At 43.5% G+C, this 252,376-nt stretch overlaps 2 protein-coding genes across 2 annotated transcripts; one reads left to right on the top strand and one right to left on the bottom strand.

The window, feature by feature from the left end:
• The first annotated feature begins 93,537 nt into the window (after positions 1-93,537).
• Abca1 (ATP binding cassette subfamily A member 1) lies at positions 93,538-210,302 on the top strand. Its single transcript, XM_037203327.1, has 40 exons — positions 93,538-93,814; positions 114,258-114,423; positions 126,215-126,308; positions 129,331-129,472; positions 130,541-130,659; positions 150,812-150,933; positions 152,919-153,095; positions 164,577-164,666; positions 167,373-167,613; positions 169,763-169,902; positions 170,261-170,377; positions 174,002-174,199; positions 174,888-175,093; positions 175,651-175,827; positions 176,280-176,502; positions 177,924-178,145; positions 179,100-179,304; positions 180,395-180,508; positions 184,274-184,445; positions 185,369-185,500; positions 186,109-186,251; positions 186,440-186,577; positions 187,098-187,318; positions 188,598-188,670; positions 189,568-189,770; positions 191,226-191,274; positions 191,470-191,583; positions 192,548-192,696; positions 194,269-194,393; positions 195,492-195,590; positions 198,978-199,167; positions 199,883-199,977; positions 201,046-201,078; positions 202,104-202,209; positions 203,624-203,698; positions 204,186-204,355; positions 205,564-205,741; positions 208,317-208,432; positions 208,542-208,871; positions 210,185-210,302. The coding sequence occupies exons 2-40, from the start codon at positions 114,358-114,360 to the stop codon at positions 210,300-210,302; spliced, it is 5,682 nt and encodes a 1,893-aa protein (XP_037059222.1). The 5' UTR covers positions 93,538-93,814; positions 114,258-114,357.
• A 27,378-nt stretch (positions 210,303-237,680) lies between these two features.
• Positions 237,681-249,439, bottom strand: LOC114683453 (protein NipSnap homolog 3B). Its single transcript, XM_028857765.2, has 6 exons — positions 249,301-249,439; positions 245,084-245,294; positions 243,085-243,243; positions 239,737-239,886; positions 238,584-238,670; positions 237,681-238,498 (listed from the first exon to the last, which is right to left on the bottom strand). The coding sequence occupies exons 1-6, from the start codon at positions 249,358-249,360 to the stop codon at positions 238,422-238,424; spliced, it is 744 nt and encodes a 247-aa protein (XP_028713598.1). The 5' UTR covers positions 249,361-249,439; the 3' UTR covers positions 237,681-238,421.
• Positions 249,440-252,376: the final 2,937 nt, after the last annotated feature.

Raw genomic sequence — 252,376 nt, forward strand, 5'->3', positions numbered from 1 at the left:
TATCACCTCTGAATACCCAGCACTGCTCTTGTCAGGAATGAATCTTAGGACACATCTTTATTTATACCACCATTGCATTCCCTGACTAGTCCCTGTCCTCCCCTTCCATTGTTCTAGATAGGGACTTATGAGTGTTACTGACAAGAATGATAATACCAAGGCATTCAAGTCATAAAACTTAACAGGTAGTACATATGTATTTTAGTTCAGGTTTCTAAGACCATTGTTTCTAAGACCCATGACCACAGCAACTCTTATAAAGGAAAACATTTAATTGGGGTGGCTTCCAGTTTTAGAGGTTTAGTCTATTATCATCATGGCAGGACATGGAGGCATGCAGGCAGACATGGTGCTGGAAAAGGAGCTGAGAGTTCTACATCTTGATCCACAGGCAATAGGAAGTAAACAGTATCACTGGATGTAGCTTCAGCATAGGAGAACTCAAAGCCCATCCCCATAATGACACACTTCCTCCAACAAGGCCATACCCACTCTAACAAAGCCATGCTTACTAATAGTGCCACTCCCTATGGGGGCCATTATTCTTTCAAACCACCACATTCCACTACCTGGCCCCCATAGACTTGTAGTGATATCATAATGCATTCAGTCCCACTTCAAAAGTCCCCATAGTCTATAATAGTCTTAAACTTCTTTAAAAGTCTAAAGTTCAAAGTCTCTTCTGACATTAATGTAATCTCTTAGCTGTAATCCCCTGTAAAATCAAAATAAAAAATCAGATCACATGCTTCTAACATATAATGACACAGTACATACATTACCATTCCAAAATGTAGGGAAGGAAGCATGTACATGAGGAAATACTAGAACAAAGCAAGACTGAAAACTAGCTGGGCAAACTCCAAACTCTACATCTCCATGTCTGATGTCAAAACACTCTAGATGTCCAACTCTTTTAGCTTTGTTGACTGCAACACACTTCTTTCTCTTGGGCTGGTTACACTTCCTGTTAGCAGCTCTCTTTAGCAGATACCCTACAACTCTGACATCTCCAACATTTTGAGGTCTCCAAGGCAATCCAGGCTTCACAGTTTCACTCTCTAGGCCTCCATTCAGGAACACCCTGTCACATGCCTGACCTCAGCAGTTTTCCTTAGTTGCAGAGGAAGATTCCATAACCCTTTATTCTTTTTTTTTTAAATTTATTTTATAATTTAATTTAATTTTACATATCAGCCACGGATTTCCTTGTCCTTCCCCTCCCACCCCCCCGCCCCCCATCCCCACCTTCCCCCAGCCCACCCCCAATTCCCATCTCCTCCAGGGCAAAGACTCCCCTGGGGATTGAGTTCAACCTGGTAGAATTAGTTCAGGCAGATCCAGTCCCCTCCTCCCAGGCTGGGCTAAGTGTCCCTGCATAAGCCCCAGGTTCCAAACAGTCAGCTCATGCACTGAGGACAGGTCCTGGTCCCACTGCCTGGATGCCTCCCAAACAGTTCAAGCTACTCAACTGTCTCACTTATCCAGAGGGCCTGATCCAGCTGGGGGCTCCTCAGCTATTGGTTCATAGTTCATGTGTTTCCATTCATTTGGCTATTTGTCCCTGTGCTTTTTCCAATCTTGGTCTCAACAATTCTCGTTCATACAAACCCTCCTCTTTCTTGCCAATTGGACTCCTGGAGCTCCACCTAGGGCCTGGCCATGGATCTCTGGATCCAGTTCCCTCAGTCATTGGATGAGATTTCTAGCATGACAATTAGGGTGTTTGGCCATCCTATCACCAGTTTGGGCTTTCTCTCGACCATTGCCAGTAGTCTATTGTGAGGGTATCTTTGTGGATTTCTGTGGACCTCTCTAGCACTTTGCTTCTTCCTATTCTCACGTGGTCTTCATTTATCATGGTCTTTTATTTCTTGTTCTCCCTCTCTGTTCTTGATCCAGCTGGGATCTCCCGCTCCCCTAAACTCTCATTCCCTCGAAACTTGCCCTTCATTACCCCACTCATGTCCAGGTTGTTCATGTAGCTCTCATCCATTTCTCTGTCATTGGGCAATCCCTGTGTCTTTCTTAGGGTCCTGTTTTCTAGGTAGCCTCCCTGGAGCTTTGAGCAGCAGTCTAGTCATCTTTGTTTTACATGTAGCATCCTCCTATGCGTGAGTACATACCATGTTTGTCTTTCTGAGTCTGGGTTACCTCACTCAGGATGATTTTTTCTAGATCCATCCATTTGCCTGCAGACCTCATGATGTCATTGTTTTTCTCTGCTGAGTAGTACTCCATTGTGTATATGTACCACATTTTATTTATCCATTCTTCAGTTGAAGGGCATCTAGGTTATTTCCAGGTTCTGGCTATTACAAACAATGCTGATATGAACATGGCTGAGCAAGTGCCCTTGTGGTATGATTGAGCATTTCTTGGGTATATGCCCAAGAGTGGTATAGCTGGGTCTTGGCAGAGATTGATTCCCAATTTTCTGAGAAAGTGCCATATTGATTTCCAAAGTGGTTGTATAAGCTTGCATTCCCACCAGCAGTGGAGGAGAGTTCCCCTAGTTCCACATCCTCTCCAGCATAAGCTGTCTTTAGTGTTTTTTATCTTAGCCATTCTGACAGGTGTAAGGTGGTATCTCAGAGTTATTTTGATTTGCACTAACCCCTTTCTTCTATCCTTGACTCTAAAGCCAGAAAAACATGGCCAAAGCCTCCCAAGTTCTGTTGCTTGCAAGAGCTGAAACATTGTCCCCTCATTCAATTACATCTTCACTAGCTTCCTGTTTTTGATGGTTACTTTCACTGCCTAAACTTGGCTGTCCTTGAACTTATTCTATAGACCAGGCTGGCTTCAAACTCAGAGATCCACCAGCTTCTGCCTTTAAAGTGCTGGGATTAAAGGTATGTGCCACCATACCTGGCTCTAAGCTTTTCTTTAATTCCTTTTCACAAGATGGAAACTTAGCTGGGTGGGCTCTTGCCCTGAGGTCACCACTTCCTTTATTACATTTTGTAATCTGTTTATCTCCTTGAACACAAGACTTAACTCTATCACACTTCCTAGTGCTCCTTTTCTCCTAAAGTTTTACATTTTGTATTTTTCCTTGCTCAGCTTGTTTCCTTTCATTATAAATCTTTATAAGCATGAACACTAGTAACCACATGACAGAGTCTATACTAGGCTGTTTTGAGATTTTTCTCTGCCAATGGAATTAATCCAAATCTCTTAACTTTAGCCAAGCAGACTCTTTATATAAGGGCAAAAAGTAGTCACATTTTTCACAAAATATCCCAAGAATGATCTCTAGGCAACATACTAAAATTGTTCTCCTGTGAAACCTCTTGAGCCAGACCCCCCACAGTTCAAATCTTCCATGCTTCTACTAGTATGGCCTATTAGGCAGTTTTTAAAGCACCCCACTGCTTTCCTAACCCAAAGTATCAAAGTCCAAATTCCTCCAAACAAAAACATAGGCTTATCACAGACATACCCCACTCCTGGTACCAACTTCTGTCTTAATTAGGGTTGCTATTGTTGTGAAGAGGCACTATTACCTCAGCAACTCTATAAAGGAAACATTTAATTGGGGTGGCTTACAGTTTCAGAGATTTAGTCTATTATCATCATGGCAGAACATGGCAGCATTCAGGCAGACATGGTGCTTCAGAAGGAGTGGAGAGCTATACATCTTGATCTACAAGCAACAGGAAATGAACTGTGCCACTAGGAATAGGTTGAGCATAGGAGACCTCAAAGCCCACCCCCTAATGACACACTTCTCCAACAAGGCCACACCTACTCTGACAAAGCCACACCTCCTAATAATGCCACTCCCTATAGGGGCCATTTCTTTTCAAACTACCACAGTCAGATATTGGGATATGTGACGTTAACCTGTCCAAAAAGGTAAATTAATATACCTAAGATCACAGAACCTGGGCACAAACTGAGAATGAGCCTCTGTTTCATGACTATGTATGATTCCCTCCTCTGTACCTGTGGCCTTGAAATTTATATGCATGTTCAGCTCTCCTGAAGGAGCGACTCTGTGTCAGACTCATTAATCTGAATCATAGAGGCAGTTTCTCAAAAAGCTTACCATTTGATTTTAATATGCAGCAAAGTTTGGAGCTACTTCATAGACTGTTTTGTTCTTAACTGTTTAAGGCCCTTTGTGACATCCATCCAAAATATAAGACAGTTTCCAGTCCAGGCAATGCCCTTGACATGGGAACAGTTGGAATACTTTGTGCTTAGACAGACGGACATAAGGAAACATCATTATTACCTGTAAACAACTCACCCTAATATATTAAAGGTCATTCCAACATTACTATATTGGTCCCATATTTCTCTGAGGAAACAAACTAGAGAGGAAAAGCCACTCATTTGAGATCATCGAGGCAGCAAACCCAGGTTTCTGACTCCAAATTGTTTGTCCTACATTGTACTTTCTTCTTTAAAATATCATCTTATTGTACTGAATATATATTAATATTCTGAGTACAAAATGTAAAAAATACAGTGAGTTTGATGGCTAGTTTTAATTGTCAACTTGACACAATGTGAAATCACTTGGACAAAGAGTCTCATTGAAGAACTATCTAGACGAGGTTGGCTTGTGGTCATATCTGTGTGGAACTGTCTTGATTATATAGACGTGGTAAGAACCAGCCTACCGTGGGCAGCACCATTTATTGTGCTTGATTCTTGGACTGTGTACTACCCAACAAATGCTCACTTAGCAGCCATACACCACAACATCTTGACTGTCTTTGGGGGATTCTCTACCTCAGGCTACACAGGGCTGCAGAGTCCACTGTGTAGATGTGTCCTCTATCATTTGGCCAGTTTCATTTTGACTGGTATATTGTTTACACATTCTTGGCCTTACAAACTATCCTGCAATAAATTCCCTTGTGCATACATCATTTCTGCATGTGGCACAATATCTGGGAGCTCAATTACTAGGAAGAAACTCATCAGCAAAAGGAAATTGTTCACTTAAAATTCTGATAGATCTTGTCAAATTCTGTACATGAGCTGTGACGTTTTGCCCTGCCTTCAGCAGTCTATGAAGGTATTATTTTTCCATACTCCTGGTACAGTATGTTACTAGTTTTTTTTTTCCAGATCTTTACTGATCTGATTGGAATTTTAATTTGCACACTGGAACTTTTAAATTTAAGAGCTTGAGGGGTTTGAACTGCAGTGTGAGATTGTAAAATTTGGAGCATTTGAGCCATCTATTGTTTCTAGTTTTGCACAGTAATTAATATAGTTCTTTCTGATTTCTGAAGTTTGGCATCTTGCAACCCTATCAGACTCCCTGATATGTGTGCATTTTTAAAAAAGAATCATGACTATTATATAGACATTATTATCTATGTTTGTATATAATCTCATTCATAGTCAGTATGTCCAACAGCTTATAAAATATATATTATGGCCTCTGTGTTACAGTTGAAGAATAGAGTCCTAAGTACTTGCTCAAAGTCACAGGCATAGTTAAGAGGCATGTATAGCCTGTACTACTCTTAGAGCCTGCTCCTTTTCTTTTCTATACCAGTGTTAATTCTAGATAGGACATAATTTGTACAATTTAACACATCCCTGAAGTTCATGCAGCTTATTCTATCAATGGTCACAGTTAAAGAAGAAATATGACTCATCTCCCCAGTTATTACAACAAATTTAGTTTTTAGTTCATGTCTCTCATAGAATATGATGGGGATCTAAATTTATAGCCCAGGATTGCACTTCTCACAATGTTCTTCTTGTACACCCCAATCATTTCATACCTGGAGAGGCCTGGAGCATCTCACAGGACAAGCTTCTAACCACCTCTTTTAAACTAGCAGGATTTCCTTGAAGAATTTCTTCTACTTCCTCTTCTGTTGTCTTTTTCCTCCCCACCCCTTTTCCTTTGCCCTCTTCTTTCATCTAAAGTAGAAGCAAGCACCACATTTGTAACATGGCATCTAACTATTCATATGTAAGCTGCATTAACTAGAAACACAATCTTGCACAGATCACAATATTGTTTCCATCTTGCAGACTTTAAACAGTGACTTCCCATTGTTTCCTCTGCTACCTGTGGTAATATTGTGTTCCCCAGAATATTGTGCATCCTAATAAACTTATCTGGGGTCAGAGAACAGAACAGCCACTAGATATAGAGACCAGAAAATGGTGGCACACAGGCCTTTAATCCTAGCATTCCAGAGGTAGAGATCCGTATGGATCTCTGTGAATTCAAAGCCACACTGGAAACAGCTAGGCATGGTAACACACACCTTTAATCCCAGGAAGTGATGGCAGGAAGCAGAAAGGTATTTAAGGTAAACTAGAGCCTGGTTAAGCTTTTAGGCTTTTGAGCAGCAGTTCAGCAGAGATCCATTTTGGATGAGGACTCAGAGGCTTCCAATCTTAGGAAACAGGATCAGCTGAGGAATTGGCAAGGTGAGGTGGCTGTAGCTTATTCTGCTTCTCTGATCTTCCAGCATTCACCCCAATACCTGGCTCTAGATTTGTTTTATTAAGACCATTTAAGATCCAAGCTACAGCTACCTCCTCCTCTCTGTGCAGTCTCTTGCTTTAGATGTGTAAGTGGAGCCCTGTTATGTTTAGCATAATGTCCTCAAGGTCCATCTTCTTCTGTGTCCTCTGTGCTACCACTTCCCAATTCTCTTGTAATTTGAATAGATACCTTGTTAAACTTCTGTTTCGTAATTTTATTTATGTACCCAGTGGCTCAGCCAAGAAAGAGAGAGAAACAAAGTGGCCAAGAACACAGATTCCATGTGGGCACAGTGGCTCACATCTGGAATCCCAGCACTTGGAAAAATGTAAGGAGGATCAGGAGTTCAAAGCCATCCTGGACTACATAGCAAGTTTGAGGCCAGAAGGCACTACATGAGACCCTATCCAAAAAAAATTCAATTTCTTAATTATACAAACAGAAAGGGTTGTTTTTTTTTTTTTTTTTTTAAGGCTTTTTTTTTTTTTTTAACACAGATTCTAGCCAGGTATGGTGGCTCATACATGTATTCACAGCACTGTAGATGTAACCAACCGTCTTATTAAATAAGAAACACAGAACCAATGTAAAAGAGAAAGCCAAGAGATCAGAGCTCAGAGCTAAAATCTCATCCTTCCTCCTGCAGTGGTCTCAGCTTCCAGAAAGAGAGCTATTTCCCTTTGTGTAAGTCGTTTCATAGTCATTCTGCCTTCTCATTGGTTGTAAACCCAAACACGTGACAGCCTCGTCACTGTCTGTATGTACAACCCCCCAGGTCTTAAAGGCATATGTCTCCAATGCTGGCTGTATCCCTGAACACACAGAGATCTATGGGGTTAAAGGCATGTGCCACCACCGCCACACTCTGTCTATGACTCTAATAGCTCTGACCTCCGGGCAACTTTATTTATTAACATACAATCAAAATCACATTTCAGTACAATTAGAATACCACCACACAGCACTTAAGAGGTTGAGGCAGGAGGAAGCAAGTGAGAAACAGAATCCTTTATGCAAAGGCATTATATAATATAATAAACACATATTTATTAACACTTAGAAGCTTCAACAGTTGTCTTCTCTAAAAAGAATGTTCCGTATATACTTTTTGGTACTTTCACACAAATATACAATGTTTCTTGATTATGCCCACCCCCAAGTCTTCCCTATCACTCCCACCCCCGACTCTGTCCAACCAGTCCCCCTCCCTCTCCTGCTTTGCTATAACCCACTGAATTCAGTTAGTGTTGACTGCCCGAAATCTGACAGATTTTGTTGGCTTGGTCATACCTAGGTCTTGTGCAGGTGACTGCAGCTGTTTTTATGAATACAACAGCAATGTCATGTCCAAAGGACAACATCTACCACACTCTTCCGACCCTCCAGCTCTTCCATTTACCAACCGCCTCTTCCTTCCTTGAGCATTGGTGGAGATGTCGATACAGATTCCCACCTAGGGCTGAGTGTCCACAGTCACTTCTTCTCAGCACTATGACCAGCTGTGAGTCTCTGCACTGACTGTCACTTCTGCAAAAGGAGGCTTCTCTGACCAAAGTTGAGAGCAGCCCAGACCTGTGGGTATAAACATAATCCTTTAGAAGGTGCTTGACAAAATGACCATTTAGTAAAATAGAATAGTAGGTTCCCCATAGGGCTTATGATCTCCTGAGCCATAGGATTTTGACCAGGTTTACCATACCGGGCATGGATTCTCTCCTGTGGCAAAGACCTCAAATCCAATCAGGAAGTGCTTGGCTACCTAATAACATTCATGCCACTTTTGCCCCAGTGGGCACATCTTGCCGGTGGGTTGGCACTGTAGCATGTAGGATCAGTATACATTGGATTTTGAATGAAGACTTAGAACCAAACAAAGATGGAAATACTTCATTAGCAATTTTTAGAACTGATTGCATGCAAAGCTGACAATATTTTGTACATACTGGTTAAATAACATATTACAATGAATTTTACTTTTTTGTTTGTTTTTTTACATTTTAAGGTATGGGACTAGAAACTTTTAAGTCACATGCATGGCTCATGTATTATTTAGTCTTCTATTGCTGGGATAAAAACACCATGAGCAAGGCAGCTTACAGAAGGAAGGGTTTATTTTGGCTAACAGTTCTGAAGGCCTAGGAGTCTCGTGTGGCAGAGAAGCATGCCCACAGGCAGGAGGCACGGCAGCAGGAACTCGCATCTTCAAACATAAGCCTGAAGCAGAGAGAACAAACTAGAAGCAGGAAGAGGCCTTAAACTCTCAGTCCCTCCCACCCAGTGACACACCTCCTCCAGCAAGGCCAAACCTCTTAAGTCTCCCCAAACAGCACCACCAACAGGGACCAAGTATTTGAATACCCAGTCCTCTGGGTGACATTCTCATGCAGACTCCCACAGCTCACATATCCCTACTTGACAACTAGTCTATAGAAAGAGCCTCAATATCTAATGGACAAGGCAAGAGGCCAGGACTAGGGAACCAGGAGGAAAAAGACACATAAGCTAAGAGGGCCCTGAGGACGCACTGCTTCAAGTTCACAATTGTCTGAAAGCTGTCCTAAATGTGTCCCGTGTAAACTGCATAAACTTACAGTTTACATCTGATAGATAAAACCTATAACCTATAATTTACATATTTTTAGAATTCCATAATTTGACACTCAGAGGGATTTCTTCTTTTTCCTCTGGATTTTTTTTTTTTTTAAATCAATGACAAAACTTTTATCAAGAGACTTAATGCTGCAGTCTTGGTTAGAGAGACATGCTCCAAAGATAAACAAAGGCACCCAAGTCAAGGAATGCAGCAACTTCCAGAAGGTAGAAACAGCACAGAAGCAGAGTCTCTACTCTAACCTGCAGCAAGAAGAGCCCTCTCACCACCATGGTTGCTGGTGAGGCCCATTTTCGGCTTCTCACCTCCGTAACTATGAGATAACTTTACTATTTTAAGCCTCTAAGTTACAGCAGTAATGGGATACTAGCAGACTTGTGACTTAGGGATGGTTTTGCTTCCCCTTCTTCTGACCTTATCATGGTGCAAATGTATGTCAATACAACCATTCTGTTACATTCAATACCTTATGTTGTCTATTCAACACTCTACTGCAAAATGAGGTTTTTGTTTTTTTAAAAAACACTTGCCCCAAACATAGGCTAATGTAAAGCTCTAAGTTCATTTAAGGAAGTTGAGGTTAATCTATGATGTTTGGTAGCAATACCAAACTATTAGTTAGGAGGCATTAAATGTGAAAACATTCAGAATCAAAATGGAGTTCCTTGCATCAAGTCGTAATCATAAATAAATAAATAAATAGTCTTAGAGAGTGTGGAGGAAGCACTCTCATGTAAATACGTCTGATGTTAAGACTCTGCCAGTAAATTTGCACAAAGGCTATCACAGTCTTATAAAGAAAATACTTCTGCAAAGATCTTCCTGTCCTAACTTAGACAATGCTAAAGTTATTGATATTTGTAGCCAAGAATAATTGATTCAAAACAACTTCTGCTAAACTCCTCACTTTGCTTTGAGAACATCCTCTCGCCTTGAACTCCAATTCACTGCCATGCATATTCCTATCACAATGCTTGGCTACTCCTAAACAAACAGATTTTTAGGAGACTCTTTTCCATGTATTATTAAGTGACAACACACATTTTTCATTTGTGATATTTTCAATTAACGGTGGGCTTGAGGGAGATGATATCCCTTCTTGTGTGGCAGAGCATGTGCATATTAAATAATTTCACCCTGAACTTTGACTATAACTTAGGAACAGTCTAGATGACTTTTGTCGATAAACCCTGTAATATTTTTTGTAACTCGAAGTAGAACAATCTCTAATTGAACTGACCACTGCCTGGGATCACATTTCATGAAAGGAATGGCTGCCGAAGACACAGGGAAATGATCAGATGGGAATGGGCTCTGTGGCCCTCGGAACACAGGACAAGTGCAATTCAGGAAGCAGCTGGCCATCTGAGGGCTGTTCTCTTTCACACTTTGCTAAAGATTCCCGGGTCTGCAAAGGCTTTGTGGACACAGATAAGACATGGCCTATCCTAAGGGTTTCCAGAAGATCTGAGGACCTTTGTGCATGCTGCATTTCTTACTTAGGCAGAAGTGGCTTTGGAGTTGAGTTTGAACATGTAGTTTGAGTCTTGTGTGTAATTATAGGTTGGCATTCCATGGATTGTGTGCAGCAGGCTTTCTTTTAGGCAACCAACCAGCTCCCAAATCATGACACGGAGACTTATTAGTTATGAATGCTCGACCTTATCTTAGCTCTTCTTGTTAGCTTTTATAACTTAAATTATCCTGTTTCTCTTCATCTACGTTTTGCCTTGGGGCTTTTGCCTTTCCCTTTGTGTATGTCTTATTTTCCTGCTGTCTCCATGTCTGGCTAGTGGCTGCCTGACTTCTGGCCCCGAGCATGTCCCTCTCTTTCTCCCTCAATCTCTTCATTCCTTCTTCTCCTCTTCCGTCTCGAGCCTTGATTTCTCCTCCTATTTATTCTCTCTGCCCACCAGCCCTGCCTAGCTATTGCCTGTTCAGCTCTTTATTAAACCAATCAGGTGCCTTAGGCAGGCAAGGTGAAACAGCAACACACCTTTACATAATTAGACAAATGCAGCATAAACAAGTCTAACACATCTTTATATCATTAACAAAGGCAGAAGAAACAACTGTAATGCACCTTCACATAGTTAAATATTCCACAGCATAAACAAATGTAACACATCTTTACATTGTTAAATATTTCACAACTGTGTGGCTCATGTGGCTATAACAGTGGCTTGATTGTTTGGATTTTGTTTATTCTGTGTATGTAAGCACAGGTGGGTATTTGTCTATGTGCTAGAACATGTAAATGGAGGCCACAGGTCAAACCCAGGTATTGAAATAGGGTTGTCTCACTGACCTGGAATTCAGTTAGGTTAGACTGGTTGGTCAGTGAGTCCCTGGGGCCCACCTGTCTCTGTTTCTCCAGTGATGACATTAAAAATCTGCCTGTTATGGAATATTATTTTAACCAGGCAAAGATGTGTTACATTTGTTTATGCTGCAGAACACTACTTCAACTGTGTAAAGGTGTGTTACTCTTGTTTATGCTGCATTTGTTTAATTATGTAAAGATGTGTTGCATTTGTTTCACCTTGCCTGCCTAAGGCACCTGATTGGTCTAATAAAAAGATGAAGAGCCAATAGCTAGGCAGGAGAGGGATGGACAAGGCTGCCAGGCAGAGAGAATAAACAGGAGGAGAAATCTAGGCTAAAAAAGATAGAAGAATGAGAGAAGAAGAGAGGAGACAACGAGGGAGATGCCTGGGGCCAGAACCCTGGCAGCTGCCAGATGTGAGAAGCCTTGAAAGTAAGATAAATAGAAGGGAAGAAAATAAAAAGCCCTGAGGCAAAAGTAGATAAAAAAGAAGCAGGTTAATTTCAGTTAAAAAGAGATAACCAGAAATGAGCCTAAGCAAGGCCAAGCATTCAAAACTAACAATAAATCTGTGTGTTGTGATTTGGGAGCTGGTTGGTGGCCAAAAAGAAAAAGCCTGGTACATCTGCCTTTTTTTTTTTTTTTTTTTTTAACAACATGAGTTCTGGGAATCAAACCCAGACCCTCATGTTAGAGAAGAAAGTTCTTCACTGACAACTCTCACCAGCTCAAGTGTTTTTTAACTTGGGATTTTAACACTGGTGTTGGGTCTGGGGTCTTGCAATAATGGGGGACAGACCACCAAAACCACCAAAGTCTATTAAACCAGAAGCAAACTTTATTCCAGATAATAAAAAATAAAAAACAACAACAACAAAAAAAACCAAAAAACAAAACACCATGGGGCATAAAGCTTATCAGCTAGCTGAGACCATAGCCAATGTTGGAATTCTGAGGCTGTGGCTGCTGAAGGGGGCCTATGAGCCTCTTTTTATAGTAAGGGTTAAGGATGAGGCATAGACAAAGGAATTTTTACAATTTTGAAGTTAAACTTTAGAGCAAATTGTTTTAGAGTTTTATAATTTTTTTATTAGCAGGGTTTTAGGAGATTTTATCTAAACAATATTTGTATACCCTGCAGCCTTTCTTGACTCAGTTAATTGATGTTTGTCCAAACCTGCAGCTTCTCCTGACACAGCTGGGTTCCTGTGGGGGAGGGGCGCGGGAACAGAGGGAGTCAAAACAAGCAAGGCAGGTTGTCACACAGAACTCACAGAACTCATTCAAAGTGAACTTTGGTTCGTAGTGATGTAGAGTTATAATAGCTAACCCAGGGCTGCAAAGGACAATCTTTAGTCAAGGAAGGGTTGTTGACAGAGCTGCCCATCGTAAAACATGGGGGGCCCAGTTAGAGGTTATTTATTTATTTATTTATTTATTTATTTATTTTTTATTTATTATTTATTTATTTATGCTAGCCAAGTTGATGGCTGTCAGTTTCCATTCCTTAAGTTTATATTTTATATTTCTATATTCCTGTGCCCTTCACTGGCACTTGAAAAATGAGCCACATTCAGAACCATGCACTCTCTAATGCTCAAATCTCCAAAGCTCTGAACGTTGAAAATTGCTTTCCTCTTGTTGGCAGTAAGCTTGGGCATCAAATGACAAAACTGTCTATTGTCTCCGTCTGACTTGGTATAGATTTGCATATATTTTACTTTAGAAACAATGTTTTTGATTATAGGACATTGTTCCTGACCTTTCTAGAGTATCATGTGGTCCAAAATATATATGATTTTTCCATCTGAAAATCTAAATCTAATTTGCTCCCAAGAGTTCAGAGGAGGGATTATAGAGTTGCAAAGGAGGCCCTCCATTTACTGAGTAACTGGATGGAATTACCTCAGCATGTGACATTGCTTGGAAATAGGCTCTGTGCAAGTATAATTAAAATGAAGTCATACTGAATTAGAATGGGTCCTGAATCAATGGCTCAGTGCCCGGATGAGGAAGGGCACACAGAAGGAAGGAAGCCTTGTGACAATGGGGTCAGAAGGAGTGATGTAGCTGCTCGCTGAGTAACACCAACAGCAGTCAGCAATCACCTGATGCTAGGAGCGAGGCTGGGGGATTCCCCTCAGCATCTCCAGAAGGAGCTAACTGAGCTCACAAGCTGAGTTCAGACTTCTGCACTCCTAACACATTTCTAGTATGTTAAGACACAACACTGAGTGCTGTTATAGTGGTCCTGGGAAATGAATACCCTAGCCAGATCAGAGGAAATTAATACCCAGCCAGAATCAACCTGAGCATTGGAATAACAGTAGAAATGGTATCAAAATCTTGAAAGTATAATTTATTCAGACCATAAAACATACGGAAATTTAAGATTTCATTTACTTACTTTTTTAGTTTGTGTGTTTGTTGTGGGTATATATGTATGTGTGTGGTCATGCATACCACTGAAAATATATGTAGGTCAGGTGACAACTTGTGGGAATTAATTTTTCCCTTTCACCATATGGGTCCTGGGATGAGAATTCTGGTCGTCAGGCTTGCTGGGAAGTGCCCTTACCTGCTGGGCCATCTTGCCAGCCTTTGGCTATCTCCTTTAGTAAAAGAATGGTTGCAGAATTATAGCTTACATGGTGATATTATGTTCTTTTACATTAGTATTAATATGATTTTATTATTCTATAGACTTCTAATGGAAAACTATATAATGATAAGGAACAGCAAAAATAAATTACAGTGTACCCATATGATAAAGTAACTACCAACAAGCCTAAAAATTCATAGTACGTGAAGCCAGAGAGGTAAGAATCCATAATGAACACTCTAAAACTCTGAAGAAAGAAGTCAAGGAAGATACTAGAAGATGGAAAGATAGATTGGTAGAATTAATATTGTGAAAATGACCATCCTTCCAAAAGCCATTAATTTACATATCCAATGCAATCCCAATCAAAATCCAATACCATCCTTCAGGGAAAGTGTTTAATATCATTAGCCATTAGGAAAATGCAAATTAAAAGTGCTTTGAGAATCCTTCCTCCTAGAGGACATTAGTTTATAATGATATACATATATATCCAACATAAAAATTTGTGTCTGTGTATATTATATACATATATACATGGTATACACACACACAATTATCCCACTGTATTCTGAACTGATAGGTAATCTACAAGCTAGAAAATCTATTCTGCATATTAACCAGCTTTTCATCACTATGATGAAATACTTGAAATGAGGTCCTCACAGAGATGTTTATTTAGCGTATAGTTAAAGAGGCTGGGGCAGCCGCTCCGCATCACCTCATATTGCAGTAGTGTGAGGCAGTGTGTGCTGGGGATGGCAAGGGACTGTACCTGGAATCAAGAACACAGAATAGGAGGAGCCAGAGTTGCCCCTCCTGTACAACTCTACTAAAAAGTCAATAAGTTGGAGAAGGACCAGTCGTTGAAGAAACACTCAACCCTCGATACTTAAAAGTTCAATTGCCTCCCACCTGGGCCACTGTGGGAACCAAGCCTCCAGTACTGGACCCTTTGCAGGGCCATAAAAATCCTATCTAAACCATAGCACCACAGCTTGGCCTACCTGATTCCTAGTCTATGATTAAACTATCAGACTCATGCCTGCCCTCTTCTCCCTCCTTCCTTCCCGCCCTCCCTCCTCTCTTCTCTTCCCTTCCATCCCTCCTTCCCTTTATCTTCCTGCTGGAGATCAAACCCGGTCCTAAGCCAGAGCTAGAGCAGTCAGCTGCATCCCCAAGCCTCCAAACTCCATTCTTGGAGCTTTCTTCTTTTTCCCTTTGGGCAACTCTAGGACATCAACAGGAACCGGAGTTCAGTTCCCGTTTCTCCTTTGCTTACTAGCCCATGCTTTGGGCAATTTTCAAGTTATCGAACTCATGAGCTGTTTTCCCATCAGTAAACTAAGAAAAAAACAGTAAGCCTCCCGTGGGATTATTATATGACTCAAGTAAGACAGCGTATGTATGGGGCCCTACACAGGCCTGCTTAGCTATGGGCAGCCAAATGTCAGTTCTATTCTCCTTTTGAGAAATCCTCATAGGGTCCCCAGGCATCACCAGCTGCTCTGCCCTCTGGCTTCAGGAATGTGTTCTTCTTCAATCGAAAGCAGATTTGCAGGGGTATATTGAGCCTTTTCTTTTTAAAAACTGAGTTTCTCTTTCTCAGCTAGGTTGCTTGTCCCTGAACACAGATGTGCCGTTTTCATCTCTGAATCCCCAGGGCCAGGCAGAGTCTCACAGGAGGCAGAACTTAGCAAGTCTTTAGAGAAAGTGGGAATCCTAATCTGACCAGGCTCACTCAACTTGCTAGATAGCCCAGGGATAACCTTGAACTCTGGATCCTCCTGCCTTCACCTCCAAAGTCCTGGGTGTCTAGATGTTTCCACTATGCCCACCTTTTGGGTGACTACATCATCCTCTAACTACAACTAATTTTTCCCTCTGGTAGGAACTGAGTGCTCTGATCACATTCTTCTTTTAATCATAGTTATTTGCAAGCATTTCCCCCTTTTCCTTTTAATTTAGCCGTCCCCCCCCACCCATCACGTGGCAGCTGGAATTGCATCTCATCCATCTCAAAGGCCCTAGCAGTGTGTTCCACGGTTTGTTTAAGATCCAATTCTTCTGGAGCAAGAAGCAAGGGATATGACTCACACAGACAACGCACAATGCAGTTTTGACCTTCTTCGCATAGGCCTGCTCAGCAAACCACATCCCTGGTTGCACAATGGGGAAGGCAGGGCTATTGTCGATGCTAAATTCAGTCGGGGTTATTAGAAGTCATCTGCCTTCCTCTAGATTAAAACACAGTTCAGAAACATTCATTTATGACACATTTTAAAATCTGGGCCTTTCTATTTCACTGAAATATCAGGACAAAAAAAAAATTAAGGCATACATGCACAACCTAGAATACAAACTCTGGGCAGGCTGGGAGTCAACAGAGCTGATGAAAACATAAGGTAAGATTGAAATCCAGTAACAGGGTTGTATTGTTCCCCCAGACACAGACTTTGAAACAAGTCCTGCCTTAACGACAATTAAGTTGGCCTACCACATGTGGCTACTTAACATGAATTTGCACCATTGATATTACATTACATTAAAGTTACCTTGCAGATGGGGAGAGCTGAATGGAGATTTTTTCCGGAGTCAGTGGCACCTTGGTGAATTTTTCATCCATTCAAAAAATGCTTACTGAGCTCCCACCACACACCAGCACTGTGCTCGAAATGGCTGCTGGGTAAACAACACAGGCCTTGCCCTGAAGTTTTCTTTCTTGCTCTTAAATATTCCTCATTATCCTGGTTACCAATCATACTACAAGGAATGAAGAGAATGTTCCTGAAGCAGTTCAGATGTTGTGATGGGCATTATGTAATATCTGTGTGACTATTTGCCAGCTTAATACTGATGTGTTAAAGATCAACCATGAAATTGCATTGTTAAGGCCTTCTTGCTTTTGACTTTTAAATGTATTATTAGCGAATCCACTGAATGAAATTTTATTATTGGTTTTTGAACTTAAACTTATTTGTACCATTTAACAAAGAAAGAGTGTTTTGGTTACTCTGGGAATATACATGTACCACCCAGCATGGTGTTTCATGGGAGTTATTTTTCCTCCTAAATGTCCATATCTCCTCCTCAGTCTCACAGAACAGTAGAGTGAGGCAGGCATTTAGGTATCTTCTGACTCAACCAGGCCCAACATTTCCTTTCTTTTTATAACCTCTGAAGATGTTTTCTTTTTTATATAGTGGGGGTTTGGGAAAATGTTTACCAAATAAATTATATTCCATTATTAGATCATAACATTTCATTTTCTTATTTTTATTAAGAGCACGCTCCACCAGTCAGAACATGATTACTGTGACATAATTGGAATTAGCAGTAGGCAGTGTGGCTATTGACTTTGGAATCAGATTATCTAAGGTTTCATCTTCTCTACACCACTTATTAGCTATCCAACCTTGAGCAAATCATGTCCCTCGCTAGGCCTTAGTTTTGGCATCCATGGATGAGCACCAGCAGCAGAACCTAACTCATAGGTTTGTGAAGGTACTTTGTTCTGTTACAGCCTCCTTTATCAATCTGTTGGACCCAGAGTAGAACAAGTTGTATTTACATTAAGGTTTCCAAAACCTTGTGAGCTTGGGAACATTCATTCCTATGTCACAAGACTCTGTGGTTCTAGGATCCCAGGCCGGCTTCTCCTTTAAAGATGAGAACCTTGAGAGGAGAGACATGAGCTGCCTGAAGACCATCAGCTAGTCAGGGCTAGCCAGCACTCTAACCCAGAACCTACAGATTCAAAGACTATATACTTACTAAATTAGTTCAAAATCTGCATGTAAAAGTCCCAAATGCACCTAGATCATAGGTATGAAACAGATACAAGAGTCACCAGCTCACTGTTGGACAGACACTCCATGTGGAAAAAGCACTCGAGTCCTATTGATTTCCCATGGAACAACGGAAAACTCCAGACATCTCTCTCTCTAGAATCTGGAAATGACAAATGACCAGAGGTCATTACACATAACTTCCTCAAGAAAATCAATAACAGAAGCTGGGCATGGTGGTACATGCCTGTAATCCCAGGGGAGGCAGAAGCACAGGGATTGTGAGCTCAAGAAATAAGTAACCAATTCGACCCTTCATAAATCTAGGAACAAACTAAAATACATTTTAAAATAAACTATGACCCAGAAGTACAGTTGGCACTATATTGAAACACCACTACTGATATAAAACAACAACAAAACAAAGCCATAAGCTGATCTGGAAGTGTAAACACTATGATGATGGGTGTGAACAACAGCTGCTGCCTACAATTATGAAGAGGGTTGGAGGTGGTGCTGAAAGGCAGCTATGCTGTGGGAGGAAGCCTCCAAGCCCCTGCTCCAAGCCCCTGCCCTGACTGCAGTATCCAGGCTCCTAGCTATAGTCACAAGGTGCTAGGTAAGCTCCTCAGACCAGTCTTGACAGTTCCCTAGTCCCACTGCAATCACTACTGAATACACACACCAGGGGCCTTCTGTGTAACTTCAAAGCAGTGGAAACTTGGAAATGATAAGTCCCCAAAGGGCAGCAGTCAGTTGTACTCAGTATCAGTGAGGACTCCTTAACACTCATTTCTTTTGCTTTTGGAATTGTAAACACATACAAACTATGAGTAGGCTATTAATAATATATAAGTTTTTAAAACTATTTTCTTTGACCAGTGATTTCACTTCTATTTTAAGGGGAAAATGAGAGACACACATACGAAGTTATTTACAACTGCCTAACAGTACTAAATGATAGCAAAATACAGAACATAACTTCAATGGCTAAAAACAGGACAGTGACCAAAAATATTTGTTTATACAGTAGCAAATGAAACGGTTGTTCTAATTGATATTCTGAGAATAAATTCGTTGACATGAGAAAATACTTAGGATCTAATACCAAGTTAAAAAGTCAGAATACAATCCAGGAATGGTGGTGTACACTGTAATCTCAGCACTCAGGAGGCCGAGGCCAGCCTGAGCTACACAGTTTAAAAATTGGAATAAAAATCTATGCATGTACCTTGTAAGCATATATGTGAAAAGTAGTCTGTCTTCAGATAGAAGACAAGGAGGAAATTAACCCAAATGTGAGCAGTGGTATACCTAAAAGTAGAATTATACTCTTTTTAAATTTTTTTAAATGAGCATTGACTGGTGTATTTGTCTGCATGTATGTCTGTGTGAGGGTGCCAGGTCACCTGGAACTGGAGTTACAGATGGTTGTAAGCTGCCATGTGGGTGCTGGGAATTGAACCTGGGTCCTCTGGAAGAACAGCCAATGTTCTTAACCCCTGAGCCATATCTCTAGCCCCTAGAATTACACTCTTGACATCAGCCAACAACTTACGGAGCAAGTGAGTAGGATTATAAGGGATATTTACTTTTCTACATGTTATATAGTTTCTATGCTATGTAATACTTTAAAAATGAACCAGTTTTATTAACAAAGTATGAGCATGTTCACAATGTTATTAAAAAGAACTCAGATGCCTTGTTCCTTTTCACACAAACACTTAAGGAATCTGTTAGAGAAATTATCCATTTCACAATAATTCATTTTTAACAGTACATCCTTAACGTCATTCCACACAAGACACAGCTAGCCCATTATTTTTATTTGTTTGTTTTTAATGGAAATTAAACCATTTAAAAATCACACATAAAACTAAAATTGCATGTATTTATGGGGTGCCACTTAATGTTTGTTACATACATAATGTATTACCATCTCATTATGTCTAATGGCTGCATGGTATTCTCTTATATGACCAGAATGCTACTTGTTTATTCCCTATTAACAGACATTTTAGTTGTTTTACTTCATTTACTAGTATAATCAATGTTACAATAAGTTTTGTGTGTGTGTGTGTATGTGTGTGTGTGTGTGTGTGTGTGTAGAGAATTGATCTGTACAGTGAATTCCTTATCATAAACTACTGGGTAAAAGGCTTATGTAATAGATGGGAGGGAGAAACCTGTAATCCCAGCACTCAGGAGGCTGAGATAGGACTTCCCACAGATTTGAGACTAGTCTGGACTACATAGTGAGTTGTAAGCAAGCACAGGCTACAAAGTAGAATCTTGTCTCAAAAAACAAAATAAGTAAACAAAAAATACATTACACACCAGGAAAAATGTATACATGCATGAATTTTAAAATTTATTTAATGATAGTTTGTCGCCTTAAAACATCTTTTAAAAAATCCTAATTATAATAATCTTAAATACTTAGTTTGTGGTTGGGCACGTGCATGCAGGCCTTTAACCCCAGCAATAGGGAAGTAGATGGATCTCTGTGTACTTGAGACCAGCCTGGTCAACATAGCAAGTTCCAGGTTAGCTAGGACTGCCTAGGAGGACTTTGTCTCAAAGCAACAACAAACCAAAACTATCAACCTGCCTCTGCCGCTCAATTGCGTGCCCAACAAAATGGCATGCTCCTGCAGTAGTTCAGGTTTCCTAGAAGTGGAGCATGAGACAGGGATGAGTGCATTTATGAGAAAGTGCCCACCAAAGAATCCTGTAAGGAAGGAGGGAAGCAGGCTAGTGCAGGGCAAGGAAGGAGGCAAAGACACATCACTTCAGGTCAAGTTAACCCCAGCCTGATCTAATAAGAACCTGGGAATGTGGTCACATAGCCAGGTTGAAACCACCCCCAAGAAGAGGTGTCATGGATTTTAACTTCCTATCTGGCCAACTTTGGTTTCAGTTATGCAGAACATAAACCCCTACGGTCAATTCCTGGAAAAGGAAGCCATGTTGTCATTAGCAGAGAAGGATGGACAGGATCCGAGATGGCAGGAAATCTGGGCAGGTCACCAGAGACATCCACAATACCAGTCCTACCATTTTGTGGTGATACTGTGTTCCCCAAAATATTGTGTATCCTAATAAACTTATCTGGGGTCAGAGAACAGAACAGCCACTAGATATACAGGCCAGAAAATGGTGGCACACACGCCTTTAATCCTATCACTTGGGAGGCAGAGATCCATCTGGATCTCTGTGAGTTTAAAGCCACACTGGAAACAACCAGGCATAGTGACTCATGCCTTTAATCCCAAGAAGTGAGCCTTTAATCCCAGGAAGTGATGGCAGAAAGCAAAAAGGTATATAAGGCGTGAAAACCAGGAACTAGAGCTGGTTAAGCTTTTAGGCTTTTGAGCAGCACAGTTCAGCTGAGACCCATTTGGATGAGGACTCAGAGGCTTCCAGTTTGAGAAAACAGAATCAGCTGAGGAACTGGTGAGGCGAGGAAGCTGTGGCTTGTTCTGCTTCTCTGATCTTTCAGCATTTACCCCAATACCAGGCTCCGGGTTTGATTTTATTAATAAGACCTTCTAACAATTCATGCTACACCATTTTCTACTTTGTGTCAGCGTAACTGTATTCCCTGTTCTTCTCCACCTTCGATTTAAAGGTCCTCATTATACGTGCACACAAAGAAAGGTAAACAAGGAAATTTGTCGCTTCTGCTACCTAATAAAAGTTTACCTGTTGGCAAAGAACTAAAGGATATTTTCACTGTTGTCAAATACACATTTTCCCCAATCCATTTTGCTATTGACTTATGATGGCAGTTTGTGGATCCTTGTGTTGAAATTTTAATATGAATCAGTATTTTGCAGGTCTTAATGGAAGTTTCTTGAAATGTTGGTTTCTGGTTTTAAAAGCCTCCGCTTTCAGGTGATAATAGCTGAAGTGATAATTCAAAGACAGCCAAAGGATGAACTGATGCAAATCTTTAAGTTGACAGGTGCGACATGATTTACCCTCTTTCTACACTGTCTCCTGTGTCTCCCAGAGAAACCTCAAACTGCTAATTTGGGCTTAGTTTGGATTCAGACTTATTGTTTCCTTTCTCAAAACCCCAACAAAGTTTCCCAGGGACAATTAACTCTGCAAAAGAGAACAACTCCCTGGGAATTACATTTTTCCATACACAATACAGTAGGGTGTATTGGAATGTGAAGGAGGAGGGACAGAAGGCAGTCTGGGTTAGACTCCAGGCTTCCTTGATGCAGCTGCATTTTAGACAGGGAAATGCCTCAGAGGCTTAGCTTTCCTCTGTGGTATTGTCCTTGGCATTGTCTCTAGGCTCAAAGAAGCTCCAGAGCTCATGCTAATTGTTTAAGACAGCTTTCCTGGGGACCACAGTCTTCCTCCCTGGGCAGGTTTTAAGATCTCAGCCCTTCTGCATCCTTACCACCAGGAGGTTGAGCTCCTACAAGCTGCTCCTGGGACCAGGGCAAGTCTCAAGGCAAGACATCGACCTGGGAGGGTAATTACAGCCTTCAGACAGAATGGGGTTAGGCTTAATTAACAGAGTTGGTTTTTTCCCAAGGGGCCAACACTTGTACAAGTCTTTCTGTGGATGAGAAGGGAGAAAGCAGACGTGGCCAAGTCTAGCAGGAGGCCCTGAAGGCCTTTTTCTTTAGGGTTATACTTTCCTAACAGGCTGTGAGGCGAGCTGGGAATGAACGAACCAGCCCAGTTGAACATTGCCCTCTGACTTGGCGATGACTCAGTTGGGAAAGAGGAAGAAGCTGCCATTTCTCTGGAGCTATAACTAGCATCTTTACCTTCATCCTGTTCAATTCCTACAAAATGCTGTGATGAAGGTAAAAAAAATCCTTACTTCTGACAACGGGGAGTTGATTATCCACACCCACACAGCTGGTAAACAAGTCAAGCCCTGGGCCTACTTACGATCACTTTCCTTTAAGATGACCCAGAGATACTCCTCGTGTTTCCACCCTTTCCCCAAGTGTCTGGGTAAACAGAGGAAGCATTTGGTTTGGTCAAAGAGGCATTCCACTCAGTTTGTTTGCCAAAGGTACAAACTCTAAACCCATGGCTGTTTGTTTAGTCCCAGGAAATTCAGACGCTCGCTTCAGATTTACTCTATGTATGCCATGTAGTCAAAGAGAGTGGTCTTGACTTTCTGACCCTCCTGACTGTACCTCCAGAGTGTTGGTATGAAGTGTACCACCACGCCTGGCTTATGCAGTGCTGGGCACCAGACCCATGGCTTCATCTATGCCAGGCCAGTACTCTACCAACTGAGCCACACCCAACTTGTGAATCTCTTCAGGGAATTGCTCATTCCCCAGTGTGGTGGGAGTTTCTCCGCACTGATGATGCTTAAAGATCATTCTCTGTTTTAAAATTCTACATTTGTATCAGGCCCACTCTGAAATTTTAGGATCTGGCATCCAATAAACACTTTGTAATGCTGAGTGTTTGACCCCACCAGACTCTGCCAGGTGGTTGTGTAGTGAACGCAGTGAGACAGCAGAGTCTTACTGCACTGGAGACCTGTCTTCCTCCCATGGCCACCAGAGCCATGGAGACACATCCACATCTCAGTATGGAAGAAGCAGACAAGCCCAAAGCTCAGACCCAAGACTGGAGAGGTCCTTGCAAAGTTTTTATCCTGTTTCTAGGCAGGGCACCTCTCTCCACTATCTACGACGCTCCGCTCCACAGTTCTCCTGACATCTAAGTACAAAGCTGTCCATTCCCTCTCACCTGGATAAGGCTAGGCTTGCTGCACTGGTAAGACAACACACACACACACACACACACACACACACACACACACACACTTTCTCCTAGAATGAATTGAAATAAGCATTCTGTATTTATCAATCCTCTTTCCCATTCCACATCACATATCATCACCATGGCTCGTTATCCTTAAAATTACCCTTCGAAGTAATTTTTTTTAGCCCTTTTATATATAAGAAAACAGGATCGCTGAGATTCAGTTGTATGCTAGAAGATGATCTCGAAGAAAAGAGACTCAACCTCTAACCTTTGACTCCAAATCTCCAGTTTTCTCCTCTTTGGAACAAAGATCTTTTCTAAAGCCCCAGAGAGAGTATTAGCTTTTAGATGATTATGGAGGCACAGGCTGGAAACTCAGGTTCTTAGAAAGTGGAGACAGGAGATGAGGCATTCAAGGCCAGCCTGGTGTACACGGAACTCAAAAAAAAAGTAGTAGCCTCGGAATGAATGTAGTGAAAGCCTTTCCCAGTGAGAACAGCAGCACAAATCATACACAAGGGCCCAGTGAGAGCTGTGAACCCTAAGGGGATGTAGACCAGGGCTTTGCTGCACCCGCTTTGCCAATATATTTACCAATAATCTTCTAGGGGTAGTAAACCTTTCATTACTAGTTCAAAGACATCATAAACTTAGTGAGCTTAAGACTACAAAACGGTGTTCCTAAAACATTTGCATCTCATGCTGAAATTCTTCCACTCCTACTTTGCTATATTCCCCTTCCCTTATTCAGTCACTTGGGAAATATTTGTGTGTGTGTGTGTGTGTGTGTGTGTGTGTGTGTGTGTGTGTGTGTGAACACATATTATGTGCAAGCACAGTTGCAGGCACTGCAACCCATTTCACCCTCTGCTCTCTTCTACGTGCATTCCTGTGCAAACTCACTCATCGAGAGTGCTTAACCATCGGGAAGGCACAGGACAACATTTGCTTTACCTTTTCATTTAAAATTTCCTGTGATAAAAAAGGGAGAAACCCAAGGGATAGTTTTCCCAACCAGCTCTACAAACCCCCAAAGCATATTGGATCTGAAAATGCAGAGCTGTGAGATGAACTGAGTCTCAGCCATGCTTTTTGCTGGCTGGGTGACATCGGGAATTACCTTCTCAGAGCCTCGGTTTTATCCTCCAAAAACCAGGGATCACACCAGATATTGCATAAGACTCCAGTGGGTCACAGGAGAATTCAATTACAACCGTCCAGCTCGGAGCTCAGTTCAAAGCTCTCAGCATGTGAAACTCTCAACAGAGTAATGATCTAAGTCTCCAAGCAGCCATCTTCTTGCCAATGGCAACAGAGGCATCTACCAGCCTCCTCATCTCCCCTGGTCACCTCAGCAAGGCTTGGAGACAGGGTTACTTTCGGGCAAGGGTAGCCCAATTGCGGCCTTTGTCTTAATCAGCCTGAGCAGCAACAGTGTTGGGGCCACGAGGCAGCGACATTCCAATTCCCTGACGAGACACTCAAGGGAGCAGATTCTTGGAAAGAAACGAAAGTGGGAGGAGGCTGGCCCACTTCTCTTTGCCTTGATTTCCTTTCCTCTGCCTCCAAGGCTCCTTCAGGAGGGGACACCTGTTCTCCTGCTCTTCGCAGTTCTGAGAAACAGTCCAGCACCAAGGGGTAGACAGACGTAAGGAAAGTGGGACAGGGTCCCTGTCCGCCCCTCCCTGACACACATCTAGCTACATAGGCAACTCTGTTGGGAAGGGAAGTAATGACTTCCACCAAGCCTGAAGACGGGCCAACGCCCAGATGTCTCCAACTGCTCTGAACTTACAAGAAAAGACACTAGTGGATCCTCTCCCCCTCCCTTCTCTTTCTCTCTTCCTCTCATTGCTCTTTGAGCATTCATGGAGATGTCAGCTTCAGGGCCAGTCAGTACTCTGATCTTGGATTTCCAGGCTCCAGATCAATGAGAAACAACTGTGGAATTGTGGCACAGCACTCTTAGCAGACTATGCCAGACTCAGTGCAGAATTTCCAGGAGAAACAAGGTATTCTCCACCTTCAGTGCTTTCCACCCGTTTTCAGCTACAGACACATTCCAGACTGGACGCTAGTCGTGTCTACTGAATGAATGTAAAAGCCCTCGTTTGGGGGAAAATCACAAACAAGCAGTCACTTCAGCCTGCTAGACACAGTAGCCTGGGTGTTCTTCTATGAGCTCATTCCAACAAACAGCAAATTCAACAAGTGTGAGCAGCGTCTCTGCCCTCAATAAACGAAGAACCCAAACGGTAGCAGGCCCTACCTCAGAACGGATGGAGTAGCGTCTAAAAGGAGGCCTTACAGAACACACTACGTGTGCCAGTTATTTATTCCGGAGCAGAACTCTAAACTCAAACAGGGACCATTAATGGAAACTACCCTTCCCTTAGGTTACTGGAACTTTCTGGGACTGAGTTTCCTAGCTCATAAACGAGAGGTCACATTATCTCTCTCCAAGGGCTCTCTAAATTGAAAAAAACGTGATACTCTCCACACCATGGTAGGCACACAAACGGTACTCCACACCTGGTTTTCCCCACCCCTGCACAATTCCTGGTCCTAGTTTGCCTTACAGACAGCCAGGTGGCAAGAATTCTCCAAATCTCCATTCGGGCATCTTTGCATTAGCCCGGGCATCATCCACAGAAGGAAGTGCTTGCTTAGTGAAACTTGCTGAGTCCGGAAAGGCATAGGACAGGCCCTTTCACACGCGTGCCTGGGCTGTTGCCCCAGCTGCGCCTGCTAGTTACCTTTCACCTAGTTCGGCTGGGACTGCCTCGCGGGGTAACTACAGGTCAGACGTGGAACCCGCGCCTGCGCAGAGCTGGCTGCGGACCGCTGGTAGGCGTCGGGAGCTTTTTTCTTTCTTTTTTTTTTCCTTCTCCTTTCTGAAATGAAGGCCGTGGGCCTTGCGGACGTGTTCTAATTTCTGTGTGGGCATGATCACAGACCTGGTAGGGCAATCTGAGGACCCCCTCGTACACAAATCATCACTTGTCACTGACATCCCCTAGGCTTCCCATCCCTCCTTCCCCCTACGGCTAGCCTTTATGTTCCCCACTGTCCCACAGGAGCAGGGGGCTCCCCCATATCCTCCCCACCCCCAACTCCTTCATCACTCCCCAACCGAAGAGCAAGGCTAACTCCAGAGCTAGAGGAGCACACTCGGGCGAGAAGCCACGTGGGCGCAAACTTAACGCGCCAGTTTCTGCCCGGGAGAAGCCGGATCTAACAACTAGGTTGCAAACCAGAAGGAGCGCGCTGGTGGTGGTAGGCAGCTCGGCTGCTGCGCGCCCTGCTGCTCGGGGTTACTACCGGGCATCGCGCGGGCGGGGCGGGCGCTGGGAGGGACAGCACGTCCTCTGCCTCAAGAACCACCATAGCGGAAACACTCCTAGCTATCTGGAGAGGTCTGAGGCTCTCAGTCACATCAGCCTCGATGGTGGTATAAAGGAGTCTGTGGTAACTCTTCCTCTCCAGGGACTCCCCCCTTTCCTGGCATCCCATCGGATCTGAGGAGGATCAAGGAGGAACAGATTTTCAAGAAATACCTTTTCTTGCAGGGGTCCAAGCCCTTTCACCTACCTCTGATCTCTGAATTCGGACAATGATCCCCAAAGGGTGCAAATAGGATACCTAGGTTTGGCCAGGCTGTCACTGGGTGAGGTGATGGGAATATGCTTCGCCCTTCCCTCTCTGAGATAAGCATTATTAACAGTAGAGCTTGAGGGTTCATCTGATGGTCCCTGGGCTTTTCAGCATCGAAGGTGACAAACTTCACAATTTCAGACCGTCATGTCATGTCGCTTCTGTTTCAGACAAGACCTTCAGGGAGCAGTGCCAAGTTGAATTAACTACCTTCAAAGTGAAGCATGTGTTGCGTGAGTGGACATATTGAGGTCTGCTAGGTTTCTTTGGAAGATTGTTTAACTCTTTCACACATTAACGTTGAGGCAAAGTATGTGTTCTACCAAAGAACTGGCAGACTCACGGACACACACCATTTTTTGACTCTGCCATAGCCTCAGGACAGTGTATAATGCAGTCAGGTGGTGTAGATTCATTCTCACGAAATAAGAGAAAAATTGTGAGTGGTGGAGATACGGGTCTTATGCTTTCTTTTTAGTATGAATAGCTTAAAAAAAAAAAAAGAAACTCTTGGAGGTACAGTGTCACAGGAGAAACAGACACGAAGGCTGAACACAGAGAAGCTAAGTGGAACACCGGTTGCCTGGTATACTACACCCTGGAGGAGAATCTGTCCGTTTTAGCACACATTAGCAAACACCCTGTATCAAAAACAAAATCCACTAACAGTTTTAACACGGGGTTGGGAATAAAGTGTTGTCTTAGTTTCTTTTCCTGTTGCTGTCATAAAACTCCGACAAAAGCAACTCAAGGGAAAAGGGTTGGTTCTGGCTCCCAGTTCCAGGTGGCAGACTACCAGGATGGGAAGTCACAGCAGCAGGAACTGGAGGCACCTGGTCACATTGCATCCATAGATAAGAAGCAGGTGTGTGTGTGTGTGTGTGTGTGTGTGTGTGTGTGTGTGTGTGTGTGTGTGGTGGGTGGGCGGGTAAGAAGCAGGTGTGTATGGAGGTGGGGACCATGACCTGGCGGTGGTGGCACACACCTTTAATCCAGTACTCATGACACAGCGGCAGGTGGATCTCTGAGTTGAAGGCCAGCTTGGTCTACAGAGTGAGTTTCTGGACAGCAGGGACTATGCAGAGAAACCCTGTCTCTAAAAACAAAGGAGGGGGAGGAGGAGGAAGAGGATGATGATGAATGCATGCATGTTGCTGCTCAGAAGGTGCCACCCGCAGTGGAGAGGTCTTCCCACCTCATTTAATGTAATCAAGATAATTCCCCACAGGCACACCCAGATCCATCTCCCAGGTGATTCTAGATTCTGTCAAGTTGAAACGGCTAACCATCACAGGTACCAACAAACATAGAGCTTCTTTCATTTCTGCATTGCATAATCACGATAATGATGTGAGCCAGTTGAATGCAAATTTCTGATCTGTTTCATGATGAAGAGACTGTGTGGCTAAAGACAAGGTGAGTATCTTGCCTAGGTTTACATAACTAGCATGAGAGAACTGACTTCTGTTGGAAAAAAAAAGTTTTACTTATTTTATGTGTCTCGAGTGTTTGGCTTGAATGTATGTTTGTGCCCCACATATGTGTCTGGTGCCTATACTATTCAGAAGAGGGCAACAGATCCCCTTGAACTGCAGTTATGGATGGTTATTAGCCACCACGGGGATGCTGGGAACTGAACCTGGGTCCTTTGCAAGAACAAGTGCTCTTAAACACTGGGCTACCTCTCCAGCCCTAATTTCAGGATTTCTAATGCCAGGCCTTCTACTTTAAGAGAGTGCTTTTCAATAATGCATGTTGGGGCAGGGACTTAGGATGGGGCTGGAGGGTGGGCATTGCTATTATCACCACAGCTAATGGTTATTATTACTACAGCTGGTGTTTTTTTTTTTACAGTGTTCCAGGTGCTGTGTTAGTGTCTTTCCTGCATTCATTTAATTCTAACAACCTCCCAAAGTAAATATTATTGTGTCTTCTAGTGCAACCAAGAAAATTTCTCATCTTTTCCCAACTAGATGACTTGTGTGTACTTTTAACTTCTCTGGACCTAAGTTTTCCTGGTTATAAAGTCAGAAATAACAGAGATAATGTATGTTTAGTAACCCTCCTCATGGGGTTCTACCCATATATAAATATGGAGGGACAATATATTTAATCTTTGACCATTGATTTCATGAAGTCTGTTGTGGGATATTTGTCCACTGTGTGACGATGTATTGCTGTGAATAGTGTAATAAAAAGCTGAACAGCGAATAGCTAGGCAGAGGAGTATAGGTGGGACTTCCAGGCAGAGAGAGAACTCTGGGAAGAAGAAAGGCAGAGTCACCAGAAGCAGGATGGGCAATATGGAGATGAGGTAACAAGTGTCATGGAAGAATGTAGATTTAAAAAATATGGGTTAATATAAGTTATAAGAACTAGTTAGGAACAAGTCTAAGCAAAGGTGGATCTTTCATAATTAATAATAAGTCTCTGTGTTATTTGTGAGTTGGTAGCCACAAAAGAAAAGTCTGACTACAGAAGTCTTTAAAAGGGATCATTTCAAATCTTCAGAGAGATCTTTGTGTGACTGAAGAAGTGGTCTTTACAGTTCTGGATAGGTGTGTAAAGCTGTTGTTGAGGGATAGAGAGGGAATAGGATATTTGCTGGCATTGTGGAACAAGAAGAGCTTCTGAGTCTTAGGCCATCTGAGAGTGGAAGATTGGAGAGGAGAGCTAACAAGTACTATGTTTAGACTTGGTCCTTAGTGCAACACTGGAAGGTGATTAGGTCACACTGACTCCCTGCCCTTATAAAGAACGATATCTTTATAAAGAATCCTGGAGAAGCCCTCTCACCTCTTCTGCCATGTGAGAACTCAGAGAAAGAACAGATGGGTGAAGCAGAGAATTCTCACTACACATTAACCAGTGCCTTGTTTGTGGACTTCTCAGCCTCTAGAACTGCTAACAATAGTTTTCTATTGTTCACAAGTTACTTACCCTAAGATATTTTGTTATAGTATCTTGAATGGATGGAGACAGTCAGTAAAAAGAAGGGCAAGATTAAGGAAAGTAGCAGGAAGACATACCCTAAGATGTGAACATGGATGGGAAAAAAAACCTTACAAAGAATAAAATAATAAGGTTAAGTATACAGATACATGAAGACAAATATTATGTCTTCTGTAATCTCTCTTTCTCTCTTTATAAGGGGACTATTTGGGGAATAGAATGGAACTACGAGGTGATAGACACTAACAAGAAGTGAGTATTTTCAAAGTACACGATATATTTATTTTAACGAAACTGTTTTTATGAAGCCCATTGCAATGCACAATGAATATATACTAATAAAAAATAAGATGAACACTTCAAGTTACAATAATGATCCACTTGGCAAGCTATACCCATAGTAGTACAAATGTTATGGGAGCCACCAATCACTTTTTTTTTCTATTGCTCCATAAGATGGAACCCATACCTGACACTATCAATGAGGCCAAGAACTTGTAGCTAGGTAGATCATGGTCCCTAAGGATAAACCTACTACTATTATTCTGCTAAAAGAACATAGCAATAAAATGACTTCTAATGACTTATTGCTACACCTATAGATCAGTGAATTTCTCAACTCTCCTTAGAGACTTTTCTTCTTGCAGTAGATGGGAATTAACATAGAGACCCACAACTGGTCAGTATGCAGAGAATAGGAGATTTGAGAATGCTTAGCCCTAAATGGGATGTCTATATCACTGCTCTCCCCAGAAGGCTCAGGGATATATGTAGAAGAGGGGACAGGAAGATTTTAAGAGTCACAGGTGGTGGATGACTTCAAGGAAACAATGTTTTCCAGATACAACAGATTAGTTGCACACATGAATTCACAGAGATTGTGACAGTGAGCATGAGATCTAGATAAGGTCAAGCCAGACCAAAACCACAGCATGGAAGAGGGGATCAGCATGCAGTCCCATCCATCACTGAAGATCTATTGCCATTTGATTGCTGCTGGGAGAGGGAAAGTCAGTTTTCTTCAATGAAATGATACCTGCATATTAACCACACTCGATGGCAAAGAGTAACCAGCTAACACAAATTGTGTTAACTTAAATTAATATTGGGGCATCATAATATAAATCTTCCTTTCCATCAAAGACTCAGAAAAAAATTGCAACATATGTTTTGTTGTTGTTATTGTTGTTTTGTCTTTTACCAGACAGGGTTTTATATAGTCCAGGCTGGCCTACGGAGTTGAGGATGACCTTGACTTTTTGAACTTCTGCCTCCACCTCCCAGGGGCTGGGTTTACAAGCATGCATCAGTTTCTGTGCCCAGTGTTATGTGGTGATGAAGATTAACCTTAGGGATTCAGGCATACCAGGCCAGCCCCAGGTCCAAGCAAATGTCTTGGTATGATTTGTGTGGATATTCCTTTGAGTTAAACATCTGTGAGACACTATGGAAAACAACAAGAGTCCCAGAACAGGATAAATCTGAAAGAGGTGACATTTGGAGCACGAGCTAATTAAGAAATAGGAGGCACTCTTTGGAATTCAAAGACGTCCTGGGGAGTCGCTAGGTTTTCCCGTAGTCCATGGAAGAAAATCACTTGTTGTACCCACCTGAGGAGTCAAGATCATTCCAGCTATCACCTTGAGTTTAGAGGTAAAGAACCTAAGGCAGAACAAGTACTTTTAAAAATATATAACTAAAATAATTCAATTTATCCAATTGTTATACAGCTCTTCCAAATGAAAACTGTTCTAAGCATGTTCAGTGTATGTACATACATAGAATTTATAGAATATATATGTGTATGTCTGTATGTGTCCTTCAAGGTATACGTGTGTGTGTGTGTGTGTGTGTGTGTGTGTGTGTGTGTGTGTACCAGAAACTGACAATGGCTATCTTCCCTGGTTGTTTTCCACTTTATTTTTATTTTATTTATTTTATTTTTATATTATTATTATTATTTTGGTTTTTCAAGACAGAGTTTCTCTGTGTAGCTTTGTGCCTTTCCTGGAACTCGCTTTGGAGACCAGGGTGGCCTTGAACTCACAGAGATCCGCCTGCCTCTGCCTCCCGAATTCTGGATTAAAGGCGTGTGCCACCACTGCCCGGCTCCACTTTATTTTTGAGTCAGGATCTTTTTTTTTTTTTTTTTTTTTTTTTTTTGGTTTTTTTCGAGACAGGGTTTCTCTGTGTAGCTTTGTGCCTTTCCTGGGACTCACTTGGTAGCCCAGGCTGGCCTCGAACTCACAGAGATCCGCCTGCCTCTGCCTCCCGAGTGCTGGGATTAAAGGCGTGCGCCACCACCGCCCAGCGGGTCTTTTTTTTTTTTAATTGCTGTGGATATCACTCTATATAAATAAAACACTGATGGCCAGTGACCAGGCAGGAAATATAGGCGAGACAAGGAGAGAGGAGAATTGGGGAAACAGGAAGAAGGGGGGAGAGACACTGCAGCCACCGCCAGGACAAGCAGCATGTGAAGATGCCGGTAAGCCACCAGCCACGTGGCAAGGTATAGATTTATAAAAATGGGTTAATTTAAGGTATAAAAAGTTAGCAAGAAGCCTGCCACGGCCATACAGTTTATAAGTGATATAAGTGTCTGAGTGATTATTTTATATGTGGATTGTGGGACTGCGGGGCTTAGTGGAACCTGGAGAGAAGCCCTCCAGCAACATTTAATTAACAATTTTTTTTATTCATTTTACATACCAAAGATCATCCTCTTCCCTCATCCTGCCCCTCCAAACTCCCCCCTCCCAACCCATCCCCTATTCCCTCCTACAAGAAGGTAAGGCCTCCCATGGGGAGGTACACTTAGTAGAGGCAGGTCCAAGGCCATGCCCCTGCCTCAAGGCTGTGTGAGGTGTCCCATCATAGAAATGGGCTCCAAAAGGCCTGCTCATGCACCAGGGATGGATTTTGATCCTACTGCCAGGGGCGGCCCTGAGTCAGGGTCTTTTATTGAACCTGGAATCCATCGGTTCTGCTAGGCTGTCTGGCCAATGAGCTTCAGAGAACTACCTGTCCAGAGTGTCCCCCTCCCCAACCATTGGGGTTGACAGATTTGTGCCACCATTGCTGTCTTTTACATGGATGCTAGGGGGTCTGAATTCAGGTTCTCATGCTTGAGCAAGCACTGCACCAACTGAGCCATTTCCCCAGCCCTTATATCCACGGAACTTTAGACTGTCATTATATTTTATTATTATTATTATTATTATTATTATTATTATTATTATTACCACCACCCCATTTTAAAGATGCAAATCTCAAAGAAGATACCACAGGCAGCAAGTCAAAGACAGGCAAACACGCATCTGAACCCATGGCTCTTATGGTTTAACTGGAAATGGCATTATTTTGTACTGTCAAGCCCTGGGTGGGAATTGTGGCCGCAGGTTGACACTTATTGGAAGTGTGAGACATTTGGAAGTTGCTGTAAATGAACTTCTAGGAGCCTCAGTTTTCCCAAGTATAAAATGACGATAATGACACCTATCTCACTGGGTTATTTATAAGACGAAATGAGACAATTTGGGTGAGCACACTTTGAAAGCAAAAATACATTATACAAATGTTATTTGCATTGCTGAGGGGAAATGGTGTTTAGAGCATTCTTCGTCACCAGTCCACTCAATTTTCAGCTACATTTTGATAATGAAGATCCAGCCCCACCCCTAAAGAGAAATCAAAGTCCTCTCGGCAAAACAAAGCAAAAACAAAAAAAGAACACTTCGATTTATTATTAGTGTGCGTCAGCTGGTTCGTATATTCCGTAAGTCCTTATACTGAATATTTCCACTGCATTACAAGCCAAAAAGAGAGAGCAGAGGAGCCAGCTGGCTACTGGGGAAGTGCTATCTCATCTCTTAGAGAATCTTGCTCATCCATCATAGGGTTTCCCTGGGATTGGATGCGTTTCTCATCTGTTTCCTCTTCCTCCTCTGAGTCTCTGGGTCCTTAGGTCCATTGTAAATCATTCCTGATACAAATTACATCCTCTTGGGCTCCTTTCCCCCACCCCACCAACTCTCCTTTAAGTACTGATATATTTTTGCTCTCACAACTGGTAACCCCAAGCTACCAAACAAAGATGTTTAATAGCCATTCTTGTTCTGTAACAAGAAATCAATATACTAAAGGAAAATATAGATTTTGGGGGGGGGTGGTGGAACAAGAAAGTTCTAGGAAGTGGAACATCTGTCACCTTCATAGACCGGGCCAAAACGTCTCATAAATGGACTTCTTTCTGCCTTTGATCTCATTCTCTTCATAAGCATTAAAAAGGTAAGAGTGATGATGACTATCTATTTTGTGCTCATTTGCTAGAGCCAGCGTTAGTAAGCACATTTATGAGAAAGAAAAGAATTTAAAAGCCCATAACTTGAACACATCAGTAAGGAAGGAAGTCCCATTAGGAGTCAAGTTCATTTTAATCAGTGCGTAAAGACCGTGTGCAGAGGAGGGGGGCTCCTTCTCCTTAAAGATTATGCCAATGAAGCCTGTCCTCTGAGAAGCTCTCCAAACTGTCAATGTAGGTGATCCCCTCCTGTGCCTGCTGCTGCTCAGATGGCCACCAACTGCATTTCCCCATCTACAATTAGATTTACTACGAGATAAAACTGTTGGAAATGTGTTCAGTTCTGAGAATTAGACTAGTATCTTGTATACTTTATCTCATCCAATACTTGAAAATTATCCAGTGAAGTATGGCCCTTGAGGCTAAGAAGCGGGGCAAGCAGATGTGAATGGCTTTTCCAGCACTGTCATTCCTTGAAGCAAGTAGAGCCGGCCGCCTACCCGTCCTGCAGCCTTATGTGGAGTTCCTTCCGTTTCTGATATAATGTTTTCAAAAGTCCTCTCCTCATTTGGCTTCTATACTCGTCACACTAACAATTACTTCTATAAATATTACTTTCTTGAACAAAACCCGCACTTTGTAACAAGAAAAATATCAGTTGCCATTGGAAGTGCCATCATATGTGTGCCTGTTCCTGAGCTGGCCTCTCACACAGTTCAATTCCTGCCTGGCATAGCCTACATTTTCTCCTCACCCTGTGTCAGGCAGGGAACTAGGGAACAAAACTTGCGGAAGAAAATCACTGGGTTGGAGTCCAGCCTTTGGATTCCTAGCTTGCAAGATTAAAGTAACAGCTACTTTGTGTAGCTCACAGTCACTGTGAGGATTGAGATAATGCACAGAATAGAGTTTGGGGCATCGCCAGGGCTCTGCAAAATACTGTTTTGAGCTATGTCAGCACTTAGCATGTGATCTTGACAAGTCGACAGTTCTGAAGTCCAGTTTTAGCACCCAAAGGGTGAATCCTAACTATATGACTCAAGGGTATTGTGAGGGGTAAGGCAGCTTGCTTCTTAATACTGGATAGTTGCATCAGAATCTCACTAATACTCATTTAACGTTTGTTTTCAAGGCTCTGTTCTTTCCAAGTTTGTCTTTCCCTCCTCCTGTTCCTCATCTTCTCCCCCGCAAGTCAAGCTCATCCTCAGCTGCCTGGTCCACTTTTGCATGGCTCCTGTAGCAAGGTCGCAGCCACATGGGGCTCAGTCTACCCTCTCCCACTGATCCTCCACACCTCCAACCTCTGTTTCAATTTCTAACTTTGTCTTCTCTGGAATCGTCAATCTAGCCTATGCCAGAGATGTTGGCTAAAATGTAGCTTCTGATTCAGAGGGCTGGAATGTGGAGCTGATTTTGCACTTCTAACCACCTTTCAGTCCTTGGGCCACACTTTGAGAAGTGACAACACAGCTTCTGTACTGCACCCGTTGTTACCCAGGCAGCACCACTGTAATCCTGTGTCCTTACATAAGGTCCTAGGTCTTTTCCAAAGGTCATTTATAAGTTTCTCAGGTCCTGGTCCATGGGACAGAAGCTGCAGTCTGCCTCTGAAATCTACTCCTTTCTCCATGGGGGTAGAGTCAACACTCCCCCAATGCCTTCCTGGGTACTCAGCTACCTACTGTAGAAAATGAAGTATTTTCATCTCTCTGCTAGCTATGACTATATGATAGAGTTTCGGATGTAAGAATGCTTTCAGGAAGTATCCTTACAAAGGCAAGATGAGCCCTTTTTACTCCCTTTCCTTCTTCCTGATGGTTGCAGTGGAATCACGGTGACTGATGTTCAAGAGTCGTTTTAGGTAACAAGATGGGTGTGGCAACCATGCAGAACAAGCCCATTGTCATAGTACTTCTGTTGCTATAATTTAGTAATATTGACATTCTCTCTCTCTCTCTCTCTCTCTCACACACACACACACACACACACACAAAATCAGGTTTATTCAGCTCATGGTTCAGAAGACTGGTAGGCAAGGTCAGGTAGCAATGCCTGGGGAAATCTTTCTTGAGGTGGTGATGCTGAGAGTCACAAAGCGGCATACATAGCATCTCATGGCAAAACAGCATCCTTGCTCAGTTCTTACTTTTTTTTTTTTTTTGACAAAGCCACAGTCCCACTGGATTAGGGCTCCACCCTTGCAGCCTAATTTAACCTCAATTACGTCCCAAAGGTCCCACCTCTAAATACCATAGTTAGATTATTTCCACCCTTTCTTAATACTTCACAGTGGTATTAAATTTCAATTTGAGTTTTGGTGGAGGCATTGAAACCATAGAATCTACTGCCAAACTTAAGTCACAGGAAGGGGACATGTAACACTTTATTGAGATCTTTGGGGTTCTGTTTCTCTTAGCTGTCAGGATCTCCCTGTCTCTGCCTCCTCAGGAGTGGGGTTTCGTTTTGGTCAGTTTAGTCATGCCCAGATTTTTATGTGGGTGCTGGGGGTTCAGAGCTAGCTCCTCATGCTTGCAGAGAAAGTGCTCTCAGCCCTCTGAGCCAGCTCTGCAGCCCCAATTTTAATCCTATTGATCGTATTGAGACGAACAGTCTTTAATATAGTTCCTTCTGCATGCCTGGGAAAACTCTAAGTCCACCCTGCACAAATCTTACCACGCCCATCACAATTGCTCAAGTCCCTCCTTTACTTTTCCTCCCCTGAAACTCCTCCCACCACTCTCTTTATGACAGGGTTTCTTTCATGTAGCCCAGGCTGGCCTCTAATTTGCTGTGTAGCCTAAGATGACCTTGAATTTCTGATCCTCTTGCCTCCATCTGCACCATGCTTAGTTTACACAGTGCTCAGAATCAAACATGCTAGGCCTGTACCCTGCCAAATGAAGGACATCTCCAGCCCTGATCGTCCCTCTTTTCTAGGGAAGTAAACACAGGCTGAAAAACGTGCCGTGAACTAACCAAAGTGGACCGGTGGGAAAGCAGGACAACGTGGCATCCTGAGTGGTTTTCCTAACAGGCCACTATACAGGAAGGGTGGTAACCTCCACACAAACTCCCAGTACCAGCTCTTCTTCGGCTCTTTTTGTATTCACCAACTGTCGTGGTGTGGAAACACCTCCACGTATCTCCATAATTCTCATGGAAAACATCTGAGATAGTATATACTTGTTAGATGCATCCACAATCTTCATTCACTCTCTTCACTATTTAGCTTTGTTTGACATGACAATATGCTCAATTAAAAATAAAAAAATAAAGGAATAAATAAATACAAAAACATCAGGAGCTATACCTGTAAAGTCTCACCAGCATGACTGCTCCATTGTGAGTTGAACAAGGATGACATCCATGAACATGCCAAGCTGGACAGGGAAAAGCCCATGAGGCCTCAACCCAAAACAAAGAACTATAGACAACTGAGTAAAGAACTATAGACAACTGAATAAAGATGGTGTTGGGAGAGGTGGTCCTCCCCAGGGAAGAGCACACCAATTGTCTAGTGCCAAATGGTCAGTCCTGAAAACACTTATACAAGTAACAAATGTGGATTCAACAGGCTGTATTTAGGAATATATGTATATGTAAACACAATATGCAATCAATAACAATTGATGCAAACAGAAGCCATGAACTAGAAGGGTATTAGGGAAGGGTATATGGGAAGGTTTGGAGGGAGGAAAAGGAAGGGAGAGATATTTCAGTTAAAACACAATCTCAAGAAGAAAAGAAAGAAAAGGAAACACATCACTCTACTGCTTTGGCTGCTGGGTAGATGTAATGCCTAATATAGGTTGCCAACTGGCTCTGGACCAACTAAGAGACAAGCTTCAGAGTCCACCTGTGAGACTTTTCTTGGTTAGGTTAACTGAAGGAGGAGGCCTACTCTAACTGTGGGTAGCACCTTCTGGTGGTGGCCTGGACAGAAGGAGATTCAAAGGAAAGGATTTTGAATTTTGTCTGCTTGACTTAGTATTTCACAGGTGAAATCATCTACCATTTGGGAGTTCATCGACCCTGTTGCTGCCAACATACTCTGTTCATGTCAGACCCTGCCTTCTTTGACCTTCCAGTGTGGACTGACAGCAGAAATCCTTCAAGCCTTTAGCACCAGGTTGGGACTGCTGAGGCCTCCAGCTTTCTGGACTGAGCCGCTGTGAGTTCTCAGCCTCTCCAGCATGCAGATGGCCATGTCGAACTATCTAGACTGAACTGTGTAAGCCAAGCCAACAAATCCCTTTTTTAAAATAAATATTCATTCTATGTGTTTCTTTCTCTAGAGAACCCCACTCTGTAACACAGATCTGTTGGTGTAGCTACATGGAACTCTGCCACGGACGGAGAGGTTGATGTTGCCCCCTCCCTATAACCTGTGTGCTCACCTTTTCCCTTATCATTTTTCTTCTTCTTTTGTCTACAACATGGATGGAGGCTGGCAGTATTGTTCAAGCAATAGACTGAGGCCACAAGAGGAATATCTTGAAACAAAAAGACAGTGCATTTGTTTGCCAGGGCTGTCATAACAAATGCCATGGTGTGGAAGCTGAAACAACAGAATCTACTTCCTCACAGTTTGGGAGGTCCCAGCTCCTAGAGCCCGGTGTCCACAGGATGGGAGTCCTGCTCTCCTGGCTTCCAGTCACCATCTTGCTGTGTCCACAGAAACTCTTTTCTCCTCCTGGGTTTTTCTTCCTAGTGCCTGGAGTCAACAACTCTTCTTCTTATAGGGTACTAGTTAGGGAACCTAACAAACCCATTTATCTTCACTTTTACTTTCTTGAATGGCTAAGGATCAAAGGGCATTGAGTATGCTGAGTGCTCCACCCCTAAGCTACACACTGATATATAGCATCTCACTTCATCTATTCCTGTTCACCTCTTTTGAGTCTTATATGGAGTGGAGTTCCCACTTCCATTAAAACAAACTATTCAACTGAACTGGTCTATCTATAGTTGATAGTAGCGGTATAATTTGGGCTAACTAAAATATGGTCTTAAAAAGAAAGTTCTGGCTGGCCATATTGGTGCATGCCTTTAATCCCAGCACTTGGGAGGCAGATGCAGGTGGGTCTCTGTGCATTCAAGGCCAGCCTGGTCTATAGAGTGAGTTCCAGGACAGCCAGAGTTATATAGTGATGCCCTGTCTCAAAGAAACCAAAACAACAACAAAAATAAACAAATAAAAGCAAGTTCAGGACAATTTGAGGCCATGCCAAAACCATTTACTTGAGTGATTCCTTGCCATAAGGGGACACAAGTGAAAGAGTATATTTAAGATGCTGAGTTTTAAATATTGCCTTCATAAACTTAAACATCTGAATATGCAGTTTTCAAATAGTAGCATAAACCCTAACATTGTAAGTAAGAACTCATAAAATAATTATTTTCTGAGATTGGGGATTCAAATCAGATGGAAGAGGGTTTTGACAGTTCTGCTGCTATGCATCTGGGGAAGCTAGCATTTTGAATGGTGTGCATTATCGCTCATTGGCATTTCATTTGGATCCTCTCAGCATCTTCCTGGTAAGTGCATACTTATTTTTATGCTTGGCTTCAATACTGCTGAACCACCTCATAGGAGGGCTTTGGAGAAATACTAATGAGTGTGATTGCCATGCATTTTGCAAATCTGAAGTATGACCAAAATGTCCAGTGCAATAGTAATATGGTACCATGGAGGCTAAAATAATGGTCATTCTACACAATTTTAGAAGAGGAGCTGAGGGGTTAGGAAAAAGAGTTGGCTAACTTCACAGGCAGCCAGAGCTAGGACTCTGATTCTCTGTATCAGTGACAGCAGCATGACATGATAAATAATTCTAACTTTTCATTTTTAATGTTACTTTTTCACTGTGGTTTGGTTTAATGTTATTTATATTGAAGCAAAACTTCACTTGAAGTTTCAGCACCATGTCTGCCTGCATGTCTCCATGCTCTCTGCCATGATGATAATGGACTGAACTTCTGAAACTGTAAGAGAGCCACCCAATTAAATGTTTTACTTTATAAGAGTTGCTGTGGTCATGGTGTCTCTTCACAGCAATAGAGACCCAAACTAAGAGAGACTTCACAGAGAATCAGATATACTGTTATAGTGAACAGCCTATCTCCAAACTATTAATAGCAATTTTAGTCATAAAACTTCAAGATTATAATTTATCTTGCTAGAATAAAAACTAGAACCTTATCTCTCATAAAACAAGGTATCTTTTGCTATCCTTCGCTTTCCTGCTCATTTTGATGGCTATGTATGAAAGCTAGGGAAAGACAAGAGAAAGTAAGTATGGATAGAATTGGCATCATACATGCAAACAACAGTTCCCTGTTGGTTTCAGATGAAGAGAACCAATAATGGAGAGGCCTCAGAGAAATAGAAGAGGCAGCCTAGGGTGAGGAGCAGATGGAAGTAATGCCACAGTCTATCTTGAGGCCTTGAAATGGGGCATGGGAACTTGGAAACTGGTCCCTATAAATTACTGCAGCCCCTTAGGAAAAGTGAGTGAAGCCAGAGAGGAATACAAGTACCACATTCAATGACATGCAGGATTTGGGATAATGGATCAGAAGGGTGAACTCCTATCATCAATTACGACAGAACACATTTGTCCAGTGACATACTGGACTTTAAGTTCCCAGAGGAGGAGAAGGGGAAGCTGCCTGGAGAAACCTGCTAAACCTGCTATTATGGAGTAGGTAGAGAACAGAAAGAAGAAACTTGCTGTAGGAATTTCAGTGAGTCATTAAAAAATAATAAGTGGGAGAGGAGATAGAAACAAGACTGAGAACTCTGGGTGTCCATATGCCAAAGCGTTGTGCCTAGATAAGAATGGTGGACACTTGAAATCCTATCAGAGGACAGAAAGGGCAATCCTTCCTTTGGGATTTCTCCAGTGCTGGTGGAACCTTGAGCTTCATGCATGCTGGGGGAGCATTCTGCCGTGGTCCCATATCCCTAGCAGAAAGTGCAGTCTTTTGAAGCTCACTGAATTTGGTTGGGTGGGGTGAACCTGCTGCCAATTATATAGACTGGTACCTAACTCACGGTTATTACCTGAAATGGAAAAACAAGCTCTTAAGCTCTTGCAAATTCCTGATATGTCACCAGCCCTCCTCCTAGCTCAACAAATGGGCTATCCTCCATTCAGTTTTTCAGCTCAGTGCTCTCTTCTGTTTATGAGGCCAATATTCACATCCTGTTATCCTATCTCATAAGTACTGATGGGACCTACTCATGTTTCTCCTTCTCTAAATGCCACCACTTTAGCACACTATTATCATTTCCAGGTGTAGCCCAATATATTCCTACCCAGTCTCCCTAATTCCAACCTCCACAAAGTTGCCACCAGGCAGTCATGCCCATCCTTTTAAAGCCAAATTTATTTATGTCACTTCCTATGTCACTCTAGGTCAAGACAAAAGGAACTCTTGAACACAGCCTATAACATACACAGGTTCTATCTCTACCTGATGCTTGAGTTCCATCCTCCAATTGCTGAGCTCCTAAAATATGCCAGGCTCCTTCTCATCCTGAGTCTGGGCACTTGCCATTTGTCTAACACTCTGCTGACATCTTTACTTTGCTAATTCCTACTTACCATTCAAATCTGTTTACCTGTTGGTTTTCTCTGGGAAAACCTTTCTTAACCACTCATACAACAGGACTGTACTGAGTACCCTACTGAGTATCCCTTTTACATTCTATCATCACAATTCATAGCAAAGGTAGGATAAATTGTGAAATACTATATATTTATTAAACAGATAAAACACACACATTTAAAGCCTAGTTCAAAAAAGAAACCTATCATGGTGTTGGATGTTGATAGTCTGGGATGGTGGGCTTGAGTGTGTAGGGTAGAGGCTACTTACAAAAGTCTTCTATACTTTCTGTTCAATTTTGTTGGGAACCTAAAGCTACTTGGAACATACAATCTGTTACTAATTAAAAATAAATGAGTATGGAAAATGCATAACTTAATCAAATTTAAGGGAAATAGTGTAATAGATCCCTGTGGACCCACCACCTTAGTCATAATATAATTGGGGGATTTGGAGTGGCTCATGAAATCATGTTTTTAAATTGACTTCAGATTTTGTGACTGGTATCATAATAAAATTATTTACATTTTGTGGATACGGTGGAAGTGACCAACGACAATCCCCCTTTTCAACACAAGCCTCCCATGAGAAAGCATGGTTAGTATTGTTGGGTCCTTGAAGCATCTGAGTGCACTTGCGCAGCTCTTGGGTTCAGTGGAGTAGCAGGCATGCAGTGCTGGCCACTTCACTGTGGTATTTGGCTGTCAAGATGCACTGCTTCTCTCAAACCAACATGAAAATGTGAATTCCCTTCAACAACATTTGCCTTTGTACTTTAGTACTTTTGGGCAAAAGCAAAGACAATTACTTCCTGGGATGTGAAGGAGCCTTTGGGAGGTTGGGCCAAGGAGGAGTTAAATCCTTGTTAGTGTGTAGGATCCTGAAGGGGACTGAACTCAGGTCCTTTCTCTTCCCATCTTCTGCTCTGGGCCTCTCCACTTTCTGTACTTCTGTCCAGATCAGGCTTTTGTCCTGATCCAGCAAACTCCCATCTGTCCTTCAGATCTTAACTCCAGTGACTCTTGACCTCTCGAGGAGCTATGGTCAATCCTCAGACCCTCTATGACATAGAGGACCTTGTCTGTGTCAGTATTCACTTTCAGGGACCACGCAGCTCACTTTGTCATTCTGTTTATAGACTCTGTCACAGAAAAACCATTGGTCTTTATAGTGAGACACTATAGTGATGAAATTAAACAATGACAAATAAGTTTTGTCATTTGTAAGACCTAGGTTCAAATGTGTCCCCCAGTTATTGGTTCTGTGGCCTTGGGCAATTTCTTAAATCTATGGTTTGTTACTTTTTTCCTTTTCTAGGCTTTGCTTGTTTGATATGAGCTTTCATTCTATAGCCTAGTTTAGCTTTGAGCTCATGTTCCTCTTGCCTCCGTCTCCCAAATATGGGGTTGAATCATATTTTAAGTGAAAATATGACATCCCCATCTCAGAGTTGTCACAAAGGTTATGAGAACTGATGAATCACTTAGAAGAATGCACTGAGCGTATAGTCGACGCTCAATAAAGATGTGCAGAATGGAAGGCAAGAAGAGGAAAAAGAGAAAAGGAAAGAAAGAAAGGAGGAGTGAATGATTCCCCATGGGAAAAAGCAAACAGAACATCTCCACGACTGTTAAGGGATTCTGATCTAAAGACTGCTCCTTTCTATGTGACTGTGGCTGAACCAGAAGGATCTTGATGTTCTGCAGTTGAAAGGCGTATGTTTAGACCTGATGTCTCCTGGTGCCTGGAGAAGACCCTGAGCTGACTCCCCACTCTCCTCCTGGGCTGATGCAGTTTTCATCTCCCTGCTGCTCTGTACTGTCTTTGGGCTTATTACCCTTGGTGAGTTTCATCAACTTTACTAATTTGAAAATATGTACTGCATATCTACTGGTGCAGAACACAATAGCCAACATAAACGTGAAATAACAGGATGTTTTCAATTCTGTCTTCCTGTCATTTGGAAGTGAGTACCATTAAGCATGTACGAAGCAATTCTAGGTATGATGAGATGCTGGATGTGGAGGTCATGTGAGTGGACATCTCATCACTGGAGTAAGGGATCTGGATGATATATAGTTTTAGCTGCCCTCAGGGAGCTGAATGCCAACTGTGGAAGACTGGACAATGAGATACATACAACCTAGAGATAAGGAGAGAGAAGACAATAAGGAAGTGCCTGAGGTTTCAAAGTTGTAAATGATAGAGCAGATTGGAAACATTGCAGAGTACATTGGTGCCATTATCAGGTACTATACCAGCAATTAGGAATAAGATAAAATGAGCCAGTTTCCTAACCTCAAAGACTTAATAAAAAAGGACATAAGCGTAAAGAAACAATATAATCCATCCATTCAACGCTTCTTGAGTATCTATTAGGTTCCAAGTTAAAGGGTAAAATGAAAGGAAGGAAGGAAGGAAGGAAGGACTGTGGTAGAAGAATCTTAAGTTCAAGGGATCAATGAATAAACAAACCTTTCAATAGAAGGTATTAAATGTCAAAGTAGGTAAAGTTTACATTTCCAGAGTGCTGTTGGATGTTCTGTATGTCAAATGTGTTTCTCTGATTGGTTAATAAATAAAACACTGATTGGCCAGTAGCTAGGCAGGAAGTATAGGCGGGACTAACAGAGAAGAGAATTGAGGGAACAGGAAGGCAGAGGGAGAGACCTGCCAGTCGCTGCCATGACAAGCGAGATGTAAGGTACCAGTAAGCCACGAGCCACGTGGCAATTTATAGATTAATAGAAATGGGAGCCGGGTGGTGGTGGTGGTGGGCGGCGGGGCGGGCGGCGGGGGGGGGGGGGCGGCGGCGCGCGCGGACGCCTTTAATCCCAGCACTTGGGAGGCAGAGCCAGGCGGATCTCTGTGAGTTCGAGGCCAGCCTGGACTACCGAATGAGTTCCAGGAAAGGCGCAAAGCTACACAGAGAAACCCTGTCTCGAAAAAAACAAAAAAAAAAAAAAAAAAAAAAGTAAAAAAAAAAAAAGTAGAAATGGGTTAATTTGTTTGTTTGTTTGTTTGTTTGTTTTTGAGACAGGGTTTCTCTGTGTAGCTTTGCGCCTTTCCTGGAACTCACTTGGTAGCCCAGGCTGGCCTCGAACTCACAGAGATCCGCCTGGCTCTGCCTCCCGAGTGCTGGGATTAAAGGCGTGCGCCACCACCACCAGGCCAGAAATGGGTTAATTTAAGATAGAAGAAGTAGATAACAGGAAGCCTGCCACAGCCATACAGTTTATAAGTAATATAAGAGCCTGTGTGTTTATTTTATAAGTGGCTACAGGACTGCTGGGGCTTGGCAGGACCTGGAGAGAAGCTCTTCAGCTACACCAGAATCTAAAGATGGAGGGTAAAGGGGCAATAAATTCTTTCTGAGGTCAAGGAGGCTTCTGAAGGGGACACACACACACACACACACACACACACACACACACACACACACAAGCTTTTCAAATAAAACTAAGAGGTGGAAGGAAGAGTTTTTGAGGCAGGCTGCATGGTACAGCTGGGCACAGCTGGAATAAGAAGCAAGTGTAAAGGTGCTCTGGAGATGAAGGTGCCTTAGTGGAGGGCTTTAAGCCCTGTGACTGACAGCACAACTGTAAAGCTGCTAAGGCCATGGTGGGGAACAGATGAACATCCAAATACACCAGGATGTGGAAGGAATGCAGGGAGAGGCTCCTGGGGAGCAGGTGTCTGAGAGTCTGGAATGATGGATAGGAATTAACAGAGAGATGAAAAGCATTTAATTCAGGGGCAGAAGCATTGTCCTCAGGGACAATGACCCTCTCCTTTCACCTTGTAGGTGAAAACAATGGAGAGAAGGAATTCCGGAAAGAGAAAACAGCTTGCATCAGAAGCAGCCAGCTCACATCCAGGTAGTCAGGAAGAGTTAGTTCTGGAAGCTCTTGTGTGTCTCATGTCATGACTCTTTGGCTATCCTGACTACCCACTGTACAGACTAAGAGAGGTGTCTTCCAGACAGCCCTTTCTCCTCTCCAAGGCTGGCTCTAGGGTATTGTCTTAGTTAGGGTTTCTACTGCTGTGAAGAGACACCATGGCCATGGCAACTCTTTTAAAGGAAAACACTTAATTGTGGTGGTACACTTACAGTTCACAGATTCAGTCCATTATCATCATGGTGGGACATGGTGGTGTACAGGCAGACATGGTGCTGGAGAATGAGCTGCTACAACTTGATTTGCAGGCAACAGGAAGTAGACTGAGTCACTGGGCAGTATCTTGAGCATATATGAGACCTCAAAGCCTGCCTCCAATGACACATTTCCTATAATAAGACCACACCTACTCCAAAAAGTTCATACCTCCTAATAGTGACACTACCTTTGGGGGATATTTTCTTTCAAACCACCACAGCTATCCGGACCTTTTTGAGTTTGGGAGACTGTACTTATTTTTAAGCCCTCTAAAGCAGTAGTGGCTGCTTCAGGTCCTGTGACAGAAACATCCTGGGGCTCTGCCCTGCTTTGCTTTCTATTGCTGTGATAAACACCATGACCAGAAGCAACTTGGGGGAGGGCTTATTGGCTTTCAGGTCATGGTCCATCACTGAGGGAAGCAAGGAACCTAGAAGCAGGAACTGAAGCAGAGACTGTAGGGGAATACTTCTTACTGGCTTGTTCCTCCTGGCTTATTCAGCCTGCTTTCTTATACAACTCAAGACCAGGGGTGGCACCACCCAAGTGGGCTGGACCCTCTCACATCAGAGTCAATCAAGAAAACAACCCACAGGCTTGCCCACCAGCCAATCTGATGGGGTATTTTCCAGTTGACCTTCTCAGAGGACCTCAGCTCCTGTGGAGTTGACAAACACTAACCAGTGCCGGCTGGCTCCCATTTAGTGATGACCGCAGACCCAGCACTCCTTCTAGACTGACCCACCTCAAGATTTTCTTCCCTGGCTTGGGATGGCATGGAGAGGCCAAAGCAAAACAACAACAACAACAAAGCAGCCTGTTTTCTCTTTCAGAGTTTGGAGTTTGCCGAGAGGTAAAGCCAGACAGCAGGCCAATAAAGGTCAACATTTCAATTTTACTTATTGATGAAGCTGAACGGGACACTCCAGCTTGATCTGGAGCCAAACAGATTTTCTGAAAGCCTTCCCCAATCTTTGATTACCCTGCAAAACCTCTGGCTTCCCTACATAAAACAAAAGCTGCGTGGTCTCTCATTATGGAGCAGAAACAATGCCAGCGACCTCTGGCCAGGTGACTCCATAAGTGACAGAGAAAGGAAGGGCAGGGTCAAGGTCACTGGTCAGGCTTCCACCCATAGTGGGAGAGGCTCCATGCTTCTGCCTTTCAGGAGAGCGGAAATTCTTTCTCATTATGGAGCATGAAAATCAGGGACTGCCTTCCCACCCCACCCCCACTCCCACCCCTTCTGCTTCCTTGCCTTGGGAGTTTTAGTTTTTAGCAACTGACTAAGAACTCAGTCATTTGCTTCCTAAAGTGGGAGACCTTTATCTCAAGTTTGTATGCTCCTTAAGATTGAAGAGCATCATTCTGTACTTTCCTCTTCTCTCCCTCCTCTCACAGACAAGGAATGGAAAAAGAAGGAAAGGAGGAGGGAAGGGGGAAGAGGGGAGAAGGAGGAACAAAGAGCATAGGTACACATTTCACCTGAGCAGACCTGAAACACCAAGAGTTACTGTTCATCTAGGTCCACAGCAGCAGACCTTGACACGGAAACAGAGCCCAGGATTGGGTGATGTCCACTATTTTTCAGAGACTAAAAAACAAAAGATACATACAAAAAAAGACTGTATCATGATAATGAGTGCTTTTATGCCTCTAAACACAATGGTTGATAATGAAAAAGGCTGAAAATGTATTGATATTTGCTCTATTTTCAGGACAATTACCTACTAAAGAGAATATATGTAGATAGAGGAATATGATTGAGAACCAAGGCGCACATTTTAGGTCGCTACCTTAAAAACATAAGACTGTGCATAATGCTTACATACTACTTTATAGTTTCTTTTATTTTATGTGTATGATCATTTGCCTGCATGTGTGTATGTGCACTCTGTGTGTCTGTTGCCCTCAGAAGCCAGAAGAGGGTATGGGACCCCAGAAAATGGAGTTAAAGACAGTTGCAAACCACCTTGTGGCATACCACCTGGGTCATCTGCAAGAGCAGCATGTGCCCTTGACTGCTGAACCATCTCTCCCGTCCTGCATAATGCTTTTTAAAATCAGATTAAACGTTATTTCCTGAAACATTTGCCATTGATTATGATGAAAACTTTCATACGCTTTTCTTTGAGATTTAGCTTGTTGAGATCAGATCTTACTCTGTAGTCCAGGCTGGCATGGAACTCACTGTGTAGCCCAAGATGGACATGAATTCATGGCAATCATCCTCTCTCAGCCTTCCAAGTGCTCAGATTGTACGCCTGTGCCACCATGCCCAGATCTCTTCTAATAGTCACTACCTACACTGGTCCTGCTGTGCAACAGTACCCAACAACTACCTGCTCCTATTTAACTGTAACTAAGTAACCATGGACCAATGTTTCCTAAATCATTTCATTTAAAAAATCACATGCTAAAATATGAATCTAAAAAAAAATTAACCATATTTATCAATGGAATCTATACCAACAAACATTTATTATTAGAAAAATTGTTTAAGCTTTCAGAGGGGAGAGAGTGGGAATGAACCCACAGCCATCAGGTAGCTCCTAAGCTATTCCCCAACTTCGGAAGGTCACCAGAGTCCTGTCTTCTATGGCTAATGGCAGAGTCGTTAGTGCAGGCTCTATCCTGAAGACAGCCTCTGGTCCTAGATTAGGCTCCTGCCAAGTGGGGTTCAGTCCCAGACAAGGAGTTCTCTTGCCTGAATTCTGTTTATTCCACTCCACCCCGGATTAACCTCTGGAGACCAAATCCTCCTACCTAGGCAGCTACTCTAGCACTGAGCTACATCCCCAGCCCCAGAACCTTCACTCAAGGCAGACCCCCCCCCCACACTTCTGGTCTCCTAGGGTACTTGCCTCGGCTGATGCTTCCTGCCCCTAGCAGCATTCTGCTGCCCCTTCCAGACTCCCTCTTATTCCTCAACCCTTTGTACCACGCTGTGCACAGGAGGGGAGTGTGTATCTCTGTGACCTTCAAGGCCAGCAGAGGGACAATCCCAGGGAGGCAAGAAGGCAGCTTGGTTCAACATAGCTAAGTAGCTGGTCATCGGTTCAAACATCAGGAGGCTGACCCCAAGTAATTTATTTTAGGCATATTTAAGCACAGCACAGTTTGGCCAAAACTTTTCAGGTGATAAAGAACCCAATCCCATGTGCACAATAAAGCACATATAAATGTCTTTGAGGAACAAAATAAGCTAAGTAAAGATCAGACATGACTGCTCTTTGTGAAGTACACGTGACATCTTCCATAAGGGTTCTATAGACTGCATGTGACACCTCCATGAGAGGGAATTTCTGCTCTCCTGAAAGGCAGAAGCATGGAGCCTCTCCCACCAAAGGTGGAAGCCTGACCAGTGACCTTGACCCTACCCTTCCTTTCTCTGTCACTTATGGAGTCACCTGGCCATAGGTCACTGGCATTTTGACTGAGAAAAACAAGCTTAGGATAAGAGTCTGGGGAGAGGGCCTCACACAGCCACACAGACAGTGCAAATGACCTTGGGCTAGAACACCCATCTGCTCCCAGCCTTCTGGGCGGATACCAGGTCTTGCATTCGTTGGCTTGGAGGAACCAACCCTGTGTGCTACTCGTCCTGGTTCTCCTAGTGCTTATCTGTGAGCACAAGGACCTCTGTGCCTCCTACAATTCTGAACAAGTTCCTCTGCTGTTTGAGCCTCTCTGCCTTCCCTCTCTGATTAGGCCTGCTTGATGTCTCTAGATCCCTAGTTCCAATACCAGGATGCTGATGTCTGTGATCAGGCACATCAGTCCTAAATCATCCAAATGAAGATTGACATTTGAGAGAGTCACCTGGGAAAGCTGAATTACCTGCTTGGCCAAGAGATGTTTGATTTTCAAAAACAAGATGTTGTTTCCTGAATCTTCTCTGCTTGGATTTTATGGGATTAAAGAATGTGCAGGATAGTTTTATGTCAACTCCACACAAGCTATAATCATCTGAGAGGATGTCTCCATAAAATCATAGGGAGGCATGCTCTTTTCTGAAAGGAAATGGAGGAGCAGTGGATCTGGGGGCAGGGGACTGGGAGCAGCGGAGGGAAGGAAGGCTGGGGTTGGGATGTATTGTATGAGAGAATAGAAAAACATCAGGCTGCAGGCAAGCCTGTAGAGCATTTTATTAATTAGTGATTGATGGGGGAGGGCCCAGTCCATTGCAGGTGGGGTCATCCCTGGGCTAGTGGTCCTCCACTCTATAAGAAAGCAAGCTGAACAAATCATGAGGAATAAACCAGTAAGCAGCACTCCTCCATGACCTCTGCATCATCTCCTGCCTCCAGATCCCTGCCCTGTTTGAGTTCCTGTCCTGACTTCCTTCAATGATGGACTACAATCTGGAAGCATAAGCCAAATAAACCCTTTCCTCCTCAGCTTGCTTTTTGGTCATGGCATTCCCGTCACAGCAATAGAAACCTAACTAAAACCCAGAGCAACTCAGTGTTGGAAACACAACTCACCCACCCAGTTTGCATGTGAGGACATGGAAGTTTTGGGAGTTCTGGAAACCACTGTGACCACACATCAAATTACCCGTGACTTCTCTCCACAACCCACAGAAAAAGGACCTTATATCACTGACTTTTTTGAGTTGTGGAATCACTGGGAGGCTACAACATCAGCTAAAAACATAACCCCCCAAAAAAACTTACACCCAGAATCTCCACGCTCCAAGGTGAGAAGCCCTGTCTTTCATTCACACACCAAAGCATCTCTCAGATTTCACCAGCAGCGATTCTGTAGCATGATAGTTTTCCTTGTCTTCCAAACGTGCATCCAAATGACTTCTGGCTGTTTCCAAGTATCAATCCCTGAAGGAACAAGATGTTCCAGTGCAGAAGAGGCTCAAAAGAATGTGCCGTGTACTCAAAAGGCATTTTCACAGAGCGTTCCACAGATGTTTCCAGAAAGCCAGGGTCTCTGAGCAGTGCGGTTCCAACAGGTGACCACCAGGGAGAAGGGAGCATTGTGTGCCCATGGCAAACTAAGTAATCAGCCCCTATTCCTCTCAGGCAGAGCTCATGTGGGGCTTTGAGTGGGGGACACCTTTCTTTTCTGCTGATAAAAGAAGGCACAATTCCAAGCTCAGCAGAAGTTCCGCATAGCAAATACTGCTTCACACACAGATTTCTGAGACCCCCTCCAACCAGCTTGGTACTCCTTGTCCCCCAATTTTGCATAATCTATGCCTCTGTTTTCATCTCCCTATTTCCCGACACACACTATGTGCAACCTGAAGGGATAGCTACAGAATTCCTGCACTTCATTTTCTTTGTTGTTTGAGACAGCTTCTCATTTTCAGCCCTGGCTGACCTGGAACTCATTATACACACCAAGCCAACTTGGAACTTGGAGATCTATTTGCCTGCCTCCCCAGTGCTGAGATTAAAGGTATGGGCTACAGGCCCAGGCCATTTCACCACTTAGTCGCCGATTTGACGTTTATATTAGCATTGCTGATACCAGGAAGAAGGAAGAGCCCCGCTGAAGAATGGGAAAGAGCAGACAAGGTGTGGCTCACTCTTTCCTTCGAGAAATAAAGGACACTTTAGAGCAAAACCTGGTCTGCAGCGAGGTGTTACTCCCTTAGTTAAAAATCTGATGATTATCTTTCCACCCTCTGGCACTAGTATTTGCTCAATCTTAAGCATCTCTCTAGGCAAAACCCTCTGTGTTTGCTGGAAGGAGTCACTCACCAAAGGGCAATTGCTCAATAATTGAAGGGTGGCTGTGGTCTAGATTGGCCATTCAGAAAGGCAGCTAACATCAGGTACAGCTGGTCACCTTTACTTCTGTCTATGTGGACACGATGGAAAAGCAAATTTAGAACTCCTATAGCTCTCAGTTCGAGGGTTCTGGCCCTGACTACAGTAGTCATAGATTCTCACCTGTCCTTTTGTATAATGATGCCACCTCAAAGAGCACAGGAAGCTATGAAAGGCCCTTTAAGAATCAAGGACCTCTAATATGTATCTAATCTACCTGGCCGTTTGCAGTTTGCCGGAGGAGGCAGGGTAATCGCGACTCTGGAGATCTGACAGTAGCACCTCCTGTGGAGCCTGCGCCCGGAGCCTTTTGCTGCCTGGAATGACCTAGAGCTGGCAAGAAGGGGCAGTTTGAATTCCAGGCAGGCTCAAAGGCCTTGGCTGAGGAGCTCTAGTGGATTTCACAACCGCAGGGAAAGCCTTCCCACGGAGAGATGAAGGGGTGGGGTAAGGGGAAAACTGCAATTCTGCAAACTGGGAGAAGAGAGAAGGTGGGGCTGTCCTGGAAGTCAGGATGGGGTGCAAGAAAACTTCCTGACCACCGTCTGCCTTTGTCGGTTAACTTCGCGACCTACTAACCATATTATCACAAACTTGTACCACAGGGCCTAAGGCCCCTGCACCACACCTCCGGGAGAATCACAGGCGGAGCTGCGGCCCCTCAAAGGCACCCAGGCGCATGCGTTTCGCTTGCTCTCCCTCCAAACTCTTTGTAAGCATCATCCGCGGTGCCCAGATCCTCCGATTAAAGAAAATGTCTCTCAGTTTATACCTGGAAGTGATCAATGCTCAATCTGCAGCGGTTTCAGAGTCTGTGGTCTGCTGGGCGGCAGTGGAAGGGGGGGGGGGGGGAAGACGAGTCATGAGGTGCTTCGGCCTGGAACTACAACTCCCGGCAGACCTCGCGCGGTCGGGCCTTCTGGTGGGCGGGCCCAAGGCCTTAAAGCGGCGAGAGCTCCTGGGCCAGATCTCGGCAGAGTTTGGCAGCCTGGTTCTCCATTCAGCTCAGGGAGGCCTGGGAACAGAGTCCTTCTGAGTTGTGTTGTCAATGAACTAGCAATCAGTGTAATGGAAAGGACACTATTTAAGCACTCCAGGCCTATTCTGAAGTTCATCAGCTCCTTCTTTCAGCTCCACAAATCCTAACTTGTCCATTCAACAAATGAGAACCTGGAAAATACCATCGTAAAATGGGTTATTTACCCCATGGTGTCAAAACAATTGTTTTTCTGTTACTAGGAGGTGCTTAGTGCCACTTACTAAGACTGTGCAACACACAAAGCGGAAGTCTTTAAAGAGACCCCGCAGTCAATTATGCTGATAAAGTAAAAACTTGGTTTAAAATTTTGCTTTAGTCTTTACTTACTTTAATGGAGTGTCTTTAAAATATACTCGAAACTCCCTATTAAATTGTAGATTTTTTTAATGGTTTAATTGTAATGTACCCTTTGAATAGAATGCATTTGGGCGGGGCTTTAAACTGTTTTGCTTCTTGTTGTAGGGAAACCACAACAAAAATGTTCTCGGGCAGCATATTGTAGAAGGTGCCACTGGTTCTAACAAAGCAATGATAGTTTCCTTGAGCTGGGTAGTCACTGTAATAAGAGCCTTCTTGGCATTTTAGTGCCTCAAGGCGCTAAAAGTGAAGACACCCCGCCGCCCCCCCCCCCAGCTCTCTATCCACTCCAGCACCTAACCCTGATTTCTTACTGCTACTCACAAACAACCTCTCCATGCTGCTGAGTGCCCCCTTTTAATTTTGCAGACAAAATGTAAGGACCCCAAAGGGAACCAGTCTAGGACCTGAATGCAGAATAGTTTTAGAATTGCACTTTCTACTTCGCATCTGGATTTCTCGCTCCAGTCTGCTGCATTTGATGACCGTGTGTACATTTATTTGTTCTGTTCAGTGTGACATTTGTGAATAATATGAAATTGGCCAACTGTGCCCAAAATTAATAAGATCTATATTATTTTTGACTTGTCCTTTGTGAGCAGCAGCCCATCCATAGGCACGCTGGGATATGGAAATAATAAGTGATGTATAGTGATTTTCGAGATGACTAGAAACGCCTATTGTGCTCAAAACAAACCCTCCATACATTCTGAATCAGGCGAAAGCAAACCTCGTGGTATTTGGTAACACTTAGATTTTCCCAAAATTCTTAAATATTCTCTTTATAGTCTCAGACAGAGGCGGTTTTTCGGCTACCAACTTTTCTATTAAACATTCATTTTATCCAATCCCAGCTAGCATAGCAAAATAAGAACAGAAGATAAAAGACAATGTTGTTGGGCATAGGAAAATTGCAAGGAAATTTATAATCAGGAAAAAGACAGGAGAAGTAAGTGAAAAGCACAGCAATTAATTTTTCCTTCTATCACCAGCAGCCAAAGACATACATTAACTGGACAAAAGATACTACTTACAGTAGAACAAAAAATCATTAGGAATGCAGAATAAATTTTTGAAAAAAAAAAAAGACCTTTATGGAGAGTGGCATAAAGCTTTATTGAAAGACACTGAGAAAGCCTTTAAATAAATTGAAGAATACATTATGTTCCGGATAAAGTGGCTGTGTTTCATATGGCGTTCTAACTTGACCTTTGCACATTCCCTGCCACAAGACTCAAATGGTCACGGTGGCACGTGCATGCGTCCACAGAAGGCCTATCTCACACTATGTAGGTAATCTGTCGAGAAGAAGCACATGTTGCCAGAGTGAGATATGAGTCCTCTGAGATAGCCGTCAGCATGACAATGTGGTATTGTTCCTGAGGGTAAGGAGAGGACACAGCTGGGGGTACACTGCAGGAACTTACGTCCTTGGGAAGAGGTAGACTGTGCAGTCAAAGGTGCTAGAACAATCGACTAAACACTTCAAAATGTCACAGACAATGAGTAAATTGATAAAAATTCCATTTGATTTAGAACATTTTAGGTTGGTGTGTAGATTTCTTTGAGCTTGATCTTAGGAAAGCTCTCCTTTCCCCTTATCTGTCCATTGTTTTTCTCCTTTTTGAGACCAGGTCCTTCTTTATAGTCCAGGCACTCATCGAATTTGCTGTGAGTCCAGGCTGTCCTAGAACTCATGATCATCCAGCTTCAGCCTCAGGGATTCTGGGATTACAGGCATGCACCATGCCTGGCCAGAGGTTTCGGTGTTATGCTTTGTTTTCAGCCTCAGAAGCATTTGTTAAACAGGCATTTAAAGCTCAAATTATGGAAGAAAAGATAAGTGACTCTGACCACCCTGAGAACAAGCAAGTACTTAAACAAATAAATAAGTCAAAGGCAAGGCCTGGGATGGGAAGGCATGTATGACACAGAGAGACACAGCATTAGTATTCATTCCTTAGAACACTTAATTCCTACTAATCAGTAAAACAAAAACAAATGATGTAATGTAATAACACAATATAAAACGAACCAGATATGACATGGTAATTCCCAGAAGATGAAAAGTGAATAGTTAATAGGGAAAAGATGTTCAGTCTTGTGGATAATCAGGGAAATGCCAATTAAAACAACAAAGAGACACTGTTTCTCAACTTACCTGATTGGAAAGGTTTTAAAAGCCTACACTAGTCAGTGGTGGTGAGCAGCAGAGATTCTCAAATACTGCTGATGTCAGTGAAAGTCAGTCAGCTAGGCAGGGCCCTGAGGAAAGCAAAAATTACAAAGCGAACCACACTCTGGACACACACTCCAGTGAATGGCTCCTATCTATGCACACAGGACCTGTCAAAATACACTGGACAGCAGTGATGCCAGCCTAAAATGGAAAAGAATGACAAAGTCCCTCAAAGGAATGGTTAATTAATTGGCTGATTCAATGGAACACTACAAAACAGTAACAATAAACAAGACCGTCATTTATGCAAATCTCAAAAACAGTTTGTACAAGTATAAGCTACAAATTGATGCATCATTACCAGTATGATTCTACTTAAAGTTTGAGGTATAGAAACCTGCACTGTTACTAATGTTCGTAAGTAGAGAAAGCATACAAAACACACATGGCACCAATCAACACCAAATTAAGGAAGAATAAAGGGAGGGAATAGAGAAAGATTCAAATGTATCCATAAGATTAATTTAATTTCTTGCAAGTGTCCATTGTTGGTGTGTAGTGCAAATAATAATTGGTCTTAATAATAAAAACCTGGGGTCAGATATCAGGGTGAAAGCTGAAAGATCAGAGAAGCAAAGTAGCCAGCCACTAGTTCTTACCTCTGCAGAAGTCTCAGCCAAAAGGGCCTGTGCTCCTGTCTCCTCCTGCCTTATAGTCCTCTCTCTGCCCAGCCATATCACTTCCTGTTTCCTCCTCCCTAATGCTGGAATTAGAGGCATGAGATCCTGAGTGCTGGGATCAAAGGTGTATGCCACCACTGCTTGGCTCTGCTTTCTCATTTAGACTGAATCAGTCTTGTGTAGCTCAGTGTGGCCTTGAACTCACAGAGATCCATCTGCCTCTGCCTCCTGAGTGAGTGCTGGGATTAAAGGTGTGCGCCATCACTGCCTGGCCTCTATGGCTAACTAGTGGCTTAGGTCCACACTCTGATCTTCAGGCAAGCTTTATTTGTTAGACCACAAACAAAATATCACCACGTTGGTAAGTATGGTGATGTTCCTTTGTTAACCCATCCACTCAGGCCTGAAGCCTGTGGAGCCAGCCTGATCTGGTTAGAGGTTTCAGGCCCAGAGTAGCTACAAAATGAGGGAATGGGGATAGGAAGGGGGCAGAGAGAGGGAGCGGGAGGGAAGGGAAGGAGAGGGGAGGGGAGGGGGAGAGGGGAGAAGAGGAGACAGGAGGGGAGGGAAGGGAGGAAGGAGAGGAGAAGGGAGGGGAGGAAAAGAAAAGAGGGAAAGGGGAAGGGAATTGTTCATTAAAAAGAAAAGACAGTGATTGGCTGGCTGGGAACTGAGTGCACTTACATGTCTAAATACCTCCCCTTGTAATTTAGTCCAGTGAGTCGTCACTCTAAGACCTGGTTGGCATGGAGCTCTCAGGCATGTAGATGCTTGTTGACGGCCATCTGCCTGACTTTCCATCTCCACATCCCTGCAGCCCAGTGGTGCTGGTGCAGATAGCATGGTTGGCTGGCACCAAGGAATCTAAACCGGGCCAAGAATCCTCGCTCTAATAGCAGCAGGGCAGGTGCAGGCGAGAGTATGACTCTCCACCGCTGATTTGGGTGGGTACCAATAGAAGGTACAGTTATAAGCATCTCTCTATCTGTTAGCATCTTCCAATCAAAGTGAGTGGATTATTCAATCCGAGTCCCACACACTAGTGGGTTGGCAGTTGCTCCACATCTTGGAATACAGGTCTTTCTTTATTGCTTGTGCAGTCAGTTTAGTGTGAGCACATTTTATTTAAGGATTGGAACAGCAAGAAATTCACCTGCAGAGACCACATTTTTGCTTTATTAATGATATTTAATTGAATCCCAGCATGATGGTACATGTTTGTAATCCCACCACTGAAGAGGCTGAGGCAGGGGAATTGGGAATTTGAAGTTTGGGTTACCTGCTGAGAAACAAACAAAACAAAGACACTAGTTGTGAAAATAAACTAATTCTGCTGAAAATTCTTCATTTTTATTTTCTTATTATTTTGTGGCACACCATCATGATTATAACTGGCTATTGAAAAAATGTCTGATTTTTTTTCCATAACAAAGGCACATAGGGCTACTGATGCTTTGCCACCGTAAATTTTATACCTTGACTCACAGGTCCTGCTGGATTCCCCAGTGATGTGTGTGGCCTTGGAGTGTCTTCCTGCTTATCAGCAGAGCTGATTGGTTGGGCAGCCATGATGACACACTGATCATCTAACAAAGACTTTTTAAAAAGATGCAATCCTTGGTCGACAGAGCATTGGTACTGTATGGGTGTTTGTGGTCTTTGGCTACAGCATCGTTGGTACCCCTGTATAAGTGTTTGTGATCTCTGGATACAGCATCATTGGCTATCTTTTTTTTTTTATAATCCTCAGAGGATGGGAGGACTGTTGTCCTCTTTGTGGTAAGTGTTCATTTTGTGCTTTGGCTGAAGATGGTAGGAAAGGGTTTCTCTGTCCCTACAGAGCATCTATGAAGCTGTTGCCATGGGTAACTGGCTTTCTACCTGGCTGAAATGAGCAGTTTTCCATGAGGCAAAGACAGCCTGTCTCAGTTGGCTGCCCCTAAGGAAGGTTGAGTAGGCCAAGCTTAGGCCACAGTATACAAACTCTCCAGCAAGCAAACTCTCCAAGGCACTGCCAGTAGTTAATAACACCCCCCCCACACACACACACACACGAATCTGTTTTATGGGACCTACTCCCATCAGCAAAGCCAAAAACACTCACCTGTATAAACATGATAAATGTCTACTGCCTTGTCACTGGCAATAAATAGTAGCAGGTGAGAAAAAAAATTATTAACTGAAAGAACTATGATCAACAGAGGTCAATGTGAACAGAATTGAATTCCATTTCTACCAAGAGCAGTGATTTTACAATTGCGTTTCTCTCTTGAAACGTATCATTTTAGCCTGTGTATCCCTTCGCAAGCCAGGCTGCCTCTGTCTTGGTAGCATGATTTTTAAAGGTTTCAGACTTCAGGCAGGTGAAAACTTAGTCTCCAGAAGAAATGATCTGGGAGGATTTCTAATTTGAAAGATCAGGAAATTGGGTACTTATTCCTGGGGAGGGTCACAGTGATTCCCTCTGTCGTAGATGTGAGGGTTTTACAGAGACGCTTGTGCAAGGGGAATGAGGGGGTTTCTCAGTCAAAGGCTCCTGGTGTCTCATTGCCTTCCCAAAAGACCATGGGAGAATTCATTTTGTTTCTCTACCTTTGGCTGAAGGCTATTGCTTTTTTAAAGATTTATATATGTGTGTATGACTATTTTGCCTGCATGCATGCATGTGCACCATGTGCATGCTTGACACTGACAAAGGCCATAAGAGGGTATCAGATCCTCCGAAAACTGGAGTGACCGATGGTTGTGAACTGCCATGGGGGCACTGGGAACCAAACTCAGGTCCTCTGCAAAAGCAGCTAAGTCCTCTTAACTGCTGAGCTGTTGCTCCAGCCCAGGAGGATATTAAATACTGCTAATCATCAAATATTGACTATCCTTATGAATAGTGGGATGCTTGGGGATATGGGGATGGGAGGAGTTCACTGTGTGGCTTCACTCTCCTACCCAAATAGTCAGGTATTTAAATTCTTCAGAGCATGTCATTTCTGATTTGCAAGTGCTCTGCCCACAGAATATTAAAAATAACTACACGATCATTTCTTTTCTTTCTTATTTCCATTCTCTTCTTTCTTCTCTCTCCAACGTCCTTTCCATCCATCCACCCTCCCAATGTTTACTGAGTAGTTTTTATGGTCAAAATCCAAAGGCTACTGACTGTGGTCCAGGAACGAAGAGGCATCCTGGTTAGTTTTAGTTTTATTGTCAACTTGACCCAACCAAGAGTCACCTGGGAAGAGGGAATCTCAGCTGAGGAACTGTCAAGGTTAGATTAGCCGTTGACAATGTCTCTGAAGAATTGTCTTGATTGTTGATTGACAGGGGAAAGTCCAGGCTGTGGTGGGTGGTGCCACCACCCGGCACGTGGGCCTTGGTTGTCTAAGAAAGCCGACTGAGCGTGAGCCAGTAAAGAGTGTTCCTCCGTGATTTTGTTCCTGTTTGAGTTCCTGCCCTACCCTTCCTCAAGGATGAACGGTTACCTGGAAGTACAAGACGAATAAACCCTTTCCTTTCTCAGGTGCTTTGGTCATGGTGTTTATCACAGAAACATAAAAGGAAAGCCAAACAGGAGGGTCGAAGTGTGCTCGCAGGGACAGCAGGACAGGACTAGAGACAAGGCAAAGAAAGACCGGGTCTGCCGTCAGTAGGCGATGGGTGCCTTGAGAGGGAGAAGCCAAGCAGAATTTCTGGGCAAAGGCTTTTTTCTTGCACTTGTAGAGGTCTACAGTCTTTGCCAGAAACTATGAAACTTGAGTTCCACCCAAACAAAGAAAAAAAATGTGATCAGTTCTCGCTATACACTTAAAAATTTTCAGATGTCTTATTGCAAGGTTCTTCCAGGGAATTTTTGCTGGATAACTGTAGTCAGTCAAATGCCACCATCCAGTAATGCTTACCCCTTTTCATAATTAGGTTAGAAAACTTTAAATAGCTTAACTATGCAAATAAACCCAAATACCATAAGAAATATAATAGAGTGTAGAAGAATCAGACAGTCCACAAGGACTGTTATGAAGTCAGGGGAAAACAATGATGAAGGAGAATAGGAATTAGAGGTGAGATATAGGAAAACACCCTGATCCTAATCATATATGAATGCTGAGGGTAAATTGTGAACAGATCTGAAAAGCAGAAGGTACTGATTAGATTCCTCTCTTGCTGTGACAAAACACTGACAAAAGCCAACGGGAAGGAAAGGGTTCATTTCATCCTACAACTCTCAGGTCACACTCCATCACTGAGGGAAGTTAGGGCAGAAACTTCAAGCAGGAACCTGGGGGCAGGAACTGAAGCAGAGGCCAAGAGGGAATGTTGCTTCTTAGCCTGTTTTCTACGGCTTGCTCAGTGTGCTTTCTGATACAACCCAAGACCTCCTGCCTAGAATGGCACACTCCAAGTGGGCTGGACCTTCCCCATCAACCATTAATAAGAAAGTGCCTCACAGAGGGACTTGAAGAGGTCAGTTGGATAGAGATAATTCCTCAATTGAAGTTCCCTTTTCCTAGGTGACTCTAGTTAGTATAAAGTTGGCAAAGCTTACCAGTATTCAGAATGAATACTTTTATATTAAAAGCATCTGGTACATGATGAGGATGCATGAGCTACACAATTGGAGGGTTTCCCTCGATGCACTGTTGGAAACACCTATTCCTGCATGCAGGCTGTTTATAGGGGCAGAGCCGAGATCTGGAGGTGATCAGTACAGGAGGACAACTCACCATTGACATTTCTGTGTTACAGAATCCTGTCATAGAATCATCTGTTACTTTTTCAAGACCTTGATTATTGCATTTATTAGGTGTATCTAAGAATTTAACTGTTAAATTTACTTATCATGAAATGTATGAATAAGTAAATGCACCAAGACATTAATAATACCTATTAAATTACATTTTTTTGGATATTGGTACCAGGGCAAGCTAGAACAGGGGAAGTATTCATCTGGCTTATAGTTCTGTGTTCTGAAATGTTCCACTGAGATCTCAAGGACATTGAAACATGGGAGGGATGACATTTGCCCCACACACACAAAAAGGGGATTCTAATTCCTAAGGCAACTGCACATTTTACAGTGGTTTCTGATAATTGAATTAAAAGCCAAAATAATGCTTACCAGTAATGCTAGGAAGAAAAACGGAGTTGGCCGAGAAGGCAGCTGGGTCACCAGAGCACCACCTCCAGACATCACACTAAAAATTTTAAAATTTATTATAGGAAAATTACCCTTTTCAGTATAAAGTTCCATTGATGTAGTTACCACCCAAATTCAGTTGCTTAATAGTTATATCAACCAAAAAACAAAACAAAACAGAAATCAACCCTTTGAGGCCACCTCTGCCTGTCACCCTCGGCTCCTGGACATGGCTATTGTCTGCCTCTACAGCTTGGCCTTTTTTCCAGTAATATAAAAACAGAATCATACAGCCACACAGGAACTCTTTAGTTAAGGAATTCAAAACAAAAACAAACAGAGGAAAACAAAAGACAGAGTTCATTTCCTAAGCATTTTAGAGATGTGAAATCCACCATGTCAAATTCTTCACAACTTCCTAATGCTTCTGTTTCCTGATCAAGGTGTCTTCGGCGTTCCTTCCGTCAGTGCTCACCCCAGATTGCTAAAAACACTGAAGGATAACCGCACTTGCTTCCTGTGTGGACACGGAGGAAGCCTGCACTTAGGATATTGCTTTGTGGTATACTGTCTGCGAGAGAGCCGCTGTGGTGTTTTCCTAGCAATTTTTGTAAATATAATCCAAACCAAACAGGAGAAAGCATTCTATGGGGTTCAATTAGGATTTATGTGAGGAGAGCATATAAATCACAGAGCTCCAAAGACCCTGCAGACAGGAATCTAAAACTCCTGAAGCACAAAACACAAGCTACACAAGAGAAAACCAAAGCTGTGACAGTGTTGTGAGGTGAACAGACCTGTCCTAGACACAGTGGGTTGGTCAGGTCCTTTGCCGTTCCCTTTTGGTCCTTGTCTTCAAAATCTGAAGCCCGCTCCCAAGCCTCCTGCTTCCATTTCCCAATAGCTGGGATCACAGATGCGTGGGTTGGATGGAATACAGGCTGCACCTGGCCCTCCACACCTTCCTGCTGATGTCTGTTAGGCACCCATGCCAGACTAGAATAGTTGCTATCTGGCTCAAGTCTATCTTGATGTATTTTCGTTCTAGATGGTCACCATCCTCGTTTGTCTTTTGCTGTGACCACAGAACACCGCAGATTGAATAATTTATAAAGAATGTCTTCTCTGACCCTGGAGGCCAGAAGCCACAAGAGTATGGTGCTGGAACCTAGCAAGGTCTTTTGTGCAGTGTCTTGGTGTGGCCGAAAGGCAAGTGAGTGCACAGAAACACAGAGAGAGGAAATTGAGCATAGTTACGGCTTTATCAGAAGCCCACAACCAGGTCACAGCATTAATCCACTCATGAGACCAGAGTCCTCACTATTTAACCATCCCTTCGCAGTTCCGCCTCTCAATACTGTTGCGCTTGGGATTCAGTGTTCAGGACACACAGACTTGGGAGACATCTTCAAACCATATCACTCATCTAGCTTTTCCTTACAATGCATGACCCATTTGCATCAAGCCCCTGAGTGCAACTGATGTTTTGGACTCTGTCTTGGTACTTATCACCCATGTTAGCAGTAAGGATGCCAAGGGAAATATCATCAAACACAGTGATGGACACATGGCGTAGTGGTCCTGAGATAACATCCTCATGGTTTCTTACTTCTCAAGTTACGGTCCAATCAGAGCCCTGGCAAACCATAAACATTTGTTGTTTTTGATTTAGATCATGTTTTATGTAGCTTAGGCTATGTAAACTTGAATTCCCGATTCTCTTGCCTCTACCTGCCAAGTGTTGGGATCACTACCAGAGTGCGTGCCACCATGGCCAGTTTAAACATGTGTATTTATTGATGGGTGTATCCATATTCAAAGATCTGCCAGAACCTATCATGCATTATTAATAAAAATAAAAGAAAGTTTATTTCCCTATGCAATAAATCTGATTTGTTCAAAGGTAAGAAGTAAATTCTCAAAACTGGTGAGCATGGTGTTTTAGCCTTGGCATTGGGGGAGGAACAGATGGCTCAGACACCTCCCCAGGAAAACAGAGCGGCTTTGCTGACAGCAAGCAGTGCTGAGCTAACCTTGTTTCCTTACGACAGGATTGGCACCGGCAGGGAAGGGAGTTCTTAAAATCACAGTGTCTTGATTTCAGTCTGTTTAAAGTGCTTCCTTGGGGACAAGGTGGATAACTGCAACTGAACGGTGGTGTGACAGATTTTCTGCTGATGGAACAAGTGGTTAATGCATGCATGTGGGGACCAGAGGCTGACACTGATGTCTTCCTCAACCACTGCTCCACCTTATATTTTGAGATGGCGTTTCTCACTGAACCTGGAGCTTCGAAATCTGGATAAACTGGCTTGCCAGCAAGCTCTAGGAATCCTCCTGCCTCTACCTCCCCGGTGCTGGGGTCCCAGATACACTCACTGCAGGGCCCTTTTTACCTCATACTTATGCAGCAAGCACTTTACACCCTGAGCCATTTCTCCAGCTCCCCAAATTAACGTGCGTGCACGTGTGTGTGTGTGTGTGTGTGTGTGTGTGTGTGTGTGTGTGATGTGTGCAGGTGCATGTGCAAGTGCTCATCATGTACATTTCCATGCAGAGGCCAGAGCTGGTTATTGGGTGTCTTCCCCTCTCATGCCCCACCTTATTGCCTTGAGACAGAGTCTCTCACTGAGCTGAGAGCAGGCCATTTCAGCAGGGCTAAACAAACGGCCAACAAGCTCTGGGGATTTGCTTGTTTCTGACTTCCAATGCTGAGGTGGCAGGCACATACAGCTATGCTCCACTTTTTACATGTGTGCTTGTAGAACATGAGCTCCAGCCCCAAGCGGACAGTTTAATTAATCCCTTTCTGTATGTCTGTGTCTGTGTGTGGTGTGAGTATCACAGCGCACATGTGGAGATCAGAAGATAACTCGCTGGAGTCAGTTCTTTGCTTCCACAATGCGGTTATGAGGATCCAACCCAGGGCCTCTCAGGCTTGGTGGCAAGTGCTAAGCCATCTTACCAGCCCCAACTTGGCATCTTCTAAAGAAGAACAAATAATACCACCCTAGAGCACCACTAATTTTTGGTGAAGACATATAAACTTTTGGTGAACTGTACAACATCAAGCCTGTATTTTTTTTTTTTTTAATGTGCAAGTCTAGTACAAGGGAAAATTCACATCATGCTAGTTCATGGAAGAAGATGAAGATATTTTGATCAATTTCATCAGTAATGAGTAAACTGTGTAACACTGTTCCTGGGTAGTTGTAGCGATAATGCCCGTTCACCATGTCGAAGCCAGGGGCTGTGGATCGAAAAACAGAGACAAGGACAGCGGGTCACTCCCCTCAGCAGAATGCCGTTTATTGAAAGAGGGAGGAAACCTTAAATACAGGCTTACAGCACAATGGGAGAACCCCAGAGGGCAGAAGTTCGATACTGATGTTTACAATCTTGCATCTAAGCTGTTAATGCCCAATATGCAGGATACACAAGCAAGGAACATCCTTTAAGCATTCAGGAGGGTGGATACCGGCAGGGAATTAGCATAGGGAGGACATCTGGTCAAGGTCGGCAAGCAGGCAACGGTTTTACTCAATATGGGAGGAGACCAGGGCCCTACAGGTAGTTAGTGCTATCCTTATCAGGTGGAAATCCCTGTTCACTTTCTCTACTCACAGTAGTACTGTTTTTAGCACCGTGGGTCTGGCTTTAGGAAAGACATTAGCAAACTGGAGCAGATCTGCAGAAATCGAATCAAGTTAGTGAAGGCGTAAAAGTTCACCGTGCGAAGAGTGGGGAAGACAGCTATGGGTATGTGGTGGTCTGACTAAAAACAGCCCCTTAGGCTCATGTATTTGAATACTTGACCATCAGGAGCGGTACTACTTGAGAGGGATTAAGAAGTGTGGTCTTGTTGGAGGAAGTGTGCCCCTGGGGATGGGCTTTGGGCTTTCAAACGCCCAAGTCAGTCAGTATCTCCCTCTCTTTTCCTGCTGCTTGCAGATCTGTTTGTAGAACTCTCAGCTACTCCAGCACCATATCTGCCTGTGTGCCACCACGCTCCCTACCATGATAACGAACTAAACCTTTGAAACTCTAATCAAGCCTCAATTAAGTGCTTTCCTTTTAAGAGTTGCCGTGGTCATGGTGTCTTTTTTCAGTAACAGCACATTCACTAAGATAGTCTCATGCCCATTTTGAGTGTGAGAGAGGAGAAAAGGCCAGGAATAGGAGGGAGGATGGAGTAAGAAGAGGTCAACTGCCAGGGGTCTGAACAAGTAAATGTAGAAGGGGCCCGAGAACTCAAGATGTGAAGGTTAGACTGTTCTACACTATAGCTAGTGTGCTTGCCCAGAGTAAGGGTAAGGGGTGTGTGTGTGTGTGTGTGTGTGTGTGTGTGTGTGTGTGTGTGTGTGTGTACATAATTTCACACATATGCACTTATATGTATGTGTCCAGAAAAGAATGTAGTGAAAGGTGGCCACAGTGAACTTTCTTAACCCACTAATCAGAGTAACTTCTCTCAAGGAAGAGGGAACTCTATGATGTCTATTCTTGTCTCCTACTTTAGACCAGTCCTTGTGGCCAGAATTGGAGGCACAAGGTTGAATAGATCTAAACTATGCGCAGAGACAGCTCACAGTCTAGAGGGGTAAGCAATCATTGTGGCACAAGTTAGCCTCTGAGAACTGAGATGTGAAGGGCCAAGTCCAGTTACTTAGACATCAGTGAAGTGAATAGACTTTTGTCTACTTTCAGAGAGGGAGAGAATTACTTTTACAGAGATTTATTTGTGTATTTGCATTTTATTAGTTCCTTAAGAATTTCACACGATGTGTTTTGATCATATTCACCCACACACCCACAATTCCTCCCAGATCCACACCCTTCCCTACCCACCTAACTGTTCTTTTTTAAAATCCATCAAGTCTAATTTGTGCTATTCATATGCTCTTAGATGTATGGCCTTCCACTGGACTGTGATTGGCTCAACAGGGGCCACTTCATTAAAGAAAACAGATGCCATCTCTTTCCCAAAAGAAATCCATTTCCAATAGCTCTTCAGCTAGTGGTGGGACTTCATTCCCATATCCAGGTTCCTTGGGGGGATTTTGTCTGGCTGGGGCTTGCATAGGTCTTGTGCTTGCTACACATTGTTTGAGTTTATATGTGCTGATGCCCTACTGTATCTGGAAGGCACCATTTTCTTGTCATCCATCACCCTTGGCTCTTAGAATATTTCTTCCCCCTTTCCACAATGACCCCTAAGCCTTGAGAAGAAAGGGTGTGATACAGATATCTTGTTTAGGGCTGAACATTCCACAGTCTCTTATTCTCTGCATTTGACCAAGTGTAGGACTCTGTGTTAATCATCATCTAACGAATAAAGATGATTCTCTGCTGAGAGTTGAGAGATGCATTGATCTATGCAAATAACTGTAAATCATTAGGAGTTATTTTAACTCTGTATTCATCTGGCAGAGTAATAATTCCAGGTTCTCCCTTAGGGTCTATGACCTGTCCAGTCACAGGTTCTTGGACCAGTTACAGTGACAGGCGTGAATTTCATCTTGTGGAGAAGGCTTTATTTAAATTGAGTCAGAAAGTGGTTGGTTACTCCCATGACAGCTGTACCACTACTGCCCCAGTGGGCATATCTTGCTGGGCCAGACACTTGCAGCTCTCAGAGGTCACATCTGGGTAAGACTGATGATTACTTTTGTTCTCTTCTATCTCGCATAGCACTTTCCAGCACCATGATAACCAAGCTTCTAGGCAAGTACCAGCTTGCTTATCCCTCCTTGAATTCCCTCCATTACCTTGCCCTTCTTTGTCAATTTTGGGTACTACTTAGTACAAGGTTTTCAAATAGTGCCTTGTGCAAACCCAGAATATTTGCAAAGCTTCCTTATGGAGTGCTGTGGGGCCTCTGGGACACATCAAATCAAAAGGCATCTGGGATCTTTTTATGCTCTGCTTCCCTCCCTATGACTTGTTCCTTATAATTGTAATTATGAAAATTAGCTTGAAGGTGATGTCCTGCTACTGCTTAGTACTAAGTCACAATGATGAATGTCATGGAGGAGACTGAACAGTGGCTAAAAGACACTGTGTTTTGTCTGAGTTGGTTCAAGAAATATTATTTGCTTGTTCCTGAATGTATTCATTAAAGACTGTGAAATCCATTCATTTTGTAATTTATTAAAACATTAAATAAACAAAAAAAGAAATTCCATATGCTTTCTCACCATTTCATCCTAACTTTCCTTCAGATGTTTAACATTTTCAAACTTCCCAAGGATGAGAACTTTGTCTTGGTCATTTTTGTTCCTTGGGGTTCAGCACAGGGCTAGTGTGTATCAGCTTTTCAAATGGTTGCAGAATATGTTAATAAGGAAGAAAAAAAATCAAAACTCACTGACCCAGGACCTATCTTCTGATTGATTAGGAAAGATCAAATAACCTTACTAACCCAGTAAGCTGAAGATGGAGACTATAGATATCCATGTAAAGTCATGTGTCACTTACTGATGAGGATGCATTGTAAAACATGCCTAATTGCACAATTTGGTCATTATGTGACTATCATAGAGGGAACATGAGTGGTATAGGTCAATCACTAGATGTTGCCTCTTGAGCAAATCAAGAGATATGCTACATATAAAAATGTATAGGGCTACTGCTGGCTTCACCTGGAGTACAGAATGTGGCATGCATAAATAAAGTGGTAGTAGAAACTCTGTCTTAGTTAGGGTTGTCATTGCTGTGACAAAATACAATGACCGAAGAACTTGGGGAGGAAAGGGTTTATTCAGCTAATGCTTCCACAGCACTGTTCATCATCGAAGGGAGTAAGGACAGGAACTCAAACAAAGTAGGAACCTGGAGGCAGGAGCTGATGCAGAGGCCATGGAGGAGTGCTACTTACTGACTTGCTCCTCAAGCCTTGCTCAACCTGCTTTCTTATGGAGCCCAGAGCTACCAGCCCAGAGTTGTTACTACTCAACAATGGCTGGCCCTCCCCCATTGATCACTAATTAAGAAAATGCCAGAAGATCCACACAGGTGGCCTCCCTGAAGCAGGCTGACCAACTCAGCTGCCATCCGGTCCCTGCTCTCCCAGTAGGTCCACCCTGACATCTACAAGCTCCTGAAGCGCATGGAGGAGCTGCTGCTGCAGAACCAGATCCGAGAGCATGTGATCGACATCAAAGATGAAAACCTGAAGCACGGCTATGATCAAAGATGGCAGTGGCCACAGGCACCTACAGAGCAGCTCTGAGGAGCCTGAGAGACCCATGGAGCCTCTGAGAGGAGACCAGCAGGTGGTGGAGGAGGAGGGGTCTGCTGAGCCCCAGGGTGATGTGCAGCAGCCTGGAGCTGGCACAGGCTCTGCCCCTGAACATGTCGCCCCACCACACACGATTGCCCTGTCTTGGAACAGTGACAGGATATCTGAGAGGGAGAATAGTCTATTTTCTGGACTGGGCCTCCTTGAAAGCCTTCTATGGTCCATGCTGCCCCTGGAGGCCATGCTGGTATCCACGATCCATGCTACAGCCAGGGGAAATGCTGGTGTTTATAGTCCCTGCTGCCTCCCAGGTGGTGCTGTACCCAAGATCCATGTAGATGTGCACGGTCTGTGCTGCTGCAGGAGCCAAGTCAATGTCTATGGCCGGTGCTGGTGCTGTAGGCAACGTTAGTGTCTGTGGCTCATGTTGCCTCTGGAGACCATGTTGATGCCCATGGCCCAAGTTGCCACTGAAGGCCATGGGAATGTTTGTGGTCTGTGTTGCCACCTGAAGCCATGTTGATGTCCATGGGCTGTGTTGGTGACGGAGACCATGTTGATGTCCTGGGTCTGTGCTGCTGCTGGAAGCCATGTTGAAATCTATGACCCGTGTTCCTGCTGACAATAAAAGTCAAGGGAGCTTCTTTTTCAGTGGTATTGGTGACTATAGACTCACAGCTGAGGATAAGAGACATGGAAGGCTTCTGTGACAACTCTCCACATACCCTACCCCCACCCCAATAAAAGGAACAATCTAGATAAGAAGCCATTGGAGAGAACTTTAAAAATAATGATAGGGATGCTGAAATGTAGTTTTTCACAGTTGATGGCTTCTGGTGGGGGTGGGGTGGGAGCCCACAGAGGTTTCCTTGTGAGGTCTGAGCTTGCTTTACCAGCAGGGTTTCATAAGAGGATTATTGGACTACAGGTCTGAGTACCAGGTGCTTGGAAGGGTCTACACTTGGCTGTATCTAGCAATAGGGAGGTCTTTTGTCCCCTTGGCATTGCTATAAAAATCCTTTTGAATAAAGTTCTGGGCCGCTGGGTATTGACCCAGGTCCTCCCAAGGCTATTCTGTGTTTCTGTCTTTCTGCTTCTTGGCTAGGCCTATCTACAAGTTACTTATTCCTCTCTCCTCCTCATAGGAACTCTGGAAAAGGTGGGGGGGCTGGCTCCCCACAGGTGGGTGTGGGGAAGGACTCAGTTTTCTTTAAGGGGCTGGCCACTGGACTTTGGCCATGCTCCAATGAGTATATGGGCAACACAAATTGGGCTTGGTATTTCTTTTTTCTTTTTCTTTTTTTCTTATTTATTTTTCTTCTTTTGTTCTGGGGGAGGTCACAAGGGTGAAGGGTGAGTCTGTGAGGGCTGGGAAATGAATATGATCAGGGTGCATTATGTGAAATTTCCAAATAATTAATAAAAATATTATGTTTTAAAAGAAAATACCTTACAGCCAGATCTTGCGTAGGTATTTTTTTCACTTCAGGCTCCCTCCTCATTGATGACTCTAGCTTGTGTCAAGTGAACATCAGACTAGCTAGTATAAACTCTAAAATAATTTTGCAAAGTATAGTTTGGTTGTCTTAGTTACTGTTCTGTTGCCAAAATGAACCACCGTGACCAAGGCAACTTTTTAAAAAAATCATTTAGTTGAGGGCTTGCTCATAGTTTTGAAGGGTCAGTCCATGACCATCATCATATGGACTGTGCAGCAGGCAGCCAGGCAGGCATGGTGCTAGCAGAGCCACTGAGAGTTACATCTCAATCTGCAGGCAGCAGGTCTTTTGAAACCTCAAAGCCCACCTCCAGTGGCATACCTCCTCCAACAACACCATACCTTTTCATCCTTCCCAAATAGTTCTACTAACTGGTGATAAGGCATTCAAATATATGAACCTATGGGGGCCATTCGTTCAAAACACCACAATAGTAAATGAATTATCCAATAACGGTCATTTTTCTTTCTTCATCAAGTGTTATGTTCTGTTTTAAAAGAAGAAAATACCTCACAGCCAGATGTGATTGTGATCATGTGAGATGTGATAATGTATCACCGGTGGCACGGTAAGTATGACATCATCACCACAAACAGATGAATCATGCCTTGTGCGATGCTGTTTACCATCCTCTAAGTGGAAACTGCTCTTTGCAAACACTCGTGATAACAATAGCAATCAAATCATATATTGATTGGTGCTGAAGAGCTGAACACTTGGCTCTGATGCAGTGTTATTTCTTTCACGCACAAACACCTCAGTCTCCCATCCCTCCTCAGTGGATCCTGGAATCTGACTCATAAATGATGATAGAATTCTGCCAAAGATAATTCTCGGAGGAGGGATAATCAGCTCCCCCTTCCTTCCCTGCACTGACTCACTGAACAGCTACCCTCATGAATTCCAATTAGCAACATTTCTTTTCTTCTTAGTCTTCCAGACAAAGCTCTAGCTTTAGGAGTCCTTTGCTAGCCATTTCTAGATATGGAAGGAGGCACAGACACCCCCCACCCCCACCCCAGCATCATTCAATAACTAATCCATGACTGTCTGGATTGGACTTGAGCCCATTGCAAACCAGACCTTGTGACTCTCCCTAGAGATGGTGTTTTTGTTTGTGTGATGAAAGCAGTAGAAATATATACTGCACCAAGAAGGTGTGATTTTAGTTTTATTGAAAGTACTGACTTGTACTTACTCCACCTGAACACATATACAGATAACCCCTGACATACCACTAGAAACAGTCTTTGGTAAAAAACGAAAGCAAATATTTTATATACTAGGGCAGGTGATGGGTAATATTCTTGGAAAGGGGTTGACAAAGAAAAGCTATAAATTTAACTTGCCAAAGCAAAGCAAGGACCCAGAAAGCTATAAGAGTGGTTAGGGATCTTGCTTTTGATTAGCAAGATATAGTTCTTAATTTTCATAGTCCATAAACGGTGCCCCTGCCCCCTTTAGCTAAGATAAATTGTGAAAAGAAAAACATTGCAAAGTATTCCTCAGATCCAGGTCTGTTCATATTGATACCACAAGTTTAAAGGAAGGTGTGATTGTTTTCACTATGGCCAACTGAATTCAGTGGGTAAGGACACTGAGAAAAGCTCTTGATCATATCACTACTGAACATTTATTTCCTCTCCCATGAATGTCAAAGGGTTCAGTAGGCAAAGGCTGCTGTTGGCTATGTGGTTATGCAGTTCATCCCACTGGAGGATGCAATAGCAAGGTGCCATCTTGGGAGCAAGGAGGAACCCTCACCAGACAACTAGCCAACTAATGTCTGGGATAAGAGGCTTTTCTGCCTCCATTTCCTCACAAACAAGGGCTTTTCTATTCATGTGGAGAAAGGAAGACAGGACTCTCTAAGTTCAGGCATACTGCAGGCTAAGAGGGAGGTGGTGGGGATACAGCAGACCTCAGCTCTCCAGCACAGCTCAGCCTTCCTGAGCTGGACCTCATCTGTCTCCACTCCCCACTGAGTGACCTTCCTGAGCTACAGCCACAGTAAGCAGTGTGGCCTGTGCTCTTCTTGTTTTACTTGCTTTTCTGCCTTCATGCTTCCTGGAAAGTACTTCTAAGTTTGGAAAAACTCTCAGTGGCCTAGACTGAGCACACTGTCAGCTTCTTCTTGGGATGCTCTCAGACCTTTCGGGTGTGTGTGTGTGTGTGTGTGTGTGTGTGTGTGTGTGTGTATGTGTGTGTGTATGTGTGTGTGTATGTGTGTGTGTGTGTGTGCAGGCTCCATGGTAGCTTGATTCAGGTAACAGTAATGTTCTTTGTCCTCATGTGGCAAAAGGAACAGAAAGCATGCAAAGGGACAAGCTTCTTGCCAAGCACTCTCACAGTGGTATTAATCCTTGCTTGAGGGCAGGGCCTTCATTACCTAAGTCCTCACCTTACAGCATTGTCACACTGGGGATTGAGTTTCCAACACGTGTGTTTGGGGACATATTCAGACCACAGCGATGGCTTTTACTGGTGTTTTGACTCTTCTCACCTCACCTACTCCTTCACTGGTCCATTCTAGAGTCACCGTTCCATATAATCTTCATACCTGTTCCTTCTCAGCTCCTGCTTCTGGGAGGCTCCAAAGTAAGTGGGTACTGCATAGAGATTATATGGCCCCAGCCCCAAAGCACATGGCAGAGATTTACATGAGCCCATCATACTGCAGGTCATGGTTCAAACAGTTGTGAAGACTGGAGCTCAGAGACTCAAGATGCTCAGGTTTTTGTAATTTTTCCTCCCAAAGACATCTTTTTTCGAGTTCAGACATGTGTCTGTGGGTATTTGGGGGGTTTTGAGCAAGGAATAAGATATTAATTAAGTGCTACTCTCTCTCTCTCTCTCTCTCTCTCTCTGGTGTGTTTGTGTGTGTGTGTGTGTGTGTGTGTGTGTGTGTGTGTGTGTGTGTGTGTGTGTGTACATCTGGGGTGGTGTGAGAAGAAATGGAGATCATGGGAGGGTAGGAAGGCAAGGCTCATCGAGACAGTTGCTCCAAGCTTTCCCATTGCATGCTTACTTCAGGACTCAGGGTCTTGTTGTGAATCTCTATGGAAATGCCAGGCGAGTAACAGAGGTGTGGTGTTCATGAGAGCTAGTGAATATTAGAAAGTCCTGCCTCAAGATCAACATGGCCAAAGGCAACACTGGGTGAATGACAGGTGCTCTGTGCCCTCCCATCCTATCCCAACCCCCGGCCGGCTCCGCACACCAGAGCGCTTGTCTAGTTCAGAGCCCATGGCAAGAACATGCAGGGCTTGGTGATGTCTCAGGGAGACTCAGCAGGAAAGGAAGGGCAGCTTGGCTGAAGGGATCTGTGCCTGCCCTCTGAGATCTTGGCTGCAGATGTCTCTGAAGAGGACAAAACAGGAGGCTCCATGGAAGGAAGTCTTTAAGATGGGAGAAATTTCTTAGTAAAGGAATTTCTTGAGGAGGTAGACACAGAACTAACTTTTCATAACCTGTAGCCTCAGGCCTATGAGCCCGGGAGGCTGAACAAGGCACCCGTTGCTTGTGGGCACTAGCATGACTTGATAATCCTGTTGGGCAGAAGGCTTGGCAGCCAAGTGTTCCGGGCTCTCTCTACCTGTCGCTGACAGGAATCTTGGACTAGTCACTTGGCTGCTCTCTGCCTCAGTTTCCTTCATCTTAATCATGTTCTCACTGTGCAAGGTGAGAGTCAAGGCTCTTTTTCATGCCAGAGTTCTTTCACCAGCAAGTGATTTAGGGGAGCACGGAGCCAGGGAAGGCTCCATTGTTATCCCATGGGCCTAAGATCATCTTTAAAATCACTTTTAAAAACTGCTGGAGGGTGGCGTGTCCAGTGACGGCCAGACACTGTGGAATCCTAGGAGAAGCACTAGTGACAGCCATTCTATGAATGTCGGCATCGAGACTCTATCATAAACACATGAGTGACAGCTCTTGGTTCGTTGCTTTATTGTCCTTGAGCCACGATACCTTTATTGGGTTCACTCTAAGTCATACATTTGACCATTAAACACTTTGCCAAATTGGCAGCTAACCAGCCCCGTTTGTGGTTAGTTTGGAAGGAACTTGAAAGTGTTCCTCGCAGCTGTCTGCTCACTCCCTGCCTGGTCTCTGATTTCTCTCCCAGGATTTACGACTGGCACCTTCTTATTATTTTCACTCCACACACACAGCTGGCACATGGCTGTGTCGGAAGGTTTAACAGAATGCCTCCAGGGCAGGTGTGATGTTAGGGTGGCCAGCTTTCTGGAGTGGGATAGTCTAGCCCTGGGCTGGCCTTCTCTGGGAGCCTTAGCGCTGACTCCTGGTGCCCAGCCGGACTGGCTGCGACCTGTACACTCGTTTCTGAATAGTAGCCAGCCTGGATGAAAATCACTCAACTCCAACCAGACAATGCTTCTCTGCTTCAGGAATAATTTTTTTGTTTGTTTGTTTTTGTTTTTGTTTTTCGAGACAAGGTTTCTCTGTGTAGCTTTGGTGCCTGTCCTGGATCTCCCTCTGTAGACCAGGCTGGCCTCAAACTCACAGAGATCCGCTTGGCTCTGCCTCCCAAGTGCTGGGATTTCTCTCCCAGGATTTATGACTGGCACCTTTTTATTATTTTTACTCCACACACGGCTGGCACATGGCTGTGTCGGAAGGTTTAACAGAATGCCTCCAGGGCAGGTGTGATGTTAGGTGTGCACCACCACCTGGCCAGGAATAATTTTTAAGGAAGGATATTGTCTTCCAGAGGAAGGAAAACAGAAATCTCATGTGGCGAAAGCAGAGAACCAGTGGGAAAAGAACATGATGAAAAAGAAATTCTATTTAAAAAACAAGTTACTACATTTTTTTAGTATGTGCATGTGCCATGGCCAACATATGGAGGTCAGAGAACAACTGGAAGGACTCAGTTCTCTCTTCCCATCATCATGGGGCCCCAGCATGGAGGGAAGTGTATAACATGCAGAAGCCAGTTGCTTCCTTCCACCTCCTGGTCCTGGGTATTGAACTCAGGTCACCAGGTTTGACAGCGGCCACCTTTATCCACTGAGCCACCTCCCCAGCCTTATGTAAAAACTTTTAAAATTATCTTATCAATTTTGGGATATTCTGATACTCTGTGATAAGATCTAATACTTAATTGATTGCTAACTACTTGTCAGCCATGAGCTAAGTCTTTCTACATATGTTAGGTGGATAATCCTTAACATACAGCTATGGGGCAAGTGCTATTATTATCTTTGCATTCTGAATGGAAAAACTGAGAAAGAGATGGTAAATAGATTGTCCCGAGTCATTCAGCTTAAAGGTCAGGATCGGGATCAGAAACACGACCACCCGATTTCAGATTGTTCACACTTAGCTACTCCACTGCCTCATAAACAAAGGATTCCACTCATGTGAGAAAGGAAGACCGGACTCTGAGTTCAGGCACTTTGCAGACTAAGGGGGAAGAGGCGGGACACAGTAGATCTCAGATCTCCAGCATGGTTCTTCAGCATTCCTGAGCTGGACCTCATCTGTCTCCACTTCCCACTGAGTGACCTTCCTGAGCTACAGCCTCAGTAAACAACGTGGCCTCTGACCACCTTGTTTTATCTTTGCTTCTCCGCCTTCACACTTCTTGGAAAAGCGCTTCCAGGTTTGGAAAAATTATCAGCTGCCTAGCCTGCACACATTGTCAGCACATTTGAATGTTCTAGACCTTTCAGGTTAAGTTGTTGCTCAGCTGTGCTTCCTGGATGCATGTGCAGGCTACATGGCAGCTTGGATCTGGTAACAGTCTAACTTGATTTCTTTCAGGCACCTCCAAGCTGTGAGTCACCTCAAATCATATTTTAGACCTAGCACTATTTTCAGCACATTATTGGGTCCCTATCAATGCTTTCTGGGAAAAATAAATATCCATTAGAGAATTCTAAACACTCATAGATTTTGACTTCAAACTTAGGTAAATAATTTGACTTTGGCTATAAGTATGCTGATAATTTTCTTAATCCTTTTGTTTATCTTGGCTATTTCAAAACTTGTCAGTATTTAATAAATACTTCATAATTTTCATTGACAACAATAACAATAGCATATGAATTAAGCACCCATTATGAAGATAATAACACGGCTAAGTTCTAGGCTACACTTTTATTGTCAAGACCATGAACTCCTCCCTGTAACTTCTTCATGGTAGGCTAGTGTGTAGAGGGAGCCTATGAAAAAAACATGATTCTCATTCCTCTCAGGGGCACGACAGGAGTTTGGAAATGTTCATGTCTGGTGCTCTTACGAGTCTTTAAAATTGGAATAGGTTTGGAAATACTGATTTATGACAGATAGACAGCCAACTAGCTGATTTTACTAAAGAGTTACAATTGTGGAGCACATTTCCTACAGTCTAATCTCTCCTTTAAGAGCTGACGGAGTGCAGGCATCAGCTTCTTTTTCTTCCTTCTTTGTCATGTGGGGTCATCATCTCTTACTGCAGTGAATTAACATCCAGTCGTTTTCTTTGTAGAACATTCTTTCTCACTCAGAGTGTCTTGCTCCCCCATGGTGTGCATGTGCGTGTGCGTGTGCGTGTGCGTGTGCATGTGCGTGTGCGTGTGCGTGTGTGTGTGTGTGTGTGTGTGTGTGTGTGTGTGTAGATGTACATGTGTGAATGTGGGTATGGAAGTCAGAGGTCAACTTTGGATGAGGTTCCTCAGGAGCCTTCCACATCGTTGCTTGAGACACTGTTTTATTGGCCTTTAAGCCCACAAGCCTTAGAGATCCACAGGGTCAGTCTGTCTCCACCTGCTCAGTGCCGGGATACCAAGCACTAGCTGTCACACTATGCTTTTTCACACAGGCGCTGGGGGTAGACCCAGGTCCTCATGCTTGCTCGGCAACAGGACACCAGCTGAGCCGTCCCCCCAGTTCTCATTGTCTCCGTACTCTGCTCTTGGTCTCTTGTGTTGTGCCCCATCTTGTATGTTAGAATTTTGCTTGTCATTAATTTCCTTGTTCTTCCCCACACTCACCCTCCTTGTGGAGCATCTCCGTCTCCTCCTTTGTCCTGAAGATCACTTTGGGTCCAGTCTCCACTTAGCTCAACATTTTTACCGTTTACTCACTCAAACTGGTTTTGGGATGTATGATGTCATTTGCTTATTGGAAAGGCCATTTTCTTCCTCCCTTGGGGTGTGGGGTTTTAAAATCCTTGGCAGTACTTCTCACCACTACCCCTAATCCTTCCCAGGATGCACAGCAACAGTTTCCCTACCCATGATGTATCTTAGTTCTTTACATCTCTGCAGCTCATTTTGGATGATGTTTTGGTGTGGTATGTGAAGCAATGCCTATTATAGGGAAACAGTTTGAAAAAGGTTTTCACCAGCAGTGAGTACAGCCAAGTACACAAATGCTAGCTAGGGTGAGGGCAGGCAACTGGCAATAATAATGTAGAACGTTGAATCATTGTTGTAAGTTCTTGAAGAAAACTTGTCAAATATTTCTATAATCTTGAAATGTAGATGGAATCTGTTAACATCAAAGCCAATAACCCTGAAGGAAGAGATTTTTAGATTAATAACAAAATGACAATCTGGGGAAACTATTTGTACCATATGCAAAAGTCAAGAACTGAAATGCTTGGCTTAACAAGAGCTTTAAACAACAAAAGATGAATACTAGATTAAAAGCAGCATTGAAAAGATCTGGATTGCAGTTAATAGCTAGCAAGCAGGCATCTCGATGGCATGCTACCGGGAGTGGAAGGGAAAGTAAAAAAACCAAAAAAAAAAAAAAAAAAAAAAAAAAAAAAAAAAAAAAAAAAAAAAAAAAAGATGCTCGATCTCACTGAGAGTGGAAGGAAAATAAATCAAAATGATTATAATTCTGTTAGACATAATTTAAAGACTAATGAGAACAATGACAGAGGGATGAGGACCCAGGGATACATCTATATATCTACTAGAATGACCAAACAGGAAAATAATGAACAAACAAACAAACAAACAAACAAATGCTGAGGGGGATGGATAGCATTTGGAATCTCCGACACAGCCACCAAGACTACAAAATGGCACAACCACCTGGAAATTGCTTGTAGAGTTAAACACACACTTCCCTTATAATCTTGTGGTCACTCTCCTGGGTATTTGCACTAGAAAAATGAAAATTTGTTTCTACACTCAGAATATACACATGTGAGTATTTATAGCTGGTCTATTTGTAACTGCCAGACACTTGGGGGGAAACATCCTTTAGTGGGTGAATGTGTAAACTCTAGTACATTCATACAGTGAAATAAAAAATTGACACAAAAACTGTCACACCAACCCTAGAACTACTGAGATATGTGATAATGTGGATGAATTTCAAAGCCTGAGCTGAGTGGAAGAAACTGATGTCAAAGTGTTCTGACCATGTGTCTCCATCTATTTAACAGTCCCGAAAAACAACAACAACAACAATGATGAGGGTAGAGAATGTTAGTTATTATGCAGCCCTGTGTTATTCATTAAGCCACGCTGTTTGCCGTGCGAGAAGCGAGAAAAGCCACGAGGCACAACAAAACCCACTATAAGAGTTTATTAGGGGGAGGGGGGCAGAAGGGATGTGCTTAGGCCTATTGAAAGATTGTACAGGAAGAGAGGGGAGGGATATGTAGGGACTGGCTTTTATGGATTCCCACACCCCACATGTACATATGGTCTTACGTAGCTACGCCATGCATGTACATAGATTACATGATCATATAGCACACGGATTATGGATCACGTAGGACATAAAGCCTTAAGTGTCTTGCCAGTGTATGCGCGGTCATGAGGGAGTTTTACTGTTTTTTCATTTGTCTATTCAGTTTTGTCACCGCAGTGTGGCATGGGTGGTCAAAGAAAATTTGACTCCACAATTTTAAAAACTGTTAAAAAAAAACAAAACATAGGAATTTACAGATTTGAGGTGTGTAGAACACGTGACCGTAAGGGGCGATAGCACAGGGACTTTTTTGAAAGGTGACAGTCTGTATCTTGATTGTGGTGACGACAGCACAAATATTTACATGTTAAGATGCACAGAACAGTGTGCCACAGGAGAAGAAGGATATCTATTCTAGGACAATCGAATCTGTCTTCTACATGCCCCTCCCCAAATGCAGCCTTTCTCACACTCTGTGTGTGAGAGGACACACTGATGCCAACTTTCACAGAGGATAATTTAGCTCTATGTCTAAAATGTAAAGTTTAAAGCATCTTTGGTAAAGGAAGGTGCTCTGCCCACTACCAAAGGAAAAAAACGTAAACACCAGCCCAGCTACAAACCCTTTGATCTACAAAGGGGAGCTGCCTGAAAGATTGCTAGTGCACTGGTGGCACAGAGCTTGTGGGAGTCACCAATCATTGTCTGCTTTGACCAAACCCATCTATGCTCAACACTGCTTGGGTGACCAAGAACCTGAGACTAGACAGCCCAGGGACTGACGGTAAAACAGTAAAAATACTACTGTTTTAAAAAACAACAACAAAACATAGTAATTAGAAAAAAAAAAAAAACTCCTAAGGAGCTGAGCTGTGGTGGTACATGCCTTTAATCCCAGCATTTGGGAGGCAGAGGCAGGCAGATCTCTGAGTTTGAGGACAGTTTACACTACAGAGTTAGTTCCCGGACAATCAGAGCTATTCAGAGAAGCCCTTTCTCAAAGTAAACAAACAAATACATAAATAAGTAAAATGAAATGAAAAACAACAAACAACACACACACACACACACACACACACACACACACACACACACACACACACCACCAACAACAAAAAAAATCTCCCAAGGACATGCTGCTACTCAAGGAACAGTGCCTTGCTCAGCCACCAGGGAAGCTTCCTTCTGCAGCAGCAGATGGGAACAAATAAAGAGAGCCATAGCCAGACACTGCAGAGAGTGAGAGAGGCACCTTGGAACACTCAGCCCTAAATGGGATGTCTCTGTCAAACACCTCCCCTCAGGGCTCAGGGAACTCTGAGGAAGAGGAAGCAGAAAGAGTGTAAGAAGCAGAGGGGATGGAAGGCACCAAGAAAACCAGACCCTCTAAATTAACAGGATGGAAGCACATAGGAACTCCCAGAGACAGAGGCAGCATACATAGGGCAGGTCTGCACCACGTGAGGTCCCAGAGCTGAAAAGAGGAGACACACCCCCCATCCCTAACCCAGAAGCTATTTTCCAATTGATAACCACTTGCAAATGAAAATTTTGTTTTCTCCAAGGGAGTATAATTGGGAAAACAAACTACTTTTAAGGATAGACTGCCGTGCCCAGCAAAAAAAACAAAACAAAAAAAAAAAAAAAAAAAAAAAAACAAAAAAAAAAACCACTCAATGACATCTTTGGAAGTTTCTTGTCTCATAATGTATTGCCAGGAATTAAAAAAAAAAAAATCTTATTTTTAATTTTTGTTTTATTTATACATACTTTTTCTCCCACTTTTTTCTCCTACTTTTTTCTCCTACGGGTATATATTATGACTTCCAGTTTAGTGTTTTTATGGGATTGCTCAGTATACAAGCTAGAGGGTCTCTGTGTCTATATCTGTTTCTTGGTCTCTTTTTCTCCTGTTTGTTTTGTACTATCCTGATGTGTTTGTTTCTGTTTTATCTTATTTTTTTTAAAAATTATTTGTCCTTTCTTTCTGTTTTATCTTATTTTTTAAATTATTTGTCCTTTTTCTTCCTTCCTTCTTTCCTTCCTTTTTCTCTATCTCTTTTTCTTTCCTTCTTTCTTTCTCTCTTTCTCTTTTTCTTTCTTTCTAAGATAACTATTTATTTTCTAATGAGAAAAACAACAGGTGTTGGTTTGGGTGGGTGGGGAGGTGGGAAAGATCTGGAGGAGAAGAGTGAAAGAAACGAACAAATATGTATGCAAAAAATCGTATCAGTAAAAAACAAAGAAGAGATGATAAAAAAAAAAAATCAAGTCATCTATCAACTGTACAATATCACTCTCAAAAAATTTTAATGACTCTTTACTATGTTGTGAAAATTAGACCATGTCTGCATTTCAGAGTGTATGAAAAAGACAAACGTAGGTGTGCCCTTATGGCATGATACATATTTAAAAGAACGACAGAAATTTGGATTGGTTTGCATAGAAAAAGGTTGATATATTATACAAGAAAGAAATAACTTATGTAGCATAGATGCCAAAACAAGAATATTTCCAAGTACATACATTTTATTCCAGGAAAAACTCTGAAGGAATGGACACCAGAGACTGGCATAAGTCATTGCTGGATAGGGCCTAGAAATGATTTCTCTTTCTTATTTTTTAAAATTAATCATTTTACTTTGTGCCTTTGTTATAATCTGGACATTTGACCATGAGCATCTAGTACTTATGTGTATTTAAAGCCTACTTGGGGAGATGACTCAGTGGATAAAGGCTCCCATTGCTGAGCCTGATGATCTGAGTTCCAGCCTTCGAACCCCTGTAGTAGAGGGAGAGAACTGACTTCCAGAAATTGTCTTCTGACCTCCACATACATGCTGTGGTGTGTACATGCCCCCCCACAGATAAACAAACAAATAAATAAATGTGTGAAGAGAGCCTTAAAGTTTTATTTCCATTTTCACAAGACTCATGTAAGTTTGAAGACTTGATTTTCAGTCTATGTTAAAATTTTCCTGAGTCAAGCCGGGCGGTGGTGGCGCACGCCTTTAATCCAGCATCGGAGCAAGCAGTGATCTCTGTGAGTTCGAGCCAGCCTCTACCAATGAGTCCAGGAAAGGCACAAAGCTACACAGAGAAACCCTGTCTCGAAAAATCAAAAAAAAAAAAAATTTTCCTGAGTCAAAATAGATTAATTTAAATGTCATACCACTCTAAAAATGTCCTGCCTGAATATACTACAAAATATCACTTTAGCTACATACTCTAACACTACTTAATCAAATATTAATTCTGTTTAACTATTTAACTTTCCACCTTTTAATGTGTGAGGATTATAGACACAATAGAAGCATATTTTTAAGTAATTGCCTTTGATAAGCAAGATGCAAATTCCTGGGTTGGAGAAAAATAACCACAAAATGTTTATGTGGTTGAAAATTGAATATTGCTAAGTATAAAGTATAACTTTATGTATAGGGTGACTGAGAGAATCTTCTTGAGAAGGCTATTTCTTCCTCAATTTAGAAATTATGTCTGGATAAGTTGATGGTTGACTTAAAAAATATCAAAGACATCTCTTATTCAAGCTATACAATAAAAAAAAAAAAAAAAAAAAAAAAAAAAAAAAAAAAAAAAACTTCTTTTCAAGCATCCATTTTTACAATTAAGTTACTATAATCTGTAGTTCCATTGAAATCTCATTCTCTCATCTGGGTTTGCCATTGCATGGTTTTAAGAAAATGAAGAATGTGAAGCTTCAAGTTTGGTCTTCATTGTATGGTATTGTATTGTATTGTATTGTATTGTATTGTATTGCATTGCATTGCATTGTATACGTATAGCACACTGGTCACTTCTCAGAACAGCAGATGATACATTGTCTGAAGAACAAATGATTACTCTATCTCATGGACTCTCAAGTCACTGAAAATGCTCTCAGTCACACACTGAGGGTTCATTCACCCAGGGACTCTTTGTCTCCCTAGCAGCCCACACATTTTCCACCTTCACCTCCTTGTCCCCCACTCCCACCCTCCCCTTCTAGTATTGTTTTTCATCTTGAATCATTTACCTCCAGGCTTCAGTTCAATTAACCAAGTGACTTAGATCAAACTTTGGGCTCTTATGGGTTGTGTTCTTTGGTCTTATTTTCGGTGCCTGAAACAGAGGGTTGTTTCTGATCTCTCTGACTCCTCCTTGCTGATTTTACTAGGCCTTTGATGCTGCTGAAAAGTAGAGATTTTTTTAAGACATTGTCTTTTGCTGCTTTGTGACTTAAGTTGGGTTCAGTACCAAGCCTAACCGTGTATGCCTATAAAACTCAAGCTCAAGCTAGCCTCACTAGAAACCCAGAGCTCTGTAGAATCTTCAAAGGGAAGATGAGTGCCTGATTATTAATGTAGTAATCAAAATGAACTTATAATGTAGGATTCTCAGCCAGATTCAGCTCAGTGAAGATGTAGGGTAATTCACTATCTGCCATACTCACACTCCCAGGACATTCTCAGAGTGGAAGATACACTGCTGAATGCCATCTTGCTTCCACTCCCCGTTCTACCCCCTAAGAGCTTCTAGTCTAAGGGACTACCAATGCAGAAGGCTGTAGAGGTCAAGCATGTGGGTCAAATGCATACTGCTGTGATTTAGAGAGGGTTTGGGAGTGTAGAAAGAGCATCTCTATTGAGAGAACCCTTGTCAGCACCAGCCCTTGTTGACAGTGTTATCACATTTTTCACCTTTTCAACAGAAGTGATAAATAGAGACTTTTGGTTGACATTTCCATTTGTGTTAACTATTTCAGATAAAATTTCAATACTCTTCTGCCCTAACCTTGTGTCAAAAGGCTGGGTGTAGTCAGGGGACCCTCAGCATTGAACCACTAATAGAAACTGAAGTGCTACACTATTAAGAGGCACAATAAAGGGTGTTCTGTTGTCAGGATCAGTGTGGACGTCATTCCCAAAAGTGACAAGGGTATGTGGGGCTTGGTTGAGCCAGTCTTTAGCCATGCTGCTTTGTAAAAGTTGTAACACAAGTCACTAAAAGTATGGCCAACGGCCTAACCTCTCTAAATCTCTAGCACCACAGAGCTTTATACAGGCGGTGTTGAGTGGGAAGAGGAGCATCTCAAGATACTGGACTTCCTACTAACAGAGAAGTATATGAATGACTAAAAAAGTTAAAAATGATCACGTTTGCGCCTCAGGTTGATGAGTAGTGCACGTCATACTGACTCATTTGATGGAAAACATCATTTTTTTAAACCTATACATAAAAATTTAGAAGGAGCCACATTTCACAAGTTCTTGGATATTGAGGAACATTCACATTGTATTTTAACACGATAATAACGTTGAAGGAACTCAGTGGCAGCAACAATAACAACTCTAATTTATTGAACAGGACATATCCCAAGAAGTTCCCCAAACTTACACGAACAACTCATAAATACCCAGAGAAGATGCATAAACAGAAACACAGACATGGATACACAGGACACAAAGATAGGCTCTACAAATATGAGGGAAGACATCAGAAGACCAGCTTAAGTTAAAAAAAAAAAAAAAGGCTTAACATGTTTGGTTGATATCCCTAGAAAGCCTGTCCTTTTCTGAAGGGAAAGGAAGAGGGAGGGGAATATATGAGAGAAGAATTTTTTAAAAGGCTTAGGTATACTGGGCTCCCCCACAAATTATCTATCTATCTATCTATCTATCTATCTATCTATCTATCTATCTATCTATCAATTTATTTACTTAATGTTCATTGGTGTTTGACCTGCATGCATGTCTGTCTGTATGAGGTGTTGGCTCTCTGGAACTAGCTGTGAACTGCCATGTGGGTGCTGGGAATTGAACCCAGGTCCTCTGAAAGAGCAGCCAGTGCTCTTAACCACTGAACCATCTCTCAAGTCCCTGAGCTTTTCATTTACCTGGTAGAGGCCTAGGATTAGCTCAAAATCCTTATATACTTTGACAACTCATAAACCCACCCACCAAAGATATCTAGCTATCTTATGTAACAAGTCTTTTTCTGCCCTGCCAGCCAGCTCCCATACAATGACATAGAGACTTCTTATTAATTATGAAAGCTCTCCTTAGCTTAGGCTTGTTCCTAACTAGTTCTTATAACTTAAATTAATCCATTATATTAATCTACATTCTATCATGTGGCGTTACCTCTCTTCCATCTTATACCTCCTGTGTTTCCTCTCTGTGTTTCCTCACTTCTCCAGCATGCCTACATTCCTCCTCCTCTTCCTTTCTCTCCTGGAAATCCTGCCTATACCTCCTGCTTAGCTATCGGCCATTCAGCTTTTTATTACACCAATCACAGCAAATACATCTTCAAATGGTGTACAAATATCCCACAACAGTCTTAACCATCTTTATCTCTTCAGATTCTCTCCTGCTTTTTGTCAGTGTATACACATGCTTATAAAATATGCTAGGATAACTGTTTCCATGTGGTAAATTACAGTTTTTCCTTCTGAAGTTGTGAATTCTCTCTTCCCACTACTTACCTACAAACTGTTTTTCATAGTGTTTTTTCTTAGCTAAAAATTGTACATGCTTATCCCAGAAAAACTGAAAACTACAGATATGTGTGAAAATATTACTCATAGTCTTACCACCCACAGAAAACGGCTGCTAACAGCTAGGTAGGAGTTTCCAGTGTTTTCTATGAAAACATGTTCAATGAAAAAACAGTAAATATATTAAAAACTTTCTAAATATGAGTCACAATATGCATACAACTATAGCTTTGTCTTTACAATTAACATTTACTATGAACAGTTTCCTGTGTCAGTAATCTTTGAACAGAATTTTAATTTCTTATGGGTGTCCAATATTCTATCATGTGAATTTAGCAGAGTTTATGTAGAATTTTTGTAAAGTTAGATGATTAAATAGTTTTGAAATGTTCACTCTTATAAGAAATAAGTGAAAAATATTCTCGAAGAAGTCCTGAATCGTACATATTTTTTAATTCACTAATTTTTTGGTGTGTGTGTGTGTGTGTGTGTGTGTGTGTGTGTGTGTGTGTAGACTCACAGAAGTTTCCCAGTGAGAACTTACTCAGGGTCAGAGAATCTGGGCTCGCTTTACCCAGCAGGGCTGCATAATGGGATGATTTGACCACAGCTGTGTTTACCAGGTGTTTGGGAGGGTCTATACTTGGCTGTATGGTGTGTTTTGATCTTGCAAGGGGGAGTTCTTTTGCCTCTCCCCTTGGCATATTATAAAAAGCCCTTTTCAATAAATGATGAGGCTGTTGGGTATTGATCCAGGCCCTCCCGAAGCTATCCTGTGTTTCTTTTTTCTCCTCAGCTAGGTCTCTCTTTCTACCTATTATTTCTTATCCCTCTCTCCTTCTCCTAAGAACCATAGAAAAAGTGGGACAAGTAGGAGCTGGACTCCCATATTCTCCAACAGGTATGCACATGCATAGAATTCAGAGGAGAACGGCTTCATCTATCTTTTTTTTTTTTTTTTTTTTTAAGATAAGGACTCTCACTGGACCTAGAGACAAGCTTCATTGACCCTCTACTCTCTATCTATCCCTAACCCCAGCTACCCCTAGCTTTTTATGTGGCTGCTGGGAGGTCCTCATGCTCGAGCAGCAAATAGTCTGAGCCATATCTCCAGTCCCTTCATTGTATTTTTTTTTTTTTTTTACATTCTTTTATGACAAATTTCTCCCAGTAAATTAGTGGGTCTGAGCCTCCTGGGCCAAGCTGCCCGGCTGACGATCACCTTGCAGCCTCCTGTTTCACACCATTGTCATACCACTTTCCCCTTGCTTTTAATCTATGCTTTTTAGATGTCTTAGGTCTTGACTCCTCCATTTTGTTTTCTTTTCTCCTTTAGGCACCAAGTCAAGGCTTGTCTAACCCCAATGTGAAGCAGACAGACTTCGTGCTGAGTTGAGATGGGTCCAGTCAAGAAATGATTATGTGAGATTGGCATTAGTGTAAGTTTTGCATCAGGCCCAGAAGAACGGAGTACGTTCCCTTCTGATGTACAATCTGGGACCAGCTAAACATAGGACCCAAGTTCCACATTCCAACTCACTGGAAGCATGACCACAGAGGTGGACACAGGAGGAGTCCCAGCACTGTTGGACATTTGGTCTTTCAATAGCATGAATGTTGGAATTGTCTAAAGAATTGTTGAGAATCCACGTAGGGTCCACAAGGAAGGGTCGAAAATAACCATGAAGACAACAAATGCCAGCTGGAAGGAATGGCCCCAGGGTCTTCAAAAGGGAAGTGAAAAGAGACTTGTTTTTTCAGAAGCTAGGAAAGGGGATCTGGAACATTTCTTAGGATTTATCTTTTAACGACTTATTCTTTTGTGTCCCAGAGAAGGACAACTCTTGGCAAAGGCATAAAACCTTCCCTCATCTCCAAAATCACTGCCAGGAATGTGGATTCCTCAGTGTCCGGAAAGGACTCTGAATAAGGGAAAAAATGCAGATACAAGAATTCTGCCATAATAAAGGCCTGGTTTCCTTTAATCTCCCAAGTCCAATTATTTTCTTCTCACACATAAAGGCTGTTTATGTGTAAGTGTCCTTGGTCAATCTGTGGAGAGGCATGTTGGTAGATTTGAGTTGGGGATAAATTTGATTTACGATTTGGATACTTTAAAGGTTTCCCTCTTAACTACTCTTAATGCTATGACTGACTGCTTCTTCTATATTCTGGGGTAACAGTGGAATAGGACAATTGAGGTAGAGATGATAGAAAGGGTTTCCAAACCCTGGGGAAGCAGATGATTCAGTCTGGGGGGTGGCAGCAGGCAGCTGTAGACTGGAAGGGGAGGATGAAGTCAGAAGCAGGACTTACAATCAGCTCCAAAGGCCTGCAAAAGGGTCAAAACACTTCCTAGCTCATCTTAAGGAACTGGAGTGCAGTTTGTTTGTTTGTTTGTTTGTTTTTTGGAAGCTAAGGCCAACAATACCTAGTGTGTATGTTTCTTTTTTTTTTTAAGATAAAAGAGATTTAAAGGGAAGATAAGAAATTTTGAGTTTTCTTGTGTGTGTGTGTTTTGGTGGCAGTTTGTAACTTGCAGAATGTCCTCATCATTTTGTGCTGATAAAATGTTAATAAGTGGTTTTCTTAAGGAAGACAAAACAAAATAAAATCAAAGCTAGGAGGAATGACAAAGAAAAATCAAGCAAACAAGTTCTGATTTATAATTTCCAATGGTATAAATCTTCATGACACTGATCATTTCAAGTTAGACCCAGGGATACCAATTGCTGAATTCCTGAAGGTCACACCTGGCCCTTCTGAGCTGGTATGAACTGGCTGCTGCACACCCAGACAGGGTTCAAGTGAAAGCAAGGAGTGGAGAATGGCCCTGAGATCCTGCCTCTGCCTACTTTATATTCCTGTCTCCACCTCCCTAGTGTAGCTGAAAGTTTCCTGTGTCCTACCTGGTCTGTAGCCACTCAGACCCAAGTAAACACACAGAGGTTTATATTAATTAAAACTGCTCAGCCATTAACTCAGGCTTACTGCTGACTACCTCTTACACTTAAACTCAGCCCATTTCTGTTAAACTGTATGTTGCCCGTGTTCCGTGGCTTTACCTGTGTGTCATTACATGTTGCTCCTTGGGTGGTTTGCTGGTGTCTCCTGACTCAGCCTTCCTCTTCCCAGAATTCCCCTTGTCTGCTTATAGAACCTACATTTCCTGCCTGGCTACTGGCCAATCAGCATTTTATTAAACCAGTGTACAAAAGCATTATTCCACAGCACCCTAGTGCTGGGATTAAAGTCGTGCACCACTTGGCTCTGTTTCTCTTTTAGATAGATTCAATCTCATGTATCCCAGGGTGGCTTTGAACTCCTGATCTTCCTGTTTCCTCCTCCCAAGTGCTGAGATTAAAGTTATGTGCCACCACTGCTTGGCCCCTATGTTAATCTAGTGGCCGGCTTTGCCCACTGATCTTCAGGCAAGCTTTATTTGTTAGAGCATACACAAAATATCAGCACAGAGAATCTGCTTAGAGGAAGATGTAGAAACACAGGGAAGAAAACCTGTGAGTGTGTGCATGTTGGGTGTTCAAGTGCCTGTGCAAGAATGTGTGCAAGAGAGAGAGAGAGAGAGAGAGAGAGAGAGAGAGAGAGAGAGAGAGAGAGAGAGAGATTAGATAAAGTGTGGTTAAAGTAGCAGAACAGCCAGAAGAGAACCAGATTCATGCAACTTAAGAACTAGCTACAGGAAGGCAGATGTTGCCAACAGTGTCAAATACCAGAGATCAAATAGTCTAGGGACCTAAAAGAGGTCATCAACATTACCAGTTACAAAATGTCTGTCTGAGTTTCTGGAGCTTTTCTGTGTATTTTCTGCAATATTTTTTTTTTTTTATAATAACAAGAGATATTCTTAATTCTTTGCATCACTAACTTTGACAGAACAGCACCATGGAGAAGTTAATGAAACACAAGAAATAGGCATTAAAGTTTTCTTGTAGTGTTAGTGGAAGGGAGGTTTGGAGGAAGGCAGGTTGAAACTGTGTCCCCCTTCCTTAACCCCAAGGCAGGGTTTCTCTGTTTAACAGTCCTGGAATTAGCTCTGTAGACCAGACTGGCCTTGAATTTACACAGATCTGCCTGCCTCTGTCTTCTGAGTGCTGGGATTAAAGGTGTTCACTACCACTGTCCAACAGAACTGTGGCTTTAAGAAAAAAAAAAGCAAAAAAACACATTTTTTTTTTACTGATATTCAGAGAATATATTTGTTTACAAATTGGCCTCACTGGTTGACCTAACAAAAACCTCAAATAAATCTTTCTCAAGGCCAGAAGTAGTAACAGTTTTGCATCTTGCCTGGGTGTTAATAGAATTCACGTTAATACAGAAGAGATCTCATTGGTCCATTTAAAAAGAATCACTGCATTCAGAGTCTACATGGTTTAAGGCCTGTTCCACCCATGGTCATTTGTTCACTGATGGCTTGAGGGTTTGTTTCTGTGTCTAAACATGGATTGGAATTAAGCCGAGTCAAATTAGAACTGAAAGTCTTTTCATCATCCTTATTAAAGATGGTTTACTAATCTTTTGGGAAGAAAAGTTGTGTGGGTGTAGTATGTGTATGTGTGTGTGTCTCTCTGTGTGTGTGTGTCTATAATGTATGTGTGTGCATGTAGTGTGTGTGTGTATGTGTGTGCATGTGTATGTGTGTATAATGTGTGTATGTGTGTGTGTATAGTGTGTGTGCATGAGTGTTGTGTGTATGTAGTGTGTGTGTGTGTGTGTGTGTGTGCATGCATTTGAAAGCTAGAGATCACCGTCAGATTTCTACCTCAGTTGCACTCCACCTTATTTATTTGAGGCAGAGTCTCTCACTGATCTGAGCTCACTGATTCCACTAGATTGGCTGGCCAGTCGGCTCCACCCATCTTCCATCCCTATCTCTCCAATGCTGGGATTATATTCGTACACCACATCTGCCTTTTTGTGAGTCTTTGGGGGATGTGAACTCAAGTCCTCAGGTTTGCATGCTAAGTTCTGTACCGACTAAACCATCTCTAGTCCCTTCTTGAAAATTTGAACTGTGTTTCGTTTTCTAATATTCTGACCAGTAGTTTTTTCTTAATCACTACCAATTCTTGAAAGATCATTTTGCTTATGTTTTTAGAAATTCTTCACTGAATTTCTGCAATAATCTATTTTATTTTATTTTTTTAGCTGCTGGGAATCAAATAGTAGGTGTACCAGTCAAGAAACACACGTGGTGAAAATCATCCTATTCTTTAAAAGTGTCTTTTAAATAAGGTGTATATAGACTGGCTGCTAGAAATGTATTAAAGGCATCCTCCAAGCACTGCCTTTCAGGGAATCTTGATTTAAAAGCTTCCATGGAATGATAAAATGGAGCTTCTTGTATCTCTATGACCTCTAAAAAGGTCTGCCCAGCCACAGCTGCCTGAAGGTCATATCCGTAATTAGAAGATCCCAGGGTCATCTCAGAATAGAACGTCAAGCCACCCAGGGTCAGGTCACCCAGGGCACATTTACGGAATCTACTATTTCAGAGCAACAGTAACAGAGAGAGACCTTCCCGTTTATGTAGACAGAGCTTCCTAGGAGAAAGTGTGGGGTTTTGGTGAAAGTGTTAAAGGTTTCAGAAGATGTGGTGGGGAAAGCTTTTAGAAGCGTGCTCAGGAGCAAACCAGCCAGAGACACTCAAAGGCGGGAAGGGAGAGATTCCTGCTTTGGAATTTCTCTCAGAGGTGTGATCTCCTCAAAGTTCTGATTGCTGAAACCCAGCAGTTGTGTTGTATGATGCTGCCCCACTGGCAGAGCGTGCCACGTGGTCTCAACAGACGAATGCTGAGTGTAACTTGGATGAAACATAGGATCTCTGTAGGGGTTGAAGGATGGAGAGTTACAAATTGTGTATGTACACAGAGTCTCAACATTGCAATGTGTTTGCGTACTCACTGCGGTCAAGGCTGAGTGTGTGTGTTTGGGGCGGGGTGCAGATTCTGAACCCCACAGGGGTTCTTAGTTAAAGGGATTGAGTTCAGCTTCAGAGCCATTGCCTTCACATAGTGAGGATCCTGGGATGCTCTGCCTGGGGCTTTCTTTCTAGTCTTTCTCCTTTCTCTAGCATTCTAACTGCCGGATGTGTGTAGTGCCTAACTGTGGCCGACTCCCTAGTAGAGAACCCCAGGAGGTTAACTTTTATTTTTAAGACCAAGAAAGGATTTGTGTACATGAGTGTTTTGCCTGTATGCATGTGTGTGTACCAATACATGTCTGGTGCCTGTGTGGGCAGGAAGATGGTGTCAGAGCTCCTGGAACTGGACTTACAGAGGGTTGTGAGCCCCTATGTGGGTGTCAGAAACCGAATTTCAGAGGAGTACTGTTGGGAACCATGCCCTTTAAAGTACAAAAAGAATAATGGTGTTAGGTGATGTGTTAGGATTTAAACGTCGTAAGGTATTAAGGAAGTGGGAAAAGAGACAGATCTACCCTCTTCATAAAATTGTGTGAAGAATGATAGCTATTCCCTTAGGCATTTTTCTTTGTACACAGATGGCCACAGACATTATTTTAAATTCATTGCTAGTACTGGACTTTTGAAAGTCTGTCACAGGAAATAGTTTATAGGCTGTGGATGTCGCTAAAAAATGCCACTGATGCTCAGTCAGGAAGATTCTGTTTATGGTACCCTTCTTCCAAGGACTTCAAAGGTTTCAACAAATTCATTTTTCAGAAAACTCCTCAGAGACAAAGAGAACATTCTCTCTTCTTGAAAGATGAGGAAACACAAGGACTGAGGATGTGGCTCAGTGGGCCCAGTGCTGGCCTAGCATGCAAGAACCTGGGCTCATCTCCCTGCACTGTACAAATTGGGTGTGGTACCCTGCTCCTGTAATTTTAGGCCTAGGGAAGTGGAGGCAAGAGGATCAGGAATTCAAGGTTACTGAGTTTATGACCAGACTACATGAGACTCTAACTCAATTAAAATCAAATAAAATAAAATAGAGGCAGAAAAACTTCACCTAACTTTGGTCCAGTTTGACATGGAAACCCACTCTTGTGACCACAGCTGTCCTTTTTTGTGGCTTACAAGTACCTATTGTCAGTGGAGGGAGGGTGTGTGTGTGTGTGTGTGTGTGTGTGTGTGTGTGTCTTTCTGCAGGCATTGCAGTTCTGGAATGTGATGGAGCTTGGGCTGAGAAGAGAATGGGGTTAGTAGCAGATCTTTTACTCCCCCCCCCATTCCTAGCCAGGTTCCGATCAAACTGAGGAGTTGAAGTATAAACCTGCTTTTTGATTTGCTGTCTTTGTCAAGGAAGGAGATATTTATTTGTTTGCTAGCTTAATGTAGGATGCACCATGTAGGCTTGTAGTGTGAAGCCTCTTACCTCCGTCAGTCTGCTGTGTGGGGCAGTCTGTTACCTGATTGCCCATGGAAATAACTAAGAGAGAAGCTGACGACAAGCTGGATTGGTTATATAATTTTCCAAGGCAGTCGAAAAATCCTTATGAGTTAAAATCCAAGCCCTGTGCATTATAATGAAAACAAAGCCCCCTCCAATTGAGAAAGAGATGAAGCAAGAAACTCTTCAATGATCTTCTGAGGGATCTGTTTTTCTGTCCCCTGCTCCCCGTGTGTGTGTGTGTGTGTGTGTGTGTGTGTGTGTGTGTGTGTGTGTGTGAGAGAGAGAGAGAGAGAGAGAGAGAAGAGAGAGAGAGAGAGAGACTCTGTCTACCCCCACCCCACCTAGGACTTTGCAAGAGACAGAAGATGATAGGCATCTGAACATCTGGACGGGTCAGCCTTCCTTCCCAACCTGGGGGCCTAGTAAACTAACAAAAGGAGAGAGAGGGGGAGGGAGGGAGGGAGGGGTGTATGTGTGTTGAGGGGGAACAAAAAACCCCACCCCTCAACCGACCAACTAATCAACCAAAAATCCCAAACTATTGCAGAAAGCAAGAGTTTACAGGAAGCGTTTTTTCCCCAATCTCTCCGTTGCTGGGAACGCGGGGTCCTTGGCGCACCTCAAGTCGGGAGTTTCGGTTCTCCCGAGGCTAGCAGGTCAGGTCTGGGGCGACGGAACCGGACCCACGAAGCCTGCACGGTGCGCCCCGGTGCTCGCCGCGGCGCACTGTCGCCCGTTTAAGGGGCGGGCCGCAGCTCCACGTGCTTTCTGCTGAGTGACTGAACTACATAAACAGAGGCCGGGAAGGGGGCGGGGGAAGAGGGAGAGAACAGCATTTGACCGGTAGTAACCCTGGCGCTCGGCACAGCCGAATCTATAAAAGGAACTAGTCGCGGCAAAAACCAGTAATTCCGAGGGCGAGCGAGCGGGCCGCGACCGGCCAAGCCCACATCTCTCTCCGCAGCGCAGGGCTGGGCAGGGGCGCCGCGGGACCCGCTCAGCCACAGCCGGTTTGGGGCGCTCCTCTGCTCCCTGTTTCCCCCACTTTTCCCTCCTCCCCCTTTCTGGAAGGGTTTGTGCAAGGTGGGAGAACACAGACACAAACACCAAAGTGGAAAACAGGTAAGAGGTTCTTCAGTGACTTGGGTATTTTGTTTCGGGGCCAAGGAAGCTTTGGGAAGCTCTCCGTTTCCTGGACTTGGGTCCTTGAACCCCCATATTTCCTACTTCTAGAGATGCAAATAGGATAGGGGCAGCATAAATTGGGGGAGGATGTCTGGGAAGGGCCGTGGGAACCCTGGGATGCAGAACTGCAGCTCTCGGGTCTCCCCAGCCGGAGACCCGGGAGAGCATCTCTGGCCTGGGAGACCCGCCTCGGGAGCAGTGGGAACCAGGGTTCTCGGGCGCCCTAGGGGCGCAGTCACTGGAATGGGGAGACGAGGATCGTCTGTGAAGCGTCTCCCTTTGTCTAGCACGGGGTCGGCCGTCGCTCACAAGTGTCACATCAGAGTCCCCACTCCTTTATTAAAGTGGTCTGTGTTGGCCTCTGACTCGGGACTGGGGCGGCGTGTCCTTGTTTCCAAAGAACTCGAGTAGGAAGTGTCCCAAACGGAATCTTTTGTGTCTTTGCGTGCTCGAGGGCTCGGGGCTTTGTTTGACCTAGGGTCCTACCCACAGGCATACTGCGCTCCAGAGAGCTGCAGCCCCTGGCGCAAAGTGGGAGACGAGTGTTGTTCCCTCTAAAGACAGAAAACTTGAGAGAGCCTGCAGAAACTCCAAACTGAGGTGTCCATTTTCCCCTCACCCTCTCACCCATCTTCCTGCTTTTTGCTGCCCGTCCCTTGGGGCGGCTTGGGGCCGAACACCGATAGAGAAGCTGGGGCTAGGTAGTGCAGCCGAATGACCGCGAGTAACCCCGGCGGGCGGCGCAGAACTCGGGGCTCGGGTGCTGGGCCGGGCTCTGCCGCCAGGGGGTGGGGGCTGGGCGGCCTGCGGGTGGCCCCTGGAGACTAGCCCGCAGCGCCTCCTGGCCGGGTGGCCTAGGTATGGCCCGGTGCTAGACAGTCTGTAGTCCTTCCGCTTCACTGTGAATCTGGTCAGAACTGGTGCTTCCAAACTGGGAGTACCCTGGGGGCCGGGGAAGCCAATTTTTTTTTTCTTTTTTGTCATTGCGTTTCCTGACTCTGGGCCTTTACAAAATGAAGCAAGGTTCTTGAGGGTGCTCGCTGGTGACAGGCTTGTGGGTAAATGTTTTTTTTTCTGCACTTACCGGAAAAAAGAGAAATACTATTGAACTTTTTTTTTTTTTTTTTTTTTAGGGGAAAAAGTATCTGGCACTGAAAATAATTGGTTTCCCTCATTTGCTGCATTGGTATTCAACAATTTAAAAAACAAACTAACCCAATACTTGTTCAATGACATCCTCAAAGGGCGTGGGCAGAATAGATATACAACAGACTGCTATTTAAACAAAAGGAAAATCTTGGCTTAGGATATAGGTCAGTGGTAGAGTGTTTATCTAGCTTGTACAAGACCTTGGGTTCTAGCCCCACTCCAGAAAAGCAAAACAAAGCAAAAACACAAAACTTCCTTGAACAGAATTGGTATATCACTTTCAGTGTCTCAATCCTCGCCTCCCACAAAGCACACCTGACACACGCCCCCGGGCTCAAAATGACACCCTTACTAGTGCTGTTATAGTCTTACCTTTTGACCAGGACCCACGCTTCGATACCCTACAAGACATAAATGTCAATCAAAAAGAACTTGGTTTCTCATCTCCCCTTTTCCTTCAGCCCGGTTTTCATAGTCTGACTACAAACCTAAGGACAACGTAGTATTTTTGTTCCTATCTTTCTCCCACATTAAGGAAAGTATGACAGCATAGAGAATATTTCTGAGTTGATCATATACACAAAATAATAAAGATGAATTTTAGTTTCTTTTGTAAGCATGTTTTTTTCCTCAGTGCTGTCATAAGTCATTAAAGTAGGTAGGGATATTTTTTAGAAAACATGTGATGCCCAGAGTTAATTATTATTTATGTGAGAACAGGTTGAATCAGAGGGGTCAGGGAAGAAAATTTATAGCCAACATAATGCTCATAGTCCATTTTTGGAGCAAAATTTGCTGCCATAGAATAATTCATGTGACCCCTTGTAAAAGTCACTGATGTTCTGAACTGATCACTGGTGGTGACTTGGAGATCTGATGTGTCTCTCTGCAGATGAGTATTTGAAATCCAGCCGCTTATAAGTATTTCTGTTAGTACCTAAAGGCAGGCCTGTAGTGGACCCTGGGTGTATCTTGATTTGGAACATGCTGTGTTTTGTGGGAGACGGAGACAGCATTGGTCTGGAATTGGAAAAAGGTGATTAGGGCTTGTTAGTTTTCCGCCTTTGCTCATGGAAGCCCCAATGCAAACACTGTTAATAATGAATGACACTTAGCACCTCAGCTGTGTGCTATCTTACCCTATTTGGAGAGGAGTTGGGATATTTTTACACTTAAATGTTTTAGGCTTTGTTTTTCTACTTCATAAACCAGGATGCTTATGTCTGTATTGTAGTGATTGAAATTGGTTAGATCTTTGCTTTTTTTTTCTCCAAGTTGTTTTTAGTTTCTAAGATAGTTAAATGGACATTTCTTTAAACCCTTAAATTAGGACCTTTCTGGATTTTTAGAAAATACCAAAAGCACATGTTGCTTTGGCATTTCTAAAACATTCAAGTATAAATATGTCTTTATGTACGGTCTAGATATTAAATAAGTAATGGGATTATAATGGTCAGTCATTCTGGCATCAAGTTTAAAAGATCATTCTGAATATTTGTTTGATTTAGTTGCATTGGGAGAGTGTCTGCACTAAAAATAAATTAGAGACTGTCTTTACATATGCAAATGAAACATCTTGAATACCAAAGTTATAGCAGGGTTTGTGTCTTAATAATAGACACATGGTGCTCTATGCCAAGTGCTTTTCCAGTGTTTCTCCAACACCGAGTTAATCTTCAAAACAAGATTATTTTTTGTATCTACTCTGCAGATTAAGAAGGTAGGAGGCTACCCGGACTTTGGCTCTCCAGTTTTCCAGCTAAAAGTAGCGGTTTTAGATTTGAATTCAGTTCCAGAAGTCTTTAACTGTCCACATTAAGGGAGACACTGGTACAATTTCAGATGCGGTGAAATGGAATTTTCTGTGTATTCATTTGCTGACATTCTTATCAGAAACTCTAATCATGTTTCTGTTGTTGCTCAGGGGTAGTCAGCCAAATTCCCTCTTGGAAGAGACCTTGGTTGCAATGCAATGCAGAAAACCGGCAGTAACATTTGCTCATCTCTCTCTCATTTTTTTTTTTAAACTTGGTTTTAAATGAACACAATACTCTTGCCTCAGTCAGTTATTTGTGAATAGTGTGTGACCTCAGAGTAGTTTTCTGTAGCTCTTGGGGCCAGGCAGTACGTTTTAAAAGTACGAGAAGTCAGAAAGTCAGAAAGTCAGAACTAAAATGGCCTTCACAGGCAGCTCTTCGGTTACACCACATTCTGCATAAAAAAAGCAGTGTGTTTGTGTTTTTTGTTGGCAGTTGTGGAACATCGAATTTGTTTTCTAAAACAAAGAGGAAAAGAAGAGTTTGAAATCCTATTTTACTTTTATCTATCCATTTTGGAAAATAAATACAAAACCCTCTAGATTTGTAAGCCGGCTTGAAGACTGACAGGAAGAAAAGTCCCCTTCCTCAGGAGTCACCTGGACCCACAACTCCCTCCCATTCTGCCCTCCATAGGAGCTGATATTTTTGCTCATCATGTACGTTGTGTAGTTTCCAAAATTATAGTTAAACATCGGTCTTCTTGTGGCACACATGCCTTTCTAAAGAGAGGTCTCTGACTCAGTTTCCCCCTAGCACTGGTCACCATCTCTCTAATACTGAAATTGACAAATACTGACTAGAAGCACTCAGGTAAGAGGCTGGGTGCTGCTTGCTTCCCTGTGCTCTAAAATGGCCCAAACAAATGAGACATTCTCAGAAAAGTGTTAGCGAATAATACGGCAGTGAACATTGATAAATTTTGTACGTGTTTACATTATTTAAGGCAAGCAAACTCAGTAGAACGAAGAGTTCTCCTCACCCAGTTCCATTTCCCCTTTTGAGGAAGCTGTGATTTGAGACAGTAGTCTGTGATGGTCCACATTCAAATTAAATCATGCTTTATTTTTATGGATAAGAATACTTCATTAGATGATTTAGATGTTTAAACACTTAAAAAAGTTACAGTAGCCTCTTATGCATTATTTCTGTTTTCCACGCTTTTTTTGGTGTTTTGTGCATCATTTCCAAGGCTCTGAGGACACACAGTAGTCAGGAATGGGATCAGTCCAGGTGTCAGTTAACAGCTGACTAGAGGAAGGAAGGGGAAAGGTACCACGGCCCTCTTTGGGGACCTATGGAACTGCTAGGCCAGGCTCTGCATCACATCTGTCCCACTACCTCCTAATTACAACACTCTGTGACTGAACCTTTAACTCATGGGTCTTTAAAAAGACATTCAAGACCGCCAACACAGCAACATTTTTCTTGCTGTCTCCTCCGGGACATTGTTCCTTGAAACTGTTAGGAAACCCACTCTCCTGTGCTCCTGCTCCTAGAAGCATTTTGATATTAATTCCCAAAGTGAACGCTGTGCACCCTTTCTCAGTGTATGAGGAAGCAGACGATCCCCTTTTTTTTTTTTTTTTAGACGTTGGGAGTAGGGGTAGTGCCGTGGTTTCTCAAGCTGGTTAGATTGCATTTTCTATGGCTTCTGGGTATTTCAGGCCCTGGCAATGTTGTTTTGCTTTGTTGTTTATTTTTTAAATCTTTATTAACTTTTTAAATTAGATTTATTCATTTTTGTGTGTTTTGCCTGCATATATGTCTGTGTACCAAGTGAATGCTTGGTGAGGTCGGAAGAGGGCATTGGATCTTGTGGAATTATGGATGGTTGTGAGCCACTGTGTGGGTTCTGGGAATTGAACCCAGGTCCTCTGCAAGAGCAACAAGTGCTCTTAACCATGGAGCCATCTCTCCAGCCTCATTTTGTTTTTAACATCTTCTGTTCTAGTCTCTTCATAATAAAGATCTGTCCTTTGTTTTGTGTCCCAAAGTGGTAGGATGCCTTGCCTCAGTTCACTCTCTAAACAGTCATTCATGGGAAATTAAATTGTTAGTCTGTTGTTCTTTAATCCTGCTTCTTTATCCTCTGTCAGAATTTGGAGAGTCACAGTGCCCTTTAGGAGAGAAAAGAGGAATTGTGTACAGAAAAGGCTAAATGCATGGCTTAAATGGACACTGGTTTCCTAATATTGGCCTGCCTCGTTTGTTTGTGGTCTCTGTTGGGCCAGTTTTAATCATAAGGAGTTTCCCACCTGGAACTCTCCTTGTTCTCTCAAATACAAAGTGTCCTTTAGCTCTCAGTTCAAATGAGAAGGAAATTTCTACAGAAATCCTGGATGTTGAGGGTTTTCTGGGCGCTGTTTTCTTTATGCAAAAGTACAAACCCTGACACTAATTTTGGTTGGTTAGTGTTAATTGTTATTTGAGGCAGGTATATTTTTTTGAAAAATGTTAATGATGGTGTTAATTGTAGTAAGATTTTGAATTAAAAATAAAGTAAGCCTTTGGTCACGTTGTATTCATTCAGTTGTCAGTCTTAGGGGATTTGCAAATTTAATGGCAACATTGCCTTTTCCCTGTTTGCAGCACTGGCCACATTTCACGTGATCAGAGCGTGGCTCTGTCCCCTGCTGAGGAGTGGACTTGGTGGCTTTCATTAAGGGGAGTGAGTGGATGTGCCTGCAGAGACCAACGGGGCTCTCTGTCCTCAACAGCTCCATTTGGGGACTCTGGCTCTCACCTGATGGAGCCACTTAGTACGCTGTTGGCTTGGAGACTGGAGTGTGTGAATTTTTAAAAGGCACATAAAATCAGTTTCTTCTCCCGCCCACCCCCGTGGGGTGTGTGTGTGTCTAAAGCAGGCTAACTGAAGTCCCACCCAGTTGTTTAGTTCCATTTCCCCTGCATACTTTTCTTTTGGTACTCTGAATATTTGATGTGTGGAATCTTAGTAACAGAGTCACTTTTCAAGAAAAATCCAGAGTCTTGATAATACTGGGCTCAATTGAGATGGATTTCTTTTTGCAGGATCCTCCCAAACCTCAAATAACAGTGTTTGCATGGTCAATACTGACAAATAAAAACGTGAACACACCCATAAGGTTTTGTTTTTCAGAATCAATTGCAGACTTACTCCTTTTTCTACTCTTCCTCTAATTAGGTAGCCAGCAAAGTGGCTTGTTTGGCCTTTTGGGGAGAAGGTGTCTGTACGTTTGGAGGGAAGGAGTGTGCCTCTGTGTCTGAGCTGGCGACCTCATGGAATTCTCACTTATCTAGTTAGTTGGCGCTTGTTGTGCTATGAAACTGACGTGTTTGGGACACACTGCATCTGTTTACACTGCTTCAGGAGCTGGCTGGGGAAAAGGCAGTCTGGAGAAGGGTCCTGGTGTCAGTCACCTGCTCTCCAAACTGGCCGTGGATAAATAAAAGCTCAGTTTGGATGCCAGACGGGTGGTGGCGCACGCCTTTAATCCTAGCACTGGGGCAGAGACAGGTGGATCTATGAGTTTGAGGCCAGCCTGGACTACAGAGTGAGTTCCAGGATAAGCAGGGCTACACAGAGAAACCCTGTCTTGGAAAAAACCAAACCAAACTGAACCAAAATTAATCAAACAAAAAGTTTAGTTTGGTAAAAGTGGAAAAGCTGTGTCCAGCTGTTGAAAGGATTCCTTAACCCGTGGGCTTAAAGCTCCAGGGTCCTGAGCAGTTCTGAATGTTTTATGTTTGGGATGAGCTCCTAGGAAAGGCATCCTTTTTAGCTGGTATGTTCACACGGGTCCTAGAACATCACCCTGGCCAGTTGCAGACCGTATCTTTTTCTTTCGCAGAGTGATGACATTTCTCAACTAATATGATGCGAGCTACCACGCTCATTGATGGAAATCGTAGTGAAATGGCTATCCCCTCATGCTGTGATAGCCTTTGCTCTCTTTGCTCTGTTTGTTTTTGTTTTGTTTTGTTTGTTCTTTAGCCAAAGAGTACTCAGTTTTTGCGCCTGAGTTAAGTCTCGCTATGTGACCCTTCTACCGGGCATTCATTTTAACAACTTATCACGTATTCACAAGAGCAGACCCAAGAGTTCTCCTGGAGAACGTACGCAATGTGCCATAGATTCGTGAAAAGATGGGGGCTACAGGGGTGGCCCAGGGATTCTGAATGTAACCTCGACTTTTATTCTTCGAGGCTTGTGAGAAAATAGCGTCTTGTCATCTTTCCGGCAAGGCAGCATAGCCTTAGGTGGCAGGGAATCGCAAGTCAAGAACTTTGAATGGAATGGGACACCTCTTGCCCGAAGCCCCAGCATCGTCTCTCAGGTCTTGCTCCATACAGAAAAGACAGGCGAGCAGCTGATTGCTAGCCCTTCGCCTCCCGTCCGGACTCGACGAAGCCAGCTTTTTGTTGTTACAGTGTGGAGGTTGCAGCGAGTAGACGGACCCCGATTAAGGGATTCTTTATTTGTAGGCAAATCGTTGGTGGATGACTGAGAAAGATGTCCGTGTCAACCAAGTGACGCGTCGGATACCAATTCGCGGTAATTTTAATCTCCAATGGACTGAGCTGATGAGCAATACCCTACCGAGAGAGACCCAGATCCATTAACGCAGTCCCACTGCTCTCTGACAATGAATGGAAGCCCTTGAAGGAGACCCAGATTGCCCGGCGTGCACATCTCTGTGACCAAGAAGAGGGACACAGTCGTGTGAAGAGTGAGACAGATGTCATCTAAAAGTGGACCTGCCGCAGAGGCCCACTCTGCAGCCGCCACCCTGGATGGGAAGCCCAGATGCACTCTGTGCAAGTGCAGTATGGTACGACTGAGCTCACTTATCCAATAACAATAGCGTTCACTGAACTTACTTTGCTTCAGAAATGTGCGATTAAATAGTTTTTTTTATAACATTTGTATTCAGGGCCGACTGTGAATAATATTACGAGATGAGTGAGTAGCGGGCCTCAGAGGTTGCATCCTACTACCCGCCCACCCCCGGGTCCCAGGAGTCAGTGATTCCTTCAAAAGCCTTCCTAGCCTTACCCTCTTGCTGCGCCGCCATATCCTGTGTCATCCGAGAGATGGAATAAATCCAACGCCTTTAACGCTGTGACAGTGCCATAGATTGTGTAGCCATGTACATTATCCGCGCACACCTGAATCTGCACACCCCACTCGGCCCGACGACCGCTTCCCTGGTTGGGGATGAATACGGCTAGCTGCCTTAGAGCATCAACAGGAGCATGTGATCCAGTCAAAGTTCTGTTCTGCAGGACTTGCGAGTGGTACTATGGCGCACTTGTAGCGACTGCGCCCAAAGCTCTTCCAAGACGTGGACTCGCGAGTGAGCTCTTCTTGGCCAAAGTCTTCCTCGCCTATTCTCAGACTTGCTATGCATGCTCAGTGACTTTCTTCCAACCGATGCATCCATACCCTCCCACACAACCCCACTCTGTCCACTTTGCTCCCTTGACGACACTGCTTACGAGTCATCGCTGATTAGGATCTGAGCTCGCCCTCTGGACCTGCGTGAGCTACCAGGAGAAAGCGTTCGCTTTCCCCACGTTCCTCGTGAACTGCTCTCCCATATCCTCATTACTACTCTCTTCTTGACCCCTACGTGGCTAGACTGCCAATACGCAATGAATTCTACCTGTATTATTTGCTAAATTCGTTCTCTGCCTCTTGAAGCTTCTTGCTCTGGTGCCTCATTTTTTTTGTGTTTCATGTTGCTCTTTTTTTTTTTATACATGTTCCCTAAGTGGGAGGATCTGACTTTGTTGTTGGCCTTGGCTCTCTCATCTAACTAACCCAGTCTTTTGCCATTGACTTAAAGCGAAGGAAGCTGGCCAAAGAACCACAGATTAGCCCTCCTTGTAGCCACTAGTAACCCGCAGATGTGTAGAGCCCAGAAAGGCGTGTCGGGATTGCCTTTAATTTCTATACCTCAGCGCGTCAGTGTAGGAAAGCCAAAGGGATACTTGCCAATTCCAAGTAATTCGTGGCTCTGCAGTATCCCCAGGAAGCAACCTGAGCCTTGTGAACTTTTAAGTGTTGAAGGGAACAAAAATATGCGCATCCAGCTGACCAAAGAGAGAACTCTGAGTCTTGACTGTGTTCGTTTAAGACTGAGGTGGCTTCATGCCGTGTCAAGTCTAAGCACTCGGCAATACTGAGGCCGTGTAGAGAGTAGGCGCCTGACTGTCTAACTACCGTGGAGGGAGGGGGAACTTTCAGACATTTAGAGGTCTCTTGTAGATAGAAATGTCGACAGCGATTAGGAACTTGCTTCTCAAAAGGCGCCTACAGTATTGGCAAACACCACTTTCATGCGCTTGCTTACTTCAGCTTTTAGTTTTCCATTTTTTATTCAAGCCTCTCTGTACTGTAAATTAGGCTGTTAGCAAATAGTTTTTGTCTTCGAACTTGGATTGTGTGTTCCAGGTGGAAAAAAAAAATGTGCTGCATCTGCTTTATAATCTTATTGTTAACTGAATAAGGAGTACCCATGATGTGCATTGGATTACTTTTGACCCTTCTACCTCCCTATTATAATTACATAGGGTTCGATAAGATCCCATTGAATCTGTTATTGGGCTGGCCTCCTATGAAATAGTAACTCCTGGAATGAACAGGATGAATTCATTCGGACGTTGATTTGGTTTGAACCTCTTGCGCATTTTGTTTTCACCAATTCAAAGTGCTTTAAAAATTATTACCTTTATTAATTTCGAGTTTTACAAAAAAAAAGGCTCAACGATTACCTGAGCATAGTTCGTGGGCTGTAGCCTCTGCACATCTGGAGTTGAACGCCCAGACGTTATGTCTCGAGAGTCGCAACATGTGGTAGGTCCTGCTATTACTCAGACACGGTGTTTCCCTTCATCAAAAAAGAGAAAAAAAAACCCAAGTTCTTTTCTGTCAAGAATAATAGGGTTGGGGGGGGACAGGCCTGCGTCCAACGTTCAGGAGCGGAGGAGGCGTAGCAGGTCTCTCAAGAGGTTTAGCGGCTACTATGTATGGGGGTTGAGGAGATGGAACGCCCTTTTAGTGTGTGCTCATGATAGAGACTCCAGCTGTTCCGTACTGTGCTATAAGAAATACGCATACCCATTCAAGGCACCAGTAACAGAGCAAGCTCCGGAGACGCCTCTCATGCTTCCTACGGCAAATATGTGCGAATAGGCTTAGACATACTCGATATTTAGACCTTAAACACTAATTCATTCGGAGTCACCCTTGGAGAAATTTATTGCGCATTGTGGCTCGATCTGCTACAATGCCGCTGCCTTGATCGTACACGCAGCCTTATGTCTTAAGTCTGGTCTTAAATTCATGAGGCTGCAGCAGGTGCGGCTAGCTCGCGCTAGCATGAGTCTCACTTCCACACCTGTCCTCAAATATTCCACATGTCCTTTCTACACATTGATTATTGACCACCCTCATACTCCTGTCACACACAGTGAACCAGCGCCTGATGACTAATGTCCCACGAGCAGCCTCCTGCGACAATTGTGTGCAAATTCCATCAAGGCTTTCTTGAAGACTATGTGAGCCTAATCATGTAGAGACGAACAAGCGGGCCTGTTCGTCCCTAGAAGAGTCTGAAGCTCACACCGTCTCGGAGTCCAATATCGTCTCCCAGAGTTTATAGAGCTGACCGTCACGCAAGACTGACTCGTTATAATACTCAGAGCACCTTGCTACTCCTTAACTCTCCCTCGCCGGGAATTGGGGCAGCCTCAGCCTGGTACGGCTGCATCTTCTTGTTTTTGTGTGCGTATCCAAGTACCGCGAATCGACACATAGTCATGGCACATCATGACGCCCTTAGGCCCCTTTGCACGATCTGCTACGCGAGCATCGCTACAGCTGCTATGTTTGTGAGCTGTGACCTGTCACTCACCATCTTCATTGAGTCATCGCGAGTACACCAGCCACACGATATGCACAGCTCTTTATTTCCCCTTCTTTGACTCCACATCATCTAAGAAAAGAGAAATTTACAGACCATCTGTATTGAACGTGCCCTGCACGCTATGTTGAATAAAATTCATCTAGTATGCAGTTTGTTTCTGCATAAGCTGAGGTCCTTGGGTAATCTGCTTGTCTAAGGCTCTGAGTCTCGGTCGTTGCGTTCGTATCGTGTATTTTAAGAAAGCCAGACATAACACACAGATGCACAGAGAAGCATACCTCATTATTTAGCAATATGCTCGAATACGTTTGTTTGGAATGACTCCGATGACTAGACTTCTGCGAGACATGAGTAACGAGACAACTTGTCCCCCCCACAATTGGACAGTCAAAATGTCTCGAACTTAACAGAAGATTGCATAGTCGTTGGCATCCTGACGATTGTATTTAACCGTTTGGATGGAACTGTTAAGAGAAAGTACATCTCAGACAGACTGAAAACAGAGTCAAAGAAAACAGCTATGGGGACAGACGGACATTGTGGACTGTCCTCCAAGAAGGATGATTGGAGAGCCGCACTGAAGTGCCAGCCATGGAAGTGTGTAGTTTAGGCATGTTGCTTTGGGGTCGTAACGATTCCCCGCCTGGAAGTTCAGAGAAATATGGATGCGTTGTCTCCTTGAAAATCAAGCATTCGGGTTCAGACAAAACAGATATAAACAGAAGACTCAAGGAAGAGTGGGTAACACACTTAGCAGTTAGGAGCCCTCACTCTTCTCCGTGTCGACCACATACGACCGACTTCTGCCCAGTGCCATGACCGACCACTTGTCGTGTTCCCTGCTGGGGAACTGTTTGCGAATTGATGGGAAACAGTCACTAGCGAATGGGCAGTGTGGCCGCGAGGGGAACTTGCGCTGGGAATGAAGGCTTAGCCTAAGCATTCCACCCATACGTTATGGCGGCCTTACACACCGGACTTCCGCCTTGACCTCTGGGTTGAGTACTCCTGCTGCCAGTAGAGGAACAGAACCCAGGCTCAAAGCCGTTGTCTTGTTCCCATACAGACCCATTGTGTTCTCTTACTCACCCTCCAGCCCTTGTTTTAGCTCTTCTGCCCTAGGTCATTACAGTGGTGATCACCAAACGCACAGGCGCACCATTCGCATTTCATCCGTACCGCTCCATTTCAGCTACACCTAGCAGTTTCCACTTAAGAGCTGAATCAGTCATCTCAGGGAGAAGGTAGAGGAAGAGATTGTTCCTCTGTGACCGAGAAGTGGACATTACAATGATATAGTCTACTCGTTTCGACATGCTGCCAAATGGTCTGCAGTGGGGGGGAAGCGCGACAATTACTGTCTACTCTGCCCTCTCAATGTTAGTTTCAAAACTGCGTCCTTTGCCTTGACAGTTACTCACTCTTCGGCCTTCTAGATATTCTGGTCCTCCATAAGGAAAACACACTCTTGACCGAACTGTGTTAGCAACAGTCTTCAGAAGTATAGGCGAACCATGCCAGTCGTGTCAAAACCTGGTCCTGCCAACACTGGCTAGAAAGCCCAACGACTTACCAAGGATCGTAAAGTGGATCGCCGTGATCAGGGTATCGATAGCAGACGTAGTACAGAGTGTATGAGGATCATCATTTCCTACTCCCATCAACTGAGATTCATCCTAATGAGTGCATTTCTTCGTATTTCTATCGTTTGAGCTCTCTCTTCGTTCTTACTCCTTCGTCACTGCTCTCTCTCTCTTGCTCTCGTCTCTCTCTCTCTCTCTTCGTGAGTGTGTTATGCCTTTTGACTAGTGTCATAATAGAGTCTTATCTTTCCCATGTTTGTTTTTAGGAAGTTCAAAAAAGTTTGATCTTTGGCTCCCCCGTTAATCACTTAACCGCTCCGACCCTTCAACCATGATACCCTGGGATTGCGAGCAGCGTCCCAAACGATGCGCCAGTACTCTACACGTTGTTCTATTCCTACGAATATGCTTCATCAGCGACCTCCCTCTCCTTGCTGACCTTCCCCACTTTCTCTCATATAAGTCGTAGGCAGATAAGGTCCTGCAGAAACAACGAGAATTCTATGCTGCTACCAAATATCTAGGAGCATGCACGAACCTAGTGATAGGAACCCAAACTATATAGTTGTTGCCGGTTAATCGTGCGAGCACCCTCCCCACAGCAGGTTGCGACTGAGGTAGTCCGGCAGAATTATTAGAGTAACCATGCACTTGCTATACATTACGAACTCAAGTTATCCCTCTATCAGAGGATCTCCATAATCAAGGCATTCACAACTACATTCACAGTCCTTAGATAGCACATCAAGCGCAATCAGATTGACTCTGAGGTATGTAGCATTAAGATTAGATAGCTTAGATCAGAGAGAAGAAGAGAGACAGAGTAATAATAGCAAGATTGATTAGGGTAGGAATTTAAAGAGAATATAACTTAGTAATGATATACATCTGGTAAAAGTTACCCTTTTGTTTAACAATATTGCCAGTTGATTTTCACAGAGATACACGTAATGGTAACTGAGAATATCTCCGATGCCCACTTATCCCGAATATGAATAGTGTGTTTGGCTTCCCCTTCGATTGGTCTTATACACGTCTCCCCCCACATATCCCACCTCTGACTTCTTCCTCTGAGATTCCTGTTCAGTCTCATTTTTTTCATAGTGTTTTTTTTATTCTTTCTTTCTTTTCTGAATAACTCCGTTCTCTCAGTGTTTGTAGCCTATGACTTTTGCTCCTGGAACAGCTCTGTAAAAGTGATCTCAAACTCAGAGATCTGCCTCTTCGTCGTAGTGCGCGGGATATAGAATTTGGTCATGAGACCTACCCCGTACCGGCTCCATGTGTCTAATGAAATCAAATCACGATAGTTGTCATTGTATTTCGCGTTCTATGCTTTATTTTCCAATCTGAAGAGTATAGCTGTTGAGATTTGTCTATTGTGCTTTTGCAGTGGTACTGGTGCTCAGTGATTTAACTAACTTTTTGTAGCACGATTCAGTAAATACTCGTTATAATACCCCTTATAGCTTCTTTGTTGATCATATCGACACCTATGGTTAATTTCAGACGCAGCCGTTTCCTTGTTTAAGACCTCCTTTCTAATATAATCTATTATTTGCAATTATGTTCATTTGAAGTAGTGGAACTTGCGTGCTCTCAGTTCTTGGCGTTGAAATAAACCTAGGGGAGGGCTCTTCCTATGGTTGGATCATTTTAGAATCATGTCTGAAATGCATAACTTTATAAAGTATACAACTGCTCAAGACATGTTGCACAAAGTCCACAGTTGCGATCTGAATAGTTCCTGAAGTTGGTTATGCATGATGATTCACGAAGGCTGAGCTACACATACCTGTCTAATGAGTGTTATTGAGAATGATAGTGTGTGCATACCTCGCTCTTCCTCCTCTCTCTTGGCGTATGATCCCGGCGGATGAAGTCACTCCTGCAGCAATACAATAGAGACAATATAACAAGACTTTTCTTTCCTTTTGGTTATTTTGAGACAGGTTTCCTCGAGTCACATGCTATGAAACGCTTGTTGCGCCTTGTGTTCCGGGATACTTGCTTGGAGAACCAGGCATGCTCAAAACACACAAAATCCACATAACTTCATGCTAACACGCAAAACAACCGGAGTTAGCTAGTCAAAGCATATGCCCTTAACCATACCAGCTCTTGCCATCTAGTGACCCCCTCGCCGCATTTTCTATCACTATCTCAACAAACTTGACATCAATTGCCCAGCTCATTTTGACGAGATGATATAATTCACGCTAGCTAAATAATATAGTTCTAAAAGCTGACACCACCTCTCACAGCTATGAACGGTATCCGTACAGCTCCATCTCTTGTACCACCGACGATTCTATTATCTACATAGTCTGGACACCGAAGTATCAGAATGTTTGTGAGCTGCGGAAATTGTTGCAAAATTAGCCATACCTGTAAGTGGACTAAATGATGAGAACTGGAGAGATTCCTCAAAGCACGTGACATCGAAGACTTGGCAGGATAGCCAACTCCCCCCTCCGCTCAACCGCTCCACCGCGTCCTTACGCCTCATTCATGTACTGTGACTCCAGGCTAGAGTCACCATGGAGGTGATTCTAACGTTAGCTCTCAACCTTGACTAGCCTCATTTGTGTCGAGCGATTTATGCTAAATAGGTAGTACTTGACTTCACTGTTGTTGATCCAGATGCCTGAGGACGTCCACCCAGGCTCCCTAAGATCTCTGCCGAGTCCTTTGATGAACTTCATTGCGTCCTATGCCAGGGAAGCAAGACCTGAACCACGTACTCCCTCTCTTGCTAGGACCAGTTGCCCTTGAACCTCACACAGTTAATTCAACGCTCTAGAAAATCAGTTACCACAGGCCCAAGAAATGCCACTCAACCCTTAAATTCTGTAGAACCCTGCTTCTTGCTCCGATGGTCCATCTCTTTTGTAAACAGAAATTAATTGGTAGGCGCTAGATTCCCATGGGTCAGTGGGGTACAAGAGACGGGTTTGAAACAGCGCTGGCAATACGCTGCATATACTCTGCTGAGTGTTCTCGATATATCTACATACGCATGTGGCAGCCCTCTCTACATGCAACGAACAACAGCACAATTATATCACTCGTAAATATGTCTCAATAAGCGAGCCTACCACGCTTCGCAACGTAGAAGCACTGCGGAGACGCACTGTCTTCTCCATCTCACTATGCTGCCAGTAATTTAGAGAGTATGAGGTGCATCCGGGTTACAAACAGGAAATTCTCTGAAGCCCTCTCCTACCCGAGCAAGCCAAGCTGCCAAGGATAAGTTAAATGCCGCACCGCTAGACTCCACAGGGACTGCCACATGTATAGTGCGAATGCGAAGGGCTCTCACGCACCTCGCCCGCTGAGCACCGAATAAACACAAGCCATGCGCTCCAACAACAACGAGGTGAGCGGGGTCCCGCAGAGCATAAGGCGAACGATTACCTCAATCCCGATTCCTAGCCGGGTGCAGATCCTCCAGGCCTGCAAGCAGGCCAGGGAGGTGCTCTGACTAGCAAGGTGGGAGAGCCCAACCACGCATGGTGGGCCTGTCTTGAGAAACCTTGTCGCTCGAGACTCCCAGCCTAGGGAAGTTGGTGGGAAGCAGTTGACTGAACGGAGAGCAATGCCACTGTATCTGTTTAATATCAGAGATGCTCGATCTGTGATGAGGGGGCACTGTATGCGAGAGGTAGCTCACAAAGAGACTATCCAGCACTGCAACTAGGAAGCGCACATTGGAAGCATGATGAGTGAGCAGTACAGAGATCAAGACGATGCCTATCTAACCGGCGCGTAGCATTGGGTAAAGGTGTGCAGGAAAGGATTTCTTGACTAGTGTAGATCGGAGTCGATTTCCAGCATCGTGCCCTGGTCAACATTCGTGCGCCGCGCATCGAGGAAGCAGATGTGCTGATGCTCTTGAAACATTGAGACAGTCCGACTGTGCAATACAGCGCCACTCGCACTCTCTCCTCTATGTGGATTGCGCAGGATGGTATTTTAGAAGTGAGTGTTGTCTCACTTCCTTCCGAGACAAATTGAGGGAGCATAACACACAATTCCCATCTGTCGCTCCTTGTTCAGCTTACTTTCTTGACCGCGCAGAAGTGCTTAAGGCGCATTTTTGCTCACCCCCTTTTGGGTAGAGAAGTCTTGCTGCGTCAGACAGTCACTAGTCTCTGCCTTGCTTGTACTGATCTCGGGGCTTCTCATGAGGTCCGTGAGAATGATGTCAGGTGTCCAGTATAGTGGCTGAGGTGCGGCAGGACCGAGCTAGTTTTGCTGTCGTGTTCTGCACTGCAAAAGGGCTGGCTGGAAGTGCTTCTGCGACGCCTCTTGCATAATTGCTACAAGAGGGGTTCCATTTCCCATAGAACTGTGGCTTCTCTCTCAGGCTCGTCGAATACCTCCTCCGCTAGGTGGTCCCGGGGAGCCTGGCGCTGGTTCGAATAAACTTGCGTTTCACTGACGTCGAGGACCTCATCATGTTGACGAGCAAATAACCCTCACAACAGATCCTCGGCTCCAAATAATACTTGCACAATAGGGACTGTTCCATCAATCCGTATTTTCAGTGTCTCTCCGTCTATTGTCACTACACAAAGTCCCACGACGCCTCTATGGGGACGTGAATAGGTCTCATCCTGATTTCTCTCCATCTACCTCAGCACTATATCGGCCGCGTAGCTATACTCGTAGATGGCTCATTATTCTACATCCCTCTCTTGTAATAGGACATTATGGTGGCAAAGAGCGAAGCAGATGTCTGGAGAAGTGGTTTGTGTACAGGCTGTGCTTGCTCTTCTCGGTTCTGCCTGAACAGCTTCGTGCTCCCGGCGTGCGTCTATCAGGAAACGATACGTCTCATCAGCAGATTTGGTCCCATATGCCACTGATTGCTAAGCCATCATTCAGAGCTCTTGTCATTCTCCACTCTTTACCCCACTAACCGCACCTACAAATTACACTATTAAAGGAATACGACGTATAAAATATAACTAGACCACTTCTCGCATCCTCTTGTGACTAAGAATCTAATTATAGCCTATATTCTGTGCTCCTTGCTGGAGTGCTGAAGGTTCCTGCTGGCAACCTTGCTGTGGCGACCCCCAGGATCGCCATCGCGTACTATCTCCAGCGCACGATAATACAGGACAGCACAATAACTCACCTACTTGAACGCATGCGCTTACGCAGTAGTACCTCTTACAGATGGACTTCCCTATAGTGCAGCGTGAAAGAGATCCCCTCCTCACACCTGCACTTGGCTCAATACTTCCCATTATTCAAGCACACAGCGCCATTCTACCATTGATCGCCGACTGCACTAATCTCTCTAACTGACCACTTCTTCAGTCGCAATACCTCCCACTACTCATTGAGGCCGGATGAACCAGTTCATTATGTTCCACTCCAGTCGTGTCATGTCTCCCATGAATCCTCACAGGTTTCCACTGTCTTAATGCCATCTCTGGCTTGCGCACAGGCCCATACAGAGTATAGTTCTCTGTAATGTGCAACTCCAACCCATATAGAAGTCGCTTGCAACCTAGTCAACCACCTCGCCTTCCGATAACCAACGCCCACTACCGTCCCCCACCGAATCAATTATCTGATCAACACATCACTTCTCCTCAACATCAAAGACTCGTCAAATTCATGCGTCGTAATCTCATCCCACTCCCAAGTGCGAAGCCCATCTCAGCGCGCTATCACACGCTGTCAATAGAGACACTTTCCCCTTGATCTGCATATGTCAGGAAGCCCGAATTTTGCCATCTGCATCTCCCACTAGGTAGTCCCTCATCTTATGAAAAAACCTCGAGTTTACTATTTGCGCACTTGAATCCTACACCTTGTACAGCATGCATTCTGAACAATTTCTTAATCACCTCGTGCGCGGTATATTATAGGATCCCGCACTTTATTCACCACTATGATAGGAGGTTATCCCATTAGAGCCTCTTTGTTACGCTCAACAGCATCCCGTTGTCTAGACATGAGGACTACCTCAGACCTTGGTGTCTTTGATCGAGCTATTAGATCTTGTCTGAATCTAGTGTGTGTGTGGATCGCACGCTAGGCCTATTGCGGTATTTTCGTGATAGTGCCTTATCAGCGCCATGTCCTGAGAGCTGTCCAGTTTTTCCTGTTGTCTACATGTGGTCGTTGTAGTTGTGTACTCCAAGGCTTTCCCACTTTTACCATTTACAGGGGTGCAGCCCTGCCCGCTTGAAAAACATTTCGGAACCCTATACCTCAGCTAAGTGATTCCTGGAGAGTGGCTCTAACAGGAGAAAAATCCAGTTAATTCTTAACTTCAGTATTTTAAGTGCCACTTAAAAATAATTTGGTCATCGGTCTGTCAGTGCTGTGAGTCCAGTTGGCATCTTTCAACAGGGAACTGCAAGCCAACTGGTACTGGCTAGGGCTTCTTCTTGATATTGGCGTAAGTTGTCTTCTTTTTACAGGCAGGAACTGTGGGTAGTCTGTGCCCTTTTTGGGTTTGCTGAGCAACTATAATGAAGGCTTTAAGGTTTAACTGTCTCAGAATTTCCAGTGTATTGTATCACTAATAAATGAATTAGAATTAACCATTATAGGGCATCCATTTTTTCTGGACATGGTGATTTCTCCAACTATCTTTTTGTTTTTGTTTTCCCTAGAAATGTTTAATCTGAGTCTTTGTGTATTAGAGAACAAAAGGGTATCAGAAGGAACTACAATGCTATCAGAAACCTTTGCACTGATCAAGATTTGAGGGCAGCTTTTGGTTGTCTCTAGGAATGGTTCTTGTATTCTTAGCACTTGATGCAGGATTTCCCACCTATTCACACTAAAAGGACACTAGAAGCCACGGTCATTGACAGTCATTTCCTAATAATGGCTTCTGCTAATGGCTTGTGACTGCCAACTGTTGACAGGTTCCTAGCTTTAAAAACCTGTGTGCCCCTCTTCCTTCCGGTATGCCTCAGTTTCCATCTATTCCTTAGCTTGCTTTAGCTGAATTCTTTGGAATTTCCCCAGCATTAAATAAATACAGCTGGGTAGTGGGTAGCTAGGACACATCGACTGTTGTACTGCCTGTTCGTGAAAACCCCTAATATGATGAAACAGTCCTCCAGGGATGCCTTTGGGACACTTGAGTAGAAGTGGCCGTGTGCTCAGGTGTAAGTAGAGCATGGCACACGTGTGCTGCATATGTCCCCACCGTGGGAGCCTCCCATTTCACAGATGCCATGCTGCCCTCAGGCCTTGGCTGGCTCTCTTCTCTGTGGGATACTGTTTTCTTTCTGCAGAGACGCATCACGAGGTTTGTCCTCATCACCTGGGAGCCAGGTGTTGGTGGCATTTCTTCTGTGCGTACTCACATCATCTAAGACAGTCCTCAGCTTTTCACCCGGGGAAACTGCCTTGCTAATGATGCCATTCATCACTTGAAGGACCAGCTTTGTGGCCAGATGAAAACATTGTCCGTAGTGAATGTTAGGAAATGGTGTAAGTCACTCCAGGCTTGAGGGAGAATTTGTAGATGCTGCTGACATTTCCTGTTAGGATACTTAGGTTCGTAGGGAAGGGACTCAGGCCTCTGGGACTCCAGGATGTCATTTCTGACCTCTCATTTGGCTGGCAGTAGTTGCTCTTTCAAATCTGTTGTCACAAACACATTTTTCATTCTTAAATGATCACATCAGTGGCACCCACGTGATGAGGACCATTGCATCTAGCTCCCAGCCTATAGCCAATAAGCTTCCTAGAAGCTCTGTCTGCTAGAGATTCTGGAGGTTAGCAGTCTAGTGTAACTCATGACCCTTTGACGAGGATCCAGGGCATAGTTCTGGGTGTTACAGGTAACTGGTGAGAGGGCTGGAACCACAGCTCCCCCAGGCATAGGGTTTCAGAGCTGTGACTGACATCTCTCTCCTCCTGCTTTATCTTTCAGTTAATGACCAGCCACAGCGTCACTGCTGTGTGCTCTGGCTGCTTCCTCCAGGGCTCTCGAGCCACACACACAGGTCGCTGTGGCTGCCAGCGGAGGTAACATGGCTTGTTGGCCTCAGTTAAGGTTGCTGCTGTGGAAGAACCTGACGTTCCGAAGACGACAAACAGTAAGCATGGGTTTCTCTATGGGGTTCTTGTTGCTTCCTCCATGGGTCTCATAGGGTTGGGGGTTGGAGGAGAGGGGGGGAGGAGGAAGGGTGTGCTCTTGGTTTTCACATGGTGGTTATGAATGAGTCTGGCACTTGTGACTCAGGACTGTGTGGTTATGATGTGGTCCCATGGCTTAACATGGAGAGGTGTTTAACCAGGCAGAACTATTAGCTTGGGTTTCTGTTCCTGGGCATGAATTCTGACCTCTGCTATCTGGCAGATAATGATCCCCGATCACCTGATTTTTTTTTTTGGTTTTTCGAGACAGGGTTTCTCTGTGTAGCTTTGCACCTTTCCTGGAACTCACTTTGTAGATCAGGCTGGCCTCGAACTCACAGAGATCCGCCTGGCTCTGCCTCCTGAGTGCTGAGATTAAAGGCGTGCGCCACCATCGCCCGGCGTGATTGTCTCCTTTTACTGAAGTTCTGATAGCTACCTGGAGCCACCACCCACAAGCCCCCTGTGGGCCCCCGTGTTTCTGTGAAGTGAGGTACTGAAGCAGCCCTAGAGATGTGCCTGGAGATCTCAGCATTAGGCTGGACTGCCTCCTTCAGCTTCGAAAGCAGCCTGGAAGGTTATAGTAACTGAGACTTGTCCTTGCTGTGGAGGGATCCAAGCCACTCACTTCCCACGTGGGCCAGCACTTCTTGGAGTACTCTGACAAGCCCGCCATTGCTTTGTGGCGGGTGAATGTCCTTTGTCCATGGAGGAATGTGAAGCCTGTAGGGCAAGGTGAGCTCCCTGAGGTCAGCCTTCCCTGTGGTGCCTTTATCTCCCACCATTCTTTCTGAGTCTTCTCTTCTAGCCCTCTTGGCTTAACTACTTCTCTGTAGCTCACTTCTAAACCTGTTTCCTGTCTTGTACTTTTCTCGGACCCCAAGCCTGCATCCCCACTTGCCTATCCTAATGACGTCCAACCTGTCCATAACCCAGACAATCTTCTGAAACTCCCAAGACCTGTGGTGAACCTCAGTCAGTGATTCTGAACGTAGACTAGTCAGTGTCACTGGAAGTTCTTTTTTAAGAGAACATACCAAGGTATCCTTTTTTACTAATGTTTTGATTATAAAGTGACTTAATTATGTAAGTAAAAATAGATTTAAACCCTGATGAGAGAGCCGTCGTTTCCCATGTAGATTTACAAATCAAATGCAAACAGAATTGAGGACAACAGTGTTGCAATGCAAATTATCACAAGTATAGTAAGAACACTGGCTTTGTTTAGCTGAAATCCAAACTAGGAGTTGTCACATGAACTATGGTGGTGGATGATGCAACGCTGGTCATTTTGAATTTGGCCAGTCTATATGACTTTGTGCTAATGATTTAATTCTTCGTCAACGTTCTTCTTCGGCAACACTCGTTGGTACGATTTGGTTTTCCTTTAGTTTGATGCCATCAGGAGCCTGTTACAGTCGGACGGTTGTGTACACTCATACAAACCCGAGCTTTGACGGCTTGTGCCAGAACTTATGCTAAAATAAGTAAATCCACATAAGTGTACCAGGATTTGTTCAGACTATCATTGAAATTGGAAACACTGAAAATGTAAAGGGTTTATGGAGAACCCAAGCATAATCCTTCAAATGCTCACGTGAACCCCCTCCGAGAGAGAGAGAGAGAGAGAGAGAGAGAGAGAGAGAGAGAGAGAGAGAGAGAGAGAACTTCCAGTTTTAGAAAAGTTTTTGTTCAGCTTTTCATGTTACAAATGGGGAACTTGAACTTAAGGTCACTAGTGAGAGAACATGACTAGAATCTATATGTCTTTTCTTCTTAGGAATAATAGCAAAATATAATGCACATTACTATAGTACTACAATAAAAGAACATGATTAGAAGGTGCTTCTGTGAACTAGGCACGAAGTATGGTATTTATTTATCTAGTGATTGCTGCAGGTTGACCCAGGCCTTGCACAGGCTAGGCCAGAGCTCTATCACGGAACGAATAGAGCTTATTAGTTGTATTAGTTATTCTTAAACCCCATGAGGTCCTGTTTCTTCTTATGGTACAGGTAGCAAATAGAGGTTGAGCAGTTTTCCAGAGGTCTGCATTGCTAGACTACAGGTAATTTGACGCCAGCAGTAGTATGTTAGACCGCCATTTATATGTTTTTTTGAGACCAGGTTTCAGGTAGTCAGGCTGACCTGAAACTCACTATGTAGCCAAGGCTGCCTTTGAACTCCTGATCCTCCTGGCTCTGCCTCCTGAGTGCTGAGATTACAGGTGTGTGTGCACCACCATACCCAGCCTTCTACTACCTTTTAATGGTATCATTTAATAAAAAAATTCTCTATCAGAAAATCTTGCCATTTCTGACTTGTCCGTTTCCTGACTCCCACACCTTGCAGTTCCTAGGTCCTGATGTTCCTAAGTCAGTTCCATTTGCTTTTATGCTTTTATGCTTTGGCCCACATTCCCTGCCTTTCCTCAGCATGTCAACTTCCTACCTGGTGGGAAATTGTCTCTGCCTTGATGTGTCCATTAGCGAGTCACAGAAAGAAGCACCATTTTAGCAGTGAAGAGTGGGTCTCGAGGGTAACCTGTTCCAAACATCAGACTTTACAGGTAGAGAAACTGAGGCAAAGAGTGTGGAAGAGATCCTCAAGATCCATCAAGCAGAAGCCGATCTAGGACAGAGGCTGAGCCCTTCTTACTTACTCCAGTTCTCAGTGGCTCTTCTTCCCTCTCCCAGTCCTGCAAAGACAGCAGCACCCAGTTTAGGGAAGGAAGAAGTGGCAGGGAGTGGGTTTCTGTGCCCAGGCAAGAAGGAGTCAGGAGCACACTGTCCAGGAACACAAGATGCAGGGTAGGGTCATTTCCCCTGAGCCAGTCTTTGCTGGATTCGAGCTTGTGGCTTCTTGCTCAGTGCTGTTTATACATTTAAAAATATTAGCATTAGAGAGATAGGCAGACTTAGTCTAAGGCAATTTAGGGAAGAGTTCTTGCTGAAGTAGGAAGTACGGACACAGTACTCCACAGATGGCCTTTGTAATACACTACACCACTTCCTACCAGCCGTCCGAGTCATCTCCCTTCCCGATTTCTAAAGTAAATTCATTCTGAGGAATCGGAAAGAAAAGCAGTTGATTTCAAGTCACAGATACTTAATGAGCAGAGCGGGTGCCAAGATCTGGCCTGCCTCTTGTACAGTTGATGAAGCGGGGGCTCTGATGGACACAGGGTCAGTCCTGAAGGTAACCCATCTCCTGGTGTCCTCACAGGCCGAACCTCTTAAAGTAGCGTTTTCTTTATCCGCAGCAACGGCTATGTGTAGCTACTGTCTAGTCCACCTGGTTATGCTGTTTAGGAATGGAAACTGTGTGGGTCTTTTTGGTAGCACTTTCTTAACTCAGAGAATTAGAACCAACCTGACCATTATGAAGGGGGTGGGGGAGTGTTAGAAGCCCTTGATAGCCTCAGTGCTTGGAAATGCATTGTGTGTTCCCTGCTCCTGAGAGCATCTATATACATGGCCCAAAGCCCAGGACAGAGCCTGGCACTTATGACATGCATAATAAGAATTTGCCTGATGAGTGAGTGCTAAATGTATTTGCTGGTCTGTTATTTAAAAGTCTTGGAGCATCTAGGAGGGATAGAAAGATTATGTGAAAGTCTGGAGCTGAGCAGTGAACCCCAATGTAATCCCAGCTAAAGGTAGCTTCACCCTTGTGTCCTTGTTGCAGATGACTGTCTTGGACCATCTCTGTCCTCTTATTGTGCAGACTCATGGGGTCCATCAACCAGAGTTAGTTTTCCGGTGTTTCTGTTGAGCAAAGAATACATTGAATTGAGTTGCAAAAGGGTACAAAGCTCAGTTTGGGTCCAAAGTGCTCAGCAGCTTGTGTGGGCAACAGTTATTCTATGCAAACAGGGACAGGAAAGGGGGTGGACTTCAGGATATCAGGATCTTCCTCTGACTTTGGGCTTGATCCAGAGGCCAAGGTCTCCACGAAACAGAGGGGACAAAGTGGGGCAACCAAATGGACTCTTTTGTTTTTGCCTTTTAAGAGAAATAGCATACTCTAACTTTTAAATAACTTATCGAGTACTACCATTGGGGTAGTCAGGAATGAAAAGGAATAAACATGAAGACAATTAGAACTCCTCTGTCCTGGGCAGCTCTTAGAGAAGTTCACAGAGTGTGTGGGAACCTCACCTCCCTCTCCTCTTTCCAGTGCCCAGGACATTTCTTCCCTGTCCCTAGTCCTGGCTCAGGAACCACAGTCATGGTTCTTATCCCAGCTTGGCCAGCCCTGTGCCTCAGTGGCTTTGGTCTTCTGTTCTATAGAAGACGTAAACTGGAACAAGTCACTGTTGATTGTTTCACTTAGATAAATGTTTGCTGACCATCCATTACTTGTGGGGTATCGTGATGGATATGTAGTGGTAAACTAGACAGGCTCCATATCTGTCCTTGTGGAGGTCAGAGTTTATTGAGGGAAGAGGATCTGAAACGTACCAGCACACAACTGTCATTACAACATCCATGTCAGGAGTAAAGCGGTGAACTGTTGCACTTGGGCATTGAGTAGGCACTTCATTTAGAATGGGAGGTCATGGCTTTCAAGCCTAGAGCCCCAGAACGGAAGCAGCTGTGTTAGCATGCGAAGATCAGGGGCTCAGACCTCAGAGGCATTTTATCCTGGGCGGAGAGACTGGGCAGGAATGTGTTTCTGGCTTAAGGAGCAGAAAGAAGCCAGAGGCACTGGCTCACTGAAGGAGGACTGGCTGGAGATGAGTTGGGGGTAGACAGGGTCCAATCATACATCTAAGGAAGACCAGTTGAGTTTAATTTTGTATCTGAAAGGAGCCCCTCGGGAGGGCACGACATGGCTAATGAGGCTCATCTTCTGGGTCTTGATGCTGAGGTAACTTGAGTGTTCACCAGGAGGCATTTGTCATTCTGTGCACAGACCCAGCTGCTGCTCCCTGTTCTTGTACTTAGCATTGTTTGAGTTACATGTTCTCCTATTTGTAAATAATCTTTATAGTGATGAGTTCTGATGTGTAGGCTGCACTTGGTAGCTTTGAAAGTACTTTTCTATCCATTATGCCTCCATTTTCACAATAATTCTGTGAAATCTGTTTCACAGATGAAGAAAGTATCATTAGTAAGTTAGTAAGAGGGACGTCAGACGTTCTGGTTGCCAGTCTATCATGAAATGATGGCATTGACCTCCCAGAGGGCTGCGTGTTAAGTCGACAGTCCTGGTCTGCAAGCTCACACCCTATTGACAACACTTAGTTTGCTCCTAGTGTTTGCTGTCTCAAAGGAATTCCTCTGAGGATTTTATGCATGTAGCCTCTTCTTACTTTTGTGTTATTTTCTTAGGCCAGGATCTCAGGAGTAGTAATACTGGGCCAAAGTGAAATGGCCCTTGACGCATGTGACCGATGTCCCTTCCAAGGATGGGACCAGTTTTAACAGTCATTATGAGGGTTCTCAGGGTTTTGCATCAGACTTTAGAGTTCCAGGTGGGTAAGATTGGTTTATAAATTGTACTTCTCTCTGGCTTTGAACTGATTTGATTTTTAAGATTTTACTTCAGTTTTCTCACACATACGGGGAGTTTTTGATATTAGGGAAAGGTCTGAAGTGAATTCTGTATTTTCATATCACAACATGCCCATACACTTTGTTAGTTAATTCCTTTTCTACTTTTTCTTGGGACACTCACAAAACCTTATCCGTGTAGGGGAATACTCTGGAGTCTTTCATTTGGTTCCTCGACAAGTGTTTGTCACTGTGTAACTTCGCTTACTGCTGAGTAATTCCTCAAACACGCGACAAGAAGTGACCTGGGGAAGGAAGGGGTTATTTTGGCTCACAGTTTGAGGAAACAGCCCGTCATAGCAGGGACAGAATCAGTGAGAGCGCTCGACAGCTGGTCACAGTACATCTGCCCCGAGAAGCTGCAAGAGATGCGTGTTTTTCCTTTGTCATTCACCATGAAACCCCAGTCATGGGGTGCTGTCCACCTTTAGAGTGAGTCTCTCCCTTGCTCACTTAAAACTTTCAGAAATACTTCAGTTACACTCAGAGGTGTGCCTCCGTGTTTCTAATCCAGTCAAGCTGACATGGGTAGTAACCATAGTTAGTTACCTGGTTAATTTCCTACATGTTTCTATTCCAATCAAGCTGACATGGGTAGTAACCATAGTTAGTTACCTGGTTAATTTCCTCCATGTTTCTAATCCAGTCAAGCTGACATGGGTAGTAACCATAGAGTTAGTTACCTGGTATTAACAGAGTACATAGTGCTCTCCTTAGATGAGCAGTCTTATGTGGGGAGGGGGGACGGGGACGGGATGGGACGACATGACACGTTGTCCTACCTTCCTTCTTAGCTTTTGAAAAATGTTCTTTGGTGTTTTCATCTCTTTCTTTTTCTCATTCTGTCTTACTACTGAAGTTCCCCAAAGTGCCCTAATCATTAAGTAAAATTGTGTTACATCTATAAATTAACCTGGTTAACTTGAATGCTGCTAAGTGTTCTGATCAAGAAGCACAGCTTACCTGTTATTAATATGAGTTCTCTAAAGATATGTTGTTTTCTGCAGTGGAAGAATTACATATTTGGCATTAAATTAATACCTATGTTTTAAAAATCATTTTAAAGATTTATTTATTTGATACATATGTTTTGCCTTCTGTTGTTAGAGGGCTTCTCTCCAGGTTCCACCAAGCCCCGCAGTCCCACAATCCATGTATAAAATAATCACTCAAACACTTATGTTACTTATAAAATGTATGGCCGTGGCAGGCTTCTTGCTAACTGTTCTTATATCTTAAATTAACCCATTTCTATAAATCTATACCTTGCCACGTGGCTGGTGGCTTACCGGCGTCTTTATATGCTGCTTGTCCTGGCAGTGGCTGCCATCTCTCCTCCTTCTTCCTGTTTTCCCAATTCTCCTCTCTCCTTGTCCCGCCTATACTTCCTGTCTGGTCACTGGCCTTCAGTGTTTTATTTAGAGAGATATCCACAACAGCCTTCATTGTGTATATGTGCCCCATGGAGTTCAGAAGAGGGTGGTCCATTCCCTGGAACTGGAATTAGGGATGGTTGTGGGCCACATGTGGGTGCTGGAAACTGAATCCAGATCCTGTTCTGCAAGAGCATCAGGTCCTCTTAACCGCTGAGCCGTCTGTCCAACCCCAAATAGTACTTTATGTTTTATTTATTTATTTATTTTGAGACCAGATCTTTCTATGTACCTCTGGCTGTCCTGAAACATGATAAATAGACCAGGCTGGCCTCGAACTCACAGAGATCCCCTTGCCTCTGCCTCCCAGAGTGCTGAGATTAAAGGAATGTAACATCACATCAGCCATTACCTAAAAGTTTTATTTTCTTTAGATGTATGCTCTTACTGTCAATGCTTTTGATTTGCTTCACATTGTATTCAGTGATTATTCAGTGATTATTACAGGTGCATACATCACTGTTGTTAGAAGTCTTTCCCTTGGCTCTGATTAATTCACCACATTTTCAGTTCACTTGGCTTAATTCTGCCTTGTTTCCTAGCTTAGTGACCGTGCTGGAGACAGAAAGCATGTCTTCTTCCCTCTGTCTTGGTGTCTTTCTCTTTGACTCCCTGTCTGTGCCCCATTGCAGTCTCAGGCATCTTCAGCTCAGTGGTGAGAAACAGTCACTTCTTTTTTCAAATAGATTTTTATTTGACGACTGTTATTCAGAAGATCTTTTCCCAGGCCAAATTTTATTCTATTGATTTTTGTGTGTGTGTGTGTGTTCGTTAAACACAGCCCTTGAACGACCCCAACCTTGAATTAATAAGGATAAATCTTGCATGTAAGAGCACCACTGCTGTGTCCTTAGGCTAGGCAGCTAAACGCACTCATGCCGTGACTAGGCTGTGGTGTATTAGCTTCTGCAACCAAGAACAAAAGTTAGACAGGAATACCCAAGCGGACAGGGAACACTGTGGTGTGTGCAGTTTGGCACAGGCCTAAATGAAAATGCAAACATGGTTTGGTGCTTGTGGAATCTCCTGACGACAGCAGCCCTATTGAGCTAGGTTTACGCTGCATCTTTACAAGAAGCAATACTTGTTCCTTCCAAGTAGAGCAGCAACTCTCAACTGTGGACAAAGCCCTTCTCCCATCCTGGGACATTTGGTTGGCACAATCCTGAGTGTGCCTGTGCTGCTGGGATCTAGAGGTAGAGGGCAGAGGTGCTGCTAAACACAGCATAGTTTGGAGGAATCTATCCTATAACAAGTGTCTGCCCTCAAAGCCAAAGGTACCGTTGTTGAGAAGTCCTATGCAGAGGTGCCTGCTCCTGATCCCCGAGAAGGGAAGGATGGAGTGTGCTGTGGGGTTCCCCAGGGCAGCTGTGACTGTGGAGACTCACTTCTTGAAGACGACATTCCCCATCATTGTCACTCTGTGGAGGGAAGGTACGGAGTTGGTGTACCCTCGAGAGATTTCGACGAGTTTTCTATAGGAGCTTCTAGTGGGACAAGCAGAGTCTCTTTTCCTAAGCTGTTTTCCTCGAGCCTTATGCTTAGGACAGATGGCATGGTTAGAGACGGAGGAGAGAGCTGACTTTGACGAATCGCATTCCTGAAGAAGTCAAGTTCAGTTTCTAGAGCGAGGGTACGTGGAAAAGAAAGACATGGAGAGTTCTGAGCTTGGACGTGGGTTTGATGTTTAAAGACAGAAATACTTTTGAAGGTACAGGGTACAGAAACATAATTAAATTATAGCTTTCGTGAGTTATATGATTTTGGTGGTGTGAATGTTGTGAGCAGTGTCTCATTCATTCATTCATTCATTCATTTATATTAGTGTCTCAGCTCAGTAGATACTCTGAAAGATCAGGAGTTCTCTGCAGGTTCTACATGGTGAGGGAAAAGGGCTACAGGAAATTGGTGTGTATAGTGGCTAAGAGAAGAGGCCCTTACGTTAGATTGGCTTTGAGTCTAAGCTCTCTCATATACCAGTACTCTTGGGCAGTTTATTAATCAGCCCTAGTTTTCTCATATGTAAAGTGAGTACTACAGTAATAGTACTAATTTGGTTGTCTGACTATGAATATATATATATGAAATAGATAAAATTTAGATGAGTGTTGGCTATCATAATTGTCACGGTCTGTTTCCTTCATACCCTGATCTGGTCGCACACATTGGCTTCACCTCCTGAAAGTGATGTATAAGATTTTCTTTGTGTGCTTTGCTACCAGAACTGTGATCTGATTCATTCATTCTTCCAGTCGCCAACATAATCTGAGCACCTGCCACTTTGTAGGTCCTAAGGGTGAGGCTGCAGAGGTGTCCAGAATCACAAGGCTTGCTTTATTGGGCCAGTTCAGTGCCCTGCAGGGCTGGTCTGTGCTAGCCTCCACCTAAGGGCATAGGATGTTAGGTGTGTGTCTCCAGTGCAGCTCTGTGAAAGGCAGCCGGGCAGGTACTGCACAGATGTACACAGGGAGATTTGAGTTCCAGCAGCTCATAATTTGTCTGAACCTCTGTTCTTCACTTGTAAATTAGTATCCTTGTAGCCTGTATGACAGGGTCACTGTGAACTAACTCCTGGGGATAAGAGGCACAAAAATCCCTAAGTGTGCTGTAGACATCCAATATTAGCTGTAACTGTTAAACATCTCCAGGGTGTGGGTTCATCTTGTGTCTGTGGGACCTGTAGACAGTTTTAGTTCATGCTGCATAGGGGAGCTGTGTTGTTTCCTACTGGAGATGCCTGACAGGTCAAACAGAATTTCGTGTGACCTCTGGAATCAAGTACGGCTGGCCACTGGTCTCAGTTCTGCTGCTGACTAGTTCCTTGACTCGAGCTTCCTTAAAGGCTTTTCAGTGTAAAAATGGAAACAGTAATGGTTCCAACTCCACAGTGATGTTCTGAGGATTAAAGGAAGTGAAGGCTATAAAGTGAGCCTAGTACATATTGGACTGTCCATAAATGATAGCTGCTGTTTATCCTGAAAGTTGAAACAATGGCTCCAGAGCCTCAAGATAAATGGCTGTTTGTCTATGTTCTGTTTAATTTTTCAGGCCTCATTATTATTCTTTAATTTATTTGCAGTCATGCCATTTTTAAAAGCTTGATTTCTGTTTGCTAAGTAATATGTGTGAGTGGTTTTGTAATGCTGCAGGCTTAGAATGCAATGGTGCTGCATCCTGTGTTCTTGGTTGGCGATATCTGTGTTTCATAAACATTACTATAACGACCATGTAATATACTGTCCACTAGCTATGCAGTAATGTAATCATTTTCCCTTTGCCATACAATTAAGTTATTTATTTACAATATTTTATAGTTATAGCATTTCAGTGAATGAATATGTTCATGTATGCAGCTTTTTGAGTTTTGCTTTTTATTTTTTTTTTAAGCTTTGCTTCTTCGGATGAATTCCCAGGAATATTACTTGGTCAAAGGGGATAAACATGCCTTTTGAATGCATATTGCCAAACTGCTTTCCCAGAGGGATCAACTGATTTTTGTTTCCCTCTTTCTGATTTTACAAGCTTCAGTTCACTCTCTTTCCCAATGAATGCTGACCGTGTTTAGCCCTTACATATTGCAGACTAACTGAGAAGACAGTAGCTGAGCAGGACGCTAGTATGTAAATACATTCTTGCTGTGCCAATGCTGCTAAGGACACAGAGTACCTGGGAACTCAGAGGGAGGGCTCCAGCCTCCCTGGTAGAGAAGTGATTTTCAGTGTTCAGGGAGTCCAGGCTGGGTTCTCTGGTAGAAAGTCATGCCTCCCCTGACCCCCAGCTTACTGAGGTATAGGTGCCAAATAAAAATTGTACAGGGTGATGATTTGCTGTCCCGAAGAGAAAGGACTGAATGTCATGTGCAAACTTGGAGGTCCTGTTGCTTCTGTGGGATTATTGTCAGACATCGCTGTTCTTAGCGACCCGTTTTCAGTATGGCTCTTCCATGGTTCTTGCCTTCCTCTGTCCCGGTGTGCTGTTTGTGTAAACTGCTCTTTATAGTTTGTGGTAGCAGGGGTTTGTTATGGAAAGTTAAAAGAACATAGGAAAGCATAAACATGGAATGGTTTTTGTTCTGGAACATTTACAGCTATCATCTTGTTTCAGTTCCTTCCTGAAGATTAAAAAATGAGCTTGGTATGAAGAAGCCATACCAAAGTTCTTAGAAAATTATAAGCTACTTATTTAAGCTAGGGGAAAAAAAAAAAAAAACAAAATGCCCCCAACACTCCAAAGTACCAGTCATCCTGAGAAGATTTACTTATGGTCTCTTCATAGAAGGGGATATCAAGGGGCCATGACAAACCATAGTTTAAATGAACGTATTCTTCAATGAAAAGTGCTCCCAGTGAGATGTTAAGGGAGCAGATGTATGGAAGCCAGTGATTGAAACAGATCATCTCCAGGGCTTGGGGAGATGTGACTGAGGACTTGTTCGGGTTCCTGGGGGTGTGGGCTCAGGAGAAGGGCTTCTTAGCTCAGACTGAAGGTGTAATGGCTGAGCCTTGAAGACTGGGTAGAAAGGAGCCTGAAGAAGCAGGCAGGAATCATTTTTTCTGCCTTAAAGAAGACATACGTACAGAATGGGATGTCATAGGGTGGGGTGGTCACGCACAGTTTAATGTAAAAGCTCAGGGTGAGGGAGAGGCTCAAGAAGTCAGTCAATTGTTGAATTTCTCTGTGGATTTCTCAGCCCAATAGCAGTTGGCCACCATGTTGCCTTTAAAAAAAATTCACCCTATTGTGTCTTATTTTCTATTCAGTGTCAGCTGTTACTGGAAGTGGCCTGGCCTCTCTTTATCTTCCTGATCCTGATCTCCGTCCGCCTGAGCTACCCGCCCTATGAACAACATGAGTGTGAGTATCTATGGATCAAGTCCGAGATTCATTGATGGCCGGCGAAATGTAGGGAGTGAATGTGCCCTCAGCAGAACCTTTTCCAAAGATGCCGTCTTCAGGAAAAACACCACAAATGGCTTGGGACAGAAAATCTGGGCTTTACATTTTTCTTGGATAGGGCATGAACTCTGGAGATATTTGTAGTCCCAGTAAATGATGATGACAGTAATGATAATAATAGCTAACATCTGTTTCACACATTTTTAAATCATGATAATAAAATAACCTTAGTCAGAGTTCAGAAAGTGATGATTAAAAATCACCCTTAAGGCAGTGATTCAAATTGCTAGTATATGGTTCCCGGTGGTCCTTTCGTTTGCACTGTCTTTTAATCACGTGGTTGAAAATCATGGAACACATATTGGAACATAAACTTTCTAAAGATTTAATAAAGTACGCGCACGTGTCTGTGTGTGGGTCTGTGCACATGAGTGCAGGCGCCTGAGGAGGCCGAAGGTGTCAGAGCCCCTGGAGCTAGAGTCCCTGGCAGTTGTGAACCATCTGATGTGAGTAATGGGAACCTCACTCAGGTCCTCTGCAAGAGTACCTCTCCAGCTCCTAGAGCATGCACCGCCTTTGTGTATAACATCTCAGTTTGACTAACATGATCGGATTTCGTTTGGTTCATGACAGTCTTGTATAATAGACTTTATTATCATTTGCTTTAGTTTCTTGGTAACTAAATTGAGAGTCATGCACCTATAATGACTCGTCTAAAGTCACATCCATATCTAGTAGAAGTGGAATAGAATTCAGGTCATCTGGCGCTCACTCATGTGTTTTGAAGACAGCTTTGACAGTGAGCATTGAAATACAGTAATGACTAGAAACATGGTTATACGGGTGTGTCACCATGATCGAGTGATTTTAGCTTCTCTATAAAGGTGAACAGTGACACCCAACAGCTCTTGCACTGTTGTTGCCTCAGTTACCATTTTACAGTCGGGCTGTGCTTGGTGGATGGATGGAACAACACTCTAGAAAGTCCTAAATCTGAAGCATTGGTCTAGGAGTTTTGGCTGGGACCAAAGGCTTTCCGTCCCACACACCTTTCCTACCACTCACCAGCTCCAGCAGACCCTTCTGATTGGTTTCTTTGTCTCCTTCCCAGCTCTTACAAAGCATGTAACTTTCACATTCAGCAGGCACTTCCATACTAGTTTGCTAACAGACATTCTATAGATTCAGGTTACACTCACACGCCTCGAGCACGTTTCCTCTGGACTTTCTGATTTCATTCGTTGGGATAGCAGAGCAGCAAGCTAAGGTGAAGCTTGCAGCTATGTTTGCACTCTGGAACAGAGGACTAGTGTGAAATTCTTCCCGTCAGTCTTTGTAGTTCAGGTCAGAGTCATCAAGGTCCTAAGGACTCCTCTGGCTCCTTGGCGTCCATTGCGTTCTTTGACTGACATCCTGGACACCAATGTCTAATCCTCATCCTGTTCTTATTTGCACGTAAGATGGGGTCCAGCAGACGAGGAAGGGTCTTCGCTGAAATGCCTTCCTCATCTCTGCCTTTGACCTACACTATCCTGTGCCTTTGGCTGGTATCTCCGCAATTGGAAAGAGGCAAATCCTGTGGTCCTTGGAGTATGATTTGGTTGGGTTACATAAGTCGCCACTGAATGAGGAGCAGCAGCTCATTAGGCAAGGGGCCTTGTTTGGTTTTCCTTGAACTGTTAACAGGGAGATCAAGAGATTAGCTGAGTAAATGTTCAACAGGCCAGAGTCCCTACAGAGACTGGCCATCGGGATCAGATCTTGTCACATCTCCCGTGTTGCCTCTTTAAAAAGATTGAAAAGTTCCCAGGACTGATCTGTAAAGTGAGGCACAACTTGACCTTTGCTCTACTTCTACGGAGGAGCCTCTATTAGCATATTTACATGAAAATAGACCGGTGAAGGAGGAAGGTGAGCACTGCGAGATGGAAAGAGTGTTCTGAATGGACAGTAGCAAAGGAGGACTGTTTGTTGTAGGTGAGCTGCAGTAGTGACTGGACCAGTCATGAGCTTTTGCCTACTGCTGGGCACTCTGGGAAAGTGTTCAGCCTTCTAAGCCAGCCTGGGCTACAGAGTGAAACCTTGTCTCTTAAAAACAAAAATGAAACCACGAGATGCTTTGCCGATAAGAGCTCCTGTAACACCACATGCATGTCGATTTTACAGGTGAGAAGGCAAGGCTTTGGAGATTGGCTGGACTGTGCCTCGCACAAGGCAAGGACTGGGTGTAAATCTCAGTTGGTTTGACTCCAAAGTCTATGGCAATACAAGCTAGCTGGGGCCATGGTTCTTAGTGCTTGCCAAGTCTTCAGATAACACTGAGAATAGGATGAGAGCCGGAGCCAAGACCTGTTTGTCCCAACATGAACAGGCTTCTGGATTAAGAACCCCTGACCGAGAGCACATTTATCTTGATTCACATAGGCAACACTTGTACATCCTTGCCACAGACCTTCCCGAGCCTTTGAAGGCTCTGACCTCACCCAGACATGCCTAGTCATTGTTTGTGAGGAACTACTAGATGTAGGAAAAAGAAGTGAGCTTGAGCTGGGATCATGGTGATGAAGTTTCTAACCGAAGCCATGTGCAATGCTAAGTTCTTCATCAGCTGCGGTGTGAAGGTCACTGCATCAGGTCACTGCCGAGGCCCTTCTCTGTCTCCTAGAGATGAGGCTCGAGGTAGAGATTCAGCAAACGGGGACCAAGCACTTGCTGCTTACCAAGCACTTTGTGCCCATGGCCTGATGTACCCCGTTTATTACTTTCCCAAGGTTGGTGTCACGAGTCCCAATCTACAGACAATACCAAATAGAGCCATTGTCACCATTATTTGGTGTCAGACTCTTAACTCAGGGCCAGTCACTTCAGAGGAGGCAGGTCTTCTACGACATGGTGAAGGAGACAGATGTGAGAAGTACTGTGTCAAGAGTCACTTCAAAGAACTAATGTTTTCCCTGTATCTTCTTCTCAATTTCAACAGGCCACTTTCCAAATAAAGCCATGCCTTCTGCAGGAACCCTTCCGTGGGTACAGGGGATTATCTGTAATGCCAACAACCCTTGCTTCCGTTACCCGACTCCCGGTGAGGCTCCCGGTGTTGTTGGAAACTTTAACAAGTCCATGTAAGTACCAGATCGGGTTTTCTTACCCAAACTTGTCAGTTAATACTTATCCTTCCCCTCTTGGAGAGGTTTGCATGAGAAGTCTACAGAATGAATGAAGGGGGAATTGCCACCAGGATTTAAGACTGTGGGATTTAAGAGTCATTGTGATTATTGTGGCCCAAAGTTGTGTACTCAGAGTCAATGCCTCTGGGAGACAACAGCAAGCTCACTCCATCTGATCTACTCTGAACATTGACTGTACCTTTGACATGGTCGGTTCTAGAAGCCTGGGTCACCAAGCTGGAAGGGTCTGGGCTCCCCAGCAGCTCCCGGCCAGGAGAATTGTGTCCTCAGCTCCGCTCTCAGGTCACTGCTCTGACGTCTGAGATGACTGCAGTGTCACTGCTGTTTACAGGTCTTTCTCTCCCTGAGCAGGAGTTGCCTGAGAGCATGATGCTGCTTTCTTAGTATCTGTGTTCCTGGCTCCCTGCTCAGATGCTGTGTGTGATACGCATCTGCCAGATGAGATGGTGATCCCTCAGATGTGCAGAGTCAGACTTAGAGTGGATCAGGGACTGTAGGATGTGCTGTGAGAGAGATGGTGCTGTAGTTGGCACAGGCAGGGCCACATTTATAATGTTCATGGGTAGGTTGGGGAGCCTTTGTGGGCCCTTTCAGACATAACACAAATATTAAGAGTTATTGGTGGACAGATGCATATAATCGAGTGCAAATTCATTACTGTACATGTATTCATATTTGTTTTCAATTCATATTTGTAATCAATGAAAACATTTTCATGGATCATTAAGCATATTTTGGCTATAGGCACTAGGTTTATTGTGGGTAATAGGTAGCCGTGTGTGTGTGTGTGTGTGTGTGTGTGTGTGTGTGTGTGTGTGTGTGTGTGTGTGTGTGCGCGCGCGTGCGCGCGCGCGACACTGGCTTTGGTGGGTAAACTGGGCCTGGACACATGGGTGGACACTTGAGGCTGGAATAATGGCTAGGTAGGAGGGGCAGCCAGGCTGGGGAGAGAGGCAGCTGGCCTAACCAAGTCTTTTCGACGTTTTCTTGTTCCCTTTATAGTGTGTCTCGCCTGTTCTCAGATGCTCGGAGGCTTCTTCTATACAGCCAAAAGGACACCAGCATTAAGGACATCCACAAGGTCCTAAGAACGTTACGACAGATCAAGCATTCCAACTCAAGTAAGCAAAACTCTTTTCCTGTTCATGCATCTCGAAGGGGACATTTCCCTGTCTGTGTGTCCTGGACTTGTTCTCAAGCTTGCCCTAGAGCGGTTTCTTTTTCAGTGGCTGGGTGGTTGGTCTCCTCTGAAGGAAGCATTGGCAACAAACTCGAAAAGCTGGTTGCTGTAGACAGTGGCTCTGGGGACACAGATCCCTGACAGGAAAGGCACAGGCTTGCCATGAAGGCCAGCAGGAGCACAGATGACTGCCAAGGGCACTTTTGAGCTGCCCATAGGATTTCTATGGATAGACAGATTTATAAATGAGGTATTTCTGTTTATGTGAGAGCAGCTAGAGTTCTAACTTAGTATGGATAAATAAAAGTTAGGCACATTTTTTGGGGGAGAGGGGGCAATTATTTCTAAAGGGAAACTCATTTTTCTTCCTCGGAACTAGCCATTTGGATTAGTCTGACAGGCATTTGAATTCTGATCTTGAAGCAGTGAAGTCTTTACCTCAGATCTGCTAAGTGCCCAGGCCGTGAGTTCCTGGCATGCCTCTGAGAATGTGTCTGAGGAACATACAGTTTGCTGACCATGACATTGGCTGCATTGACCACAGCCTGTCAAGGGGGTGGGGGCAGTGTTTGATGTCATGGTGCAGGTCAGACTGGTGTGCACAGTGAGGACTGAGAAGCAGCCAGGAAGCCTTCAGAAAGCTGGTCTTGTCACCATGTGCTGCTGTCCTGAACTACGTCAGTGATGAAGTACTCCTCCCATCATGGGCCAACAGGGGCCACTGCTCCGAGAAAGTCCTTTTTACCCAGTTAACATTTGAGGAGGGAGTGGATTGGTCTAGCCTTTCTTGAGAGGCCTCCCTCCCAGTTTGTGATCCATTTGGCATGAGAAGAAATGGTGTAAAATGTTAGCGTTTAGATGGATTGGGTGGGAGCTCGTTCGTGAGGATGCAGAACTATGGTTTCCTTGGGTAGCAGAAGAGGCGCTTGGGGGTGCTGGAGAGCTCATAAGTGACCCGTGCATGGTGCCTTTCCAGAGGACCCAAGTTCAGTTCCCAGCCCCCACCTTGGGTGGCTCACAACTGCCTATATCTCCACCTCCAGGGAGTCTGATGGTTTCTGGCCTCTGAGAGCATTGCACTTACATGCACCCCCACCCCCCCACCTCCACACACACAAACCAAAAAAGTTTTCAAAAAGAGGCTTTGCTGTAGGGGACTCCTCCATGACAAGGAGGGTCAGAGCTGATTGGGGTGGCACAGAGTGGGTGTGTGGCATCAGTAGAGAGGCATGGGCATGCTCTGGTCCCTGAGTCACCTGTGAGGCACTTGCAGCTGGTCTGTTCCTGGATGTGCAGCCAGATTGTCTTGAATTCTCTTTTCTGTCATGGAGGCCTCTGGTCAAGGCCAGGCTTTTCTGTCATGGAGGGAGGGCCCCTGTTAGGTTGTCTTGCAGCAGCAGAACTGGGTTATTTTTTATACCTCCAGGAGATGGTGCATTGTAGAGGAAAAGTGCTGGTATGCATTACTGTGTGACTTTGTGAATAACCCATGGTCCCTTGGGGGTTATCTCTTATGGAAAAATGGGTACAGGGCTAAAACAGTATTTGATACCTAAGAAACATTTAAGGAATACGAACCATGATTATTTTCCTAAAAATTACTTTTAGATTTATTTATTTTGTTCTATGTGTATGGGTATTTTGCCTGCATGTTTGTATGTACGTCGTGTGTGTCCCTGATGTGCATGAGACCAGAAGAGAGCATCAGAGTCCCTGGAACTGGAGTTAAGGTGGTGAGCTGCCATGTGAGTGCTGGGACTAGAACCTGGGCCCTCTGTAAGAACATCCAGTGCTCGTAACCACTGAACCATCTCTCTAGCCTTGCTTATGATGATTTATTTTCAAGCCTGGACAGCTCAGACAAAACATTTAACATGTTTGAGACTTAATTTCCTGAGTTATTTATAATAATATTACATTATTATGTACAGTATAATGATATACTATTATATCATTAGTACGGTAATACCTAAGATGCAAAGTTTAACACAAGGTCCGGCACAGAGTAGGTGCTTTAGAAACAGAAGCTAGTGCTGTCCTCACACGACATTGTTGCATTTCTGACCATTGGACCTTGTTCGTCTGCCTCTTCATGTGTGAGGCTGGCAACATGGACGGGAGGCATTTCCAGTTCTTAGTGAACGCTGCCTAGAAAGGAGGGTCTTCTTTTAACAGCTGGTGTTGTGAAGTAGGATGGGCAAAGAAACCAAGAGTGTGTGCACAGCTCTTGAGAAGGAAGCTGGCTTCCAGTTTTCAGTGCCCCCTTTGCCCAGCAGCTAGTTTTGCTTGGTTTTAATCTGTGGTCCTGTGCTGCAGATGAGACCCAGGAACTCGAACAAGCTAGGCAGGCACTGAACCATTGAGCTACATCTCCAGCCCCAGCTAGTCCTTGAATTGCTGTCATTTTTCTTCGTTTATCCTGCAGTAGAAAGCCAGGCCACAGTTATAGAGGAAGCGCAGAGAAACGCTGCTTCCTTCTCTAGGAAGCGGTAGCCTTTTGCCGGTTTTGGAAACACGCTATTGGAACCTTTTGCTGATTTTGAAAAACACCCCACTGGTCTGAACTGGAGGCTGGGAATGTCACTGTTGTTCCCTACCAAGATACCTGTAGTATCCTACTTCTGCTTCTCATGAGGTAGCTCATCTTGGGTGTTGATCGCTCGAACTGTCGGGAAGTATTTGCCACCATGCTGTACCTTGGAGGGAATCAGTCTAATTCTGAGACCCTTGACAGTCTGAGGACAGTTCTTGTGTCTCTTCCTGGATTCTTTTGTTTTTCTCATCTCAGTGGCCTCCAGTTCTCTTATGCAATGCTTTCCTCCTGACTTCTGCCTCGGCCGGTTGCTTCTCAGGGCGTTTGTGTCATTCCCAAAGTTTACCAGAAGTTACAAAAGGGTTTTAGCGTAGAGGAGAAAGGGACTTTTGCCTGTTTGAGTGCTGTATTTCTGTCTGTGCAGTCTGAGATTGCATGAGGCTTTTGATGTGCTTATCCTGTTGACTCATCATCCATGTGCAGCCAACTCAAACTGCAGGTCTTACGAATACGCAGAACTGCAAGTAACTTCTCTTTCCCCTAATTCTACTCCTGGCTTTCCGAGCCAAAGGGAACCTGTCCGTCTCTTCTAATATACGTTATTAAATCCCCTCTCCTTCCTTATCTTACTCTAATCACCTCAGATCCCGATTCTGCTGTGTTTATATAGCTGCTGCTTGTTGCTAGGGGTTCAGTGACTCTCCTTTGGTGTTCCCGACAATAATCCCTATGAGAACAAGGCTTGAGGCTGCGATTGGTCCCTCAGAGACTGCCCACTCCTTAGGATCTTAGAGAGCTACTTGCCTGTGTGGTCATTGCTGGAACCACTGGGTCCTGCTTTGGAATCCATTTGGAGAATTCATCTTGTTCCTTCCTCAGTGTACCTCTGCTAAAGCCGTTGGCCTGTCCACAGGGCCTCTGTAGATACAGGAGTCTACTCAGATACTCTCGTCTTGTCTCAAAGTGTCCTGGGCTACAACATTGGTTTGTTTAGAAACTGTTTATTTCGGGTGTAGATTCATGGGGCAGGCTACCTCTGTTAGTCAACTCTGTGCCAACCATGCTTTCGTAGGTGCTGAGATGGGGGGCAGGGGAATTCAGGGTCGGTCTTCCTAGAAGGAATCTGATGCTGAAAGTGGAGGTGACTCCTTCAAGTTGATGCAGTCATGGGAGTGGTATCCTAGGAATGAGGCACAGCCAACCCTGGCTCCCCTGTTCAAGTCTTTCTCCAGAGTACCATCTCATGCTGTTTTAGTGTTGTTCCAACTTTAAAAGTTAAGTCACGGATACCTCCTCCTCTATTTATCACTGAATCCATCCAGATGAGAAGTCCAAGGATGAAGCCTTACAGGTCTGCCTCACCCCGTTTTCATATTGCTGGAACATTTTGGTCACTTCATTGGTTCTTCTCTAAGCCAGGGTATAACCAGCAGGTTGAGTGGTGGCTGAATCAGTTTGGGGGAGTTAGTGTGGGAGATCATTCTGTCTTTGCTATCGTGACCACAGCTCAAAGGCAGTATCAACATTGGCTAAAGTCCCAGAAACCCCAGAAAAAGTGACATGTCAAGATTCTAACCCTGTGACATGTAAACTTGGAAGGACATTGCTTTGAGTTTGGTGTGGTATTTGAGATGATTTCTGATACTACAGCAATGACAACTTCTTTCTGACCCACGTCAAGTTGCGGTTTCATGAGCATGATTGCTCAAGTGGCTATTAAGAAAGACAAGATAAAGTTAAGGAAGGCATTGTTTCATGTGGCTGTGGTGAAATCCTGGAGAGCAGTTGGTAAATGACTGAAGGCTGGAAGATGCTGGGAGGAGAAAGGCTTGAGGCTGTGTGGAGACCATTTGGGTCACGCTCTCAGGTTCTCGCTCTCCTTAACTGTGACCGTTGGGTAACTTTTGATTCTTCCTGGCCTGCTACTCATTAGAAATTGGACACTAGCTACCCCGTGGGTCATTGAGCATTCAGTGATGTGCTTCCTATGGGTTTCCAACAGTGAACATGAGCACAAGGGCGACACGCAGAGAGTCAGAAATGCTTTCCTTCCCTTGTATTCTAGGGAGTTTGACATTTGCCGACTTGTTCACCATTTCTGGGCCTTACGTTTTGTTGTCTCACACTTGAGATTTGGTTAAGTGACTTGGAGGTGCTTCATCTTAGAGTCTGGGTTGGCCGGTGGATGGTGATACCTGTGCGACAGTGGTGGTGTGGGTCACTAGGCTGTAGCCTGTTCAGGGCGGGATGAGGTCACGTGGGTGGTTCTGCTCCGAGCAGCAACACATTAGTGATGCATGGGAGCCCTGAGGGCGTCTTCAGAGGATGAAATGAGAGCAACTCTAATACCTGCCCTTTCTCCTCACGTGACACCGTCAACTCAAGTGAAACTGCTCTGGACGACATCAAAGCCAGCGCAGGCCACTGTAGAACCACTTCCCTTGTGTAAACCAGGCCCCAAAGGAAGTCAGTCTAGATTTTCTTTGATGAAATTTACCTCCCACAATTTCACTGGAAGGGCTAACCTAAGTCCAGGGGTATAACATGTTCTGGAAAGGTAGATTCTCACTTCCATGGAGGGCCCTCTTGAGGAGGCCTTAGCTTACTCCCAGGTATGTTTTTGTAAAATCTGCAAAGGTTAGATAGAGTCTTAAAAAAAAAAAAAATGCAGCCCCTGCCCCTGCCCGGTAGGAAGCCCCTTCATGCCCTCAGCCTCCTCTCTGGCCCTGTCTGTCCTCCAGCCTCACTAACGGCACCTGCTTCTCTTGGCCCCGGTCTCGTGCCTTTGGCCTTTTCTCTAGGGATGGTGAGAGGAGCCCCAGCGAAGCTCTTCCTGGCGTTTTGTTGCCGGCAGTGAGGACAGGCTTAGAGAATAAGGCGACCGGCCTTTTGCTGCTGGTGGTGTCCTCGCTGCTTCCCTTTCTGGCTTTTAGCTCCTCAAGATGATTTGCGTAGTGACCATGAACGAACACGCTCAAAGCCGCTTCCCACCGAGCCTGTCTCCTCCGGTATCTGCCTTTTCCCAATGCCTGCTCCTTGTCCCCTCCACCATGGATGCATGTTCCTGTGACAGGTCAGGGCTTCCTACTGGGCATGGAATCATGCAGTGCTTATTTATGCAGGGGGCTGAGGCATGTGGCCTTTCCAGGGGAGACCATCCTCACAGCCTAAGAACCAACCCCCCATCTCCCGCCCCCACACATACACATGAAACACACACATACCACGTTGCCACAGTTAGCTCAGCCCTTGTCCAGGAAATTCACTGCAGGCTCCTGGAGTCTCACCATTCCTTATGTTGATCTAGGGACAGTTCCCCTGTTTGGCTTGTATGGGTTCTGTAGCGGTTCTGCATTCTTTACAACTGTGTATGACCCAAGTGGTGTGGCCAGGGCTATCAGTTCCTGTGGTGTGGCTGGATGCCAGACAGCTGATCTCCTGTGTGCATGGGACTCAGCCAAGATCCCAGCTCTTAGCCCTTAGCTCTCTAGGTGTCTGGCCCTGTGCCAGTTTATAGCCACACTGGCATGCTTTAAGTGTAGAAGTCCAGAGGGTACTTTGGGGACCACAGAAGACTATTTTCTGGTCCTTTGTGTTTGCTCCAGGAAAGGCAGCAGGGACAGCTGAGGGGTGACCTCAAAGCTCTGCCTGTGTGTGCATGTGCTCCACGGTCCATGGGAGTGACACTCTCTATGAGAACTGTGCTCTTCCAGGTCGGGCACTAGCCACCCCACTGGGCTCTGTGCTGTGGCCTTGTGTTTTCTTCAGCTTCCAGTGATGAAGACTATGGTGATAGCTCACAACCCCTCCTCCTGCCCTGTCTCTGATTCAGGGGCTTTTCAGATGCAGAAACCCCTGAAGCTCCTCAAAACTTTTGCCAGCAAAGAACCAGGGTGCCTATTGCGCATGTTGGCACTGGACTGGAGATGTTGAGGACAGGTTATGGAGGTTGAGACTGGGGGCGATCCAGGGCAGTGGTGGGCATGTCATCGTCCTGAGTGAAGTCTGTTTGTCTCTGTCTCTTCAGCTACGTGTCATGTTGAGGTAATAGCATGGCTGCCATTTTTCGTCCTATTCAAAATACAGGGCTGGTTCGGCCTTTCCGTTGTGGCTTGGATCAATGCGTCTGTGCATTTCTGTCTGCAAGCTGTGCTGGACTTTGCTTAGGGAAAACGGCCATACCGTCTTTGTCTGTCTGGTGATACTGACAAGACCTGATAGGAATCTTTGATTCTGAGTTAATCTTTAAAAGTCAAAAAGAGCTGAGCTCTGCGGGGGGTGGGGGGGTGGGGGGTGGGGCAGAATGGTTGTAGGGACATGGCAAGGAAGTTGGCTGAGGCAAGGATTTAAGGACAGGCCTTGATGAACAGTGAACAACTTTTAAATAACCCCCTGAACCGGACAGTCAGAATAGTTGAGTTCAAATCCTGCCTCTGCTGCGGCTCAGTTGTACCCATGCCTAATTATATACCACCCTGTGCCTCGCTTTCCCCCAAATGGGCTAACAAGAGCACTTCCTCAGGGATGGTATACTAGTGAGAACAAGGCATTCCATACTGACCTAAAACACAGTAGGTAGCAGACCTCGTCTTTTGTCTGCTGTGTTTTCACAGTTATCGCGGGAGGTAGGGCGTTTCTCTTTGCCTGTGCACATGAAGTTCAGAGAGGCTGATTGCCTTGCCTGAGAAACCACAGTTGGTGACAGGTGACAAGACTAGACTTTCAGTCTTTCGTACTTGGTTGCTGTCACATTCTAGAGAGAGCTGCCCTCGACACCTGTAAGGCCCCTGCGGTCCCTGCACAGGCACAGACAGGCCGGGTGAGAAAGGATGAGAAGGCTTCTGAGATACGTGCCAGATTCCTTCACTTCCAAGCTTCATATGCAACAGGCACCAGGGGACTTTTTCCCCCGAGGCCTATCTCTGAAGACCATCTTGTGACTCATAGCTACTTCTCCTTTTTCGCCTGAAGTTCTGCCTTCTGTTTCACTGGGGCGGTTGCTCAAGTTGGGTTTAAAGCCCCAAATGTCTGGCTTTCTGCCCTTATGCCTGACATGCGCATGTCATCTTATTGGGAGATCTGATGACATGTGTCAGCATGTCATCAAAATGGAAAGCCTGTAAAACCTTTGGGGGATTGTGATTCATGTCCTGTGTGGACTTGTCTAAAGTGTTGATTTGAGGCTTTAGAGTTCCGCAGTTTGAAACCTTTCTACCTCCATGAACATTTCCCCAGACCTGTCAAAGCCACACTGTGTCCCAGAGCCCAGTCTGTTGGTTGCCATCCAGGGCAGAGGCCTGGCTCCAGCTGAGTGGTGGTCAGGGGACGCAGAGCTCCAGTGCAATGTTGAAATATTGCTTGAGCTAAATCAAACCAAAGGTCAGCTTTCCCAGACAAGCATAGAAAACACAATTGCATTCAATTACAGAATGCCATGTAATCCCACAATATCAGGCTGCTTTTTGAAAAGCTTGAAATGTGACCATCAAACAATAGTGCTGTATGTCTCCTGCCTTTCCTGTGTAAGATTTGTTTACCCTGTGGGTGGTAAAGAGCAGCTTGGGAATAGACTTTGCGTCTCATCGAAAACTTCGTGCTTCTAACCCTCGAAGACCTCTGTTGCATGGAGGTGCTGAAAGGCAATGTTAAATTGACTCTGTCTACAGACAAGGTCGTACAAGGTCGTGATGACATTTTGTAATAAAAGATTGTAATGCATAGTATATATTCATTACATGGTCTCAGGTCATATAGGGATATAGTCACATAGGTATGCTTTGTATGTTTGTTGCTGTGTCATGGAAGGGTGTACTAACATAAATAGGCACTGTATGTTTGGTCCCATATCATATAAGGGTCTACTCAGGTATGCACTGTGTGTTTCATCCCGTGTCACACAAGAATATACTCACATAGGTGTGAATGCATTGTATGTTTGGTCCTGCATCATAGAAGGGTGTACTCACATAGATGTGCACGATATGTTGAGGACGCTTCTCCCGTACCCTCTCCTCTTCTTTTGCTCAGCTCTCCCTCTCATTAATTCTCTTTATTTTCCTAAACAACTCTGCTTCTACTTTTATGTCATACATACATGGTTCTATGTTACATACATGGTCCTATGTATCTGTATCAAAATCTAGGACCCAAGTCGGAGAAAAACACAGACTGTCTGTCTTTCTGAGACTAACTTAGTTTGATTAGTATGATTATCTCCAGTTGTTTCCATTTTCTCCAAAAGCATAGCTTTGTTCTTTGTGGCTGAAAATGTTCCACCTCTTCCTCTGTTATTGGACACCCAGGTTGGTTCTATAACTAGCTGTTATGCATAGAGCTTCAGTGAATGTTGATGTGTATTTCTGTCAGTGTGGAATTTTACATTTTGCATGGACTCTGGAATTTGGTTTTTTTGAAGCAGCATTAGCAGATCAGTACTGTCCCCATTTGATTGATGAGAAAACTGAGTCTGAGAAGGTTGTGTCTGTTGCTTGGTGCCACAGAGTTGGAACTTGGGTCTGGGTCTGAGACTTGAAGTTCCACATCTTTGTACCACACAGTGATGCCAGGTTGCCGCACTTCAATGTGAGGAAGCGTGGGTGACATCACAGCTTTTGATTTTAGAGAGTAAAACAATGCATGCAGTTGCCACTAGAGTGGAAAGAACTGGAGTTGTGAAATCAGTGTGGTTGGGTTTTACACTGTGACCTTGAGCCAACTGCTCCCTTCTCCTATCTATTTCCTGGTTTGGAAAAACGAGGATAACAACAATGCCTTTCTCGGAAGCTGTTTTCAGAGGTTCTGGAAATTGATCTGCATAATGTGTCTGAGGCTTTGTAAATACAACTCGGTGTTTCCTGCCACAAAGTGCCACCGCGTCCTGGTAAATTTATTAATTTTAGACGTTAGAAGAAATCAGGCGACGGACGCATGATGTCTACCCATAGTTCTCCCTAAACCCGCCTGGAGAGAATCCCACCTCAGTGTCTGACTTGTGTGCTCATCTTCCTCTCCTCTTGTTCTTTGTCTGTCTGTCTGTCTTTCTCTCTGTGTCTCTCTGTCTCTGTTTTTCCATCTTTCTCTCTCTGTGTGTGAATGTGGAGACTAGAAGTTGATGTCAGCAGGGGTCTTCCATGCTCTCCTCCTCATAAATTGAATTGTGCTCCCTCACTTAAACATAAGTTGAATGGTGCTCCCTCACTTAAACAAGTTGAATGGTGCTCCCTCGCTTAAACCTAGGACTCACCTATTCGGCTAACTTATCTACCCCGCTTGCTCTAGGGACCCTGTCTCTGTCTCTAGTGTACCTCCTGAGCTACCTCCCCAACCCCTATTCTCTGTAATTTTCAAGTCCCCACAAACTTGATTCTAGACCTGCATCCTGTGGTGTCTGGTCTCAGTCAGTTAGAGATAACTGGGTGGTTTTAACTCTCCCCTCCCCACAGACCCTCACTTCTGCCCCTTCTGCTGCGTGATTCAGTCTTTCCTGTCTCTAAATCATATTTTCCTGGTTGGACCGTTCTCTCCTTTCTCCTTCTGTCTTTGGAGCACCTTTTCTGCTTTGCACCCCTCTTGTATTCACAAAAGACTCCCTAGGAAGTGTTTTCTTATCAGCTGTTTTCATGGTTTCCCTGATATTGGCTTCCCATTTCTTGTTTCTTTTTAGATTCAGAACTCTTCTGGGCCAATGTTAGCAACTCAGCATTACCTTTCATTTTCTTCTGAGCTGCCTCTGCCAGCCTGCATGTGGTCACCACCTGCTGGCCAGGGAGAGCCACAGCCTACTCTGGCTCCTTGTTACCATTCAGACACTTACTAGATGACGACCAGTCCTCATTCCAGGGGCTTCTAGCAGCTTCTCCCACTTCCTTCTTGTCAGTAAGACATGCATATTGGTTTAGTCCATTCTAGCTTCCATAAAACATACCCACTGCTCAGTAGTTTTACACAATAGAAATTATTTTTAAGGAGCCTGGAAGTCCGAGGTTGGGGTGTTGCGGTGTCATCTCTTGTGGGCTCCCCTCTTCTGGATGGGGAATTCCTTTACTCTAACTTGGTAGAAGGGACATAGAGGAATGAGTCCACCCTTCAAGATCTACAAATAAATAAATAAATAAATAAATAACTAAATAAATAAATAAAATTATATTATTATTTTTACTTTCGATGTATATGAGCATTTGCTTGAATCTATGTATGTGCATCATCTGTGTATATGTGTCTTCAGGCTTTTTTTTTAAAAAGTACTTCAACGAAAGTCATAATCCCATCCAAGAGTATTCTGCTCTGATGACTGCTTTACCTCATAGGCCTCTAATTTCCCAGCATCTTATCCTGTCAGGAGAGCTACTGCCTTAGTGCATGCATCTGGGGAAAGATGTACCCTTCTCATCTTATCTGATTCTCTATTAGCAGACAGGGCTGCTCTGCCCCTTACTCTGTACACATCTCCTCTTAGATGGCAAGGGCAGGGATTACATTGTGCAATATCTCTTTTGTTCCTGCCTTTGGGACACACTGGATAGTTTTATTCTTTTGAATTTAGCACTGGTATTTTGGTACAGTAGACATTTAACTAATGCACATTTACTAGCACCAAATACTTTACAAAACACGAAGTGTCTAAAGTTTCACTACTTCTGTTGGTGCAGAGAGAAGATTCTGGCATTGCTACTGTCTGTCCCAAACAGTTCAAGGTGTGTAGCTATGAATAGTCAGGGCTCTTGGGAACTGTTCACCTAATGCCATGACGATTTTATCAGCATGCATTTAGAACATATTTATTTAGTCTCCAGTTTGTATTTTCTTATGCATTATATCTGAATCATGCTTAGTGCCGTTAGTGCTTGCTCGACCCACACTGGAAGGTAGACTTTTGTTTACAAAATACAGAGGCTCAGAGGACCTGAAAAGTGACTTCCAAAGTCCACAGAACTGGAAAATCCTGGAACTGCAATATGGCACACTTCGTAAAATTCCAAAGCTGAGCTTTCTAAAGTTTCTTGGAATTCTTCAGAAAGCCTTCAATGTAGAGAGAGAAACTTCTTCAGGGCCCCATGACTGACAGTGACGTCTTAAGGTGTGTGTACTCCACAATCTGGCCCACCGTCGTCCACACTAGCTGTTACCCCAGGGTCTAACCACCCAGCTGCCTCTCCTCTCCAGAGTAACTCACAAAGCCTTCTGAAGACATCTCACCCCTGAAGAATGCACAGCCCTGCATCACTAAAGAAACCCAAGAAACAGATTCCCTAACGCTGGGCATGGTGGCATGCCTGTAAATGCCTGCACTTGGGAGGCAGAAGCAGGAGAGTGAGGAGTTCAAAGCCAGCCTTGGCTACACGAGACTCATTCTCAACAAAGGAACCAAGTAACCAACCACCCGAGAAACAGGTGTGATTGTTTCCAGCCCCTTGGTTGTTGAAAATATTTCAGTCTTGTTTATAAGACTGATCACATAGGCTAAGTAAACCACAAGAATGCCATCCAGCTCCCCTCACCCCCACTTCAAGCTCTTCATTTGGTAGAGCTGGGGCTAGGAGACCCCCACCCCACCCCACCCCTACCCAGGGGGTCCGTTTGAGAAGAGTGTGCAGGCCAGGGATGCTGGTGTGTCTTTTGTCTACTTCTCCTTTTCCTCTTTGGCTGCCTCCACCCACTTCTCAAGCTGCTGATTGCTGTGGTTCCTTTTTGTGGCGAGCACAAGACTGCAGAGATCTTGAAACTGAAGCTGGGGCTTGGAGAGGGCACTGACCGAGAGTAACCCCAGCGGCTGGTGCCAGGGCTTCCCTCCTCCTCCTTCTCCTTCCTCCTCCTCCCTCCTCCTTCTCCCTCCTCCTCTGCTCCCAAGCCTGGGGTCCAGCAGGCAGGCTGGAGAGAAGGGAGGGAACACTTCTTTGGCCGGGAAGACCCCCAGGGTTAGGGCTTCTCTTTACCACCCGCCTCTCTCTGCCTGTGATGCTTCCTTAGCTTGGGCGCAGAGGCCTGACCCAGATGACTAACTAGCAAGAAACCCAGGATTGTGTCTCACTCTTTCCCAGCCCACGGACGCAGCTCATCTGTTTGTTCCTTTTAGACGCCAACCTCTGATTGTGTTTTCCCTTTCACTCCCCCTTTGCCCTGCTTCACTGTGCCCAAAGCTCCAGGGACATGGTAGGTGGCTGTTTGCCTCTCAGGCCAATCAGGAAGCTGGGCTCAGCAGCTCAGGTGCTTTGGTCCATGCTGAAGGGATGGCAGTGAGGGAACTCCTGTGGCCTTTTATTGCATACAGCTTTGTGTCATATTCTGTGAAGGTTATCACACCTTCTCATGTAAATACTCTGAGCTAGTCGGCTCTTGATCTTGTGTGACTGTGTGTGTGTGTGTGTGTGTGTGTGTGTGTGTGTGTGTGTGTGTACACATACTAGGCCAGAGGTCAGCTATGAATTTAGGGTCTCTCTCTGAACCTGGAGCTCACTGATTTGGATATACCAGCTGGTCAGCAAGCCTCAGGTATCGGCCTGTCTTCACCTTCCCAACACTGGGATTGCAGGCATGTTCCACGGTGCATGACATTTTACATGGGTGTTGGGGGCGGGAGTTCAGTTCCTTGCACTGGCCCAATAGGTATTTTATTGAGTGGGCCATCTTCCCAGCCCCCCTGTCAAGTTTACATTCTTAATCTTTGCTTTCCACACCAACCTCTGAATGTCATTAGTTCCATTTTATTTTTAAAACATTTTTGCACTTGATGTATCTATTTTGTATGTATTGGGATGGAATGTGAAGGGAGAGGACAACTTGTACAAGTCACCCCACGTGGGTATCAGGGATTGAGATTGGGTCGCCCGTCTTGGTGGCAGGTGCTTTCCCTGCTAAGCCATCTCGTTGGCTCCATTTGATGTCTAAGAAACTGAGGCCAAGAGAGACCAAGGAAAGGAGCCAAGTGAGGTTCATAGGCGCCGAGGTGGAGAGTGGCCGAGCTGGTGTTTGAGTCTGGCCTTTCTGAAGTTCACAGTCACAGAGGTAGGGAGTAGCAGAGCCAGCGTTTGCCCCCAGCCTTTCCGATATCTATCTCTGGTGCTGGATCTCTTGGGCCCTGTGTTCCTCTCAGAATCATGGAAAATAGTTTTCCAGAGAACATTTTCCCCAACAACATATTCTACAGAAGTCAGGCCCATGTCAACTCATTTGGTTAAGAGTTAAATGACTGAGTGACTGTCTTTCCCAGCAAGTGTTCTTTGTCTTCCCGAGAATTCCTGCTGTGCTGCTACTGGTCATCTACTTGTGTCTAGCCTCCATTGTCTGGCGACACTGTGATCCTTCTTGTTGATTCTGTAGAAAATGTTAGGTTTATTATGTTTGTATTTTTCACCATCCTCATCATCCTTCCTTCTCTCTCTCCTTTCTTTTTTGTAGTACCAAGGATTGAACGGGGTGTGGGGGGGCACGTGGAGGGTCTTTACACGTGAGAAAAATGTTCTACCCCTGAGCTATTTCCCCTGCCCATTTCCCCCTTTTCTTTGTGAGACAAAGAGTTGTTAAGTTGCTGAAGCTGGCTTTGTACTTGTCATCCTCCTGCCCCAGAGCCCCAGATAGCTGGGTTATAATGGGCCCGTGCCATCAGGCCTGGCTTTTATTCATTTTTTTTCATGAAGTTCTGAATAGACACTTGAGTGAGCCTTGACCTTTCCTTGCACGCAGTATCAGCAGAGGGAGAAAAAAAAGGGAAAAATAGTTCTGCTCCTCCTGGGAACTCAGCCAGGCAAATGCATAATACACACATAACTCTGTGTGCACACACATGTGCTCACACAGACGCATCTTCTTATCAGCCATGAATTCGGCATCCCGATGTTCTTGGCAAAGTCCCTTCCCTCTTCGTATCTATTCTGAACACAGCAGCTCAGCTCATGAGAACGGCGGACCAGGATCATATGAGCAGCTCTTTAGGGAATAGTTCACTCAGCACAGGCATTCCGCCGGCTTGCACGCACCTTTCTCACTAAACCCTCACTGTCCATCCGGGGAGGTGGATGCTATTGTCATCTTTGTTGTTTGTTTGTTCATGTATTTGTTTACTTACTTATTCTGGTACTGGGGATGGACCTCAGACTTTATGCCTGCTAGGTAAGTGCTCTAACCACTGAGACACACCCACAGCCTTTTAAAATTTTTATTTTGAGACAGGGTGTCTCTCACTGGGTTGCCCAGGCTGGCCTTGAGCTCATATTGTGGACCAAGAAGACCTTGACTTTGTGGTCCTCCTATTTCAGCCTCCTGAATAGTTGGGATTGCAAGGGTGAGCCACTGTGTCTGGCTGTGTTTCATCATTTAATTAACTTGGCCTCCCTCTGTGTTATTTTGCTGTGCTTCCATCTGCTGTCTCCCAGATGCTTCTCCTCCTCCTTGGGCTGATGAAAGCAAGTGGGTTTTCGGGATACTCACCATCTTGACTCCATTTGTTTCACTGTCATGTCCTGATTGGTCTTTCCCTTCCCACTACAAGATGAATTTATCTCTTTAAAACTGGCCATTTCCCAGGTCACATCAGCTTATTTTACATTCATGCATTTGTATCCATCTACCAACCCATCCACCCATCTACTCATCCATCTGTCTGTACCCATCCATCTACCCCCACCCATCTATCTCCTTCCATCCATCCATCTACCCCACCCATCCATCTCCTTCCATCCATCCATCTACCCCCACCCATCCATCTCCTTCCATCCATCCATCTACCCCCACCCAGCCATCTCTCCTTCCATCCTGTCATCCATCCATCTACCCCTACCCATCCATCTCTCCATCCTGTCATCCATGCATCCATCCATGCATCCATCCATCCATCCATCCCCACCCATTCATCTCTCCATCCATCCATCCATCCACCCATCCAGTATCTTCACACAGAAAGAATAGCTGTTTCTGTCATCTGGCTTGGTCCGTTATTTTTATTTCCCTACCCAGCTAGCTGCATAATGAAGACAGAGACCAGCAAGGACAAAACCACTGTACTTCGTCCTTATACAGTTTCTTTCCCACCTCTCTTTTTTCCCTCCCACTTTTCAGATCTGGAGTTTTGTGGAATTTGTTCTCTCTGTCTCTTTGTTCATGGACATATTGAGAATTTACTGTGTATATAACCCCCTGAGTACAGAATTTCTGGGTGCCTGCCATCATGAGAGGGATTGTCTTCACCCTACTAAATTCTAGGGGTGGTTGATTTGTGGTCTTTTCTACAACTGTAACCTGATTTCCTCCATGATATTCTTGAAGATAATTTCATCTTCTTCTGACTGCTTTTACGGACTGTCTTCCTCCACCGTCTTTCTCCCCCTTTCTTCTGTTTTCTGTAACTTGTGCGCCTCTTCATCCCTCTTACTAATAACCAAGAAAACCCCTTGAGGGCAGAGCTGTGTTCTCATTTTTTTCTGCACGTTGCATGTAGTGTAGCAAAGCCAGGTAAAAGAGCCGTTCTAATGACCATGAATCTGTTACCATTGATAAGCACTGGTCACTAGTCAGTTACTCATTGCCCTGGATTATAAACATCTCTAGTCTCCAGGTCTTCAAAATGTAGGTTCTATCTTCCTTTATAGATAATACTTGGCTTCACTAAGACACAGTGAACCTTCTTATGGCCACACAGCTAACTTATAGCAGGACATACTGCTACATTTTGGGTTTTGTGGTTCCAAACTCCTTTTTGCTCATATAATTTTGTTTCTGAGTTATGATCTCTCTGTGTAACCATGGCTGAAACTTAATTTGTAGCCCAGGCTGGCCACTATTTTGCAGTCCTCTACCTCCCACATACTGAGACTACAGGTATGCACTGTAGCAGGAATGTTAACAGGTCTTATAAATAAAATCAAACCTGAAGCCAGTTATTGGGGTGAATGCTGGAAGATCAGAGAAGCAGAACAAGCCACAGCTACCTGACCTCGCCAATTCCTCAGCTGATCCTGTTTCCTCAGATTAGAAGCTTCTGAGTCCTTATCCAGAATGGCTCTCAGCTGAACTGTGCTGCTCAAAGCCTAAAAGCTTAACCAGCCAAATGCTTCTAGTTTCTGGTCTTCACGCCTTATATATTTCTGTTTTTGCCATCACTCCCTGGGATTAAAGGCTCACTTCTTGGGATTAAAGCGTGTGTCACCATGCCTGGCTGTTTCCTATGTGGCCTTGAACTCACAGAGATCCAGAGGGATTTCTACCTCTGGAATGCTAGGATTAAAGGTGTGAGTGCCACCATTTTCTAGCCTTTGTATCTAGTGGCTGTTCTGTCTCTGACCCCAGATAAGTTTATTAGGGTGCACAATATTTTGGGGAACACATTACTACCACAATGCACCACCACATCCACCTATTTTTTTTCAAACTTGGCTGGAAATTTTTTTGTTTTTGTGTTAATGTCTGAGACCCAATCCCTATCCCCAGCCATTCTGGTTCATTGCTTTGGGGTGCGGTCTAGGCTTTCTGAGTTTTTTAAAGCTCCCGAGTGGGTTTAGCAGCATCCAAGGTTGAGAACCAGCATACCACACGCTTTTGCCTTCCTGTGTGTATATGAGTTGCAGCTGTTGGTGGTGATGTGACAGTAGAAGATAATGTGTGTATAGCCACGTGACCGGACTGTAAGTTTGAGTTGTTTGGAGCCAGGGATCTTTGGCCCTCCCGGCAGCTTCCCCACCCGGCTCGTCTGCCACACCATCCTCCTGCACTGCCAAGGGCAGTTGACTGTTTAACCCGCTTCTTGGTTTCTGTGTCTTGTCCAGGGGATAGGCAGTTAGACTTTGACCACATCCAGCTGTTTTTTTTTTTTTTTTTTTTTTTTTTTTTTTTTTTATCTCTAGAGCCTGTTGTATCCTCCAATCCTGTTGACATAACAGGAGCATCTTATAAACATGCCAAGCACATTTGCTGGTCTCCAGAGTGTTGCTGGCTGACTGAGACCCATTGAAAGTGCAGCCTGGGTCAGCCTCCCACACTTCTGCTGCCCCAAAGGGAGGGAGCTGCTCTCAAGTGTCTAAATAGGATGCTGTGTACTGCTGTGGCTTTGCTTAGGAGGAATTTGTGTTCAACTGTTTGATCCGAGTGTTAGTTCAGAATTTATTGTGTTCTACCAAGGGTTCCAGAGGCCTCTTTTTTATAGGGAAGGTCATGGAAGTTTAAGTAGGTCAAACAATCTGGTAAATAAATGGATATAGAATCCAGGTTTTGGATTCTTAGTATGAGTGTGTGTGTGTGTGTGTGTGTGTGTGTGTGTGTGTGTGTGTGTGTGTTTTTATAGGGTGTTGCATATACTGAGCCCCAGTTCTCCTTTTTTTATTTAGTTATAAGTGTGTCTGCCTTTCCTTAAGCTTCAGCTGAAGCTCTCTGCCTGCCTGCCTGCCTGCCTGCCTCCCTCCCTCCCTTCTTTCCTCCTTTCCTCTTCTCTCCCTCCCTTCCTTCTTCCTTTTCTTCTCTCTATCATGAGAATGCTGGGGTATTCAAGATGTTATTGTCCTTGGGAACACAATTCTAGTGGTCAGGGTTCTTATTTACTCCTGGGCTGTAGTTTAGGGATGGTCCTGACATCCTTAGCCTCTTCCTGGACCCACTAAGCAGAAAGATACTTCTGGAATCTTTCTGGTAATCTCAACTAGTACTTATTCGACTGTCATTAATAGCAGTAATTCTGTGTCAGGTCTAGTTCTACTTATTTGGAACACTGAGATAAAAGAAAGGCATTTTGTATTCTTATAGGCAGAGTTTAATGTAGGCAATATTTAAGTAAAATAACATGTCATAATTTATGGTTCCTAGACATAGTATACTAGAAGTGTCAAGACTGCTTTATTAAAATGAAGGTTTGTGAATGGTCTCCCTTAGAACCACTGGTTTAGGATCTGAAGGGATGCAACCTGGAGACTAGTTTTGCATGCTTCCTAAGTGAGTCTTAGGAGCTCTGAGGCTTGGCAACCACAGACTTGCATTCAGTGGTACTAGTGTGTGTCTTGTGATGGAAAGAGCAGGCAGATGACAGCTTGCTGGAGTGCTGTCCAAGGAGGGGCACTCACAGGCCTATGACCAGCTTCTGGGTGTCATGAGGAACATGAGGAACGGTAGGAAGGAACCCCAGAGGCGGTGAGGAGAACCACTTCTTATCTATTCATTCTGGAGCTGCTTGAACTTTGCTCAAGGCAAAGTCGCTCAGGGATCTTCTGATGCCTGGGTCATTTAGATCTTTTGAGAGCATGCTTGGGCTGTTTTTTCTCCATGTTGGGAGACCCTTTGAGATCCCAGGATAAACCCCTTTCACATCAGTACACCCTGTATTTTTGTTTTCAGATGAAACCTCTTTCTCTTTGGGTAAGTGATTTGTAAAGTTTGCCCTCTAGTGGTCAGATTGTGTGTGGGCCTGTGGGCCTCAAGTCTGCAAACCTAAATTGCAAAAAAAAAAAAAAAAAAAAGAATTCAGGTTATTAGAAGTTTAGAGTGGAAAGAGAAGAGAAATATAGTCAATAAAATAAGGCAGGAAAATGATGGTGTTGTGGAGGTCCCACCCAGCATCCACTCAGAATTCCCTTGCTTCAGAGCTGAAGAACTTGAGGCTCAGAAAGATATTAGAAATATTCAAATGGTACCATCCAATGTCGCTCCCACCAGAGACTAAAATTCTGAATTCTTGGACAGTGCTTTTTCTATTTCATGGCACTGGGCTGAAACCTTTCCTGAATGCACTTGGAGAGCTAATTGCTTAATGAGAGTCAGTGTGAAAGCTTTCAGAAGTTAATGCATTTAGCAAAGGGTGTTTTTTTTTTTTTTTTTTTTTTTTTTTTTTTTTAAACATGTTTACATATTTTTCTCAGTGTTTGGAGGAACTGGGGTTTGCATCTCTGTATCCCATGGCCAACCATGTCTGTAAAAACACCTGGATATGCATCAGAGGTCACCCCAGTGATTCTTGAAAGTGTGGTCCCCATCCTGGCAGCATCAGCACCACCTGAGAGCTTGCAAGATGTGCCGATGCTCCAGCTGTGCCACAAGCCGCCTGAGTCAGATGCTCTGGGGCTGGTGTGCAGCAGTCTAGGTGAAGCAGCCCATCAAGCGATTCCGATCCACAGGAAAGTTAGAGAACCGTTGCCTGCTGATTCAGGAGATTAGCCCCTGTGGCTTGTGGAAATAAGGCTTTCAGTACTTTCAGTTCTAGCTACGTGGCAGGGCACTGGGGCGTCAGGAGCAGCAGGGATCGTGTCACAAATCTCAGGGAGGATGGATGAGATCATTTTAAAGGTTTGGATTTTCAGTTGTAAACAAGGAAAGACCGTGTGTGTAACAGCACTGTTACTGCCGTTGCAGTGTCAGAACACACACTGAGTGTGGCTCAACATGTCACCAGAAAGTAATCTTTCCATGTCTTTCCCAGTGAGACAAGCGCCTGCAACTCACTTCTCAGTGTATGTAAGCCAGAAGCCTGTGGTCACCCATCCGTTTAAAATGAAGCGATCAATATTCTATTCTTCTCCACCTGCCCCATAGTGGTTACCCCCCCCCTTTTTTTTTGCTATTAACTGTAAACAAAACACCATTTTTTCAATAGACTTGAAGCTCCAGGATTTCCTGGTGGACAATGAAACCTTCTCTGGATTCCTTCATCACAACCTATCCCTCCCAAGGCCCACTGTGGAGAGCCTGCTGCAGGCTGATGTCAGTCTCCAGAAGGTAAGCTGCCACCCTCAGTTACATCAGTGGGACTGAGCACTATTGTATTGTTGGCTCGGAAAACAAATACACCCCTGTTTTTGAAACAGCTATGTAGAAAGTATTAGAGCTCACATCTATTTTTGCCTCGCTTTATACTACCTGCTCTGGTTGGCATGGACAAACCCTGCAGTGAGGGGAGTGTGTCGCCCAGCATCAGGGCAGGCCAGCTTGTTGAAATGAAGTTGATTTTGTGTCTGCCCTTTGGCATTGTAATGACTTCCTCCTAAAGGGGTTATATTTTATGTTAAGGTGAATTAAGCTTTTTTTTTTTTTTTTAAATGTAGTTCGGAAATAAGAGCCAAAGGTGTGGATTCTTGAACTAGAATCTATCACAAAAGATTAAACAAAACACCCAGTGCTTCATTTTAAAGATAGGGAAGATGCGTAAGGAAAATTCTATTGAAATTTTAAGTGTAATATTAGTGTTTACATAGAATTTTCATTTTAGGGTCCTAGAGAACTTCCTGGCATCATTTATTTTCATACATCTCCTGGGCAGAGTGCATAGCTATAATTTTTTTCAAAGCTTTTTCTTCACTTGGTTCTCTAGCAGAAAAGAGAATTGACCCCACACATGGCCTTATGCCTCTAAACTGGCTTGACTTTACAGTAAGCAGAAGTAGTGGGAGTGTTTATGCTTGAAGAGATCTCTGCTTCACATGGCTGAGAATTTTTAAAATTAGAAAAATGTGCTTGCTGCATGCTCTTATGAAACTAGGAAAATATGCCTTGTGTTTACCAATTGTGTGGTTGGGAGGTGGGCCAGAGGCAGCAGGCTTTTGAAATCGTTGCGTTTAGCATAATTTCCATTGTCCCCTGCCAATTTCATATCTGTTACATGCCATCAACTTAAAATAAGAGGCATCCTGGGCAGGTCTTTGCATGGTAATTAGAGTTTCAGTGTTGTCGGGGTTCTTCATCACAGCATGGCAACAGGGACTAAAGACAGGAGTAAGCCTGAAGTGTACTTGAGTATCTGGCAGAAGGTGAAAATTGAGTGGACACCGTGGAGGGTCAGATACTCTGCAGTGTTTACAATCTGCGTGGGTGCTGAGAGGCACTGGGTTCATCACTCATGTTCCTCTACAGGGCTGCTCTGTGACCAGGGTGGACTGTATTCATTAAAGCTGATAGAGGGGTTGGTGATGCTGTAATAAGAAACCCAAATCATTTATTCGTCCTTACAACGAATGCTGTTCTAGTGATAGGAGTGCAAATATGAGCCCCATAAACAAAGGCAGCTCCATCTTATTCCACAGCATTCTGTCGGCTGGATAGTGAGACTCACATCTGTACCTGGAAAGGCTAACTAGGTAGAGGTGTATGGCCAGAGAGAGGTTCCCTGCTGGGTTTGCTATAGAACAGGCAGGAATGACTTAGAACTGGTCTACCAAAGAGTTGATAGAGGCCTGCTTTTCCATGTTCAGTTTTGGGGCAAGTAAAACGAAATATTCCTGATCCCGGCATTCCTTGAACATAGTTCTATGGATTTGTTAAATATCTATACAGATTTAGGGTATATATATATATATATATATATATATTTGTGATTCAGCCAAATTTCAGTGTCCAGTGTCATAAATTCCAGAATAGTTAGGATGACTTTAATGGTTCCAGGGGTTTAGACTCTGGGGTTCCATTAGCTGAATCATGTGTTCCAGTCACATTGCAAGAAAATACTTGCATTAAGAATTTCCCTGTGCTAGAGGGGACAACAGCGTGGAGATACTGAGTCATGCTTCCAGTTTTGAAACGTGTAGCAGATTGTGCCTTGATTCATTCCCTGGTTTGGTAAAGAGACCTCACCCCTGGGGTGACTGTGATGGTGATCTGCTTAAGATCTTCCAAGCTGTGTTGATGTAGGTTTGCCCCCAAGGCTCCCAGGACCCAGCTTTCAGTCCTGATAATCTATTCTCCTCTCTCTTTACATGAAACCCTTCCAGGTATTTTTGCAAGGCTACCAGTTACATTTGGCCAGCCTGTGTAATGGATCAAAATTAGAAGACATCGTTCGGCTTGGTGAGCCAGCAGTTTCTGCCCTTTGTGGTTTACCGAGGGAGAAGCTGGATGCAGCAGAAAGAATGCTGCGTTACAACATGGACATCCTGAAGCCGGTCGTGGTGAGTGGGCATGCTCTGTGCAGAGGCTTCAAGCACCACTGCCTCGGAGATGGGAAATCTTTTCCTGGGCCACATGACTTGTTTTTGTAGAAGCTTGGGGCTGGCTGGGACTACTTGGTGATATAATTTAGCCCAGTTGTATTCTGAGTGTTCTTTCAAATTTCAGTCCGTTTTCCAAGGGGTGAGTTGGAGAAGAATGTTCTGGGTGTGGCTGAGTCCAGGCCCATGGTCTCTTGTGCCTGTTGCAACTAGAGAAGACCCATCGTTCATGTTTTTAATACTGTATTTCTGAGGATGAGTCCATTTGAAGAAACACACACACACACACACACACACACACACACACACACACTTATGAAAAGAAAAAGTCTTGAAATAATTAATAGTAGATGACTACCAACAGAAGGGGGAGATTGTGGTTAGATAGTGAAACATTGGGATTGGGCAAGACCACATAAAATTAATTAGCTCATATAATGAAAAAAATGTATTAGGAAAAAAAACTCAAAACAAACCATAACCAAAGAATGCAAGTGAGCCAGTCTTCAGGGTTATGTCTATAGAAATTCTAGAATAAATATTTCTGTGAGTTTTCTGAGATCTCTGGCAAAATGCTTCCAATCATATTCTGCAACATCCAGCACTCTGTTTACTAGTTTACCAGAGAAAGCTATTGTGTCAATAGGTCCTCTGAAAATACATGTTCTTTTTATTATGATGTTATCATGTTGAACTCTGTGAAGCTGGATTGCTTTATAGAGAACTCTGCATTCTTAGGGAGTCCTAAGATGATCAGTTTCTGTCAGGATCCTGAGTCTACTTCATACCTTGGAGTGGCCTTTAGAAATAGCTCAGTGTAGACTTTCTGAACTGAAAAGAAGTTCTTGCATATGGCTCAATTCTGTGACTCTAGCTGTTGTCTGAGGCATAGTTGGTAGCAAAACTATGCATTTTTTCTAGGTGCTTCTATGGTGTATATACATGCCAGCTGTTGTCAACAGCTTAATGTTTCCATACTCCTGAAGTAGTTAATTCTTTTTCAGGGTTTTAAAAGCTATCAAGTGCTTGCTTCGGTGGTGTGTGATTCCATTGGTTATTGCTTCGATCACTATAATTTCCAGCAAGATGTATATCTTTATTGGAGACGTTTGTAAATATTCCAAGCAATAGCCCTACATAGTTAGATAAATGTACTGCTACAGATCTTGGCAGACTGTTGACATTTTGTGAGACCTAGAGGGTCAAGGTCATTACAAATGGTGTGAAAGGTGTGATATGAAATCATGCTGGGAGCTGCTTTACTTTACTATAAGATATGGAGGTAAGCATTTGGCCTTCAAATTTAGGGATGATGAGTTATTTTAGAAGACACAGTAATCGATTCTGGTGCCCATCCATTTGCTTTCTCTTCAGTTTGCTCACTGAATACCTGTAGTGTTTACATTCTAGCAAAATCCCTCCTCTTAGAACGTTGGGACTATTTTTAAAATAGAATGACACCGTGGCCCTTATCATCTGTTCATGAACAGCTCAGGTTTCAACTTGAAATTGTCTGCATTTGGGTGGGTTTGCAACACCATGGAGATTCAGACCTGTCAGCTCTGTGACATCCTCTTTTGTTACGTCCTTGTAGATTAGTAGGTTCATGAACCAGTGTTGATTAAGATGGCTTCAGTGTGCCTCCTGCATGTCTTCTGGAATTCTGCTTCTGCCCCATGGCTTCTGCTGAAATCAAAACATGGGGCTCTTGAAGTAGACTCTAGTGAGTGATCAGGATTGTGCTGTGTGTGAAAATGTTTTGGAAGATGCCTCTGGGATGGAATGGCTTTCAGACATTTGTAATGTTGTTTATTGAATTAATCAATGCCTTAATTGGAACACCAGGACTGATACTTGCTTTGTAATAAGTACACTTTTTCTTTTGCTACTTGGCTGAAATTTAAACATTTCTGATGGTCAGTATAGGCAACCTGTGCTGTTAATTGTGCCAGTGGGCAGTTAATTGTGCCAAGAACTACAGTGAGGACAACAGTCAGATGTATTACACAGTATTGTGGAGCAAGACTGTTTTGTTAATATGCATTTCTGTACCAAAAGTGGCTCATCAGAAAATACATGTTTTGAAATATTTTTCCCTCATGTGAGTATTAGCTTTGGTGTAGATATTTCCCTATTTTTCAGCCAAAATATTCTGACTCTTTTTCCTGGGTCTGCTGTAGGCTATGGGTGATTGGACAACATGGGGCAGTGTTGCAGAGTTAGAAGGGCTTGGCTTGAGATCATTGAGATCTGGTTTCGAATATTGGTTCAGCTTTTTTATACATGTCGTTGACTTTGGAAAAATTATCTTAAGCTCTACAAGCTTCCACCACTTCTTATTTTATATGGAGGTATATAGTGTACCATTTATTTGTTTTATATATTTCTGAACGGATATATATCAAGGGATTGGCACATACTAGATGCTCAACAAATCAACATTGATCATTTAATTGACACAGGAATACAAGTTGCATACTGAAAACAGTGACTGAAATTTAAAAGTTTATGATGGTTAGTTTATGGTTTATTCTGGTAAGACAGATGTTTCCTTCTAAAGATCAGTATTAGGAATCAGAGACAGAATAAACAAAGCAATCCTGAAGAATATGTCAATGAGCAATGACATCGTTGGTCCAGATATTGCCAAAAACCCAAAACAAAACCACCAATCTCCAGACTTACTCATTTACTGAACAGCACTTATTAAGTATGTCGTATGTCAGAATTGTTCTGGGTACCCTACTTACAAGGATGGATTGATGCATGGAACTCTGTCTGTAGGGTGAACTCATAGAGGTCATGAACATAGTAACAATACTGAGTGTCCATAGTGTCTGGACTGTCAAGATAATAACCCTTAGGACCACCTGACAACAACTTGGATTGTGTCCCTGGTCATCGGGGTGGATTTGGCTATGCATGTGGGCGAGGTGGAGCAGGTAAACTTTCTTTCACCTTCTCTGAACTTTTCTGAAGGTCCTTCCTGCACTTCTTCCAGAGAGAGGTGGGGATCTGTCTGCCTCCTCACTCCAGCCTCCACTTCCCTTAGCACTGTCGGAGAGAGCCATGGTATTGGAGCAGCCGAGTTGGCCAGAAGAATTTCTTTGCCTCAGTTGTCAGGGCCCCTGCTGTTGCATTGGCTTTGTTTTTCCTGTTGCTTCTGTGACAAGGTACCTTATACACAGGAGCTCAACAGTGCGTGCATTTATTAACTCAGTCCTGAAGGTCAGAAGTCTAGATCCGTTGAGAGCGCATCTAGGCTGAAGCCAAGGTGTTGGCAGGGTTGGGCTTCTGTTTAGAGACTCTGAAGACAGATGCCCTTTGGGGCTTATTGAGGGTATCAGCTGAGTTCAGCTCCCCACAGTTGTGGGCCTGAAGTCCCTCTTCTGGCTTTCGGCCTGGGCATGAGTTTTTGCTTTTAGAGGCAGTGCAGTCTCTCTCATCCTTTTCACACATCTCTGTTGAGCACCTGGGCTCTCTTTTGAAGTTTATGTCTCTGACTTTTGCCACATCTCTTTGTCTCCAGGCAGAGAAAGTTCTGTGCTTTTCAGGGCTGCCGCCATTAGATCTGCTCATCCAAGTAATACAAGATGATTTCCTTGTTTTGAGCTTCACATACCGAATTACCTCTACAAAGCACTTGTTGTCCTATTATGTAATGTATTCAGGGATCCCAGAGAGTAGGGTGTGACCATCATTAGGGAGTAATGCACCAGCCACAACTACCTCTGAATGGAGAGCATCTTTCATCGTTTTTTTGTAATGCTCTCTAAGTGCCCTGTTGTTTTTATTGATCCCTCGTTAGGTCGCTGCTTTTTCTCACTCATGCTCTGATGCATGATAAACAGTACCTGTCCAGGGTTCCGATGCACAGTGGGAAGCAGAGCATCTCTTTTTGAAACATCCATCCAACAAGATCTGACTGTTTATTGAATGTCTGCTCTCTATGTTGCACTTGGTTTAGGCACCGCAGTCCACTCGTGTGCAAGGCAGATGAGATGCCTGTGGAGTTTTCATTCTGGTAGGCTTTGAGGACCAATTTCAAATGCTGAGTCATAATACTTGAGAACTTTGTGGGTTCTGTAAGTGTGGCCGAAGTGAGGCTTGTCCTAGATAGTTTGGGGCTCCAGTCCTGGTTCACTATAGTCTTAGTGATGTGGGAATGGTGTCTGGTTCTTGAGGTTGGAAGGTAAAGCCCACAGATTTATCTCATGCCAATGGTACCTTGGATACTGCACACATGACTGTGGGTAGATCGTCTTGACCTCTGAGAATACCTTCTGCCTAAAAGGGAGAATTCTGTTTCTGTGGAATGAAGGACTTTCTTCAAATGCCTTGTGATTCATGCTACATCTTCCCACCAGGGCAGAACTTGTTTCAAATGTTAGGTTGTTTCAAGGTTCCCAGAAGACCAGTGATCTCAAAACTGTATTGTCTACTTTCCAAGGTACAGATGAATAATGGGTGAGCGAAGCTTCCTTGTCCTGAAGATCTGAAGGGTCTTTGATGGGTCTATTCTTGACTTTTGGAGACAAAGACTGACGAGTACAGATGGAGCTTGGTATTATCTTTAGATCTGTGACTTTTCTCCCTTTTGGCTGTGTGCTCATATGTGTGTTTGTGTATCTGCGGGTATATGCGTATATGTGTAGGCATACATGCATGTGTATATGGAGGCCAGATATAGATGTTGGGAATCATTCTCTTGCACTTTTCCCAGTGAAGAAGGGTCTGTCATTTTGGCTAGTCTCACTAGATAGCCTACTCTAGCGGGGCACTTGGCTATCCCTTCCAAGACTGTAATGACAGGCAGGATGTCACACCGACCTGATATTTATGTGAGTTCTGGGGATCTGAACTCTAGTTCTCATGCTTCTATCATGGGCTCTTTAACCACTGAGCCGTCTCCTCAGCCGTATTTGTGATTGTTCAGGTTGCAGCACTCCACCATGTCCCATGTAGCATTTGGCTTAAGGCATTTCAGCAGGTTTTTGTAGAGAAGAATTTATGTAGGTTTTTTTTGTAGGGGAGAATTCTTGCTTTTCCTTTCCCTTTTGCCTGAAAGATTCAGACATTTGTGGAAAGTACTAGATTTTATGAACTTTGTTTGATTTTTATCATCCACCTGTTTACACACTGTGCTTTTTGTCTTTAAGCAACTGCGGTCGTCATCATTTGGTATCACAGTGACGTGCTGTGATGATTTGTTCTCAGACTATGTGTTTATCTGCACAGAACTGAGGGATAAATTGAATTTAGTGTTACTAAATATGACTGCTCAACTCGTTTTGCCCAAACATGTGTGCCTTAATTCTACCATGTTTGTTCTTGAGAAGTACTGTAGTTTCTAAGGTAAAGGCTTGCTATTAAATTATACTAATAAGTGTATTGAACTGTGTTTAGAAGCAGCATACACATGAAACATTTCAATGCATGAGACACATTTAATATAAAAGTTAACATTTAAATTGTTGAATTATTTTTAATAGATTAGTATCTTCTTCAGACATGAGGCTGGTCATTCCCTGTTTTAGTAAAAATATTAAAATGTCCCTCAAAGGAAAGCTTTGCTGTCATGGAAATAATAGACCGTGTTGGGCACGTTCAGGGTAGTATGGCCGTAGATGTCATGGGAATGTTAGAGTTGACTGGTTTTCAATTCAAAGCTTTTTTCAAATTCTATTTTGTGTATGGATGTTTTGCCTGTATGCATGCCTGTCCACCATGTGCATACCAGATGCCCATAGAGGCCAGAAGAGAGGAGGACATTGGATCCCCTGGGACTGGAGTTACACAGGGTTATAGCTGCTGTGCTGGTACTGTAGGCCCTCTGGATGAGTAGTAAGTGCTCTTAACCACTGAACCATCACTCCAGCCCCACGTTTAAAGCTTATTAATTCTTAATCTAGGGTCACATAAGTGGTGGGGGAGTTAGAGTTACATCTACTTTTAAGGGAACGGTTGTTATTGTTAGGATAGCATCTTGATAGATACTCCAGATTGGTCTTGATCTTGTGACCCTCTTCCTTCAGACCTGGGATTATAGACAGCTGCTACAATGCACAGCTCTGAAGGCAAGTCAGGCATGTACCAGGGATCATCTTATAACACGCATTTACAAGAGACATACAAAATTGCATACTATCTTAAAAACACCATTCATGTGTAAGTACATCTATATTAATGATAGAGTCCCTGAAAATTTTGAATGTCAGATTTCTGTAAATTGAAGATAGTTTTCAATCGCATTTTAGTTGGAGGGTCTGTCTTGTATTCTTATTTGACTATAATTTAGGATGCATTGGTGATAAATAATATTTTCCACTTCATTTTATATAGTCATTATATACAAAAAAAAATTGATTCCGCCAGTATTTATTGAGCTGGATCAGTACTATGAGCAGGGACAGGGAGGCAGTAGTGTGGAAGGTGCATTGCTCTCTGAATTTCTGTTCTGGAAGAGAGGAAGGGGTGGGATGAGTCAGGAAAGGTGCAGTTGCTGTGTAGCAACAATAGATGCTAGGTGCTTTGAAGGTCCTGATGACCATCTAACCCAGGTTAGGTTCAGTAGGTTAAAATGTCTTCTATTTAGAGGCCTAAACAATGGATGTTGGCCAGGTAAAGAATAGGGAATGTTGCCAAAAGAAAATATGGTATCTGCAGGGTCTGGAGGGGAATGGGAAGAAAAGGTGATATATGGGGAACCATGCATCACTGAGATCATTCAGGGTGGGCTGGACTACTGCTGGGGTCATTGACAGGAGGAGCAGTGATGAGATGTGATGTTGGGGAAGGAGACCAAGTCGATCAGAGGCAGACTGTGTGAGCCATGTCAGGGCACTGAATGTCATCTGTAGATCAAGGGTAACCATGGCAGGTTCCAGAGGTTAGTGAGGGGATGCACAGCAGAACACTTCTGGGGATTTGCATGACTTTTGAAGTAGGATTACACCGGCTCGCTTCTCTCCTCTGAGATGTGTCTCTTCCCCTTTAAGCTTTTCTTCTGGAAACATCTACCCAGTGCCTCATTGTGATATGCTAACAAGTGTGCACTACCCTGTGTTGGAAAAAAAGAAAGAAAGAAACAGCTCAGAAATGAAAGCCAAGTGGACTTTGCTAGGTTCATAACTATGAAGCTAGCTCGGATAGAAGAAATGATGATGTTGTCAGTGAGACTCTGAAAGGAAGGGGACACAATAGCCTTTGCCATTTGGGGGCTTTTAGGAAATATTGCCCTGATATAATTAACACGTGTTACAGAAAATGGGTGGAAGTCTTTGAGTAATAAGGTAAGAATTTGTGAATAATGTTCTATGATATTATGGTATTTAGTTATGTTCTAAATATATCGAACAATACATGAATTCCCATTAGGCTAAATAATAGAAAGTACAGTCCTTAGCTAAATGTTTTATTTTTCTGTACTCTTTTCTTTACTCCATGCAAGAAAATACTTTTCTTACTGTGTACAGTAGGGACTTACTTGAATTCATAGTCAAGAGGATGTCCCCAGTCAAGAAAAAAACAATAGGAATTCCGAGCTGTGCATTCCTGAGTACTTTGAGTGCATTCCTGGAGCTTTTTGGAGCACTGTTGTGGCAAACTTGTCCTTCATCAAGGAAGTGTGAGCAGGAGGTCACAGTCAATGGCAGATGAGGACACCATTCTGTGTTCAAGTTTCAAGGCCTGATTTATTCCTTTGGTTAACTGTATTTAATGGAGTTAGCTGCCTTTTAGATCTGCCGTGCATTCCACCCTTCTTTATCCCCACTCTGTCAGACTTCCCCCTTTATTGTAATTGTATTGAATTAAAGAGAAAATTAGGAAAAAGGAATAACAGAAACATCACCAGTGGGTCACTAGCCATCATTCAGCCAAACTTACTTCAGATTGTAGTCAAGACTTAAACCGTAGATGCCATGGCTGCCACGTGTGTAACCCAGTTTCCTCAAAGGCACCCCATTCTGAAGTTGTGTGTTTTTATACGTTATACTGTATATGTTTAAATTCTGTCAACAGCGGTGCGTAGTATAGGCTTGCATGTGTTCACTTGTATATATATGTGTGTGTGTGTGCAGAGCTGCCCCTGTTCTTTCTCGTGAAGCCCTGTGTTTTTAGAGATGTATCAGTGTTGATGCATGTGGATCTAATTCATATTAACTGCTATCTGGTATTCCATTTTATACTAAAATTAAAAAAAATTCCATTATTCTAGTCTTTGACTTAATTTTTTAAGGTCATTTGTGGTATCATTTAATACACAGATCTTAAATTTAAAATGTAGATCCCCTTTCTTCTTTTTGGTTGGATCCTTTTTTTGTTTTGTTTTGTTTTTCGAGACAGGGTTTCTCTGTGTAGCTTTGCGCCTTCCTGGATCTTGCTCTGTAGACCAGGCTGGCCTTGAACTCACAGAGATCTGCCTGGCTTTGCCTCCCAAGTGCTGGGATTAAAGGCATGCGCCACCACCGCCCGGCTGGATCCTTTTTTATATTAAAATTCTTCCTTACCTCAAATTCATAAATAATATTTTCTCCAATTTGTTTTAAACTTTCATTTTTCTTTCAGCTCTTTCATCTGCTGAGGATTTATTTATAAATAATGAGGTGAGGTGGAAAACATGACTAACAGATCCAGGAGGAGTTATCAAATGGCTTATCTTTTTGACTGTCAGTATGAAACATGTCCTTCTGCTGATTTCCATCAGCACCGTCTCTGTATCCTGTAATATCCAAGCAGAGAAAAGTAGAACGAATTCTGGAGCAAAAAATATTTAGATAACCCAGGCTTGGGACTGATGCTGAATTTGAATTGTGTGCGTGTATTTTAATTAGCTCTATCACATCCGTCTGTGCCTCCAACACCAGTTTGTATCAACTGCAGGTCGCTAATATTATTAAAGCATACTGAACATCTGTTTAAAAATTATTTTAAAATCACATTTTATTTGTTTGTGTGTGGCACACACTTGCCATGGCATACTCGTGGAGATCATAGGACAGTTTGTGGGAGGCGGTTCTCTCCTTCCACCGTGTAAGTCCTGGTGATCAGATTCAGGTCATGAGACTTGGCAGTAAGCTCCTTCACTCATTTCATCAGCCCTGAGTTGTTTTTAAAAAACAACTGTTGTGAAAAGGTCTGCACATTGACATTGACTACTATATCTTATTATGTATGGATCGGTTTAGCCAATAGGAGGCCAGGACCCCAGTGCATCTGTTAAGCCAACAGACCAAAGTACTGACTATTGACAGTCACATCGTCTCCTAAGGTCCAGTGCTTATGGCAGAGGTAACCAGGGTCTTGTGTTTGCAGGTGCAAGCTGCATACCTACAGTCTTGAACTGTTGAAAAACAAGGAGAGTAAGTTTACCCCAAACTGTCCGAATTAAAAACCAGATAGAGGGAAAATCACCACTTATAAAGATGCCAATTTGTTTAGATGGAGAAGCTGCATAGGGCTGACTGCTCACTATGCCACTGAGGGTAGAAATAGCTCTTGCACTTGGTGTCTTGTAGACCTGATTGATTGACGCAGGGCAAAGCACAGAGGCAGGGCAGCTGTCATTTTGAGCTCTAGGAAACTGTCTGCACTCAGGAACAGCTGGCAGTAAGATTTGAAGGAAGGAAAGAATGGGGAGATGAACTTGTTTATGCTTGTGAGGGCTTACTGTGTGGCAAGCTCTGCTCAGAGAACTTAGAAGGTGTCTTTTCAGTGTTTATGAAACACTGTGATGTGCAGATATTACTCCTCTGTGGCAGAATAGCCAAGGGTATGGGGACATGGGGGATTTGAGTTACTTGCTTAGGGTTCTGTAGACCTCAAAAGAGAAATGTACCCACCTACACTTCAGATTTTAGAAATGCATATAAGGTTGGCAATTTTGTTTTGTCCAGTTGATTTTTGCTTTATAGTCCTGAACATCACTTATCATGGGGGTAGGCCACGTTGAACACAAAACCAGTTTACTGCCCATCGTTTCTGATTGGGACCTATCAGTATGTAAGCATTTCCTTGACTGTGGAAAACCACAGGTTCAACTTCTGCTGGGCTGATCTTCAGTTATAAAGTGAACCTGAAGAGAGATAGTGAAAACAGCTGCCCACTGTTTCTAGGCTCCCGAGTCCCTCTCTCATCATTGCCATGATCTGGGAGGTGTATCACAGACATCCCTGAGTATGGCGTTTATGGGTGACCACAGGTTCCTGGGAGGACTGAGTGTGGGAACTCTGGGACTTGACTTTTGATAAGCCCTCCCAGGAGAGCCCGTGTGTCCAGCTGCAGCCCGGTCTTTCATAGGCAGATTTTCTTAGCAATGCGCATCCAGGACTGTGTCAGCCACTGAGATTATGATGATCATAACTCATTACTCTGTATTTGGAATTCACTTTAAAATAACACATCCAAAAATACAGGTAGAGGAATGTCTCCAAGGCTGTACCTTACAGTTAGTCCTGTCCACCTCTGACCCTTTCTGTGTAGCTTCAGTGTTACAATTTCACAGCAGTCCCTGACCTGACAAGTGTTGTCAAAACAGTCTGGAACTCTCTAGGTGTTTGTTACAATGTTGAATAAAACAAAACAGAATCTGTAAAAAAAAAAAACAAAAAAAAAAAAAACAAACCAAAACCCTGAGAAACGCTGCATTTCCCCTGGACGTTTTCTTCCTGGTCCTTCCTTCCTAGTCATGGAATTGAAGTTGGACCTCCTTCTGCAGCTCTTCTGGTTTCAGAGTTTGTGGGTTTCCCCCTTAACTTTTCTGTCATCATTTATCTTTCCTTTAGGTCTAATTAACTATTTTCTCATGTTTGCTGTGCAGCTAGGTTATGTATCACAACAACTAAATACATTAATTAGTAAATACAAGGTGTTGACTAACACTTAATATAAAAACAGTGTTCTGTGTTAAATTTTCAGTGTTCAAAACAGTGAGAATAATGCTGACTCAACAGAGCAAAAAAGATAATTCTTCTCTTGCTTTGGTTATTGTTGAATTTTTTTCCTTTCCTTACCCCCCTTTTTTTTTTACAAGCCATCACAGACTTTTTTCTCAAAGCCATGTCTATAAAAATGTGGCTTGCAGAAATGTAGATAGAGTTGGGACTTTCTGGTCAGAACTGAACACACGTGCATGTGCATGAACACACACAAGTGTGTGCACCACGTGAGATATTTTTGTATGTTGTCTGTTCCACTAGCATTGAATTTGTATTTCTGCAATCACTCATCAAAGAGAAATCCTTATCTGAAGAAAAATAAACATGCAGGCATGCAGTTAGAGTAATTGTACAGTGTTCTCTATTTTGGTTAGAACTTGGTTTCTTGTTTTTTTAAATTCAAGATTGGGAATGGTTTTGATTTACTTGTTTATTTTCTATTTAGAGATTTCAGCCTTGTATTTGAGCTCAGAGACAACGGATTTTTTTCCTCCTCTCTTTCCAGACAAGTCTAAACTCCACATCTCTCCCGACCCACCACCTGGCTGAAGCCACCAAAACATTGCTGGACAGCCTAGCGGGGTTGGCCCAAGAGGTAAGTTGTGTCCTTTCAGCCAAGTGAGCAGACTAGCTGCTGTTGTTTTCTTTAGTTAGTTCTGAGTCTAGCTAACATGGTTCTTTCACTTTGAACATCATATGCTATGTTGTTAAATTTTAGAAGCACAAGTCATCTAAAAATTATTTTGGTTTCCATTGGAGAAGAAGAAATTAAAATGCATCAGTGTTGCAGAGGTAGTTAGTGGCTTAGGGCCCCGTGTCTAGACTAGACCTTTCTCTGTGAGCTTCTGCCCCTGCACCACTGCGCATTTCTGAAGAGGAGAATTCTCTCTCGTGCTACCTCCTACCCTGTGTGCTGACTTTGCTTGACAGCAGCTTCTGCGTGAGGTTTTCAACCAGGAATGGTGTGGCTTTCCTCACCCTGCCTTTTTGCCTTGTGAAATCTGACCTTTGAGGTTGAGCCTCCGGAAGATGGTCTCCTAGTGAAGGCTGAGCGGCTTTGGCCTTTAGGCTACATGTTGTCACGTGTCAGAGTGGACATTGTCCTGACATCACCTTTTCCACCAATCCCAGCCACTGTCTGTTCCAGCTGTCATACACAAAGCAGACTACAGTGTTCCAGTACACTGGAACACAGTAATGCATGGGGGAAATTTTCTCAGACTTGGTCCAGCCTTTGATCCTTTTGCTCATTTCCCATGCTTGTATCATCCTTTTTCCTCCAAATATCAAAAGATACTTGGTTTTCTGACAAGAGAAGTATTTCACGGTGGTCGTGGAACAAACAACACATTTGGGGAGTTCTAAAAACCCTGGGATTGAGCACAACGCATCACTGTGTGTCTTTCTCTCTTGTTTTAACTGTGTTCATGCGTCTTTGACAGAGGGACTGGTTCTCATGCCCACTTTAGGAGCAGACCTTTGTCGGCCTATTATTTGTTCCTCTGGTTCTGAGGGCAAGTCACCTTTGGATAGGTGGAGAAGGTGGACCAGTTGGGGTTCTGCCAGAAGACAGAAAGAGAAACTGCCCTACAAGTCCGTCTGTATCTATTTTCTCAGGGCCCTGTGAGTCGACATTGACATGTATGCATTGCTCTGGAAGGTCCCTTCCTTGTCCCATTGCCTGCTGTTCATTTCTGCCCTTGGAGAAAGCAAAGCGGGAGTAGTGATGGCCGGGTGGCTTAGGGGTTGGGGGCGATGTCTCTAAGCTCAGGGTTTGTTCCAGCTTTTTTCTCTTCTATCATTGTCTCTGCTTTTATTGTGGGGTGAAACAAAATAATTAAAAGGACATGATGTACTCCATGGTTGATGTGATGGAAAATGTCCATCTGAATTGTGTACATTATTTTTGGCTGTCTCTTGGAGCCCAGTTACTCCTGGTCAAGTATCAGCAGTGGGTGTCCACTTCTCCTGTCAGATCACGCTCATGTCACTTTGGTCACATGTCACTTAATTGCTTTTCGTGAGTAATGATGAGGAAATACATTTGCTTGGTCCATGTTTAGAGAGAAAGTGAGTTGCTATGTTCAAAGCCCAAGTGTTGACAGAAAATGACAAGGACACCACAGGTGGATTATGTATGGTACTGGGACTTCATTTGCCTGCATTATCCACAGGACACAGTGAGGTACCTCTTGTTGTGCCCATTTCACAGATGGCACTGTGGATCACAGAAGTTAGGTGCTGTGCCCACAGACATCGAGGAGAGAGTTCATTGGTCAGAGTGGAACTTGAACTTGGGACCTATAAACTCTGAGGCCTGTGTTCTGGTTTGCTCCATCCAAGAAGTCATCACAAACTCCTATGCTGACTGCAATAGGCTAGAGACCCTCAAAGAACATAGCCAACTGGGCAGTGGGGATATGAGACGAGTGAGAGCTGACGTGAACGTCCTGTCTGGGTCAGAGGGAAGGTATACCGGACAGGGCTGAGAAAACAGGTGGTATCGCAGACACTCACACCGTACAGGCGAGGCCCTTGGCCTTGCCAGTTACTGCAACTCAGCAGTGAGCACAGTAACCTCACTGCGTCGTTTGCTCACATAAGGGTAGGCATCAGAAATAAACAGGTCAGCTGATGTGACAGCATGGGTCTGTGCAGCGGAGAAAACAAGAGACCATGCAAGGAGGGCACAAAGAGTGATGAGATGCCATTTTGAAGGGAGTGGGCTAAGTCGACTCCCAAGACAGTTCTGGTGTATTCCTAGAGAAGTCAGGACACTCCTAGCAGGAAGAACAGCAGGTGTAAAGCACCGATGCTAGGCCATGCTTGAAGACGTGCTTAAGATCCATGAAGGAAGCCAGAGGAACTAGAGCAAGGGAGGTAATGTGGCCTCATGTTTGCAGAATGTCTCCACTGACTGTTGGACCGAGGAAGAGACTGCAGTGAGGGTGAGGGAAGGTGAGGAACACTGAGACAGATGGAGAATGCAAGGCGCGGGTCCATCTGTTCACTCCGGTGATCTCAAGTACGGCCACCGTTCTTGGGCTGGAAGATTCGGTAGTTACCCTCTCCTGTGAGCCAGGCGGGTGCTGGGGAGAGCCCCGAGTTTGGGATAACTCCGTAACCAAGTGCTGTAGGTCCCAGCACCACAGATGGAGGAGAGACGACACCAGCTGACCGCCACAGGGCTTCACAGTCATGTCAGACACAGTGTGCTCTGGGACGTAGCTTTTGGGTTAAGAAAATGAAGTGTTGGCTTCTCTTCTCTTCCCTCTCCTTTCTCTCGCCACACCCCCGACAGCTGTTCAGCACAAAGAGCTGGAGTGACATGCGACAGGAGGTGATGTTTCTGACCAACGTGAACGGCTCCGGCTCCTCCACCCAGATCTACCAGGCTGTGTCCCGCATCGTCTGTGGTCACCCAGAGGGCGGGGGGCTGAAGATCAAGTCACTCAACTGGTACGAGGATAACAACTACAAAGCCCTCTTTGGAGGCAACAGCACTGAGGAGGACATGGACACCTTCTATGACAACTCCACAAGTGAGTGTCTGTGCACACCGAAGCCTTGTCCCCATCCCAGCTTATCCCGGCTCGCTTGTGTCTTGCTTTTCTTCATTCTGTGGAGTTCTCATGACATGGCTCCTCGACTGCAGAGTCCTCGATGAGTGAATCATTCTCAGTTCTCTGACTGGGGGGCTAGAACATCTCAGGTGTTCAGTAGCATTATCAAAAAGATGAGCAGGGTGATTGCTAGCCAGCCTCCCCAGTTTTCCTCATCTGTGAACTCACTCATAATGTGGAAACAAAAAGAAAAAATAAACTCCACAAAGCTAGTAAGAAGAGAGGTTGCTGGGGGCTGAGTGGGTGATGGAGAGATGGGATGTTAGGTCAGAATGTACAAAGTACCAGTTGTGCGAAATGAATGCCCTCTGGAGAGGAAGTGGGTAGCGTAGTGAGTGTTGGGTATCACTGTGCTATCCTTTAAACTTGGCTGAGAGTTAATCTTAATGTTACTGCACAGACAGAGCAGATGTCTGCAGGAAGTGATGGATGTATCAGTTGATTGAGTTGTGGTAGTCACTTCCCAGTGGATTCATGTCTCAGTGTTCTATTGTATACTTCAAATAGATATAATTTTTATTTTTCAGTTAAATCTCAGAAAAGCCAGAAAAGTTTCTAAAAATGAGATGTTGATTTTTTAAACAAAAAGTATTATTAGTATTACTATGAGATAAGCTTTAGAATAAACACCTAAAAGTGGGTGACATTAATAATAGTAATTACAACAGCTATAAGAAAATCTAACGTTAAAGCAGATTTTCCTCGGTGTAGTGAGTTCTGTTTAAATTACCCTATTTCATTCTCACAGTAATCCTGCAAGGAAGGTTCTGGAACCTCACATTTCATTGGATCAGAGGTTAAGTGTCTTGGTTAAAGCTGCATTCCTAGGTAATCCCCAAGAGCTGGGATTCAAGCCCAAATGCTCCTGGCTTTTTCTGGTGAACTTTCTTCTTAATGGTAGCGTGTGTGCACCATCACACTCAGACACCTGATCTCCTGCTTGTTTGGCATTCTGGGCCACGAGACAGCATTAGAGAACCCTGAAACTCTATATCCACTTCCCACACTTGGTCCATTCTGTGTGGATGTGTGTCCTGTGCCTGGCGACAGCAGGGATCGGTGTTAGAGTTCTGACAACGCCGTGTTGTCCTTGAAAACACCGCGCAGCTGAGCCGTTTCTGTTTCCAAGCGCAGGCGTGAGACAGCTTCTCGTGAGTGGCTGTAACACAAGAGCCTTGTGTTTGCTGGCAGACAGCGCTGCCGAACTTTACAAGTTGCTCTCCACGCCTGAGGAAGATGGTGGTGTAGGCAGTTTTCTGAAGCCATCTCCTCTTCCCCAGTGTACAGATCCATCCAGGGGCATCCCATTCACACAACAGATGTACTTGAGGCCAGGTCTTCTTTAAAAGCCAAACTTCTGCCTCTGGAGATACACTACAACCAGGGGTACTTGCATACCATGAGTGAGGCCCTGGTCTGATCCCTAGGATGCCCCCCATTCCTATTATCCTTATTACTATTATTATATCGTCTATTTATCAAGAAGCTTACAGAAATTCCATGGTATCTAAAGCAAAGCCCCCTTGTTCGTTTGAACTTTGAATATTTCAGTTTTGAATTTTTATTAAGTATAAATACATTTGTGATAACATCTATTAATTATTAAGGAAATATTTGGCTTTCTCTTGAAACTAAAGTCTAAACGCAGCCTTCTGGCTTCCCTAATAAGAGTCCCATTTGTTTTCAGTGGAAACAGCTGTGAGGGCTGGCATGCGGGTATGGAGCTTGAGTTAGGTTGGTGTGTGCACAGTCAGAATGTTCTTCTAAATCAGCTCAGCCATGAGTCTTAGGAAGGGCCTGGTTATTTCAAGTATGGAGTGCTTTAGAGACCTCACAGGAAATACCTCAGCTAATCCTCTTCACAGCTCTGCCAAGTAGCTGTTATAAACTTTTCTTTTTACAGTGGGGCAAACTGAGGCTCAGATAAGGGAAGTTATCTGCTGCATGACTGTTAGACGGTGGACTGGGGATTTGTACCGTGCACTGGCCGGGTGGCTCCAACTTCTCAGTTCCTGTTGTTATCTGGCCATGTATATAAGCAAGTGTCTGTCTTCCGTGTTCTTTGTAGCTCCTTATTGCAATGATTTGATGAAGAACTTGGAGTCCAGTCCTCTTTCTCGAATTATTTGGAAGGCACTCAAGCCACTGCTTGTTGGAAAGATTCTGTATACACCTGACACTCCAGCTACGAGGCAGGTCATGGCTGAGGTAAGCTGTCTAGGCTTAGGACTCTGTCCCCAGAACCCCCCCACCCCCCATCTCCCCAGAATTAGAGACAGGAAGTGAAGGCAGCTTCAGATACAGTGTGTTGAGTATACTCATGGCCTTTATGAGACTTTTAAATAGTCAGAAAACCCACATGTAACCTTGGGAGCCAGCTCTCTAGTTCTGAGTGTTTGAATTTTAGCTATAAGAGGGATTTCCTGAGGAAGGGAAAGGACTGAGCAGGGGTTTCTGTAATGGGTAATTTTTTTTTTTTTTTTTTTTGGTTGGAGGGTCCTTGGAATGCTCATTGACTCTTCCTCTCTTCCGTTTGTACGGAATCTGGTTCCCTACCTGACTCCAGGTGAACAAGACCTTCCAGGAGCTGGCTGTGTTCCATGACCTGGAGGGTATGTGGGAAGAACTCAGCCCCCAAATCTGGACCTTTATGGAGAGCAGCCAAGAGATGGACCTTGTTCGGGTGAGTGTTTCCCTGCTCACTTTACTTGCTTGATCTAGAAGAGCTTTCTGGACATCTTCCCAGAAATGCCTGAGATCATAATTCTGTGAGTTAAACCAATTGAGATGCAGTAAGATTAGCTGAAGCCACAGAGCCGCCACCTCCGTAGAAGCCAAGACCAAAGTGCAGTGACAGGCCTGGGTATGTCAGCATTAGTGCCTCTCATGGCCCAGTAGCAGTTTTTGCACAAAACCAGGTCAAGACCAGAAACTGGAAGTAGAGTTTGGTGATTGCAGGACACTGAGTGTCTTCATTTTGGCTCCAGCCACTAAGGTAGGCACAGTATCTTCTGTAGCTTGCCCACATCTCAGTAGATGTTAGAAGGAGATATGGGGACAGAAGCATGATCTGGCATGCAGACAGGTCAGAGGCACTGGCTCCCTAGGCACAGGGTGAATGCAGCATTGCTGTCATGGAGTGGAGAGAATTGCATGTACCATGCCAGGGCCACTTGAAAAGGACGAGTGCTCCAGAGACAATCAGGATCCAGAGGAGAGCAGTCTGAGAATGCCATGTCTCCTTTGTGTCCGCATGAGAGCCATTTAATCACATCATCCCTGCCTCAGCCTCAGTCGGGGATCATTAGACAACTTCCTATTGCCATGGTGAGGGAGGCCATTTCCTTTCCTTTCTTCTGCTGTCAAGAAGCAAGGGAGGATTTTTGCCAGGTTTCTGGTCTTGAACTTTTGTGAACTGAGGATGGTGGGTTTTAGAGATCATACCCATCTTGAGGGAGCTCTTTGGAAGTTTAGGAGTGCTCTGGGTCCCCTGGGGGACAGGCTACTGATCTGAAGAAGCCAGAGTCTTTTTTGATCTATCAGTGCTGTTACAACTGTGCAGAATTCTCAACTTGGAGCTTTTACACACAGGGCACTTGGGTGAGAAAATCAAGAGCAACAGTCTTATGCATTCATGCCGAGTCATGGCACTAGGTCACACTCTGGTGTGTGTGTCTCCCTTCAGCTCCGGTCTTTCTCTTCTAAGGGATTCGTGTGATTCTCCCACAGGAAACCCTGTAAAATGCAGCGTGTGCCCCAGGCTTCTTTTCCTGGTCTTTCCCTTGGGATCCACACTTCTACTGTTTAGGATTGTTCTCTGAGAGTGCAGGGATTTAGAGAATTTTAACTGAATTTGGGCATACATAGATGTTTCCCTACTCAAAAAATAAATAAACAACCCCCCCCCAAAAAATACCCCAAACAAGGTCTCACAGTATAGCTCAGACTTGCCTGCAACTTGCTATGTAGCCCAGGATGACCTCAAATTCATGGCAATCCTCCTATTTCAGCTTCTTTGGAGACTGCTCATAAACTCTCAGTTCTTAAGGGATAAGTCCTTATAAACCTGTGGTAGTGTTCACTTGGGATTTATCTTGGTGAATCCTGGGTGTGGAATAGGAAGGAACGAAGCAGAGATGGGAAAGAAAGGCATGACAGGCCTTGGGGGGCCTCTGTGTTGAGCTGAGGACCTTTAACTTTGGAGGAGGGCCTTAGATGGTTTTTAGTGGAGATGTAGATGTGTTACTGTAGGAGACAAATAGGTGTGAGGTAGAGATTGCATGAGTGAGCAGCAGGGCTAAGTGCCAAGGAGGATGTCTGGTCATGGCTTAAGGTAGAAAAGCACAAAGAGGAGGGTACCAGAAGAGTCTTGACTTCTACCTGGACAGGTGGAGGGCATGCCACCAAGCTGATGACTATTGGTATCTGCAATGCAGAAGGGTGGTTGGGCTAGGGATGTAGAGTAGGGAGTTGCCATCCTGTCAGTGGGAATCAGAGGAGCTATATCCAATACTTTCTTCCCTGACCTAAGGAATATTACTTTAACCCACCACCTTGGGTTTCTCAGTCCTCAGCATGCTGATGCCTGGTATACAAGGTGATGCCTGGGGCTTCCACTTTGCTGCCTTAGGCTCTCATGTCCCTGCTTCTGGATCTATCTGCTCCTGTTGTACATCCTGCGGACCTGAGACACTTTTCTGTTGAGTCTAAGAACCCTCTAACCTAACCTGAGTGTTTTTTTTTTCTTAATTGTTCTGAACTGGACATGGTCCTTCATCTCCAGGCCCTACTTCTTCTCTATCTAGTATTTCATGTGAAATGCCAGGTCTTCTACTCCTTTCAGGCTCTCTGGAGATGCCATAGGGTCAGTGACCTCACTGGGTATGGATGTCCTCTTGGTCTAGATGTCCTCTTGCCATACTGCTTAGAACTTATACTGGCAGGGTTCAGCTAAGTGCCACCATCCCATCTCTCTGCTCCTCTTTGTTCATTCACTTCCAGGTATCCAAATAAAGTCGTTTCAGAGTTGATAACCTATGCCTCTGGACTTTTGTGAGGTACACTTGTGCATCTGTTAACAAAAAAATTACACGGGTACCTCACCAGTGACAGGGTGCATGGTTATTCCCTTGTGGAAAGCAATTTGAAGTGGAAGTTTCAAAATCCACAAAGAATGAATTATGTGCTATAGTTTATTCCACGTCCCCCCCCCATGCATCCTATGGCAGTAATTTTAAAGAAGTCCTCATGGGAGAGAAAATGTTATTACTGTAATTGTTATTGTGAGAAATTGGAGATAGACTCAATGCTATGCAGTACAGGAATGGTTAATGAGATTATAGTAGATACACTCTGTAAAATCATTATGTTCCCATTAAAACAACAAGGAAGAAGCCACCCAGGGGAAGAGCTTGCCAGGTTAGTGAAAAGAAGACTGATTAAGGAAGGTACTCTTAAGGCTTTTTTCCAGCTCAGCAGAGCAAGGGCCTCCTGCTTCCCTGGAACCTGGTAAATGGGCATGGCAGCTGTTTGCATTTCGCCCAGTCAGCAGTTGCCCCGTTTTCCTGGCAAGGCATCTGTACAGGCTTCTGCCCCAGTCCCCCTGGACTGGCTGGTTGAGGACCAGAATGGCTTACCTGTGACCTTTTTCACATTGACAGGTGAAGGGAAACAGGCCTCCTTTTCATCATGATCATATGTTCTGGCGTTGGGAAAGACCATCTTTTACTTGGATTAACCAGCAGTATTTCTTCCCTGAATTAAGCCTTAAGAGTGGGGTCGGCCTAGAGATAGGGTTTTTATTTGGCATCATCTGACCATGTCTCAAAAGAGAGGGGAGATCTGATGTAGTGGGTGTGCTGGAATCAGGGAGCCTGTGTTTTCCAGCCTGGCTTTCCTGTTCGTTAGCTACATTAACATCCTTGAAGTTCTGTTTTCCTGTGTGTGAAATGGGCAATATCAAAGCTACACCCTCATGGAGTTGTGTGAGTTATGATGCCAATAGATCCCTCAGCACACTACTACTACTGTTGTTAGAGTTAAAACGGTTAACCACTGTCTGGTACAGTGGGGAGCCTGTGGACTGTGAGTTCAGAGGTCTGACTTTGTGTCTCAGCTCATCAGTTCACCTTGGCCAATATCGATCAACTTCAGTCTTCTTCTTGTCAAATAGAAGCCTTGTAATGTGTCTTACAAGTTACTGTGAAGATACACAAACACAGACCGAGCAGGTGAAAAAGGGTGTGTGATATAGTGCCTTACCATGAACTTGATGTTTCCTATCCCCATGTTCTTCCTGGAATGACAGACGCTGTTAGACAGCAGAGGCAATGACCAGTTTTGGGAACAGAAGTTGGATGGATTAGATTGGACCGCCCAAGACATCATGGCATTTCTGGCCAAGAACCCAGAGAATGTTCAGTCCCCAAATGGCTCTGTGTATACGTGGAGAGAAGCTTTCAATGAAACCAGCCAGGCAATCCGGACGATATCTCGCTTCATGGAGGTGAGGGCCTGCTGTGCACATCCTTTAGCAAAGACTAAGAGCGTTTTCCTTTGAGATGTTAAAATAAAGTTAAAGGCAGAAGGAGGACTTAGAATGAATGAATGTGTGGTGTCACGGACAGCTATATCCTGCAGGCCTGGTGGACAAGATAAACGCTAGATGAACGGCTTCATGAGAAAATAAACTTACTTCCAGCTTTACTTCAAATAGACTCCATGTTCTATCCATTATCTTCTAGGTTTTTCCATGTTTGATATTCTAGATTCTAATAGTAATAAATTGCTGTCTTATAAAGGCATTACTTATGAAACTTATCTAATCTAATTTGGGACAGATAAAGCTTTAAAACTTTAATCCTAAAAATGATGGAAAGGAAAAAGGCTGACTAGAATTTTTCCTTATCGATTTAATTGGTTAGTTGCCATGACCCAGCATTGCAAAGAAAACAGAATAGAATAAAATAGGATCACTTCCCCTCACACAAAACAATAGAGGTAATGCTCAGTATTTCACGTAAATCTCAGTTCTAAGCTTGGTTGAAACCTGGAAAACTACTTTAGAGAGGACTAGGTGGTGGAGACTGAGAAATTCGGACAGCCAGTTCCTCTCTCAAAGGAGTCTGAGATCTGGCCACCACTTGTCTTCATGGCCACCAGTGTCATAATGAGACTGTCCTTCTTTCTGTCAGTGTGTCAACCTGAACAAGTTGGAGCCCGTTCCAACAGAAGTCCGCCTCATCAACAAGTCCATGGAGCTGCTGGATGAGAGGAAGTTCTGGGCTGGTATCGTGTTCACAGGAATCACTCCTGGCAGTGTGGAGCTGCCCCATCACGTTAAGTACAAGATCCGAATGGACATTGACAACGTGGAGAGGACCAATAAGATCAAGGATGGGTAAGCTGGATGCCATCACACAAGCCCAGTCTTACCAAGGTCAAGAACATAATTTGGATGACTTTTATGACTGCACTCTATTAGCAATTTGGAAGGAATTTCAACACCAAATCAGCAGCATGACTTTGCTAAAACTTCATTGCTGGGGACTGTTAATCAAAGGCCATAAAATTTTAGTCTTTCTCTTTCAGCATTCCTATTCAAAAGATTAACTCAAAGGACTTAAAAGTCAGGAGAAAGCCTTTAGGGGGTCTCCACACTAGCCAGACACAGTTTTATGAAAAGAGGCAGACAACCAATAAAAGGGAGTAAGGTTGAGGAAATTTTAGTATGCCCATCTGGTGCAATGTTAGGTCACCAATAAAAGGGAAAGAAAAATAGACCCCTAAGGAGTGTTTTCACTGTGATTATTCCTATTCAAGAATCTGTGTACTTGTCATCTGAGAAAAGAGTAGGAGAGAGAGAAATAGGAAGAGTAGCCAAGGAAAAGTGGGGGAACTGTGGGTAATTTCCAGTGTGCTTGTAGGAATGTTTGATCACATGTTGTTTGGTTTTAGGTACTGGGACCCCGGTCCCCGGGCTGACCCCTTTGAGGATATGCGCTACGTCTGGGGGGGCTTCGCCTACTTGCAGGATGTGGTGGAGCAGGCGATCATCAGAGTGCTGACGGGAACCGAGAAGAAAACGGGCGTCTATGTGCAACAGATGCCCTACCCCTGTTATGTCGATGACATGTGAGTGTACCAACAAGCCCACGTCTTTGTTAAATAAGCAGTTGCGTGTGGAGTGCATGTGTACATGCGTGTCCTGCACAGTGTGAGAGTGAAAGCAAGTCAATAGGAGATGGTCTTAGAGACACTGACCTTCAGTGAGAGACCAAATGGGATTCTGGGTCCCAAATGGGTGGGGACCCTTCGTATTTAGTTCTTAGTAAAGTAACTTACGTTATTTTAATATTACCCCCAATTCCTAGTTATTAAAGTGATCCCCTAAAGAAATTTTGGATGGCTATACTCTGTCAGCCAAGGTTCTCATCTCTGTCTACTGCTAATGAAACATTTGGTCATTTGAGAGTCCAGTGGGCCTTCCCTTGGTGACCCAAATGTAGTTTTTCCTCCAACATGCAAGGCCTTGGATCTTAGCCTGCCTCTTTCATTTTTCTCATGCTCTTTATCTGTGCCTCCAGTTTCCTGAGGGTGATGAGCCGGTCCATGCCTCTCTTCATGACCTTGGCCTGGATTTACTCTGTGGCTGTGATCATCAAGGGCATTGTGTATGAGAAGGAGGCGCGGTTGAAGGAGACCATGCGGATCATGGGTCTGGACAATGGCATTCTCTGGTTTAGCTGGTTCATCAGCAGCCTCATCCCTCTGCTCGTGAGTGCTGGCCTGCTGGTTGTCATCTTGAAGGTAAGCTGGCCCCCTCCTTCCAGAAATACTTGTACCCCACTGTGTACTTAAGGTTTGATCCTTGGAGTATTGGGTGGAGATTATTTCCAAGTTTGTTAAAGCAGTAGTCCAAAGTTATATGATAGTACAGGTTTGGACATCTGGAGGAAGAGGCTGAGGCAGACTTTGATATATGGATACAGTAGGGATCACTGTCTGGAGGGATAGAGCACATGCTGCGTCATGCAGAGAGAGGAGGGAAACATGATTAAGCAACCCAGTGGAGTGCTCTGGAGAGTATACAGCTTGTCCAAGAGTTTCCCACATTGAGCTGAGAAGTCCAAATTCTTATACCCTCCTTCCCATTTTGTCAATCGTTGGATGGGGTCTCACCAGGGAAAGGGGTGTTTCAGGGCATGGTAGCTCTCCTAGCTATGACAACAGAGATGCTAACATCTGGATGTCTTTTACCTATAGCCAGGTAAGCCCTCCCTTAAAGTGGAGTCTGGGCAGTGAAGTTTTTATCTCATACACGAATCTACTCTTCAGTTCTCTTGCCTCAACAGTTATTTCATATAAAGATGCCTCTTATAAAAGTTAGTGTTTTCTAGGAGAGAGACAGAGAACAAAGTCAAAGGATGTAGCATTTATCTTAACACTAGCTACTATATTTTACTACTCTTGAGCACTCGTGGATGCCAAGTACTATGTAGAGTATGCGCTGTGGGCTGCCTCAGTGTATCCTACCTACGGTGACCCATTGAGTGCTCAAGGCAGGCCAGAGCATCACTAAAGCACCCCAGGATGACAGAACCAAGATGCATTTGCATGCAGTTCTGGAACAACCTTTTTCTCACACTCTGGTATATGAGGGCAGTGACCTAAGCCTTGTGACAAGAGTATGGGTCCTCCAGCCAGTGTGTGGGAGCTGATTAAGATAACTTCGTATTCACAGGGCCTGCTTCACTGTCTGCAGTCCCTCCAGGTGAACTCAGGACTCAGAATATTCACGAGTATTTAGATGAGTGCGTGAATGAAGACTTTGTAGCTAACAGGGAAAGGTTAAAGTTATCTGGCCTTTTTCTATGTTTTTGGAGAGAAAGGATGCATGGGCTGTTGTCTTATACATCTTTTTCTTAGAGGCAGTAGTTGTCCTAAGACAAGGAGAAGCCAGGTGAGAAACAGAGCAAAATTATTAACTGAGATCAAGTAGAAGGTCCTAGACTTTGCACTTACCATCATTCTGCTGTGATTTTTTTTTCATGTGTAATCTCGAATAAGTTATTTCTCCTGGGTTTGGATTTCCGCATCAGAAAATTGAGCAGCATGGTTCCCCTACATTATCTCTGAAAGAGTTAGGAGTAAAAACCAGCATTATGATCACATGAGCGAGTGACTGGGCTTGCCGAGGCTCCACATTCATCCAGACTCTTCCTCTCCAGCTAGGAAACCTGCTGCCCTACAGTGACCCCAGCGTGGTGTTTGTCTTCCTGTCTGTGTTTGCCGTGGTGACCATCCTACAGTGCTTCCTCATTAGCACGCTCTTCTCCCGGGCCAACCTGGCCGCAGCCTGTGGAGGCATCATCTACTTCACGCTGTACCTGCCCTACGTCCTGTGCGTAGCCTGGCAGGACTATGTGGGCTTCTCCATTAAGATCTTTGCTGTGAGTAATTCTGTGAGGGTTGTAGTCCTGACCCCTCACCACTGACCCCTGAACTCTGGAGTTGGATGTTCACTCTGTTCTCCTCTCTTACTAAATTGTTTCTCCTTTGCCCTTATAATGATCACTGGTTGGATTTGATTTTTGTCAGAGATCAGATTGTACCTTGAACTGGTTGGATATAAATAACATTAGGGAATGCATCTAGTGTAGGCAACAGATACCATGTCTGCACTAGCTCTTTGGCCATAATAAGCTCACAGCAAAGTCATGGCCATGGATAGCTTGAGGCTACAAGTGGTTCATTCATGACCCTTGCTTGTCTTTCTTATATCCTTTTGGTACTTGGACTTGGGTAATAATTTCTGAACTGAACAAGACAGAACATGATTTACCCTCCCACAGATACCTGCTCAGGACATTTTTTTCTCGCTTTGTGCAGTGTAGGTGTGGTCTTTGAGCATGTGAGAATACCAGTGAGAGCCACTCACTAGCTGCCCCCCTGGGTCACTGATAAGATATTAATAGGCTCTCAGCATACTGCAAGTACCTCCGGCTGAGTCTCATAGATGTCAAGCCTTAAAGTGGCTCCTCTGATCCTGAATATTCAATGACTGATCAGTGAAAAAGTTCTTTGATGAATGTCAGTATGAGGCTGAATGGGGGACAGGAATGTTGAGCCTTGGAATATCTTGGGAAACATACAGTTCTAAAAGTCTCACTTGCTCTCATGCATGCATTTCTGAAATGTGTGTGCATAATGAGTGCTTGTAAATGAAATCATTTTATATGCTGCAAGAGAATCCGCTTCTTCAAAGGAACTCTAGGAGAACGCTTACATGTCTTATGATTGATGTAATTTGCAAATTCAAATTTCTCAAGGTGGAATTTACATTAGAAGAGATAAATGAGAGCAAAAGGACAGAGACCCATTACTTTTGCCTCTTTTTCTCTCAGAGCCTTCTGTCTCCCGTGGCTTTTGGATTTGGCTGTGAATACTTTGCCCTTTTTGAGGAGCAAGGCATCGGGGTACAGTGGGACAATCTCTTTGAGAGCCCGGTGGAGGAAGACGGCTTTAATCTCACCACCGCAGTGTCCATGATGCTGTTTGACACTTTCCTCTATGGAGTGATGACATGGTACATCGAAGCCGTCTTTCCAGGTACCCCAAGCTTCCAGACTGCCTTGGCTAACTGATATAGGAAGACCCTTTCTGTCTCTCGACCTTTCTTTTCTTTGTGTTGCAATTGCTGAAAGATGAGGGGCATCCCCAGGAAATGGCTTGGGCTTTAAACCTGTGAAAGACAAATAGTACAGGGAAAGTCACTTGTGCTGAAAGCACACCTCTTCCTACCACCATGTCACCCCTGCTTGAGCCCAGTGTGCCAGGTACCGTGCAAAGCACTTTACATCCTCTGATTCGGAAGATCGCCGTGGGGTGTTTGCCATGGTAAACAGCTTCCAAATGAGAGATCTAACTGGGAATTTAAGTGACTTATCTGAGGTCACATGACCGTTAAGTGTTGGTGCTTGGGGATGACCCCAGTTGGACCACACCGGGTCAGAGCCCAGTAGATTCCTTTCAGTGATGACTAGGTTCTGGAGTTCTGTGTCCCCAGAGATGGAAGCCCTGTGAGAGCTTCTGGTTCTTAATTACAGGTTATGAATAATATACTATATTAGATCTTAGCACTTACCATGGTTTAGTCAAATTAGTATTCGGTAACAATTAATTTTGATGCTTTCCTTAGCCTTCTTTGCCAAGTGTAACAGTAACCCTCTTTGATACATTTCCATACAAGATCAGATTTTAGGAGGTGAACTTAGGCTTCTTGTTCACCCTCTGACTCCCCTCTGAGGAAGCCAGTAAGTAGAGGAAGCCTATATGCAATGTTCTTTTTAACCTGAGCTTCCTCCACTGAATATACAGTTTGCATCATAGAGATTGAGATTCAAATTCTAAGTCTGTAATTACTGGGTAAGTGACCTTGGGTAGACTCTGTGTCCTTCACTTTGCTCATCTCTGAAGTGAGGATGGTGTTGCCATCTGGGGTTGTTGGGAAGCTGTGGAGATGTTTAGAGTACATGATCTACATCACAGGTTTGGGCAAAAGTTAGTGGTCCACCTCCATCTCAGTTCCGGTCTATTCTTTCCCCTAAAGATCATGTCAAGGAGAAAGAGGGTGTGACTAGAAAATGGCAGAAATGCTGAGATGGCATTAGCTTGGATCATGCCTGTGCTTTGCTTTCAGGACAGTATGGGATTCCCAGGCCCTGGTATTTTCCTTGTACCAAGTCCTACTGGTTTGGTGAGGAAAGTGATGAGAAGAGCCACCTTGGTTCCAGCCAGAAAGGAGTATCAGAAAGTAAGTACTGCTGACATGCACTCTCCTGTACTTGATGCTACTGTCCCTACCAGGGAAGGGCATACCTCTCACATTTAAAAATACTCTAAATCCACAGTAGAGGCAGAAAAATCCCATGCAATACCTCCTTCCCAAATATACCATGCCGTTGCTGTCCTGTGCACTGACTTAGTGGGAATCCTGTAGGGCTCCTGAGGAACCCCTCCTTCGTCTCCACCACATCGAGGAAAGTATGGTATATTCAGTATACCCTTATCTCCCCGTTCTTGGACAATTGTGCTAGTCTATGAAGCCAGGAGGAGTAAGTAGTTAGCCATGATTGTGGACCTAGTCTTTCTGCCTGCCTTGCTGTCGTGGTCTCTGCCAGGGATTCTGTAGGTGGCTGCTATAGGCTGAGCTTTATAACTTCTCACCCTTCCTTACCCAGGGCCCTAATCCTCTCCTAGTTCCTGACTACAGGTAAAGCTGCCTCAGTTCTTTTCAGGTTTTGTGTTTGTGTCTTTGTACTCAGTGTGGCTCCCTTCTACACTGTCTGTCAGTAGACCCGCTCCCTTCACACTGTCTGTCAGTAGACCCGCTCCCTTCACACTGTCCGTCAGTAGACCCGCTTCCTTCACACTGTCTGTCCGTAGACCTGCTCCCTTCACACTGTCTGTCAGTAGACCCGCCCCCTTCACACCGTCAGTAGACCCGCCCCCTTCACACTGTCTGTCAGTAGACCCGCTTCCTTCACACTGTCTGTCAGTAGACCCGCTTCCTTCACACTGTCTGTCCGTAGACCTGCTCCCTTCACACTGTCTGTCAGTAGACCCGCTCCCTTCACACTGTCCGTAGACCTGCTCCCTTCACACTGTCTGTCAGTAGACCCGCTCCCTTCACACTGTCTGTCAGTAGACCTGCTCCCTTCACACTGTCTGTCAGTAGACCCGCTTCCTTCACACTGTCTGTCCGTAGACCCGCCCCCTTCACACTGTCAGTAGACCCGCTCCCTTCACACTGTCAGTAGACCCGCTCCCTTCACACTGTCAGTAGACCCGCCCCCTTCACACTGTCAGTAGACCCGCTTCCTTCACACTGTCTGTCAGTAGACCCGCTTCCTTCACACTGTCAGTAGACCCGCTTCCTTCACACTGTCAGTAGACCCGCCCCTTCACACTGTCAGTAGACCCGCCTCCTTCACACTGTCAGTAGACCCGCCCCCTTCACACTGTCAGTAGACCCGCTTCCTTCACACTGTCAGTAGACCCGCTCCCTTCACACTGTCAGTAGACCCGCTCCCTTCACACTGTCAGTAGACCCGCCTCCTTCACACTGTCAGTAGACCCGCTTCCTTCACACTGTCAGTAGACCCGCTCCCTTCACACTGTCAGTAGACCCGCTTCCTTCACACTGTCAGTAGACCCGCTCCTTCACACTGTCAGTAGACCCGCTCCCTTCACACTGTCAGTAGACCCGCCTCCTTCACACTGTCAGTAGACCCGCCCCTTCACACTGTCAGTAGACCCGCCCCTTCACACTGTCAGTAGACCCGCTTCCTTCACACTGTCAGTAGACCCGCCCCTTCACACTGTCAGTAGACCCGCTCCCTTCACACTGTCAGTAGACCCGCTTCCTTCACACTGTCAGTAGACCCGCTTCCTTCACACTGTCAGTAGACCCGCTTCCTTCACACTGTCAGTAGACCGCTCCTTCACACTGTCAGTAGACCCGCTTCCTTCACACTGTCAGTAGACCCGCTTCCTTCACACTTCGATCACTGTCAGTAGACCCGCTCCTTCACACTGTCAGTAGACCCGCTTCCTTCACACTGTCAGTAGACCCCCCTCACCCTGTCAGTAGACCGCTTCCTTCACACTGTCTGTCAGTAGACCCGCTTCCTTCACACTGTCAGTAGACCCGCCCCCTTCACACTGTCAGTAGACCCGCTCCCTTCACACTGTCTGTCAGTAGACCCGCTCCCTTCACACTGTCAGTAGACCCGCTCCCTTCACCCGTCAGTAGACCCGCTTCCTCACCTGTCCGTCAGACCCGCTCCTTCACACTGTCTGTCAGTAGACCCGCTCCCTTCACACTGTCAGTAGACCCGCTCCTTCACACTGTCCTCAGTAGACCCGCTCCCTTCACACTGTCTGTCAGTAGACCCGCTCCCTTCACACCGTCAGTAGACCCGCTTCCTTCACACTGTCCGTCAGTAGACCCGCTCCCTTCACACTGTCTGTCAGTAGACCCGCTCCCTTCACACTGTCAGTAGACCCGCCCCCTTCACACTGTCAGTAGACCCGCTCCCTTCACACTGTCTGTCAGTAGACCCGCTCCCTTCACACCGTCAGTAGACCCGCTCCCTTCACACCGTCAGTAGACCCGCTTCCTTCACACTGTTAGTGTAGACCCGCTTCCTTCACACTGTCTGTAGACCCGCCCCCTTCACACTGTCAGTAGACCCGCTTCCTTCACACTGTCAGTAGACCCGCCCCCTTCACACTGTCAGTAGACCCGCTCCCTTCACACTGTCTGTCAGTAGACCCGCTTCCTTCACACTGTCAGTAGACCCGCTTCCTTCACACTGTCAGTAGACCCGCTGCCTTCCTATGCTGTCAGTAGACCCGCTCCCTTCACACTGTCAGTAGACCCGCTTCCTTCACACTGTCAGTAGACCCGCTGCCTTCCTATGCTGTCAGCAGGTCTCTCTTTTGTGCCCTTCTTTGGCTCTCCAATGGTTAAAGAAGTATGGTGTCCTTAGTGTGACGCCCACATGCACTGTCCTGCTACTTTCCCATTCTTCTCCCTCAGTACCTCTCACTGTGTGGGCTGGACTATGTTATGTCCGTCCACACATCCAGACCTTTGTCTACAGTGTTTCCTCCTCCCGTGCTGCCTTTTCTCCCACTTGCCTGCCTTCCAGACTCTTCCTTTCTTGCTCCTCAGCCTGGCTCAGCATCTGCTTCCCAGAGCTGCCTGTGTTGATTCTCAGCAGTCAGTTGCTCCCTCCCCTGAACAACCACCCAATCACACAAAGGACTCTGCATGGTTTAGAGTAACAGATTCACAAGGAGCTGCCTGACAAGTGTGTGAGGAGGCTCCTTTGTACTTACTCTTCATGGATTCCCCCAACCTAGTAACACCATGCATAACTAAAGTGTAGTTTCCAAACCTAAAACTGAAGTATAGTTTAAAACTGGCGTTGGTACAGTTCACAGACCATTAGATTCCTCATTCCACACTCACTTTGTTAGATCTGGGAAATTTTATCATGTATCATGTATTTATCATGTATCATCTTGTCACTCATCTGTTCGTAATTCTTAAAATTTTGTTATTTCCTGAATATTTTGGAAATGGAACTGGATAATAGGCAATTTTTTTTTGATAGTAGATCTTTTCCTCAGTATAATTCTTTTGAGATCCATTCAAATTGTGATGTATTTTTATAGTTTATTGCTTTTCCTTGCTAAGTCTGGTAGGAGCATCCGTAACACCTTTAGATATGTTTTTTAAAATGACAGTTGGCATATTGTATTGTAATTGTTTGTGCAGTACTTTTTCATGAACAGACTAATGTTCCATTATAAGCTCATCCCTGATATCAGCACACATGTCCCAAAGGGCTTAAATTACTTTTCTTCTGTTTGTCTGCAACATTAAAGGTTGATCATGGAAAGAGGCTTGTTCTCAAGATCTAAGCACATAACTTTCGTATTTGTACACTCTGCTGGTCAGGTCAGTGTTTCCTGTCGGCTCACCTCTGTCTCTTTTCTTTTGTCACAGTCTGCATGGAAGAAGAACCCACTCATCTGAGGCTGGGTGTGTCCATTCAGAACCTGGTGAAGGTTTACCGAGATGGCATGAAGGTGGCTGTGGATGGCTTGGCGCTAAATTTTTATGAGGGCCAGATCACCTCCTTCCTGGGTCACAATGGAGCAGGGAAAACCACCACCATGTAAGAAGAGGGTGTGGCTCCCACAAGATCTGCCACGGGAAACCCCTGCTTAGAAATGCAGACCTAAGGAAATTGAATAGGTCACCGGGCTAAGAGTGGAGCGTGATGGGAGGAAATGTCTCACCTAATCATAAGCATGCTTTCTGAGGTGTAGATTTTTCTAGGTGTTTTTCTTGTAGCCTAAAACAGGCAGGGACCTCTTGATGACCTTTCCCATGCATTGCTCAGAATTCCTTGGCTTTCTTAGAGTTTGAGGTGGTCTGTTTCTGAGTGAGTTGGTTTAGAGCTGCGAAGCAAGAGACTGGAAGGAAATAAAGATCAAACAGGCTAGAGAAAGAAGGATATTTCCAGGAAGTCTGTCTCTAAGCAGATGAGAGAAGGCCTGGGTAGCTTTCTCCTTCTCCTTTCTTTGGGACCTGTGAGGACCAAGAAAGTGCTAGAGAATACCAGTTAATTATAGTTTATAGTGTGCCCACTACCCCCCCCCATTCCAGAGTTTGATCTTTGGGGGGTGACCAATTTTCATTGTTATTCAACATAAAACCAGTACTTTATGATCATGACGAAGACACTCAGAAATTCTACCATGAAACACAAACATTTCTATCTTTTAATAGTATGTTCTTGATTTTTCATGTACAAGATGTTAAACATATAAAATAATGTTCTAAAGAGCACATCCTGTTATAAATTAAGAGTATAGTTTTTCAGATGCTTTTACCAAAACTTCCATTTCTAAGATACAGGCTTGTGCTCAGCTGTTCACTAAAGCAAATGGTTTTCAGTCTCTGGGCATCTACTAGATTCCAATCGGAAGGAATAGAGTGTCCAGGGTATGATCTGCTCTCCCTGCCCTGGCTCTGCAGCACTGAGAGGTGATGCTGGGTCTGCCTGATTCTTGAATTTGTTACTCTTCTCCTCAGGTCAATACTCACTGGGTTGTTCCCCCCAACATCCGGCACTGCCTACATCCTGGGGAAGGACATTCGCTCTGAGATGAGTTCCATCCGGCAGAACCTGGGAGTCTGTCCTCAGCATAATGTGTTGTTTGACATGTGAGTAGCAGAAGCATACAGAGAGGAGCCAATGCCTCCCCTGCCCCCGTTTGTGACCTGGGAGTCATGGTGTTCTGAGTATAGTGGTACTAAAGAATTACCCTTCTTTGGGTGCAGGGTGGTGGGTCTTATCTCTCCTGGGCCACGGTGACCAAGTTGTTTTTTGATTTCAGGGTAAAAAGGAGGTGAAGTTGTCTTAGTGTTCTCTTATCTAAATTCAGTAACTTGGGCTTCTGGGCCTCCCTATCCTTAGACTTAGGGCTTGAGACCCATTGAGGTTCATTGACTCTGAGTGAATGCTGAGCCAACTTGGTGAATAGAACAGTGATGTGAGAACTATCTGAAAACCTGGAATTTAAAGTTTTAACTGTCTGAAGCCCTGTGACCAGGCCTGCAGGGAAACGATCCATTATATTTCGGCTTTCATATCCCAAGAAGCTCCTATTGTGGCTCATTATTTGTGTACCCTAAATTCTTCCTTCTGGTTACCTTTTTTAGAAACTGATTATTTTTCAAAGGCAAGAACGATGTGGAAGAGAAGAAAAATGAGTCCAGGTCCATCCATTCTGCAGAGCCCAGAACTGACCTGCCCCTCTCTCCCCACCTAGGCTGACAGTCGAAGAACACATTTGGTTCTACGCCCGCCTGAAGGGGCTCTCAGAGAAGCACGTGAAAGCGGAGATGGAGCAGATGGCCCTGGATGTTGGCCTACCCCCCAGCAAACTGAAAAGCAAAACAAGCCAGCTCTCGGGTGAGTCCCAGGACCGGCCTTCTCCATCTTCTGTTCCTTCCTCCTCCAGAAAAACACCCCAGAGTCCGAGACTGGGTGGTTGGTCACAGAAGCCTGTCCCCCTCTGTCTCCAGGGGGATCCTCCAGTCATCTCTCACCACTTCCACCTCCACTCACCATTTGAGGTTGTTCATTGCTCTGTCCTGTAGGTGGGATGCAGAGGAAGCTGTCTGTGGCCTTGGCTTTTGTGGGTGGATCCAAGGTTGTCATTCTGGATGAGCCCACAGCAGGTGTGGACCCTTACTCTCGCAGGGGAATATGGGAGCTCCTGCTGAAATATCGACAAGGTACATGTTGTTACTTATTTCAAGTTACGACCTGGGGTAGAGGATGGCTCTTGAGAATTGTGGCTGTGTTTTGTTAGGGTAACAGAATTGCTGCTCAAGAAAAGTGTGGAGCCCTCATACTCAGTGCCTCTCCTGTGTGAGGGAGGAGGCCTGATTTGCAAGATACTTAAAGCTAATGTTTATTATTTAGAAAAGCAGAAAGGGCAGAGTTACGTGGCACTGTAGACTCAGATTATGAGTATAGAGGCTGGGTTGTTGTTCATTTTGGCCCTGACTATTGGGAATGCCTATAAACCTCTTAGCCCACTCCCTGGAGCAGGTTACCAGGTAAAGACTGCCCTCCTTTCTGTAACGATGCAACAGCTGTCCGCCAAGATTTGCCATCCTGGGGTCATGTCTGTGGAGGTTAAAGACTTCCCCTGGTCTTTCTCATATGTGACATCTCTGTTGTCCCTGCCACTCTGGTCAATGAGAATTGACAGGTCCCACTGTCACATCTGCTTGTGTTTGTGCCTGGCAGGCCGCACCATTATTCTGTCTACACACCACATGGATGAAGCAGACATCCTGGGGGACCGAATTGCCATCATTTCCCATGGGAAGCTGTGCTGTGTGGGCTCCTCCCTGTTTCTGAAAAACCAGCTGGGAACCGGTTACTACCTGACCTTGGTCAAGAAAGATGTGGAATCGTCCCTCAGTTCCTGCAGAAACAGCAGCAGCACTGTGTCATGTCTGAAGAAGGTGAGCAGCAGTCTTGGGGCTGGGCTGGTTGTGGGGACTAGGCAGCCAGAGCTTGTTGGCTTAGATGGCTTGTACACCCACGCCCCGGGTTGTGAAGATGGGGCGACATTCCCCTTGCTTTGAGGGCCTGTTGTAGTTCATCACAGCTCCTGTGTGGAAGGCCTAAAAGACCTCTGTTCCAACCATGCTAGTTCCGTTCCAGCCCATTTTATTTCCCTTCTAAAGGACCCTGAGTGATGGAGAAAGTCCTTTGAGGGCTTTATTCTATCCAAGAAAAGAGACTTGGCAAGAGGGAAGAAGAGCCTTAGCCACAAAATCCCCGCCACTCCTGCTTACTGCCTTTAAATCCCATCGACCTTCACTTTGAAACCGTGAAACATCAAATATTTATTATATGCGGCTTTACCCCGTGTACTACCTGTGGGTTTAAAAGAAAGTAATGGTGATAGGCCATTTTTGTTCTGTTTATAATATTTTTTACATTTTTTCATCTCAAAGTGTAATACGACCCAGGGAAGACGGTATTATGTTTATAGTCTCAGATGAAGGAAGTGAGGATTGTAGGGATTTGTAGTGTATTCAAGGTCTCCCACCACTGGGACCAGAACCCTGGATCTCTGTTTGCTTGTCTTTTACATGTCTGACATTTATTTGTGTGGTCAAACCATACCACCTACCTGCCCCCTGCCCCCAGCTTTGAACTCCTGTCTACTTATTTCCCTTCTAACTGGAGCCTCCTTATTCAAGTGTGGTCTGCGGACTGGCAGCATCAGGCCCAATTGGGAATTTGTTGGAAACGTGGTGACTTGGGCCCAGTTCAGACCCACTGAATCCATATCTGCATGCTAATAAGGTGCCGGAGTAACGGAGTGCATATTGCCATCTGGGAAGCATTAAACTAGAAAAGCAGTCAGGTCAATCCCATGCTGGGACTTGTTGGTAAATGTCCCATGGCAGCATTGATCTGAGGCCACAGTTCTGTTGACAGTCACTCACTTTGCTGACCTCTCTCACCCCAGGCAGTGAGGCCATCCACATAAACACACACACACACACACACACACACACACACACACACACACACACACACACACACACACACGGGGGCGCAGTGGCCTCTGAAGCCATGGGTGCCAGCTGCATTTTTCCCAGAACAAGCTTTCTGCTCTGTCTTTATATATATTCAGTAGAACTTCCTGGATACCCTCTCCATCAAAGGTGGTGGTGTCTATACCCGGCTCGAGCCCTGACCCGTTCTCACCTCCTTCTTTGCCATCAGGAGGACAGTGTTTCTCAGAGCAGTTCTGATGCTGGCCTGGGCAGCGACCATGAAAGTGACACGCTGACCATCGGTAAGGACTCTGGGGTTTCTTATTCAGGTGGTGCCTGAGCTCCCCGCAGCTGGGCAGAGTGGAGGCAGAGGAGGAGAGGTGCAGAGGCTGGTGGCGCTGACTCAAGGTTTGCTGCTGGGCTGGGCTGGTCTGGGTGGCCGAGGGAGTGAATGCAGCTTGGTGGTGGCTTGGCCTAACGCTTGCTGGGGAGCATGGGGTTTGGTCTTGGGGCTGGAAGGGCAGTATCCCAGAGGACAGATGTGACTGGGAGTCTGGGGAATGCCTTGGGGGGAGTGGCTCCTGGATGAGATGTTGGAGGGCCAAGCCAGCAGGAAGGGAGTTGAATTCGGCATACAAGAATGAGAGCCTAGGAGAGGAGGAGTAGTATTTCAGTTTCCTTTGAGCAGTGCCTAGGAGAGGCCAGTATCACCAGTGGCATACGGAATAAAAATGTCGAGCTGGCTGTTTCTACCCAGTCCCAACAGCTGGCTTTATGCAGGAAGATTTCTGCTCCCACAAACTGTTTGATTATCCATCTTTGGAGGTAAATGAAGAATAGCATTATCTCAAAGGTTACAGAAGAGCTGAGCACTTTAAGGTTTCCAAGCTCCTCTCCCATCAAAGAGTCCTGGCACATACACATTAGACACAAGGTTTCAGTCTTAGCAAATCATCTACCCATCATATACCTAGAACCTACAAGTGCAGCTAGCTTTGATGACATAAGGGTGAATTAGAGACAGTCTTTGCTCTTTTGGAGTTTTCAGGCCAGAGATGAAAAGGCCAGTAGGTTTTGGTATCTTAGGACAGACGGTGTGTAAGTAGTGCTTCGGCAAAGGGAGACGGTATGATGGACTGCCAGCTCTTGCTGTAGAGTATCTGAGATGACTGAACACCTTCACACTCTGGTCCCCGCAGATGTCTCTGCCATCTCCAACCTCATCAGGAAGCATGTATCTGAAGCCCGGCTGGTGGAAGACATTGGCCATGAACTGACTTACGTGCTGCCGTATGAAGCTGCTAAGGAGGGAGCTTTCGTGGAACTCTTCCACGAGATTGATGATCGGCTCTCAGACTTGGGCATCTCCAGTTATGGCATCTCAGAGACCACCCTCGAAGAAGTAAGCTCCATGGCTGTCGGTGTACAAAGACCCAACAATCCCAAGGCCAGAGAGGCAGCCTACGTTGGAATGAGATTGCTATAGCGTTGATTACCAAGATTTTAAGTCACTGACAGTTGGGTAATGCTAGCCCCAGTGAAATATTTGAGAATGCAGTGGAAGATAGCAGGGTATAGAGGTATTAGGATTGCTGCCTGGTGTGAGTAGTGTTGTGGCCTAGTGTCAACACTCATGTATAGTAAATGACTAATATTTATGGACAGTCCACTGGAGCCAGGTGCTGAACTTGATGGTTTTTTTTTTTAATTTTTGAGATTGTAATTTACTTACAATGTTTCTCCCTTCCTTTTCCTCCCTCCGAATCTTTCCCTATACTTCTCCCTGCTCTCCTTCAAATTCATGGCCTCTTTTATTTTATTGTTTTTATTTTTTGTACTTTATATTTTTAAATGATGTTTTTACTCACTCCTTGAGAATATAAGATATTTTAGACATATTAATTCTACTTTTACAATTCCTTCTAGAGCCCCTCCCTACCTCTCTACCCATCCAACTTCATATTCTCTCTCTGGGAAAAAAAAAAGAGCCCATGGGATCCATTTGCATTAGCAGACTTTCTGGGTGTGGGCATGCCTGGCATGTGGTCAACAAACCAATGTCAGACCATTGGTGTTTGGTTTTAAACATTGAAAGCTCATTTCATGATCATAGCAGGATGAGAATTAATAGTGAAGGACATTGATCTGGGATTATGAATCAGGAGTTTGGAGCTTCATAGCTGAGATGACCTTTGCTATCTAGCAATGCTTCTCTTTAGAGATGTGAGGTCACAAGCCTCGAGGCCTGGAAGGGGTGTGAACATTGTCCAGCTTGGCTGGCACCTGGGGTGATTGTGCAGCACACTCATCTATGCTGACAGTGAAGTTTCAAAAGCTCCTGTCTGTGCCTTTGAATCAGGATTTCTGGAGACACGCATGACTTTGTACTTCTGTTGCATGCTTCCTGCAGAATGGTCTGTAGACAGGTTTGGAAAGCAGTGACCTCATTCATTTCCTCTGCTCTAGTGTTTATTTCTGTAGGAAAAGGAACCCTTTCCCTTTTGGCCATCATGTCTTAGATAAGTCATCACAATGTGGTCCTGCTCAGAGGTCTGGGACCACAGACCTGATAAAAGTGACGTGCCTCATTCTCTATAGGTTCAGAACGAATTTCTGTCATGTAATATTGTTTGATTTTGGGAAGAGTTGTCTGCATCGAGAGCTATCACACCCGAAGGCATGTTTTCTGCCCTAGACAGCTTCTCTCAGAAGTGGCTCTGATAAAATTGTTGTTGATAAATGTGACCTCCACCTTCTTTGTCTTAAGGGCCTGATGTGGGATTCCTTAATGTGGTCTGAAGTGATAAGTTCTTTCATGAAGTAGGCGCTCACATTGTCTTCTGCTCTGATTTTTCAGATATTCCTCAAAGTGGCTGAAGAGAGTGGGGTGGATGCGGAGACCTCAGGTAACCCGGCTTATAGTGAGCTGCACACTCTCGGGGTAGGCTTTCTGCGGGGTGTTGAAGCTGTCTGTCCCCTGTCTTCACCCTTCCCTCGGCATCAGTCTGGTGCGGTCTCGTTCTCAGCGTATGGGTTTGCTGTGGGAAGGTTTGTTGTGTTCCACAGAAACGAACTGTGGGGTTCCTCCCTTTTCCCTCTAGATGGCACTTTGCCAGCGAGACGAAACAGACGGGCCTTCGGGGACAAGCAGAGCTGTCTGCGCCCGTTTACTGAAGACGATGCTATTGATCCAAATGACTCTGACATAGACCCAGGTTCGAACGGGCAAGATCTTTGTTCTGTTGTTTGAACTTGAATTTGTCTTTTATCTGTTTCTCGGCTATGTCTTTGATGGCTCTTGGCTAGGATCACAGATCCCAACAGGATCCAAAGAAAAGTGGGGAAAAAAAACTGAGATAGCCCCTTTTCAATGTGGCATGTCTGGTCAAACCTGAAGAAGCCCACCATCATCACTGCATGCAATAGAACATTTTCACAGATGGGTATGGGAAGATGGCCTCCATTCTCTGAGCCCATTTCCTCGTTGTCATTTCCGTAGGGTTCCAGTTTCTTGCACACCTTGGGTGTTTGAGTCATTGAATGAAAATTACTGAATGGATAGTTGATTTTGAAGGAATCAGAGGGGAGGTTGTGTTCTTAAACATACATACTTTGGATGACTGTGTCCATATATGTTTGAGATAGAGATGAAATGAAACAAATTTGTAGACTAAGTGTCTCAGGAGTCATTAGTTTCAGACAAGGATAAATAATTTTTAGGAGCAGGAAATTACCTGGTTCTCCTGTCTGGCTAAATAGTTCCGGCATTTTGTTCTTATTTCATGTTTCATTATCAAGACTTGGATGTTTTCAATTTGTCCACTTTTTATCAAGCATATAAAAGATAAGAGACTAATTACAGTGTGTGTCAGTCTACATGACCACTTCATCGAATTTAAGAATTAAATGATGACCTGTTCCATCAGAAGAGCTTGCCACTCTGTTATTTGTGAGCATATCTTTGCTTGCCTCAAGGCACCTTCATTTTTCTGTGCTCCTCAGATGAGGACTGGACATATTTGTTGAGGACTATAATGTTGAGCTAGAACTTCTTCTTAAATGTGGCTTTTTCATGAAACCCTTTTCTTTGGTGATACACTGAAAGCTGCAAATTCTAGTTGCCAAGATCAGTCATATATAGGTAAGGTTGTAGGTGACCCTCTTTATTTTCTCTCACAGAATCCAGGGAGACAGACCTGCTCAGTGGGATGGATGGCAAAGGCTCCTACCAGCTGAAAGGCTGGAAACTCACACAACAACAGTTTGTGGCCCTTTTGTGGAAAAGGCTGCTGATAGCCAGACGGAGCAGGAAGGGGTTCTTTGCTCAGGTGAGATGTGCTGGTGTCTGCCTTCATGGACTGCAGGCTCTTGGACCAGTGAAGGTGGGGTAGGACTGTGGCTGAGATGTAGATAGTGGGACCAGATTAACTCTGTGTCCATACTAGTTCTGCTTCTTGCTATTTGTTCATCTGCCAGCCAGTGATTTCCTTGAGCTTCAATTTCTTCATCTGGAAATGAGGCCTGATATGTGATTGTTAGCAGAATAAAATGAATTTATTTATAATGGAGTTTGATCTGGGGGGTCATTTAGAGGAGACCATAAAAGGTGATACAGTTGAGAAAAACTGGTTGGGCAAATTCGACTCTCATAACGCAAGAGCTGCTATGCTGAGATGTACTTGACAGTGCACTTACTATTAGAAATCCGGTGTTTTTCCTTAATTATGGCTAGCTGCTGTGAAGGATACCAGAGTGCTAAGAATAGAGCTGGCACACAGATCCTGCATGCCATGGTTTGTTTGCATGGTGACTTGATCAGTTGGAGTGGAATACATTTGTTTTCACTTTATAATATGAAGAACTATAGAGAACATGTCCATAGAGTTTTCCTCGCAGGCCACCTTGGCAGCACTAATTTAGAGCATGAGTTTCAAAGACTGCAGATCTGGATTTCCATTGATCACTGGCTGACTTTTCTCTGATTCATAAAGCTCTCATTTGTGGATGGTGATAATAACACCATAAAGTAACCACGAAATAGGATATTAAATAGGCTAATTCTCACTACAGTACTTTCCAGTGGAATTATTCATTCAGTGATAATTTTCTGTATTGAAACCCAGGAATACTAAAACCAGAGTTATCGTTTGATTTCTTATGGCACTGGGGATGGAGTCCAGGAATGTGCACATACTAGAAAAGTTCCCTACTACTGAGCTACCCTCACAGCCAGGGTTACCATTAAATCACTGGAGTTTTAAAGGGTAAATTTCTCAGAAATGAATGCAAAGATCTTTTGGTTGGATCTTAAGTTGTTTTCAGAAGAAGGATATATAAAGTTTGGGGAATTTCAAGGAAGGATTTAAAGAAGTATGCTTTTTCATGATGCACATAGGAGAGACAGTGGCTGCCACTACTTCTGGTGGGGGAGGCACTACTATAGAGTTGGTTCCTTGTTCTCAGTCCTCAGATTTACAGATGTCACATGGGACCCCCTGTAGTACAGACAGAACCAGGATTCAGGTCTTCTGTAGCCTGGTCCAGGGCTGTTTCTCTCAGCCTTCTACCTGAGTCTATGACCCAGACTGGTTTTTCTCAGTCTTTAGAGGCACAAAGGGTAGGGCTTAACATTTAGTCACTCTGACTCTTTACTCAGTGACCATAGCCTTCAATTTTGTGCTGTCAGCTTCAGGAAATGCCTTGGGAGGAAAAGGATTCATTTTCAGGCTCCTTTACCTAGCGCTGCCAAAATTACATTGGTAGAATTCAGCCATGGGCCTTGCCTGTACCCCTCATTCCTATGTTACTAGTCGGGGGCGCTGGCTGGATTTTCAGGGGTTTTGGCCTTAGACTTCTAACCATTTTCCTGTGGTCCCTCCCCCTCCAATGCCTGTTTGTAGATTGTCCTGCCAGCTGTCTTTGTTTGCATTGCCCTGGTGTTCAGCCTGATCGTGCCACCCTTTGGCAAGTACCCCAGCCTGGAACTACAGCCCTGGATGTATAATGAGCAGTATACATTTGTCAGGTACGTGTTTGTGTTCTGTGCCTCGGGTCAGAGGCGGGTTCACACAGACACACAGGTTCACACAGTGTTTGCTGTACCGAGAGCTGAGGAGTCAGAGTCCACAGTTCCACAGTGGGATGGATTTTCTCATGATGGTCCAGGCTCCTACAGAGCCACAAACGCAGCAAAGAACGTAGTAAATGATTCCTGAGAAAACAGGCGGAACTGTGTTGCATATTTCATCCTGTGTGTTAGACTGTTGTTGTCAGGAGTGACCAAATGTGTTTTAGCTCAGTAATCACTAAGTCCTTCAAGTTTAGGGTATTAGCTAAGTGTGCATCTTTAGACGAGGATGCTTCCTACTCCATAGTGAGCCTATTGAAAAAACAAGAAGATAGGGACTTTCTAGACCTTGTTTACTACGGGTTTTCTTCAGTTCTACTGCACTGGTAGGTCTGTAGAGGACAGTGTCTGTGTATAGAGGGAAGTTTCAAAGGGGTTTAAAAAGGCACTCGTCTCTTTCTGGGGTGTGTGTGGGTGTGTGTACGATATGTATGTATCATATATAAATAATGAATTAGTCTCTTTTTCTCTAGCTCACTTTCATTTTCTATGGTTAAAAGTGTGTTTGATCCCTTTCTAGTTAATGACCTAGTATTTCCCATAGCTATAGATCATGGCATGGGTTTGTGACATAGACCCATTATTTCTTGGACTTTCTAATTGTTCGTGCAAATAATCAGTAAATTTTACCTTTCTGTTTTTGCAAGGCCCTGGCTGTTTGTGTCAAATGGATAATTTTCAAAGTAGTTTTGAAATACTGATCAGTAATGAAGTGCGTGTGTGTGTGTGTGTGTGTGTGTGTGTGTGTGTGTGTGTGTGTACACACACATTCATATGTAACCTCTTTGTACATGCTTCCTTGGAGGTACCGTATGTTACCCTGATGTCATATGTATGAAGTTCCTTGCAGGTGGCTTGTGTGTTTTATTTGTTTTAGTTTTAAAAGCCTGTTCCCTGAGAAGTGCTTAGTAGAGGTTTTTCTGTAGAAAATTTTTTCTACTTTCAAATTCTTCATTGGATGGACTACTGATCTAGATGTCTCTCATGTACCTGCAGTAATGATGCTCCAGAGGACACAGGCACCCAGGAACTCCTGAATGCTCTAACCAAAGACCCAGGCTTTGGGACCCGATGTATGGAAGGAAACCCAATCCCGTGAGTAACACTTGAGCCACAAGCTGGCCTAGTTTTCCTTCTCATGCTATTGCCTGCTGCATGGTCACCATCATCATTTTGCCTTTTCGTTAATTTTTATTTTAAAAGCCACGGAATAACCTGAGAACTTAGGAACAAATAGAATCTCCTAACATCCTTCATAACAAATCATCACCAACATTTGTTTACTCTTCTACTGTGGTAAAGTTGAGTACCAGAGTAGACGGGCGGAGTGTGCAGTTTATAGCTTTGCTTATCAGTTTCTTCCCTTTAACCTGAAAAGATGACATAGTGATTTTTTTTTATAACAGCAGACACTTTCTTTTTGTACAGCTGCGTATTTTTATCAGATGTTCAGGACAAGTTTTGAATAGTGGGTAAATAAACTCAGTGGTATGCCCAGTTGGCTGTGTGCACAGAAGAAGCAAGTCGTGAGGATGCTGTGTTGAAGCCAGTGGAGAGGTGATGGGGAGAGAGCTGGGGCTGGTAGAGGTAACTTCAAGTTTGCAGGGCCAAACAGAATTTGTGCCTGGGGTCATAGAGCCACACACAGTGGTAGCTAAGGATCCGGGAGAGTTGGTAAGGTACTAGAGAACCAGAGAAAGGAAATTTGAATCCCAAACCACAAAGGGGAAGCTAGCAATCTTGTGTCAGAGCACTGAACATGATGGCTATGTATACATAGTATACATATGTACCCAGCAGATCTCCAGATGAATGGTTTCTGTGTTATTTATCAGCTCTTAATTAGTATTTGTCTTAGTGACTTTCCTGTTGCTGTGGTAAAACTCCATGATTAAAGCAACTTATAGAAGGAAGGGATTTGGGGTGGGGAGCTTTCAGTTCCAGAAGAATAGAGGAGTTTATGACCACCGTAGTGAAGAGAGCTATAAGCAGGCAAGGGTATGCAGGAGCAGCAGTTGAGAGTTCATATCCTCCTCCACAAATAGGAAGCAGAGTCTTGAATGGCATGAATCTTTTGAAATCTGAAAGCCCTCCCCCAGTGACACACCTCCTCCAGCAAGGCCACACCTCCTAATCCTTCCCAAATAGTTCTGCCAATTGGGGAATCAAATATTCAAACACGAGAGCCCATGGGGTCATTCTCAGTCAAACCCCACAGTGTTAGATGATATGTGAGACAGTGTTCTGTCATGAGGAAACCAACTTCAAAGGAGCAAAGATTTATTGATGATTTGTGGGTTCAGAGTTTTTAGTCCATGGTTGCTTGGCTATGTTGTTTTGGGGCCTTTGGAGGGCTCTGGTGGGATAGAGCATCATGGTGGGCAATGTGTGTGACACACAGCTGCTCACATCATAGAAACCAAGCCAGGAAGCAAAAGGAGGGAAGGAAGGGCTGGGCCCCAATCTTTCCTTTTAATATGTCTTCCCAATGACCTCACTTCTTTCCTTTGGGTCCTGTGACTTAAAGGCTCTGCCAACTTCCAATAGCACCACAATCTGAGGGCCAAGCGTTTATAGCATATGAGCCTTTGGAAGACATCGAAGACTCAAACCATAGCAGATAGTTACTAAATAGTCTTGGTACTTCATAGTTAGTTCTGACTGACTGGTAAACCCGGCAGCCAGTATTGGTTACAACTAAAAAGATGCTAAGGGTGGAGAAGGCCACAGATTCTTCTTGACTTCACAATACCTTTGGGATTCTATGTGAAGGTTTTGTTGGAAGAAAGGATGAGGTGAGGTAATGATGTGGTTAGCTGGATCCTTGGCTGGTAAACTGAACCACTGTGTGGATTCATGAATTGATTCCAGCAAAGGCTGTATCTGTAGGAGAGAGAATTGATCAGACAGCTGGCCTACAGAGATAAAAGAAATGTCCATGGCATCAGAGGGTTGGTGTCCTGTCTGAGCACCGTAGACTCTCTGAAGCAGTCTGAAAGAAAGGGCTTCACCCTGCCAGCTCACACTGAAATTTAAATTTTAGGTTTTTGGAAAGTGTTAGGACGGAAGGAGATCTGAGTAGAATGCTTTTTCAATGGTCTTTTGTGTGAGCTGATAGATGTCGTAGTTAAGAATCCTAAAAGAGGAAATGATAAATCATTTGGAAAAACTGTTCACTTGTGGGCATATTTATAAACATACACGTGTGTATACACACACACACACACACACACACACACACACACACACACACACACACGAGATAGATTGTAACTCTATTTTAAATTGTAGAATCTTGAAAATTGGAAATCTAGAAGAAAGACTAGAAATGACAAGTCCTTTTATACCCTTATTTTACCAGTAGGAAAAAATGAACCCTGAGATGCAAGAGACTGGTGATGCGCGCCAAACAATTCAGTGCTCTAGGCAGAGATTAGGGCCTTGCCTTGTCTCTGAGGATGCTTGTAGCCAACCTCACTGCCCATCCATCGAGCATTCCTACTCCACTCAGCCCAATGCCCTACTCATTGTAGAACATAAATTGGATTTTGCCATTCTCTACACGATTCCAGCATGCTGAACATCAAATTCAAGCTCCTACCTATCCCTGTCACATGGCTCCTGCCTCCCTCCCTCCTCATTCATCCATCAGCCTGTCTTACATATCTCCTCACACCATCTTCCTGTTGTTCATCATCTATGTCCAATAGACTCATTTCTTCACAGGGCCTTTGTACCCGACTTCCCACTGCTTCTGCATGGAGTGTTCATTCTCCCCAATTCTTTTTAAATTACATTTATTTATTTTAGTGTCTGCATGCATGCCATGGTAACATGGGTAGAGGTCAGAGTGTAACTTGTGGGAGTTGGTCCTTTCTTTCTACCACATGGGGCCTACGGATTGAACTCAGGTTTGGCTGTAGGTACCTGTACCTACTGAGCCATCTCGCCAGCTCGTCACCCCAATTCTGTAACTAGCTTATTGTTTGTGTTTTGGCTGACGTTGTATCTTTAGCATCAATGATATGTTTTCTTCACATCCTCTCCTGTTGTTTTTGCTTTATCGGGGGCTGTGTAAAACTGGATTTCTTGATTTGTTGTCCAATACTTTCTGGTCTTGCAGAATCTGTGAAAGCAAAGAGTTTGGATTGCTTACACCAGACTCTCAAAGATGCAGAACTCTGTGTGGCTCATAGTGGACGCATCACGTGTGCTGTACCAACAGATGTTGGTCAGCTGGGTTGAACAGAGCTCACTCAGTGAGCATCTGGTGCCTGTTGATGTTGTATTGCCCGAGCCTTCTGTTGCTCCTTGGCTTCCCAGGCTGCCATGAGAGCAAATATAATGAAGTCGTGGTCTTGTTTCAGATGGCAGGGCTGGGCACATGGGCCCTTACTAAAGAGCAAACCTGTGCTCTCAAGGCATCAGGGCAACTCAGGCCCCTTGCAGGGGAGCCTACAACCTTGGTGTCTCCTTTTACAGAGATACCCCTTGCTTGGTGGGGGAGGAGGACTGGACCACTGCCCCAGTTCCCCAGACCATCGTGGACCTCTTTCAAAATGGGAACTGGACGATGAAGAACCCCTCACCTGCCTGCCAGTGCAGCAGTGACAAAATCAAGAAGATGCTCCCTGTGTGTCCCCCGGGGGCCGGGGGGCTGCCGCCTCCTCAGGTGAGTCTCCGTCGGGGTGACTGAGAAGTGGCTCGGGGTGGGGCTGGGAGCATCTGTGGGGCAGCAGGAATGAGTGAGGTGTGATGCTAGGGTTATTTCAGCCTTGATCTTACTTGAGAAACGTGAGTGGGCTGTGAGAGAGGGGTCTGAACTACACTGTGCCCGTGTCTGCCACACCGCCCTCACAGGGCCAGCTTCCTCCCCTGCTTCTGCCTCAGCCGAGCTGGTGGCTGTGTTTCCTCCTTGGGCCAGTTTTTTTTTTTTTTTTTTTTTTTTTTTTTTTTTTTTTGTTTTTTTTAACCTGAAATTTTCAGGTCAATATGATATCTCCCTGCTATTTCATCAGAATCTAGGTTGGAGGGTAGGGATAGGTGATTTTTAGTGGGTGTACAAACTTAAAAGAACTCTTGCTTGCCACCCTAAAATCACCTGATCCAGTCACCAACATAGCTCCAAAGTACAAAAGAATTCACTGGGCAGTTTGTCATGCTGTTTCCTAAATATTCTGGTGATGTGGGGAGTCCCACCCCGATATCCAGAATACTTCCTGGGGGTACTCTTGGCTTGACAGGGGCTGATGGCAACGTGGACCAGGTCTCGGTGGTGGGTGGCTAAGTCTCTTGCCTGGGTCCCAGGGTCCCTGTTTTTGTCGTCTGTTTGCTGCCCTGGTTCTTGTCTGTAAAGCCACATGAGCTTGGTTTCTATGTGATGGCAGAGAAAACAGAACACAGCAGACATCCTTCAGAACCTGACGGGAAGAAACATTTCCGATTACCTGGTGAAGACGTATGTGCAGATCATAGCGAAAAGGTATCTCCCGTTGAAACCCGGCTTGCTCCCTACCATCGCTGAGTAGAGAAATCAAAGGCTAGGGATACAGACTTGAGTGGTGGGGAATGGAAGATGGGGTTTCTGTGGGAAAGTTAGCACATGACATCACCGAGACAAGATGATGTGGGGTGTTGTGACCCTTAAAAGTTCAACTGAGAGGGAGGAGGCTGCTGCTCTAGAAAGAAAGTAAATGATGAATGTCCACTCAGATTTGAATCCTGACCCTCAGTAGCTGCCTGACCGGGTTCAGCCCATGAGTCTTGTGAAGTCTTAGCTTATGTAAAATGTGATATGAGTGTCGTATTCTTAACTGTTGGGAGAGCTAAGTGAAATGACGTAAGCAAAAAACTTTAGGTCCTCTCTCCTGGGTCGCTCCATAAACACGGGGTGTTCTGAAGCAAGGTCAGGGTGGGCACAGTAGCTCTTCTTGCCTATGGAGCCTTTAAAGAGACTGGTAGATGCCTGGGGTATGACGGCACAGTGCCCAGTGTTTAGTCAGTGCTCAGAAAATGTGTTCTCTTCCTATCAATGTGTCAGGTGGCATGTCCCTGCCTGAAGTGACTTTAAATGACAAGGGTGTGCTAGAATGTGAGTAGACCATGCTTTTCCCAGAGCTGTCAACTTTCCACCTGGGATTTACAATTGAAATTAATTAATTAATTAATTTTAGGCAGGGTTTCACTATGTAGTCCTGGCTGGCCTGCGACTCTCTGTGTAGACCAGGCTGACCTCAAACTCATAGAGATCCACCTGCCTCTGCCTCCTGAATGCTGGGATTAAAGGCGTGTGTCACCATGCCTGCCTATAAGGTGGATTTTAGATTTGGCTAATTTACTGTGTGATTCTCACGTGAGTAAGGTTTCAGGGACAGCCGACAGGACATGATGAGAGTGGCCTTCCTTACGGGGGTGTGACATGCCAGCGCTGGTCATAGGATTGCTCGAGTCTCTGTACTTTGTCCTCAGGCAGATAATTGATTACCTTTGCATCATCAATATGACCTGCGCTTTCTGGACCTGATTTTTGGTTTGTCTTTTCTTTCTGCAGCTTAAAGAACAAGATCTGGGTGAATGAGTTCCGGTAAGTTGATCCCTTCTTTCCATTTTCCCTGTCAGCTTGAGTCTCAGGAGAATGATTTTGATGTAGGAATCTTGGATCAAGACAAAGTTGTAGGTTTGGGGACGGTTTGCCCTGGGCACACTCTTGGTGTTATGTCACCGTGGGGGCAGGGTACAAGGTGCTGCAGGCTGTGGAACGCAGAGGCTACAGCCAGAGTTGTAGTAGACTCACTGTGGGATTTGGGTAGTGCACTATTCATGGTACATCCCTCCGGAAGCCTCTGAAATATCTGACATAGTGATTTCCTTAAGGAGATTCAGAAATCTTGCAGTCCTCTAGAGACTTAAGAAAGGAAAATGTCATGGGGGAAAACCTGTCCTAGCTGTATTTTCCTCAAACACATCCCCAACGGTGCCTAGGAACTCAGGGAAAAACTGTTCAGGCCTTTCATATGACTCAAGGTCTCAGAGGAAATGAAAGGCATCCAAACCATTTATTTCCAGTGTATTTCCACCTATATCCCCTCCCCCTCTGAATTTTGAAGGAGCATGTGAGAGTGGGGAAGGAAGCATTCTTAAAGTCAGCTTGCAGTGTGGGAAAATGAGTAGCCCGTGTGGCTGCTCAAGAGACCTCAAAGGCTCTGTTCTTGAGTTCCAGTTTTCCTCTCTGCCTTTTCTCCGGGGTTCAGAGCCCCTGAAACCCTGGGCAGAGCTGTCACAGACCCACATGGTGGTTCCCATGCTGGGGAAGACAAGGCCTGTCTGTAGTCCCTACTTGGCTTTCAAGACTGTGCCTGTCACCACTAGCCTTGACGTCCTGTGTGTAACGTGGATGCCTTACTCTGTGTCATTAGCTCCAGGCTCTCCCTGCTGGGCAGCAGTCTTGAGAATTAAGATGGCTACATTTCACAAAAGGAGGCAACATGTTACTGTCCTTAGCCAAACTTTGATCCTAGTTTGAATAAGAACCTTGTGTGCTGTGGTGTCTGCTGCTGAGTATCAGCTTGGGCTCAGTACCTGAGTTTTAATGGCAAGCCTTTCTTTTAGATATGGTGGATTTTCCCTGGGCGTCAGTAATTCTCAAGCACTTCCTCCGAGTCAAGAAGTAAATGATGCTATCAAACAAGTGAAGAAACTCTTGAAGCTGACCAAGGTACAGCATCCATCCTGAGACATGTCAGAAAAATGGGACTGGAACTGCTGGGACGAGGGAGTAGTGGCAGGGACTCAGTGTTCTGAACATGTTTGTATACAAAGCAGTTTCAGATAGACCAGATGACTCGTACCAAACACAAACACGCACATATACACATATGCACACACTTCTGAAAGTGTAGGTCAAACATGAACTGAAGAGATTAAAAACCCTTACAACAGCCGTGTTCATGAAGTTAGGCAGTGGGTAAATGAGTTGGGTTTCAGACACTTTTCTAAAACAGTCATTGATTGACTAAACTGGAAATAGGAAAAATGAATTAATTTACTTTTTAGGCTAGTGGGCTGGTCTTCAAGACCCACTAAGCCCACATTCATTTCTCTCTATCTCAGGTTTCCCAAGTTGAAGTGACAGATGAATTGGTCAGGTGACATGGATTCTGGGGTCTTGGATAGTAGTGCTAGGCCTACAGTACTGTCTTAGTTAGGATTTCTATTGTTGTGAAGAGACACTATGACCACAGCACTTCTTATAAAGGAAAAACATTTAATTGGGGTGGCTTACATTTTCAGAGTTTAGTCTATTATCATCATGGTGCAGCATGGTTGGCATGCAGGCAGACATGGTGCTGGAGAAGTAGCTGAGAGTCCTACATCTTGGGTAGCAGGCAACAGGAAGTGGTCTGTCTCATTTGGTGTGGCTTGAGCTTATATGAGACCTCAAAGCCGCATCTACAGTGACATACTTCTAACAAGACCACACCTACTCCAAAAAGGCCACACCTCCTAAAAGTGCCACTCCATTTGGGGGCCATCTTTTTTTAAACCACCACAAATATGCAGCTTTCCTTTAAGCCCTAGGATGCATCTGCATGTACTGTGGGTTTTAGTTCTGGGATGATGCTGAGAGACTGAAGAATCTTGAAAATTTAATACCTTATTTTTACTTATGTGTATGGGTGGTTTACTTGCATGCATGTGTTTGTGCCACGTGTATGCCTGGTGCCCACAGAGTCCAGAAGAGGGCATTGGCTCCCTTGGGACTGGTGTTACAGATGGTTGTGAGCCCCCACTTGGGTGCTGAGAATTGAACCTGAGTCCTCTCGAAGAACAGATGGCTTAACCTCTGATCCATCTCTGCATCTCTCCAGCCCCAGAATCTTGGAGGTTTAAGTTATGGGATTTTTTTTTTTTTTTTTTGGTGATTCTTTTATGATGTGGCACCATGGCAACTCTAGTGCTGTGGATTCTGGTTACGTGGTTCTCAGGAATCATGTATACAGCGACTTTAGATGTAATTTCAGTGAATGAAGTGGTGATGGTCTTGGTTTACATATGGCTGCCTGATTGCTTACTATAGCCCCTTATCTGTGCAAACAAACACCACTGAGGCAGGATTCTGTTGTTTACAGGACAGTTCTGCAGATCGGTTTCTCAGCAGTTTGGGAAGGTTCATGACAGGACTGGATACCAAAAACAATGTCAAGGTACGCTCTGGCCTGTGTTCTGCTAGCTTCTTACTAAGCAATAGTCCTCTGTCCCTTGAAGTCTCATGGTCAAGTTGCTAAGGACATTCCTGGCAGAAAAGAGCAAACTGTTAACCTTACTAGGGAAATGATACTGTATAGTGATTAAGAGAATTTTTTTTTGCCCCCAAACTTAACATGTGAACTGATATGATCTGTGCCTTAAGCTACTTAACCTGTTTAAGTGTCAGTTTCCTAGTTAGCAGGCAGACAGTAACCATGCGATCTCTAACAGCATGTGGGTAACTGGTTGAAAGTGTAAGGTCTTCATATAGTGCCGGTCCCATGGCCAGTGGTCAGTGGATCCTTATGTCTGTAATGTTTTTTTGTTTGATATGACTACCTGGAATTCCTGCCCACAGTTTCTGTGCATGTTTTACGTACATGCTCTCACTTCTGGGAGCATGGCTTGGCAGTATTACCTTGAAGTTGGTCTGTTTTCCTTCAGGTGTGGTTCAATAACAAGGGCTGGCACGCTATCAGCTCTTTCCTGAATGTCATCAACAACGCCATTCTCCGGGCCAACCTACAGAAGGGAGAGAATCCAAGCCAGTATGGGATTACTGCTTTCAACCATCCCCTGAATCTCACCAAGCAGCAGCTCTCAGAGGTGGCCCTGTAAGTGCATCTCGTGTCTAAATGGCTGGGTGTGGAGGTGGTAGGGGTGTGAAGGCACCAGAAGAAAGCTGGTTGTAACAGCTGGAGATAATTGTATTGGGTAAGCCTGGGTCGATCCAGAGTCTGGGCGGAAAATGATTGCTTTACAGATCATCTGGCAGTCTTTCTTGACTTGAGGAAGGAAGATCAGAGCTGTGAAAATTATGATATTTGGTGAACACACATAAACTGAATTAAACATTGTTAATACAGTCCTAAAGTAATTAACTCATTAATATTTCATTTGCTTGAAAATTAGTTTTTTTTAATTCAGTGAAACATGCATTTAATGGTTTATGTCCTGAAATGTGTGTGTTAGAGTGGCACACATAAATGCATAGGTATGCTCCTGTACATGTGCATGAATTTGGAGGTCAGTAGATACTTTGGAGTGAATGAATCTGGATTTGAATTTGGTGCTAAGCTTTCTAGGATGTAATATTAAATGAGGTAATTTGTATAAGTTGCTAAAGCCAGCGCCTAGGACAGAGTTGGCAGTCAGCACATTACATTCCCCTCTCATAAGTGGGGAGTGGTACATTACTGTGTAACTACGGAAGAGTATTAATGTAATATTAATGGTACATTATTGTATAACTACTGTAGTGTGTTAGTGTAATGTTAATGGTACATTACTGTATAACTACTGCAGAATACTAATCTTTACAAGACTCTGTACAATGGGCTTTCTGTATGTTAGACTGATAGATATGACTTTTTATATGTGTAGTCTGATATATGCATCCAATTGTTTTCCACTCACTTAGAGCCATATGACTATCTTGTATGAGTAGCTTCCTAATAAGATTGCTTGCTCTTTTGAAATACTTCTCAAGCCACACTAACTTCTGTATATGGAAGTTTTCAACTCACTTCTGTAAGGTTAGAAACTGGAGAGAAGTGAATACCATTAGACCACGCCCATATTTTGTTCTGTAGTTTCATTATGGGAGTAGACTCATTTTAACATTATGGAAACAAGTTTTACATTTGAATTGTTGTTTTTTTTTAAATGTCACTTGAATGTAATTAGAGGGAACCCTGAGACAGAACGTTTGCTGAACATGCGTTTGTCTCGCCGCGCATTGGCTATGTTTATGTCTAATTGTTGACCATGTCCCCAGCTGCATCAAAGGTTCCTCTGATCTTTACTGCCTCTTTTCTTCTAGGATGACCACATCTGTCGACGTCCTTGTGTCTATTTGTGTCATCTTTGCGATGTCCTTTGTCCCAGCCAGCTTTGTTGTGTTCCTGATCCAGGAGCGGGTCAGCAAAGCGAAGCACCTGCAGTTCATCAGCGGGGTGAAGCCTGTCATCTACTGGCTCTCCAATTTTGTGTGGGATATGGTGAGGACACAGGGCTGTCTGTCTCTGTCTGAATCTCAATGGGGACTGTAGACTCCTGGAGGGTGAAGAAAATACCCTGTCACTAACACCAGGAAGTGCCCCATTTAGTCTAAAATAATATAAAATAGGACAAGGGAGAAGCAGAAGAATGCTTCCAGGATAACAAATATATAAAACAAATTGCACATCATGGGACCATCTGACCACTGTGACTCCAGTCACTACCAACTATCACCTCACATTTCTTATGTGAAAACTCTCTCTCACACACACAAAAAGAGCATTTGTGCTCTTGCAGAGAACCTGAGTTTACTTCCCTGCACCACATTGGGCTCCAGAAGATTTGACACCCTGTTCTGGTCTCTGTGGCCATCTGCACACATATATGCAGATATTCACATATATAAAAATAACCCTTTATCTTAGGGTTACTATTGCTGATGAAACACCATGATCAAAGCAACTTGGGGGGAAAAGGGTTTATTTGGCTTACACTTCCACATCACAGTTCACCATCAAAGGAAGTCAGGACAGGAACTCAAATAGGGCTAGAATCTGGAGGCAGGGGCTGATGCAGAGGCCGTGGAGGAATGCTGCTTACTGGCTTACTGCCCCCTGGCTTGCTCAACCTGCTTTCTTATAGAACCCAGGACCACAAGCCCAGGGATGGCCCCACCCACAATGGCCTGGACCCTCCCTTATCAATCACTAATTAAGAAAATGCCCTACAGCCAGGTCTTATGGGGGCATTTGTGGTGATACTGTTTTTTAATAAGACTGTTACATCTACAGGCATTTTATCAATTGAGGTTTCCTCCTTTCAGATGACTCTGGCTTGTGTCAAGTTGACAGAAGACTAGTCAGCACACTCTAAAAATGAGAATAGAACTGAAAGAACTGTATTAAAACCCCTAAGCCAGTGCCTCTAACTTACCTAAGGTTTTAACTTAGAGTAGGGTGGTTTTTTTTTTCCTTAGTAGGAAGCCACTTGCCACTGAAAACTCCCCAGTGTGTCAGCATCTTGTCCGTCCATCGCAGTGTATTTTTGCATTGGCTATACTGTATTGTTTTTGTTTGGATCAATATGAAGGACTTCATAGGACTCTGAAGTTCCAGTGATTGGTTAACGAGCTTGAGCTATATTCCCCTATAGCCTTTATTAATTTTAAGCTACCCAAAGCAGATCTAATTCTTTTCCCAACCCACATTTCCTCAGACGTTTAAAGGCCACTCTCATTTAACAAACACTTCTCGCAGACGAGATGATACATGAGAATACACACGGTCTCTAAGATGCTGTACAGATGTGAGTGATGATGATGGAGATAATGAGATTGCATATGCTAATTACACCAGGTTTCTGAGACCTGTCACTCTTCTGATCTGATTGCCCTTCCATGGCCATGCTCCAGTTATTAATATTCCTTTTGAAAAGGCAGTCCCAGAATTAACCTTTGTTCCGGCCATGGTCTGAATGGTTACAAGGCTAGAGAAAGCTAATCTTTATATCATAGTTTTCACTGTAGCTCAGGGTATGGCACTTAGAAGTAGCACTGACTTATTTCAACTTGGTAACAAACTGAAACCTATTTTGTCTGAATTATTGTTAATTGGGGTCTTGTTCATTCTATGCTGATGCACAGAGTCGACTGTTTTGAACTTGAGCATTTTTGTAACTGCTGTTAGACTGCATCTTGTCAGCATTCATTTGCTTTCTCTTGATCCAGCAGTTCCTTCATTTAAAATACACCGAGTGCTTACTGCATGTCTGAAGGTGTCTGGCTGTGCCAGGCAGAGGTCATTCAGAGATGAAAGAGCAAGTCCTTGACCTCAGGGACATCACTTGTGCTCTCATGTATTTTCTGTCCTTCCCGCCTGAGATCCCGGAATCCGCTGCAAGCGTGTCTTATTTGAGTTGTTGATGAACACATTGAGTAGGATGGGACTGGGGCGGTCTGAAGCTGCCATTCCTCTGTTATCTGCCAACCCACCATCACTTCTGTGCATGTGCCCCCCCCATTTCTCTTTCTCTCTGTCAGCTATGAATTTTCATAATTGTCCCTGGGTCAAGTCTTTATTTCTTCATTTTAATGCTTGAAGCACTGTCAGGACAGACTGTAAAATTATTCTCAGTGTGATGAAACAATTTTGACATTCATGTTATGAGTGCTTATCTCACAAATAGATTACATGTGAGATTGAACTTGGGCAGACCATAATACAGCATTAATGATGAAACAGACACAATCATCTCTGGGTAGAATAATGGAGGCTCATTTGCCTCCTGTGAAATTGAAATGACTCTGCCTGAGAATCCATCCTTCAGTAAGTTTACTGAGCGTGACACCTTGGCTTAGCTGTAGGAAAGACAGAAAGGGCATGCAGTTTATAAAATCAGCCAAGGGTAAAATGCTTGTCAAACTGTATTGTCCAGAATTTTGATTAATAGTTTATGTGGCTTCATTAATTCAGAGTTACTCTCCAACATGTTTATTTGTCCTTTCTTGTCCCATGATGGTGAAGGTTTAGAATGTGTGTTAGGGGGTCAACTTTATTTTCTTCTTTTCTCTTCTAGTGCAATTATGTGGTTCCTGCTACACTGGTCATTATCATCTTCATCTGCTTCCAGCAGAAGTCCTATGTGTCCTCCACCAACCTGCCTGTCCTAGCCCTTTTGCTTTTGCTGTATGGGTAAGACAGCTGTGGGTGGAGGGTTCTCCCGGTGGGCAGGGCATATGGTACCCACTGCTCGAGGAAGGGCAGAAGACTCCAATGGATGTTTGCGTTTGTGCCTTCCCAGGTGGTCGATCACACCTCTCATGTACCCAGCCTCCTTCGTGTTCAAGATCCCCAGCACTGCCTACGTGGTCCTCACCAGTGTGAACCTCTTCATCGGCATCAATGGCAGTGTGGCCACTTTCGTACTGGAGCTCTTTACCAACAATGTGAGTGCCGCAGACAGAGCACTTCCAGCTGGCTTGCACTCCGGGTGCCAGAGGATGGTGGTTAACCTTGACCTTATTCCACTTGTCTGTAACACTGACACCACTGACCACTCTGCTTTTGCAGCGTCTGCCTTCTCTAGTTTATATAAATCTATTTCTGTCCTGCTAAGCCTTGTATTTCTCTGGTCAGCGCATAAATGTTTCTTGTTTCCTTGTGATGAATTTTTCTTTCTTTTAACTACTTCTTCTCTCACGCACGCTATAGGGAGTTACTTTGTGTGCAAGATATAAGAAACAGTCGCTAGAGCTTTGGCTCTATTCCTACTATATTTAGACATCACTTTCTTGAGGCTCTCGATTGCTCGATTCCTACAGTTGGTCTATTAAGCGTCTATTACTTGCGCAGAAGCAGTAAAATCGTCATCTTATCACTCTCATCAATGTAACTCGTGTGACATTTACGAGTTTGTATTCCTGAACTCTTCGGTCCTCCACTGAGCCTAGTGATTATGACTCCATAGGTTAAATGTATACTAGTCAGTCTTATCGTCGTAGCATAGACATTGCTGTCTTATATAGAGAGTTTGCCACGCATTTAAGATATCGATTTTCCACTATTAGTCTTACATGTCTCTGATGTGCCCTCGAAGGCATCGAGCTGCCTGTTGCTCATGGTGCCTATACTTGGGACCCATATCCTACGATCTCGCTTCTGCTATGTTTATTGATTCGCATATTCATCTGAGCCTTCCACAAGGTTCAAATCTTATATCTCAAAAGACTTTTGTCTGTGGCTTCTGAAACCAATTAGGCAGCAGTCACACAGTGTGCTTTTGCTCACGCGCATACCAGCCCTTGTTGGAACTTCCTACAATGCTCAGTAACCGTCAGCTGCGTTTTTCTCTCTTGAATAAACTCCCACCATATTCTACAGAGGATGGCGTCCCTGAGAACATAGTCTCTTTACTATTCAGCAGGGCTGTGTAGTGGTTATATACCAGTATCTTTTAAATTTTTAACTGCTAATGTGATGTACTTGGGTTTAATCTGATGCCTCAAAGGTGTGGGGTGATGCTTTCTTATTCTTCTACGGACTCGTCGAAATACCTTCCGATCTCTCCTTCGGTGCAGCACAGCATATGTGTTATAGAGACCAGGAATTGAATGTCGCGAGCATTTGGTGTCCGTTGAATGGCTTCTTTTCTCTGTAGCGGAGATAAGATTCAATTGAATATTTATGCATCCACCCAATGGCCTTTGCATCACATCAAACTGAAGGACGAGAAATTAAAGACTTCACTCAATACTGCTTTGAGTTTCCTTTTGCTTGTATGTCTTGTTATATTATTAATGTTTGGGCTGGGTGTTGTATGCACTGATGTTAATGTTTGCTCAGACGCATACTGTGTGGAGAAGTGCTCCAAAGCGAGGTAGACTTAGACTATCCAACAGGACGCTCTGGGAAATTCCCGGAAATCATAGAGTCTCTATGAGCTAGGTGTGGTGAGTCAGTTCTCGGTGACGCTTCTGTGGTGCAGGGGGAGCCAAGCCCTGGTCCTCGGGAACACTGCGGAGAGGACCTCATTGCACTCACGAGCGAGACCACAGTGGCTTGATAGTTAATAGTCGACCGTTGCAGGTCTTACGGGGTGTCAATCACATTCTGAAAAGTATTGGCTCGTAAAGATTTCGAGTTTTTGAATATTCCGAATCAATTAGCTCCATTCAGGAAGACCTCAGATAGATGTTGACTCTCTAATATTCGCAGATGTTTTGTTCTTTTAACAATGCTTCAGAGCGTGAATTGTGTGTGAGATATTGATGTATGATATCTAAAATAGGCCAGAAGTTAATAATGTTTAGTTTACCTCTTCACATAAGGCATCGGAGCTCCAGACTATCTATCATTGAAGACGATAATGACGCTTGCTGAAGGGCTCGGTTTGAATTTGGAGGTTATGCCCTGTAATTCAACACAGATCCGAGGCGAATTTGGGCATTTAGCTTTTCTCTCATATGCACGTGTATTGGTACTCAGCTATCTGATATAAACATATTTAGCACTGTAGCTACTATGAGAGAGGATATGTTTCCTCTAACTTTTTTTCCTTACTCAGTGTCACTATGAGCAATAACATCAAATTGCAATCTCTGAAGTTGTGTTCCTAAAGAATAACTATTCCCGACATTTTTTTGCTCTCTGGGACGAGGGCGTCATTTGAAATGGTGAAAAACCAGGAACAATAACGGATGAACTTGCACCTAGGAAGAAGAAAGTGTTTGGTGGTTGAGGGTCGGTGATATAGTGCAGCACTTATTCGTATCGCGCATGGAGAGGGAGCAAATCGGATTTGCACGGGGGCACTTTCTATCAGAGCTATCTCTGTATATGCTGTGCTTCTCGTGCCCGGAAAGATGGAGTGTAACTTGTGGTCACAGCGTGTTTCCCTGCTTTTTCCCAATCATCCAGAACCGCTCCAACGCGCTAATTACCCCTAACAAGTGTCTGTCATGAGTCTCTCTATAGCCATTTAATCTGTGCTTGCTGATAGCATTCAGTCTCCTATATATCCATCAACATTATCCAAACAATCAACCAAGCTTATTCGACGTGAGCAGGATACATTGTTGGCGGATATTGTAGATTTGAAACTATAAAAAATACTGATGGCCAGACTCGTCTAGTATCTTGCTCAAATCACCGGAAAAGAGAAATATCAGGACTTCGCAATAAGTAGATAGAGGAGGCGAGAAAGATCAGAGTGGAAAAGCTAGTGTATATACTATTGATTCCCAAAGAACGCCATACGGCCAATTCTGTATGCTTGTTGATGTCTTGTATATAAATGATGAGATATTGTCTTACTCTCTGAGGCTCTTGTCTCGTGAGTTGTTGCATACATGAGTTTAGAATGTCTTCATGATACAGTCTATGTGGTTATCTCATCTTCATTTGACGCTGAGTTAATTTTTGGTGTAGAAACAGAGGGTCAGTGGCTAGACTTCAAAGCATATGAAAGATAGGGTACAGACTGTTATGTCAGTTTAGTGATACAAGGAAGATGAGAGTGAAGAATTGAGAGGATAATTATTTCGTATCTATAATTCCTCAGCTAACACAAGTACAGTCATTTAGTTAAGGTTAAATGCCTCGCAGAAATGGACGATCTTTTGACACTGAGTTTTTCTAGATCCATTTATTAGCTGTTGAAAGACTTAGAACAAGAAAAAAATCTGACCCCAGGAAGATCATTACAACTGGGGATTTAGTTTGCCGCTTTAGGTAGACATGACTATGAGTTTTCAGTTGTATGCCTGAGTCGGGGCTGAATGGGTTGTGATCGGTTGGGGGAGAGATAATGGCACAGTGGTTGGGAGGTCAGGTGAGCGAGGCATGTGTGAATATAAAAAGTGGCACATGCTCTAGGCCCAATCCTAATGAAATACGAATCTAATGCAAGAATTGGCCTCTGAAATTTCCCTGACCAGAGTGCCAGGCTATTGTTAATTAACATCATGTTGTCTGCTCAGAAGTCAAAGTAACTAAAGAAGTAGATACACTCTATGTTAGCATACGTTTCTTTATGTTCGTGTTATGATTGGCCTGAGTACGAGAGGGGTGGCATATGAAGATCGTTCTAGGTAGAAATTACATGAAATTGGAGTCCGCACAGAGGGTGAGGTTAAGGACTTCCTCATAGCTCCTCTCGCTCTCTCGACTCGCTCTACCCTATCCCTTCTCCTTCCTCTTCTTTTTTATCTTTGTACAGTTAATATAAGGAGAAGGGAGTCCTTGAAATTTTCAAGTGTTTAAACAATTATGTAAGCACATTGTAAACTCACACGGCCTCACGAACGCGATTAGAAGCTCATGAAACTAGTATTCTCATTACCTATAATGTATAGCATGTGATAACAACCAAGATACTCAACAACAGTACACGCCATTCTCCTCCTCACCAACTCAAGCGCCACTCTGTATGTCACTGCATAGCATTATTTCCCCTAGGTGCCCCTCCTGTCATCTGAGAAGGTGGACACCTTCATCTAATTCAGAAAGATCAGGATAGAATGGAGTCCATGACCTTCTGGATGCCTCCCCTGACCAGAGATGTCTGCATTGTGTCTCACAGGGGAGATCGATTTGTGTCTCAGCTCTTCTTGGATTGGCTAGGGACGAAACCTTCTTTGAGCTCCAATGGCTGGGAGGGGATTGGGGTCGAAGTTCTTCGCGCAGTCGATCTATTCTGAGCGTTTTAACTGAAGACTAGATTACAGGAGTAAATGCTATTCATCACTGCAGCACGCAGGTAAGACTTTTCCTCCCAGCAATCGTTATCTTGCAGGCCTCCACCATTAGGCACCTTCAATACTCAGTAAGGACTCCAGTATTATATATAAATCATTACTATAAGCAATTATTCAAATCTGAACATATCAAGGCATATTCCTTTTGGTCTGTGTAATGCACACGGGGTGATACCTGGAACAAATCTGGGCTGCTGCACAGCTTGGAGACTTGTGCTCAGAACAGTTAAAGGGGATTCTTACACTGTTTGATGACGCTCTATCCCTCAGCATATTCTTACCTAGCCGCTGTCATACATCCCTAGCAATGGTGGAGATGAGGGCATTTTGCGTATAAGCTTCTCAATGAGATCGCTAATTCTACAAAACATTGCCTTGAAAGTATGAAAATGTTTTGAATTTCTTTTCTAAAAATGTCTCTCTCTCCCTAAGACCTTGTAAAGCGCGAAGCTTCTCCTTTGATACTGTATCGAAGATATGCAAGAGAAGATTTGAGACTCGGGATGAATAGAGCAAAGAGTAAGTTCGTGGATTGAGCTGGAGACAGATAACTGACATTCCTGGAAATCAAGAGACACTGACTAAAGGCTGAGGTTATAGCGAGAGGCATAGATTATGTAATGTCTTATGTGAACTTCAGCTCTTTTGCATGTTAACATGAGACTGATACTTGAACATGTATTTTGCTCGCTGGAGCGGTTGCTTAATTGCTAACGCTAAACAAAAAATGTCTTGTCCCCCAAAACTCGATGCAAGTTGAGAAGTTATAACTGTTCCTTAGTGTAGCTAATATTAAAGTATCACACATACCATGCGGAGACTCTCTTATATTTAAAAAAGATACTCACTACGCTCTGGGTTGACGAATACTTTTCTCTATAAGAATGGCGCAATTTCCATCTCTCGGATGTTATCTATATTTTCCCATGGACAGTAGTGGTCAGTTCATGCTTAGATTATGAAGAGATAAGCTAAACTTGTTGTGTTTTGACACAGGCCAATGCAGACATATGAAATATTATGATGTTCTCATCGAAGAAAGCGAGACTCTCTACGCTGTCTCATTGATTCGTGAGACACGCAATAGGAGAGTGTCTCCTTCAATAGCCTTTAACCACAATTTCCATTGACCGAGAGTCACAATTTATTGCTTCTCAATTGTATGTTTAAGAATCTTGTTAATCATACGACTTCTACCTTTAGACATAGATGGATGTATGAGTCAAATACTTAATTTATATTTAAGAGACTCGCAGATCTGCATAGTTAGAAAATAAAATAGAAATTAAACTTATTGATGTATCTAGCACGTCAGTAAAAACAACTTGTCACAGAGACAGAAGTGAGGCTCTTGGCACATCCCCTGTGTGGCATAGCCATTTGAATGAGTTGTGTTTGTAGATGGCTATGGTGTGGGTCTAGTAGTCCTCTGTGGGTTATATATGCCCACAGTTGTTAACAGAGAGAGGCGAGACAGTCTTACTGATGAACAAGTGACAGGTGGATTTTATCTCGGTAGCTATCTTTATGTCTTGCAGATTAAGTCTAGCAGAAAGAGAAGCGCCGTAAGCCTGCCGTGGGCACAGGATCTTGTAGTAGGCATTACGCTTCACTAGGAAGTGTCACACATGTGTTCACGCCCTGTGTCATGTATGTATGTGTTATGTTCACTCTTACACTTGAACTTCTACACAGAAACTTGGAGTAAGTCTACCCTTTCAATGTTTGAAAATTCTTAACAACGGTTGTCTGTATGCACTAGAGTATCATGCATAGAATGGAGTTTTGAAAAGGTTTCTTTCATTGTGTCTGTAAGAAATAAGTCATAGAGAAGAACTCGCGAACTACATTAGTCTGTGTTCAAATAGTACCACAATTTTTTGATGGACATAACTCAGGCACAGGTGTAAGGAAAGAAAAAACACGATATAAGAGATAATGGACACTTAAGCGGGATCATTGACGAGCGGTGAAATTCAAACACGGTGTAAATAAAAAATAGAGTGGTTACATATCCTTTCTTATTTGATAATACTGAATTCGAATTATATAAAAAATATCGCTGTTTGTAGGTTGTACTGTTGGTAGGTTTTTTTTTAATAGTAGTGAGATGTGTGAATCGACTAGGGTTAGAAGTTTCTTTATACACTTGAGTTCTTTCCACTAGTCTTAATACTTATTGTGTTGATATGCCACATAGATTGACTTATAAGTATTCTATATTTAGTTGTCAACCTCCGATCGTACAAAACTATGTCACTCCATATCATGCAGATACATCTCTGTATCTCATCTCCACTCACTCCTATTCCTACTCCCAAACAACAGACAAACATTACATCACGTGAGACCCTTACGTAGGCACGCAAAACACGCAAAAAACCAAAAAACCCCAAAAAAATGGGAAAAAAAAAAAAAAATTGGTTTCCCTTTGAATATTTGAATTCTCATTGATTCTTAGAAATGATCGCTTGGGATCAATGGAAATCAAAATCCACCAGCCAGGAGGCTATTTTATCAGCATTCAGACTGAGGTTTAGAAGTTTGGTTCGTGGGCAGCTCACCCTAGTTTGTTTTTCAGTGCTTTGGACTCCTGGGAGTTATGGTGGTGGGAAGTCATCAACTTTCAGATGATGACTGGAGACACCACTGTGACCAGAGGGGATTCGCCTCTTTCTTAACAAAAAACACGGTCCGAGATTAAGAAGCAGCTCCTCTGCCGCTGTTTGCCTGTGGAGACGCTCTTTCTTTCTTCAGTCATTTGAAGAAAATACACTGTTATCCTCTTGTCACGGAACTTACTCCGCCCCAATTCCATTCCTAAAGAAGGTAAGGCCTCCCATGAGGAGGAAGTACATATAATAATTAGAGTAGTCATCTAGATTACTAATAAACACATGTTGGAACACCAAATTTCGCAAATATTAGGCTTCAAAGCATCCTTAAAATGACTCTAATTCACTACCTGCAGATACATAAACAAGCGTCGGTCATTATATTTTCTGTGAGTTTTGCATCCTCTCTCAGTCTATAAGACATATTATGTTAGGCACTCCATAACCTATGATGGGTATTTTTAATTAAATGTGCAATAAGCATATAATTTGACTTGTTTCTGTAGAGAACAGAATCTGTGATTTTTTTATAAGTATATTTCAATGATAGAATGCTAACTCATAACTGAGTCTTGAACTTTTTCCAATTGGCTTAGACACCTTTTTGATACATGTAAATGTGTCATGACAGAACAGCAGCTCTATGTAGATTTGAGATTCTATCATTAAATGGCTTACATGTTTATAATGAAGATTTCCAAATGGATTACATAGTCTAAAATCTAGAAACTCCATTAAGCTCATAATTATACTGTTATATACTGATGCAGCTTCCTATAGCATTCGGCATGATTAGTTTCTACATTTTTCACACTGTGTAAAATAATAATAATAGCCTTAGTAAGCAATAATTCTAAGTTATCGATCAGAAGAAACTACACATGTACAACGTGGTCAGATAAGTAGAAGTATATTAGGTTGTCATATATTACAACTATCTTGTTCGGATCAGAACCTCTGTTAAAGTGTCGCTGTCCATTAGACTAAAGGAGAGCCACTGATTTGAAAGGACAATTGTACTATAATTATATTTATGTGGATCAAAGGACTACATCATTAAGAAGCCATGTATAGGCATCGTAAATTGGTCATTTTTCTTGAAGTATTCTAAAGATGTGGAGCGCTTCTCTGGTACTCTAATAACTGCAATAATAAGAATGATATATGAGAAGTGGAAAGCACTTCACTGAAGAGTGTTCACGCATGATTCATTGGCATGTACAGAAAAGTCACATTATTAGTAATGTGTTTGAAAATGGGTGATAACATTATACAGTAGTACCACATCAAGGCACATGGGCAATAACATAGCAGACTACAATAGGAAAAGTTCATTTACTAAATGGCATCTACTGTGTACCCTAATATTCATGATGTCTATGTCTGTGTCATGCCATTTAAAAATTTCTGGTGTGACCTAAGAATGTATTTCAACAGTCCGATAATTGGGAGATTTGCTTCATTGAGTTCAGAAACACTGGGTAAGGTATTTTCATGTCAGTATTCTTGTCGAGTCAGAACATAATGCAACTTATGCATCTTCCTCCAACATCTCTTTTGTGATTTTATTTTTTTCTTCATCTAAGGACCCTTAAATAGACACTAGAGAAGTTCTAGGGACGAGTAAGTGGACTTAGCACAGTTCTTGGTCTATCTGAGAGTTAGTCGAAGATTCCTGGAACATGAAAAGAGAACGTGCTGGCATAAGCCCTGGATAGATTTTATTTCACGCAGCTCACAGCGAGATAACAAACTGCCCTGTGGGCCCAACGGTAGGCATGGTGCAAGACAGGCCACAGGATGACCAAATGGGGTAGCTAGTCTATAGAAACTCATTGAGAGAGAGTGCTGACGCCAAGAGTACTAAAGAAGCAGAGAGGCATGATGCCTATGGTACATGTTTCCATGGCTGGCTGGAAGTGGCTGAAAGGCAATCCGATCCAGCCTGGGTATGATGCCAAATTTTCACAAATAATAGCAACTGTTAGCTGACTGGGTCTTTATAGAACCTAGAGGTTCTATAGGTATAGATAGTAAAATTAGATCTGATATGTGTATTTTTTTCCTGTTACCTATATGTTAGACGGTCCTATTAATAAAATAAACCTAAATGAGGAAATAAATTGGGTCTACTTTTTGTCCTGTGGATTATTACTTATTACTTTCTGTGCTGCCGTATAGCTGCTTCCTCTTCTGGCTAGAGAACTAAACTCACGTCGCTTGTCACCCTTTTCTTCTCGCCAGCATTAACCTTTCTGCACAGAGAAATAATCCTGACATACCTCATTTAGCGCCCATATGAAAAGAGGCAGATTTTTGATTAAAACTATGATTACTCTCGATAGTGAGAACTGAATCTTTAACACTCGAGTGTACAAAAGATTAGTCCACAGAGAGCAGTTCGTTGTTATGGAGCGACGTGGAAAGTAGCAAGACGGGACAGGTTGGATATAAGTAACTTATGGCCATACAGTTCCTGGACACCTAACGCTGTAACCTAGCCAGGGCAGAGAGAGAGACCTTAACTGCTCACAGGAATTGGCATCAGGGCTGAAAGGTTTCAGAAGGCATGTGTAGATTCGCTGTTCTGTAAAGCATATTTCTTTTAGTGAATGTCAGGGACTCAGATTGTACCAACAGTCAAGAAAGTATCTTCCGGGAGATGATCATAGAGATGCAACATGTCTGACCCTTGGTATTCTGCCTTTTCTTTTCTGCAGTCTTCTTATCACAGAACTATATCCTATTGATGATAACAATATCGCAGAACATGGAGCTACTGCCGCAGTTTCGACTGGCCATCTATTCAAGAGCTGCATGGACAGCGGAGCAGAAGCATGTACAGTGGAAGTGTTTCGTTTGATTCCCTCTTGAGGGCACCGAAGTCCCACAGGAGAAAGACGAAAGTATGAAGCCAAGAGATTGCAGTGAAAGTGTCAAAGCAGAATGGAACAGACATATTGTACAAAACTCCGAGCTGATCTGGCGAACCTGAAGACCTTTATCCTTGCTTGTGCTTTGGCAGTTCGTCTCTGCACCCATCTCATGGTGGGTAGATGGGAGGGTACGGCGAAAACACAGGCTAGGGGGCAAGGAGCGGTGTGCAGGAGGTCTCTACCACATGAGTCTCTTTCTCCTTCGACAGTATGAGAGATACTCCTCTACAAGAGGGAGAGGACTGAAGTGGCCTGAGTAACTCACACGTCAATATGCAGTCGATATTTGCCGATGTACTCGGCACCACTACCATGCAAAACACACCATCAAGGAACATCAATTAGAGTGTATTTTCTCTGTGCTATGTAGAATTTTAGGCTCAGATATTTTGTGTGACAATATTGCTTAATAGGGACCTTTAGTTAAATTGGCTAATGGAGAAAAATAAGGTTGCTAAATGCACATATGTAACATTACAGTTGGAGGAGTATTACGAGCTGAAGTGCTTGGCCAGTATGCCATGAGCGCTTTGAGTTTCAGGTGATGAAGTCGCCTGAGCTGGGTGTGAAAGGTGGTCTCATCATTAGGTTGCAAGGTGCTGTTGAAAGTAGAAGGTGGAACTACTCTGTCTGTCTTTACGAATGTGAAGACGATCTAGATAGCGGTTTTACACTCCAGCTGACCGTACACAAATAGTGGCCAACGATCTGTCATATCCCTTGGCAATTGGGTGAACGGCTACGTCAGTTTCATCACTCTAGATCCATGACTGCACTAGTGGAGAAGCAGAGCGAGCTTTCCCAAGAGCACACTGGATGACCCATGCTGGACTCTTCAGCCAGGCTCCCATATAGAGGTGGTGGATGATTTTGCGCCTCGCCAGGCCTTCTTGTTTCCGCGCTTTTGCCCTTGGTAATCCGCTCCAAGTATTGAGGCCGCATTGATCAGCTCGCACATAGTCGTGATGTTTTGATTCATATATCATTATGGATATCAATTGCGTGTCATGACACAATGACTCGCTTTATGCTATCTGAGCTTAGCTCCAATATTGTTAGAAAGTGAGAAGACACGTGATTCAAAGGTGAGAGCAACAAACACATGTTAGTCCACTCACGAATGCATCAAGTCCGTATATACAGGATAATAAAAAACACGACTCAGACTCTAAGAGCAATGGCCTCTTGAGCCTCATTTTGTAGAAGGACACTGGCAGGTCGATGGGTAAGAACTCCTGAGTTAGAGGTTTTAATGTTATACTTGACCATTATTGAATATGAGAATATTCCAATACAGACTTAGCTAGATATATTACATAGTAGACGGCTGTATGCGGACTTGAAAGGATAAAACTACGTAGTAACAGTTTTGACACCTATCAGACTTTAATCTTCAAACCAGTTTTTAGACAAAAAAGAGCGGAGTTATATTTTATCATATTGTGTTTGTTTCTTTTGTGATATTTAATCTCTTGTTATATTATTATTGAAGATTGGGTTTCACTTATGTAAAGATGGCTTGACTCTGGAACAATTATAGTAAAGTAAAGAAACTTTTTATTTCACCTAGGTGTCCTTGAACTCCCGAGATCCACATGTCTTTTGTCTCCTCAATACTTAGAAATTGAGTATTAAAAGGTGTGGTGTCCATCCTACACCTAGTGGTTATTGATTAAAAAATATGGAAATTGTATATGGTCCTTCTGCTGACAGTGAGATCTTTATGTGCATTAAAGGAAAAATGTACTCATTTGGTAATTTTTTCCCAGCAGTATTGTAACTTAGATAAATTGTTTTGATTTGCATAATGTAATAACGGTATCGACACGAACTCACGGGCATGGATCCATCAGGCTCTCGGGAGTATTCTTGTGGATTGTACCCTAAAGCGATTGTTGAACAAGGGGAATATGCGTCCGATGGTACATTAACTCATCTGCATATTGAAGGTCGCTGTACTATGATATAGTCAATCTCAATGCTTGTTGGCGCAGTGTTGTGAATATGTGTAATAGTTTTGGCCTCCTCAGTTATTAGTATAAACATCCACAGGAGAAATAAAAGAGGCTAAACGAACATGTAAGAGACGATAAATATCCTTACAACCATGCGATAAATACTCTCATTAATACTTCAGATACTATTATTATATCTTCGCTCTGTATAACATAGCTCATTCAAAGAGATTTCTTACTCTACTGCTCTAATAGAAGAAAAATAAACAAATATAAATAGGTAATTCTAGCACAACATCAAAAATCAAAATGGAATTAGATATTATATGATGAATTATGTAGTACACTTTATTTTTGATATGTTCAAGCTTATAAAATTTGTGTGTGGTGTCGCATCATTTCTTTATTATGCTGAGAATATATCTATTGAGAGATCTACTTTAAATGTCTATGTGAACTTTTTCTATATGAGCGAGAGCATCATTGAGGAATTATTTTTATTCTATATCGAAGTATTTACAAGTAATTTATAGGACACATGGACAGAGGGAACATCATTGTCGTCTACTTGGCAAGAGATGCCCACAACTTAGGATTAATGGGGATCTGTTTCTTTAAAGTACCACGCGTGTCATGAGTGATGTTCCGATGCTTAAGGGAGCATCTCTCTGAAAGGAAAACCTCATTCTGTTTTCTCTCATAGTATAGAGAGAATGTGAAGTCTCTGTGCCCATATAGGATGGCCATTATGGTGCAATCTTGGGGTTAGATGGTCTTAAGTGCTTCGTGCTAGACTGTACCTTAAAAAATGTGCTGAAAAGAAGGATAACTGTAGAGTATAAATTATTTATCGTTTTAGAGCATAGCATCCAGTGAAATGATTCATTTTTATTCTTTGTGAAGGCTGTATATACTGTGTGTGTCTCTAAATATAATAATAAAAGAGCATAGTGAATAAGCACATGTGGACTTTTGTGAAATCTAAATAGGTGGCTCAAGTAGTACTGTCTGACTTGTTACGATTAACTGGTTGTGTGATTTGTAGGAAGTTCCCTATATAGACTTCTCTGAGACTGCAAGTGGGGAGTTGCTGAATATTGTGGTTTATGATTGTAAATTGAATTTAATAATTCATATGTGTATTATGATAAGGTGTCAAGAACGTTACTCACACATTTGATTAACACGAAATGGGTTCCATCCTTTCCCTACCATAGTTACTCGAGGAGTTTAAGTATTTTGGGAGCATGGGGCAGAGGGTGCCTACAAAGTATCTCATTAGGGCTTCTTGTTTGGCAAAGGGTGTCCACTTCCATTTGCCTTCATCTTGTTTGTGCAGGTCTTCTTGTCGCTGTATTGTTATACGACCCAAGCTACTATCGAGGAACTTCTGGGGATTCTCAGCCATTATTTCTTTGCCGCTGAGGTCAGACTTCATCGGGTTCCACATCTCGATGGATTTGAGTTGGCTTACCTTTGTCTCTCCAATGGTTCTGAGCTCAAGGGAGCGAACACTTAGGAGCTCAGTGAGATTTAGTATTGGTCAATAATAATACAAAAGGTATCCTCGTCTCAAAAAACTGCTCTGTATTGCTGGCCTTCAGAGATCGTCCTTACTCTTATTCCTGCTAGTCAACTCAGTTGAGTTTACCCGATTTAAGTTATCCTCTCTGAGTCAAGTTGTCTGGGATATCCATATTGGATGTATTCTTTTTTTTCACCGCCGGCCTCGGTTTTTCTGGACGATGGTTAACAATAGTTGTAACGAATAGCCCGGGTCCAACCCATGACTGGCTGGTCCAGGAGTTTTGTGGAACTACCGCCTTTCCAGGCAAAGTGTCCCTAAAAGAGAAACACACCGGAAATATGCTACAGTTACCAGCTATACTCCACTCCTTGGTCGTCTCTGCTCAGGATTATGTCATATACAGACATATCCGCTCTATCCTCAAGCTCAGAATAGCATAACCGACATGGACCATTAGAAGCCCATACTAGCGCTGTCATACCCAAAGAGCAACACTATGAACAATAAAGTATATGGTTCAACACGTCAGATAAGCACGCTACTCTTTAGACATATGCAGAGGTTTACCGGTAATGGCTGGCTCCTGTTTCTTCGCCACACCATTAGTTATGAGCGCTGAGAAGAAGTTAAGCCTGTCCTGTGCCTTTGTGTGTCCGTTTGAATCTCTCTCTCTGTTATATATTGCCTTGATTCCTTGTATAAATCTCTATGTAGCTACATGCATATAAATGTTATATTCTTCATTCGCTATAAGTGTATCATATTGACTCTGAGAAATCGAGTTGTGTCTGCGAGTACACATATACTCACGCATCTTATGTGAGAATTATAAGGACTGCCAGTGAGGGAGACATCGACATTTAGTCTGGTGTACGTGTGCCTAATATATTTTTTTACTATTAAAGTACATCAGAAAATCGTACATAATATATACTTCTCCGTTATTTGGTAGAGTATTAAATAGGTATTAGTTTTTTATTTATGTAACGTGGGACACACAGAGAAGATGATTTTTTTTCTTTCAGAGTTTTGTAAACATACACGCCTAAAATATGCTAGAAGGTAATGCGCTCTTAATGGAGATATTGATAGTATTTTACTCTGTACGCTCATTGTGGTATGGGAGGGAATTATAATATAGAATAGATCTGCTTCACCTCTAAATGAATTTTTTTAACGTATGTTCATTTTAGTATGTTTTATGAAGGTATATGTCTCTGCACACTTAGCGCAACAAGATGATTCTCTTGTTCAGCACACTACTCATAACGATCTCTAATGTTAAACTACCGCACTGACTCTCCAGTAGATCACTTTCAAACAGCAAGCAGTAGAGAAAAAATCGCATTATACACCATATAATGACAAAAATTCGTCTCACAATATAATCAATTGAGCCAAAAGTCAAGTGAAGTACAGGTATTCTCTGTCTAAATGCTCTAACAAATGGGAAGAATCGCGTAAGTTTCTCATCATCTTCACGTTATATGGAAAGTAATTTAGCTCAGTGTGTCATATTTTGCATCACCGGTATTCGCCAAGTGATGATTGATTTAGGATGCAGGGGGATCAACACTTAAAGAACTTGCATGTCTGCTATATACAACATATATAATGAAATGTGCAGTAAGATGGTGCGAGGTGAGATCGATTTTTTGTTATATAGAAAAACATGCAGTAATCTTGCGGTTGCAAGATTAGATAGAGTAGAAAAATAAAGATTAAGTAATAGATAGTGCAGTCCTCAACTTGACTTCTACTAGGGTGTGATATGAAAACGTGAAGGCCATATTAGACTAGATATCCTTTCTCTCTCACGCCATGCCTCAGTGTAGTAGAAGATTGCTCACTCATAGAAGAATAAGTCTACTGAGCAGGTTTATGAGTCGAGAATATACCAAACTGGAATCTGCATAGCCTTTTGTACAATCGCTTCATCTTTCACGCAAAGTCGACTATATATGCATATTCAAATGTATACGAGTACTTAAATATTTCCATTTTCATGTGGTATGGGAAGGTGCTCGATTTTGTATGCCTATGTCTTGTATTGCTCCTCTAGGGAAAATGACTTGAAGTTAGTTCATAGCTACTATACACAGATGTGAATACGTCTGGTATGCGAAAATGTTCAGAGACTATAATATGGGGTATTGATAATATCTTCTCTCCATGTTGCTTGTGTATTCTCACTGCGCATTTGCAACAACAATCCATCAAATAGTCCATGGTATACAAGATTGTAAATTCAAAGTGCAATAGGCATATGCCGCCTAGTTAATAAGGTGTATTACACTATGTAAACCATCTAAAGAGGGAGGTCTTGACACACTATGTTCCATACGCACTTAGGCCATGTATATGCCGATATTTAGCTATGTTGCCGAGCTCTTGACTAAGGAAAGGTCAGTAGATAGCGCACTCAGCAGCGTGTCGACTCAAATTAATCTACACCACTTTGTGTTGTGAAAAAGCTCCCCTTGCTGACCTTCGTCACAGCAGTTTAAATATTATCAGTGTCATGTGACAAATATATGTGGTGTAAATGTTGTCGTATATATGCAACTAGATTGGAGTATCTTTTCTTTCGTATTATGCATATCATGCCTTGTTGTGGAGACCTGTTACCATGCTCTGCACATATATGTGTATCTCATATAACTTACTTATTTAAAATAATCCACTGTGGACTTGGTTCTGCTCTATTGCTTACTCGCGTTGTGTAATGACAATAGAATGTATATATCTCGACTCTGTAGTCCTGCCGAAAAAAATATAGGAGTTAATCGGAGACAATCTCACTGGTTCACTTATATTCTAGAGAGAAAGGTTTCCAGCATATTAAGAGCAAGGCGATACTAGATATAGCAACAGTGTATTATCAGAAGATAGTGTTAAGGAGGGCTTGCCAAGGCTTGCTCATAGGTCAAGGTGTATGCAGCCAAGGTAAGCTAGGAGAAGAAATTTATATCTTACAAGTTAGGAGAAGGACATATCCTGAGGTAAGTATTCTGATTTCTTCAGAGTTCTTGTCTAACATTATAAAGGGGACCCTCACATTTTTTCTCTCTTCCATTCAGACTTCTCACACAAGTCACTAAGGCATATGCGTCGGCAATTAACATCCTTACTCTGCAATCCTAAAGCTCTCTCTTATATTAAATTTTGCAACAAATGTAGTGATTAATGTCTAGTAATTAAATCCAATTTGAAATTTCTAAACTGTTATTACTTTATATAATCCGAAGCAGTTGAAAATGAAGTGGTACATTTATGACAGAATATAAATATCTTTGGCACTATTCAAATAATTTTTTATATTGTGCATGTCAGTTTATAACCAGTAGGGCATTTCTGGAACTGTAAAATAAAATGAACAAAACTATATATATAATGTAGTAGATGTTGGTGGAATATATATAACCATCAACTGAAGTGAGCACTCAGTTGATAAAAATTATCTGTTTTGCCACCTATTATATATATATATACTGCCTCATACTTATTTTATTGTAATACATGTTATGCCAGTAAGGGAATTTATATAGACTAAGGTTTTGCCGCTGTGTGAATTCCAAAGAAACCTAACTGGTATAGTTCAACTCTATTCAGATGCGAGAGAATCACTCTAAATGATACTGGAGAATCTATTCAATTTTGTTTGTTGATTAGTATTTTTGGAGTGTAGTCAATGTGTAGATATGTGGATAGGAGTGGAAGAGAGAGTGACTAAGGAAGATTTTCTTGCATGTATTCACGTTTGCCTGATCTGATTTCATTTACGATATAGTAGGGTGTGTATTGTTGAATTCCACTGAAAGCATATGGCCATTCGTTGCCCATACGCTGTGATTATCAGAACAGACATTATATTATTATGGAGGTGGGGTTAACAACAAAGGAGACTCGCTATCTTAAGCGCAGAGACAACGACCTTGAGCATGTGATAATTTTCTTGATTAAACATATTAGTGCTCTTGCTAGATCTTGTTGGGACTATTACGCGAACTAATCTTGGGCCTCTTGCGACGCTGATCGAACTATCGCGACAGCTGTGTGCTCTACTTAAACACTCTCTGACAATCTTCATATGATATATTACTATTCATCATCTCATATATCGCTGACCAACGTACAATAAAATACGAATGAACTATTAGACTCACATGGCAATAATTATATTCAGATTTTCTCTAAGTCACACGCAAGTTTAATGTTCTTCAGGATTGCGCAACGCTCGACCGTCATAAAATATCTATTTGCTCTCTACAGATGCGATAAGCAACTCGTACAGAGGGTGATCGCTCATCATAAACAAAATTGAGTGAATTTCCTGCACTGCGAAGACGGTTACCAGTATAGCCTTTCATAAGGTGCACGGCGTGCGTTCGCATCTTCTTCAACCTTATATCTAAAATTTAAACAATACATGTGGAAGTGCTAAGAGTTCAGATTATTTCAATTTGATTAAGTTACAACCTCATGACTTAGACTCGTTGTACGCTATCATTATTCTAGATAAAGAATAATTACTATTTGATACTAGAATGTCAACATAGACTGATTAAAATTGATAATCAGAGAATAAATAGATTCTCAAACGTACTATAGTGGCAATACAGACTCTCCTGTTCAAATAAATGGATTCAAAGTAAGACCCTACAAAAATTATTAAAGTAAGTAGAAACCGATTCACACAAATAAAAATCGATTTGTTTTTGCAGAAGACACTACAAAACACCTCTCTCTAGGGGAGAATTTTCTCTATGTCCTCACTATGTGAATGTGAGAACGCTAAATTTCGATATACACTAACAGGCCGCTGAGCAAATCATTGTTTTATATATAACGTGGATTAGGTGAAGAGCCAAAGTAAAAACAAAAAAACAAAGTAACAAAAAAGCATAAAGCATGTAGGAAGCCATTGTTGAGAAAAAAAACAAATCGTAATTCCTTGAGAAACCTTGTAAGATTATAATAATCTTTTCTAAGTTAGAAACAATCTGTAGGTATGTTTAACCTTTTTACGCTACATAATAACTAGAAGTTCATTTCATTTCCTTGTGTAATATGTAATTATTTTAGAGATTTTTAAAATTCTATCTTCAAATAAAATTTCCTTGTATTCCCTATGTGATGTACCATATGAGTTTAGAATTCTCAAGCACATACACTTCTGATTACTTTTTTTTTCTTTTTAATCTTGGAAAACTTACTTAACTGTGAATATGAGAAAGACAAAGAAAGTGAGTCCTCTCTCTCTACATCCCCAGCGCATTCATTATGAAACAACAAACCTCAAATTACTGTATTGAATTGGTACTTGAAAGCATAAGCCTCATGCCTACTATATGTTACACATTTGCTCTCTGTATAGTAGTCATTGAGGCTAAGAGGGATGTCTGGGGTCTTCTCACGGTGTATATAGATCAGGTAAAATTGTTCCAAAGAGCCATGTGTTGGTACTGGGAACGCACTGTTGACGAACTATAATTTGACTCTTGTTTACTACTTTACGGTATAATGTAAGACCAAGTAATACCTGATTCAAATGTTCACCTTTGGGCATCCTTTTCGATTCCATGATTCGGTATGGTCTTTCTCCCTTGGGGCCCTAGGAGTGAAGGCTGTTTTTGTTTTTTCTTTGTCATTGCCCTTATTCCAAGCACTTATGATGTCTGTAATGGATCTATTTTTGCACTGGAGTAACTGAGAATTGCAAAAAACACAGACTAAAGTTTCAGAGCAATTTTCTAAGTTAAATCATTTCATTAAAAGAAAAAAAACTGAAAGAAAATTGTATGTCAATAACTTTATATGAAGTGTTTAAAGCCTGTTTCTATGTTATGATCACAAAATAAAGCTGTACAGTCTGGCTGTCTACACAAATTACTTGTCGTTCTTAGCACATGCTGTTAGTTTTGTATGAGACCGGGAGGGAAGCTGTTTAGTTAATTGTGTAAGTTGTAGGAAAATCCAACACTCTGTTGAAAGAACTCAGGATCTGCTTCAGAATAAAAGAGTACTGCGTGCTTTTCAATTCAGTTAAGGCGAGAGGACTGCTGATAAAATAATGTAAGGGGGTTTTCTTAGATGGACTCGATGATTACTAGGACTGAAGAGAAGACACTCAGATAGACTTCCGTTAATTGAAACAACTGATTTGAGGAGGCTACAGAAAGGTAGCCTTTATCTTACTCAACCAAAAAACTACACAGGACACAACATCATTCATACTGAAGATGCGGGGGGGGAGGGATGGCAAGCGTCACCATGCCCAAAGTAGAGAATGTTGGGAAGAGAAATGGTACTGGAGTGGTGGTTCCACAGCCCTCCCTGTCCAGGATCATGGCTAAGTAGTACATCACACTATGTGTTGTGAGGACAGTTGGATGTAATTGGTCCATGGCTCATAAAGAATCAGTCTCAGCCTAGGATAGGACCAAATACCTCTGGAGGAAAAAAAATGTCAATGTAATGATGCCCAAAGATTGTCTGCTATATGCATAGACTGTTCGTAGCTCAACTGTCACTTCATCCAGCAACTGATGGAAACATGCAGAGACACACAGCCAAACATTAGCTGAACTCAGGAAATCCTGCTAAAGAGAGGAGGAAGATTTGTAGGAGCTAGAAGGGTCAAGAAATATAAGAAAACCCACAGAATTGACTAACCTGGAGCATCGGCTCACAGAGACTGAACCAACCAGGGACTGCATGGACTGACCTAGGCCCTGCATATATGTGACAGCTGTGTAACTTGGTTCTTCTTGTGGGACTCCTAATATGGGGGCCGGGGATGATTTTGACTCTTAGCTGGCTTTGACCCTATGCCTCATACTGGGTTACCATGCCCAGCCTTAATACAAGGGAGATGCTTAGTCTTAATGCAACCTGATTTGCTGTATTTTGTGACATCAACGAGAGGCCTTTCCTTTTCTGACTAGAAAATGGAGAGAGAGACTGTGGAGGAGCAGAGGGGAGGTGGAGGAGAGGACCAGGAGGAGGGAGAGGGGAAACTGGTCAAGATGTAAAATAAGTAAATTTTTAAAAGTCAGTCTCAGAAAAAAAAGATAATACTTAGCTTGCAACTTGAAAAGCCCCAGTGGTCTTGATTCTATAGTGACCACCTCAGAATGCTGGAACAATGTGCAGTAAGTGTCCTTTATCCAGGGCACAGGTGGGAACTGTGGGCAGGTCTTGGCTTTGAGCAGGGCTAGATCCTGCTCAGTATCTGCCACACAACTGTATCTTCTAAAGTTATCATGAAGGGACTTGAATGAAATAACAAAATTTTCTGTGAAAATTCACAATGAAAAGTAAAAAAAAATAATACTAATGGTAATTGTATTGTGAAAAGCAGTGAAAGTTAACCTAGATGAAAACACAAGTTACCCATAAGACTTGACCAAAACATTCTAGAGAAAAGCCTCTCTGAGACCCACTCTGACCTTATGACAGTGCTAGTATTGCATGTATTAAGTTTGAAAATCACAGGAGAAAATTAGTGACTATTTTCAAGTGTTTTGGTTTTTTGGCTTTTTTTTTTTTTTTTTGACTTGTCAGATACTGGTAACCTTCCTCAATGAGTAAGACAGCTATTTACATGTTAAATAAATGATACCTCAGAGAAATTTGCTCCAAGATACAGTCTAATTAAACGACAAATTTTTTTCCTTTGGAGTTAGGTGTCAGTTAAACTTGCCTTGGTAAATCCTCTAAGCATTTATTTATTGATCTAACAACTACGTACTGAGCTTTATGTGCCGCATCCTCTGGGTACTGGATACAGTTTGAGGAAATGAATTTCTTGATGCATCAGTGAAAGACAAGTATGTGGACAAACACACCTGCACAGCAGGTGCTTTGACGAATAGAAACATGGTGACAGGTTAACATGGAGGAGTCAGAAACGCCTGTCTAAGGGTGACATTTAAGTCAGAGCTCAACAAGGTGAGCAGGAGCGGCACTGGAAGTGGGCAGTAAGAATACATCGGAACCATGTAATACCAAAACACACCTGGGAAAAATCTTGACTGCTAGGAGGAAAGGAACCAGGGTCTTGGGAAGAGAAGTGGCGGATGCATCAGGTCTTGCAGCCTCGTCAGGGTATTTGTCTTTTATTGGTAGGAAGAGTGAGGAGCCATGAGTTTTCAACAGGGTGTCAGGTACTGCATGATCTAATCCCTGTTAAGCAAGTGTGGACTTGACGGGAGAGGGCAGTGAGAGGCAGTGGAGAGGCAGTGGAGAGATATGATGGCAGCAACAGACAGGGAAGAAGGGAACATTCAGTGTCCTCTTCAGAGCCAGCAGCACTTGCTCACAGGCTATAGGAAGGGGTTGAGGGAAAGAGAATTCAAAAATGGCTTCTAGTATGTGAACTTGGTAGATGTTTATGGTGAAACATGCCGTTGGTATTCCAGTCTGGAGCTCAGAGCAATGACAGAAGATAAAAATGGGCATATTAACAGTGCAACACACCACACACACACACACACACACCACACACACACACACCACACACACCACACTCCACATAATTTGTAAATTGTGGGACTTGGATGAGCTTCCTTATCTAAAGAGAATGGAAGTTTGAGCCTGAGATTTCGAAGGCAGCAAAGAAAACTGGGGGGCAATGGACAGCAAGAAGGAAAAAAAGGAGCAAACACATGTGGGTGTGACAACACTGGAATTTAGAGGACGGTGTATTCTGGAAGGGCAGAAATTACTGATGTCTGAAACTGCCACGATGAGCAAGGTAATTGTGTGAATGGCCATTGCACTTCATAAGATGGTTCCTGGGGAACCTCCAAAGTCAGTGATGACGAGGGAGAATGAGAGGTAAAGAGGCAGAATATGCACAAATCTACAGGCATTGTGCTCTGAAAGGAAACAGGCAAATAGAGCTAGATTACAAAGCTTGCATTTAGATTCTCTGACCTGTAGACTACAGCTGACACCCCTCTTTTCCTTTATGAGTGGTTTTAAATCCTTTAGTTTATTTATACTGTCAGGAGCCTTTCTCCACTAACTTCTCTTACCTCAGGGTCTTTGGGCCAATTAGCTGAAACTAAAGAAATCAAACCCTGTTTCTTGTTGGAGAATATTGTTTTAAGGTGTGTTATTTTTGTTTATGTTGCATTTGTTTAACTCTGTGAAGCTGTGTTACTGTGTCTGCCTAAAATACCTAATGGTCTAACAAAGAACTGAATGGCCAATAGCAAGGCAGGAGAAAGGATAGGTGGGGCTGGCAGGCACAGAGAATATATGGAAGGAGAAATCTGGGAGGACAGAAAGAACTAGTCAAAGAAGGAGGAGGACTCCAGGGCCAGCTACCCAGCTACATAGCCAGCCATGGAGTAAGAGTGAAAGTAAGATTACAGAAGGAAGAAAAGGAAAAAGCCCAGAGGCAAAAGGTAGAAGGGGCAATTCACAGTTAAGGAAAGCTGGCTAGCAACAAGCCAAGCTAAGGCCATTCATTCATAATTAAGAAAAAGCCTCTATGTGTGATTTATTTGGGAGCTGGGTGGTGGCCCCCAAAGAGACAAAGAGTAAGAAAACAACCAACAACATGTTCTGGAAGAACATGCTTCTTTTTACAATGCTGAGTAGAGAGGAAGGTCATTCATTTCAAGTAACAGAGTTTATGAAGAAAGTCTCTCTAATTAATGTTAGGATTCTTTCTTTAATTCTTTAATGTTTAACTCCTTTAATGACTGACTGAAAGTACTACAACTTCAGTTTCTACAGTGTTTAAGTGTCTGGACTCTGTTCAGTAGGAGTCCGGTTGGGAATGAAGTTCAGAATGTGAGTCTACATGCACTATTTCTTATTCTTTGTAAGATTTTTAGTTTTTTTTAGGAGGAATTAGACTCAATGTAGTTGGTTGTTTTTCATTCTTTGCTCTTTGTGGGCTCACCACCCAGCTACCAAATAAATACACAAAGACATATTCTTTCTTATGAATGCCTGGCCTTAGCTTGGCTTATTTCTTTTAGCAAGCTTTCTTAACTTAAATTATCCCCATCTAAATTTTGCCTATGGATTTTACCTTTCTCTATTTCTGTATATCTTTTCTTTCCTTCTTATTCCATATGTGCTGTGTGCTGGCCCCTGGCATCCTCCTCTCCTCCTTTTCTTGATCCCCCTCTTCTCTTTCTCTCCTTCTACTTATTCTCTCTACCTGCCAGTCCCACCTATCCTTTCTCCTGCCTACCTATTGACCATTTCGGCTCTTTATTAGGCCAATCAAGTGTTTAGATAGGCAAAGTAATGCAGTTTCACAGTTAAACAAATGCAACATAAAAGAATGCAACACATCTTGGCATCATTAAACAAATATTCCACAGCATAAGAGAATATAACACATCTTTAACAAATATTCCACAATACTTAATTGGTCATGTATCTGTTTCTCTTCCTATAAATAAAATTGCTGTACTTGTGTAATCTAGAAAGGCATCTCATAACCAGTATGCAATAGTATCTTTATATTTCTTGATTGCATTCATTTTGAGAATTTCTACTGTGTCATTCACTGTATCTTTCATGGTTACTTTCCAAACAAGGTGGTGAGGAACCTTCAAAAATTCACTGATAATAGTGGATAATATGAAGTATGAGGAATGATGCCCTATTTTTTTTTTCAGAGTTGAGGACCGAACCAGGGCCTTGCGCTTACTAGGCAAGCACTCTACCACTGAGCTAAATCCCCAACCCTGATGCACTATTTTTTTTAAGCAAAACTTTTGTACTCATCTGTTTTCTGTTGCCATAACAAAATATCTGAGCCTTGATAGTGTGTGTGTGTGAAGAGAGAGAGAGAGAGAGAGAGAGAAGAGAGAGAGAGAGAGAAAGGAAGAGAGAGATTAATTTAGTTCAAAACTTTACAACTTTGGAGGTTGAAAATCCAAGAGTAGGTGTCTCATTTGAGCCTCATGGAAGATGGCATCATAATAGTAGCATGTGCAAAATAGAAGGCCACACACCAAGAGAGATCCAGGGGATTATAAATAACTTCCTATTAACAATTGAATGGAGTGAACTGTTCCCCACATGCTCATGAGTTTGAACACATGTCCTCAACTGGTGATATTGTTTGGGGAGAATATTAAACCTTTGAGGTTATCGTCTGGCTTCACTTTCTGTCCAGGTCTCTGATTCATGATCTATCCAGATGTAAGGAATTCTAGCCATACACTTCTACCTCCATGAACTGTTACGTCTTCCCTGCCACAGTGGAATGTCCCACTTAAAACCATGTACCAAAATAAACCCTTCCTTCCTTCCTTATTGCTGACAGGTATCTTGACATGGCAATGAACAAAGTAACCAATATAACACACCTTCAAGAGAACCAACATGGAAAAAGAAATTTTACATTAATCCTTTCCAGAACTGGTACCACCAATGGCCTAACCATTTTCCACTGAGCATCATCAGGTTCCATCATCATTGTTAAGGATCAAACTCCAAGCACACAAATCTTTGGAAGGGGGTGATCACATGCAAACTATAATTAAGATATAGCACATTTCATATGTTCATATAATCAACAAGTGCTTGCAGATGAGTTAGCATGCGCCAGGCACTGATTGGTGACACTGCAGTAATTAAAACAAAACTCCCATGGTATCATGGAATTTAGTTTCCAGTGGAAGGAGAAATATAATAAAAAAAATACATACTAAAGTACTGAAATGTTAGTTATACTGGTAAATGACATACTGCTGTGTGGCTTAAATAACAAACATTTCTTTCTCACCATTCTGGAGGTTGGAAATCTGAGGTGAGGATGTCAACATGATTAGAGCCCAGGAAGCACTGCAATTGTGTTGAGATCCTTTATCCCCTTAGAAGGACACAACTCTATCAAGAGCTCTATCCCCTCACCTAAGCCCAATTACCTCAATGTGTGGTTTTGGATAAGATGCCCCCATGGCTCATAGATTTGAATGCTTGGACACCAGGGAGTGACACTATTTGAAAAGCTTAGGAAGGTGTGTCTTGTTGGAGAAGTGTGTCACTAGGGTGGGCTTTGAGGTTTCAAGGGCCCAGTTCCAAGTACAAAGTCTTTTCCTGCTGCCTGGAGATCCAGATGTAGAATTCAGTTACTTCCCCAGCATCATGTAGCTTGTGTGCTGCCATGCTTCCCACCATGATGACAATGGACGAAACCTCTGACACTGTAAGTCAGCCCACTTAATTAACTGCTTTCCCTTGCAAGAGTTGCTGTGCTCAAGGTGACTCTTCACAGCAATAGAACACGATTAAGACAACTCATAAGGTCTCCACCTCTAAACATCATCTTAGGGCTTCAGTATGTGAATCTGAAAGGTAAAAACACATTCATTCCATAGCAACACAGGGACTTCAATTTTAAATGGGCTATCAGGAGGGCTGCATGGGACTCTGGGGTAAAAATCCTAAGAAGGTATGGAAATGATCCATGAAGATTCCTGTCCAGGAAGAAGATTCTAGGTAGGGGAATAGACTAAGCAAGATAATGCTTAGTGAGTCAAAGAAAAGAGCCGTTAGGTCAGCCTGGAACTGAGGGAACAGAATGACACTAAGAAAGATAATAGGACAGGTCATGTAAGGGCTTTAGGTCACACTGAAGGGCTTTGGACACTGACTCTGAGAGAGGAAGCTATTGAAGCATGGGGGTGTTGAGAAATGACGTAATGTGTTTACGTTTTATATTCTGGCTTCTGTGTTGAAAACGAGTAGGATGGGACAGATCAGTTAAGAGCTTTCTCTTTAAATCCCAATAACGATGTGTAACATGAATCTTAAACAGTCTTATTAATAAAAATCTCAGGAGCCAGATGTTGGGTGAACGCTGAAAGATCAGAGAAACAGAACACAGCCTCACCTCACCAATTCCTCAGCTAATCTTGTTTCCTCAAATTGGAAGCCTCTGTCTGTGTCCTCATCTGAATGAATTTCAGCTGAACTGCTGCTAAAAGCCAAAAATGTCAAAGGCTCTAGTTCCTGGTTCTCATGCTTTATATACCTTTCTGCTTCCTATCATCACTTCCTGGGATTAAAGGCGTGTGTCACCATGCCTGGCTGTTTTCAGTGTGGCTTTGAACTCACAGAGATCTGCATGGATCTCTGCCTCCAGAATGCTAGGATTAAAGGTGTGTGTGCCACCATTTTCTGCCTATATGTCTGTCTTGTGGCTGTTCTGTTCTCTGACCCCAGATAAGTTTATTAGGGTGCAAAATATATTGGGAACACAATATCACCCCAACAATGGGCTTGCATCAGAATAGTGACTGCAGGATATGAAACAATCAAATTCTGGATTTTTGGATTTGCTATTGGATACATAATGGGGTTAATGACCTGAGCAAATGGACAGGATGGGAGGTGTCATTCAGTAAGACAGGGGTGCTCAGTAAAGACTAAGAGCTCAGCTTTAGGCAGGTTGGTGTGAAGTTTCTAATATATTCAGCCAGAGGTGTTAAGACTGGCAGTTGGATAAGGCTGGAGTCTAGAGAATGCATATATACTGCATTGAATGTTTGAATACAGGTGGCAGTTGGAGACTTAAGACTGAGACATAATTCAGGAAGTGAGCTCAGGACAGGAAAGAAGGCTAAGGAATCAGCTGGAATGTGACACCACTGGAGGTCAAGGAGACCAGGTGGAGACTCGAAGGCATTAATGAGGAAAGAAGCAGCTACGGTTCATGGGAATGAAGACATTTCTGGAACAAAGAAGAGGTCAACTGCTAGGAGCCCGCTAAAATGAGGACTGGAGAATGAGTTTGATGAGAGCTATTTGGTTAGTGGGTAGTGGGACATTTAAGAGAGAATTAATAGAGGCTGGAAGCATGACACTTCTTTTGTATTACTATAGGGGAAATTGAGGCAGGATGGGTTTTGTTTGCTTGTTTTCTTCTCTCCCTCCCTCCCTCCCTCCCCCCCCTCCCTCCCTCCCTCCCTCTCTCTCTCTCTTTGCCTCTCTCTCTCTCTCTCTCTCTGGAACTCGCTCTGTAGACCAGACTGGCCTTGAATTCAGAGATCCACCTGCCTCTGGCTCCCCAGTGCTGGATTAGAGATGTGTGCCACCACTGCCTGGCTGCTTTCCTTTTTTAAAGATGGATAAGTAGCAGCATATTTGTATCCTGAGAAGGAATGAGATTCAGAAAAACTAGCGTCAGGAGACAGAAAGTGCTGGGCCATATCCTTCGGCTAGGCTCCTAAGTTTACAGGTGAATGAACTGGTCTTCACCAGGCGCACACAGGAGGAGAGAAAAAGTCCCCAGGGAGCCTGCCGCAGACAGTAACGGGAGTGTCAGTCTGCATATTCTCTTCCGATTACTTTTTAAATTTTCCAGTGAAGGAATGAATATGGGAGCAGGTACTGGAACAACCTAAGAGAACAGAAGAAAACCAAATTGCAGAAAATGTGAACCTGTGCATATTAATCACTTTCCTCTTCAAACTGATTGGAAGGCACATCTCTGTCGTCTTAAATTTTGTAGAAACTGAAAATGCAGTTGGTGAGAAATACAAATAAGGTATATATGATTTAAACCAAGTAAATAAAGCATATAATTTAAATTAAGGAGAACCTTTAGGGTGCTTAGTGTATCCACCAAGAAGATCCAATTGTCAGCTCTTTTTTTATTTTTTATTAAATTAAAAAAATTTATTAAGAATTTTTCTATTCATTTTACATACCAACCACAGATCCCCCTCTCCTCCCTCCTCCTGCTCCCCAGCCTTCCCCCACAACCTACCCCCCCATTCCCACCTCTTCCAAGGCAAGGTCTCCCATGGACCATTCAGTTGAGGCAGACCCAAGCCCCTCCCTCCTGCATCAAGGCTGCTCAAGGTGTCGCAACATAGGCCCTGGCTCTTTCCTTACCTTTTACTCTACTACAGAAATGGTCAAAGAAGATTGATGCTCAAAGAGTTAACGAAGCAAAATGCTACATTACTTTTAACATTTTATAATGAACTTTAAATTTTGAATTAAATTTAAAAATTTTTGTTTATGATCATTTGGATTTTTAACAATTAAAAAATTCATTGTATATATTCACTGCACATGGTACTTGTGCTACCTAAGGAAATTTTCACGCAAGCACACATTATACATTGAGTTGTGCTCCCGTCCACCAAGCCTCCCTCCCCCTTCCACCCCCTCTGCTCTCACTGTCCCTCTGTAACCACGGGCAGTTTTGTTTTTACTTTCATTTCATACAGACATACATGACTGTATGTATATAAAAGATCCAGGAACCACATATGAGAAAAAACATGGTATTTGTCTTTTTGAGACCTGAAACTATCTGAGACTGGTTTAATTTCATCTTTTAGTGGTCACTTTATGTTTCTGTGAAGCACACACCCAGTTCCAGTTATGTTATATAAACGTGAGCCACGTTACAGTGAACGCTGTCTGAAGAATACTGAGATGCACGTTTGCGAAAGCTGCACAGCTTGCCTTCCTGAGCCCCACCTCACAGCCCAGACAGTCAAGACGGCAGTCTACAGAAGTCCGCCTTCAGAGTCACCAGCATAGTCTAGTAACTGAACGCTCACGATGAAGCTGCCACATTAGTGCCATTACCCTATGCAGCATTGGAAGAGCTCCAGAGAAGAGGATATAAGTAGACAAGGCACAGCTGAGAAAATCAGAATGGATGAGAAAGCTTTTATTAGGTTAAAGATTTCCATAATTGTAAAGATTTCATTGAAATAAATAAGTGCCTTACAATCTTTGTGAGTGATTCAAGGTAAAGTTAAAAGCAGTAAAAGTTAATTAAAAACGAACATGCTAAAACCATACTATCCAGCAATAAGTCTCAAGGATATATTATTTTCCAACTTTGACTTAATAATTAATGTGAAATCATAATGAATACAGAAGACATGATATTGTACTTTTCTAAAGAATAAAGACAAATACTAGATTTAATGTTTCTATGAATCCCATTTGATATCACAAAGCAAACATTACTGGGTAAAAAATATTTTTAAAATTCAGGAAAAATGAATGTGACAAAAATATAGATACTGTATTTAACTAATTTAAAAATATTTCCAGGCAAAAAATTTCAAAATCATTATTTGAATATAAGATAGCAATGAGTCATAAAATTACAGAAGACAAGATATTGTGGAACAATAAAGTACCAGGGTCATGGAGTAACAGAACTCCTTCTCATGTGTGGTAGACATGAAATGGCGTGGCGAAAATGAACCGAAGTTTTTACTGGTAGTCATGGACACAGCCTTAAGATGCAGAGGGCACAGTGAGGTAACTCACCACCTCCTTCAGACAACAAAGACAATGATTCTCTCGGGAGAAATGAGAACCCGCTGCAGACACTTCTCACATCAGTGACTAAGGATGTCTGACGTCAGGTCGGAAACTACTTCAGTGGTGAAAAGGATGCTGGGATCAGGAACATATTCTGCTGAGACTCGAGGTAATTGACACTTTCCCGAACTGCAAAGACATTTTATAAGACAATGAAGCTATTGGGTGAATCAAATTTGTTCTAAAAATAACTCACGCCTAATGATCAGCTCACCAGCAGCCACGACTCTGGGATCCTCATGAGACCAATGTCTCCCAGCTGCGCGACTATCTGCACTCTCGTTCCACCACAGAACATGGACTGCAGAAGTAAATCAGAAGTTAGCTGTAATTCTCGTTAACAGGTATTTTTTTCTTTTATTTTGAGATTGTAACATAATTACATAATTTCTTTCTTCCCTTTCCTCCCATACAACCTCCTTTGCTCTCTCAAATTTGTGCCCTCTATTTTCACTAATTGTTGTTACCTGCATATATGTACATGTACATATGTTTATATGCACTATATTCTAAATATAACCGTATAGCAGATATTTTTTCAAATGTGTGTGGTACTAAGCATAAGGGCCTTTAGAGTGGATGCTGGGTAAGTACTCTGCATCTGATCTATATCCTTGACCTTGATTGTGTATGTGTATGTCTGCGTGTGTGTGGATGCGCATGCATGTGGGTGTCAGTGGTCAATGTCAGGCGTCCTCTTCAATTTCTCTCTTCCTTATTGTTTTGATACAGTTCTCTCTGAACTTGGAACTTAACTAGACTAGCTGGCCAGGCTCCTATTTCCATCTTCCCAGGCCGACATAGTAGATGGTGTGTGCCACTGGAGTCCGCTTTGATATGGGTGCTAGGGATAAACTTGGGTCATCATCCACTGCAGTCATCTACCCATTCGAGAGCACTAGGGAGCTATCACCAGCCAGGCACAGACATTGTTTCTAGACCTTTTATATCTAATAAGTCTTTAGTCTTGGCATCCCTTTGTCATTTATGGAACACTGTTACTTCAATAATGAGAAATAGGTAATTTTTTTGGCTTTGTCCATAAATTTTGCCTTTATAAAATATATATTTATATTTTCATTCAGAAACAACCTCTTTACTCCAATGATGTTATTTTGAAAAAAAAATCATAACAAGACGTTTAGAAAAAAAGATGAAAAGAATTAATATTTTCTTAAAGATTTTTCCAGTTTCTAGGCAACAGTTAGCCTGTGAAAAAGCTGCAAAAGGTATTAGCAATTGCAATAAAAAAAAAAAGTGTTTTCATACCTTACAATTAGAAAAAAACCCTCAAAATTAAAAAAAATCCAAGAAACATAGGTGATCAGCAACATTCATCACAGTCTCACAGAAATAGACAGCTGTACCTCTGTTGAGGGCTCCATATTCAGTGTGGAAAACACCAACTAGTGTAGAGTAGCCGAGATCAACGTGGGCGTTTACTGCCCTTTTGAATGCGTTACCCCACAGAGCTGGGCCCCCAGGTTTCATCTGAAAAGTAGCCAATTCATAGACTCCTAGAATTGACAAAAAAATTAAATTTAACAGACATTATTGTTGTAGTCTACTAGGTTCCTAGTGGCTGTACCCAGCAGGACTGCGTAAGAGGATGGTTGGACCACGGGCCTGAGTACCAGGTGTTTGTAAGCATCTACACTTGACTGTAACTAGCAAGAGGGAGATATTTTGCTCCACCCCTTGGCACTGTTATAAATAGACCTTTGGAATAAAGTTGTGGGCCGGTGGATAAGGTTCCAGGCCCATTGGAGTCTATCCTGTGTTTTCTGTTTCTCTCCCCTCTATTTCTAACTAAGTCTCTTACTCCTCATTCCTCAAGAGTCCCTGGGGTAAATAATGATGGGGGCTGGTCTACCACACATAATTTGGTAGACATTCAAGGAATTTGCTTTGTTTGACTCTAGAGTGGGAGGCGACCCTATGTATAAGTGTATGAAGGGTCACCTGCATATACAGATTTATGCAGACACAATTGTTAATTCTTTGCTTCATTTTTCTTTGTTTTTATGTTTAGATATTCTTGTCTACATTTAAAGTTAACCTTAATAACTGAGGGGAAATCAAAACTATATATAAACAATTACATTAAATATTTTTAATCTGGGAACTTTATCAACATACTGGATATTGATACTTTATTGTGAAATAAGATTTTAAGCTGTTTACGTCTATGAGAAAAGAAATAAGTATCTTTTGATGTCCTAGTTTTCCCTCTTTTTTTCAATTTTGAGAGGGGAGATATTTTTCTTTGTGTAATTTCCTCCTTTTCGAGTCTGTTCCTAACAAGCAGAGCAAGAAAACATGGCCTGAAGTCCTACCTGACTTTCTAAAGAAAAATAACTTCAGCAGGGGTTTATTGTTCTTAAATATCCAAGTATTGCTTGAGAGGCTTTTTACCTCTAATCAGAAATATAAATCAGAGGTGAGAAACTGGAGGATAAGTAGGTCTGATAGAAAAAGAAAAAAAAATGTACAAGGTCACTAAGGAATTATGAAAAATATAGTGGAATGTGGTGGTATTTTGTTTGTGATATAACAAATAAATCTTGCCTGAAGATCAGAGTATGGTGCTAAGCCACTAGTTAGCCATAGAGGCCAGACAGTGGTGGCACACACCTTTAATCCCAGTACTCAGAAGGCAGAAGCAGATGGATCTCTGTGAGTACAAGGCTACCCTGGGCTGTGCAAGATTGATCCAGTATAAAAGAGAAACAGAGCCAAGTAGTGGTGGCACACACCTTTAGTCCCAGCACTAGGGAGGTGGAGACAGGAAGTATGGCTGGACAGAGACAGGAATATAAGGCCTGAAGAAACAGGAACTCACTCTCCTTTAGGCTGAGGAGTTGGTAAAGTGAGAGGTGTCTGTGGCTTGTTCTTTTGTCTCTCTGATCTTTCAGCATTTATCCTGATATCTGGCTCTGGGTTTTTATTAAGACCAACTAAGATTCATGCTACAGTGGAAAATAAGATTTAAGCCCAGTGAGATGGCTCAGTGTGTAAGAAAAAAAAAAAAATGCTTGTTGCCAAGCCTGACAGAGTTCAATCCTTGGATCACACAAAACGTAAGGAAGGAACCAGCTCCCTCAAGCTGTTCTGACCTCCATGTATGCACTACCGCATAAATATACACTACATAAATAAATAAATGTAAAAAGTGTAAAAAAAAAAAAATCAAGATTTGGCATTTCAAGAGATAGCAAATATGTTTGGATAATGCTGAGAGCAAAGGGCACATGCCTTGCGGTTTGGGTCCCAGAACCCAGGCTAGAGACGGCAAGGAAATGAAGAAAAGACAGACACACAGACATACAGATGCACATAACAATGAAGCTGGGATCATGTGGGCTCTGTAACATTATCACTTCCATCACCATCTGAAACCTTGGCTTTTTTATTAGGAGTATCATGAGGGCAGGGTTAGCTAGTCTAGGAGGTCTCTGTAGGTGAGCAGTCCCAGGCTCTAAACACCCAGAAAGAGGAAGCTGTAGCTAATGTCTACACACAAGGATCAATCATTCATAAACACTCATAGCTGACTCCTGAGAAAAGCTTCGCCATTTCTCTTGAGCCTGGCTTGTATGAGTAATGGCTTTGCCAACTGTCCCATGGGTCTGAGGCCTTGTGCATCCTCGACAGGCTCTTGCCCATGTTAAACATACTCACTCAGGACTTCATTCACCCAGGGCTTCCTCAAATCCCTACAGGTAAAAGTCTCAACAAGACTTCAAATTTCTTGTACTCTAAAATACATTATAGAGTCAGGAACAATGGGAAATAAAGAAAAAATTAAAATGTTATGTTTTTATAATCTGGCTTTTGCTTAAAACTGGATTTTACAACAGTTCTTAAAATCAGCAAGAAGACAAAGGAATTATTTCCAAACTGAGAAAGAAGCAAGACAGAAAAGCTAGCTACAGTGTATACCTCGGCAATGTCAGGTAACTCCCTCCCTCCAGACAGTCCATTTCATAAGTAAAGACGTACTTAATCTAAACTACTGTAGTCCGTGGAAAGTACTTTATATTTAAATGTTTATATTATTTAAATAGGTATGGTAGTAAACATCTATAACCTCTCCATTTGCGAGTCTAAGGGCTGAGAATTGTGAATTGTATGTCAACCTGGGCTATATTGTGAGACCTTGTCTGAACCCTAAAAATGAATAAGTGAATAAAAGTTTGTATTACTTTAGTATTATATGGACTTTTTCTATATTGTAGCTAAGTTTTAACCCATAAAACTTAGTTTGGAAGGGCTTGAGAGATGGCTCAGTAGTCAAGAGCACTTGTTACTCTAGCAGAAAACCTGGCTTCAATTCCCAGTACCCACATGACAGTTCACAACTGTCTTTAATTCCAGTTCCGTGAGGATCTGATACCCTGTTTTGGCCTCCACAGGTACCAGGTATGCCAGTGATGTACAGATAGACATATAGACAAACACACATATGCATATACATATATATGCACATATACACACACATACATATATATTTATATCTTAGTTTGGAAAAATACTTCATTAATTCTCATTTTTTAAGGATAAACTAAGATCAGTTTTTATCTCAATAGTTAGTGTCATTCCTATATAAAATAAATCATTTTTTCTTTTCCATGACATTATTATTTTTTTTTTTAATTATGTAACATTTGTACTACTTCAGTCATGAAAACTCACAGTGGCTAAGACAGACTCACCTTCCTTGGGAGGTGTTCCTATTTTGCACCATGGTACCAGGTAGGTAATCTCAACTTCTTGTTTATCAATGAAAGCCAAATTTGGAATGAGGAATCGTTCTTGCCATTCTTTATCATTAGCCAAGGCTTTGCGAACTGCAGTTCGATGAGCAAAATTATCTATGGTAGAAAAAAAAAAATGGAGAAGAATTTAAATTGTTTTATTTAAAATGATCTATTCCTCCTTGGGTTTCACCCAAACGAGCAAACATTTTATCCACAGCACACAAGAACACTGTGTTATGGCTTTGGGAACACTCACTTGCAAAGATGTGACATTGGTATCAAGTCTCTCAATAGTCTTCAGGGTAAAAGAAATGGAACAACTACTATTATCTCACTGAACAGACTTCACAGGCTCTACCACGCAGCAGTGTACAGGAGTTAATAAGTTACTGTGTGTTTCTGTGTGTGTGGTACAGGACTAATGTAACCTCCAGGTTTGGGGTGAGGATTACAGGAACCCATGAAGAGCACTTAGAGGAGACTTCAGCACTTGGTGCACAGTATATGCGCTCTTCTCTTCAACTGCAGCTCAGAACTGACAGTCCCAGTTAAGAGGAAAATAAAATAAATCATTTGGGAGTGATGGTAGGTGGTCAAGTCAATGTATACCTTGAACAAACTTCCAAATAAGTGAAATAAAATGCACTCTGTAAACAAAAACAGATTGATCAGGTGTTGATTCTCTAACTCTTGTTAGTTCTCTTAATGGGTCATGATTGCACTGTACCCTATCTGAAGCAGATAATTGATTTTAATGAGGCTTGCTCTATTATAACATGGAAAAGCCCCAAACTATGCTGTATTAGGTACAGAATGAACAATTTTCATAGTGAAGCATTTTTTGAAAATTAATTTGGATATTGATGGACAAACCCCACTGTGGGATGTCCTTCTGTACTTTGTGAATATGTGTTTCTCTCATTGGTTGATAATAAGGTTGTTTTGGCCTATAGCCAGGGGAGTAAGGATGGGCAGGAAAGCCAAACAGAGGTACAGGGAGAAGAGGTGTTGAGGCTGATGCCAGCCAGCCAGCTGCTGAGGAAGCAAGATGTATAAAAAATGAGATAACAAGCCACGAACCACATGGCAAAGCATAGATAAGAAATATGGGTTAATTTAATTGTAAGAGCTAGCTAGTAATAAGCCTGAGCTATCGGCCAAATATTTATAAGCCGCTGAATGATTAATTGGACATGGCTGTGGGACAGGTGGGACAGAGAAAAGCCTCTGTTTACAAAACCCAAAAGGAAATGATTAAGAATTCTTTGGGCACCCTCAGGCCCTGCTGCAGACTGTGAAGACCAGACACAGGCGTAAGAAACTTCATGGATTCTTGTAACGTGTTCTCCTTTCTGTGCTATGTCAACTTCAGCGTGAGAAGACCTTTCTTCAGTTCCTCTGCCTTCAACTCCATTATGGAACAAGACAGTGAATTCTTTGAAATTGTGAAGAACTTAAACAAAAGTGATTGCTAAATATAACAAAATCATTAAATCTTAGAGTTCTTAAAAGTTGATGGTCGAATGCCCTCTCAAAGGCGCTAAATGTGAAAATTATTAAAATAATAACTAAAATGCTGATATCCAGTTCTATCTATTAATAAGGTACTTTCATTTTATACTCTCCACTACTTGGACTTTTGTAAGCACAGATTTTAATTTTACAAAAGATATTTTTTTCCAACAAACCATTCTAAAACTTTGAGAATTAAAGTCAGTTCATCAAATTAGGGCTTAATATGAGACAGTTATTTCCCAGAAATGTTAACCTCAGAGTCTAAGCAAGTGGTTGATGCAAAGGGACCACTTAGTATCTTAGCTGGCTTTATACTGTATTGCTTTCAGATGTTTTCTTTAACCTGTGTGTATGTATAGTCATAAAGACCGAAGAACCAAGCTTCACAGACCACCTAACAATGAGTGTCTGTATGAAACGAAAGCTGTGTGATTCATACCATACTTCCAAATATGGAATACTTTGTTTGTTTGGCCTCCAAATTCTACACTCCAATATCCAATCATTTCAGAGTGAGCTGTCCGAAGGTGAACACTTTTCTTAAAATTTTCCAGGAACTCATTTGTCTTTGAAGGCTTGAGAAAATAGGTGCGGAATTCATATAACGTCCCATCGCTTTGCCTGGGACCTGTAGCAAAAGGTGAACATACCTGAAAAAGACAGGGAACATTTAAATATTTTGAAAAAGATATGATTGTAATGACGTGATAAATCTTATATTTGAGCCTGGAAACAAAGGACATACAGTAGACTCATAATTTGTATTTCTATTTCTCCTCTTAACTGTTTATAGACAGACATGTTTATGTAGAGATGCCAATAAAGGTAGCAGCTGTTAAGTATGCTGAGTGCAGAGTTACTCTTTCCTAGCTGGAGGCCACCGTTAAGCACATTTTCATGTAAAGTTGCTGATAAACTATCATCAAGGTTGTAATCATGTTTCCCAGGGAACTATGATCAGGAGCTTTATCACTTTGGAGTTTTTTCTTATTTAGTCAAAATCAATAGTCAACAGTAACTAGAGTCAAACAGTCAAACAACAACGTTTAAAAGAAGCTTGCACATTCTGTATGTGTGTCCTTTTAACAGACATAATGAAAATGTTTATTAGCAGAAGACTTTTTGGGTTTGTTGTTGGGGTCCAGCCCTGACCTGCTGAAGGGTCCTTGAAGAGAGGAGTGAGGAATTGAGAAATGGTAGATAGGAAAAAAAAAAGAAGCAGATGAAGAAAAAGACAGAAGACACAGGGTAGCTTCGGGAGGGCTCTAGACCAATACCACAGACTCCTTAAGTTTATTCGTAATGGGCCTTTTATACACCAGCAAAGGGAGAGGCAAAAGATCTCCCCCTTTCAAGGTCAAGGCATAAAGTACAAACAAATGTAGACCCTTTCTTAATTTTCAAAACACCTGGTAACTATACCTTATGGCAAAGCATCTTGTAATTAGGCCTTGAAGTATAAGACACCTGGTAACCATGCCTTTGGCCAAAATAACCTATTATGTAGCCTTGTGAGGCAAAACAAGCTCAGACTCTCTGACCCTGAGTCAAAATGGAATAAGGCCTCACTATGATGGAGTCTCTGTAGGCTACCACAGTCCCCCTGCCCTCCCCCAAAAGTATTATTTAGCTCTAAACTTTTAAAAAATACTCAGTGAAGTAAATTACTGGTCAGAAAAATGATGCTATGAATCAATTGTTTGCAATATAGTGGAAAGCTGTATGAAAGCTGAAAGGGGAAAATTCAAGAACACAGACATGCTCTGAAACAGTTTCATGTTGGGGGCACAGAGGTCCTTGCACCCACAGAGCACTAGGGAACTGGGAATGTAAAACACACAGTGGCCTCTCCTCAATGGAGAAGATAAAATGTTTTCTTCCCAGAAGGCTGGGAGTGAATATTGGTAATGACCTGGTGACCTTTTTGCTATCTGTGGAGGCAGACCTTATCCAGATTCCTCAGAATGATTATCCCAGACCATTCTCTCTCTGGACTATAATTTTTAGCTCTAGTTAAGCCCATCCTTAGGGGAGATGTCACATGTACTTTATGGCCTGCTGACCTCTATGCTACTGTTGAGAGGCCACACTAGATTCTATTCCCTTTAGCTATAGAACCCACCCTCATGGTCACACGTACTTTGCAAAGGAGTTCCTATGTAATCACACCTTAATCTTTATTGTGCACCTGGAATTGGAATGATCGTTGCCTGGAAACTTTTCCCCAAATCGTACTGTGTTTTAAATATGCCCACAATGAACATCCTGGCATTATATCCCCAAAGTCTGATCCAGGTTAGCTAAGTCAAAATTTGAAACGAGTTTTCATTCTCATCTCTTTAAAGGTTCGCTTCCCTGCCTGGATACCTGCAGGGTCCCCCTCAGTTTCAAAAGATAGACACAATGTGAAGTAGTACATTTAATGCATCCAGTTATATCAATCAGGCTGATGGGAATATCCTTTAATAGTCATATGATTTATATGAAAATCTTCTGTTAAAACAATTTTCGAGCCAACTTTGAAGCAAGCTTTAATTAATACTGCCCAGAAGGATGGGCTCTGACCAGGACCATTCTATGGTTCCCAGGAAATGATGATGAGCTACATTTTGTAGATGCTTAAAAAGGCTATCCATAAGACCACTGTATTTCCCACCAGGTCCAATCAGGGGCAAACATATATCCTAATGCACTTCCTGCTTGCGTACCTCCAACCTACATCCAATTTGGGCAAGTATACATCCTGATGTATTTCCTGCCTATGTACCACTCACCTATGATCGAGCACATCCCACCTATATGTGATCAAGCATGTCCGGTGCAGTTCAATCAAACAAACTTGTTTAGGGGAGTGAAAACATGTGGTTTGTTATTTCCCATAAATAATAGCATTTCAGGAAGTTATCTTGTCCTTGGGTAAGTAGAGCTTACAGGTTAACTTTGGCCCTCACACTTTATGTGATGGTTTAATAACTGCTAGGAAGTACCTTGCCATAAACTGCCCTGTGTATGGCTACACACACAAACAGAGCATTCTAGTTTATAGCACCATCTTAAGTAGGTTGAATTAGCATGTGTCCATTTCCTGAAAGTAATTAGACCAGAAAAATATACAAAATCACTTTGGTAAGTAGAACTACAACCAAATTAGGGTTTACCTTGATCACTTACATGACTAATGAAAGCAATAGGCCTTAACTCTAATTTTGTTTACAAGACATAATAGTATATGAATTTTGCTTGTATATGAATTTTGCTTGTATACAGGGGCTCATTTTATTTATGATTATATGCTACGTTTCCATTATCCCCAATAACTAAGCTTGTCATAAAAAATACTGCAGGTGCTTCTGTGTGGTAGAAATGCTTTTTGTGTTTGTAACCACACTCTGTGTTATACTTGTATTTAAAAATATGTAATAAAAGCTGGAGAGTTGGCTCAGGAGTTAAGAGTACTTGTTGCTTTTGCAGAGAACCCAGGTTCCATTTCCAGTACCCACACGGTGGCTCTCAATGGTATGTAACACTAGTCCCAGGGGATCCATTGCCCTCTTCGGACCCCCTCAAGCACCAGATACACTTGCAACAATCTTTTAAGAGTGATTCAAGAAATTTCTATTTGTAGAATAGAAATTATTGATGAAAGACACTTTTACGACAGTCTTTCACACAAGAAAGTATACATTAAAGAAATCTGCATTGAAAAGATGTGTGTTAAGAGGTGAGGTCATTTAGTGTTGCAGGGCTAGACCAAACTGTGTCGCGGCCTAAATCTGCTTGATGTTCCGTGATCTCAAAATTGGGACTTATTCTCAACCATACTAGGAAGATAGCAAGGGCAGAGGCCTCATTTGCATTATAGTCTTCTTTAGTGTGCACCACAAGGTCTGTCTCTAGACCAGGTTAACGCTCTTCCTAAGCGCAGGAAGTCAAGAACCTCTGGGTTCAAGTCACAAAGAGCCCCCGATCAACCCCTGAGGCTAGCTCCCTTCCAAACATGTCCCATCTCAGGCACAACCAGCTTCACGAGGTTCCAGAGCCTTGCTTGGCTTGGGGACTTCTGGAACCAGAACTGCAGGGCGGGATGCTCCCATGGCGACCTTGGTGTCCTGTTCAAGTTTCTCCACAAAGCGCCCGCGTTTGAACCGGGTGGTGGCTGTAAAATCTCAAAGAGTGGCAGTCACACTGGTGGTGGCTGCAAGAACGCAATGGTCAGGGTTTCAGGGATGACCCCGGGCCAGAAAAAGCCCTCTGTCCAGTGTCTGGAGAGGTGATCCGACAAGAGGGTACCTCTTAGAGCGTTGGGTGCCTTGGACTCCTGAGATCTTGGCTCCTGATTCAACGGGGACACTGGCTAGACATAACTTGGCTGTGCCAGCGAACGAGAGGGCGTGTACTCGCGCAGCAGACCCCGCCCACTACGCAGCGTTGGCCCACCCCCCACAGACCCGCCCACCTGCGGAGCACAGCTCTCCCCACAGACCCCGCCCACCTCCCAAAGCCGCGAGCGCGCACCGCAGGCCCCGCCCACCTCCCAGAGCAAACCTTATTCTCCCCGCAGACCGCGCCCACTTCCCTGAGCCCAGTTAGTTCACGACTTAAGAGACGGTGTCTACCTCCCTGCGCGCGACGTGAGCGCGTCCCCGCGTCCCCTACCTGAGGCGCCAGCGCCCGCAGGGCCAGCGCCTTCCTCAGGCCGCTTCGGAGCGCGAGCATGGCCCGTCTGGAGCGCGCAGAAAGAACGCAGCCACGGCTTGCACTCGCGCTCTCCCCACTTCCTGGCGCGCGCGCCTGCTCGCTTAGGCACGCGCTAGACTGGGCGGGGCTTGGCGGCGCGGCCCCGCCCCTCCGCTCTGTAGACACTTAGCTTGGCTTGTGCTACTTAGGTTCTGGTTCCTAGGGTGGTTGCGGAGAGCTGAAGGCTGAGCTTAGTGCTATTCTGCATCCTGGGCCACCCGCCCCCCTGCCCCCATCGTGGGGCGCTAACACTTCAAAATGTAGGGCGTAGCATGGGTGCTTTAAAATCTGGTCGTGGGAATGACCTCGTGGCAACCACCATCGAGCCTTCATCTTTATGGCAATGTACTCAGCATCCCAGTGTGCCCCCCCATTCCCCCGCCCCCGCCCGCTCCAAGCATGGCCTGGTAGACTCCAAATAAAGATGGGTTAATTTTCCTGGAGCCCAGAACAGTGAGCCCGTGGGCCTGAAATCACACGTGGAGACTAAAAGTAAGTAATTTTATGTGACAAAGCAGACCTCTGATGACCTCAGAAAAACTTCATTTACCATTTGTATTTTCTAGTACGTGTTTTTGTTCTTTGTTGAGCATATTGGAGGGTTTTCCAACTATATTCACTTGGAAGATTAGGATTTAGAAACCTTTCATTCTCAGGTACACCACCTTCATTGGGTCTACAGTTCACATTAAATGGCTAATTGATCCCAAAATCTTGAATAATTTCTCTGATGAAAATAGCCTCTTGGCTACCTTACTAATGTACACTAGGCTACATTATTTACTGGTCATCAGGGGTTAAAAATCTTTTTAGTGTCAAACTTTTGGAAATCTTGTGAGCTTTTAAACCCCTAATGATTTTATGCTTGGTAAATACATATAGCTCTAAAAACAAATTACACCGACTGAATGTCATCAAAATATAAAGGTAAGTTACTGAAAAACATGCATGCTTCTTTATATAGGTAGTAAACAACAATCTAAGGTATAAGACAAGCATTTTAAGTAGTGATGAGCATAAAAGTTTTGACATTTGCAGCAACTGTAAATATATGTATGACTTTTATTGATTAAAATATCACAAGTCCTGATAATACTGTGCTTTAGGTTGGGGTCCTGGAGAAGTCCCACAAAAGACCACCATCCATGTATGCAATCAACAAGAGCATTCTTTATTCCAGCATGCTGGGCCGACCATCCCACACAAAGGCAAAATAGCAACCCTGAGAGGAGCTCACTTTTAAGCATAGCCAATGGGGAGGTCCTAGACCAGTTAGGTCATTTTAGATATGATTGTCTTCAGCACATGGCAATCATATCCGTACATTCTAATTGGCCAGGGCTAGTCAGGGGCTGATTAAGACTACAGCTCTTCCATCTTTGGGCAGGCCTAAACAAGTCCCAAGCTTTGTCCTTATTTGGTTGTCTGCTGACTGTGGCTCAGGCCTGGCCTGCATGTATGGGCCTTCTTGTCCTTGCTGTTGGGGGTGTTGGACATTGTCCTTTGTGGCTCTTTCAGAAGTTGCTTGTTCAGTCTCAGGAAACTGAGTTGAGGCCTGATCTCTGAGAGGAGACTGAGCAGCCTGTTATGATGTCTGCTCCGTCCTTTCACTTTATTCCCTTCTTTCATGACAAAGGGGGATGCAGTTGGTTATAGCTGAGATACAACTTTGACCGATCCTAGTTACCAGACACTCTGAGTGCTGTCAACAGATTGCTTTTGGACTCACACACCACTGCTCTAGAGTGTTAGGTGTCAAAGAAACCTGGGGCAAATGGCTAAGAGGTGCCTATTAACATATCACTTCTCATCCCACCCCCACTCCACCCCCTAAACCCCTTCAGCTCCTGAACTCCCCCCCCAGCCTCTCTTTCCTATATAAGTTCATCCATTTGGCCACACGTTCCCTTAGTCCTCCCATTGGTCCTCTCTTCATCTATTTGCCCTCTTCTTCTGTTCCCTCTCCTTCTCTTCCTCCCTCACTCTCCCCCCTCCTTCTCCCCTCTCATGGCCCTGTCTATTCTACTGGCCATGTTCAGTCTGGACCCTTCCAGATGCCTTTGGCTGTTCTCTTCCTCATATCTACAATAAAAAACCTTCTCAACCATGCTCAGGAATGGTCATGTCCTCATCTTCATTTCAGAGCACATACCTGCTGAATTGCTGACTCTGTGGTGTGCATAAAATGCCCCAGGACGCACCCATTGAGTTGCTGACCTCTAAGTTACGTGTATATTAATCTTAACTAAGTACTATCAAAATATTTTATATATTGATACTTTTTCTACCAGTGTGTAAGGCTTTTATGACCATGTTTTTATTATTTTTCATCTAGTTTGACTTTTGTGAAAATACATTTGTACACCTCAAACAAGTAGGTATAAGTTTCAGGATGGTTGACCTCTGATGCTGGCAAACAGAACATTGTCCTTGGTGGCATTCCTGCTTGATTTTGTTCAAAGGTTAGACTTGTGCAACTGCGCAGTTGGAAGCAAGTGCGGTGGATCTTCTGCTAGCCCAGCTGGTAGGAGGCCAGGTAAATGTAGGACTCTGGATGCTTACCTTCTGGATCCATATTCCTTGGAGAAGTTTCTCTTTTCAGAACTATATTCTAAGGCCACTAGATGGTGACATAGATTTACTTTTCTTTCTTTAGCCACCTCCTGCCCCCATCCTCCCATTGGGGATTGAACCCAGGGTTTCTGGATGTCAGGCAAGTGTACAATAAATTGAGTTGTATTTCCAGCTCCTATTTTTTTTTTTTGAGTTCTTGTAAGTTAAACTGTAAGTATTTAGAGTGGAATTAATTGTGTGTGTGTGTGTGTGTGTGTGTGTGTGTTTATGGTGTGTAATGCTTGTTTAATTTCAGTAAAGGCAAATTACTATCACGGTGTTTGTGAGTTGCTTTATTGTATTTAAAGGAGCTTTTTTTTTGTAACAGAAGTAAAAGTCAGTTTCATTCAATGCCCCTTAACAAGTTTATGAATTGCTATAT

Source organism: Peromyscus leucopus, chromosome 2 (assembly GCF_004664715.2).
Source record: "Peromyscus leucopus breed LL Stock chromosome 2, UCI_PerLeu_2.1, whole genome shotgun sequence".
NCBI classification, from domain to species: Eukaryota; Metazoa; Chordata; class Mammalia; order Rodentia; family Cricetidae; genus Peromyscus; species Peromyscus leucopus.

What these genes read in the sequence shown, in the direction of transcription:
- Abca1 (XM_037203327.1), top strand. Translation starts at nt 114,358, where the DNA reads ATGGCTTGTTGGCCTCAGTTAAGGTTGCTGCTGTGGAAGAACCTGACG. An exon ending in AAGTGACACGCTGACCATCG is followed by an intron (nt 188,671 to 189,567) that starts GTAAGGACTCTG and finishes TGGTCCCCGCAG; the next exon opens with ATGTCTCTGCCATCTCCAAC. An exon ending in TGACTCTGACATAGACCCAG is followed by an intron (nt 191,584 to 192,547) that starts GTTCGAACGGGC and finishes TTTCTCTCACAG; the next exon opens with AATCCAGGGAGACAGACCTG.
- LOC114683453 (XM_028857765.2), bottom strand. Translation starts at nt 249,360, where the DNA reads ATGCTCGCGCTCCGAAGCGGCCTGAGGAAGGCGCTGGCCCTGCGGGCG. An exon ending in AGGAACACCTCCCAAGGAAG is followed by an intron (nt 239,887 to 243,084) that starts GTGAGTCTGTCT and finishes TGTCAATTCTAG; the next exon opens with GAGTCTATGAATTGGCTACT. An exon ending in TCCCAGAGTCGTGGCTGCTG is followed by an intron (nt 238,499 to 238,583) that starts GTGAGCTGATCA and finishes ATGTCTTTGCAG; the next exon opens with TTCGGGAAAGTGTCAATTAC.